Source organism: Pan paniscus, chromosome 7 (assembly GCF_029289425.2).
Source record: "Pan paniscus chromosome 7, NHGRI_mPanPan1-v2.0_pri, whole genome shotgun sequence".
Lineage (NCBI taxonomy): Eukaryota > Metazoa > Chordata > Mammalia > Primates > Hominidae > Pan > Pan paniscus.
This window is the reverse complement of record NC_073256.2, coordinates 40,943,656-41,214,501: the sequence shown is the minus strand read 5'-3', so window position 1 is coordinate 41,214,501 and position 270,846 is coordinate 40,943,656. Positions and strand designations below refer to the sequence as shown.

General features: G+C 47.6%; 8 protein-coding genes and 1 pseudogene across 38 annotated transcripts; 3 read left to right on the top strand and 6 right to left on the bottom strand.

Moving 5' to 3' along the window:
- Positions 1 to 16,442: 16,442 nt before the first annotated feature.
- Positions 16,443 to 22,105, top strand: EGR3 (early growth response 3). Of its 5 annotated transcripts, XM_008977220.5 has the most exons (4): positions 16,567 to 16,919; positions 17,332 to 17,384; positions 17,699 to 17,942; positions 18,203 to 22,105. In XM_008977220.5, exons 1-4 carry the CDS (start codon positions 16,766 to 16,768, stop codon positions 19,210 to 19,212), a joined length of 1,461 nt encoding a protein of 486 aa, XP_008975468.2. In that variant the 5' UTR covers positions 16,567 to 16,765; the 3' UTR covers positions 19,213 to 22,105. The 5 variants fall into 5 exon arrangements, with proteins under 5 accessions (XP_003823637.2, XP_008975468.2, XP_003823638.2 ...); XM_003823590.5 differs by lacking the exon at positions 17,699 to 17,942 and having other exon boundaries at positions 16,781 to 16,919; XM_034965830.3 differs by lacking the exons at positions 16,567 to 16,919; positions 17,699 to 17,942 and adding an exon at positions 17,006 to 17,187.
- An 18,443-nt stretch (positions 22,106 to 40,548) lies between these two features.
- BIN3 (bridging integrator 3) lies at positions 40,549 to 86,818 on the top strand. Of its 5 annotated transcripts, XR_008955835.2 has the most exons (10): positions 40,550 to 40,652; positions 64,882 to 64,930; positions 72,753 to 72,793; positions 73,147 to 73,208; positions 79,176 to 79,312; positions 79,750 to 79,790; positions 83,151 to 83,292; positions 83,465 to 83,599; positions 84,818 to 84,974; positions 85,946 to 86,084. XR_008955835.2 is itself a non-coding variant. In XM_003823593.5 (9 exons), the coding sequence occupies exons 1-9, from the start codon at positions 40,645 to 40,647 to the stop codon at positions 86,090 to 86,092; spliced, it is 762 nt and encodes a 253-aa protein (XP_003823641.1). In that variant the 5' UTR covers positions 40,551 to 40,644; the 3' UTR covers positions 86,093 to 86,818. The 5 variants fall into 5 exon arrangements, 4 of the variants coding, with proteins under 4 accessions (XP_063462737.1, XP_003823641.1, XP_008975469.1 ...); XM_003823593.5 differs by lacking the exon at positions 84,818 to 84,974 and having other exon boundaries at positions 40,551 to 40,652; positions 85,946 to 86,818; XM_063606667.1 differs by having other exon boundaries at positions 40,549 to 40,652; positions 83,465 to 86,818.
- Positions 86,819 to 87,047: 229 nt separating this feature from the next.
- Positions 87,048 to 102,803, bottom strand: CCAR2 (cell cycle and apoptosis regulator 2). 4 transcript variants are annotated; one of them, XM_034965819.4, is made up of 21 exons: positions 102,667 to 102,803; positions 101,682 to 101,777; positions 101,337 to 101,428; positions 100,815 to 100,906; positions 100,489 to 100,603; positions 100,188 to 100,317; positions 99,451 to 99,547; positions 94,378 to 94,497; positions 93,200 to 93,422; positions 93,011 to 93,124; positions 92,513 to 92,676; positions 91,918 to 92,089; positions 91,602 to 91,832; positions 91,266 to 91,502; positions 89,954 to 90,098; positions 89,740 to 89,819; positions 89,023 to 89,169; positions 88,780 to 88,891; positions 88,493 to 88,681; positions 88,153 to 88,358; positions 87,048 to 87,880 (listed from the first exon to the last, which is right to left on the bottom strand). In XM_034965819.4, exons 2-21 carry the CDS (start codon positions 101,737 to 101,739, stop codon positions 87,836 to 87,838), a joined length of 2,769 nt encoding a protein of 922 aa, XP_034821710.1. In that variant the 5' UTR covers positions 101,740 to 101,777; positions 102,667 to 102,803; the 3' UTR covers positions 87,048 to 87,835. The 4 variants fall into 4 exon arrangements, with proteins under 4 accessions (XP_034821710.1, XP_008975472.2, XP_034821709.1 ...); XM_008977224.6 differs by having other exon boundaries at positions 89,740 to 89,822; positions 102,667 to 102,802; XM_034965818.3 differs by lacking the exon at positions 102,667 to 102,803 and adding an exon at positions 102,091 to 102,503 and having other exon boundaries at positions 89,740 to 89,822.
- LOC130541718 (proline-rich protein 2-like) lies at positions 102,181 to 103,213 on the top strand. Its single transcript, XM_057302952.2, has one exon. It carries the CDS (start codon positions 102,181 to 102,183, stop codon positions 102,919 to 102,921), a length of 741 nt encoding a protein of 246 aa, XP_057158935.2. The 3' UTR covers positions 102,922 to 103,213.
- A 148-nt stretch (positions 103,214 to 103,361) lies between these two features.
- C7H8orf58 (chromosome 7 C8orf58 homolog) lies at positions 103,362 to 107,921 on the bottom strand. Of its 3 annotated transcripts, none has more exons than XM_034965826.3 (7): positions 107,751 to 107,921; positions 106,154 to 106,629; positions 105,659 to 105,799; positions 105,431 to 105,539; positions 105,199 to 105,311; positions 104,869 to 104,975; positions 103,362 to 104,317 (listed from the first exon to the last, which is right to left on the bottom strand). In XM_034965826.3, exons 1-7 carry the CDS (start codon positions 107,788 to 107,790, stop codon positions 104,206 to 104,208), a joined length of 1,098 nt encoding a protein of 365 aa, XP_034821717.1. In that variant the 5' UTR covers positions 107,791 to 107,921; the 3' UTR covers positions 103,362 to 104,205. The 3 variants fall into 3 exon arrangements, with proteins under 3 accessions (XP_034821717.1, XP_034821718.1, XP_034821719.1); XM_034965827.3 differs by having other exon boundaries at positions 104,869 to 104,951; XM_034965828.4 differs by lacking the exon at positions 104,869 to 104,975.
- A 5,228-nt stretch (positions 107,922 to 113,149) lies between these two features.
- Positions 113,150 to 128,716, bottom strand: PDLIM2 (PDZ and LIM domain 2). 4 transcript variants are annotated; one of them, XM_008977222.6, is made up of 10 exons: positions 127,929 to 128,716; positions 126,759 to 126,853; positions 125,926 to 126,077; positions 122,587 to 122,656; positions 122,315 to 122,460; positions 122,078 to 122,156; positions 118,074 to 118,150; positions 117,710 to 117,855; positions 115,774 to 115,891; positions 113,150 to 113,716 (listed from the first exon to the last, which is right to left on the bottom strand). In XM_008977222.6, exons 1-10 carry the CDS (start codon positions 128,674 to 128,676, stop codon positions 113,539 to 113,541), a joined length of 1,809 nt encoding a protein of 602 aa, XP_008975470.4. In that variant the 5' UTR covers positions 128,677 to 128,716; the 3' UTR covers positions 113,150 to 113,538. The 4 variants fall into 4 exon arrangements, with proteins under 4 accessions (XP_008975470.4, XP_034821713.4, XP_034821714.4 ...); XM_034965822.4 differs by having other exon boundaries at positions 128,232 to 128,691; XM_034965823.4 differs by having other exon boundaries at positions 128,247 to 128,691.
- A 3,246-nt stretch (positions 128,717 to 131,962) lies between these two features.
- SORBS3 (sorbin and SH3 domain containing 3) lies at positions 131,963 to 164,193 on the bottom strand. Of its 9 annotated transcripts, none has more exons than XM_055116363.2 (23): positions 162,352 to 164,193; positions 158,529 to 159,764; positions 157,421 to 157,573; positions 152,865 to 153,021; positions 152,492 to 152,609; positions 150,562 to 150,755; positions 149,274 to 149,337; positions 146,106 to 146,144; positions 145,548 to 145,614; positions 143,389 to 143,479; positions 143,097 to 143,183; positions 142,945 to 142,998; positions 142,112 to 142,198; positions 141,594 to 141,640; positions 140,983 to 141,122; positions 140,754 to 140,806; positions 140,599 to 140,645; positions 140,292 to 140,406; positions 138,181 to 138,306; positions 136,233 to 136,544; positions 135,633 to 135,736; positions 135,010 to 135,116; positions 131,963 to 132,791 (listed from the first exon to the last, which is right to left on the bottom strand). In XM_055116363.2, exons 3-23 carry the CDS (start codon positions 157,525 to 157,527, stop codon positions 132,730 to 132,732), a joined length of 2,178 nt encoding a protein of 725 aa, XP_054972338.2. In that variant the 5' UTR covers positions 157,528 to 157,573; positions 158,529 to 159,764; positions 162,352 to 164,193; the 3' UTR covers positions 131,963 to 132,729. The 9 variants fall into 9 exon arrangements, with proteins under 9 accessions (XP_054972338.2, XP_054972336.2, XP_054972340.2 ...); XM_055116361.2 differs by having other exon boundaries at positions 159,619 to 159,764; XM_055116365.2 differs by having other exon boundaries at positions 152,492 to 152,564; positions 159,619 to 159,764.
- A 2,106-nt stretch (positions 164,194 to 166,299) lies between these two features.
- PPP3CC (protein phosphatase 3 catalytic subunit gamma) lies at positions 166,300 to 267,007 on the bottom strand. Of its 7 annotated transcripts, none has more exons than XM_034965815.3 (14): positions 266,868 to 267,007; positions 232,493 to 232,690; positions 232,020 to 232,144; positions 209,282 to 209,393; positions 196,499 to 196,644; positions 194,298 to 194,437; positions 184,906 to 184,983; positions 184,725 to 184,819; positions 179,948 to 180,073; positions 178,892 to 178,963; positions 175,149 to 175,230; positions 174,430 to 174,527; positions 167,951 to 167,980; positions 166,300 to 166,829 (listed from the first exon to the last, which is right to left on the bottom strand). In XM_034965815.3, the coding sequence occupies exons 2-14, from the start codon at positions 232,518 to 232,520 to the stop codon at positions 166,642 to 166,644; spliced, it is 1,320 nt and encodes a 439-aa protein (XP_034821706.1). In that variant the 5' UTR covers positions 232,521 to 232,690; positions 266,868 to 267,007; the 3' UTR covers positions 166,300 to 166,641. The 7 variants fall into 7 exon arrangements, with proteins under 7 accessions (XP_034821706.1, XP_034821707.1, XP_034821703.1 ...); XM_034965816.3 differs by lacking the exon at positions 266,868 to 267,007 and adding an exon at positions 266,688 to 266,787; XM_034965812.3 differs by lacking the exon at positions 266,868 to 267,007 and adding an exon at positions 266,061 to 266,772.
- Positions 213,273 to 217,489, bottom strand: LOC103786964 (transcription factor BTF3-like; annotated as a pseudogene).
- Positions 267,008 to 270,846: the final 3,839 nt, after the last annotated feature.

Genomic DNA, 270,846 nt, shown 5'->3' with positions numbered 1-270,846 from the left:
ATGGTGATGGCGATGATGATCATGGTGATGTGATGGTGATGATGATGGTGATGGTGATGATGATGGTGATGGCGATGATGATCATGGTGATGTGATGGTGATGATAAGGTGATAGTGATGGTGATGGTGATGGTAATGATGATCATGGTGATGGTGGTGGTGATGATGATGATCATGGTGATTGTGATGGTGATTATAAGGTTATGGTGATGGCAGTGATGATCACAGTGATGATGATGATGATGATCATGGTGATTGTGATGGTGATTACAAGGTTATGGTGATGGCAGTGATGATCACAGTGATGGTGATGGTGACAATGACGATCATAGTGATGGGTGATGGTAATGGTGATGATGAAGTGATGGTGGTCATGATGATCATGGTGATGGTGATGGTGATGATAATGGTGATGGTGATGATGATCATGGTGATGGTGATGGTAATGGTGATGATGGTGATGGTGACGATGATGATCATCATCATAGTGATGGGTGATGGTAATGGTGATGATGAAGTGATGGTGATCATGATCATTGTGATGGTAATGGTGATGATGAGGTGATGGTGATGGTGATGATCATGGTGATGGTAATGGTGATGATGAAGTGATGGTGATCATGATTATTGTGATGGTAATGGTGATGATGAGGTGATGGTGATGGTGATGGTGATGATCATGGTGATGGTAATGGTGATGATGAGGTGATGGTGATCATGATCATTGTGATGGTGATGGTGATGATGAGGTGATGGTGATGGTGATGATGATGATGATGGTGATGATGATCATGGTGATGGTAATGGTGATGATGAGGTGATAGTGATCATGATCATTGTGATGGTGATGGTGATGATGAGGTGATGGTGATGGTGATGATGATGGTGATGGTGATGATGATCATGGTGATGGTAATGGTGATGATGAGGTGATGGTGATGATGATCATGGTGATGGTAATGGTGATGATGAGGTGATGGTGATAATGACCACGGTGATGGTGATGGTGATGATAATGGTGACAGCAATGGGTCCAGGTGTCAGCACTCAGCAGCCAAGGGATAGGAAGAAAGCCTAGTACATGCATTCAGTGATGCCACTTAAAAACACAAGTTTTCTTACTGAGCAGATCTGAATTCACATAGAATTTTTACCATTAATACCTCCATGACCTTGGCAACTGCTCCAGACCTGTGTTTCAACTGCAAAAAAAAAAAAAAAAAACAAAACAAAACAAAAAAAAACCAGTATAATGAAAAATAAATGGAAATAAGTGCCTTCCTCCAAAGATGTGTTGCAATGGTTAAATGAGATAGCAGGGAAGGCATCTGAGCACAATGCCTGGCGTGCAGGCTGTTTGGTAAATGTGCATGTTCCTCTCTTTCCCTGCCTCCACCTCACCTGTTCTCAGCTTGGCTGGAGCAAGCAGTGAGGCTTAGGGTATTGGGAAAGAAGCATCTCTCCCAGAAGAGAGTCCTTCCCCAGAGACCTATCAGAGGCTCGGCAGCCCCAGGGAAAGGACCGACTGCCAAGGGAGCCTCAAGCCTCAGCCCAGCATCCCCCTCCCAAGCTAAGCAAAACATTGGGAGGCTTGGATCAGGAAAGACAACCCAGTTCCTTAGCAACTAACAAGAATTTCCCTGTAAAGACAAAGACCCTTCACTCAGAATGCTCCCTCCCCCTAGCCTCCCCAGGTGTCTGATCTGCTTTGCAGGAGTGGGGCTGGGGGCCTATCCAAATCCCCAGGACATCTAGAAGCCTCTTGCCTCACCCTCCTGGCTGTCCTGATATTACCTGCAATTATCCCAGAACACCTTTCATCCTGGTTCTAATTAATTTTTCCACTTACCCCCAGGAGCTTCTGGGAGACACATGAGATACACACACATACACACACACACACACACACACACACGAATGCCCATATTTTCCTTCTGAGACTCTCTATTTGAAAGACCTGAAAAGTATGGTTAGTGAAAGGAGCCCATTTTTTGAGGGGTTCTGTCTGCTGCCTCCCTGGTATTTGGAAGGAGAAATGAGAGTTGAAAATGATGGTTCAGGGAGAAGGGAGGACAGGGTCCCAAGGTATCTTAGGGGATGAAGGACAACAAAGGGCTTTTAAAAGGACCAAGGAAACCCATGCTGGGACAGTGGTCTCAGCGCCACGTGCCGCCTCAGAGCCTCCAAGCACAAGTCGTCCTGCTTAACACAGAACATTTTAAATAAAAAAAAGGAAATGTTTTAATAGTAAAGGAAAGGTTGAGAAAGAGTGGGAAACAGAAGGAAATAGAAAAGAAAAACATGGCTGTCTAGCCTGAAAAGAACCACTGACCAGGAGTCAAGATCTGATTCCAGTACCAGCTTCACCATTCACTGCTGTGTGAGCCCACGTTAGTCAGCCACTCTCTCTGGGTCTCAGTTTCCTCATTGATAAAATAATTTGGGACAGGTATTCTCTGACACCTCCTCTAGCTGAATGTTCTGCGATTCTATATGGGGAGTGGCAGAGAAAGCTATGACCACTCGCTGGGGCAGAGAGTGAGTGGAAGCCACTAGAATGGATAAAATAAGCATTTCCAGAATCCAGAATGAAAGAGAGCCAAGTGTATTTGGCTGCAGGAGCCAGACAGCCCTCCCTAGTGGGAGGCCTAGGTTAAAAGGAGTTTACATATGTGGGGGCTGAAGACCCTGGGAGTTCCCAGAAGCAGCAGACAGGCCAGTCTCCCCCAAAACCCAGGCCAGAGAAAACCCATTCAGGGGCCCTTAGCACCTCATGGAGGGAGGATGGAGGAGCGCATAGGCATGGGTCTGCACGCAGAGATGGAGAGCAGGATGTGGGAGCACACCCTGTATTCCTCATGAGCTGGGCTCCACACCATTGGCGTAAGTCAGCTGGGCAGAGAGGGGTGGGTAAAAGAGAAGAGGCTGACCGTGTCATGAAGGAGCAGCAAGGCCACTGAGTCCTAACCTTGCTTTCCAGTCCCATGATGGAAGCAGGAGAGCAGCTGAGTGTGCTTCCCTTAGGGACTGGGCCATAGGGGCGGGCCTGGGAAGCACCCTGGAAGTTCAAACACCCTCCCCCTACCCCCATGACCCCCCACACCCACCAGCATGCCAGAAGAGCTGGACCTGCACCTTCAAATCACTGTAAAGAAACAAATACTTTGTACACATGCTGCGGCTGTGAAGCCAGCGCACAGTCAGCGCTTCTGCAGGACTTAGGGAGGCTCAGCTATGAGCCAATAATTGAATGCACCACAGAAAAAAAAAAAAAACTTAGATCTCCGCCTTCTTGGCCAAGCGCAGTGACTCACACCTGCAATCCCAGCACTTTGGGAGGCCAAGGTGGGTGGATCACTTGAGGTCAGGAGTTTGAGACTGGCCTGGCTAACATAGTGAAACCCCGTCTCCACTAAAAATATAAAAATTAGCCTGGCGTGGTGGCAGGCACCTGTAATCCCAGCTACTTGGGAGGCTAAGGCAGGAGAATTGCTTGAACCCGGGAGGTGGAGTTTGCAGAGATCACACCACTGTACTCTAGCCTGGGTGGTACAGCGAGACTCCGTCTCAAAAAAAAAAAAGAAAAGAAAAGAAAAGAAAGAAACCTAGGTCTCTGCCTTCTGGAAGCTCTTCTGCTCTTCCAGTGTGGTGGGAGAGAAGATGGACAGACCCAGAGGTGGCCAAGACTTGTGTTGATGGTGACACCTGTGCAAGAGGTAAGAAGAGAGGGATAGGAAGGCTGGCTAACAAGGGAGGAGGGACCATTCCAAGCTGGGAGGGGACGGGAGTGGATGTAGCAGCCTATTGAGGGGGAAGGGAGCTTGAGGAGAGAGGCCTAAAATAAAGGACAAAACAGTTGCTGGCCCCAGGCTCATACCTGCAGTTCACTAACCTGCCCTCAAGCCCTGATCTGCTGATGGCACCTACAGCCCAGTATTTGCCCACATGGGCCCTAGTCACCATTGTCCAGAGCCCAGCTGTCTTCCTTCGCCACCCCCTGAGAGGCAAGGCCTGCCTGTCCACACATAGACAAGTGTGTGTGCACACATTGACACACACCTCTAGTCTATGAAACTTGCACATGCTTACTGTAAATACAACAGCCCACACAAAATCACATGGTGGATGTACCCGCTAGACACTCCAGGATATCGACTCTGCCAAGCTCTTTCTAGACATCCATGCAGGCTGTGTACACGTGCATTGCTCAGCATCCACAAATGCTGACATGGAATTTGCATGCACATGTGATCTCCATATATGCACACCCGCCTTGTTCACAACCTGTACACACCCCAGCCCACCACTGATACAGAGACACACCTCCTCCGTGTGGATTAGACTGAGGACCAGGCAAGGCCTAACCACAACTCTCACTTTACATCTTCTGATGCAGCGAGTGGATTTTTGACAGCGGCAGTGGAGGTTTCATGGAGGAGGGGGGACTGGGAGGAGTTTTGGGGGGTAAAGGGGAGGTTCTGGCAGAAGAAGGGAACTAGGCCTTCCCTGAAGTCCACCAGGAAGGCACCCAGACACATGCCCTTCCCCTCAGCAGCCCTACCTCTGGCCCCTTGCCTGCTGCCAGGCCAGGGAAAGGAGAAGCTAAAAGTGGCCAGTCTGAGTTGCTAAATTGGACCTTGGCAGAGAAGGGGAAACGCGTCAGTTCCCTGGGGAAGTGGCCGAGCCCAGAGCGGCCACAGGCCCCTGGGCTTCTACTCCAATGGAACAAAAGTTGCTCAAATAGATCTGACGCTTTGTTTTCAAACCCAAAATACCCTGTGGTGGCCGCCGGAAGTGTGACCGCGGGAGGGAAGTGGGGCAAGAGGGGAAGATTAGTTCGAGTTTCCATTGCGGCATACTTTTTCTTTCGTTTGGGGTCTAGAAGCACCTTTCCTACCGCTTGGAGAGAGTGTTTGTGTGAGAGGGGACTGCGGCTCTGAGATTTGGGGCTGGGGGACCCACAGCGACGGCAGTCACCCTTCTTCCGCTGCCATCTCTCCCCACGGGTGGCTTCTGAAAACAACCCTGTCCTCACTCACTGTCAGAATTTCATCTCGGGCCACCTGGTGGCAGGGCGGCAAAGCCCACCCAGGGGAAGACGGGCTGATGCCAGGGGGAAAGGGACATGTCGCAGGTGACTTTGCCTTCAGAGACCAGACTTTCCCTTGTGAACTTTGATGCTTTTCTTTTTTTTTAACAAAAATTCTGTTTACATAGAATTTTTCAAAGGGCACCCAGTAAATGAGGCCATAGCTGGACCAAAACACAGACCTACGTATTCAGACTCGGTCCTTTAATGACTACCAATGCTAGCTCCAAAATGCAAGGATTGCGGAAGAATTACAGGATCTCAACTTGTACTCCCCATCACCTTCTCTGCCCTTATCCCAATTTATTTATCTTCACACCACTTATCAGCACCTCACATATGTGTGTTTGTCTGTGTCCACCCTGAACACTCATTAGACCTGGACTTCCCCCACTGGAAAGACTTGGACTTGGCTTTCATAAGTGCCATATCCCCAATGGCTTACCACACAGTAGGTGCACAATAAACAATTCTCAAATGTTGGGGGAAAATGGGAGAAAGAGAGGTCATCAGACAGTTCTCTTGTCTCACGTAACTTGTAAATTCAAACTGCTTCGGCGGCTCTACCCCAGCCTCTGGTGTCATGTCGGGGTGCAGTGGGCCTCCAGAAGGGAGAGTTGGGGTGTATGATGGGAACACAATACAAAATCAGAGCTCTGGCCCTTGCGGAACAAACTTTTGGGGGAGAAGGGTGAGACAGACATTTATCAAAGGATACACAAATAAATGTCGAAAGGTAACTAGGGACGATTTCCGGCAACCTAGGAGAGGTATTTACGGTAACACCTGGAAGAGGGTACACTGGGAAGACTTCCGTGTGCGGAGACTGACGGATGCTTGGGGTTTGACTCTGTGAAGGCCCCAACCCCTACCTGGCACCGCGTGGTGCCAGGTGAGGCGGGGGGGTGTCTCCCCCTGGCACCCGGACACCGGGGATTCGAACCAGTCTCTGAGGAGGCCGAGCGGCGCCGCCCGCGGCCCGGGCGGCGGGGGGCGCCTGTGAACCCGGGCTGCAGTTCAGACGCGGCCGCGCGGCCTCGTCCCTGGGTGCTATTTACCGGCTTTTAATGACGGCAGGGTAATCACCCTAATGAAAAACGCCCTCGGGGCTCAGAGCAGCCAGACTGCGATGAGAAAACCGGGAGGCATCTCGGAGCCGCCGGTGAGTCACAGTGAGTATGCAGCGCTGGGCGCGAAGGACGCCCGGGTGCCCTCCCAGCCGCGCGCCACTCCCGCGCCGCCCCTGGAACGCGGAGAGCGTGGCTGCGTGCTGCAGGGCCGCAGGGTCTATGCCCCGGGCCCCCCGACCCACCCTGGGAAACCCGGCGCACACCAGCCAAGCCTCCTGCAGACCCGACTTCTCCACTGCAACTTTTAGTCAGGCCTGCAAGGGGTTCCAGCACTACCTTCCTCCCTACTCATGGCCTGGGCTCCCCAGGGGCCTGAATTTTGAAGGGGCCACTCTCTGGTGTGTTCAAGACACCCCTGAAGATTCCAAGCTCTGCTGGGCTTCACATTCGCTCTCCCAAGGACCATTTTTCTGCCAGTGCCTCAGTTTCCCCAACTGAGTACCAGTAGCATAAGATTCTCCCCACCACCCTCCGCACCCTGCCCCCGGGTGGCAAGAGTATTCATTACAGTTTGTTCCTGGCTTTGAAGATGAAAAGTACCAAGGATCATTACCACTCAATTAACGGAGCTGTTACCGCTGGAGTTTAGGTCTGATTAATCTGCCCCCTGCCCCCTGCCTTGGAGCCATGTTGCCCCCTGACACCCCTTCCTTGGACTCCCGCAGGCTCTTCCTTTCTCCTGGATTTCATACCTGGAGTTAGCCCCTTTCCTGTTCCTGCCAGTACTCTCGGGTCCTGAAAGAGTGTCTGCCACATTCAGTCTTCAACAAGTATTGTTGAGCTCCCCCAGAGCCAGGGGCTAGATGCTGAGGCAGGGCAGTGAAGGTCACAGACCCAAGCCCTTGCCTTCCTGGGGCTCACCTTCTGGTAGGTGCCCAAATGTCTATGTGGGATCCAGTGTATGTCCAGGGCTTCCTTCTGCCTTCCACCTCTCCCTCCAGGGTTCCTTGTTCAGACAACAAACGATGGGCAGGCCTAGGCCAGGCACCACAGTCCTGGGTGGACAATGCTAACGGGTTCTAGTTTCAGAGATGAAAACAACAAAGTTAACATAAAGAGGAGGGGAAATGATCACAGCACCTTACATGGAACACCCCCTACCCTTCCTCTCCTCTCCCCTTCTAATGGCCTCAGCCTCTCCTCAAGGTCTTGGTCACACGCCCCGTCTTCTATAGGGCCTTCCCCTCACCCTGAACATCTCTCTCTTCCAAGCCTGCAGTGGCCCTTACCAATTGGAACTTCCTGCTTGTACCTCCTCTGGACGTGTATCATGTCTTATATGTGATATTTCCACTGAGCTTCATTCCACACTTCTCATTAAACTGCCTGCTCCCTGACAGCAGAATCCAAGTCTCAAGTTTGTTTCCTTCCACCAAGAATGCACGGGAGTTCTCCGTAGATGTTGCCCTCATTGAAATGAGAGAGCTAAGGCCTAGACCGGGAATGCTGCGCCCACCGCAAAATGGAATTCTGGTGGTCAAGAGGCCCCCCCATCCTGTGCTGTGAGGGTTAGGAGAGTCGGGGGTCATGGGGATAGAAGAAAAAGAACCAGGTGGGAAGGACAAAGTGGATTAGACTCCTACTCCAATCAATCATCCTTCAGAATCACCAACTAGGACACTTGAATTGGGTCCACAAGTTCTTACTGAGTACTGCTTGGGGCCGGGCACAGTGCTAGGCACTGCGGAGACAAAGATGAGTGAGATTCAGTCCCTGCCACTAGGGAGCTTGGATACCATCTCTTGTCTTCAGTAACTTTCTGGGTGACCCTAGGCCAAGTAATTCTGAGCAACCCAAATAATTCTCAGCGTCTGAGAGAGATCACGCCCCTCTTCCTTCGCCTATGCACCATGAGCCCTGGCAGGGAAGCCCATGCCATCAGTCAGAGCTTCCTAGCCAACATGCAGCCCTCTAGGGGATTCCAGTTGGGCCAATATTGGCCTCAGGGGCCAGAGGCAGCCTTGGTTCTTTACTGCAGTGGCTGTAAAAAGTTTCATTTTCTATGAGAACTACAGCATGACAAAGGTCAGGAAGCCCTGCCTAAGTCATCTGGTGAAAGAGGATGCAAATGCCACCAAGGAGCTCCAATTCTGGGCCCCAAAGAGTCGTTAACTGCTGTTCCCTGGATCCCAGAGTTTTGACTGCACAGAACAGCAAAGAAGAAACCAAAAGTCGGGCTCCATCCAATTCCTCACCTGGGTGGATGAGGCCAGCACCTGATTGTTTTAGGCTGAGTAGGCTCCTGAAGCTGAGAGCTGATAAGAGACATTGATCTAGGGTTTGCAACTCTCTCTGGTTTCCCGAAGCTGTTTCTCACAGGGCAGGGAGAAGAGGAATCTACCAGCCTTTGGACTCAGCGTCTGTCCCATGGGCAAAGCCTTTATCCAGCAAGAAGCCAGCTGTGTGGCAAGCAATGGAGGTAAGAATGTGCTCTCATCTCTTTCGTCTCTAATACTCACTCTTCTCTCTCACTCCCTCTTTGCTTCCCCTGACTGCGTCCTGCACCGTCCCCCCACACTCACGCCTTTTCTGGTTCATTTCAAATCACGAAGTTCCTCTTTCCAAAAAGCCCCATCCCCAGAGAGTCCTTTCTGCAAAGACGCCCATCCCTGCTGACTGAGAAGGGGCTCTCCCCGTGGCCCCCAGGGGGAATGACAGGACCTTTGGAGCACATGACCCCACTTACCCTCCCTGAACCCCTGAGCTAAGACAGTGAAGTTCCCACTACAAGCTGTCATCCCTCCTCCTTCTCCCTGAAGACCCCAGCCCAAGCCCTACAGAGCCCCTAAATTTCATTAGGAACTCTAACAGACGTCTCCTCTCAACCCTTCTGCAATAGAACCAGAAACTCATGAACAGAGCTGGGAGGAACTTAGAGGTAGTTTATCCCAGTCCAACCCCTTCCTAAAGGCCAGGAATAAGAAGGCCTTGGCCTAAAATCATAGATAATTCATAGCAGAACCCAGAATTCCTGATTCCCAGGCCAGGGCTAACACCTGACATTTACCCACACACCACACTTTGCACAAGTCTCACCTTCTAAGATCTTCCTTCTCTCCCTGCCCCAGCCCAGCCAGCCCCAAACTCTCATCCTCTGGACTACCCATGGCAGTGACTCGCTGTCTTGGACTTGTATCTTAGAAGAAGTCTCCAGGACAATCCACTTTGTAAATGTGGATTTTTCAGAAAAGTAAATGGTACTTTTTCTGGCCAGGCACGGTGGCTCATGCCTGTAATCCCAACACTTTGGGAACCCAAGGGAGGCGGATCACCTGAGGTCAGGAGTTTGAGACCAGCCTGGCCAACATGGTGAAACCTCATCTCTACTAAAAATACAAAAAAAAATGGCAAGGCGCGGTGGCTCACACCTGTAATCCCAGCACTTTGGGAGGCCAAGGTTGGCGGATCATGAGATGAAGAGTTCGAGACCAGCCTGGCCAATATGGTGACACCCTGTCTCTACTAAAAATACAAAAATTAGTCGGGCATGGTGGCGCACACCTGTAGTCCCAGCTACTCAGGAGGCTGAGGCAGGAGAATTGCTTGAACCCAGGAGGCGGAGAATTGCTTGAACCCGGGAGGCGGAGGTTGCAGTGAGCCAAGATCACACCACTGCACTCCAGCCTGGGTGACAGAGTGAGACTCAGTCTCAAAAAAAAAAAAAAAAAAAAAAAAAGCCCTGGGTGTGGTGGTGGGCACCTGTAATCCCAGGTACTTGGGAGGCTGAGACAGGAGAATCACTTGAACCCAGAAGGCGAAAGGTTGCAGTGAGCTGAGATTGTGCCATCACACTCCAGCCTGGAGGACAAGAGTGAGACTTCATCGAAAAAAAGGAAAAAAAAATGTTACTTTTTCTTTCTTTCTTTCTTTCTTTCTTCCTTCCTTTCTTTCTTTCTTTCTTTCTTTCTTTTTTCTTTTCCTAGACAAGGTCTCGCTCTGTTGCCCAGGGTGTAGTACAATGGCACAATCTTGACTCATTGCAGCCTCTGCCTCCCAGATTTAAGTGATTCTCCTGCCTCAGCCTCCCAAGTAGCTGTAACTACAGTAGTGTGCCACCATGCCCAGCTAATTTTTGTATTTTTAGTAGAGATGGGGTTTCACCACTTTGGCCAGGCTGGTCGCAAACTCCTGACCTCAAGTGATCCTCCCACCTTGGCCTCCCAAAGTGCTGGGATTACAGGCATGAGCCACCTCATCCCTCCAGTAAATGTTACTATATAATAGGACTTTTTCTCTTTGGTCACTGGACTCTACCTGAAATTACTTAAAGTGTAATCAAAAACACTCTTATTTCAACATCATTATAATGCATTAGTTTGAATTTAGGCACAAACAGGTGTTTAGAAGAGACGTATGTAATTGGCTTGGAGAGGATCCGGTGGCCTCCGAGACAGCCTAGGAAAGGGATAGCCAGGTGCAGAGTGGCACAGTGGCCATTGCACCTACTGAGAGGCCCTGGCAGAAACAGTTCCTCCCTGATTCCCGTGGGAATGGTGAGTACCCTTATTCTCCTCTGGGCTATGGCTTCTCCCCTGCCTCCATGCTGGGTCCAAGGGCGTGCTGGGGTGCGCCTCTCAAGCTTGCCTTTCTCCCACACATTGATTTCTCCACAGACTTCATCCTGGTTCCTCCTCTTACCCACATCTACCACCCCTTTTCTTTCCCTTGACAGCCACAATGGGGACAAAGGATGGAGTTAAGAGCATTCGTTTTAAAGTCACACCGGACGAATTCAACTGTCAGACCAGCCAGGTAGCCTCCAGTAAGCTACTTGGACTCTTAAGACTTGAAAGGGCAGCCCTAAAGCCTTCCTCTCACAGGATTGTTGTAAAGAATGAAGAAAATTATGGCCTGAAACAGTGGCTCATGCCTATAATCCCAGCACTTTGGGAAGCTGAGTCAGGAGTATCACTTGAGGCTAGGAGTTGGAGACCAGCCTGGGGAACATATCAAGACCCCATCTCTACTGAAAAAAAAAAAGTTTTTAATTAGCTGGGCATAGTGACACCCACCTGTAGTCCCAGCTACTGAGGAGGCTAAGGCAGGAGGATTGCTTGAGCCAAGGAGATTAAGGCTGTAGTGAGCCATGATCATGCCATTGCACTCCAGCCTGGACAACAGAACAAGACACTATTTAAAAAAAAAAGAAAGAAAGAAAGAAAGAAAGAAAACTGAAGAAAATGAAATGTGTCCACAAGGCCTGGTCAAGGCAGGCATCAGATATCAGTTGCCCCCATCTTCCATGGCTACAGCCCGGAAGCTCCTGCAGCTCCCGGGACTGGGCTCAGCTCCAACTCCACCAGGAGCACCAGCTTCAAGGTCTTCATGAAGCATGTGGGAATCTGTGGGGCTGCCAACAGCATTCCCTTCCTAAAACTTCTAGGCAAAACCAGCCTAGCCTCTGAGCTGGCTGTCATTATCCAAGAAGTGACAATGACCTCTAGAACGCTAGGCAGGACTGGCCAGGAGGATTCCACTGTGACTTGTCCATCGCCTATGAAGCCCTGTGGCACACCCCAAAATGGAAAGCAACTGAGGACCCTCAAGAGAACTGCCATTCAGGAGCAGTCCCACCAGGGTGGGTTCCGTACACAGGTGCTTAGTGTGATTGGAGGAACCCAGATACTCTCTGCACCCCAAGTCTCCCACTCCTTGACTCTGATATGCCACAACCAGATGTCATCTCACCAGCATTCATGAGCACCTACCACTTTCCAGGCACCACGCTGAGTATTGGGCTTGATTCCTCTGGGTTATATATTACCACCCCTAAGCGTTTTCTTTTAAAATGCAAACACCCTCTGAGAAGGGCAATGCATTAATTAGATTGCTCACACCGCAGACTGAATTAATTCAGGGTATGGGGAGTTCTTTATTATAAGATATCAGAGAAGGACTAGATATCTTTAGCAAACGGGGCAGCTAAAGTTCAGAGGGCACAGGTGACTATAGAAAAAAGGACCAAGACAGCTGTAACTTTGCATTTTTCTACAGTGGATTTCAGTGGCCACATCTCCTTCCTCCTTTGTCCTTAATCAAGACAAACATGCCCATGCCCATAACAAGCAGCAGCAGTCCCCATAAGTGCAGCTGATGAGTTGGACTCCATAGGAGAGAGCGGCCAGGGGCTGGCAGCCCTGGCTCTGCTGCAGAGGAGCCGGCCTGCCTTTCACCATCTCCAGGATGAGGACGCCCTGAATCAGTGCCTACTCGCTCCCCAGCAAGTTCAGGGCTTAGAGTTCAGGTAATTAGGCCCTTGGCAATCTCACCTGAGCCCGCCAATAAAACAGACAAACACCTTCAGCTCCTGTTCAGGAGGGAGAGAGGAAACCAGGAGGGAGGAAACCAGGAGGGAGGAAGGGAAGGAGGAAAACTTTTTTCTATTCTAAGGCTTGGCAACCGGAAGGGAGAATTCATTTACAAAGCAGTCACTCCAACACCCCACTCCTGCTCCACACCCAGGGTTGTCCCCTCCTGCCACAGAACCCTGGACTCCATCTGCCACCATTATCGAGGATGACAGGGGACATCTTTGCAGGCTGCAACCTGAACAGGCACTGGGCACTGAGGGCCTAACCTTGTAGGGCAGGCATTCGCCAGCATGGTTCCTTCCAGCAGAGGAAAGAAGGCTCCCTCCCATTCCAGGAGCCACACCACCCCCAAAAGATGTCTGAAAGGCTGCTCCAGAGTGTTAGAGAGCAACTGAGTGACTTCTTTGAACCCTGCCTTGTGTCACCACCAGCTGTTGAGGGCTCAGCTCAGTTCATGTCTGGGCTCCTTCAGACCGGGGACCATTCCTTAACCATCCCTGGATTGGGACAGTGCCCAGGAGATACTAGGCACACAGATTTCCTTTCCCCCCCTAAATAATCAACATTATTAATACTTCTTGCATATGATCACGCTGGTCTGTGATGGAGTTCCATACCTGGCCTTTTTTACTACCTATATCATCTAAATTTACTCCTGCCACACACGAGAGGGAAGGGCATATCTGTCACAAGGCTGGGTGGGGAAGAATAACAACAATTGCAGTTTATTGGGTGCTTGCTTAAGGGACTGGCAAGTACTCTATGAGGATTATCTAATTTAATTCTTCCTAAGGGGTAGATACTATTATCCCAATTTACAGACAAGGAAACTGAGGCTAAGAAAAAAAAACAGACGTTTGCCCAAGGTCACAGTGAAGCTTTAATGAAGACTTTAATTGAATTGAAAGCTCCCGTTTTATGCAAAGAACTAGTAGAAAGGAGAGGGAAGGAATCGTGTCCCCAGACTCCTATCCAATCTTGCTGACGGGTAAGCAAGCCCTGGTGCAGGTCGGCAAACCTTGCCCCATGCTCTTCTACTTGGAAGCAACAAGTCCAGCGTGCCGAAAAGTGTTGGGAGAGGGGCCGTCTCCTCCAGTTGGGAGTGGCTGCACTCCACCGCCTCTGGGGCCCTGGAAGCTTAAGGATCCCAAATGCTTCCACTGCCTCTGCCTTTCCCAACGCAGGCCCCAATCGAACAGGATAAGGGCTTCTAGCTCCTCACTCTGCAGCCCCTCCTGGGGAGAGATCCTGACAGGTGGAAAGTGGGTGCATCACGGTGGGGTCCTCCAGAGTTGAGCTGGGCGGCCCGGAGGCCTCTCACTTCCTTCCCACCACCCCCGCAGGCTGAGCTCTGCCTCGCGCGGGGAGACATGGGCACTGCAGCCTTCGGGCCTGCAGCTCGCCCAGGACCGCGGACCCCACAGCGTCTCCCGGCCCCAGGCAGGAACCCGTGGAGACCCTCCGCAGCCTCCGGGTGCACGCGCAGCAGGAAGCACTCTGGAGGGGCCAGGTCTGGGACTGGCGCGCCCGAAGCTCGCTGGTTGCCGCCCCTCCCTGGCCCTCCCTGCTGCCGGGCTCTACGGCCAGAGGCCAGAGCCGCTGGCTAATTTTTCACGCCCCCACCCCCACCCCCACCGCCTCCCTGGGTGACGCTACAGCCTGTGCGGTTCCTTTAAAGGCTGCGGGTTCCGTTCTTCTTTCCTTTTCCACTGGATGCCAAAATATGCAAATCTTGGGACCGGAATCTGCAGCCAAATCGAGAAGGAGAAGGGGCGCGGCCGGCGCGTCACCGGATCCGCTCCTTGTATGGCTCTTCCCGGCTTGGCCCGCCGCCCTGCGACCCTCCCCGCAGTCGCCCGGGCCCCTCCCGCACCTAGCCCGGCTCACACCGCCGCCCACGCCCCCCGACCGGCCGCGCGCCCCCCACAAGGGAGGGAGCCGGGGGCGGGAGGCGCAGCCTGCCCTGATTCTGACCGGAGCGCGGGACCGCTGCAGCGCTCTCCCTCCCTGAGCCGCGCTGGCGGAGGACAGCCCGGGGGCGCTCTGGCTCCCTAGTATAGGAGTGGGGAGCCTGGCGGGAGAGGCGGCGGGGGTGGAGAGAGGGGGCTCGCGGGAGGCGGGAATCCCTCCTTTCCTAAGAACTGGAGAAGATGGGGGGAGGCCGGGCCCTCCGGTCCCCAGCCCTCCACTGAGTGGAGGGGAGGGGAGGGGAGCGAGGTTGTCATCCACCTCCACCACAACGTGCAGCTCGGGAGTTCCTCCCACACGTCCCCGGCCCGCGTGGCCCTCCCACGGCGTGAGGCCCGGGGATCCTCTCTTCTTCCTTGTCAACACTCCCACTCCCCCCGAGAAATGCACGTTCCCCCAACCCCGACTCCCCAGCAGGGGACGAGGGATTCACCGCGCCCACGCGGCCACCGAGGAGGGAATCCTCCCCCGCCAAGCCGATGTGATTTGGGGTCGCACCCCCATGCTCCCGCCCTCTCCTCCCCCTCGCCCGCGGGCCGGCTGCGCGCGCCTCGGGAGCAGGCCCCAGGGAGCACAGCAGCCGCCCCCGGGATCTGCTGCCGCTCCGGGAGGTGAAAGCGCTCCGGGTCGGCACACAGGCCGCCCTTGACTGCGGAGCGCTGGCAGGCAGCAATGGGGACAGCCCTGTGGAAGGCGAGGGGGAGGGCAGAGACTAGGGGAGGCCGCCAGTGGCTCAGAGACTGTGGGTTCGGCGTCCTCCTTCTGGAACTCTGGCGGGCCCTTCGCAGGCAGCAGTAGACAGCGACTGCGCCCGGGCCTGCTGGGCCCTCCTGCCATCCTGTGGCCACAGAGGCTGCTTGGAACCGTTAGGGAATTTACTGGGGATTCAGTGCACGTGTTTATCTATCCCTTCAACTTCATTCTTTCCTCTTCACCACGAAAACCGCACATCCTCGACCCCATATGGATGGGGCTCTTGTCTTTGGCGCAACTGCTGGGGTGCTCCGAATCTCCTCGCCACTGCGCTCAGCCTAGAGTCAGCGCCGGGTCAGGGGCCCAGGGAGGGGCAGGGGCGGCGAATCAGAGTGAAGTTGGCACAAAAGTTCTTGGGATATTGGACCAAGGAATTCTGACAAGTTGAAACACCCCCCCAACCCTGCGCGCACCCCTCCTTCCCCCCACAAAGGGAAGCACTCCCTTTCTCTTAATCTCGGATAGGATCCCGAACGCTGGAGCCGCTGAGGTAGCAGGGGCGCAACGCACGCCTTCCGGGTTCCCCAGCAGTTCCCGGGCTGCAAAGGGACTTCGCCAGATGTTTTCAACTCTCTTTCTAACTGCTGGGGTGTTGGAGACCACTTGCAAACAACCCCACCCCACCGCCCACCTCCCCCCAATGCGCTCTCCTAATGCAAACCTCAAATAAACACACACAATGAGTTACTGGTGTTTCGACTCCACGCTACGCGCTTTGCGCTTTGCATGCAGCTGTATCCTTCTTTCCTCTCTCTTCTCGCATTCTTCTTGTTTCTTCTCCCCTTCTCTTTTTTTCAAGAGCCGCGAGCGGTGCGGGCGCCGCACGTTGGCTGCGGCCCGCTTCCTGCTTTCTAATGTTCCATTGTGAGGAGCTTCCATTGTGACGTCGCGCCCCTTCGGCTGGGCTTTGTCTGTCCATATATGGGCAGCTACGTCACGGAGCTTTCCCGGGGCTCAGATAAATAGGCTGGTGGAGTTCCCTGGCTGGGAGCTTTTGGGCAGCAGTGAGCTTGCTAGGAAGCGGCGGGGCTGGTGGTGGTGGTAGCAGCGGCGGCAGCGGCGGCAGAGGCGGCGGCGGCGGCGGCGGCGGCGGCGGTGGCGGTGGCGGTGGCAGATCGGGGGGCGGGGGGGCGGCGGGCGCGTGTCTGTTTGTGAGATCAATACTGAGGCCGCGTCCGACCCCCTTGAGCCGAGATCCCCCCCAGCCCAGCCCCCACCCCACCCCCCGCACACGCCCCACCCCCCCCCCACGACCCAGCCTCATACCGCACCAGCTGAGGCACCCAAGAGGATTACCCCCTGGGGCCCTCTCCCGCCCCCCAAAAAAGAGAAGATCCCCTCTCCTGGCCCATCCCTTCCCTTCTTCCCTCCCCCCTCCCCCCGAACTTTCCCTCTCGCATGCTTTTCCCCTGCACCACGGATCGCCTCTCGGATGCCGCTTGCCTGGAAGCTGCGTTAGGAGCGAGCGGCGGCGGTGGCGGCGGTGGCGGCGGCGGCGGCAGCTCGGGAGTGCTATGACCGGCAAACTCGCCGAGAAGCTGCCGGTGACCATGAGCAGTTTGCTAAACCAACTGCCTGACAATCTGTACCCCGAGGAGATCCCCAGCGCGCTCAACCTCTTCTCCGGCAGCAGCGACTCGGTAGTCCATTACAATCAGATGGCTACAGGTAAGGGCGGCGGGGAGGCGGCGAGGCAGCGAGGAAGGAAGGGGAGAGGAAGAGGAGGAGGGGACGACCTGGTGATGGATGGATGGATGGATGGATGGATGGATGGATAAATGGATGGAGAGATGGGGGCGCGCTGGGAATTTTGCGGGGGGCGAGTTGCTTTTCCCACCCACTCCTCCCGCCCTCCTCGATCGAGAAGGCTAGGTTGGCGACGCCACGGTAGAGGCTTCGGTTCTCCCGGGTGGGGGCAGCCGCCGACCGGAGGGAGGTAGGTGCGAGCGGCTCTGGGGTTCTCCCTCACCACGCAGGGGGCCCGATCGCTGGGCTACGCGCAAGGCGTGGTGCTGTCGCCCTCTTCCCGGGAGGAGCCCGGCGTCTTTTTCACCCGCGCTCTCCCCCCTTACTCCCTCAGCCTCCCACCCGGGATGGAGCCATGTGCGGCGTGGAGTCCCCGCGGTGGGAGAGGTACTGCGACGCTGCCTTTCCGGGGCGTTCAGCAAAGCCGTGGGGGTGTGGGACGGCGGGGAGAAGGAGGGGGTTCACCCGCGGGGCGAGGGCCTGCCACGGGGGACGATCCCGGGGCCGGGGAGCTGGGGAAGGGCGGCCTCTCCCGCCATGGAGACACCGGCCGGTTTTCCGCCGCTCTCCACCCTCCCTAGCTGGGGCTAGGATTTTCCCCTCCAGCAAGAGCCTAAAGCTCCTTCATGCCCGAGGAGGCTGGGGCCGGGGTAGGTGAAGGGAGAGCTCCCTTTGAGGGCGACACCCTTCTACGCTCCGAGGACAAAGCGTCGGAGCGCTCTGGGTCGGCGACCCGGGAGCAGCGCGCGTGGGGGGCATCGCCGGGGAGGGAAAGGCGCGGCGTCCTGGAGCGGACAGGGCCAAGGGAAGAGGCCGAGTTGTGTGCGGTGGAGAGCGAGAGCCCAGCGCGCTCCGGGTCTGAAACTACCTGTAGCTGCAGCTACCTGCCCGCCCCACCTCGGGAAGAACAACAATGCTTCTCGCGCGCGCGCGCGTGTGTGTGTGGTACGTGAGTGTGTGCGCGGCTTGTGCGCTGTGTGTGCAGCAGCCACTCCACACCCCGATCCGTAGTATTTTGCTATATCCAGGTTGCGCCCGGGAGCGCGGCACCGCCCGCTTTGCGCCGGGCTCAGCGTTCCTCTTACCCCATGCGCTACGCCCTCCACCCGGCCGCACCCTCCGCACCTGGGCAAGGACCAGGGCGCCGCGGCCCGGAGCCGGATCGGCTTCACTCACCCCTCCCCTCTCTCCCCCGCTCTCCGCAGAGAATGTAATGGACATCGGTCTGACCAACGAGAAGCCCAACCCGGAACTCTCTTACTCCGGCTCCTTCCAGCCAGCCCCCGGCAACAAGACCGTGACCTACTTGGGAAAGTTCGCCTTCGACTCCCCTTCCAACTGGTGCCAGGACAACATCATTAGCCTCATGAGCGCCGGCATCTTGGGGGTGCCCCCGGCTTCAGGGGCGCTCAGCACGCAGACGTCCACGGCCAGCATGGTGCAGCCACCGCAGGGTGACGTGGAGGCCATGTATCCCGCGCTACCCCCCTACTCCAACTGCGGCGACCTCTACTCAGAGCCCGTGTCTTTCCACGACCCCCAGGGCAATCCCGGGCTCGCCTATTCCCCCCAGGATTACCAATCGGCCAAGCCGGCGTTGGACAGCAATCTCTTCCCCATGATTCCTGACTACAACCTCTACCACCACCCCAACGACATGGGCTCCATTCCGGAGCACAAGCCCTTCCAGGGCATGGACCCCATCCGGGTCAACCCGCCCCCTATTACCCCTCTGGAGACCATCAAGGCATTCAAAGACAAGCAGATCCACCCGGGCTTTGGCAGCCTGCCCCAGCCGCCGCTCACCCTCAAGCCCATCCGGCCCCGCAAGTACCCCAACCGGCCTAGCAAGACACCGCTCCACGAACGGCCCCACGCGTGCCCGGCCGAGGGCTGCGACCGCCGTTTCAGCCGTTCGGACGAGCTGACCCGGCACCTGCGCATCCACACGGGCCACAAGCCCTTCCAGTGCCGGATCTGCATGCGGAGCTTCAGCCGCAGCGACCACCTCACCACTCACATCCGCACTCATACGGGCGAGAAGCCCTTTGCCTGCGAGTTCTGCGGGCGCAAGTTTGCGCGCAGCGACGAGCGCAAGCGCCACGCCAAGATCCACCTCAAGCAAAAGGAGAAGAAGGCGGAGAAGGGCGGTGCACCCGCTGCATCCTCGGCGCCCCCCGTGTCGCTGGCCCCCGTGGTCACCACCTGCGCCTGAGGATCGGGCCCCCAGATCCCCACTTTTCCCCTCCAGTGCCTCCCGGCTGCTAGCCTGAAAGCAGCGGGAAAGCCAGCCACGGAGGCGTAGGGGCCGCGCCCTGGCCTCTCCATGGACGTGCGGCCCCTTGCTCCCCTTCGATGCCCCCGGTTCCCAACCTTTCACGCCGGCCAGCGGTCAGGGGCCAGGGCTGGAGGCGCCTTCCCCTCGCGGTCCCCCACTTAGCCAAGGCGTGGGGGCGGAAAGGTGGCGTCTAGCCCGCTTTGTTCAGTTCGGATCGCCTTGATCCAGGGGCCGCCGGGCCGCGCCAAGGACCTGCAAGGGACTGAAGGCGGAGCCCATCCAACCCTCGCCCGACCCAAACACCTCATTGTTTCCCCCACGTCTCCCTCTATACCCCCTCGAAGACTCGAGAGGGGGAGGGGGTAAGGAGCGCACCAAAGCGCAGAGCTTGCTGCCCGCCGCACGCACGCGCGCCTGCGTGCGGGGATGCGCGCGAGTGTGTGCGTGCTCGCGTGTGTGTGTATGTGTGTGTGTGAGTGTGTGTGTGCGCGCGCGCAAGCGTGTGTGTTGAAGACTCTTGAGCTGAACTGGGCTGTGTTTACCCCAAACTCTTCCCCACCTCGGGTCCCCATGACGCTGGGAGATGTCCCATGCTGGGGGTCCGCACGTGGCTGGAGGAGGTGGTCTTCCATCCGCTCTGAAATCATGTTTCTTAGAGAAATGCCTCGGATGCCGCCGACGCGGTGCTGCTGCCGCCGCTTCGGGTTTGGCCCCTCAGAACCCCTCCTTTTCTGAGCGCTTCCCTCTTAGGCCTCAGGGCAGTTTGATCTGTGGGGAGAAAGAGCAGCCATCGCTGAGCCTGCCTTTTAAAATATATGTGTATTTCCTTAGCGCCACTCTAAGAAATCTATGTTCCTGAGTTTGCCCTCTGCCCTCCCACTCCTTCCCCTTCTCCCCTCTAAACCTTCTCCCATCTCTTTCAAAATCTTTTCCCAGAAAGGCAGGCTTCAACCAGCCACTCCAGCTTTGTGTCTTCTCTCAATTACATAGCAATTTCTCCTTCCCACCATCATGGGGAAGCTGGCTCTGCTTTTGCCCTTTGCCATCACCAACACAACAGATAGAATTTAAATATAAGTATATGGTGTGCGTGTGTATGTATGTGTATGTATATGCATGCATGTGTATAAAGATGCACATGCGTACATATACATAACATACACACAATATGTATTCCTAGCAAAATAAAATCTCTAAGGTACTTGGTTATCCAGTGCAGTGCACCGGAATAAAGAGAATTTGTAGGCGTATACAGCTTTAAATGATTTATTTTTTATGAAAATGTTAACTGATGAGATTATATCTACATACGTGTGTTATGTGTGTGGATATAGATACACACATATCTGTACATATACGTGTGAGTGTACATATATACACATATACACATCTATGTATGGATATGTGTGTGGATATAGATACACACATATCTGTACATATACGTGTGAGTGTACATATATACACATATACACATCTATGTATGGATATGTGTGTATACACATATACACATCTCTGTCCAAAATTTCCTCAAAGATATGGGGATTTTTTCATGAATCCATGTTGATGAATGAGGTGTCTCCTTTCCATACCCAGTCTCACCTTCTCCCCACCCTACCTCACCTCTTCTCAGGCACCCCTCTTCCCCAGCTGTCCTGCCAGCCCTTCTCGTACAGGGTGGCTCCTTTGAAGTGGAGTAATAGGGAAGGTTGCTCTCTGCCACAGCTTGCAGCATGGTCTTGACTGAATGTACTGTTCCTGTTAGCGTTATTTCTCCTGTGGTCAGTAAGCTGCCCAGAGAGAAGGAACAAAGGTCTGGAGTTTACAGAATGTCTGTTTTTAAAGTCACTTTATGCGTTTTCCACTTTTTTTTTTAAGAAAAAGAAGTACCATTTTTGTTTTGTTTTGTTTTGATTTTTGGTGGTGGATAAATAATACTAAAAGGACTCTAGTGGAAAGGGGGGATATCGAAGAGCAGGGGGTTGTGAATTTCCAGGTACTTGGACTTTTTGTAGAAGGAGAGAGAAGAAGATGAAGTTTGCCAGGAGGGCCCATATTTTTTCAGCTGAAGGGTAAAATCTTTCTTTGCAGAGACAGTATTTTGCTGAATACTTTTTATAATGTGATGATTATTAAAAAAGCAAAAATTTTGGTCACTTCCAAGCTAGAAGGAGGAATCAGATACCCTTTAATATTTTTTCCTCGCTCCTTCTGGTATATGCATGTCACTGCATGATAATTGAGTTTTCCTTTGTTTTAATAAAACTGTTCTCAGACATTAAGCTAAACTAAGAGAAAAATAACTTTGTTGCCAAAAGGTTGTGCTATCCAGATTTTTTATATGTCTGCATGTTTTAAAAAAAAAAAGCAACAAAAGAAAATGCACTCTAACTTATGTGAACTGAGAGAAAAAAATCAGGTTTTAAACAGGAAAACCTATGGGGAATGATATTTTTTGAAAGACTTTTGTATAAAGTTGAGTACTTAGAAAAAAGACAAACCAGATGTAATATATTTTGTGGATGTTTTTATTTCTTGGATTTATAGTACCTTATACTAAGGTTAAAAAAAAATGCTTGATATTGTGAAAAGGTGAAATTCTTCACCAACATTTCATTTGCTCCTTTGTCATATTGTAATGCCAATATAATATAGTTAATGAAAACAGCATTTTTAAAAACCGAAATATTGAAATGGTGTAATGTTGTACCATTTGCACTGTGAGCAAATGCTAATACAGTAAATATATTGTGTTTGCTGACAATCAGCCGGCCTATAAATCTCCTTATTTTATTTCTTGTTTTTATAGCATAAAGCTTTAGTTTGGCCTGTTTTTTGTCTTGGTTTGTTTTTGGCTGGTGGTTTGTTTGATAGGTTGTTATGCCTAATTTTGCTGTTCTTCCTCTGAAAACTCTCAAAGTGGAAATGTGGAACTTGGTGTTATTGGAAGTAGGTCAGAATTTTGTGCAAGGTTCTGGTGTTTCAAATAGTTTTGAGTGTTTACTGTGGTACCAGGAGAATAGAATTCCCCTCCACCCTTCTGTAAGCCTCACACTGCCAGAGGGATTAGGCGAACAGGTTAGGTAAATTCATGGGAGTCAGGGCTGGTGACTGGGAATCTTCTAGAACCTTCTTTCCAGCTTCCAATGGGTATTTGGGGGTAGAAGGGAGGAGATCTCCTGGTTTATGAACAATTTCTCTAGAGACAGTCTTAGGGAATGCCAGAACAGGACCCTGGAGGGCCTGTCAGCCACACTGAGTAGTTCTCTTGCCAAAGATTTTGAAGCCTGAAAAACAGGTGGAGACTTGACCGAGGTTCTTCAGGGTTGGCAAGATGACCAGAAAGATTGGCAGCTCTTCTGTGGTCAGATAACTGGAAAAAATCAGCTTTTAAACTTCTATAATTTTAATCCCGCTTGGATGGGATTCCTCTAGGCCTCACTATTTGGAGCTGCCTGGTAAAGGTGAACCTCGCTGAAAACCAGCTCCTATGAATGACCCAGGGATCCAATGCCTTGAAAGGAAGAAAGGACATTTGGGATTTGGAAAACACACAGGGAATGTTTGCATAGCCTCAAACTGCCATACCTTATGATTCTACCTCCCATAAAAGCAATGCTTCTCCTATCCTCCAAGCTGTTTTCCCTAGAACATTCCTCCTCCTTAACTTAATTTGCCAGCCCTAGAGCTGTCTCCATTTCTCTTGAGGAAAATGTATCCTCCACTTCTTTCCTGTGTCTGCATCTGCATTTTGCACCCCTCACCTTTTTCCCCATAGTCCTTAGAAGGCTTTATCCCTTGAGGCTTCTTGTAGAGCTGTCTTTGCACAAGTCAGTCTTTGCTCCCTCCCCTTCTTCACGCCTGCCCTCTAAAAAAAACTCACCTGGGTTCCACTGCTTCACCCAGGTTTAGGGGCTTGGTGTATAATGCTGCGCTATACCCCACCAGATTGTATAAATGCCCCACCAGCTTGTGACTGGAATCTGTGTCTCAGACCCTGAGGTGCCAACCAGGTCAGCCACAAAGCAACAGAAATGTCGTGTCCCTGCTCAGAAACTGCTCTTCGGCATCCCCAAGGCAGCCCCATCACAAAGAAAAATATGGGTGGTATTTCTGGTTGGCTATAGTTACCAAGAAGTTGAGGCCAGACCTGGGCGGAGGAGGTAGGCTGTGGCCCTAGAAAAGAATGTTTTTGAAGTGAGAGATGAAGAAGGAGAATGCAGTATGGAATCTTAAATTTTCCCACCCACACAATTTTAGGTCACCGGCTGCCATCTTGAATTCCCTTCTCTTACCTCATGAAACTTCTAAAATTTCAGACTGTGGCTTCAATAGCCTCATAGAAGTGTCCTTCCTTTTTAACAAAGGGAATCCAAGATGGCGGAAAGGTCCTAACATTGAGCATATAATCCATCTCTTTGCTAAACTAGATGTTTCCTTCCAGATTTCTATGTATTTGTCAAGTGAGTAGTATGGGAGGAAGATACTGTCCCTGACTGTCTTCATAGTCAGCATCCAGCCCCACCTGCACCTTCTCCAATCAAACCAGGCCTTCGGTGTTACACTTTCATCAACAGTGTACTATGCTGCATGATTAATAAACTCACTATCCATTGGTGGATATTACTCAACCCAACCTGGTTCAACCACTGGGTTACTTGGCAATATGGCAGTCTGCCGGGCTGGCACCAACCCTGTGTGATGTAATCACTGATTCACACTTTGTAGCTAGATAAGACTGTCCCAGATAGCATCACACCAGCTACCCAACCCGCCTGGGTTTTGTAAATATGGGGAGAGGAGACTCAACCCTGAAACTCAGGGATGAAGTAGGGAGAAGGTGGAGGGAAGGCCTAGATGGGGCTATCATGGGAGGGAATCAGTAGAGGCTTTGCAATGAACAGGCCCTGTGCCCTAGGGCAAAATCAGGCATCAAAGTAGGGAAGGGGTAGAGGCATAGCTCCTTCCAAGAACCCCTGGGGTGTTTGGGGATGAATGAAAGGATGCCCCCCCACCCCGCACGCACACACACACACACACACACACACACACCACTTGGGAGTGGTGTACTGAAAGTGATGACTCTTTGCAAAATTGTACTTGGTGAACTGGGGTTGAGTATAAATGAGCTACTTAGAGAGAACATGGGGCAAGGCATGGCATACGTTTTTGTGTGGTGTGTGGTGGAACTGGTAGTGGCGAGTGTGTAAGTGTGTCTTTATTCACAAGCATGTCAAAAAGAATAGCAAGGTGGATTCTGGTGAATGAAGGTAATAGCTCATGGCCAGTTGTTATTGATCTCCTTTTGCTAATCCATAATTTGCTTGTCATAAATGAGGGGGTTGTGAGCTGCCTTCTCCTGGCCCTGATTGGCTTCCCTGGTGTTCTGGAACAATAAGCCTGGGGAAAGCAGGAGGCCTCTGTGTGTCCCAAGAGCTAGAAATCATACTGGCAAAATCTTAAGGACAAAGGGAAATAAGTGACTGTCTAAAAGGTGCCATGGGGTTTTAAAAATAGGTCATAGTCCCAGATCTATCCCAAGGGGTTCTTTTCGGAATAACCATTCTTTGTGCGGAGAGGAGAGGGTTCTCCAGAGGAAGGGGAAGAAGGCCCTTGATCAGAGCAGTCCATGGGTCAGCCCCATGGACCACACAGTCTTACTCACCAGTCAGACATCCGCAGAGGCCAGGAGAGCCCCTGGCCCTGGAGCCTTCTCCCAGCACGTCAGCTGTTAAGGTGTCACCATTCTTTTGGCCTGAATATTTCCATCAACTCCATCTCTAATATTTTTAAAAATTGGTCATTTTCACAGCCCCATGTGAGAACAGGAGTAGGCCAGGGTAGGAGGTAGTGTCATGAAGCTCTCCCCAATTTGCGATAAAGCCTCTGACGTGTCCATGCCCGGGGCAGGATAGGACCAGGTCCTGACTGTTCCTGCTCCGGAAGAGTCCCCATCCCCATCACAGCTGGTTCATCTCTAGCCTGGAATTGGGGCAGTTCCTGCCACCACCTCTCCTGGCTACCACCAGCCTCTGACCCCAGGCTGGAAACACTATTTCTTCCCCTCTAGCAAACACACAGATGCCTAGAAGGATGTTTTCTGAGCAATTTTACCAGGGAGCTAATGCAAACAGAACATGGCTACAGAGCTGCAAACAAGAAGAATGTCAACAGAAATGTTCTAACTTCTAGGCTGGGTGGGAGCCAGACTGTGATTCCATACAGCTTCTTTCCTACTGCCTACCCGCTTCCGGGTCTTGCCTCCTCCAGGGAGACCCCCAGTGCATTCTCTCAGGACATGTGTGGCTTCTCTGGTTTACCGAGACCCTGCTCTGCTCCCAGGGTCCCTGGATGAGGAAGGTCCTTCCTCTAGGCCTCAGAAATGCCTTCCTGGGCCCCTAGGCACCCCGTGCTGCTCCTATCAACCCTTCCTTCACCCCATTCCTGGGCAACTCTGGGGTTCCACACCCTCCGATCCTATCCTTGCTCCGATGGTGCCCCTGAGCCCTGCTCATGCTGCTTGGAGCACGATGGCTGTCCTTTGGGTCAGCCCTTCCCACCAGGCCTGCCCAGGGCCTGCAGCCTTCTCTACTTGGGCTGTTTGTTGTGGCATCATGACCCAACCAGAAACAGACTGCTCAGTCATAGACTTGTTGTTTGGGATTCCCTTTTGGGTCACGCACCGAGTTCCTAGCTAGAGTTTCAGGAATGCCTCCAGCTGTCAGCTCCCTAGAGGAATAGAGATGTCTGTCACCCTTGAGTCCGGGCACACCCCAAGCCCTCTTCAGGGGAACCTACCCTTGTCTATGGGCCTGTATTCTCTGAAATGGCTCACCCCAAAGGTGACCATTTACTCACCTAGAATCCATCAGTACCCTGTTCTCACCAAAGAGAGAGAGGTTAGTGGCCAGAACAGAACTGAGCCTTTGAGCCCTTTGGTATCTTTTCCACAACAGGCTGCAAGAGCTCTCACACTTTTTTTTCCTTAGCGTCGCCCCTCCACATTGTCCAGATGCCTGACAGTCTTCCATTCCTCCCCGTTCCTTTCTCTGCACTGCTTAGGAAGGTCAGGTTGGTCCAGCAGGAGGGAGAGAAGAAAACTTCCAGTACCCGTGGAACCCCAGGGTGCTAATGAAAGTCTTCTTTTGGGTACTTGTTACTTACTTAGGTTTCAGTCCTAAAAATGAAGAGGCAGTTTGATAACCTGGCAGCTACTCTGGTTTTTCTCCTGGGGCCCTTAACCCACTTTGGGACCATCGCCTCCCTTCTACATCTGAATCTCAACTCTGCCACTTTCTGGCAGTGTGACTCTCAGGAACTTCTTAGTCTATCTGACCCATTATTTCCTCTTGTCTTATCATTGCTGTTGCGGAGTTTAAATGAGATACTGTATATGGTGCCTGGTTCATGGTGGGTGTTCCATCAATGTCATTTATCTTCCCTGTCCCTTACCCCGTCCCCATCTTCCAAACACAGTGGCAAGAAAACAGGCTCTGTCTCCACTGGGGATCAGTACATCAATTCAAACAGCCAGGGGACCTCGCAGTCCCTGCCACCACTCCCAGCCCCTACCATCCACTGCATATCTGTGTTCTGAAAATAGATCCTCTCCACCCTACCCCCAATCCACTCGAGAGAACATGAGTCCTTTCCCCTCTTGGCCACAGCCAAAGTTCATTGTTGTAATTTCCTGGCCTAATTCCTGACCCCTCCTCAGGTCCTTTTGTCCCATCTCTCTCGCTGAGATGGGTGGATGGGACACCTTCCTGATCCAGTATCATCTGCAAAGTTAATTAATGTGTCATCGGGCTGTTGCCTGCTTCCTGATCCTTATCATGGATTTAAATAAAACGCAGCAGCCCCAGTTCTGCCCCGTCCATCTCTTTCCCTTCATCTTAGTCATCAGTCCTTGACCTCAGCCTTCTGGCTAGCTCTTAGCTTCCAGCTGCAGGGCTGGTGGCCCTGCTTCTGCCCAGGCCTGGTCTAGGGGCAGAGGTGGCATGCAGGGCTTTAATGGAATGCAGGGCTTTAATTCTGCGAGAGAATCATGGACATCAGGCCCTTACCTCAAGGTCCCACTTCCTTCAGGGATTCTCCCTAAATTTTAGCCATAAGGGACTTTAAGATGCTATTTAGTCCAACATGCTCTTTTTCAGATAAGGAAACAGAGGCCTAAAGGGGTTCGTGACTTGTCCAAACTCACACATCTAGGAAGGGCAGAGGTGAGAATTCAGATCCTGACAATCAGTGGAAGGTCCCACAGAAAGGTTAATTGCTTTGTTTATTTATTTAAACGTGTGTCAAGGGCCTGCCATGTGCAACACATTCTTCTAGGCACCGGGGTTATAGCAGTGAACAAAAAGGCCTGCATTGTCACAGCTTACCTTCTCCAGGGCAGAAACAGATAAAAAACAAACAAGCAAATATGTGTTGTGTCCGATTGTGATGTGTGTTATGGAGAAAAATACAGCAGAGGAAGGAGAACGGCTAGCATTGGGAGAAGGGGATTACAATCACATACGAGTGATCTGGGACGGCTTCACAGGGAGGGGTCTTTCAGCACAGGCCCAGGAAGTGACAGGATGGACCACGTGGCCATCTGAGGAAGAACTGTCTGGGTGCAAAAGTCCTCAGGAGAGCATGGTATTCTTGGAAGTTCGAGAAGTAACATGGAGGCAGAGTGGCTGGAAAGGAAGGAAGGTGACAATAGGAGATGAAGTCGGAGAGACAGTATGGGACCAGGTCACGGGAGCGCTTTAAAGGAAATGAATGTGTCCAAAAGAAGCAAAAAATGCTGAAGGCTAATAGTGAGGGAAAGGCCCCACGACCCCTGAGCAGAGCCCCGACCTGTACTAACTGGACTGTCAGGCCAGCCCTGGGCTGCAGGTACCATGTCCTTTCAGCCCTCAACGCCCCCATTCCTCTGCTTGGCTCTGTCATCCCCTGACTGCAGTCTCCTTAGTCTTTCTTTCACATCTGAGATGTCAAAGACCACCAATGATTCCTAAACTCCAGCCTGGCCAAGGAGAGACAGAAGTGCCTCCTTCAAGAACCATAACCAAGAGCCTTCTCTCTTCCTGTTGACATTTGCCTTCGTGCCAAGTTCCTAATGAGATGAATGACTCTTCCTGCTGCCCAGCCTAGGAGTGGGAATCTCCCTTGGCCTCATCTCTCAGAAATCGCTCCAGCAAAGCCAGCTCCCTCTTTTGTCTGTGGCTAGATTGACCATGTTCTCTCCCTTGGCAAAAAGTTGGTGGATGGTCAGGTTCTTCCAATATGGTCACATTCTCACCCATATCCCAGGCCCTGAGCAGGCAAGATGGTACCCCAAAAATCACTTGATCCGCAATACCGCTGGCCACATCCTCTCTATTTCCCTGGATTCTGGCAAATCTCCGTCTAGTAACATCATTTCTATGGCCTAGCCTAGGCAGTTTCATGCCTGAGAAAAAAACATTTCTTCCTCCCTCTCCCCACCTTTTTTGGTCTTCCATTTCATGCCTCCCAAAAGTTCCCCCTCAGTTCTTGGCTTTCCCTTGCAACTTGGCATCATCCAGAGCTTCTTCACATTTCATTCATTCATCCATGAATTTAGCAAAACTACTAAGCCAGGTACAGTGTTCAGCATGCGGGTGGGGTGGTCACACAGTCCAAAGATGAACAACACACAGTCCTTGAAGATCTTACGCTCTGTCGGGGAAGCAGACACATAAACAGATGATTTCAATACACTGGGACTGGTGTCATGATAATGGTTCACTCTGATAGGAAGGCACCTAAATCAGAGTTTGGGGGTAAGTGGGAAGGATGGGGTGGGGTAGGGAAGCTTCCTGGAGGATCTCAGTCTTCTTTCAGGTCCCACATCAATAACAAAACCACTAAGCTGCTGAGGACTTTCTATGCGCCAAGTGCTGTGCTAAAGGCTGGACATGTATTATCCCATTGGACTCTAGGTAGAGTAGAACTAACCCAGGGTGCTCACCAGGTAGCCTGTGGGGCTGTTCACTCTTTGTCCTTTTCCTGGAGGAGAAAGAGAAAATCCCAGTGGCCCACAGGCCCCAGGAAACAACAGAGCAGCTTGGCATCTCTGGAGTATGCCCAGCTGGCTTAGTGGAAGTTGTCCAACCCAGATGACATGTCCCTGTGTTACATTCTGGTTGCTTCTCCTTGCTACAGAGCAGAGTTTTTCTGGGGTTTGGGGAGGGATACGGGGAGCCTCCATCTTTGGATTCTTTTGGTACAGGTACAACATCCCTCCAGGTGACCTCCACCTACCGTGGCTCTGTAGACGCCAGCTCCTCAGCACAGGACCTGAGGTGGTGAGCTGGGAGGAAACCCACCAGACGTGCTCTTCTTCCTGAGGTGCTTAGAGTCAGGTTCCACAGTTCCAAGCATGGCCAACCTCCACCTTCCCCTCTCTCAGCCCATCCACCTGATTCTCCTTTGCTGTTGGTTGAAGAGCTCAGACAAAAGACCAAGGCTGTGGCTCCAGTTCCAGCACTGCCTCTCCCTGTGCGTTAGACCCTAAGTGAATTTCTTAACTTGGCTGAGCCTCTATTTTCCCATCTGTACAGTGGGGATAATACCCTTCTCCACAGAGTTGTTGAGAGGATCCACTCGAATGTAAATTATGAAAAAGAGCTGTCCTTTCCAAAAAGCCAAAAGAAGACTGTTGGAGGAGGAGGTGGGCGATACTCTTCTCCTTCGACAGGTGAATATATTATGGGGAGACGTTTCTAGGTGGAGCTGGAAGCCCGGTCTGAACTCAGTCACTAGTCTTATTAGATCAGGTGAGAAGATCACACAGGATTCAGATGGCTCCGAGGTGACAAGCTCAGGAATAATCTCAGCTTCACGGTTAGAAACTGTATTTTCTGGGTCTTAAGACATGGAAATCTCCATCCAATGAGGATGTAGATCATTGAACAGATGTACACCCTCTGCACTGCACTGCATCAGGAGTCAGGAGACCTGGCTTCTAGTCCTGGCTCTAACATGAGGACAAAGCTCTATAACATCTGCAAAGTCACAGCCCTTCTCTGGGTCTTGAAGTCCCTGTTAGAAAATCAAGTGGTCCCACTAGAGAATCCATAAGATATCTTCAGCCCTAAAGTGCAGAAGTCCCAAGACTGTCACTCTGTGCAAGACCCACCCCCATCTCACAGCTGGGGACTGAGCCAGGGCTCAGCAATGCTGGCATGAGACTCAAATGCAAAGATCCTGCTTCCCGTTGCCTCAAAGCACCAGCTCTCTCGCTCCATCCTCCCAAGAGCCTCCAAGGCGCCATTGGCTTCCCGGGACTCTGAGTCTGCCGGCCTCTTTTCCTGACTCCAGTTTCTTCTGGCCTGAGCCAATGGGGCATGTTCTGTGACTGCATTTGCATCTCGGATTGTGTTTTTAAACCCATTTTCTCCCATATTTGCCTGAAAAATATATAGAAACTGATATACAATCCAATCCTCTGGTTTGGGGTCCCATTCAACCCAATGCCAGAAATGCTTCGCAGTGGTTTGCGGTACTCGGATCACTTCTTCTCCATGGACTGGAAAGCCCTGGGAGGTGGCAGGCTCCTGAATGTAGCTCCTGCCCTAGTGAGGGAGCAGCAGGGGCCCCAGAAGTCTCAGAATCTCTGTCTTTGGGGCCCTCCTGAGAATTCCTACTGCTGGGAGTCCCCCGTTTTGGGATTTCAGCCTTAAATCTACCATCTGAACCACTGCCCTACCTGCTGGGTTTTCCTCCCAGATCACCACCACAGGTCCCTCCGTCATCTCAGGAAAGGACCCAGTGCTCCTAGAAGCTCATCCCTCTTTTCATCCACAAAGCCCAAGTGTGCCCCACCCCATCCTCCTCCCAAACTCTGCCCGGAACCAGCAGCCCCTCCCTTCCAGCACACCCTTTTGCCCTTATCTCCAGCATCACCCATTTATTCCAATCCTCACCCCACTGGAGCGTCTACTGGGTTACCCAACCTCCCCTAGGTCAAGCCTGTGTTGGATGAGTTGAGTCATTACCTCCATCTCCTCCCAACCCTCCCAGGTCTCAGGAATTGGGCTGGTTTGGCAGGCTGGGAGGGAAGCCTCCAACCCTTCCATGGAGGCAGCCTCCTGGGACCAGGATTTTCCTGGTATTGAGCCTAACTTTGTCTTTCCCGGAACACCCTTGTCACCAACTAGACCACCCAATCACCCACCTGAGTTTGCTCACTGTCCGTCTCCCCACACCAGCTCCTTCTGTGACCAGTCATGGAAACTTGGACACAGCAATGAAGCTCTCTGGCCCTCAGATGACACATCTGTGAAATGGGGGATAATGATACCTCTCCCGCCCCAGGGGAGGACACGGAGCTGCTACTATCCCATGGTCCTCCTCCAGCTCCCCTAGGTTGTTCATGTCAGCTCCCTCTCTCTCCCTTACTCTTAGAACACCTCATCTGCAGGCACTTAGGATTTCTAGTCTCTGTGCCACCGGCTCTGTCCTTGGCTCCTACCTCTCTCCCATCCACATCCTCCCACCCTTGGGGTCTTGGCAACTGTGACAGCCACCAAACAGGAACTGCAGACAAAGCCCCCAGAAGTTCAGGCCACTGCTTCCTTCCCTGCTGCACCCCACACTGTCCAGGGAAACCCAGAGGTTAGACAGCAAGGTCCAGATTCCCTCTGGGGACAAGAAGCCAGGCTCTGTCCTTGGTTCGCACAACATTCTGGAGCTGGCAGGGCCCTGGACGATCCTTTGTGTACAGCCCAGGCTCTGCGGCTCCCATCTTTGTGCACGCCCTGCACACACATGCAGGCAGCAGCCCTACAAAATTCTCCCACGAGCACACGCTCTCCTGCTCTCCCTCCCCCTTCTCTATTTCTCTCTCTGAGCTGTGCTCCCAGAACACACCCTCCCAGCCCACCAATCCTACACATGCCACTGCACTTTACAAGCATCAGCTCAAGAATCTCCCAGTTCCCCACTTGCTCCCTCCACTCCATCTCTCCAACTCCTCCACCCGCAAAGGGTGGGCCCTGTCTGCCCACAAGACTAAGATGTCTCAGCTTCTCCAGGCCTGCCTTTGCAGGAAGAGTCTTTGCTGGCTTCCTGCAGCCCCTCATCTCCCTTTCCCTACAGGCAAAAGCAGCCCAAGGCCCCCACAGCCCGGGCAGCCCCTCCCCAGCATCTGGTGAGAGGACAAGAAGAAGGAAGAACTGTGGGTTCTTTTCCTTGAGACTCCTAGATTTTGTACCAAAATGCAGGGTGTGCTCCTGTTTGCATTTTTTTTTGTTTCCTTTCTGAAAATAACCATGAAACTATCATTTCCTCCCACTGCCTTTTCCCTATCTTATTTGGATTAGCAGAGTTGCTGCAAGAGGTGGTTTGGAGCCACTGACAGCCTCCTTTCCTGACCTGGGTCCAGGGAACTCATAGGTGGCTTTGGAGCGGGCACTGCCAGATGGGCGCTGGGTCCTCTGGGGTGGCAAGAAGGAGTGCAGGCACTGGGCACCATGGGGTCACCGTGACCTCTTCAATTAGAGACCCCTGGGAAACCAGGTTTGAGCCTGCCTTGTGCCCACATTGGTAAATATCGGGAACAACCTCAGGCCTGGCTTTCTTTCTATAGCTTTTCGGGAATGGGGGGGCAGCAGCTCAGCCCCCTCCCTTGGCTGACAGGTGGGGAAGATGCAATAGATATAGGCTCTCCATGTGGGAAGGGGGCCAATACAGAAGAACTGGTGCTTATACAAGAAGAAAAATGGGGTGCATGGTGAGAGGGGGTGCCTCTCTTCTCCCTTTGTTTGTATCCAATGCCTCCTCCCACGCATTTTTTCCTTGCCTTCATGCTGCTCGCTGAGAAGCAACCTCAAAAGGATCCAGCTTCAGGGTTGGGGGCAGTCAGAGAGACTCCCAAAGAAGCCTGCCTCTTATGCCACCCAAGGGCCTACAGGGCACAGCTTGCTTGAGAAACTGAGCTTCCCTGTAATCCCAGCACTTTGGGAGTCCAAGTGGGGAGGATCGCTTGAGGCCAGGAGGTCGAAGCTGCAGTAAGCTATGATCACGCCACTGCACTCTAGCCTGGGCAAAGAGCAAGACTCTGTCTCAAAAGGATAAAAAGAAAAACAAAAGAAAGAAAGAAAGAAATGAAGGGGGCAGCAACCCAGGCCTCCCTGCCCTGAGGATAGTTCTTTCATGAGGCCCCCCGCCACAGGCCTTCAACCTCTGAAGCCCACCGCTGCCTGACTTGTTTCTGGTTGAAGAAGACCCCAGGGGAGGGCCCCTCTGCTGGTGCTGCCATCCCTGGGGCCTGGCCAGTTGCAGTTCCATGAAAAGCAAAGGATGGCTGAGGCTGGAAAAGGGGACCACGGACCAAAGTTGCTTGGCCTGACCTTCCTGGCAGAGGGAATTGGTGCCCCCGGGAGCCTTCCTGCCCTTGCTTGGCCTCTCTTCCCTCCTGCTGTATGCCTTCTTTGAGGATTCCTTCCTGATCAGTCCAGAGGTACAGCAGGCCAGGGCTGGAGGGTTGCAGCCGGCCTGGCCTCAGTGGCACCACTGTCTCCTCCTATCCATCAGTGAGGCCTTCTCCACATGTCCCTCATGCTGGTTACCACCTTTTCACTGTGACCAGATTTGGCATGTGCCCCATCTAATTTCTCTAGGCCAGCCTGCTGCAGCGGAACCTCATCCCTTTCTTTGAGGGTCCTGGCTTGCCCCAAAGGTGCTGGCCTTGGCATGAAATCCTCCCCCAGCCCCCCGTAGTCCTTCCTGACACATCCACACTATGCATCCCTTGGTTCTGCCTCTTCCTTCCCAGCGGGACCCTTCTCCTCCCCCAGGCTGAGTTCCTGGGCTATTTGGGGCACTGCCGGCCTTGTGGTGTAATCAGTGCCCGGGGATAATTGCCACCTGCCCTGCCGGTGTCTGGGGGCTGTCTCCACCACAGCAGCAGAGGGTGGACGCTGGGCAGCCAGGCCTGCAGCAAGGTCAGGCTGGGGCAGTCCTGCCCTCTCCCCAGGCCTGCTGCTCACGCGTGGGACTTGCAAGGATTCCCTAGGAAAGCCATGCGTTCCTAGAAGCTATGCTCACCTGGGACACTCTGTGGCTTCAGATGGGGGTGGATGGCTATCCCAGCCAGGGGACAAAAGTCCTGAGGCTATTCTATGCACCCACACACAGCCCAAACCCTGTTCTTCCATACTACCTTCCGAGGTCAGGGGATACCCCCTGGCTTCTGACCTCTGGACAGAGCAACAGCCAAATCAAGAGGGACTTGGATTTGACCTTCAGTCCACCAGGCCTCATCCTCCTCCTTCAGGGAGGCAGCAAGGGCTAATGACTGTGAAAGTGAGTCTACTATAAATGCTGGCTTCCTCCCTTTTTGCTACATTCTTTTCTGCTCCAAGGCAGCCTGGGTTTAGACAGCCTGGGTTTAAATGCCTGTCCTTCTCACTTAGCCAACTCTGTGACCTTGGGCAATTAGTTCAGCCTCGGTTTCCTCATCTGTAAAAAGGAGATGATCAGAGGAGCTGCCTCACCAAGTTACTGCAGAATACATGATCTAATACATGTAAAATGCTTCACCCAGTGCCAATGAGACTCTGCAATGGTGGGTATTATTATCGGGAACTGCAAAGGGCAGAGAACGGGGGTTGGGAGCATCCATACGCCAGCTCTAGGATGCCCAGGAAAGCAAAGCGGGGCTGAGCATACAAACCAGAGGAAAACCCAGGACTGGACACTCTTTATGGCAGCTAAGATCCTGGAGGTTGGGAGTGGGGCATCTCACAGACCTTCTCCATCTAGGAGCACCCACTCCCACTCTTTTGACCTCATTTCCTGTAAGGTGGTACCATAAAAGCTTTTTGAGGCCAGAGCACACCAAATACCTGTGACTACTTTATTTTCCAAAGAGAAAGTCAGCAGCAGCAACATCCAGATGAAATACTCTGATCTTGAGAGATGCAGAAATCAAATTATGTTTCTGTCTCTTCCTTTCCTGTTACAGTAAAAAGGTTATTTGTCCTAATGCTTGAAGTTCTTTACACAAACATTCATGGCCCTGTCACTTGAAAGGCCATTCACATAAATAAATGTCTGCTTTCCAGAGTGAAGCATTTGGGGGTGGGTGGTGAATGGGCTGAAGGGCTGGGTCAAAAGACCAGGACTGACAAGGTCAGCCTGCCCCCAAAGCAACCAGGCAACCCAGCACCATTTTCTTGCTGCTTCAGTGCCTTCCCCAGCAGGGCCCAGAGCTCCCACTTCTGACACCTTGCACCAACAGGCTAGACTGGAACCTCAGCTCTCCAGCCCCACCAGCACCAAGGTGGGAGCAAAGAGGGCCGCACTGGGTAGGAACATCAGTCAAAAATACTAGATACTGCCCCATGGAGATGGAGAAGAAGGGAGAAGGCCAAAGAGTGGGGAGTGGGGCATGAGCACCAACCTCACCTGCCAGGAATGTCTCAATCCCAGGTAGAGCCATGAGGGCCCCAGCTCAAGGCAGCAGCCTTAGCCATACCACAGCCTGGCATGAGCTCCACATCACAGACATCCCCAGCTCAGGAGCTGTGTCTTCAGTGACTTCCTCTGACTTCCCCTTCTGGGTGTGCCCTGGAGCTACCTGGAGGAACAGACCATCCAGACCCAACTCAGAATCTCAGGAGCCTTGGACTCAGTGGTTCTACTGCCAGTTCTCTCCAGTGGGTACCTCCTATTGTGGGTCTGGGGCCATCTTAGAGCCCACCTGTCAGGGGGCTGCCCAGCCTGGACAGCCCTTGGCCTGATGCCCAGGGAACATATCAACCCGGGGGGATTGTTTTCCCTACTGGTGCACTCTCCCTCACTCGCGTCTCCTCCTGGTTTCTGTGAGCTAATCAGAGAGAAGGAGGGGGAGGAGGGGGTGCTGCTTGCCTTCCCCGTTATCTGCAGCAATCCACGGTGACTAATGCTCCCAGTTGGTAAAAAGGCAGTGTAATCAAAACACTTTTTTTTTAGTCCTTAAAGTTAGTCATTCTCCCAGAGTGGAGGAAAAAAAAAAAAGCCCACAGCAGGCACCACGAGATGCAAGCTGAGAGGCCTGCACTACTGGGTGGAAACAAAGCATTGGCTGTGGCAGCTCCTGCAGGTCAGAGGCCAGGACTCCTCCTCCTCTGGGTCCTTGGCTATCCTTCCTCCACACCCGCATTTGTTCTTGCTTTCCCCAACATCTGGGCCTTCTGATCCCTGAAGGACGTCCATGCCATGTGAGGGGCTGCCCTTTCCTGTCACCCTGCCCGGTGCTGCCACCTGCTGGCCTGGCACTCTCCGTACTGGAGGAAGCATATAAAAGCTCCCAGGATGAGGCTGAGCTTGGCACCCTGGTCATAGGGTGGCCCTCCCTCCACCCACAACCTGGCCATTTAGTAGCGGTGCTTCTCCTGGTTCCATCTGTCTGCTGGCTTCTGACCTCACTGTGCCTTGACAGAACCAAAGGTTGTTGGAGGTCAAATGGCAAACTGTAGTGGCAAAAGCATAAGGATCAAAGCCAGGGTGCTCAGGTCAGAAACCCCACTTCACTGCTTCATGAAGCTATACTATTGCTTCATGGCTATACTTCAGCGCCATCATCTGTGAAATGATAATAATGGTAGTATTCACCTCACAGGGTTGAGACAAGGATTAAATGTGAACTGCAGAGAATAGTGCCTGTCATGTCATGAGTGCTCAATTATTGTTAACTTATAACAAAAATAATAACAATAAAGTGGAATATAAACCATCTCATCGCTCTTTCTTGTCCAAGGCAGACATGACTAATCAATCACAGAACTTCCCCACTGATGGCAGATTCCCCAGAATCCTCAACACTGCATTCCAAGCAGACAATCAGAGTTGGCACATGGGATGATATCCATTCGCCCTCCCAGATCTAACCTGGACCTTTCCCATTGCAGTCAAGGAAAATGAGGCCCAGAGGAGGGACAAGACTCCCTCATGCCACTTGGAGGCAGAGCCACGGGTCAGACAGGCGTTCCTGGTTCTGCTCGCTTCTTGCTGTCCTGGCTTCTGATGTGTCACTTCACCCTGACCTTTGAGCAGTCCGTGTGGGCCTCCCGCCACTGGAAATCTCACCCTGATTTCCTCCTTCTTCTCCCATCCTTGCTCCTCCTCCTATGTCCTTGCCCCCCAAAGACCCCGGGAAAGCTATTTTTCTGAGACGTCCTACTGAGCAGGTACAGAGTAGGGAGAAGTGGGGCAGTGAGGCCACATAGAAACCTGAGGCCTGCGTCTGAATATCTGCAGGAGCCTCCCTGAGGAATCAAGACCTTTAGGGCTCCAAGAGAGCTGAGCCCACCAATTTGGCCCTATCACATTCAGTTTTTCAGCCTTAGCCCAGTGCTATAATGAAGTCCCTGACAGCCCAGGTCCAGGTTCTGGGAATGCTCACTCTTCACTAATAAGAGGTTGGCATGGTGAAAGACTCGGGGGCCAGCCCTAGACTTCTGTGTGGGAAAGGCTGGGAGAGACAGGACATGACAATCCCACAGATGAGAGTCAGTGGGAAGCACCTGCTTACCAACTTCTGAGCAAAAAACTCCAAGGAAAAGTTGGGGGCTGATGGTGGAGCAGGTTCTGCTGCTGCTTTTCCTCTTGTAAACAGCTTTGTCCCAGAAGTAGACCTCTGCCACCTGAACAGTCTTTTAACTTCAGGCTCAGACTTCTGGGGAAGAATCAGTATTTACAAGGCTTGAAACCAGGAGTATCCACCTCTACCCAAAGCACCTCCACTCTCAGCTTCTACTTAGAAACCCAATTTTCTCTTTTCCATTCCTTCCCTGCAGGGGCAGGATCAATCTGTATCATGCTGTCCCTTTGGTTATAAATAAGAAAGACATAGCTCCCGACCCTGCAGGCGGAGTTTTTCACAACAGTGGGAAGTGTTTGTGTGTCTCCATGTTCAGCTCCCCAGGGATCAATGCCTCATGGCACAGCAGGCTCATGGAGGAACACAGGATAGCAGGATGCCTGACTGTCCCTCCTCAGCCCAGTGCCCCTCTAGCTGAGCGAATGAGCCACAGGTAAGGAGACCAAGCAGGCACATTCCAGACAGACTCCTGGGAGGACACCATTCTTTTTAGTAACCTCAAAGATCCTGCTGGCTGCATTAAAGATTTCGAGGTGACCTGTCAACAGCACAGCCCCAGAAAAATTCATATTTAGCTTTATCCAAGATATCACCAGTTCCTCAGACCTGCCCACTTCTCTGGGCTTGCCCCTCTGTTCACCTGCCTTTCCCATTCTCCTATTTCCCCAGGGCCTCTAGAGTCAACAAGACAGCTGACTTGGAACCTTGCAATGTTGGATACTTTGGGATGTGATCTACTCACTCCATCTTATAGATGAGGGGACCAAGGCCACAAAGGGGATGTGACTTATCTGAGGTCAGTTATAGTGTCAAAGGTTGAACTGGAAATAGAGCCCCAGACTCCTCCAGACTTGTAGTCCAGAACTTATCCATTCTAGTCCTCTAGGATGTGTCTGCTGCCCTCCAGCCCTGAAACAGACTTCTACTAGTATATAGCAGTTACCTAGGCTAAAACGTTTGGAAATATTTATCCCTGTGGGGCATAACTGAGGGAGGCAGAACATGGGGAAGGGAGGAAGCAGGTGGGAAAACTATTCACAGGTGCTAACTGCCAGGAGTCTCCTAAACCCACAACAGCCCTTCCATCCATCACACTCTCTGCAAAGCAGCGAGGACTCTCTCTTTCCCTTTACCCACACTCTCTGCCCAGGCTACCCTTTGGTGACTTCTGCTCTTCCTCTTTACTCTTCAAGGCTGCTCTTATGCTCATTTTGGCCTGTTTCCTGAGGAACAACATGGTAATGAAGCTGATCTGCATGATGTGCTTGGGGACCTAACCTCCATTGGAAACTTCAATTGAGTCAAACTATGGACTCTCAAGAATGGAAACAGAAAACACAAATGAGAGACTGCATCCTGTGGCCCACCCTCCTACCTCTCCTGCTCAAGCCCTCTACTCCACCCTAGGAGGTCAAAACAAATCATACACTACTTCTGCTCTAGGTCATTGGTCATATTTTTCCCGCTAGGTCATTGATTAGCAACCCCCTAAGCAGTCCCTGAAACAATCCCGGTCCATCTGAGGAAGGAGAATTCCTAGAGAGAAGGTCACTGGGGGCCCAGCAGCACCTGCACAGGCCTCACTGCCTTCTTGTCTCTCTTCCAAGGCAGGGAGGTACATAGCAGTGAGGAAACCAAGTCAGCCCAGAATCCCAGGCAACTTGTGAGCCACTAAGGCCCTGAATTCTGACTTTGGGAGACCCGAGGCAAGTCAGCTGCTTGCTTGGTCCTGTCTGTGTCTTAGCCATGGTAAGTTCCCTCTGCCTGGAGCCTCGTCACCCCTCATCTCAGATTCACCTGGCTAGCCCTGATTCTGCCTTGAGGGCTTGGCTTAGACACTGGCTCCTCCTGGAAGCCTTCCCCAAAACCCCATGTGCTGCTTCAGGGTCCCCTTCCAGGCTGCCACCACACCTCATTCTATCCTATCCTATAGCATGATTATAATTGCCTGCTTGTCTCTCCCTCCAGGAAAGTAGCTCTGGGAAGGAACAAGAGCAGGGCAGATACTTCTTTGAGATAGCTGTATCCTAAGATTGGCTCGGTACCTGACACTAATATTAGTGCAACTAGTATTAGTTAAATGAAGGAATAGAACGAATGGGGCAATTTACATCATTTGAGTCCTGTAGAGGAGACCAAAGGGAAGGGCTGAAAGGCAGGGAACAACTCATACTCTGCATCTTATTGTGTTGAATAAATCTACGAAACATTCCAACCTGAAAAGCACCTATCTATTGATATTCAGAGCCCTGTGCCATCTTGGAAGGGAAACGTCCGTTTGTTTGTAACAGGTAATGCATGTGTGGTGTACAAACTGTAAAAGATAGGAAAGAGCATTCAGAGAATGTAAGTTTTCCACTTTCTCCATCCCAAATGGCTTCTTCTCCCACAGGCAATTGCTGCCACTGTCTCTGGATTAGAAACCACTTGACAGAGGGGACAGCCCGGCTAAGGGCCCTGCATGGTCAGGTGAAGAGATCTTTAGGAGTCAGTGTTGAAGGCAGAAAACGCCCCCAGAGGTTCCCCTCATCCCCCGTTGCAGCCTGTGTGTCTAAGCGCTTGGCCAGAGCCAGAGGGTCGCCGGCAAGAGAAACTCCGCGGCGAGCACGCAGCAGCAGAAGGGTTAACGCGCCGGGCTCCGCCTCCCAACCGCCTCTTCCGGGCAGAGAGGCGGGCTTACGTCACTTCCTGGAGACTGGCTGAATCCGGAAGTGACCCTAGAGGAACGAGTTGTGGCTGAAGACCCCGGCGGCAGACGCAGGTTCGGGACCATGAGCTGGTGAGTGAGGCCCAGGCGGCGGGAGCTGCTGGACCCGCGGACCCGCGAGGCCCCTGGCCCTGTGTCAGTGCCGCGTCCCGGCTCCCTCCGGTCCCGCGCGACCCCTCCGCCCCAGAGCAAGGCCCGACAGCCCCTGCCCTAGGGTCGTTCCCTCGGTGCTTTCCGGAGTCGCAATCTCTCAGCAGGACTCCCGGGGAGAGTGGCGGATGATCCTCTTAGCCTGAGACTCCGCGTCTGACCCGTTTTGCCGGACTCGCGTCCTCCTAGCTCCTTGAAGTGAGGGACTTCCTTGTTCCCTCCTTTTTTAAACACCCATTGAGGTGGAGTCAGTGTCGTCTTTCTCTCCTGTGGGCATCTCTGCCCCGCGCCAGTCCCTCCAGAGCTGTGGCCCTCCCTGTGGCAGCCTGCACCCAGTTCACTAATCAAAACCCACTCCCTTCTGGGTAACTATCCTCTTTGCACGACTTAGCAGGCTTCAAAAGACAAGGAAAACTTGCTTCTCTTTTTAAAGGGGCCAGAATTACACTCCGCACACACCCTTCCACTGTGGGATTGGACTGGTTTTAATCATTCCAGGGCTATTACTCACTGCCTGCCCTCTAAATAGGCATGGTTAAGTTTAAACTTATGGGAACTATCATGCCATGAGAAAAGAAGCCAGGGAGTCTTAGAGTAATAGAGTCACAATTCCAGTTGCTGCAGTATGATGTGATACTTGGGTCATAGTAGACACTTCATAATGGTGTATTTATTTTGTAAGACTCAGTTTGCCCAAAAGGCAATCCCCATTTGTTGCTCTCGATTATTTATGTTCACAGGAGAGAATTGTGACTTGCCTGCCTTCCTGGGGTTTTCTTAGAGGTTAGAGAATACTCATATGCAGGACCTTACCTTACCATCAGGCCCAAGGACCTATATAGCCACAACCCTGGACCTCAGGGGATTCAACTATAGTGTGTGAATAAATTGAGCCCCAGAGATGTACAAGATTAATCAGCCCATGGACATAGGGAACATATTTGCCACTCTGTCCTCAGAGGCTAGTGTGTTTGTTTATGCAAAGCGCATGATAACCAGTTATGAATGAATTAAGATAACAGAATGTCCTTCAGGAAGGCTTTTGCAGCTTAATTTTGGCCATCAGTGGAGAACACAAGCAGCTGATATCAGTTAGTGTCAGGGATACTTCTCTAAAGTAAAATGCGAACCATCTGTCCCCTCCCCCACCTGTTTCTTAGACCAAGATTGATGGACAAATGTCAGACAATCACCGCAAGCACGGGAGGAAAGCCTGAAGCAATGCCCTAATAAGCTCCGGCAGGAGCTTCTGCTTTTCCCTCCACCATTTGCTCCAGGAGGCCAATAAGGGGCTGGAGCCTTAAAAAGCTACCTTCCCTGTCTTGTTATAACCTAGTTAGTGGTGGGCAAAGCGGCAATTCTTCAGTTCCCTTTCCCAGAGGAATTATGTCCTTTCAGTGTCATTCTGGGCCCCCCAGTCTTGCAATATAGATATCCTTTTGGCTGCTGCGTCTTGAATCTTTGCAGTGTTCTTACCTAATTTTTCAAAGTGAAAATGAGGCAGTACAGATGCTTTATATTGCCTAGATTGGCCTTTACTGAACCAATCTTCCCTTCAGAAGTTGGGAGAAGAGCACAGCAGAAACTAATAAAGGTAAATGATTCTCTGGGTGATCTGAAGCAGGTTGTTTCCACCTGTCTCACAGAAAGTTTCCCTTCTGAAAAAATAACCCATTCCTTAAAGGTTAGCCTGTCAGGTTGGAGAGAATTGAAATTGACAACTGTCTAACAGGAGCTGAGATTTTCATCTAGTAGCTTTAATTTACCAGTGCATGCACATCTTGGTATCTCCTTGGACTGAGAGTCACAGCCAGAAGGGTGGCTTTGTCCCTCAAAGCTGAGATTCCTTTCTCTTCCCCCTTAAAGGGCTTCTACGTCATCTCTTGCGTGGACCCTGACCCTCTCTCTCAAAGACGGGAACAGCACCGGCGCCTGGGCACACAATCACACTCAGTTCCTAGCTCAATGGCTGGCAAGGAGACCGGGGCTGGGTCCTTCTGATTCACTCCCTGAGTGGTTTTCCTGCCCCCAGAATGAATCCATCCATTCATGTGAGACTGGAATTCTCATTAGGGGAAGAGACCAGAGTGACGTAGAGCCATCATGGGAGGCTGATGCCCAAGGTCAAGTTCACTAAGTACATGGGCTGTGCCAAGCCATCATTAAATAAGGCACATGGCCCATGGTCCCCAGAGGGTAACCATTGTTCTGGGCTAGGCTGAGCTTTCAAAATGTCACAGTGAGAAATGTCCAATATTGATGCCCTTTGCACACTGTGGACTTTGCATGAAGAGTGAGAGGCCTTTGTTCTCTGCTTCCTCTGTGCAGGCAACCCGCCCACCCCCTGTTTGTTTAGTGGGTACCTGCTGCCTTCCTGCACCATCTACCCATCCACTCCCCATACACCCATCTGCCTTTCAGAAAAGTGACCCAGTGGTCTGTCCTACTAGGAAGAAGGCATTTGATATTCACATCTCAGATCACAGATTCACTTCTTGGCCTCAAGCCAAATGCTTCTCTCTCTCTTGCTCTCTTTTTCTCTCCCTTTGTCCACCCCACCTCCCCTCGCCATTTGCCCCCCCTCCCAACTTTCTCTCCTCTCCTCCCCACTCACCCCCTCCCTCCCTATTTCTGTCTCCCTCTTGTCTCCCTTTTCCCCTTCCTGTCTCTCTCTTCCCCATCTTCCAGTGTATACTCAGGTGGCTTTATTATGGTATGGAGAGAGGATTAAGTAGAATTAAGAATAGTGACCTCAATCTAAGCTGGCTCCAGGAATTGTAGCCTCCTGTTGAACCATACACCTTGATGATTTTAGGCTTAAACGAGGAGGAAAAGGGAGTACTGGAAGAAATCTCCCTATACCTAGGGGTGCAGTAGTTTGACAAAAAGGAAGGAAATTAGAGGCAGAGCAGATAAGTGTGAGTAGGAGTTAGAGTGCTGCGTTCAGGTTCTGGCTCAGCCACTCACAGTGCGGCCTGGTCAAGCATTGAGCTGTTCTCTGTCTTAGTTTCTCCATCTGTAGCATGGAGTGGCCATTCCTGCTGACAATTTGCCACCTGAGCCTGCTGTGAAATGAGTGGAGTGATATTTTTCTGACTCTTCCGGGGTCTTCTACCTCTGTCTGCCCTTCACACTTTGGTGTTCCTCATGTTTGATCCTTTTTGTTTCTTTCCTGTTTTCACCCTGTAGTCCCTTGCCATCATCTTCAGGATAAAGGCCCAACTCTGGGCCAGGGCTTCTGAGGCCCTCTGGGCCTGGCTGTCCATCTTCACTCCGTGTGTTCCATCCTCCAAGCTTCTCCTGCTCTCTCATGCCCCTGTGCCTCTGGATAACTGTCCCTTCTGCCTGAAATGTTTCCCCTTCACTCACACCCTGTCCACTAGGCCAGCATCTACTCATCCTTCAAGAGTCAGGCCACGCTTCACCTTCTCTGAGGGTCTCCCCTGAGTGGCCCCTCACACCCTGCCATGCTGCACTGGGTGCCGCTCTTCTGACCTTCATCAGCATCTGTACTCCGCTGGCTGGTTTACTTGTCTGTGAGTTCTTGAGTATGGGGACTGTCTTGTGGTTATCGCTATTCCCTAGCACTGTTCCTGGCAGTCAGGAAGTGTTTATTAAATATATGAATGGGGCCTTTTTCCCTTTTCCTGACTTGCCTCAGCTCAGGAAAAATGTTAAGATAAAAACTTGCAGAACCTACAAACCACTTCCTAAAATGAAGAGCCTCTGAAAGTACTATTGTTAAATTGACCGACACAAGTGGCTTCCAGGTCAGGCTGCCTGTGATTTCTCCTCCCCACTCCTTCTGATCCTCCACTCCAAAGTGCTTTGCTGGGTTTCTTCTGTACTTCCATAGTGCTTCTCCTGTAGCACTTCTGCATCCTTCTGAGTATCACAGACGTACACCTCCCTTCCACACCAACCCCATGAGAACAGGAGCGACATAGAGCTTCTTCATCTTTTTGTACGCATAGTGGGTATCATGCACATAGTGGGTATCTAACAGGTAATTGTTAAATGAATGGAATATAAAGAAGGTAAACTTCTGGGTCAAACAAAACCATTATTCAGTTTTTTTCTCAGTGAAGTCCTTTCCCCTATGATTACCGTTGCTGTCTCACATGTGTAGAGTGCTTCTAACTTTTCAGATGGCTTTCCCATCCTTTGTCTGACTTCATGCTTATGTCTGCACAAGCAGTGCAGTCTTATGATCCCCCTTGGTAACTTACTAGAATTCACTCAGCTAGTACCTGGAAGAACTAGAACTAAAATATGTCTCCTGAGTATTCTGTCCCCATGATCAGGAATATTAGAAGAGTAGCAGACCATTCCCAAGCTGATTGGATCATGGAGTTTCACTTTGCTAAGGTGTGTTGACACTAGCAGGTTGGTAGTGAATCACAGGGAGTTGACAGTCTTCACACATAAGTGATAGAGGAAGTCCTTGTGTCCTGCAGACCTCTAGGTGTTCTGTAACTGGCTCAGCTTCTTCCACCTATGGGGCCCTGCCTAGGGCAGCCTCATCACTCATGTCCTCTGTGACTTTGGACACACCAAGCTTTTCTTCCTCTGTGGAGAGCATAGTAATGCCTTGAAGACAGGGGCCCTATAAAATGTCTGTGAGATTCTGTATGTGAGCTTGCTCTTATTTCAGGTGTTTAATGAGAGGAGAAGGATTTCTTCCAGATCTTGGAGCAGTCAGAAAGAGTCAAGTGTCTTGAGTCCCACAGCTACTTAGTCAGAGGTGTTATATGTATTATACTGTTTAAGGAAATCTGTCGGGGTAAGCTTTAGAGTCAGCTGTTAACCTATTAGAATTGTTTTCCCAAACTCATGATTTTGGTGGCTAATCCATCAAATAGGGCCCAGTATAGTGTGATGCACATACATGGTGCTCAACAAATATTTGTTGATTTAATGCTTGTTCAACATTTATAATGTGCAAAAGTCTGTGCTAAATGTTGAGGAACATTTAAAAGACTTGCATGAGTCGATCTCTATCTTCAGCCGGTGTATGGAAAGTGCTAGGGATTCAAAAGGACAGCCGATCACTAAATGTCAGTGTGGCATCATCAAGAAAGACTTGAAGCAGATGTAATTTTAACTGAACCTTGACTTAGCAAATACGTGCTGTTTCAGTGGGAGGGAGAGAAGGATCCAGGTAAGAAGCATGGCATGAAAAAGGTGTGTGGAGTCAGAATGCGTCAAGAGTGTTTGTGCGGACTGTCAGGAGGCCAGCTTGGAGGTGGTAAGTAGTGGTTTGGGTAGAGGCTGCAATGGGGAGAATTGGCACTCCACCTCAGGGCCACATTATATAGTGCTTTCAGTGCCATGCTGAGGACTTGAAATTGAGCCTAGGCTTTTGGAAATTGAAGGCTTTTGAGCAGGGAAGTGGCATGGCCGAAGCAATGATTTAGTCAGATTATTTTGGCAGTGGCCTGCAGGATAACTCAGAAGAGAAAAAATGGAGCCAAGGATGCTAACTTGGACAATAGTTTCCTTTTTTTTTTTTTTTTTTTTAAACAAATGGGGGGGTCTCACTGTTGCCCAGGCTGGAGTGCAGTAGTGCAATTACAGCTCACCACAGTCTCAAACTCCTGGGCCCAAGCAATCCTTCTGCCTTAGCCTCCTGAGTGGCTGGGACTATAAGTGTTAGCCACCACACCTGGACTAGTTTCCACAATTTTTTGAACACAACTCACAGTTAGAAATACCTTTGATATCACAACTCACACACACACACACACACACTCTTATACTTGAAATAAAAGTTTCACACAGTATGTGTGCAATGCACTCTGATATTTTCTATTATGTTCTTGTTCATGGTTTTTCGTTTTTTGAGACAGGCTCTTGCCCTATTGCCCAGGCTGGAATGCAGTGGTGCCATCTCAGCTCACTGCAGCCTCTACTTCCCGGGTTGAAGCGATTCTCGTGCCTCAGCCTCCCAGATAGCTGGGATTACAGGCATGCACCACCATTTTTTAGTAGAGACTGAGTTTCGCTATGTTAGCCAGGCTGGTTTCTAACCTCTGGATTCAAGTAATCCACCTGTCTTGGCCTCCCAAAGTGCTGGGATTACAAGCATGAGCCACCGCGGCCAGCCTTGTTTGTTTTTTTAAAGAATGACCCACCTCAGTTGACTTTTTTTTCTTTTTTTCTTCCTGAGGTGAGTGCATATGATTTTTTAATTTCATGACTGATTTTGATCTGTGTATACAATGGAAGACTGTGTAGCAGTTTAAATGACCTTTGAGTGATAGATGTTCTGCAAAGACCTCAAGTTTGAAAACCATCTGTCTAAGAGTATCATTACAAATACTCAGACAATAAGCTAACACCTTTGACTCCAGCAACTGAAGATAGGGTTACTTGTGTATTTGGTTGTTTCACTGGGTTAATAAAAAATAACAGAAGGGGCAGCTGTAAAGAACACTGGCTGAGTTCTTTATAAGAACTTATTCCATAGATTTGAAAACTGTCATTTGCTTTCCAGAAAAGAAAACCCAAGTGAACAAAAGCTCATGTAAAGATGTTTGGTCCTATTAGTAATCAGGAAAAACAGATTAAACCAACAATGAGATGCTGTTTCACAGCCATCAGACTGGCAGAAATTTTAAAGCCTGACAATGCCAAGTATCTGAGGGTGAGGAACAGTAGGAACTCACATACACTGCAGGAGGGGGTGTATATTGGAGATTTTGGAGTTGGAACAGTAGCTGTCCCCTACCCTAGAGAAACTCCCATACCTCCATGCAGCAGGGGACACATGCCAGGAGTGTGAGGGGCATCGTCATGTGCAGATGCCCAGCCTCTGGAGAATGGGGAAATAAATTGTGATGTCTTTACATGATGATATGTTATGGGCTGGGCGTGTTGGCTCACGCCTGTAATCCCAGCGCTTTGGGAGGCAGAGGCGGGCAGATCAGTTGAGGTCAGGAGTTCAAGACCAGCCTCACCAACATGGTGAAACCCCGTCTCTACTAAAAAATACAAAAATTAGCCGGGCATGGTGGTGCATACCTGTAATCCCCGCTACTCAAGAGGCTGAGGCAGGAGAATCGTTTGAACCTGGGAGGTGGAGATTGCAGTGAGCTGAGATCATGCCACTGCACTCCAGCCTGGGCAACAAAGTGAGACTTTGTCTCAAAAAAAATGTATATATATGTAGTAGTTAAAATGGGTAAAATAGAGCTGTATGTACCAGTGTGGGCAAATCTCAAGAATGTAATGCCGAATGTAAAAAGCTAGCTTCAGAATGATACATTCAAATAAATAAGAGTGATACACTCAACATTGTAGGCTGGGCACGGTGGCTGACACCTGTAATCCCAACACTCTGGGAGGTCAAGGCAAGCAGATCGCTTGAGGTCAGGAGTTCAAGACCAGCCTGGCCAACATGGTGAAACCCCATCTCTACTAAAAATACAAAGATTAGCCAGGCGTGGTGGTGCACGCCTGTAATCCGAGCTACTAGGGAGGCTGAGGCAGGAGAATCACTTCAGCCCAGGAGGCGGAGGTTGCAGTGAGCCAAGATCATGCCACTGCATTCCAGCCTGGGTGATAGAGCGAGACTCCATCTCAAAAAAAAAAAAAAAAAAAAAAAAAGAATGATACATTCAACATTGTACTATTTATGTAAACATTAGACCTATAAGGCAATACTATATTTTGCATATGGACTTAAACTTATACAGTAAAAGTATGGGAATAGTACTAAATTTAGAATAGTGGTTACTCTAGGATAACAAGGAAGGAGAGAAGGAAATGGAATCTCAGGGGCCAGTCGAGGTGGCTCATGCCTATAATCCCAGCACTTTGGGAGGCCAAGGCGGGAGGATCGCTTGAGTCCAGGAGATGGAGACTAACCTGGGGAGCGTAGTGAGACTGTCTCTACAAAAAGAAAATTAAAAATTAGCCAGGGGTAGTGGTGCAAGCCTGTAGTCCCAGCACTCAGCAGGCTGAGGCAGGTGGATTGCTGGAGCCCAGGAATTCAAGGTTGCAGCGAGCTATGATCACACCACTGCACCTCAGCCTGGATACAGAGGGAAACCCTGTCTCAAAAAAAACTAAGTTAAAAAAGAAAAGAAATACAATCTCAGGGTGTGATACTCAAGGAGCCTGAACAGTATCTGTACTGTTTTGTTGCTTAAATAATAATATCTAAAGCAAGCATGGCTTCGTTAGAATTTGACAAAGCCAGGTGGTGGATACATGAGTATTTATTATATATTCCCTGTATTTTTTGTGTATTTACAATATTTCATATTTTTTTAATTTTTAAACCATTGCTGGGGCAGACCTCACTTTCCATAGCAAGAGAATGTTTGCCCGCGCCCCCCGCCCCTGCCCCACAGGATAGGGACGATGTAGGGAGGGGGCCTAGAAGTCAGTTTCCATCCAGCCATCTTCCTTCTACCTCTTGCTTTCTAGGGGCCAAACTTTCAGCAGAGAAGAGGAAAAAGGTAGTGTGAGAGCTCTTTATAATTGCTGATTGGTAAGAGACAGGAGCAAAGGTGAGATTAAAGATGGTACCTCAGAAGCTAAACAGCCGGTCTGGTGCTCTCAGAGTCTAAGCCACTGTCAGCCCATCGGAATGGAGATGAGGCCAGTAGAGGTTCTCTCCTTGCGGAGTCCGCAGGACAAGCCTTTCACCTCCAAATGCAAACCCATTTTCTACCCCTTCTTACCTTACAGATTAGAATGAGAATAGTTGATTACTTGTCTGTCAGATATTAGGATCTTCTTAAGGGGCTGCAAAGAAAATCCAAACTTGCCTCCTTGAGTTGCCTGCCTTCCTCTCTTAGGTGCTCTATCAGCCTCCACACTTTTGTCAAAATCCTTTCACTGTTTAGGGGGAAGTTGCCACTCAAATTTAGGCAAACTTATCACTTGGGCCTGGTGGTGGTGCATCACAGTATGGGACAGCTGTTTGCCCCCAAAACAAAAAAATAATTTCAGGTTTCCTAACCATTCTTGGGGGTGAGTATACTTAATCTCTGTAACTTCTTACAAGTCACCCCTTCTGGACCTGGTTGGTCGTCGTCATCAAAATACCACTACTACCTTCGCAAAAAAACAGACTGCTTACTGTGTGTCAAGATCTGTTTTAAGCATTAAACTCATTTAACCTTCATAGCGACCCTAGAAGATGAGTAAATTATTTTCCATCCTATTTTATAGATAAAGAGATGGAGACACAGGAAGGTGAGGTCACTTGCCCAGAGTCTCACAGCTGGTAATAGGCAGAGTGAGGTTTTGAACCCCAGCTGTCTGGCTCCAGGGCCCATCCCCTGATCTACTGCGCTGTTTCTCCTGTGAAGTGCAGGAGTGGACACTTCATATAAACTGATGTATCAGCAGTGCCTGTGCAGAGTCTGGCAATAGTAGATGCTCAATAAGTGGTTGCTTTGATGAGATGATCGCCCAGCTCTCGTGTGACTTAACGTTGTGTGCTTCATTCTGTCTTTACTTTTCAGAGGTCAGCCTGTGGAGCGGTGGGGAAGGAGGGATCACAGCTGAGCTGGAAGATTGTTCTGGTCCAAGTCACAAACCGCCAAGTCACAGTCATCCCTTTTATTTTTAAACACACACATACCTCCTCGGACTGTTGGCGGGTTGGGGTCAAGTTCTGTGTGTTCTGGTTTTGGATCAAGCTAATTTAGAGAAGGGACTGAGGTGGGGCTGGAGGCTGTGGTCATAGGCACTGTAAAGGACTGATTTCCAGCTCAGTTCATGTCCCTCTTTCCTGGGGTCTCCGCCTTGCTCAGGCTGAACTTTCCTTGGCCTTTGGCATTGTGGCCAGCTGGCCCGACAGACAGGGAGGATGGCATCCAACCAGCAGCTGTTCTGCCGGACCTAGATGGCTCTCGATAAGCCCTGCCCCGGCTCTGGCCCTCTGTTGTTTCTCTCCCACCGTTAAGGTGGTGGTGGCCTTGTGGGGCCTCAGGCCAGAGCAGGCAGCAACCCAAGGATAGAGTAACAGAAGGCCCCGGGGGAGGGGCTTGTCCTTCCAGCCTGCTGGAGCTGCTGCCTCTCGCCCACCTTCCTGCTCTTGCCGAGACAGTGACTCAGGCCCAGACCACTCCCCGGGGAGCCAGGATTTCAGCCACTATCAACCACCACCGCCTACTCTTTGCTCAGCCCTCCCTCCATTCTCACCTCCCTTACCTCCCTCGCCCCCAAAACTGTGGGTCTCTTGCCCAGCTAGAGATAGCAGAAAGATACGGGGTGGGGCAGACTGAATCACTCCAGGGTTCTTTCCATCCCCAAGCCAGGCCTAGGCTTATCCATGTTTAGTAGGATTCTGGAGGCCAAGCAAAGACCCAGGAAGCAGGTTTAGGGTTCTGGGGTGACCAGGGGATCCCTACCCAACTGCCATCTGGGCCTGCCTTTTATCTCTGCCTCTGCAGAGGGGGTGAGGAAACAAAAGATGGAGAAACCTAGCAAATTGAAAATGCAAAAGAGCTGTTTTTGTAAATAGACATTACACAAGAGCAGGGGCTTTTTTGGAAAGGTTTTACTGAGACAGACAGAATTAGCCAACTGGCATCATGCTGCTAATAGAGATATTTACTGTTTGAAAAAGTATATTTGTAGCTTTGGAGAACATCCTGTTGACTTTTTCTTTATTATGAAAGAAAATAGAATCTTTCCCCCCTTTGCCCTCCGTACACACAGAACTTTTTTTCTTTTTTGAGGTGGGGCAGTTGGGGGTTGGAGAAGAGGAGGGTTGAAAGAAATGTTTTCTCCATTTTGTTGCTGAGACTAAAATATCTCTTCTCCTGCCCTCTGGTGCTCATATTTATGGAATGGGAAGCAGAACCAAGCAAGGACTCCTACTCCAGAGGCAGAGAGCTCAGAACCCTCTTAATTTCTTCCAGAACTCAGAGACGCTCTGGGGAGCAAGCCTTGTCTTCACTCTGGCTCTCTGCCCACGCCCCTGATTCCAAGGGGAGCACTGAGGCAAGTGTGAGGAGGAGGGAGGAGAGTCCCGAAGCCCAGTTGGGCCTCCTGCCCTGGAGCACTGCCAACCCCGGGCTGCTGTGAGCTGGCAGTACCAAGGCTGCTGCTCTCAGGCTGTGACACTGTCGCTGTTGCCCCATGCCCTCCAAAGCAGCTGCTTCTCCTAAGGAAGTCCCCTGTGCCTGCAGTGGGAGACCCACGGGGATGAAATGGGGACTCAAGGGAAGAAGAGGTACAAGAGCCTGCTGAAGTGCAGTTGTGTTGCCTTTCCTCTCACTCTCCCTTCCTTGCCACCTTTCACCACTTCCTGCAGGAATACTCCATTTCAGCGCAGGGAGAATCTGATCCTTACATCAGGGCATCTGCCCAGTTTTTTGCCGACTTCTCTGGCAGAGTGGGTTCACTTCTGCCATTTGGCAGCCTCGGAATAAACCCAGCAGCCTCTTCTCCTTTCATATATCCTCTTGGGCTCTGTAAAGTATTTTCCCTTGACCCATCGTACTCCAATAACTTCGTCAGGCTTTGCTTTCAAGGCCAAGGGCCCACTCCATTTTCTTGGTCTCCACTGAATGTACTGTTGCTGGACCCCAGCGCTGGTGGGTATTCTTTTTAGGTTTTTGGGGTTTTTTGTTTGTGTTTTGTTTTGTTTTGTTTTTTGGTTACATAAGGATTGGGAGCCCAAAGACAATGATACTACCTTTCTTTGTTCTTTATGTAGCATTACCTAAGAGTAGCTTTCTTCAGGAACCTTAAGTCAGAGCATGTTATTTTACAGGCCCCTTGGGCAATGCGCTTATTTTAGTCATTCATTTAATTATTCATCCGGTGCTTACTATGTGCACAGAACTAGACTATAAGCTGCATGAGATCATAGAAGGAATCTGCCTCGTTCATCCTGATATCCCTAGAACCTAGCATAGTATTTGGAACAAAGGTGGCCCTTAACAAATGTGTCCTCATTCAGTGAAAAGTTGAAAATAGCACTGTGCCTAGTACAGTACTTAACAGGGGTTGCCAAGAAGCATGACATTCAGTCCTTGCCCTTGAGGTGCTGTGTGTCATAATCAGAAAGCAGGACATTCACACGATCAGAGTTAATTGGCCTGTACCCTTTACCAAGCAGAGTTTACTTAAGTAACGAAAGGATGGCTCAATATTAGGAAATATGTTTACACCGTTCAACACAATAATAGGTCATAGGAGAACAAACTGGTCATCTAAATGCATGGTGAAAGGCATTGGTGGTATTCAAAAACCTAATATTTGTACCTTTTAGTGAACTAGGAACAGAAAGATATTTTCTTACTGTTAGGAACGTTCCTGGCTGAAATCAAGAATAGCTGCTTTCATATTTGATAGTGAGGGATCAGATGTAAAGCATTCTTACCAAAGTCGGAAACATTTTCTATAACTTCAAGCTAATGCAATAACATAAGGCAATAAATAGGTGTAAATGTTGGGGAAAAGATGAATTTTATCATATTTTCATACCCTAAGACTGTCTACCTGGAAAGCCTAATTAGTTATTTTTCTTCTTTTCCAATTGAATTTCTTAGGCTATATAAATGAAGTATGTAGACATGGTGACTGGTTTCAGAGTAAATGTGCCAGGAAGATAAAATGAAACAGAGAATCCCATTTACAGTATAACCAAAAATATAAAATTTCATGGAATGAACCTAAGACGTGTATAGAGCTAAAACTTCACATGTGTTATTTTGGGATCTTAATATTTAACGAAATAAATGTAGAGGAGATGGATATGAAAAAAAAAAAACCCTTAAGACCAAGGGAGATAAAAAGGCGTGAATGAATGAAAAGAAATATGGCCCTGAATGAGCAAACCAAAAATAGGATCTTCAAAAGTTAATCTATAAATATATTGCACTTCTGGTAATATCCTTATCAGGGGTTTTTAGGTGTGGGGGTGAGAGCACACAGCTAGTGAAATTTATCTTGAATAATTAAAACAGCCAAGAAATTACCTGGAAAAAAATTTTTAATGAGAAGGGATTTGCTTTGCTAAGTATCAGGAACTTTTATACATCTAAATAAATCTGTGTTATTGGCAAAAGGGTAGATTACTCTGTGGTATGGAATAGTAGATGCATTTAATGCTGATAAAATAATTTTTCAAAGGTGGAATTTTTAAAAACTATGTTAAAACAACTAACTAGTCATACACTCAAACTCTAAATGCAGCAAAGATTTAAATATAAAAAATAAACCACTAAAATTCACGTGGAAATGCAAGGGACACACAATAGTCAAAATGATCTTGACAAAGAACAAAGCTGGAGAACTCACACTCCCCAGTCTTAATACTACAAAGCTACAGTAATGAAGGTTGTGTGGTGCTGTCATCAAGATGGACATGTAGATGAATGGAATAGAATTGAGAGTCTAGAAATAAACCCTTACATATATGGACAATTGATTTGTAACACAGATGCCAGAACAGTTCAGCGGAAAAAGAATAATCTTCAACAAACAGTGCTGGGACAAATGGATAGCCACTTGCCAAGGAATGAAGTTGGACCCCTACCTCACACCATATTTAAAAATTAACTCAAAATGGATCATTGATCTAAATGTAAGAGCTAAACTATAAAACTCTTAGAAGAAAAGACAAGAGTAAATCTGCATGACCTTGGATTTGTCAAAGGATTCTTACATATGACACCAAAAGCATGAACAACAAAAGAAAAAACAGATAAATTGGACTTCATCAAAATTTAAAACTTTCTGCTTCAAAGGACACCATTAAGAAAGTGGAAACCCAGCCTATGGATGACAGAAAATATTTCTGATTATGGGCTAATACCCAGAATATATAAAGAACTCTTACAACTCAACAACAACAATAATAAAAGTTTTAGAATGAGCAAAGGATTTGAATAGATGTTTCTCCAAAGATATACAAATGAACACATGAAAAGACGCTTAACGTCATTAGTCATTAGAGAAATGCACATCAGAAATACTACCTCATACCCAGTAGGATGGCTAAAATGAAAAAGACAGTGTTGGCAAGGATGTGGAGAAATTGGAACCCTTATATACCACTGGTGGGAATGTAAAATGATACAATTACTTTGGAAAACAGTCTGGCACATCCTCAAAAGGTTAAACATAGAGTGACCGTATGACCCAGCAGTTTTGCTTCTAGATATATGCCCAAGAGAAATAACATATCCACACAAAATCTTGAACATAAATGTTTGTCACAGCATTCATTAATACCCAAAAAGGGAAAACAACCCAATTGTCCATCAAATGATAAGTGGATAAACAAAATATAAATCCATACACTGAACTAGTATTCAGTGATTAAAAAAATAAAAGGATGAAGTACTGATATATGCTATGACATGGATGGCCTTCAAAAACATTTTGCTAAGTGAAGGAGGCTGACACAAAAGGCCACATACAAATATAATTCTACTTCTGTGCAATGTCCAGAAAAGGCAAATCCATAGAGAAGGCAAAGTAATGGTTGCCAGGGCTGGGGGAGGGGAGTTGTTTGCTAATAGGTGTGGGGTTTCTTTTTGGTGTGATGAAAATGTTCTGAAATTAGATAGCAGTGATTTTTGCACAATTCTGGGAATATACTAAAATCCCCAAATTGTACACTTTAAAAGGGTGAATGTTATGGTATGTTATTTAAAAATAAACCAGATTCTGAGTAAAGATGACAGATTGAATACATACATCTAATTTATCTCCCTCACAAATCCTACAAAAAGCACAGTAAAGCAATTTTTAAGGCAAAAATCCATAGTTCAGGGAGAATAGAAGAGACATCAACAACAAAATTTGGGAATTAGAGTGCAGTTACATGAGGTAACTGACTTAGTTCCAAGAAAGTCAAGTCCCAAACTGGCATTTGAGAAAACCAAGAGCCATCCCACCTTACATCACAGAATTCTCAAAGGTTTGGGAGTTGGTACTAAGTACCTCTAGAAGTTGGGTGAAGCCAAGGGCTGAGATCAGGGTGATTGGTTGAAAACTATGAATAGTTTAGAGCCCTAACATCTCCCTAACTGCTTATCACTGGGAGACTGTCCCCACCCCACCCCACCCTAGCAGAAGAATGAAGAGTCCTCCACCCCAACCCCCACCTCCAAAGAATTCTGTACCAGGGGACACAAAGGTGGATTTAAGGTGTGAAACTTACAAAGCTTAAGCCTCAGGGTCCCAACTTAAATGGACCTTTCCCAAGACCCTGGAAGGAACCCTAGGCATGCCTATGTTGTGGTAAACTGAAACATAAAGTGTTTACATTGCAGCGAGTTAGGAAAACCTCTGTCTTCATTCCTGCTTTTACTTCTTCATACTATCCCTCATGTCAGGCAATCCTGGGGTAGCCCAGGCTTTTTTGGGGGATGGAACTAAGGAAGGGTGAATTGGGAGTATACTGTTTTATCTGTACGTTGTAAAGACATCTTTGGAAAATGTTAGTAAAACAAGAAATCACAGGCTCCTGAGTTGGAAATGTGTAACGGTTACCTTTTGTGGTCAATTTTAAATTTACTTAAAAACTAGAGAGAAAATTGGATTTAAAAATAATGGAACACAAAAATGATAAGGTGAGTGCTTAAATATGTAGAAATCATTCTGAAATATAGCAAAGCATAACAAAACATTTTCCAATTATACCAAAAGTGAGTAATCCATTAAGAGAACGAGATCCATTTTAAATAGGAGTGATGATTGTTAGAAAACTCAGTTAATGAAGAAGAGGAGCAAATCAGCGGAACACACTGATAAAACATTTAAATTTCTGGCGGATTTAACATGAAAAACATAACAAAGATAACAAAATTCAAAATACGCCCTCCTTCAAAGACAGACATTAATGACAAACTGGTCACTGTCATTAATTCAAAGAACACTTAAGATTAGTCACTGTACAAGAAACCTTGAAATGTGCCCTGACATCTTAGTTTATTTGCAGAGGAAACATGAGATTTTTCTAAATTTTACAACAATCCTAAAATTTAGATATTACCAGTAAGCTGAAAAAGGCTCTTCTAAACCATCCATAGTAGAAAAATTTCGAACAACCATACCAGAGGAAAGAGGGAATTATCTTTTTTACTCTAAGAAAATGATGCTACCAACTCTGCGTCACATGAAGAGGCAACCAAACACTAAGCAGCCCAAAAATGTAGGGAGACAAAGATAGAGGTGTGTTAGGCAGATGATTCATAAAAATACTAGATTATTTCCTGATGTTTGTGTCATTTATTAGCTTTTAAAACTTCGCATTTGTTTTGCTGTTTTCTCTGCCTAAATATTCACTTTCATGCCTATTTGTATATTTGTAATTTTCTTGAAATGGGGCATACAAAATTGTATAAACTTCAAACCCGCCTCTGAGAGGGCAGCCAGCACAGCTGAGGGTGGGACTGCCCTAGTGAAGTCGGGAGGATGAAGTGAACGCACACCCTCAGAGTGCCAAGGCACACCCCTTCCCCTCCCCACCACACATGCGCACATGCACACATGTGTACACATACATGCACACGCAGGCTCTTCCATTGCCGAGTTCCCAGAGTGGCAGAAGGTTGGAAGAATCTTCTCTAAGGAATTTTACCTGCCCAAGAGAAAAGAGTAGAAAGATAGTGACATCAGGGAGTTCCCCACAAAACTGTTCAGTCAGTTTGCAGATTGTCCTACCCAGTAGATAAACATGGTTCGTGTGCTCAGAGCTTCTTGTCAGCTCTTTTTGTCTCCCAGTCATAGATGAGAGTAGGCAACCGAGAATTACCACACATCCAAGGAAAGCACTTAGTATGGAAAATAAAGACTAAACAAAAAGAAAAAAAGCAACTTGGAGGAAAACTGAAACTATAAAGGGAAGAAGAAACTTTTTAATTAAAGCTGTTGTTAAGATCCTCAGAGAGATAAGGCATCCATGAAATAAAAATAAGATACCATTTTAAAAGGACATCCTGAAAATTTAAAAGAGCTCTTAGAAATTAAAAATCTGATAGCAGAAATGAAAAAAAAAAAAACTTGGTAGAAGCGTTAGAAGATAAAATTGAGAAACAGAAATTAGAGGACCAGCCAAGGAGGGTCAGCATCGAAATTGTAAGTTTCAGAAGTAAGAAACAGAAAACAAGAAATCAACAATCAAAATTTTTAAATCTCAGAACTGAAGATTATAAATTGCCAAATTGAAACAGTCCTGTGAGTACCCACCACAGTGGATGAAAATAGACCCACATTGTTGTAAAATTACACAACACCGTGACAAACATATATTCCCATAAGATTGTGTAAGAAAATAAAAAACAGGTTATATACAAAGGATGGGAATCAGAGTGGCTTCAGACTTCCCCACAGCAGCAGTACTGGGAAGTTAGAAGACGGGGGAGCAGTGCCTTTGAAATTCTGGCAGAAATTATGTCCAGCCTTTAATTCTATGCCCAAATTAGCCTGCAGGTAGAAGAAAAAGGTTTTAGGATGTGCAGTCTCAAAAATGACCTCCCACATACTTTGTTCCCACCAAAATAAGGGGTAAATGAAGAAAGAGGAGGATCAGGGAAAAATCATGAAAGAGAAGTCAAAGGAATCCAAGAAAGATTGGTGAAGGGACAGCTGGTGCGGAGAGCCTCACAGCTGGGGAGCAGGCAGCCAGTCCAGGTTGGAGCGAGGCAGCAGTTGCAGGGCAGACTGTCCGGAAGATGCAAAGGAGAGAACATCTGATAACGATGAATGTGTTGAAACCAGAGTTAGACCACAGATTGAATTGGGGATAAGTACATAGACAAGCAAATGAAAGAAAAGTGACAATTACCAATTTTAGGGAAAGTTAAAAAAAGTATGCATGTTATTTATGTATTACTGCTGCGTGACACATTATCCCACAACTTAGTGGCTGGAAACAACAATAAATAGTTTCTGTTGGTCAGGAATTTGGGAGTGGCATAGCTGGAGCTTTGACTTGGAAACTCTTATGAGTTTGTGACTCAGTACATCGGCTACAACTGCTGTGCCCTAAAGCTTTGACTGAGGCTGAACAATCTGCTGGCTCCCAAGGGCAGGATGGAAGAAAACTCACAATATCCTCCTAATAGTTTACTTAATATTGAGCTAACCAAGTTATTATACTGTAACTATATTGAGAAGAAGAGCTGCAAGTGTGGCTTCATGAAATAGGGATGGGTACCCAAAAATATTTTGTTTAATTTTAAATCTTCATCTTCCAAAGTAAAAAGTCAATAGCTAAAGTAGATTTTTAGTGCCTAAAAACCTAACGATCTAGAGGTAGCAGTATAAGCATTTATCTTTAGATGTGCAAAGGTAAATACTAGAAACTCAGTTGAGTTGAAAGTGGTTGTTTCTGGCAAATGAGATTAGGGAGTCCTGGGAACTAACGTTTTACTTAAGAAATCTTGTTGCCTTATTAGACTGTGCACACTATAACTTTGATACTAATAATAGAATTTAGATTAACAAAAGGAAGCCATAAAAGTAATAAAGTAAATATAGGTAAATAGTTGCAGGTTGATGGAGTGGAGGAAGCAGGTCATCCTCAGTTTGATACCAAAAGAAGAACTCACAAAAGGCGGATTTAGTAGATTTGATTTCACACTAATCAAAAGCTTCTGTACATTAAACACAAGCATGTACAAAAGTGAAAGGCAAACACTAATCCAAGAAAAAAACCCTGATATACAAACCAAAGTGTGGTTAGTAAAATGTAAACTGTTTCAATCTTTTCAAAAATGTTAAATGTTTCAATCTGTCTCTAGGGCAGTTTGTCAAAATGTGTCAAAGCCTTGAACACAGTATACAGAATTGATCCTGTATGACTCTTAGTGCACACCAAGATTTACCTATTAGAGTTTTTGTTCATAATAGAAGAAAAATTTGAAACAGTTGCAATGACCAGCAGTAAGTGATGAGGTTACAGAAATAAAACGAGTGGTACATTTCCATTATATACCTGAACCACTCATTTTACTTCTGTAGCTCTTAAAAATCAGGAGAGTGAGAATGATATATTCTCATATAAAACCATTCATGATATTTCTTTTACTTTTTAATTTAAAAATTATATAAAATTTACATATGCACATGCACACACACATGTACACACTGTGATTCAGGATATTACTGTTAATTTTTTCCTTTGGGGGGTGTGTGTGTGTGTGTGTGTGTGTGTGTGTGTGTGTGTGTGTGTGTGTTGTCCTTTGCGTTTTTCTCTCTCTTCCAGGTTTTTAACACTGATCAGGTGCTATTTTTGTAGTCAAGAAAAAAACAAGGGTGTTTTTTTTTTGGTTTTTTTTTGTTTTTGGTTTTGGTTTATTTGAAAGAAAAATGTGGAAAGTGCAAAGAAGAAAACAGTAATCATATTCTCACCACCCAGAATTAGCCACTACCAACATTTGGCATATTTGCTTCAGTTTTTCTTACTGTAAATTTAAAAAATATAAATAACAACACTAAAACATTAACCTTGGCCATCTTTTAGATATGAAATCATGGCTGGGTTTTTTTCCCTCTTCTTTTCCTCCCTTATACCCCCCACCCACCCCATCCCCTTTTATTTCTCGAGTGTTGTGCAATGAGCATGTTTTTCTGTAATAATTGTTTTAAAGTTACTGTTTCTCATGTGAATACTTTACTTTTTAAGGAGATAAACTGTAATTAACTGTAAAGGGTAGAATTTTTTAAATGCCAAATAAGTCTTTGACGTTTAGAAGAAGGTGAGAAGTTTTCCTGGGAGCAGAGAAAGCATTCCATATAGGTGGGGTAGCCATTTGTCCTGGTTGCCCTGGGCAGTCCAAGTTGTCCTGATGACGTGTACTCCAAAATGTCCCAGTTTGGGACAGGAAATTATAAGGAGTCTAGATTTGGGGGATTAATGAACAGCCACTTGGCTGAATCATGGCAGTTGTACTGAGTGAATAGGAAAAGTAAGGTTGAGAACATATTACAGAAGCACATTGAATACTAATGTAAGTTCCTCCACTGATTCTAGGGCTGGAGCAGGAAATGTACAAGATGCACTTGGTACATGTCGTAGAGCTGGAAAGTAAGGAAATACACACACACACTTACATACATACATACATACATACATACATACATATGTTGATGTGGATATGTCAAAGGGACACAGAAGCCAACTGAAAGAGCTGCCAGTGGTGAAAGCTGGAACAGTTTGAGCATCAAAATAATGTATTAGATTATAACCCAAAATATAAGATAAATATCTGTGAGTCCATACTGATATTGAATGGTTGAATAAATAAGAAATAGGATTCTGCATGATGGCTTCCTCCCAAGGAGTGCAGTAGGGAAAGGGAGAAGGGAGAGTAACTTCACAGTAGGAAGCTGAGAAAGATGACCTCAGCCTGGTGATCAAGGTTCACATCAGCAGGGTAAGGCATGTTAACATCGTCGACCCTGGGTGTGATGTGGTGAGGATGGCTCTTCTGCTCTGTGATCTTCTACCCCAAAAGCCATAACTCCAGTCTAGTCAGGAGAAAAGCATCAGACAAATCCAAGTTGGCACATTCTATAAAATGCCTGACCAGCACTTCTTAAAACTGGCATGGTCATCAAAAGCAGGGAGAGATTTAGGAACTGTCACAGCCAAGCGGAGCCTCGGGGCACATAGCGACTGAAGGTGACGTGGGGACCTGGGTGGGATGCTGGAACTGAGAAAGGACATGGGGAAAACTGAGGAGGTCTGAAGAAAGGATAGTCTTGACTCTCACTGTTGGTTCATTGTTTGTGACCAGTGTACCACACCAATATCAGATGTTAATAAAAGGGGAAACAGAGGGTGGGCAACATAGGAATTATGTACTTCCTTCACAATTTTTCTTTTCCTTTTTTTTTTTTTTTTTTTTTTTTTGAGAGACGGAGTCTCACTCTGTCGCACAGGCTGGAGTGTAGTGGCGCAATCTCGGCTCACTGCAAGCTCTGCCTCCCAGGCTCATGCCATTCTCCTGCCTCAGCCTCCTGAGTAGCTGGGACTACAGGTGCCCGCCACCATGCCCAGCTAATTTTTTTTTTGTATTTTTTATAGTAGAGACGGGGTTTCACCGTGTTAGCCAGGATGGTCTCGATCTCCCGACCTCGTGATCCACCCGCCTCGGCCTCCCAAAGTGCTGGGATTACAGGTGTGAGCCACCACGCCCGGCCTCACAGTTTTTCTTTAAAACTTTTTAAATGTGAAGGATTTTTTTAAAGTGTTCTAATAGGGCTTTTGAGCAGGTGAGTTGAAAAATAATCAGAACAGTATGATAGGTCTCTGTGATCATCAGTAACGGTGGTGAAAATACAAGGAAAGAGCTGTTCGGTCTGCGTGGTGTACATAACCTCTTATTGTGCCAGAGCACCCAGTTCAGCACGAACGTCCTCCCATTCACTTCCAGACCCTTAAGAACAATGAGCCCCTTGGAATTCCGTAGGACTTTGAGACTAGGTGTTTTCATCACATACTTATAACAAATTCATGTGAAAAGAGTATTGAACTGTGGGTAGCAGAGAGAAAACTGGGCTGGACACCAGGGGTGCTGGTTGCTTCTTCCTTGTTCTCTTGTGAGCCAGCAGAGTGACCCTGGGCTTGTCACTGAACCTTTCTGGATCTGCTTCCTCATCTACAAAAGGAGAGGGTTGAACTGGGGAAAAAATTTCTATGGTAACTTACAGTTCTAAAAATACCGTGATACTAAATCAAGGTTTAGAGGGAGGCTGTAACACCACAAATAATGGAATCTACGTTTCTGATTTCTTGGTCCCTTGTCTACAGTACTAAACTCCAAGAATTGTTTTGAAGACCACTCTGAGACTTCTTTAGAATTCTCATCCTACTCCCCATATTCTTGGAGTGGAGATTCAGTTTAGAATTCCAGTTTTAGATAAGCTGAAGGGATTCCAACTCCTTTGTTTTATAGTTTAAGAAACTGGGCTCCAGAGAGATTGAGATTTGTTCAAATCACAAAATGAGTCGGAGGCAGAGGCCACGTTTTCTGATACCGGGTCTAGAGCGCTTTCAGCTGCAGCATGCTTCCCACAGAATACAGGCTGTCTGTTTGCAGTGCCACTAGGACCTCATTTGCAATGTCTCCAGAGTGGTCCTTGCCACCAGGACCTCATTTGCACTGTCTCCAGAATGGTCCTTGAGGGCAATTGCTCACTGTCCAAAAACCATCATGTCTGTCAGCTGTAATCCCTGAGAATGGGAAAAGTAACCAGGGTGTGGGGAAGGAACCCATCTCCCCGTGAACCTTTTCTGTTTAGGTCTGAGAAAGGAAACAACAATTTCATTTTTTCTTTCCTTTTCATTTCCAGACCTTACCTTTCCTCCCTGGTTATTATGTAGTCAGAATTTATTTGTTTACAGAAGATGCGAATCAGCCAGCCCCCAAAGGGTTAACACTCCCAAATTATGGGGCTGGGTTAACAATAAACAGGATGTCCTCCAGAAATTAAATTTAAACCACTGTGACTCAGGCTGGCCCATCCCCGCCACTGGATCACTGTTTGGGGTCATTATCGGTGGTTAATTACACCCTTGGGTTTAGCAACAGTGTGTTGGTCAGTTTGGGCCAAAGGAAAGCAGGCTCAGGGAGAAGGGGGTGTGGAGGGAAGGGTGGGATGTGGGCCTGGTGGAGCGGGTCTGGTGCATTGTGGAAGCGGGAGGTTTGAATGGAAGAGCCAAAAGGAGAGGGATGAGCATGGCTGGCTGAGAGCCCTCTGCCGGAGCTGATCGCAGGGATTCTTGACTCACTTCCTACCTGGGATCGGGAGTCTACCCTTTCCATAGCCATTGGGATGCACTTTCTAGCCTGGCCTCTTTTCTTCCTGGAGTTGGAGAATCATAGAATGCTCAGTGCCTCAAGGAAGCTCCTAAATTACCTAGTTTAATCTACTCGTTTTATGGAGCAGGAAATGGAGTCCCAGTGCAGCCGTCACCTGCCGAAGGGCAGCCTGCTCAGTGGAAGCGGAGGCCAGGCTAATGCTTAGGTTGAGACTCCTAGACCCATGATCCTCCTTCCGCTGTGCCATGCTGTAAAGTAGGGAATCTGAGGTGCAGCTCTTCACAGCAAGTCCAAGGCAGACTTGGGCTGGATTTCAGATTATTTTTCAAGTTAGCAGCTTTTTGATTTTGTGAGTTTTCCCAGGGAAATAATCCAGCCCGGCCAATCACTAATGCCTCTGTTATTTATTACCTCTCCACAGCCTCCAAAGAAGATTTGCAGATCCAAAGTTTGCCCCTCTATAGAGAAGTAGCAAAGCACCTAATATAGACCATAATGATTCGTGATTTCAAGGATGATAGCTATTACAGTGAGTCTGTAATTTCTGAGTTTGCAACTCCTCAAGACACAAGGTTTTATTGTCATTCACAGGGTGTCTTCCCTTTCCTGCCATCCTTGCCTTTCCTCTCTTCCCCTTTCCTTTCCTTTCCTTTCCTCCCCCCCCCCCCTTCCCCTTTCTTCCCTTCTGTTCCCTTCCTTTACCTCTTTAAAAGACAGGGTCTCCCTCTGTTGCCCAGGCTAGGGTGCAGTGGTATGATCATAATTCACTGCAGCCTCGAACTCCTGGGCTTAAGTGATCCTCCTGCTTCAGCCTCTCAAGTGACTGGGACTACAGGCATGTGCCACCACGCCCGGCTAATTTTTGGTGGTTGTTTTTTTGTGTTTTTTTTTTTGAGATAGGATCTTGCTATATTGCCCAGTCTAGTCTTGAACTCCTGGCTCAAGCAGTCCTCCACCTGGGCCTCCCAAAGTGCTGGGATTGCAGGTATGAGCTGCCATACCCAGCGGATTTTTTTTTTTTTTTTTTTTTTTTTTGGAGATAGGGTCTTGCTCTGTCGCTTAGGCTAGAGAACAGTGGTGCAATTATAGGTCACTACAGCCTCAAACTCCTTGGCCTCACCTTTTCATTTTCTTTAAATGACAGACTATCAGTAGCAAAGATGTTCTGGGGCAGAACAACCTGCATCTGACACTGTAGGTGGGAGGACCTATCTCTCTCTCAGAACCAAGCCCAGATGCCAATGGTTGTATGCCCACCAGGGCACATGGTCCAAGTAGCAAGCCATGGCCACGCTTCCTCGCCCTCCTGGGGGAAAGTGGCCTGTACTGTACTGATACTTTGAGCTGCATCCTTCCCCACTTCTCACAATATCTCTCTTTGTCTCTTTCTCTTATAGGATTCCTTTTAAAATTGGGCAGCCCAAGAAACAGATTGTGCCCAAAACAGTGAGTAACTCGATTGTTTTGCTGTGAGATTCAGTTCTGTATCACATGGCCTTTGCATAGAATCAAAGCTTTGAATCAACACATCTTGGGGCTGGGAAGACAGCAACCTGGGCCTTCTTCCTGCTTATGCGGATCTAGAACCTCACATAGACTGGGGCTTAGAGGGGCCTCCTGTCCTGGGACACTTCCCCTAGGAAAGGTTAGCCTGGGCTCTTTATCATCCTTGGGCAGGGGGAATGGGTGGATTACAAAAATGTAGAGGAAGATATTGCTTTAGAACGGTCCACCTCTAGGGACTGGCTTGTGGTCTATACTTTTCCTAAGAGTGTTCCTGAAAGAGTGGCCCCCACCAAAGACACTGCCCAGGCATTTATTTCTGTTACCTCAGCTGCAGAAAACTCCAGGAAGCTTTTCCCAGTGGCCTCGGCCTGTTAGTGTCAACTTCCAAATGCATTCTTGGCCATGACCCAGAGTCACTCAGCAGGAAAGGAAGATTGAATCCCACCCCCCTTTAAGCCCACAGTTTTTATCCCTAGAATGTTTTTATCTCCAGAATGGGAAAGGAAGAGAATCATAGATTCTTAGGAAGTTAGAGCTGGAAGCTCATAGAGACCATCTAGTCCAACCTCCTGATTTTTCCTGATGAAGAAAATGAGGCCCGTGGAAAGTTGCAGTGACTTTCTCAAGTTATAAAAACCCCACACTGGCAAAGCTGGAGTTAGAACTCAGGCGTGAGTCCCTGGCTGATACTCTTTCCATTGCCTCATGCTTCCCTGGGCAGTGAAGCCCTCCCAGTGTTTTGGAATCCCAGTGCAAAATAGCCTTTTCAACCTCCTGACCCACAAATCTGAGTGGGTCTCTTGGTTTTAACATGGGAGACCACAACTGTAGAGCCTCTCTGATGTGACAGCTACAGAAAGTCCGGTGCTGTGCTGGCAGCAGAGGCCCTCGTCTGTCATCCCAGCCCCTGACGGTTCTCCTTGTCTTACTAGCTTCTCCCCTCGGCAGAGCTCTCAAAAGCACAGGAAAGAGATTGCTTCAGTCTGGTGAGAAGTCTGGCACACATCTGACCAATGGCTCCATCTCTAGCAAATCCAAAGTAAGGTCACTTGAGAGGAAACAGGCCCAAGTTAAAAGCACCCTCACAGGGTACAGTGGCTTACGCCTGTAATCCCAACACTTTGGAAGGCCAAGGTGGGGGCATCATTTCAAGCAAGAAGTTTGAGACCAGCCTGGGCAACAAAGAGAGACCCCAACTCTACCAAAAAATATGCACGCCTGTAGTCCCAGCTACTTGGGAGGCTAAAGCAGGAGGACTGCTTGAGCGCAGGAGTTCAAGGCCACAGTGAGCTCTGATTGCACCACTGCACTCCACCCTAGGTGATAGACTGAGACCCTGTCTGTTAAAAAAAAAAGTTGGGGGGTGGGGCCTCTCTGCTTCATGCAGAGGCAGGGTGCTGACCAACTCAGCGCTGACCTCTCATGCAGAGGCTGACCATCTGTGGAGGCTCTCAGCTGAAGTCCAAAGAATCTGGGTGTGCATATGTTGGTCTCTAGCCGGCTGCAGGAAGTGGGAAGGTGTGGCTTTGAGTCTCCAGAGTTTAATCCATGACAGATCTGAAAGGGAAGTGGTTTCAAGAGGGGTCTTTTATTCTGAATGCTCACTACAAACAAGAACCCTCCCAGCACCCCAACCTTTATCAAAATGAACTTTGTTCTCCACAGAAAGTGTAGGCAAACCAGCTACTTTGCCAGTGTGTTGGTGGCAAGATCTCTGGCTCCGTTGATCTAAGGAGTGGCAAGGACTCGCAGTGCGGGCAGATGCACACAGGGCATCCCTCTTCCCTTCTTCGCATCTGTCTCACTGGAGAGGGAATTGTGGTCCTCTGATTATGGCATCTGCTCTCTGATAGACTGGGGGTCAGGTAGGGGTTAAGAAACTAGGTTTGGGAGGCTGGCAGCCTGGGTCCCCATCCTGGCCCTGCCACATGCTGTCTCTGACCTTGGGCAAGTTCCTTAACCTCTGGAGCCTTCATTTTCTCATTTATAAAATGAGGATGATGACAGTACCTGTGTCACAGATGTTACTTTGAGGCTTACACAGGATAATACACTGAAGGCACCTAACACAGTGTCTGGCACAAAATAAGTCCCCAGTTAACTACATCACAGGAAGCTGGTTGATTTGACCTTCTTTATGAACCATCAGGGACTCAGCCTGTCCCAGGCAGCTAGATTTCCCAATGCAACAGAAGTCGGCTGGGCCTTTGATCTCTCACAAGGAATCACAGCTGAGCTACAGCTTGGAGTAGTTATTTGCTTCCCTGGCCTATACCCCTCCACTCCCCAGAGGCACTGAAGTAGAAGTAGTAAGACCCTGCCTCTTCAGTCTCATTCCCCACCCACCACCCCCTCCTGGCCCCCAAAACAGGCCTGGGCTGTGCAGTTGTCTCAGCATCTCTGGCAGCTGCCCTTGAACAGCAGTGACGCACTCTGTTGTTCTTGCCCAGGCACTTTCAGGGAGGGGAGCAGCTGTGGCTGCCTAGGTTATTGGAAGTCATGGAGCCCCTGTCATGGGAAGAAATGCTCATGTTATCTTCAGGGAGTTTCAGGAGGTTTTTGGCTCAAGGCACCCAACTGTCAGGCACAAAGAAAGCATTGTGTCCCTACCCTCACTGTTCTCCTGTGCCCAGGTTATTAACACAAATTCCATTATTGTCAAGGCTTTGGCTAGAATGGCTTGTTCCTGCTGGGGCTGACCATTAGAACTGAGATGGAGGAACAAAAGCTCCCCCGATCCCGATCCTAACCTTCCACCCAGTCCCCTCCCGCTCCTCAGGTCCCATAAAGTGGCGGGAGCATCTTAGCGTAGGAAGAAGCCGCCACACCTTCCTGCATAACCTGGGAGGATGGACGAGCTGTTGGAAGCTTTGCTCTTTGTGTCCCCCTGAAACAAGGGTTACTGTGAGTCTTGCACACAAGGAACATGCGCTCCAAGGTTCCTAGCCAGGTGGGTGCTCTGCAAAGTTAGGGCAAAGAGAGTCTGGCCACATGCAGCCTCTCCACTGGAGAAGGATTTTCATCTGCCAGGTGGCGGGGCCCTTAGCCTCGTTAATCCTGCTTAATCCTGCTAGAACATACCTACAGGGAGCCCACTTTCCACCCAGAGCATCCCTTGAAGGAGGGGCTTCCCAGAGTGCTGAGGATTCTGGGCTTCTCAGACTCCGATCAGATGCACCTCAGCCCTGGGATCAGAGCCCCGGCCCTGCCTGCCAGTTTCCTTTTTCACTTCACCATGAGCATAAGTTTGGGTGGGAACTCAGCCTGTTCATTCACTTCATACTGAGTTCCCACTCTGTGCCAGGGCCTGACCTGTGCACTGCCAAAAGAGCAGGGAACAGCAAAACCCCTTCCTCCCACCGTGGGCCTTGGAGAATGAATGCAGGGGGTGGCCAAGGGTAGTCGTCTGGGGCTTGGTTCTCCCTGAGCTAACCTCGCCAGCCTGGCCCAGCTTGCCCTGATCCCCTGACGGTCCGTGCACATGTGTTTATACTTGCATTGTTGACTGGGGTCCAATTGCCTTTTTGGCAAAGGCATCAAGCATTCAAAGATGTTCAGATCTTTTCTGTCTGGCTCTTTTCCTCAGAATGAGGCTCCAGTGTGTCCCTTTAGTCCCTTAGCCATTATCTGAGAGGCTAGAATTCTGGCAGTGTCCCCGTGCATCTTTCCCCAGTGGAGGAGAGAACTCTCGGACCAGTGAGCTAGAGAAGCAACCCACCCCGGCCGCTGGAAGCAGGGGAGGTGAAATGTGTCCAAACTCCTCTCAGGCTGTCAGATGGCCTTGAGCGGCACCAAGTAGAAAACGCGCTCCCGCCCCTGACCTGCTCCTCAGCTTCGTTGTGAGACCTCAAGTTCCTCAGCTTCCAGGATGATCCAACCTAGCTGAAAACCTGAAGTCCCTCCCGGTACAAGTCCAAGCAGTCCCCAGCCAGGGAGATCAGGTGTTGTCTGACATCCCACACACATCGGCACACTTGGGGGATTGCAAAAGGGAGGAAGGGAGCCAAAGGCTGGGGCCCCGGGGTTCAGCTAACACTCAGCACCCCTCCCAAAGAGCGCCCCCTGTGTGTTCTGGATCTCTAGAGGAGTTTGGTTTGGGCCAAGTAGTGCTTAGTTTTAATTTTCTCTTTCTGGAAATAAATACTTTTAATAAGTAAAGATGCTGCTCAGCTGTCATATCCTGCAAGGTTAGAAGAAAGATGTGGGCCGGGCGCGGTGGCTCATGCCTGTAATCCCAGCACTTTGGGAGGCCAAGGCAGGCAGATCACTTGAGGCCAGGAGTTCAAGACCAGCCCAGGCAACATGGTGACCTCATCTCTACCAAAAAAAAAAAAAAAAAATTCAAAAATTAGCCGGGTATGGTGGCTCACTCCTGTAGTCCCAGCTATACGTGGGAGGCTGAGGCATGAGAATTGTTTGAGCCTGGGAGGCAGAGGTTGCAGTGAGCAGAGATTGTGCCACCGCGCTCCAGTCTGAGCGACAGAGTGAGACTCTGTCTCAAAAAAAAAAAAAAAAAAAAAAAAGAAGAAGAAGGATGTGTCCAGCAGGCTGGGCACAGTGGCTCACGCCTATAATCCCAACACTTTGGGAGGCCGAGGCGGGTGGGATCACCTGAGGTCAGGAGTTCAAGGCCAGCCTGACCAACATGGAGAAACCCTGTCTCTATTAAAAACACAAAAATTAGCCAGGCGCGGTGGCACATGCCTGTAATCCCAGCTACTCGGGAGGCTGAGGCAGGAGAATCGTTTGAACCCGGGAGGTGGAGGTTGCGGTGAGCCGAGATTACGCCATTGCACTGTAGCCTGGGTGACAAGAGCGAAACTCCGTCTCAAAAGAAAAAAAAAAAAGTGTGTCTAGTAAAGGGAGCTAGGGCATTGTCACAACACCCAAGCATGGGACTCCACCCTTAACCAACATCAGGGTTTCCCTGGCTGCCAGTTTTTCCTGTGTGCTTGGGGCAGCTTATAGCCCAGGTTTATAGCCCAGCCTGCAGCCCCAAATTGCTCTGGTCTTCCCAGCACCCCAGTGAGCAGGAGAAAAACACAGAAACTAACATTTAGTGAGGACTGCCATGGGCCAGGCACCTTGCAATCTGCTCTACACGCACTGCCTCTTAATCCTCAAAAGGAACCACTGGGGTAGATGATATCAGCTATTTCCTCGTAAGCCACCTAAAGTTGGCTGGGTGAGGTGGCTTAAACCTGTAATCCCAGCACTTTGGGAGGCCAATGCAAGAGGATCACTTGAGGCCAGGAGTTCAAGACAAGCCTAGGCAACATAGCAAAATCCCGTCTCCACTAAAATTTAAAAAATTAGCCAGGCATAATGGCATATGCCTATAGTCCCAGCTATGCAGGAGGCTGAGACAGAAGTATTGCTTGAGCCTAGAAGGTCAAGGCTGCAGTGAGCCATGATGCCACCATCGCATTCCAGCCTGGGCAACAGAGCAAAACCCTGTCTCAAAAAAAAAAAAATGCTTAGTACTATCAAGTCTCCACAGCTAGTATCAGAGTTCATATCTTACCTGTCTCTGCTCATGCCTCTAAACTGCATTCTTCCAGCCCTGCTGGAAAAAACCAGGCTGACACCAAAGTACAGACTTTCAAGGGCCCTGGCGAGGCTCCTTCACACCAAAGCAAATTTCCCACCTGCAGTTACACCAGAGTCTTTCCGTTCCTTTAGCTAAGACTTTGATTCCTGCAAACTTGCAAATCCCCTGGGACAGGCAACACTTTAAATGCTCATCAAGCATTTGTGCTTTAGTGGGAGTGAATTTTGAATTTTTTTCTTATGAGTAGCTTTTGCTGGATCCTAAGGTAAGTAATGATAAAAATAGTGGGTTCCTGGATGGAGAAAGAGTCTGTTGAAAAGAGGAAGAAAGATTGTAGGATGGGAGGCGGGGGCACCAATGGTGGGTTTTACTTCACAGTTTTGTGGAATGTTCTAGATGCTAGGATCATAAAGTAAGGAAAAGAGCATTTTTTCCTGCTTCTGGATTTTACAGTTGAAATGAGGAAGGGTAAGCTATCTCCATGCAATGAGTCTGTTGTCATGCCCAGAGAGCCAGAGCTAAGCAGACTCTGTGTTCAACTCTCTGTGGCCTCATTCCTGCTGTCCAAAAGGCCCATCATAGTCAGCAAGTAAATTTGTATCTGGCAGTTGTTTATCTCCACCACCAGGGCCCATGTCTGTTTGAATCACCAGGGTATCCCCAGAACCTGGCAGAATGCATCGCACTTAATAGGTGCTCAATACATGTTCGTAGGAATGAATGTTGTTTAAATTTGAAACAAAAAGACCTGAACCAAGACTCTGGATTCTAGCCTTGCATTGCCACCAGAATGTCCTGCATCCTTAGGGAAGTCACTCCTGTCTCTGGGCTTCGGGCTCCTCATTTGTAACATAAATGCTGTTTTGTCATTCCAGGGCTATGTTGAATTAATCTAAATCCAAACGTGGAGTGCTAAGGTTAATGGGCTTTGAACGCTCTCATCAGGTCAGCGTTGATGGAAGACAGTGGTAGGAATAGCGTGGCTTTGACAGTTTCTGCAGATGTGTACTCCCTGACCCTCAGAGCAGAAGTCAGGATCTAGGGCTCTTGGGAACAGGATTCCCAGGGAGCAGCCAGGAAGACTTCTTTCTTGGGTCAAGGCTTTCATTTATCAGCAAATGCCTTCCAGGAGAATGATGGTTACGAACACAGGCTGTGGAGCCAGGCTGCTTGGGTTCCATTCCCACTGTGCTCAACTCTACCCCTCACCAATGGGGTGACCTTGGCCAGGGTACGTAACCTGGTTCCCAGTGACCTGCCTTGGAGATGAGTGTAGAGAACTCCATTCTTGTAAAGCACACAGTGAGGGCTCTGTGAATGTGAGTTAGCGGTTTTGACTTCTCAGAGCACGAAGCCCGAAGCTGGCCCCTGACAGCTGCAGCTCTGGCCAGGGAGAGCAGGCCTCTAGCTTAGTCTCCTTTGCCTCTCGATGTCATTTACTTCCCATTGCATGCCCATAAGAGACCAATCATGAGGCTCCGTTTTACAGATAGTGAAGTCAAGGCACCAGAAGAAAGTACTAGACTTCTTAACTTCATCTTCCGCAACAAGTGCAGCCCCGGGTTCAGGACTCACCCATTTGGTTTCAGTGTTGCTGGCTCTCAAGAGAGTTGATATCCGGTCGGGAATGGAGAGAGCCTGACCTGAGTCAGTAATCACAGTGTCTGTGTTTGATGCATCCCAATCACAAAGCACAGGTGCACAATTGTTCCTGACCCACCCTGAGCCCAGCAGGGGCAGGTGGCCCTGAGTGGAGGGCAGGGTAGGAGGGGAGGTGCCCTGCATGGACCTGGAAACTAGGAAAAGGCAGAGACAGACCCCCAATTCCAGACCCGCCCTCTCCTCTGCACTCTGCTGCCTCCCTGGATGGGGTCCAGTCACGTTCTGAGCACCCTGACTGCCTCCAGCCTGGGGTGAGGAGGGCATGCAGCGAGTGCCTTGCTCCCAGCTGGGAAGAGCAGAGCCACAGTCCGCTGGCACCTGCCTGGCTGGACCCTCTGGGAGGGGAGCCTTCCTCCGTAAATCAAACACTTAATTAACTTGGGAACACAGGAATACCGTGTCAGGAGCGATCTGTCGGTGCTTGTGTGAACTGGACCGTGTTGTTTTCTGCGGACTGGGGCAGGGTGTGGAGAGAGTTTCAGGAGGCTGGGAGGTTTTTTCCACCGTGTTGTCATTTCTCCGATAATTGAGTTATCTCTCTCGTTGCAGGTGGAGAGAGACTTTGAAAGGGAGTATGGAAAACTTCAGCAGTGAGTGTCAACCCCAGAAAGATGAGGTGGGAGGCAGGGAGGGACAAGGGCCCCCTGCCAGGTCTCACCTGTCTGCCCCGTGCCCTTCCCTGGCCTGCCCCTCTGCACCGTGAGCACCCTGGAAGCTGAGGGCAGCTCAGGTCACCAGGCTGCTGGAACTGTTCCCCGGCAATGGCCATGTGAGAGTCATTCACTCATAGCCTTTGGGTGTAGTGGCACTTCAGTCAGCGGGAAAAGTCCCCATGGAGAAGATCCCTTTCTCCTCCTCCCTGGCAGGCCCTCCAGAGCACCTGGGCTTCGCTCAGGTAGGGGGAAGGAAGGGGACCCCAAGCAGCCCGTCCCCTGCCTTGCAGGCTGGAAGAGCAGACCCGGAGGCTGCAGAAAGACATGAAGAAGAGCACCGACGCCGACCTGGGTAGGTGACTTTCCACCCGCACCACTGGCTTGAGCAGGTGGGGCAGAGGTGGGCACCCTCCTCTCTCAGCCCCCCAAGGGCTCTGAAGTTGCTGCGCTCAGAGGACGTGTACCGAGTGTCCTGAGAAGCAGCCTGAGGACAGTTACTCCTCACCAGTCAGATCCCACTTTGCACAGAGCTCGCACTGCCCCACTCTGGATGTGGGTGCTGGGGCAAGGCTCTCCTGGGACTCCAGTCAGGGCAGTACTGCAGCTGGTAGAAGCTTCTGGTAGCAGATGCCTCCATTGCCTCAGAATCCTGGCCACCGGCTCAGGCTGTCCAGAGGGAAAGGGAAGCACATTCCTTCCCGCAGAAACGAGACTCCCTGGCCTGCTGGGACGGGCGCTCTGGTGGCAACAAGAATGGAAGCTGTCATGTGTTTAAACAGGAGGTTGGGTTAAAGTGTAAGGCCAGAAATATCCCAGATAATTCTATCATGACAAAGGGCACTGGGAGGTCCTTGGGAAGTGGGGGCCAGCAGGTGCTGGGAAACAGCCAGGACCCTTGGGGAGGTTTCTTGGCTGGAGAGCTCTTGTTTGAAACAAGGAGGAACCAGGCCTGGGAGCCTAGAGACACAAGCAGGTCGGGAATAAGGGAGTGTCCAGAGCCCTTGCTGCAGGCCATGTCCCAGGAAGGAGGCAACGAGCAACCGGGTGAGATGGAGACCATTCCTTGAGGTTCTTTCTCCAAGGCCTTGACTTTCCCACCCCGGAGCAGCAAGCACTTGACCAAAGGTTGATCAATAGCTTCAGCACTCCCTGCGCAGCTCTGGACAACTGACTTAGCTCTACCTCAGTTCCGTCACCCGAGAAGCACAGGTAATGCCAATCCGAGTGGCACAGGCTGTTGCTGAAGATGAAGTTGGATGAGCAACGTAAAGCACTGAGAACAGGGCCTGGCACGGGTCAGCTCTCGGGGTGTCCGCTCCTGTCATCACCGTCGTCATGGTCGGCAGCAAGCCTCCCTGACTGGGTGGACTCCTGCAGCTCCTTCCCTGGGTCCAGTGGGGAAGCCGTGTCCATATACCACACTGGGACGAGGACCTGAAAGAGACTTGGGTATGGCCAGGACTGCCCACTTCCTCTCACTCAGCAGATACTGACCGAGAACCCACGTGCACCAGGCACTCAGCACTAGAGACTCAACAGCAAGACAAGATGGGAGCTTACGTTCTAGGAGGAAGACCTGCAAGAGGTCCACAAGCGGATCGGTATATAATGACACGTCGTGGCGTGCAGGGTCAATAAAAATAAGGAGGTGGAGAGTGACAGGGTCAAGGGAGGCCTTCCTGGGGACGTGATCCCTGGGCAGAGTCCTGAAGGAATGAATAACCCACACAAATAGAGCCAAGGGAAGAGGGCCTGAAACACAGTGGACAGCAAGCGCAGAGGCTCTAAGGTGGTGCATGCTGACCAGAGATGCAGGAGAGGCAGCAGGAGGGTGGAGAAGCCATCCTCAGTCCCCTCGGCCACTCCAGCTGCTGAATAATGCCGTGTTATGGCTGTGAAGAAATTTCACCTCCCTGAGCTTTTCTGACCTTGAGATTGGCGGGGCACATGACACACCCATTTTATAAATGGGCGTGTCCATTTGATAAAGGAGGAAGAGTTCAGCTCCTCTTCTCCAAGTCCAGGGCCTTGTCTCCACAGCGAAGCCTGCCCATGCCCCACTCATTCCTTTGCCCACCCCCGCGCCCACCACCAAACTAGAAGGTGACTGAAACAGCCCCCACTCCGGAACCGTGGCCCATCCACTCTTTGCTTGGCTGTCTGTGAGCCTAGTGCAAATGGGGCGGCCTCACTGTCTCCTGACACCATTCAAAGGGCCACAGGGCAGTGGGCACCTAAGGGTGGGACTTGAGGACCAGCATGCTCCTACTTGGTACTGCAGTTAAGAGGAAAACGCTTGAAATGTCCCTAATAGAGGCAGTGCTTTGAATTTGTTCCCATTTTATGCCAGCTCCTAAGCCTCAGCCAGTTACTGATGTGTAAACACACCTTTCCTACAAAGCACTGATCACAAAAGGAAAGCATTCCTTCCCTGGGAGCCGCCGTGACCACCACCACCACCATCACCACCACCACCATGCCCGGGTGAGCGCTGACTGCCTGTGCAGGGACTGTGGCCGTCTTGGTCTGTGCCATGAATTTTCATGCCAGTGCTAATTCCTGGGCCGTGGGCTGGTCTGAACATGCACCTTGCTCCTGGCCTCTAGCGTTGCCAAACTATGTGTGTCACAAGCCAAGGACTGGATTTGGGAGTTTGTCTGCAGTTGTTTGTTTTGTAGTTATTTCAGGTCTGAGTTACTTGGGTCGCATTTTTCTTGATCGGTCCCCACTGCCTTTCCAGTTCGGGAGCTGCTGTGAGCCATTGCTTCCTTTCCTTCCTGCTTCTGCAGACAGCTGCATTGTCAGAGCATAAATGAAGCCAGGGTGTGCTGTGTTCACAGTGGCTTGCTACGGAACCAAGGAGGGCATCAGGGGTCTGTGACGCACCGTCCGTGGCTGTGGAAAGCTTAGTTTTCCAGCAGAGAAACCAGAGTTGGATGGGTTACTGCAGAAGCCTAACACTACTGTCCTCAGTCAGGAATGGATGTGGGCAGAGACAGTGCCTCTGAAGAGCGGTGGTGGTGGTCATGGGGCCGAGGCGAGCCTGACAGCCACATCAGTCTCACGTACGGGGCATCAGCGTTGTAGGCGGGCTTGCTGTGCCGTGGGCCGCTGGGCCCCACCTCCAGCCTCCAACTAACTCATGAGCTGGGCGAGACCTGAAAATGTGTGTCCCTGGAGTTCCCAGGTGATGCTGAGGCCCACACTGTGAGCACCACTGATCTGGACAGTTGAGGGGAATGGAGGGATGCTTTTCCTGAGCGTGGAATCTCCTGCGCTCCCCCAGCAAGGTGGAAAATCCCCAGTTATTCTAAAAAAGATGACCTTTCTTTCAGAAACTCATACTACTTTCAGAGTGCTCTGGTGAATCTTTGAATCTTACATTCCAGAGGCCGCATCAGGACTCCAGAGACCCGGGTGGGGTCCAAGACCCTCACTTTCTCTAAGGTTCAAAGATCACCAGCCTCCTGGTGTGGGCCAGGCTGACTGTGCCCCTCTCCCAGTCCCTGCAGGGAACAATGAGGGGTATGGGCTGGGGCAGGGACCACAGGTCCAGAGGGGCATGAAGACCTGCTGTTTATTTTTGTTGAGGGGGAACGGAGTCGCACTATGTCATCCAGGCTGGTCTCGAACTCCTGGGCTCAAGGGATCCTCCTGCTTCAGCTTCCCAAAGCACAGGGATTACAGGCATGAGCCACTACACCCAGCCAAGACCATGGTGTTCTTGGTGTCATCTACCCCAGCTCTGCTCTGCGCACATGAAGCGGGGGCATCACTGGGTGGGGATTCCAGACCCAGTTCTGCCCAGGGCCGGCCACTGAGCCCACTCAGTTCCTTGATTTCCTGACAATGCAAGAGCTTTAGGAAAGAAAGGGGAAAATGCAGCTGGGCTGGGCGCAGTGGCTCACACCCGTAATCCCAGCACTTTGGCAGGCGAAGGCAGGTAGATCACCCGAGGTCAGGAGTTCGAGACCAGCCTGGCCAACATGGTGAAACCCCGTCTCTACTAAAAATACAAAAATTAGGTGGGTGTGATGGCAGGCGCCTGTAATCCCAGCTACTTGAGAGGCTGAGGCAGGAGAATCACTTGAAGCCAGGAGGCGGAGGATGCAGTGAGCCGAGATGATGCCATTGCACTCCATCCAGCCTGGGTGACAAGAGCGAAACTCCGTCTGAAAAAAAAAAAAAAAAGGAAAGTGGGAAGACCGTCTCCTCGCTCCTCTGGCTTTTTGGGTTGTTTTCCTCAGATATTTTTTTAAGAAATAGCAGAAGATGTTTTTCAGAAACATTTCCAGCTTTATCCAGAATTTTATTATCTTTTTATTATGCTGTATGTGATCATTTCATAATCAAATCAAGTTATACGTAACGTTTGTTCCTAAATCTACAGAGTCACTCCACAGAATTTAAGAGGTGTTTTTCCCTCCGTTGCTTCAACATTTCTGGAAAGTTTACATTTCCAGCCTTCTCCCACAGTTTGCCCTTTTGCTGGTTGACTGTAGCACTCTCCCAGATTCCAGAAAAACCCCAGGAGGGTGCTCCGGGCTGGCTAGTCCGCTCAGCGCTGCTTTGCTGACTGGTGAAGGGGCCTGGCGGAGGCAGACCCTTCCCCGGGGAGCGCAGGGTCAGGGTTCAGGTTCATGCCATGGAGTGCTAGGCAAGGCCACATCTGTGATTAACTGGGAGGCAGACCTTATGTCATGGGTCCTAAGACACTTTTTCCACAGTTAACATCTCTGAAATCAAAGTACTGAAAGCGTAGCCTGGTTTGATTGACAACAATTTTTTCTCCCTTAGTAGTTTATACAATAAGTGACTTATAATGAAGAGCATCTTAAATTCAGTAACATGCATATGGTAAGAAATGCATTCGCAATGTGTCTTCTCTCCTGAGACCTGCCCCAGATGCACTCTGACACTGGTACAGACGGCATCAGGCCAGCATGACCCTTCTCCAGGGCCACTTCCTGCCCCTCCAGAATTTTGTTTCTAGAATCTAGAAATAATGGAGGCCTGAAAACATGTTCAGGACCAAGAGCTCCAAAGCTGCCAGCAGGTCTCCAGCCCGCCTCTGAGCCGCCTGTGACTCCCAGGCTTCCCATCTGCCCAGCAGGGAATGTCAACACAGGAGGGAGGAGCACAGAGGGGTGGGCGGCACATTCGTGGGGATCCGGTACCAGGGTGCCTTGAAAAACGTCAGTGGATGCCTGATGGACAGAGCCTGATGGACCTGTCCACCGGCTTCCTCTAGGCCAGATCAGAAGGAGAGCAGTGAACAGGGAAGCAGCTGCCCAGGGTCAAGGGTCAGGGCCCGGCTGGCGCACTCAGCCGTTTGACCTTGGAGGCATTACAAACCCTTTTGCGCCTAATCTGCCTCCTCTCTAAAATGGAACCAAACTACATTTCCGCTAGACATCCCCTGGGTTGTTTGAGCCCTAAATGAGAGTGCATGGGAACCTTGGCAGAACCCCAAGATGGGGACCTGCTGGCAGCTTTGGAGCTCTTTGTCCCGTACAAGTCCCCAGGTTTCCATTATTTACAAACAAAATTCTGGGGGAGCAGGAACAGACCCTGGAGGAGGGCCCTGCTGTCCCAGTCCCGCCTGTACCAGCTGCAGAGTGTGTCTGGGCGAGTCTTGGGGGAAAACACATTTTCCAGTGTATCTCTTCCTACTGGATATTGAGGAAACCAGGGGTTGGCAGGCTACAGCTGCTGGCCTAATCTGACCTAGTTTTGTCAATAAAGTTTTATTGAAACAGCCACATCCATTTTTTTATGTGTTGTCGCTGGCAGTTTTCACAGCACAAGGCAGAGTTGAGAAGTTGCAACAGAAATTGTATGGCCCACGAAGCCTGAAATATTTACTGTTGGGCCTTTTGTAGTAACAGCATGTGTAAACTGGAGTACTGTTATTCTTGTCCATCCAGGAGTCCCAAACCAAGCATCACGTCCAAACCACTTGGAGAGTGGTTTTTAAATGCATATTCTTGGGTACCAGGTTTACTGAATTAGAATCTTTGGAGCCAGAAACATATTTTATAGCCTCCCACCCAGATGGTCCTTTTCTAACCCAGGGTTTGGAGAACAGGTAAAGCGGCTCAAAAGAATTGTCTGGAGCAGTGTTAGGGTCAGGAATGAACATTAAACCATGGGGATCAGCAGCTTGTGGTTGTGTGGCACTTCGCCGTTCTTGACGGCCGTGGCTGTGGGAAGAGGTCTTCAGGGTGCAGGCCCCTGGCATAGGAGGACGGGGTCCTGGAGAGAAGGCCGTGAAACCTGCCCCTTCATAGAAGGTTCACCGAGCTTTGGCTTCCCACAGCCATGTCAAAATCTGCCGTGAAGATATCCTTGGACTTACTCTCCAATCCCCTCTGTGAGCAAGACCAGGACCTTCTGAACATGGTGACGGCCCTGGACACGGCCATGAAGCGGATGGATGCCTTCAATCAGGAAAAGGTGACTAGGTCTTGGTGTGGGGTGGGCAAGCATGACTTCTGCCCCGTCTGGGCCTCTGGGTGGACTGTGCGGGGAGGCCCGAGTGGGCTCCCTCTGCTCTCAGGGCTCTAAGCCCTCTGGCCTCGTGTGCTGCAAGGTGCTGCAAGCCCACAGGGCTCTTTCCAGACTGTTCTGCCTTGGCTCTACCTGCTTCCTGAGGCTCCACGAGCTCATGTTACTTACTGTGAGGGTTGCCGGCGGCAGTCCTGTTCACCCCAGCCCCTGAGCCTTCTGTGGCCAGCCACCCGGCCTCCACCCTGAGCAAGGCCAGGCCCAGGACAAGGACAGCACCCTGTGGCCCTTTAGACTTCCTAGCCCTGTGGTAGTTAGGGGCCCTGCCTTGCGTGTCGCCCTCCCCTCCCCACCAGTTTTAATGTCTTTGGGTTTTTCTTTGACAGGTGAACCAGATCCAGAAGACTGTGATCGAGCCCTTAAAAAAGTGAGTAAATGTCACCTGGGGGCCTCGGGGCACTTATGGGAGAGGCAGGTCAGCGGCCACTTGGGGACTGAAGAGGATTTCTAGCTGCCTGTCCCCAGATTCCCATGGGGCCTGACGGGAAACTCAGTGGGGACGTCAGCTCTGTGACCTGTGGCCTAAGCGTCCATGCTCCTGGGGGCTCCAGAGTACCCACATGGCCCAGGCGAGCTCAGGGTACCCCTGCCACCACCCCCTTCCCACCCCACCCAGCAACCGCCGCTGTTGTGGTGGTCATTTGACCGCTTCCTCCTGATTGAGAGCCACTGGGGCCAGGGCTTGCTGAATGGAGCTAGCAGAGATCTTGGCCATCCCTCAGCGGACATGAGCAAGGCCTTTCATCTTGCCCCGCCGGATTGGGAGAGCAGCTGCCTGCAGCACTCGGCTTTGGAAACGTGGGGGTGGCCGCACACAGGGAGGGGCGTGGCAGCGGGGTCTGGCCCGGGAAGGTCCCCTAGCTTGTGACCTGTTGGGGTCAGGAATGCTTCTGTGAGACTCATCTTCTGTTGGGCAGGCCCTGGTCAGTGATCAGACAGGCCTATTCCCTCGGTCCCCAGGGCGGGGAACAGGCAGAGCCATGCCTTAAAGCCCCGAATCACTTCATCTTCCCTGGCCTCTCTCGAGCAGGCTGTGACCTAGAAAGCTCCTGTTCGCCCAGCTGCACTTCCTTGCCTCTTCTGCGGTGGTCCCAGGCAGTGCCTTGCCAGGGCCGGGTAATGAGGCTCTGCCTAATTATCACTGGCCTGGCCCAGGGCCCACACGGCAATGAGAGGATCAGTTTTTGATCCTGCAGCCCCTGGTGTTTCGGATTGCTGAGCTGTTCGTTGACTGTGCAGGCCTGAAGTATGGGATTAGGAAAAGGCCCGCCTGACCCTAGCAAGCTCTTGTTTCTAAGCCAGGACCGTGGAGGCTCAGCGAAGGCAGGGAGGGAAGGGACTGTGCCTCCGGCTCTGGCCCTGGCCCCCCAGCCTCCCCAGAGTGGGCATCCACCACCCCCTGCCTGCTGGGGACAGTGCAGCCCCATGCCACAGGGTTGCATAGGGAGCTGGGGTGCAGAAAGAGCTCCGTGGCTGTGGGTTTTGGTCCTGGGCTTCGGGACAGACTGTTCAGGGCTGGTTGGGAAGGACACAGACTGAGCAGACCCTGCCCACAGATGGCTTTTCTGTGCCAGGGCCACAGGGGTCCCAGAGACGGACACAGAGGCTGCCACAGGCACCCATGGCTGGTAGAATGAGGCAGGGACTCAGAGAACTGGGGAACTGACTCCCACCTCAGTTTCAGTATCAGCAAGGCGCCCTTGAAATCTGATCCCTGGCTTCTGAAGCCCAAATGGAGAGAAACCCCGGCCACTTCCCACCACCCTGGTGGCCCACCACCTGCCAGGAAGGTGGGGGCGTGGCAGAGGGGGCGCACATCTCCGCAGCGGATCCGCTGACCTCTGCATGAGCCCTCAGGCCTGCCTGGCTGGCTTCTCCCTGCATCCCCACAGCTGACATACGATCTCCCCCAACCACATAAAACCGCGCAGCCTACAGCCTCCTCCCATTGGCTTCCTCTTGCCAGAAGAGAAGCTCCCAGGGACCCCAGCACCGGAAACAGGAAACTCCAGCTTTCCTGTCCTCTGATGAAGATCACGGCCACATGGCCACCCCACCGCCCCCAGCCTCCCTGCAGGGGCTCGGCCTCTAATCCCCAGTCTCTGGGCCGCATTCACATGTCGGATGGGGATGCTTTCAATTTCCCTTTCCTGGTGGGTGGAAGCTCCCGGCTGCGTGGGCACAGACCAAGGCATGGCAGGCATTCCCCACCAGTGCTGGCTGCGCCCAGCCCACCTCCCAGCCGGCCTCGCTCACCTTCCCTCTCCTTCTCCTCTTCGCCCCTCCCATCCCCAGGGGAGTGAGTTTGATATTGAGCCTTAGGACAGACAGGAATTGGGCAGTGATCATGGGTAATGCTTTGATCACTGGCCTGGGCCCAGCCCAGCCCCCTTCTTTGAGGATAAATGTAAAACAGACTTCAGGAGCTTACAGTTTAGTGGAAAGCCACAGCGTGTTCTCAGGTCAGCGGCCAGGTGTGGCAGCTGCCAGCGTGGTGCAGGACCATGGAGCGGGGCATGCTCGGTTGGCTGTCTGACCTGCCCCCACCAGGCCTCGGAGGCTGTTTCCTCACATGTGGAAAGAGAGAGCCAAACTGACTTCTCATAATGGGACAGTCAGCACCTAGGAGTGGGAGAGGAGGTTTTGGTGGGCTGAGGTGGGCAGGGAGAGAGGAGGGGTGAAGTGCGCTGGAACAGCAGAGTGGAGCCTGGGTCCTGGCTTCACGCCTGGGGACAGGCTCCCCCAATGTGGTTGGGTAGAGTCAGCAGGGCCTCTATGGGGTCCCAGGGACATATCTGGGAGGGGCTGGCACAGGCGCCCAGCCTGTGCATGTCTCCACCTCCCCTGCCAGCAGCCTGAGCCCTGACCTGAGATCCCACACAGCACCATGGCACGTCCACTGTCCACCCCGGGGCTTTGGCAAAGTCTGTTCTGTTGCTAAGAAGTAGAAAACGGGGAGATGGGGCCTCAAAGGGTCAGTGACCAGGGCAGATGTGACAGAGTCCTGGTCCACTACTCTTCAGCCACCTTGGCACAAGCTGCGCCCTGCCCTGACTGATGTGAGTTCCCACTGAATGTAGAAAGGTGTGACACCTTTTTACAGTTTCCCTCCTTTTTAAAAGTGAGGTGGCCAGATGACTTCAAGGCACCCTCCCCACCATCCCCTAGTCCGTTGTGTGATAAAGCTCACAGGAGGTGGGGGTCAGGGCACCCTTCATTCCTGGGCCACCCTGTGCCACCCAGCTCCCTGGACCTGGCCCACAACCCCACCTCCTCTCATCTGCCCTCACCCCATGACATTGTCCACGTTCGCACAAGCTCCAGGGGACAAGGCCTCATCTGTCTTGTTCACGGTGAACTCCCCAAGACCTACAGCAGGGTCTGGCGCTTGGTAGGTGCTCAGGGCACATTTTTGGACAAGTGAGTGCTGGCCAGGACGCCCCTCCAAGAGCGGACCCATCTCCAGCCAGGCCACCCCTCCAAGAGCAGACCCATCTCCAGCCAGGCCACCCCTTCAAGAGCAGACCCATCTCCAGCCAGGCCACCCCTCCAAGAGCAGACCCATCTCCAGCCAGGCCACCCCTTCAAGAACGGGCCCATCTCCAGCCAGGCCACCCCTTCAAGAACGGGCCCATCTCCAGCCAGGCCACCCCTCCAAGAGCAGACCCATCTCCAGCCAGGCCACCCCTTCAAGAACGGGCCCATCTCCAGCCAGCTTGTCCCACAGGTTCGGCAGTGTCTTCCCGAGCCTCAACATGGCGGTGAAGAGGCGGGAACAGGCCTTGCAGGACTACAGGAGGCTGCAGGCCAAGGTGGAGAAGTATGAGGAAAAGGAGAAGACGGGGCCAGTGCTGGCCAAGCTCCACCAGGTACCAGGGGAGACAGGCGGGCAGGGGCTAGACAGGTGGGCCATCGTGGTCACCTGTGGTAAGTCCCTCCCCTCACCTGGGGGCACCAAGACACCAGACGTCCCCACCCCACCCATCCCGTATCCGGCACCCAGCAGTGAGAGAGTTTCGACACCCAGGTCTTGTTCCCTAGGCACGAGAGGAGCTGCGGCCTGTACGGGAGGACTTTGAAGCCAAGAACAGGCAGCTGCTGGAGGAGATGCCGCGCTTCTACGGCAGCCGCCTCGACTACTTCCAGCCCAGCTTTGAGTCCCTCATCCGAGCTCAGGTGAGGCCGCCAGGTGCTCTTCCCCTGGGCTTGCTATACACAGCTCATGCCACTCCCTGTCACCCACACTGGAAGGGTGGCTTAGCCATTCTCCGTAAAGACAGGGCACCCACCCCAGGCAAAGCCCTGAAGGAATTCATTCCATTACCAGAGTCCCAGGCTCAGCGACTTGGGGACCCTGTCTGCTGTTAGAGCCCTCACGTTGCTCTCTGGTAAATCCCAGACCAGGAATGGCCGAGGTTCCCCTTTTGCCCAGCAGTTCCCCCATGGATCTCTCTACATTTCACCATAAGTAGCTCCTCTGCCCCGCACCCTCAAGTGGGCAGTTTCTTGGCCCAGGGTGGTGCCGAGAAGAAAGGGATCTGGAGAATGGAGGCCTTTTCTGAGGACTCAGCTCCCCTCCCCTGCCTACTGTGAGCCAGTCTTTTTAGCAGGAAACGGCGGGAGTCCTGCCTTGGAACCACTAAGGAAGGGGGCTCCAGAGCCCTGGGGAGAGCCACAGTCAGGGCTGCTCCTAGGGCCCTGGGGTGGAAAGGCAGGCCTGGAGGCATGGGGGCGCCACTGGGGGTCAGACACGGGCCAGGCCCCAGCGTCTCCTTCCACTCGGGGACGGGAGGACACGGAGTGGCATGCTCCTCACCCTCCTCCATCTTCAAGCCTTTAGGAAGGATTGTTCCCCCCAACTGGCAAAATAGAAAAGGGTGGGCACCCATGCCAGAAGCGGGTCCCTTCCACACAGGACCCTGCTGATGGCTTGCGCTCAGCAACAGCCTTAGTACCCCAACACCCGTGGCACCCTGCCAGGTCCCTGTGGCTCTGCCCCTCCTGGCCCGGGTGGTCTGAGCGTGGCTGGGCGTCTGGCGCCCTCCAGTGGCCATTTCCTGCAGGCCCGTAGTCGCAGCCGTGAAGTCTGGCCAGTGCACACCCACCCTGCCGGGCCAAAGTCAGGGTGGCCACCTGCCCCAGTCAGGACACCTGAGCAGGGTTCATGCCGGGGCGGGGCCTTGTCAGTGACCCACGTACTTGGTCCTGTGCCATCTTTAGGGGGCAGTGAGACCTAGAGCCTCCTGCAGGAGGAGGTGGGGACTTCTCCTGACACTTGCTCCTGCAGCGAGGGCTCCCTCCAGCCGCCCCATTGGGTTCACGGGAGACCTGGGCCTGCCTCTTCCTCACTGTCACCTGGGTGCTGCCCTGCACCCTCCCTCCTGTTGCTCACAGGAGGAAGCCACAGGGTGCCAGGCTCCCGCATGTCCAGGTTGGAGCAGATGGGAGGCCAGGGATGCCCTTTAACCAGGCAGCATTGCTGGGGGCTGTTGACTGCCTCTTGGGCCCCAGCCTCCCCCTCGCCCGCCCGGCTGCCATTAGTCATGGAGAAGTGAGTATTCCCAGTGACTCAGCACACAGTGGCTTGGGCAGGGAGTGGGGGCAGGGTGGGCCGCCCCCAACCCAGAGGTGACAGCAGTGTGTTGAGACCAGCTCACTTTAGCACCCCCTCGGCCGGCGGAAATCTCGCCTCAGGAGTATCAGCCGTGGGTCCCCGCCCCACCTGGCATTTCCCACAAGGTCCCCTTAGTGTCTAGAGCTCCTCCTCATGTCTAGAGTGAAACGTGGAAGCTTTCAGGAAACTGCATGTTTTCATTGGGTCATGAGGTAGAAACTGAGGCAGAAGTGGCCCCTATTGTCTGTGGAAAAGCCCCTGGTCCTCAGCCATCTGGGAGAATTGACGGGCTTCCCCATTCCTCCACCTGCCCCACCCTCAACCCTGTGTCTCCTCCCATACCATTTCTGGTGCCTCCCTAGAGGGACCCTGGCAGTGAACCTGGCCTCTGAGCTGTCCCCCTGGCCACGCAGCTTGGGCCATGAGCAAGGGTGGGATGCAAGTTGGGAGGGAACAGAAGGCTAGACGGGCATCCCCTTTCTTGCCTGTGCCTCTAAAGCTGGCTTAGGGCTTTGGGAGCCACCAGCCTACCATGCTGTCTTTCTGCCATGGACAAAAGCCTTGGGTTCTCCCCTAGCTTACAAAAAGCAGTAAAACTCCAGTCATGGTGCCCATCATTCCACAGTCGCCCTAGGAGGCCCATGCCTTCCTGCACCTGCTGCTGGGGGAACCAGGAGCCCAAAGCAGGGGCGCCTCCACCTCCAGCCACTGAGGCCCTGTTGCTCCCCGGCTCCTTTTGGTTCAGTCTCAGCTAGAGCCCTTCCGTGCCCTGCATATCCCCAAAGGCACGCTGCTGCACAGCTCCAGATGGGTAAGGGCAGGGGGTAGCAGAGAAGTGTGAGCCTCTGGCCCCCTGAAGCACACGGTTCCCTGGAGCCAGCACGTGCCAACCCCGTCGCCTCCCCCAGGTTGTGTACTACTCGGAAATGCACAAGATCTTTGGAGACCTGTCCCATCAGCTTGACCAGCCAGGCCACTCCGATGAGCAGCGGGAGCGGGAGAACGAGGCCAAACTCAGTGAGCTCCGGGCCCTCTCCATTGTGGCCGATGACTGAATCCCCGTCACTCTTGGAGGACTCCTGTGACGTGGTCAGCCTCATTCATCCTTGCCCTTCTCAGGGCTAGCTGCTCCTCTCACAGGCTGGGGACAGAGGTGGCCCTGGTTCACTTGCCGGCCCTTTGCAATGAATGACTCTTCCTGAGCCTGGCACCAGGAGCCCTAGGCAGGCCGCCGTCTCCCCACTCACAGCCCCAGCAGGTAAGCAGTGTAGACAAACCCTTGGGGCTTTTTTATTTGGAGAACCGTCCAGCATGCATCCTGGCCCACGGCCTGAGCAAGCTGCAGCCCTTCTGAGGCCATGGGCTTCGTTGGCTAAGTTGGGGGTCTTAGCCTTGCACGCGTTGTGGGCATCAAATCTACCTCCAAAAGACCCATCCTGGGGAGCCCTCTGGCCCCTCGTTGCCTTTTCACTTCAAAACCTCTTTTTTCTGGGAGAGGCCCTGAACCCTGTGCGGGAGAGCTGGTCCTCCAGCCCTGGCAGGCCCTCAGCCAGCTTCCCAGCAAGACAAAAGCCACCCTTGTGGCTTTGGGACCTAAGTGGTTGGGGTTCCCGAGGTCTCTGAGAACTGGTACCTCGGGAACGCAAGCTGTCAGTGGAGCTGTCCCACCACACAGAATGTCCCACAAGAATTCACAGGTCTCAAAGCAGGAACAGTGGGTTTGTGTCTCACCTGAGTATCTGGAATTTTATTTTTTCAAGTAAAATTTTCAATGAAACGTCCACATAGTATTGTGCTATAACTTAGGCGAGCAGAGGAAACCCCTTCCAGGGCCTGCTGCCCTCCACGGAGCAGCAGCACCCTCCAGCAGGCAGCCCAGCATGCCAGGGGTGTGTGCGCACCTCCCCGGCCCTGGCCCACCTTCTGCACCATGGTCCAGCAGAGACGCTGGGTGGGAGGGCACGCAGGCAAGCCTAGGAGAGTAGGAAGAGCTGTGGAGGACACACTTAGTTTGTTTTTGACTTTGGTTTATTTAAAAAACAAGCCAAAAAAAAAAAAAAAAACCCCAACTTTATATACAAAGTCAAACTGAAACCACGGATTATGGAAAGAGGCAAGAATTATGGGTAACAGGGGAGAAGGCTGGGCCAGAGCCAATACCACATTCTGAACACAGGAGCCACGGGAAAGAGGTGCTGGTTTCTTCTGGCAAGACTGGGGTGACTGGAACGCAGTGTTCTATTGGCAAACCCAGCCCAACACTGAGCACTTTCTAGCATGGACTCCATTCCCGTGATGGCCAAGGGAGACCCTTCCCCCAGAAGCCTGTGTCCGGAACCTAGCAGAGCCTGTGCCATCCAGAGGAGGGGGCTGCTTAGCCCCAGCCAGGCTCCATGTCTTGCTCTTCAGTTCAGTTCACTGACATCAGACCTTGTCCCACACTCGAAAAGCCTTTTTCTCCCCTGTCTTATTCTAAACTGGAAGAGGACAGGAGAAAGTCAGCACAAGACTAAAAGGGCCCCAGGAGAAATACCAAGGTTGAGGGCAAAATGACATTCTAGGGGTGCAAAAGATGTTGTATTTAGTTGTTAAGTGGAACCGGGGTTCCTCACACATCCATCCCACATAGCACAGCCCCCAGCCTGATGGCCTGCCGTCCCCTAGAGGCTGAGCATGGGGTCAGCCACCCCTGCCCTGGCTCCCAGGTCTCGCTCTCGCTGCTTTCTGGTACCGCAAGGGCTCCAACTTTGCCGGGCGCCACCGCTGCCCTCACAGGATGGCAGTTCCGTGCGAGGCCATCAGTTGCTAGGTGCCGGCTCCTCCTTCTCCACCCAGCTGTCAGCCTGTTTGAAACAGATGTACCCAGAATCGGGCCTGGCAAGGTGATCTGAGGACTGCGGACTGCCTCCTGCTGGGAAGCTCCCACTGCACGCTGCTGACTGCTCAATTCCCAGAGAACCTGCAACCAGGGGCACACTGCCTGGCAAGCGATGGAAGGAAGAAGCCGGTGCCTGCTGGCCCTCTGGTCACTCCCGACACAGGCAAGCGCCCTTCTGGGGACTTTTGGAGCTCAGGGAAAGGAGCTGTGCTGCCTCCTGGTCCACCCCCACCTTACCTTTTCCACCACCCGCTGGATCTCCAGCTGCAGGGGGGTCAGACGCCTGCGGAGCTCCTGCAGCAGCCGCTGGAGCTGGCTCTTCTGTCGCTCCGCCGTCCGGGCGGTCTCCTCGGCCTCCGCCAGCCGGACTCGCAGCTCCTGCATCTCTGCCGCCAGCGTCTTATTGGTTACTTCAGTGGCTGAGAAACGGTTATGGCTCTCCTCTGCAAGGTGGAGAAGGAAACGGGGACGGCTGCTCCATCAAGGCCAAGAGCACAGGGCAGGGCCTGAGCCTAAGCAGCAGGTTCCCTACTGGTCTGCATGTGACCCCATGGTGGCTGCAGCCCCAGGCCCTCACCCAGCTTCAGCTCCAGTGTGTGGATCTTGTTCTCTAGGTAGAGCCGGCCGCTGTCCTGCTGCTCCGCACGCTGCAGCAGGCTCCCCACGTTAATCAGGCTGCCATTGTGGGACACCAGGGCTTTGTGTTCTGTGGGGGCAGCACCTGGCTTCGTGCTTTTCCCAGGAGGGGGCAGCAGATCCAGGTTTCCTAGAGAGAACCGTGAAAAAGAATTCAGGATGGAGTCTCCAGAGAGGGCAGCCTGCCCTACCCGTGCCCCAGGAAGGCTGCAGGGCCCCAGGACATACCGAAGAGCACCTCGTCGGGAAGGCCACCATCCAGGCCCTCCTGGCGGCTGTACTGAAGGCTCCGGTACTGGCAGATGTTCTGGGTCACCACCCTGCTGACCAGCTGCTTGGCCTGCAGAAAACACACCCCCAGATACCTGCTGATCAGAAGGCCCAGTCCCCGACCCTGGCCATGGGCGGGAACCTAGAGTAGGAGTAAGTGCAGGCCTGTGCCCATGTGCTGGGGCAGAGGAAAGAAGGTACCTGCTCTGCACTGAGCCGGATCCCAAGGGTAAGGAGGATCCTCTCTAAGTCTCGCCGGTGCAAGTAGCCACACCAGTTGGCATCAAAGAACACAAAAGCAAGCAGACAGTCTAAGGGGAGCACAGCAGAGGGATCCAGCTCCTTGGGCTGCAAAGAAAACAAAGATGAACAGGATTTGCAAATAGTTCCCTCGGTGGCTCTATCGCCCAGGATTCAGCCTGTTCAGAATCCAGTGGCTCGGGCCACATGCAGTGATGCATGCTTTAAGTCCCAGCTGCTGGGGAGGCTAAGGCAGGAGAATCACTTGAACCCAGGAGTTCGAGGCTGCAGTGCACTATGTTCATGCCTGTGAATAACCACTGTGCTCCAGCCTGGGCAACATAGCGAAACCCCGTCTCTAAAAAACAAAACATCAAGCACCTTGCCTGATCTTCATCACGCCCAAGCCAGCCTTCCTCTCTGGCCCACTTTGGCAAAAGCTCCTGTGCTCCTCTCTCAGGAGAGGATCAAATACCCCTCTCCCATTCACCCCAACAGACACTGATATGTTCTCCTGGAGCCTATGAACGTGCCCTTCCATGAGCCAAGGACCACACTGTGTGTTGGGTCCATCAAGAAAGGAAGTCGCTGGTAAGCATCCTTCTCCCAGGAGTGGGCCAGAGGCCTTGCCAAGCCTCACCACCACTGAGACCCAGAGAGGTCGAGAAGAGGCCTCACCATGTCCTGAAGTGAAGAGAACTCCATCTCTGACTGGTTTGAGGCAACGGACCGGACCTCCGAATCCTCCAGCTTTGCTCCTGCTACAGAAAGGCCAAGATAAATGGAGAGCAGGGCCCACCCAACTCCACAGTACAAAAATGAAAACCAGCTTGGCCACAGGTGGAAAGCCACATCCCAAGCCTGCAAGCTCCCCTCTCACCACTCAACATACCAAACTCCTCCTCTCCATCATCCCTCAGAAGCAACAGTTCTGGGTCCAGGGCCATCTCACACAGGTCCTCAGAAGCCTCGCCCCGGGGTTTTTCTTCTTCCTCTCCCCCAGAAGAGAGTGGTTTGGGCAAAAGCCCATCCTCCTTCTACAGAGGCAGACAAAGGTTATAAGGAAAAGGAAGGCAGTTACCATAATTACCAATAGTAAGCATGGCTGACACCTGAGTATCAACTATGCCCCAGGCACTGTATGGAGGGCTCTACAGACACCGTCTCATTTCATGTATTTAATTTCATTAAGTGGGATTCAGAGCATGCCAGGGCATCGCCAGACACCTGGGCTTTTTTCCTCAGGAGTTGATCTTGGTCCCAGAAGAAATTACATTCATTTGATTGATAGTATTTAAACAAGCAGCAGCTGGCCATGGTGGCTCACACCTGTAATCCCAGCACTCCTGAGGTCCAGGAGTTCAAGACCAGCCAGGCCAACATGGTGAAACCCCATCTCTACAAAAATTAGCTGGGCATGGTGGTAGGTGCCTGTAATCCCACCTACTCGAGAGGCTGAGGCAGGAGAATCGTTTGAACCTGGGAGGCAGAGGTTGCAGTGAGCCGAGGTTGCACCACTGCACTTCAGCCTGGGTGGTCGAGCAAGACTCCATCTCCCCCAAAAAAAAAAAAAAAAAAAAAAAGCAGACTAGTATTTTAGAAAAGGTTTACAAATCTTTTTTTTTTTTTTTTTTGAGACAGAGTCTTACTCTCTTGCCCAAGCTGGACTGCAGTGGCGCGACCTCGGCTCACTGCAACCTCCGCCTCCCGGGTTCAAGCGATTCTCCTGCCTCAGCCTCCCGAGTAGCTGAGAAAACAGGCATGCACCACCACACCCGGCTAATTTTTGTATTTTTAGTAGAGACAGGGTTTCACTATATTGGCCAGGCTGGTCTCAAACTCCTGACCTCATGATCTGCCCACCTCGGCCTCCCAAAGTGCTGGGATTACAGGGGTGAGCTACAACGCCCGGCCTACAAAACTTTCTAGTTAACCATCAGGCAATCAAAGCACCCCACTCTCCCAAGCGTTCTCAGTGACAAGGGTTTCTGTGCTGTCAGGCTGCTCAGCCATGCTCCCCGTACTCCTCTGCACCACCTTCCCTTGCACTAGGTGTGCTACTTACTAGCTGTGCGGCCTCAGTCCATGCTGAGCAAGGGTGCAGGGAATGAGCTAGGGCACAGGAAGCGCTCGGGACAGAGCCCGGGGTAAAGGTGCGCGGTCACGGTAAGCGCTATGACAGCCCGAGGTGGCAGGGTACTCACCAGCGGGGCCTCTGACTCTGTAGCCGGGCCCTCATTCTGTGCCTCATCCTTGGGCTCCTTGACCACCTCCTCTTTGATGGCTTCTTCCTCCTTGGTGGCTTCTTCCTTGGCCGCCTCCTCCTTCTCAGGTTCAGGTGGGGACACAACCTTTTCAGGAAGGCTCAGTAGGATCTTATAAACTCTATAGCCAAAATCCCTCTGGAGCATCTCCAGAAACAGCTCGGCCAGCACCATCACCTGACGGGGAGGTGGGAGGGTCCATGAGCATCAGGAAGAAAGACTGCTTCAGGCCCACAGATCCCAGCCCACAGCCTCCCCAAGACTCTTGACACCTGCCTCAAAAGAGATCCTTTCCTTTGGCCTCCGATCCTCCACAATCCCATGGAGGGACAGGTTTACACAGCCAGGGCGTGCGATGACAGCAGGTTCTAGGGGGGGTGGAGGGGCCTCTGGGAGATCAGTGTCCGTTTCCTGCTGTGTGGTGGCCTCTGGAGTTTCTGCGTTCCGTCTAGAAGTGTCTGCTGCTTGCTCCAAGGCGTCAGGTGCCTGTTCAGTAGGCTCCGTTTCCTGTGACAACAGCTGAAATGAGACCCTCTGGGTCCCGGGATTAGGCCACCTATATCCCCCGCTGCTGGCTAAGGCACAGCCTTACCCCTGGTGCCTCCTGGGTTGGGGGAGCTGCCTCTGCAGCTTTCTGCTGGCACAGGGCCTCCCACTCCTCTAAAGTAGGCATGATGGTCCAGACGTCCGGCAGGTACACCACCACTGTCTGAAGCCGCCGGGGGGGTCCCGGCTGCAGGTACTGAAACTCGGCAAAGCGCCACCTGCACATGGCAAAAGGAGGTACTAACTTCTTTAGTGACAACTCCACGCAGACACCACGTTCACAGGCAAGGGCTTCAGTTTCCAGTCAGCACTCAATGAGCACACACTGCGAACCAAGCTTGGAAGACACAACAGGAAAGCTACAGACCAAGTCCTCAAGAAATGATCAGTCAGTGGGGAGGCCGCAACCACACAAGCACCCTACAAGGTGCAAGGACAACTCCAGGGAGTCTCAAGTGCATCCTGGTGGCTCAGCCAGATTTTGGCATACACCCCACCCTACCCTGAGGCACCAGAGGGGGAAGGAACGGGACTAGGGGGCAGAGAGCTAACCAGCAGAAAGGGGCAGGGACCGGGCCTTCCCAACAAAACCTCCCCAACCTGGTACGTTGGTGCAGCTGAGGCTCAGGAAGCCCACTCACCACTTGGTACAGCCGCTCAAATCAATGCCAGTCTGGGCCTGCGCACAGCGGATGGCGGTACGCACCAGCACCTGTGGGTCAGCCTGGGGGTCGAGGCCATCCAGGGAAGGAGACCATTCACCCCCAACCAGCACTGCCTCTTCTTCTTTCCTGCCCAGCAAAAACTGCAAAAAGAGATCAGGGATACAAAACAAAAAACTACATTACCTGGGTCTCCCACTGCAGGGCAAGGCTGCCACCCATCAGGATGAAGGCAGCAGGAAGTGGGGAAGTCCACCACACAGTGAGGTCTCTATCTGCAAACATGAACCAGCCACCTAGCTCTCTCTGACTAGTCGTAACAGCTCTGAGCTGCACCTGCCTCCTGGGTGAAATGAGGGGTGTTCGGCTCTGAGATGCCTCGTTTTATGCATTCAGGAACAGGAGCAGAGCACTCAAAACATGACAGGTTGTGCACATTACCAGTGAATGCATCTCCTCCTGCTCTCCAGCTCTTACCTTAATCTGCTTCAGAGGATGCTCTGGCGTCTCTCTTGGCTCAGCCATGTCATCCACAAAGAGCATGCAACAACGATACAATTCCTCCAACCCCGGGGAAGAGAGCAGCAGTACCTGTGCAGGAGGAGACACTCAGAGCTGCCTTCAGCCTCCAGAAATCAGGTAAGTGAGAGACGCCTGTCAGCTTACCTTGGAACTATAAGCGGGGTCACTGTCTGCAGTGATGGGCTCAGCACCAGCGTCTGGAGCTGCCTCCTTTTCAGAAGAGACCTGGATCCGGCTTGGATGATGGAGGGAAAAGGGTTGGCTCAGAGGGAAGGCTGATAGCCAACTCAGATGCACAGACAGAAAATCTGAGGGGACCAGGAGGCTGCGGTAACGGCGCTGGAGTTCTAGGAAGTCACAGATGGGGCTACAGGAAGACAGCAAGGGAATCCAGACTGAGCAAAGACTAAAACATTCGAAATGAAACCATCAAAGATTTGAAAAAATGGGCGAATTTTTTTTTAGTCTGAGAACTTTTGAAGTAAGGCACCTCTCAAGGAAGCTAGATCAGATCTGACCACTTAATTTACAAACTCTAGATGGCAAAAGTCAAACTGGGAAAGGGAAAAAAGAAAACACTTATAATACATGACAGAGAAATGGGTCATTGCCTTAATATAAAGGAACTCACAAATCAGTAACAAAAAGTTCAAAAGCCTAAAACGGAAAATTGACATCAATAGGTTCTTAAGAGAAATACGTAAGAATTAAAGGCCAGGAAAATATGCTCAATCTCACTTACAATTAAAGAAATGCAAATCACATTATCATGTGTCACCAACTAGACAGACAAAGATGAAAAAGTCGGCTAACGGTGTTGGCAAAGGCATGGGGAAATAAGGACTCCACACCCCACTGGTTAGAGCAGAATGGGCACAGCCTCTTCAGGAGAACTGGCAATAGCTATGGAAGCTTAAAGCAAAGCCTTTGAGCCAGCTGCTCCATTTCTAGGAATTGATCGCAACAAACACACAGATGTAGGTAGAAGGATGTTCATTCCAAGAAAATTTAGGATAGAGTGCAAATGGAGAACTGGTTAAATAAATCATGTTCATCCATTCAATGAATACTGTGTAGTTGCTAAAAAAAAAAAAAAAAAAAAAAGAACTGGATCTAATAAATGTTCATACGAAATAAAATCTAAAGTACATTCAGTGAAAAGGCAAACCACCAAACAGTATGTACAACAGATTTCCATGTGCTTTTTGTTTTGTAAGAAAAGGCTGTAAGAACATACATGTGCACTTGCATAGACGCCATCTCATTTACATAAGAAACTATTACCAACAGCAAGACTCAGCCCACCTCAGCCTCGCACTCACCTGTCCACAGTGTAGGGAGTGAGGTGGACCCGGTAAGGAGGCAGGTCATGCCTTGGCTTCTTAGCACCCCAGGGCTCTCCACCAGCCCGCTGTTTGCGTTTCTTGGAGTCATAGTCATCACTAGAGGTTGACCCATCACCAACAGTAAGAAACCACATTGTTATATGTATTCAATACATACTGAACTAAAAGAACTGGAAACAATCGAAATCCCTCACATTCAATAAATGGAAAAAGAATCCATGCTAACAGCCATATGACAGAATGTTATAAAGATATTAAAATGGATATTTACTGTTTTAATAAACATTCCTGTTAAGCAAAAAGCACACTCTGCAACACTGTATACACAGTAGGCCTCAGCTACTGCAAAAACAACTTTAGAAGACCGAAAGGAAATAAAATATTAATGATGGAAGCTTCTGGAAAGCTTACGAATAATTTTCTATTTTTCTGCACTTCATTAATTATAGTTAACGTGATTTTTTTGAAATGAGAAAAAAATGATTTTTCTTTTAAAAACAAGAGACGCGTATATGGATCCATGCTATGCGTCCTTTAAAGTAAATTTGGCCGGGCGCGGTGGCTCACGCCTGTGATCCCAGCACTTTGGGAGGCCAAGGCGGGCAGATCACGAGGTCAAGAGATCGAGACCATCCTGGCCAACATGGTGAAACCCCGTCTCTACTAAAAATACAAAAATTAGCTGGGCCTGGTGGTGCGTGCCTGCAGTCCCAGCTACTTGGGAGGGTGAGGCAGGAGAATCGCTTGAACCCAGAAGGTAGAAGTTGCAGTGAGCCAAGGTTGCACCACTGCACTCCAGCCTGGTGACAGAGCAAGACTCCGTCTCAAAAAAAAAAGTAAATTTTATTAGAAGAGACGGTTACAAGGCTGGGCGCAGTGGCTCATGCCTGTTATCCCAGCACTTAGGGAGGCCAAAGTGGGCGGATCACTTGAGGTCGGGAGTTCAAGACCAGCCTGGCCAACATGGTGAAACCCTATCTCTACTAAAAATACAAAAAAGTAGCCAGGTGTGGTTGCACACGTCTGTAATCCCAGCTACTCGGGAGACTGAGGCAGGAGAATCGCTTGAACCGGGGAGGCGGAGGTGGCAGTGAGCCGAGATCGCGCCATTCCACTCCAGCCTGGGCAACAGAGCGATACTCTGTCTCACCAAAAAAAAAAAAGAGAGAGACAGTTACAAATCCTTAATAATACACATTAAAGTCATAAAAACACTCAAACCATTTGCTCCAATAATTACACTCTTGAAAATTTGTCCCAAGAAAGTTAATTCAAAAGAAGAAGAAAGGCTACACATAGTGGAAAAATATGAAGCAGCATAAACTGAGAGTAAAAAACCAAATACATACTCAGCAATACCCAAATTTTCATAGTAAATACAAACAATCACGCAGCCATTAAAACACTCAGGATTATGCTGCAATATGGAAAACTGTTTATAAATACACAAAAATAATTTGAACTGTAAGATTAAAATTGCAAAAAGTATGCACAGGTATAGATAAAAACTAGAACACAGGAGAAAAGAGTGGCAAGAGATTTTCCTTTTCAAAATTATTTTCTAAAATTCTTTAATACCTACCTGTTAATAACAGTTACCTTTAAAGAGAAAGAAGGTAGAAACCACACATATTTTTACATATATATACACACACACACGTATGTATACACACACACATATATACACACATATATACACACACATACACACACACACACACACACACACACATATATATATATATACTTTTTTCTTTTTTTTTTTTTTTTGAGACAGAGTCTTGCTCTGTTGCCCGGGCAGGAATGCAGTGGCGTGATCTCAGCTCACTGCAACTTCTGCCTCCCGGGTTCAAGCAATTCTCCGGGTTCAAGCAATTCTCCTGCCTCAGCCTCCCGAGTAGCTGGGATTACAGGTACCCACCGCCATGCCTGGCTAATTTTTATATTTTTAGTAGAGTCAGGGTTTCACCATCTTGGCCAGGCTGGTTTTGAACTCCTGACTTCAAGTGATCCGCCCACCTCAGCCTCCCAAAGTGCTAGGATTACAGGCATGAGCCACCGCGCCTGGCCTACGTATTTATATTATTTTAATTTTATATAATAGCATGTACTGCTTTACACATTTTTATAATAAGTCACCACAGTATTACACTATAACTATGTTATAAGTGCAGTAGATATGGGTACAATAAATAAAAATAGTTGAGGAGAAAAAACCTTTAGACCATTCATTATAACGTGCCAGACTGATAAGGGGAAAACCCCCCATGTCACATGAGAGAAATAAAATCCACTGCCATTTCTCTGTGCCTGGGTAACTGAGTTGATTGTATTCACCAGAAGGTTTTTGTTCTGCCTTTTAGACCTGCCTGGGTCATTTCCCTGTTCACACCCCAGTGACTAAGCTGAAGAGATTTATCATGATGCCTGTTCTTTTCTGTTGGCCTTGGTCACTTCCATGTGCATGAGCATCTCCATCCAAAAGTGGCCTTCTTCTCTAGCCCCGATGGGATGTCAGTAGCCCATGTTCCTAATAGAAGACCCATGCCAAAGCCACTGTGACAACTCTCCAGCTCACAGGAATGCTGTCGGCCTCTAGCTAAACTGTTTTGATCCACTCAACGCTGTACACTGTGTGGCCACTTTCCTCCGCTTCCTGTACATTGTCAGGAGGTTGTAAGGCAGCACCAGGGGCTGACCTCTCAGGACTTGCAGCAGCAGAGCCCAGCTGGGTACACCTGTCTAAAAACCACAGCTCAGCAGTAGCTGCTCAATGGAGACATTGTTCTCTGCATCCCAAAGCCAGGAATTCAAAATAAAGCTTGGCTTCCATGCAAAACATTAATGTGGCTGAGTCCTTCATAAATTAAAAGCTGAGAAACTAAATAAATAAATAAAAGTTGCTGCCCCAGAATGACCTACTTCCTACTACCCCTGGCCCCACTCTGCACATTCTCTCTACTGACCAATGGTAATATAATATCTCCCTCCCAATGGTAGTATAGGTTGAGTATCCCTTATCTGAAATGCTTGGGACCAGAAGCATCCTGGGTTTGGAATTTTTTTCAGATTTTGCAATGTTTGCATTATACCTACTGGCTGAGCATCCCAAATCCAAAAATCCGAATCTGAAATGCTCAATAAACATTTCCTTTGAGTGCCATGTCAGCACTCAGAAAGTTCTCGATTTGAGAGTACTTTGGGTTTAAGGATTTAGGATGCTCAACCTGTACGTCCTTTCTGTAGAAGCTGTGACACTGAAGCATAATGGCCAAAGTAATACAACAGACCTTGCATGGGCCTCAGCACATCCAGGACAATCAAATGCAACTGATAGAGAAAGCCTGAAATTAACCCTAAAGCAGAAAGTCCACAGCAGTCACAGAGTTTCACCCAGGCTACACCGTCTCAGAAGGCACCTGCTGTGATTTTGTAATGAAGCCTTTAATAAACTCACACACTGTGAAAAGTAGAAGGTCCCTGGAAACTGAGGACCAGGAAGATGCACAGGACAAGAGGAGTGGGTAAACACAAAATATATACCAGCAACTGGATATATTTATATACTTATGAATATGGTGTCTACAATGGAGAATGGGACAAAGGGTTTCAAGCAGTGGAAACCCCATGGCAAACAAATCCCAAAGCTTCCCCCTACTTAGAATTCACAATGGGCCGGGCGTGGTGGCCCACACCTGTAATCCCAGCGCTTTGGGAGGCTGAGGTGGGAGGATCACTTGAGCCCAGGAGTTCGAGACCAGCCTGGGCAACATGGTAAAACCCTTTCTCTGCCCCCCACAAAAATAAATAAATATTTACTTATTTTTTGCAGAGATAGGCTCCCAAAGCACTGGGATTTATAGGCATAAGCCATCGCACCCAGCCTTACAAAAAACGTTTTAAAAAATTACTCAAGCATGGTGGTGCACACCTGCAGTCCCAGCTACTCCGGAGGCCGAGGCAGGAGGATGGCTTGTGCCAGAGAGATCAAGGCTGCAATGAGCCGTGATCACACCACCACACTCCAGCCTGGGTGATGGAGCAAGCCCTTGTCTCAAAAAAAAAAAAAAAAGAAAAAGGGTTAAGGGTTACATAAGATTTCCCATTTGTCAAAATTGTCAAGATTTGTGCATTTCAATCTACATAAGTTCCACGTTAAAATTTTTTACCTTAACAAAATCAAGTGGGAGCAGTGAGTAGATGGAGGTAGAGATGAAAAAGAATGGTAGCTGATACTTGAAGAAGCTGGGTAATGGGTAAGGTTCCTCACACCTTTCTGTTTACCTTGCATATAGTGAAATTCTCCATTATAGCAAGTTTAAAATGAAGACAGAACTAGAACGAGTCTTAAACAAATCATTCTGGAGCTTAACTTTTAGAGGTATAAGCAAAACACTCAGGGAGAGTGAGACTGAGGAAGGAACATGTGAACTGGAGAGAAGACGGGACAGCATGCTCCTGGTGGTCCCCAGTGCTACAGATGACACAGGATCACCAGGATACCCTAAAGGCCCAAATCAGCCATGCTTGCTCCACACATGGCTGAGAAAGCTACCTGTGTGTCCAAGGCACGGAGGCCTGAACTCCCAGGCAGAGTGCAATATACACCTTCTAACAGCATACTGATGAGTATGGTGTCTATAAAGAAACGTTTTAAACAACTGGAACAGATACTGCAGTGTTCTAGTTGTTTTGACACGTTACTATAGATAGTTTCCATTCCTGTCATCTCAACTTAGGGACTAGAAACAAAAGAGTATTTAAGAAGTATCTCAACATGACATTTTGAAAGATGAACTGTATCAACTCCCTGCTTGCTTAACCACTGTATAAAATTCCAATATTTTTATATACATTTCAGTGTGTCTACATACTTCAGAGAAAAGGGACTAGGATCTAGCTGCAGGCAAAGAATGTTAGTGGTAAGCATAGCCACCTTCCAAGCAGTTGACCTGGGTTCACTTCCTGGCCAACACAAAAAAATAATAATAAAATAAAGAGAATGTTAGTGTCAACAAGTGGCCAAAAAAAGGGACATCATCCTCTTACCTTCGGCCCTGATCCAACCGTCCATGAGGGCCCCGGGCAGGAAATCTGTTCAGGTGGCTCAGGTGAAGTGTGTGGGATGTTTGGAAGAGACTCAGAGCTGCAGAAAGGAAATGACTGGTGACTCAAAAACCCTAAAAACCAGCCGGGTGCAGTAGCTCACACCTGTAATCCCAGCACTTTGAGAGGACAGTGCGGATGGATCACTTGAGGTCAGGAGTTCAAGACTAGCCTGGCGAACATGGTGAAACCCCGTCTCCACTAAAAATACAAAAAATCAGCCGGGTGTGGTGGTGGGTGCCTGTAGTCCCAGCTACTCAGGAGGCTGAGGCAGGAGAATGGTGTGAACCCAGGAGGCGGAGCTTGCAGTGAGCCGAGATCGCACCACTGTACTCCAGCCTGGGTGACAGAGCAAGACTCTGTCTCAAAAAAAATTAGCCGGGCATGGTGGCGGGCGCCTGTAATCCCAGCTACGGGGGAAGCTGAGGCACGAGAATTGCTTGAACCCAGGAGGCAGAGGTTGCAATGAGCCGAGATCGTGTCATTGCACTCCAGCCTGGGCAACAGAGCGAGACTCCATCAAAAAAAAAAAAAAAAACCCTAAACACCTATCCAGATTGCCCACCTTTCTTCCAGTACATAGAAGTACCCACCTCTATGCTAAGAGCAACAACCTGAAAGTCCATTGATCTAAACTACCCCATAAAGCCACACCCAACAACAGTGCCACTCGTACTCACGCTTCTGAGGAAAGAGTGGGGGAATCCGGTGAGGCTGGAAGATCAACTGAGGCTGAGCTCCCAGGATCCCTTGCTTCTGGCCCAGGGCTGCTACATGCAGAAGAGGAGGTGCTGGGGACTTCAGTAGGGGCTGCAGAACAGGAGCCAGGAAATTCAGGGGACCCCATGGTTGAGGCACTCACTACCTTGGAAAGATGCAGTCCCACCCCCCTGACAAAAGTCAGGGTTTTGCCCAGCTGTCAGGGCACAGGGGCTTCCATCCCTTCCCTTTCCAATGCACACGCTAAGGAGAGATGAATACCTGGTTGGAGAGCGTTTGCACCTTGACAGCATTCCAGGGCACTGCCTGGCCTGGGTTGTATGCAGCCTTCACCAGCACCTTCTCACCCAGCTGGGGCAGACGGCCCTTCACCACACTGCCAGCACACAAGCCAGAAGGCCCCATCAGGAGAGGGACCCTGGCCAGGCCACCCTGACTGCCCCTATGAGGCCTTTCCCATCAAGATTTCCCACACCTTGCACAAAAACAGCAAAGCAATGGCTTTGAGGCGGGTGGGGGCAATACCAGCATGGTGACAGAACTGAATCCAATAAGCATTTCCGTTAGGGGATCAACCTCAAGCCTACCTTAGCTGAAAAAAGACCTCTTCATCCACAACCCCAAAGTAGTCATGCAAGCTGGTAACAATACCAGTGAAGACCCGCTGTTTCTCCCCACCCTGTAAGAGAAGGAGACAGCTGAAAAGTAAAAGGGAGGAAACTGGACAAAATCACACTCTGCCATGAAGGTCTCATCTCAACCCACGCCCCAGCTCAGCGTACTGCATCAAGAGTTCGCACAGAATGAAGTACAGGTGTGGTGGGCATACTCCATCATTAGGGGTTGGGGCATGTTTGAGCTGGTTCTTGACCCACAAGCTTCTTCTAGGATTTCCAGTTCATTAATTCCAAGACGTAAGCTAAAGATTTCCCTGGAGCGAGAAATGAAGATGCCCCAGTCTGAAGGCTATCTGGGCAACCCCATACTAGCCCACTACCAGGAGAGGGATCAGGAATGATAAACACTATTATGTAAGAGAAGAAGAGCACCAGGCCTCCATGCATTCAGTCCCAAGGGCTGAAACTTACTACAAGGGATGCCCAACCTACCTGAAGGTGCCTGGCATTCTGGGACAGTTCTGTGGCCACAGGAGGAGTGAGCAAACCAGGAGGAGGGCCCAGAAGAGATGTTGAAGCTGTGCCTATGGGGAAAGAGAAGCAATCTCCAGGAACCGCCCCTACCACCTTAAGCACGAGTCAACCAAAGGATGTGGTAAATCCAAAGGCTACAGCTCCAGCCAGCTCCTCCACAGAGCTTCACTGGCAACCACTGTGGGCATCTCCTGCTTTCCAGAGGAACATCAGCAGCAAATTGCTCTCCACCAGGGAAACCCCAAACTAACTCCAGAGCACATACTTCCCAGGATGAGGCCAGGTAGGGAGAACAGTGATCACCTGAGAAGTTGCGTCCCCCTGGAAGCGGGTTGATCCGCTGGCGCTTAAACTGGGACATTGGGAACGCTGTCCTCTTTCAGAGTCGTGGGGAAAAGCCTTCAATCCAAAAAGAAAGAAATTAACAGCTTATAAGGGAAATTTCCATCTATACCCGGAAAAGTGGAGAATCTTAAGTAAGGATATTTAGGAAAACAGGGAGCTGGGTAATAAGAATGAATGAAAGCAATGGATGGAGAGAATATAGAGAAGAAATGAAACAAGAAATTACATTGTTCCAGTTTGCCCTGACAATAACCTAGTGGTGCATGATACTGTCATGCTGTTTTACAGACAAGGAAACTGATGCTCAGAGAGATCAAGAGACTTGCCCGGGGCCACGTAACCAGGTAGTGACAAAACTGCTACTCACACCCAGGCCTCCCAACAACTTAGCGCTCCTCTCACTATGCCACGCCACCCCCAGAGTAGCTGGCGGGGTGAGGGGCTCGAGAGAGCCCCGATGACATTCCTTCGTTCAAAAACATCCGCCAAAACCCTCCACGCAGGGCCCGGAAAAATGGAGGAGGCCGGTGCCGGCGAGGAGACGGTGTGGGCCCTCTCCCCGGAAGCCAGACCCGTTGTTTCCTCGACCGGCTGGTGGGAAGGCAGCTCCCTGGCCGACCAAACGCGAAACCGGCTGCGCGCCACCCTCCTGCTCCCACGCTCCCGGGCCCTCCGCTCCGGCCTCAGCAGCCGCCAGCGCCGGGTCTCCCAGCAGAGCCGCGGCGAGGCCACCAAGGGAGGACTGAGGCGCGCGGTTTCTCCTCCTCCCGCCCGCCCCCAAGGCCGAGGCCGTTGCCAGGGAGACGGGACTTGCAGTCCAAAGAGGGGCTCGGCCCCTTCCGCGCCCCACGCATCTTCGCCGCCCAGCCCTCGCAGCCCCTCGGCCAGCGGAGGGGCGGAGGGGCGAAGGGGCAGAGGGGCGGCGGGGGGCCCCCCAACCCACCTGCGGGCCAGGGCAGCGACACCGGGGGGACAAAGACACCCGGAACCACCACAGCCGCTACTGCCGCCGCCACCGGAAGCGCCTCTCCGGAAGCGCGACCACTGGTCGGAAGCTGCCACTCTCCCGGATATGGTCCCTCCCTCGTCTCCGCCGACCTCTCCCTTCCCCCACGCCGGCTTGCCATCCCGCGGCAACTGGGGAGCGGAAGTGCGCCTTCCCGGATCGGATGCGCGTCAGGAAGTCGCGCCTCGGTAGTGTCCTCGCTAAAGAATCCCATCAGAAAAGAAGGCTTCGGATCATTGGTTCCGGGCTCAAAGGAAGCGGGAGCTGGGCCCCCCAAACACAAGGGACCCCCCCGACTGCCTACCACGCTCGCCTCCCTCTGGCAGTAGAGACTGCAACAGATAAGGAAACCAGCCCCTCCTGACTGGAGGAGAAGGATGCCTATCAGTGACCATTTCTAAGAGACATTCCTGGTCTGACTCAAGCCAGTGACCACCATGCCTAGCCAGTCAGGAATCAGTGCCCTAATTCTCAAATATGAAATCTAAGAGGCCTCAATGAAATGACCTGCTCAAAATCTTGCCAGGAGACTGGCCATTTTAGTCCCCATTAGCAATCCCGGCCCCCACCTTATCCTCCGACCGCCCCATCATCCCTCCAGCCTTACTTTCCCCTTTCCTATTCACCTGAGGTTTACAAAGCACTTTGAGGCAGTTTAATCTCACTTTATCCTCATAACAAGTCTGTGAGGTAGATAGGGCAGGCATCATTATTCCCAGCGGGAAGCTGTGGCTCAGAAAGGTTGACTTAGGGTCTAAAAACTAGTACAGGCATCTGGTTTGAATTAGGACCTGTAAATGCTAGTACGGAGCAGAGAAGCTGAGCACTGGCTTTGAAAGTTATTCAGTTCCCAGGTTGTCCCTGATCTTCCTCATTCCTTGTGCAGTCTTCAGGAGTCCGGGGCAAGATTCCATGCAGAGGCAGCCAAAGCCACACCGTTCTCTGTCCCAGGGCTGCCAGCATGGCTCTGAGGAGGAAAGCTCAGTAACTGCCCACTGGGGAATAAAGGTCAGTTCCATCCTTCTGCAGTGACCTCCCCCAGAATATCAACCCTTTGGATGCATTATTTCAGAAGAGATGGTTGGATCCAGCCAGCTTGCAACACTGACAGTCACACAGAGATATGCATACCATTGCGCATAAATACACATCTGCAACATGCTGGGCCCAGACAGGTCACCATGCCAAAAACACTCCACGGACACCTGATAATGAGTGAGTTCACATTGTGGAAGCCCAGGGATTTCTGGTGAGGAGGAAGAGCCCTGGAGCTGCCGCATCTTGGGGGCCTCTCAAGAAACCAAGGTTCCTGACCAGACTGCTTAGAGGAGAAAGATTCAGCCCTCGACTCAAGAGAGGAGGGCAGGCGTCAGCAGCTTTTCCTGGCAATGTGGAGAAGCAGCAAGAGGGCAAAGGGCGAGGAAGACTGCACAGCAAGTCCCCTCCACCCAGGGTCACCAGGTGCACCGAGAGGTCTCAGCCTACAGAAAGGTTTTTTGCTCGTTGCTTCTTAACCACTAATGACGGCATAAAGGTCTTCCGGTGGGGGCGGCACTGAGGCCTTTCAGGGAGGTCCCTGGACTCGATCCTGTGGAATGAAAAGAAGACATTAGGCTAGAAGGAGGAAATAAAACTAACAATGGCCCTAGAGTTGACAGAACATGATTTATCTACTGGTGGGTAGCTGGGCGTGGGTGCAGCCTGGGGCTGTTAAATGACTTGGTATTTCTTCCTCCTGGAGAACTATTCAGTACAAGCCCCGAGGCATGATGGCCTTCACCCACTGTGAAATCCTTTGTGCTCCAACTTGCTCTCCCCACAAACCTGGAAGGTGGCCTAAATGTCAGCATTGAGGGTGAGGGGTTGCTGAGCTAGGGTAGACAGATTTCCCACATTCTGGTCCTAGCTGTCACTGACTCACCGTGCAGCTTTGGAAAAGCAACTACCCCCAACCCCACCCAGAACCCAGCCTCCTTATCTGTAAATGGGGTATTTTAACTACTGTTTCTTCTAGCAGCCCCTCCCAGACTGCCTCTCAAGTTTTGCGGGGACAATAATGACAACTGGCATGACAATCTCAGCATCCTGGCTCATCAGTCTCCTCTCCGTGCCCTAACCTGGGCTGGGCACGGGGCTCACCTGGGGTCAGAGCCATCAGGAGGGGCAGGGGGCTCAGGGTGGTGGTGGCTTCTCCAGCAGATCCGGTTGAGCAGGACCTTGACCTTGTCCCAGTGGGAGATATCCCGCTGAGCAGAGGATGAGGGGTCACCCAGAGCCCTCCCCACACTTAGACCCCCGACCAAGCTCCCAGAGACAGCTGTCACCACAGCCAGGACAAGTCGCCTGCTCCAAACAGGAATCAATCCTGTCATTTCCCCAGAGTTGCTGGCCCCCAGGGTGCCCATGCATCCCCACCTCCCCTCCCCCCACCCCAGCCCACCACCTGCCCCACATATACCTGTCCCCTACCTTGTGTCCCTGGGAGGATGGCAAGTGGTACGTTGGCTCCACTGGGGTTTCTGGCAGCCTGGGAGGGTTGGCACTGGGCACCTCCACCTTTGGGGGTGAAGCAGCCTTTGCTCCTTCAGAAAGACAGTCAGGTTGGCCAGGGCCAGAAGACACCCCATCAAGCTTCGGCTCAGAGGACCTGCTGGTGGGACCCCAGGCAGGCAGGACAAAGGGAGACACGATGGCCCCTCACCTGTCTGCTCTGTCTGGCTTAGCAGCTCCCATGGCCCCTGCCCCCCATTGCCTGGGGTGTGTAAGGGGGACGGTAAAGGGGCTCGGGTCGACTCCTCCTCGCCGGGATCCTATGCACAGGAGAGACAGGTGATCAGGGCCTGGCTAGAGGGCTGAAGCTGCTCTGAGGGCAGCCATGGTTCCCAGGGTCCCATCTGTCCTCTCCCTCCCCCACTCGAATCTCACTCACCCCTGGGGGCCTCTGGATCCGCAGCTGCAGGTAGAGCTGCTGGAGCCTTGCCATCTGCTCCAGCACCAGGCACAGGTGTTCCAGATAGCGAAGACCCTGCCCGGGGAGGCAGGCCCAGGCTCCAGGCCCCAGGCCCCCCACCTGTGGGACATTGTGAGATAGGGGAGATTTCAGCCAGTAGGGCTCCTGCCCTACCCTAAGCAGCCAGGCTGGGCTCAGCCAGCAGATGGGAGCAGAGTGGGCCCCGAGGAGGAACACACGCAGCCGGCTTCCCCACTGCCCAGCGGGGCATGGTGCCAGGCAGGGCCCCCGTAGCTGCCCACCACCTCTGCGGAGGTGGCCATGCACAAATGGAACTGGGGTGCAGAAAGAACCTATGACACAACCCATCAATTAGGGGCAGGGAGTGCCCCACCCCGAGAGAGCTCCAGGGAGAACCAGAGGAGCTAGGCTGTCCATCCCACTCTTAAACCCAGCCTGAGAGTGAGTACTCACCGCCTCTTCTTCCAGGCCTGCCTCTAGGTCTGTGTCTGCCTCCATGGACTCCTGTTGCCCTGCTCCAAGGGGCACTTCACACTCAGGCTTGCTTGCCAGCCGCAGGGAGCGGTGTTGTCCTGACAAGCTGGTGGGAGCTGTTGGGAGCCGGCGGGACCGCTCCAACACCTCCCCCAGCTTCTGGCTGGCCAGGAGTCGGCCTACCTGGGCGGGGGGCTCAGAACTCCCTGAGGATCCAAAGTCCAGGGAGTCCTGAGAAAGGCCCGGTAAGGCGGCCAGGGGGCTGTCCCCAACTGCCATCTCCACTCCTGAGTCCCGGGAGGCCAGTTTGAGAAAGAGTGCCTCCCTGCCGACACCTCTGAACTTGTCACCTCTCTCCCAGGATGAGCACCCGTGGGCAGCGTCGGGGATCCGTCTGTAGGTGCTGGTGACTCCAGGCACTATGCAGCCCCGTGCCAGGCCCTCGCCAGCCCCATCTGCATGGAGAGTCAGCGTCAGGCTGGGCAGGCCACCCCCAACACCCCCAGCATTCCTGATGGCTGGCAGCACTGCCCCAGGGAGAAGTGTCCCGGAGCAGTGAGGAAGGGCGGTCACTGGACAGCCACGGGCAGCCCGGATATGGCCCCAGCTGTCTGGGAGATGTGTGGATGGGATTCCCTTCGCAACAGTTGTTAGCAACAGGGAACCCGTGCTCTGAGCTGTGTGGTAGGCAAAGCCCTGGCAGGCCACATCCATCAATCCCTTAGACGGCCTGCGCCTGCGCTTCCCACCTAGGATCAGCCCACGATCTCCCGAGTCAGAAGTGGGGAGCCACAGGCTCTTCCGCTGCTCCCCAAGCGGGAGTAGGACTGTATCCAGCTTCAGGGAGAGGGGAGAGGGTACAGAGAGGAAAGCCTGGGATCCAACCTGCTCTCTGGGGGCCCCTGCGGCATCAGGATGCCAGGTGAAGTCTCTCCTGCAGCTCACCGGGAGAGGGATACAAATCACCGCTATAACCGATTTGGGCTTTTGTTGTAAGTGAGCAATAGTGAAGATTTTATGAAAAGTTTAAAATGAAAGAACTGAAGTGAAAGAAAGGGACGAAGGGGCAGCATTAGCACCCCCTCACTGTCACCTCCGCCAGGCCCTCTGGCGACGGGGCGTCCTGGCGGAATGAACGGTACGGGAAACAGGCTAGGGGGGCGGGGACGAGCTGCGGGGCACGCGGGAGCCGAATGCCAACCCAGGCCCCTCTGGGCAAGGAAGTGGGCCAGGAGGTCACTGGGTGGGAGAGGGGTCCGCAGCCACGGAGGGGGCTGGGGCGCGGGCGGATTCCCACATCCTCAGAAGGAGCAGGAAGGCGAGGGAAGCGGAGCCGGAGGAAGTGGGGCGGAGGCGGTGGCTGGTTTAACGCCTGGGCCCAAAGGGGTTCCAGCCTGCATGGCGTCCCCTGATGACCGCCCCTCCAGGGAGGCGGCGAGGGAGGCGCAGAGGCGCGGGCGCCGCCCGCGGGGTGCGCGGGGCTGGGCAAGAAACTGAGAGAGGGTGCCCGGCTTGGGGGCGGGAAGCGGCTCCGGGGCAGGGGGGAGCCCGGCCAGCCTGGGGGTGGGTGACTCACCCCGGCCGTCCACGGCGAAGGCGCGCCGCCGGCCCATCATGGCCCGCTCCCGGCCCCGGCCCCGGCCGCTGCAGCCGCCCGAGGATCCCGGCCCGAGTCCCCGCGGAGCTCGGGCAGCTCAGGGCGCGCGTCCCGACCCAGCTGGGCGCGGCCCCCGGACACTCCCAGCGGGGCTGGGGGGGCGGGGGGCGGGGCGGTGGGGGGCGTGGCCTAGTCGGAGGGGAGAGGAAGAGCGAGACGAGGAAGGGGGGGCGAGGAGAGAGGGGAGGGGAGGGGCGAGGCAAGGGAGGGGAGCGGCGAGAGGAGGGGAGGGGCGAGGGGAGGGGGGAGGGGCGAGAAGGGGGGCGAGGAGAAAGGGGCGGGGCAAGACGAGGGATGAGAGGAACGAGGAGAGGGAGGAGAAAGGAGAGGGAGGGGAGGGGCGAGGAGGGGAGGGGCGAGGAAGAGGAGGGCGAGGGGAGGGGAGAGGAGAGGGAGGGGAGAGGGGAGGGGCGAGGAGAGGGTGGGAAGAGGAGAGGGTGGGGAGAGGAGAGGGAGGGGAGAGGGGAGAGGGGAGGGGCGAGGAGAGGAGAGGGGAGAGGGAAAGGGGAGAGGAGAGGGAGGGGAGGGGAGAGGAGAGGGAGGGGAGGGGCGAGAGGAGGAAGGGGAGGGGCGAGGTGAGGGAGGGGAGGGGCGAGAGGAGGGAAGGCAGGGGTGCCAGGTGGGGGGCGCAGGTGGCCAGGTCGCCAAGAACGAGGTCGAAGGCACGGACTGGGTGGCGCCCCCAACTGTGGCTGTGGCCAAAATAAGGGTCCCGATCAGCTGTTCTGCGAGGACCCGGCCCCCGCCTGGGGACGCCGTCTGGCTTGGGGCGCCGGTCCGCCCGGCCCCGCGGGTTCACACGCAGCGTCCGTCTTCCTGCCGCGGACTTAGAGCCGGGGCTGGCTGGAGGACCGGACAAGAGCCAGGAAGGAAATGGGAGCCCCACGTGCTGGCGGTGGGAAGAGCGCTGACCAGGACGCGGGCACCCGGTGCTCCCTAGCTGTGTGGCTTGGGGCCAGTCTCTTGGCCGCTCGGAAACCTGGGCGATGGGAGGGGAAACGATCCTGCCCACCGGGAAATCTTTTACAACTGCAGAACGCGCGTGTGTCCTCAGCTAGATCTGAACCCCCTCCCGGTCCCCTGCCTCTTTCTCATCCCGGGCTCCCTAAAGCTGGGGACTGGGTAGGTCTCAAGGTCTGGAAAGATGCGAGCCAGCGGGGAGCCGCCTGGAAACTGGGCCAAAGTGTAAATGTCCCCCTGTTCCCACCTCACCCTGCCTTTGGCCCGTGGGATTCCACCCCTCAGTCCCCAACCTAAAAGGAGCCCAAGAAGCTACTGAAGATGAGAGAGAGCCTGGTGACCAGACTGGGGCTGGTGTCCTCTAAAGAAGGCACCTCCTCCAGAGGGAGGGGGCAGGGCTGGAAAAATCCCAGCAGGACCCAAATCCCCCGGAGGCAGATAAGGGAGCTGGAGGACGTGCAGACTAGCACCTGGACCTCTAGGGGAGGGGAGAGGCTGGAGCCAGAGCCACTGGAAGGAAGTGGCTGTTTACCGGGAGGGGTAAGACAGTCTGTGCATCCCCTTCCCTTTGCTCCTTTCTGGAACCAGTCCCCAAACACCCACTGCAGGAGCCTTTATCAGAGAGCCACAAACTATCAGATTTTAAAACTTTATAAAATGGGGAAACTGAGGCCCACAGCCAATCCCTGCGCAGGCCAGCCGAATGACAGCCAAGTGCCAGAATTGCTGGCCATGTCTCAACAGAGTCACATTCAAGCCCAGACCCTTCCCTGCTAGCCATGGGTCCTCTGGGTTGCCCCCTCCCTGCCCAGTCCTCCTAGACAGTACCCATTCTGCTTCTCACAGGCAGAGAGAGAACCAGAGTGCTGGGTCTCCAGGAACTGCCTTATGCAAGACCAAGAAGATGTGTGGAATCACACCCCGGCCGTGCCAGAGCCCTGCCAGCCCTCCCTGGGTAGGAGGGAGCCCAGACTCCCTCCAAAGTAAGAGGGTGGGGGAGGGAGCCTTTGCCAGATCGCACCCTGAATTTGGAGAATGTGGGGCGGGATTCCAAACAGTCTCTGTGGTGACTCTGGGACAGGAATGCATCTGGAAACAGGAAGCCCAGCCAGCAGGAATGCAGTGTCTCAGCACAATGCTTTGTGTGTGACTCAAAAGAACCTCCACACACACACCCCAACACACACTCCCCTCCAGGCCATGGCGCACCCCTCCTCCCCACCACCGCCATGCAGATGCGTCCTGGCCCAGGACCAGCTCAGAGGAACCTGAGCCCTGGCGGGCACGGGGGCAGGATCTGACCCAACACCCAAAGTAGGGGGATGCCCCCTTCCTGTGGCAGCCGCAGCCCCAAGCCTAGAGCCAGGCCAGGGCTCTCTGAGTGATGCTTGAAGGAATGGGAGGGGCAGCCCGTCCACGCACTCCTGACAAGGTAAACCACTGCCATGAGTTCCTGAGACAGACAGTGTCCTGAGCAGAGTCAGCCCTCAGGCTGCCCAGTGGCCCCTGCACTTCCCATGGGGAAGTCCTGGCTTCAGGAAGTGGGTTTCCTGCAAGCTCAGCTGGAGCTAGTACCCGTGGGAGGAAGCACAAAGCTGAGAGCCTACAGAGCGCTGGGGAGGGCTGTGGTGACCTCCAGTTGTGACCAGAGGTGACCAGAGCTGTGCCTGGAAGGCTGCCTCTGATGACAGAGGGACAAACTCTGCCCCCCACAAGCCAGAAACCTGGGAGGCAGGCTGTAGATCCATTCCTTACTAGCTAGGAGTACTTGGACCATTTACTGAACCTCCTGGTCCTCAGTTTCTTCATCTGCAGAGAGGATGGTAACAGTACCTATCTCGGGTTGTGAGGATTAAGTGAGTTAAAGCATTGGAAGTATCCCTAGCACATCAAAAGCACCCCCAGAGCTTAGCCATTATGACTGGCTAGCTGTGCAGCTTTGGAAAAGTCACTTTCCCTTCTCTAACCAAAGGGGGTTGTACCAGATGCTCCTTTGGGCCACTTCTAACTCTAATCTGTCACTTCAGTTAATCTCCTCAGTGCAGGAAGGGAAGAGGGCACTGCACTGGACAAAGTCCGGGAACATAGACGGGCGGCGTGCGGCAGAGGGAGTGGGAGCACGCAGCTAGCTGGCTTAGGTTGGGGACAAGATCAGAGGTAAAAGACCAAAGACTGCCTGTCCCCAGCCTCCTCTGCTGACCAACTCATAACTCCGTTCTTCCAGGGGAGTTTGCTCCCGAGCCGGGCTGATTGTGTGGCTGCAGAGAACCCTGGTGCTGAAACCCTCAGGACCCCTGGGAGGAGAGATGGCTGCCACACCAAAGAACAAGGGCCAGAGGGGGATTTGAGCTGGAACCTACAAAGCCCTCAGAAGGCATTCGACGCCTCACTGGAATGCCCATCATTTCACATGTCCCCAGTCCCCACTTCTCCCCCTCCACTCCTATGACACTGCTGGCCCAGCATGGCGTGCTACATACAGGTGGGAATCTGTCCATATCAATAATCCAAACCATCTTTTCCAACCTGTCACTTCTCTGCTTAAAACCTTCCAAGTGTTCCCAGAGGCTGGGCAAGGTTAGCTCACGCCTGTAATCCCAACACTTTGGAAAGCCAAGGTGGGAGGATGGCTTGGGGCCCAAAGTTCGAGACCAGCCTGGGCAACATAGTGAGACCCCATCTCTTAAAAAAAAAAAAAAAACTTAAAAATTAGCTGGGTGTGGTGGTGCACGCCTGTAGTCCCAGCTACTTGGGAGGCTGTGGGAGGATCTCTTGAGCCTGGGAGGTGGAGGCTGCAGTGAGCTAAGATTGTACCACTGCACTCCAGCCTGGGCAATAGAGCAAGACCATGTCTCAAAACAAAATGTCCCTAGAGCCTCAAGGGGAAGTTCAAACCACTTCTGGCATTGACAGCTCCCCTCCGATCTTATCTCAGTGTCCCCATCAGCCACTGCTCTGAGCTAAGCATCCCCCCAGCAGCCACCCCATCACTCAGCATTCCTCTTCACGTCTCCAAGACCCAGCCCTCCTTTTGCATCACGGCCACTGCTTTGAACTCACGGGACGCTCCTCGGTGCGTTCCAAGGTAGCCCTTGGCGCTCAGTGCCACATCCTCTTATTCATTCATGCCAGCTCAGTCGCTGCCACTGGCCTTCTACCTCGAGGAAGGCATGAGGAGTGCTGTATCTTTCCGTATTCCCGCTGTGCCCAGAAGCCCAGTGTTGCCCCGTGAATGGGCCCCGCCATGGGCCAAACTGGACACTAGGTGGCGCCAAAGAGACTACCCCGTTTCTGACCAGCGCCTGGGGCTCATGGAGTCCCGCGCCAGACAGCCTTGATCTTTTCTATAAAAAGAAAGACCTTTCTCAGGCAGCCACCCAGGCAAAAGGTGAGACAATGATATCATGGTGTAAATTATATCTACAGGTGCCTGAGGAGGCAACACAAACATCTGCGCCAAGATTCCTTCCACAAAGAGCCGGAGAGCACAAAGCTGCCGGCAGGGACCAGCCAGGCACCCTGGGAAGCCCAGCTTTGATCTTCTCTGAAAAGAGAGCTGAGGCTGCCCCCTCCGCAGCATCCTCTGGGACTAGCACTAGGGGTAGTGGGTGAATCACGCCCAAAATCCTAGGCTAGCAGGGGAGACTACTGTCCCCTGCCTCAACTCCAGTGAACCCCCAGGGCAGCTCACCTGGCACTGGCCACATGCATTCATTTGTTTTTGTGTTTTTTTCAACAGACAGGTCCTCTCTCTCTCCCAAGCTGGAATGCAGTGGCATGATCACAGCTTAAGGCAGCCTCGGCCTCCTGAGCTCAAGGGCTCCTCAGGCCTCCCCAGTACCTGGGCCTAAAGCCTGAGCCACCCTGCCCTTTTTCCCCCCTCCAAATCAATCACCAATGAAGCCAGCAGAGTCTCCCAGGAAAGAAGTGGAAGGTGTCGGTAGATCAACCTGGCCCCGGGGGCCCAACCCTTGGTGGGCGGCCGGTCCTCAGGATCAGAGGTTGTCTCACCAGCTTGGCTGGATGGGTCTCCTGGTCTTCCTCCTGTCCCTCCGCTTGGCGCCCTCCACCATCCCCTCCAAAGCTTCCAGTGACAATCTCATTCCCTCCATAGCACAAGCGTCCTCCTGTAAAACGGGCATCTTTACAAAAAGGTTAAGGAATGACATGACTCCCAACCTAAAAGAGGCAAGGCCCTTCCATGGGAAATGTCAGGTGCAGGCAACTGGCAGGGGTGGGATTTGAGGGAGGGAAAAGAAGAAGAAACGTATGTTGCATAAATAAAGACCCTCCACCCAGTGGTGGGAGCAGGTCATACCCAGGGCTGGCGGTAGGAAAAAGAAGGAAGGGACATCTACTTTATTTTGTCCATATTCATATATTTATAGAGCTAGTATGTCAAAAACTTTACACAGTGACCACCATTAGCCCCTGGCCCACCCCTCTCCTTCCCACTTCTGTGTTCGACCCTACTTAGACCCTGGCACACAAAGGTTGATCAAAGGCAGTGGCCACCTCAGACTAGTGCAATGCCAGTCCTGCAGGGGAGAGGCCTGGCAAGGTGAGGGTGAGTCTCCCACAGTCCAAGACAGGTCCCAGACCTTGGCCCACCCAGCGAGGACAAAGGGGCCTCAGGTCTCCAAACTTAGCTCATGTAAGAGCAACTGCCCACCATTGTCCCTGCCATGCCAACTTATATAGGCATGACCCTGGCCCAGCAGTGAGGCAGGCTGAGGGCATGGCGGGCTCAGGCCCGAGAGCTGAGGGTGGCAGGTGTGGAGTAGCGCTGGCGGGCATGCTTCTCACAGTACAGCTCGTCACCCACCCAGAAGTGCCCGCGCATCTTCAGGTTCAGCCCACAGTCGGCACAGGTGTAGCAGCCGGGGTGGCGGTACCGGCCCTCCTGGATGCGCACAGCCTGGTTCCTGCAGGGGAGGGAGAGGCTTTAGCTCAGAGCCACAGCACCAAGCAGGAGGCCACCATGCCCAGGGGGCCTGGTCCCCACTGTAGCATCAGGACCTGGGTGGAGCCCAAAGCCTTCTCAGAGACTAGACTTTTTTTTTTTTTTTTTTGAGATGGAGTTTTGCTCTTGTTGCCCAGGCTGGAATACAATGGTGTGATCTCAGCTCACAGGAACCTCTACCTTCCGGGTTCAAGCGATACTCCTGCACCAGCCTCCTGAGTAGCTGGGATTACAAGCATGTGCCACCACACCTGGCTAAGTTTTTGTATTTTTAGTAGAGACGGGTTTTACCGTGTTAGCCAGGACGGTCTTGCCCTCCCAACCTCAGGTAATCCACCCTCCTTGGCTTCCCAGAGTGCTGGGATTACAGGTGTGAGCTACTGCACCCGGCCCGAGACTTGATTCTTGAAGCTGCACACAGGAATCTCACTTTGACAAACCCCCTAACACACACAAACCGCCACCACCGCTGCCACTGCTGGGACCCCTAATTAAAAATAATAAAAATAAATAAGTCAGCCAGGCACAGTAGCTCACGCCTGTAATCCATGCCTAGGATCCCAGGTGGACAGATCACTTAAGGCCAGGAGTTTGAAACCAAACTGGGCAACATAGCAAGACCCCATCTCTACAAAAAATTTAAAAATTAGCCAGGTATGGTGGCACACGCCTGTAGTCCCAGCTACTCAGGAGGCTGAGATGGGAGGATCACTTGAGCCCAGGAGTTTGGGGCTGCAGTGAGCCATGACGGCACTACTGCGCTCCTGCCTGAGCAACAGAGTGAAACTCTATTAAAAATATTAAAAATTTTTTTTAAAAGTTGTTCCTCTCACATAAAGACTGTAAGTCCATCCCACATTGCCTGGATTTTTAACAGAGCAGTGATTCTCAGTGTGGTCCTGGGTCCCACAGCCAGCAGCATCCGCATCACTGGGGAATTCGTGAGAAATGCACATTCTCAGGCCTGTTGGCCTCCTGGAGAGGAGGCTCTGGGGTGGGGCCCAGCCATCGGCATTTAACAAACCCTCCAAGGGACCCGACACACACACCTTTGAGAACCAGGATGGAAAACATGCTTTTCAACACACATTCCCTATCTCTGCACAGCAGGGGGACTGGATATTCTCCCACTCTGCAGATGAAAACACTAAAACCCAGAGAGGTTAAGGGATTTGCCTAAAGTCAATCACCTGCCCCTCCCAGACTACACACTTCAGAAATTTACCTGAGGGGGGGTTTCAGCAACCTTCCAGAGAATGTGGTTGCATTATAAATGCCACTTAATGAGAAAAATGAGCCCACCTCGGCTGGGCATGGTGGCTCACGCTGTAATCCCAGCACTTTGGGAGGCCGAGGCAGGCGGATCACCTAAGGTCAAGAGTTTGAGACCAGCCTGGCCAACATGGGGAAAACGCGTCTCTACTAAAAATACAAAAATTAGCTGGGAGTGGTGGCGGGCGCCTGTAGCCCCAACAACTCGGGAGGCTGAGACACGAGAATAGCGTGAACCTGGGAGGCAGAGCTTGCAGTGAGCTGAAATTGCACCACTGCACTCCTGCCTGGGCAACAGAATGAGACTCCGTCTCAAAAAAAAAAAAAGGAAAAGAAAAGAAAAGAAAGAAAGAAAAGAAAAGAAAAATAAGAAAAATGAGCCCACATCGGGAAAAATGCAGCCTGCTCCAAAGGGGGAGGAAGGGGAAAGAGCAAGATTTTCCAGGAGGATGTGCTGTACCTCCGGGCAGATCTCCAGAGGCTTTGAAATGATCAAAGAGAAATCAAAAGGGATGGGAAAAGGAGGAGAGGGAGAGGAGATGCAGCCTGAAGCAGCTAGCCTAGGCTCCTAAGAAGCCTGTAACTAATGCCCCCAAAGCTGTGCAACACTGCTTCCCCTAGAGTCCCCGACTGGGTACCCAGTGCTAGCCCCTGATGGGCCCGGCCCTTCCTGAAAGCATCCAGTGCCCTGTCCCCCTCCCCACTCCCCTGTGAAGGCTTAGGTCCCCCACCCCCCTCCACACTCACGCGATGCTGGTACTGCACTTCTCACAAGTGTGGAGCTTGGGAGGGGTGGCCAGGGCCCTGGAGGCGGGCAGGGAGGACTGGGGGCTCAGTGAGCTGGGCAAGAAGGCTGGCGTGCCACCTGGGGGCAGGGCAGACAGACATGTGGTGAGAGCCCACCAACCACAGCATCCTCCCAAAGACGCTCTGAGGAGGTGGTCTTGGAAAGCACCCTTATAAGAGAACCCCTAAAGTCACGCTGACGGTGGCACCAGGTAAGGAGGAAGGTGATCTTGCCAGATCCATGGCTGAGGCTGGGCAAGGGCATGAAGGAGGCAGGTACAAGGCCGAGTTTGCCCATCCAAGGCCACCTGGGGCCATCTGTGCTCAGTGTGTGACGTGTCAGGTGAAGCAGGTGCTCCCTCTCTAATGACCTGGTAATAACAGTGTGATTAGATAATAACTGGAGATGGCAACAGGAGCGCAATGCCTCGGTGTGGCTTTCAAAGTGCTTTTTCATGCATTGTCACATCTGAGCTCTCAAGCCACACGAAGATGAAGCCCAGGGCTACGGGGCAGCTGTCGCCCGTCTGCAGCTAAGGACGCTGAGGCCTCCTTGGCAAAGTCACTGCCCTCTCCCTGTGCTGCCTCCTGGGACCTTCTGAGGCCTCAGGGTCAAAACAGACAAGATTTGCTCCAAACCTTCTCACCCCACCCCCTGTGCCTCTGCAAATGCCCCTTGGAGCTAAACATCAGCGTTAGAACCAGCCACCTGCCAATCTCCAGGTGTGCCCTGTCCATATGGCCTCTTACATTTGCTCCCAAAATGGAAATCTCACCTTCAACCTCACAGTTGTTCCTGGAGGCCAGTTTCCAGCCTGCATCTCCGTACTCCCCACTCCCCTGCTCCCTTTCCATTGCCACCCCAATGGGACTCAACTGAGGTCCAGGAGCCCACACCAGCCACTGGGAAGGAGAGCCTTGGAGACAGCCAGGCGGGCCAGTGCCCAGGGCCAGGGGCACCATTTCCTGGGAAACCAGCTTCTCTCCATTTTAAAATTCAACGTCATAGATGAATTATGAAGCCTCTCTGGTCACTCTCCTACCTGTCCTGTCATCTCCCTCCCCTTCTCCCCACTGTTCTAAAGGGCATTGGTGCTGAGCACCTTAAGGGCAGGGGCTGTGGGAGTAGGAACTCCCACAGCAGCGCTCACTTCCATGGGAGCTGGCCAGGCCCATCTGCCCCAATGAACGGAGCTCCCCAAGGGCAGGAGTGGGGTCATGGCCACCTATCCCCAAACTCTGCACACATCTGGTCCCTCAGATGGGCACAGTCAGTGTCTGTCACATGAATAACGGAACTCTGGCAAGCCTCCGTATGTCTTGCTCGCCTGGCATCGGTATTTAATGGCTTTCCTGGGTTAGGGCACTCCTCAGCCTGATTCCCTTCCCGAGGGCCCTCACTGCAGGGGCTTGGCCTCCACTGGCGCCCTTTCATGCTATCAGGCCCCCATTCTCTCACTCCCACACGCCAAAGCCCTCTGGCCGCCAGCCTCCACCTTCCACAGTGCTTCCTGCCACCCTCTTAATGCTGTTTAAGTCTTGATGTTTTTTCTAAGGCCAAGAGGCCAAGTCAAATCCCTCTTCCTCCAAGAAGCCCTCCCTGGAGGCCCAGCCCCAGGCCCTGCCACCGCGTTTATCACTCGAATGACACTTTCCCATCCCAGCTGGCTACTGCCCACTACTCTGTGGGAGCACGCTGGTGACCCTCCCGGACCCTCCCGGACCGTCAGCTCCTTATGGGCAGGGGCTGGGGCTTCGCGCTCTGCTCGGCTCCGTGCCTAGTCCTGGGGTGAGCACCTCACAGGCACTTAAGAACACTGGTTCACTGACCCATCCAGTCAGGGCCCGGGGTACGGAAGGGAACCTCCTTCCCCTCCCCAGCCCCCCAGACCCTCACCTCTCTCCTCAGCCTCCAGGGCTTCCTGCAAGAGCCGAAAGGAGCTGGACTGTCGGGGGGCCGCCCGTCCCTCGCGATTTTCCTGCAGCATCTTGAAGACTTCCGAGTCCTCGTCCAGGAGGAGGCTTCCCCCTTCCGAGTCCATGCTGCAGGGTGGGAGGCAGCCAGGAATGAGGGTCCCGTGCCGGAGCTTAGGCAAGCAAGGGGGTGGGGGGCAGAAGAGCGTGGGGGAGGGGGAGGAATCTGGGAGGTGGAGGAGCCAACTGGGCTTGGGGGACCCCATCCCTCTCGGGGAAGCCCGTCTCCCTCCTGCCCCTCCCAGCGTTCCAAGACCCCAACCCGACCCTCCGGGGCCTGCTGGTACCTGGGCCTGGAGGAACGAGGGCCCGGGGAAGGCGGCAGCACCAGCACCGCCGAGTCGCCAGCGCGGCCGAGGCCGGCCTGTTGGGAGGAGGCAGCCGGGGAGGAGTCAGGGCCAGAGCCTTGGGCCAACACACCCAGGAGGGCCTAGCCCGGCTGTTCCCAGGCCCGACACCAGGGGGCCCCCGGCCCTCGCCGACCAGCGGACCCCTGCCCCTTCTCTTGGAGCCAAGGTGTCGGGGGCTCCCAGCCCTCGCCGACCAGCGGGCCCCCTGCCCCTTCCCTCGGAGCCAGGGCGCAGAGACTGCCAGGGTGCAGAGACTGCCAGGGTCCAGAGAGGGAGGGAGGCATGCGGGTTCTGCCGGGGACCGGGCAGCAGGAAGGCAGCAGGTGACAGCTAAGCACAGAGTCCTCTGTCATGCACGCTATTATCTGTGTGCAAAGACATTGCACACTGGGGCCTGGCTCCGATCCCACGGAACCAGCAGAGAGGAAGCACACTGCCCTTTTGCACTGAGGAGATGGAAACATAAAGGGATGAAGCAAGGGGTCGAAGTCCCCTGGGAGTCAGGGCCGGCCAGGGCAGAGGCCCTCTTCCCAAGGAGAGCTGGTTCCTCTCCTCAGAGGCGGGAGTCTGGGCTGACCAGCCTGTCCCTACTCTGCTGGGAGGTCTGGGCCTGCCCCGTGGAGCTTTGGGGAGCCGAGCCCTCCCTGGGCCACACTCAGGCAGCAGTGCCTGTCTCCAGGTGTGCCATGTCCATCTGGGGCTCTTAAATTTGCTCCCAACATGGAAATCTCACCTTCAACCTCACAGTTGTTCCTGGAGGCCAATTTCCAGCCTGCATCTCCGTACTCCCCACTCCCCTGCTCCCTTTCCGTTGCCACCCCAGTGGGACTCAACTGAGCTCCCGGAGCCCGCACCAGCCACTGGGAAGGAGAGCCTTGGAGACAGCCAGGTGGGCCGATGCCCAGGGCCAGGGGCACCATTTCCTGGGAAGCCAACTTCTCTCCATTTTAAAATTCAAAGTCATGGATGAATTATGAAGCCAGATGGAAAATTGCACAAATCCCTTAAGCTAAAGCAAAAACTTCTGGATCTTAAGAAAACAGCCCTAGACCCTCACCCCACCAGGCTGCTACCAGCAGTTCGCCTCGCATCCCTCTGCTCTCAGGGTTCTCCAGTAAAACGTTCTATAGGTAAGGAGACTGCAGGTCAGAAGGGCAAAGTAGCTGGTCCAAGCCATCTGAAGCATCAGAGGCAGCGCTGGGACTCCACACCTGGGCTTCAGGGCAACTGCCTGGGGCTGTGCGGTCACCTGAAGGACCTAGAGATAGTTTCCGCAGGAATTCAAGAGCCACATCACATCTCCAGACAGACCACCATGGGCCCTGCCTAGGGCACCAGCCCGGGATCCCTTCATGAGGCAAGTCCTCATTCCCAACCAGAGGGAGAGGGGCTTTTTTCACTTGGCCTCTGCTCACCAAGGTATGTGCCTACCAGCAGGGGGAACCTGTAATTTCCAGAGGCACTATAAGGGCATCCTGAGCCTCCAGCTCTCTGCAGCCTTGGCCATGTCAGGAGGCCACAAGGACACAGCATCCCTGCCTCTGCAGCTCACAGCATTCCTCTCACACACTCCCACCAGACTGCCCAGCCCAGAAAAGGAGACCAGCTCCCCGACTGGGAGAGACAATGTCTTTCTCTCCTTCCTTTCCTCCCAGGCGGTTAGGGGTTAGGGACCCTTGCCTTCACAGATGAGACCTTTTATCTCCAAATCCAGGAAAGCTGCTCCCCCTTCACCTGCCCATCATGGGCTTGTCTGTAGCCAACACCTCTCGAAATGTGTGCTGGGGAACGCAAGGGTGTTCCTGGGGGTGAGGCAGGGCAGGGGGTCGGGGTAGAAATTCAGGAGAAGTTCTGCTGTTCAACAAGTTTAGGATATAAAGAAAAATTAAGTGGGTTTCTTTCTCATGGGACTTCTTAGAGCCTTTAAGACTCTCAAGTATAAGCGATTTTTTTTTAAAGAGATGGGGGTTTCACTATGTTGCCCAAACTGGTCTGGACTCCTGGGCTCAAGCAATCCTCCCGCCCCAGCCTCCGGAGTAGCTGGGGCTCCAGGCACATGTCACAGCACCCAGCTACACAGTGATTCTCAAAAGGCAGCTGTGGGACCCTGAGACTTGTGCACCCGTGGGACCACAGCCTCATTTGTAGACTAGAACGTCAGCTCCATAGGGTCAGAGGTGTCACTCTGTTTTTCCACGATTGCATCCCCAGAGCCCAGATGAGTGTCTGACATGAAGCAGCTGCTCGACAAATATTTGCCGAAGGAATGAGCAGAGTCATCAAGGTCAGAGAAGGGAACTCAGAGCGTCTAGTCTGACCTGAGGCCCAGGGAGAGGAAGGGGGGCTGGTCCAAGTCGTCAGGCAGAGGGGGGACCGACCCAAGTGAGTCTCCCCACACCCAGCTCTGGGCTCATGACCCGCAAGCCCCATGCCCAATTCAGCGGGTGTAGGCTGGAGCCTGGGAAGTTGCATTTCCAACAAGTTCTCAGGTGTTGCCGCTGGTTTGGGAGCCATGCCTCTGTACCTCCCACACCCTTCATTTTCCTGGACTGGGGGCAACACGATGGGGAAGCTCAGGAAGGCTTGCCCTTGAGCACGTGGGTCCTGCTGAGACCACAGCCCACCAGAGGTGTCGCGGAACAGAGCCAGGACTGACACTGACCAGCCCTCTTGAAACAAGCTCATTCCTGGCTTATCTCAGAACAAAGCTTCCCCCTAAAAAATCCCCCAGCCCCAATACATCAGCCGTCGCCTGGACCAGTGTTTCTCCATCTCCCAGCATGTCGGGCCTCCTGCTCATCCTTCCCTAAACCCTCTCACCACCACCTCTAATGTCCAGCAATACTCCTCACACAGCCTTCCTTCCCCGATCCCCTCCCAGAACGCCTCCTGCTTTTGTAATTAATACCACACTGCTTAGTGCCTAATTGCTCCAAAATTGTTTTGCAAGTTTGCCTTATCTCTACAACTACATCTTCAATTCCTTAACAAGGGGACCCATGGAATATATCTGTATGGCCACAATGCCAGGCTGGCCTCTGGGTGGGCACGCAGCGGGTCACTAGGCAGCCGCTGTTCGGAAGGCCCCCAGAAAGATCCTGCTCCTTCCTCCTCCAGAGCCTCCGGGTTCTAGTGCCCTCCCTGGCCACCCTCAAAGGCTCTGCTTTCTGGAATGCAGAATCAACCCAAAGGTAGGGCTCAGCAGCTGGGCCATATCCCCATCACCCCAAAGGCTGGACGTGCCCCCCACGCCGTCCCCAGCAGCTGCGGCCCAGGGCTGTTGGCTGCCTCACTCCCTCACCATCCCCCACCATTGAAGAGGAGAAATACCACCCAGGAAGGGGGTTAGGCTGTCACCAGGGGCCACTGGGACCTGGCTGAAAGAGAGTCCAGGGGAGCTGGCGGGGGTAGGGGGAGGAGGAGACAGAATAAGCCAAGAGCGCTCAAGGCAGAACCGCAGTCCCACTGGGGCATCTCTGGGCTGAGTCAGAGGAGGAAGGGAGGGTGTGGGTGGGAGTCAGGCAGGCCCGGGTCTTGGAATGGAGAGGAATGTGTTCGAGAGATGCAGCCAGAGACGAAAGGGAATCATCCCAACAACAGCAGCGAAACTATTTCAGCCGCAGCCCAAGAGAAACATACTGGGCAGGGAGGAAGTCAGCAGGATGGGAGGGGAGGGGGATGAGGGGAGGGGGATGAGGGGAGGGGTGCAGGAGATGGACGGGCTACTGGGCACTGCTGGGCAGGTCTTAGGCACAGCACAGGTGGCCCACGACCAGAAGCATGGCCTCCCTGGCTCAGGAGCAGAGCATGCCTGTGGCCAGGAGAAGGAGGCCATGGCTGCCCAGGTGGGCCTGGCCGCCTGCAGTCCCGGGGCACTGGCAACCCACAGGAACGGGAGGTGCTTCTGTTCCTCCAGCCTGTCCTCCCCCAGGGAGCCTCACCTGTCGGCTTCCAGGGCGGCCTGAGTAGGACAGGCGGTCAGCAGCGGGGAGGCCCGGGGAACATGCCAGACTCTGGAAGCTGAAAGCGGGAAAGGGACAGTGTGTGCCAGGGCCACCCCCAGCCTGCCCAGGGAGGATGCTGCCCCGGGCTCCCAAGCAGAGCTCCTGAGACTCAGAGGAGCCAGCCTGGAGCTGGCAGCGCAGGCGACCAGGGTACCCACTCACAGGCACGCTCACCTGCGGCTGATGGCCGCCTCTCCAGTGAGGGGGCTGCTGGAGGGTGGTGGTGAGAAGGGGCTGCCGGCCCTTGGGCTGAGGGAGGTTGGGCTGGAGTAGGAGGACCTTAAGGAGGACTGACTCTCAGTGTATGTCCTCACGGAGCCCTGTGGAGAGAGTGGCTGTGTCAGGAAAGGCTGGGCTGCCCTGCCAAGGCCGCCCTGCCCTCGGGCCTCACTTTCATGCACCAGTGATCAGGGTGCTGAGGCTGTCAGGGGAGGGCACCAGCTTACCTGGAAGCGAGTCGCCAGCACTTCCAAGGAGCTGTCCCCATTGGTCTGCCCTGGAGACGCAGCCTGAGACCTGAGGAGGCAACAGAGGGAGGGAATGTCACAGGGGCCCTGCACCCCGCAACCCCCAAAAGAGGCCAAAACTGTTCCCAGATCTAGTTCTCAACACCAGTAAAAGCTACAGAAAATTTGGACATCCAGTTGTCAACTTTTAACTTTGTCAAACTCAAGACAAACAACTATCATCAACGACAACCATGGTTCCTTAAAAGAAAGGACAGTTGGCCAGGCACATTGACCCACGCCTATCATCCCAACGCTTCGGGAAGCCAAGGCAGGAGGATCACTTGAGCCCAAGAGTTCAAGACCAGCCTGGGCAACATAGGAAGACCTCATGACTACTAAAATTTTTTTTTTAAGTAGCTGCGCATGGTGGTGCATGCCGGTAGTCCCAGCTACTTGAGAGGTTGAGGTGGGAGGATCACTTGAGCCCAGGAGATGGAGGTTGTAGTGAGCCGTGATTGCGCCACTGCCTTCCAGCCTGGGCAACACAGCGAGATTCTGTCTCAAAAAAACACCAAGGCCGGGCACGGTGGCTCACGCCTGTAATCCCAGCACTTTGGGAGGCCAAGGAGGGTGAATCTCTTGAAGTCAGGAGTTCCAGACCAGCCTGGTCATCAACAAGGTGAAACCCCATCTCTAATTAAAAAAAAAAAAAAAAAATTTAGCCAGGCCATAGTGACGCATGCCTGTAACACCAGCTACTTGGGAGGCTGAGGCAGGAGAATTGCTTGACCCAGGGAGGCAGAGGTTACAGTGAACCAAAATTGTACCACTGCACTCCAGGCTGGGCAACAGAGTGAGACTCCATCTCAAACAACAGTAACAACAGCAAAACCCACCCCAAAAAAAGAAAGGATAGTTTGGTTCTAAAAAGTAGAACGTACATAACTTCATCAGAAAGTTGAAACATTCAGTTTTATTAGAGAGTCCTCACATTATCCTGCCTTTTTTTTTTTTTTTTTTTTCTATTTTGCCTGGACTTTGTCACTGATATCACTCAGCCTCGGGTTTGTAGATTGATTTGGGGGAAGATTACTGATTTTTTTGTTTTTTGAGATGGAGTCTCACTCTGTCACCCAGGCTGGAGCGCAGTGGTGCAATCTCGGCTCACTGCAACCTCCACCTCCTGGGTTCAAGCAATTCTCCCTGCCTCAGCCCCCCAGGTAGCTGGGATTACAGGTGCCCACTAGCATGCCCGGCTAATTTTTGTATTTTTAGTAGAGATGGGGTTTCGCTGTATTGGCCAGGCTGGTCTTGAACTCCTGACCTCAGGTGATCTCCCCGACTCGGCCTCCCAAAATGCTGAAATTACAGGTGTGAGCCACTGCGCCCGGCCTGATTACTGATTTCATAGAAATAATCCTTTATATTTTAACCCATGGAGAAACTGAAGCCCAGAGAGGGAAAGTGAGCTGCCTCAAGTTCTAGAGCCCATGGTGACTGGGCCAGCTGCGCACCCTGCCCACTGGAGGCCAGGGTGCCTTTGAGCGCATCACTCCTGATCCCTTTCTCAGGGGTCTCCCCAGTTAAACGAAGGGCGAGACCCGCCTGCCTCCTTCCAGACAAGTAGGCCCAGCTCCCCACCAGCGAGAGGGGCACGCCCTCCCAGCTCCCTGGGTACCCTCTTCCAAAGTGGAACCCAGCTGGAGCCCTGAATGGGAGGTAACTGAAGTCTGGGCTGAGGGACAGCCTGCCTCGTCCCATCTTGCCATGCATTCCTGGCCGTGAGGCTGCCTCTAGAGATGTAGGGCAACAGGACCTTCCGCTTCCTGGGAGAGCCATGGGATGAGGGTGAGGAGAGCTCAGTCTCTGGCTCCAGCCTGGAGCCCTGCTTCCTGCCCCAGGGCTTCTGAATACCAGAGAGGTCACCTGGGAGGGTAGGAGGCGGGAGATGGGGGCGGGGGGAGCATCGTGTCAGCAAAAGTAAGGAGACTGGGCCGGGCGCGGCGTAATACCTGTAATCCCAGCACTTTGGGAGGCCGAGGCAAGTGGATCACGAGGTCAGGAGATTGAGACCATCCTGGCCAACGTGGTGAAACCCCATCTCTACTAAAAATACAAAAATTAGCTGGGCGTGGTGGCACGCGCCTGTAGTCCCAGGTACTCAGGAGGCTGAGGCAGGAGACTCTCTTGAACCCGGGAGGCGGAGGTGGCAGTGAGCCGAGATCACGCTACTGCATTCCAGCCTGGCAACAGAGCGAGACTCTGTCTCAAAAAAAAAAAAAAAAAAATTAAGAGACTGGAGTCTGGGCTTGCCTGGTGCAGAACCAGAGGCCTGACTTACAGCCCAGGCCTACCTCCCCCGAGCCCTGGTCGCTCCAGAGAACCCCAGAGGAAGAGACAGTCCGAAGCTCCTGCCCTTCCGCCGCCAGACCCTCAGCCTCCTGTAGCTTTCTGCCCCATTCCCAGATATCATGAGGTGCTCTCTACCCTCCTTCTTGGGGTCCCGCTCCTGCAAACACCCAGGGACCTGAATGACATGAAGGGAGCCGGCTTCTGCCACACCACAGGGCAGGGCAGTTGGAGAAGGAGGGGCTTGGTAGGGCTGAAGAGAGCAGGACAATGTGGGGGTGGCCAGGATGCAAGAGGTGTCTGACTCAGGTTCTAGGCCCGTGCAGAGGGCTCTCCTGGCTCGGGGATCTCCTGGCATTCCCGATCTGTGACTCACTGCAATGCCCCACCCCAGGGAGCCACCTGTTCCCCCTATAGCTTGGCCTCCAGGCCCCACCCTGGCCCCACCTTGGCTTATAGGCTCAAAACCCTAGGAGTAACCCAGGATCGGGCATCTGCCTTCAGTGATGGGGAGGAACAGACAGGCTCTATGAGGAATGAGCCCCCCACGTCCTCACTTCCACCTGGGAACTAAACAAAGGCCATGCCCTGTTGGAAGCAGGAGTCCTGGGGATGCAGCCTCGGGCATACCTTTCCCAGAAGTTTCCCCTCTTCAACCCACTTCATGCCCACACCCTGTGCCCTGCACACTCTTGGGAACCAGTCAAACCCGGGCTTCAAGGTGGCTGGTGCCAGCTCGCCCTGCCCAGCCTGTGACTGCACGCCCAGCCTGGCGCCCACCTTTACCCAACCAGGCATGGGAACACCCCTCAGCCCACCCTGCTGCAGGAAGCAGAGCCCAGGACCTTCTCACCAAGGTGTGGAGAGGGCCCAAGAAGGCCGCTTTAGGGCTGAGCTCTAGCCCATGGGCAGGAGCAAGGGCTGCTCAATGCGTGGGGTGGTGGAGGAGGGGGAATGCCACAGGCTCTGCAGAGCGGGAGGCCCTACCGGTCCAGCTGCAGCCGCAGGGGCGAGGGGCTCTGGCGGATCTTGCTCTGGGCCTCAGCATGCAGCATGCCCTCCGCGCTTTCCCCGTTGATGGCCACGATTATGTCTCCAGGCCGGAGGTCAGCGTCCTTGGCTTTGCCCCGCTCGGCCACCTGTAGGGATGAGGAGCTGGCATGCTCAGACCGTGGCCCAGCTGGAGAAGGGACTTCCCACTCTGCTACCCAAGAAACACAGAGGCTGGCTTGGCCCAGGCCGGCCTGCACCCTCCTGCATGCCCCTCTGCCTGCTCATGACACCCAGCTGATCAGCCGTCCCCTCCAGGAGCGCAGGTGGCAGCCCCCACCCCACACTGGCATTCTAATGGGCCTCCCAAAGAATGTGCAGCGGCAGAATTTCAGGAACTGTGCTTGGAAATACTTTTGGATAGAGAGCCTTGCCCGTGCAAATCGCACCTTGCAGGTGGCTGCCTGCACAGCCCTCCTGTGAACGTTCCCAGCCTGGGCCCAGGTCAAGAGGAGACTGCCAAGAACTCCGGGGCTCTTGTTCTAGTAATCATCCAAAATGGCTGCCTGCAAGTGTGGGGATAGCAACTGGGGAGGCAAGAGCCGGCCCTGTCCTGGTCCCAGCTCCCTTTCACTCCCAAGGTCTGTTCCTGAAGTGGCCACCACATCCCCGTGGCAAAGGGCCACAGCTCCCTTACAGCCAGCATGCCAGGCAGCAGCAGATACCTGGCTCCAGAACAGAAAAAGCAAGCCATCTGTGCAGAGTGGGGTGAACAGGGCCGACCTCGCTTCTGGCAGGACCTTCTCATCTCTTTGAGCCACCATCCTTACCTTAGTCACCATGATGGGTGTGTGGAAATCCCTGCCCCCTGTGATACGGAAGCCCCAGGGCGCTGGCCCGGCCACATCCACCGTCAACGCCATACCTGAGGAAGAGAGGACCAGGAGGTGAAGTCCATGCCCCTAGCCGGCTCTGGGGGCACTGTAAGGCAGCAGGAGAGGAGCCAAAGGGAGAAGGAGAGGGCACCACAGCTCCCGGAGCAGCTACTCAGGGGCTTTGGGGTGGGTAGAGGAAGTGGCTAACTCCCTCCCTCAGCCCGGTTTCACTTCCCCCCACCCTGGGAAGCCATGCTTCTGGGTTCTCCCTTCCTTAGTCTTCAGCCCAGGGAGCGACTCCCAGGAGGGGGCTGCCCAGGCTGCCAGGCAGGGGGCTTGCTGGAGCATGGGGGGCAGAGGCTGGCAAGTGGAGGGGATGCCAGCACCTCCTCAGTCTCCCCTCCTCCACCATCAGGGCTCAGTCCCACTAGCGCTTGCTTCCTGTCCCCAAAACCCACAGCACACGGTACTTCCTCTCCACTCTGGGGGAGGGCTGGTGAGTGGCCTAGGGAGAGCAGGGCTCAGGAAGCAGGAGTGACGGGTCAAGGAACAGGCTGGCACCAGTACAGACTGTGTAAGTCACTGGCCAGGTGAAGGACTGGTGGGGTGAGGCCGAGTCTTCACATGGGCCTCCTAGCTGCCCACCTCGTTCTTGGCAAAGTGGATCACACGGGCAAGACCGGGCTCCCCACCTCCCCCAGGGGCCGGCTGCCAGGGCAAGGAGGCCAGGGTTCATCTGTCAAGCTGGACACACCCACCCCCAGATTCCTGATGCTGCCCGACAGACAGCCGGGGTGACAGGCCTCCCATCCATAGCCCCTCCGCTGGGCAAGGAAGTGCCCTTGCAGACAGACCCCTGTGGGATTTCCTGAGCCTCTAGCTCTGGAGCCAGGAGCCAACCCAGGCAGGAAGCCGCGGTGCCAGGCTGGGCACCACCCTGCCCAGCACCCATCCTGGGGCTGCCCCGGGGACGCAAGTGCTGCGAGAATCTATCAAGAGTACCAGCGGTCTGTCCGCTCCATCCCCGGCTGCCTTCCCCTTGGGCCCAGGACTAGCCTCTGTTCCCAGCACCGCCCCCACCCCAGTCCCCGAGGCCGGCTCGCGGCCGCCCCGAGATTCCCAGACCTTTGAGCCGGTCAGTGGACTCCGCGCTGCGGGCGCCGCGGGGAGGTGCCCAGCCCGATGGCCCGGCTCTACCAGTTCTGGAGCCTCCTTCGCTCCGAGGGCAAAGTACCCTGCGGGCTGGGGGCTGGAGGAGGAGCGCTCCGGCCGGGGAGAGCGCAGCTCGCGGGGGCGCCCCCGCTGATGCGAGGCTCCAGGGAGCTGGGCCGCGGACGAGGCCAGGGTTCCGCGCCGACAGGGGCGCGGAGAGGAGCCCGGCGCCGGGGAGGGCGGGCCGCGCGGAGAGGCGCAGGTGGGCGCGCTCACCTGGCTGCCGCTCACCTGTCCGGCTGGGCGCCCAGGCCCGGGAGGGAGGGAAGGCAAGGAGACGCCACCGCTCCCGCTGCCGTCTACCCGACTCTGGGGAGAGCCCGCCCGGGGCTCCTGGACCTGCCTCCGCCCATGTGATCCCGGGGCCGCCCCTGCCGCCGCCCCTAGCCCGAGAAGCCGCCGCCTCCGCGCGGCGAGCCCAGGCGCTGCCACCTGGCCCGAGCCCGCCGGGGGGATGAGACAGGCTGTCCCCAGGGCCCCCTGCAGGCTGCGACCGTCCAGCCAGTGGTGCCCGCATCCTCCCCGGAGCGCCCGCAAGCCCCCGACTGCCCGGAGCACAGCAGAGCCGGTCCAGGGACTGCCCCGCGCCCCACTTCGCAGACGATCGAGGGGGCAGCCCCATAAAGCTCTCCCACGCGGGCCGCGCTCTCCCGCCCCGCATCCCCAGGTCCTGGGCAGGGTGGGCTGCCTGGGTGTGTCTGCGGTCCGCCTGGCTCCTCCACCCACTCCAGGCTGGGAGGCTGGCGCAGATGCGGCCTTGACACCCACAAATCCCAAACCAAGGCCACCCTCCTCCCCGCCAACTCCCTTCCTGAACGCTGGCTTCTCGGCAGCGCAGAACTTCTCTGCCTGGAATGCCCGCAAAGGGGGACCCGCAGGGGCCCTAGGAGATGGAGAGAGCCTCCTGGCTAGGGGTTCACTGGGCACCCCCACCCCTGGGCTGGTACCTTCCCGTTCCCGTGGGCCCTCACCTCATCCTCTCTGCAGGTCTTCACCCCCCTTCCTGCCCCCTCCCTTGTCCTCTTTCAAGCACCTGAAGCCCAGGCTATAAGGATGAGGACAGGGCAGCCAAGGAGGGGACCCCGGTGCCAGCTCAGGGAGGAGAAGCCGTACCTGGCAACCCTCTCTCCAGGGACCTCAAGGCCATAGAGCCGCCTCTCATTGGGTCTCCACTTGGCCTCTGGCTGCCAGGCTGCTGTGTTTTCAGGGGATCACACCTGTGGGCGCAGCTGTGCCTCGCCTGCCTCAGGTGTGACTCATTCCCTCCACGCTCACTCTGTGAAGAGTGCCCTCCCCACGCCCCTCACCTGTCTGTGCCCGCGTCTCAGCCTCCTTGCGTTCACACTCTGGCCCCCCTCCTCCCACAGACTGTCCTGGGTGTGTGTAAACTCCTCTCCCACTGGCTGGTCTCCGGCCTCCCGGCATGACCACCTGGCCTGATGCACCTGCTCTGCCTCCCTGACTAGACTGGAAGCCCCTTGAGGGGAGAGGCAACTACAGGCAGGGTGAGCACAGCCCCGGGGGCACACAGACCTAGCCCCAAGTGCACAGCTGCGTCTCACCGGCTGTGTGACCTTCAGCAACCTCCTCGGCTCCTCCGGGCCTCAGTTTCCCCATGTGGAAAATGGGGATAATGTGCTGCTTACCGTCTTGTTGTAAAAATTGCTTGGCCACAGGCAAAAGCCAAGGATGGCACAGAGGTGTCAAACAGAGTCCCTGCCTCAAATGGGGTGGGGACTTCTGGGAAGGGACCCAAAGGAAGGGAAGTTCATCCATTCAATTCTTCCACACAATCATTCCAATAACATTCATTCAGTGAATACTGAGTGCCAGGCACCGTGCTTGCCTCTGGGAATGGAGAGTGAATCAAACACAAGCCCATCATTTCCTCAGAGAGCCCCTCCTGCATGCCTTGGACAGACTCTACAAATAGCCCCAGGTTCATCTGGCAGGGCTTTCTGATGGGTGGGTTGTGAATTTACAAAACCCACCACAGAGACAAGTCAGCGAACCCAGGCAGGGCACGCCTCTGTGGCATAGAAGGGGACATGTCCTGCTCATAGCCTCTCTGTGGCCCTAGGTAAGCCACGTCACTGCCCTCCCCTCTCTCATGGGTGAGCCATCTCCAGCAGCCTCTGATCCTCCCTTCACCTCCCCAATCAGGCCAGGTCGAGGCACAGAAGCATCTTTCAGGCAGGACCGTGGTGCAGGCAGCCCAGGGTTGGAGGGTTTGTTAGCTGCGGGAAGTGCCAGCGCTCCATCAAAGAGAGGGCATGGAGTTGATCTCTGTCCCAGGGAGAGGAGGCCTCAGCCCTGATATGTTTTATGAGGGAATCAGGGAGTTCATGAAAAAAGAGCTGGGATGGGGGAATGGCAACCAGGCCAGTGGGTTCTGAGGAATGGTTGTTTCCAGGCCAGGATGGGCTGGACCTGCCCATTTAGAACCAAACCAGGGTGAGGATGGAGGTGGATGGAGGACTCGTTCTTCCAGCTGCTGTTGAACCCCTGCTGGGTCAGGCCGCACCCAGGTTCAAGAAACCAGCCAGGGCTAGGCCACTGCCCTGTCAACCACGAGCCCCTCCCCTCTGTCCTGACAGAACTGGGCACCACCACCTTTCACTCCAGCCACCACCTCTTCACACCTGTCTCAGGTGACAGGCCTAGAAGACAGGATTCCCAGGAAGAACATAAAAGCGGCCCAACCTGGGCCGCCCTAGAGAAGTCCCTGACCTCACACATGACCTTCCTTCTCCAAGGGCCTGGACGAGGGCCCTGGACGAGGGCTGCCTGGGCATTTGGTAGATTTAAGGAAGTGAGGTGGACCTGACTTCAGCATTTAATAATGATGTGAGCTAGACAACTTTATTTCTCAGAGGCTGGGTCTCTCCCCCTGTAAAATGGAATCATGACCTGCCATCGTGAGGCTCATGTTAGGTAACACACGGAGAGGCCCTGGTGCCCTGCTCACCTCTCAGCAGCAGCCGAGAAACGGAGCTTCCTTTCTTGGCAGAGTGGCCATGCCTGGACTGTGCCACCACTGCCACCCCACAGGGACCTGCAAGCTCCAGGACTATAAAACCTTGTTCAAGGTTGGGCGCGGTGGCTCACGCTTGTTATCCCAGCACTTTGGGAGGCCGAGGTGGGTGGATCACCTGAGGTCAGGAGTTCGAGACCAGCCTGGCCAACATGTGAAACCCCATCTCTACTAAAAATACAAAAATTAGCTGGGCATGGTGCCGCAACCCTGTAATCCCAGCTACTCAGGAGGCTGAGGTGGGAAAATTGCTTGAAGCCGGGAGGCAGAGACTGCAGTGAGCCGAGATCGGGCCACTGAGCTCCAGCCTGGGCGAAAGAATGAGACCCCATCTCACACAGAAAAAAAACAACAAAAAACAAACAAACAAACAAAACACCCTTGTTCAAGAGGAGTTTTGGCTGGCTGTGCCTGACCACTCCCAGCTTCCCGCAAAGGATTGCTCAAAAGCCTGAGCCCAAAGAGGAGAATAAACACACACACACACACACACACACACACACACAAGGGCTTCGGTGTGGAAACAGAGCACACAGAAGGAAAACAGCAGAATAGTTAGAAATGTCATCTAGCCCAGCAACCCCATGGTGGCAGCTCCAGAATCAAAACAGTCTGCAAACAAGGCCACATTCAGTCCCCCATCTCTGGTGTCTCCCTGCTACCAGGGCCTGGCACTGTTCATTCTCCCAGCACTTCTTGCCACACAGCTGCCCAATTGTGGGGGCTGCCGCAACCTGCCTGACACCCAAGGGCAGAGATCTTTGGAGGTAATAATGGTGTTTTTCCATCCTCCTCCTCTTACACACACACCTGTCCCACCTGTCTCCCAGCACAGCCCTCCACAGAAGGAATTCCCATCTCCTAGACAGGAGGAGGCATCCCCTACCCCAAGGAAAAGGCCGCAGAGACAAGGTCCCTTGTGTCCAGGTTTATTTTACATTCTCTTCCAGAGGGGATGTGGGGCTGGGGGAGAGCCAGCAGGCAGGCGGGCAGCACACAGCAGTCTCCCTGGGGAATATTTGAGCCAGGCTAGTGGTGCCTGGTCCCACAGTGCGGGGTGATATGCCAGGGCCAGGGCCAGGACTTGGCAGCCCCTGGGAAGAGGAGGCCTTGGGGCCAGAGCTCTTGCCAGGCCTAGATCGCTAAGAAGGTGCTGCGTCTGTCCCCCGCCTTGCTCTGCCCCCCCACACCCAGCTGGAGGCCAGAAGGCAAAGAGGGCAGCCAGCAAGCTGGGGTGGTGGGAGGAACCCCAGCAGGCAGGGGCGGCCTTTGGTCTCTACGAGGCTAGGAAGCTGGTTCTGTTTAGAGGAACCCCGTGGGGGCAAAGCGGAGAGCTGGTCCCTGTTAGAGGAAACGCTGGAGCAGGATGGGGGTGGGGGACTTGGGGTCTGGTCTCAATAAGGCCTGGAAATGGTCTCCGCTTCAAAGCAGACCTCTGTATTTGGGGAGTGGGGTGGGGAGGAAATGAAAGGGCTGTGGGAGGAATGCCTGTGAGTCGTGGGTGGGAATCAGTCCAGGGGGCTTCGAGGGGGGTCCGAGGGAAAGGCTGCGGGGGTCGTCTGCAGATGCTGGGAGCTCAGGTCCTGGGGAAGGAGGAGGTGGGCGGGGGTCCTCTCCCTCCCACGAGTGCCACCGCTCCCCACCCCATCCTGGCTGGCTCCAAGTTGCCATGGAGACCACTCACACCGGGGCAACGTAATTTCCAGGGAACGTTCCGAATTTCCGGGTCCTCCGGGAGACACCTGAAAGAGGAAAGGCAGGAAGAGCTTTCCCCACTCCCTTCTTTAACAGGGATGCAGGGGTGAGGGCCTGCCCCCTGCCGACAGTGCCCAGAACTGTAGGGGAGTTCTGTAGGGGAGCCCAGGGAGGGAATTGGATTTGCTCTCCTCCTTCCTGCCCCCTAGCGGCAGAAGCTTAGATGGGCAAAGCTACACTTCCCACACTCAACCACCAAAGAATCTGAGCAATCAACAAATGTGCATCACACTGTACACAGCACAGAGTCACTCCCCCCCTCCTCCGCAAAGTGGGGACACAGGAGGAAGAATCACAGAACTGAAATCGGGAGAAACGTCCCTGGTCTAATAGGGCACCCTCACTTAGAGATTGGTGGGAAGGCCTATGGGAAGGCTGAATGCATTGCCCGAGAGCACCCCGATGCTTAGGAGTAAGCTTGGGACTCTGATCCAGGCCTCTCAGCCCCACAGAAACTCGTGTCTTGAAGAGGAGGAGGGGGAACCCCAGCGGGCAAAGCATCTGGGGGGCCTGGCACCCGATGCTTCCCCAAAGCCAGCACTTCTGTTGGCTGCTTTCCTTCGTGCCCTGAAGAGAACGACGCCCTGGAGGAAACTGGCACCAGCCCAGGGTCACTGATGGAGTCATTGGGGACCCAGGCCAGGGTTGCCGACCTTCAGAGCCCTGCCCCTTTTCCCTGCACACCCCTGCCTCTGGAGCAGCCCCTGGGGAGAGCGCCTGGTGGAAAGGACCAGGGCTCACACCTGTGTATCCCCACACCCCCCAGCTGGTTCCTCCAGCCTGGGAGGAAGAGGGAATGGAGAAATATAGAAATACAGAAATGTAATAAATATTATTATATTCCTATATATAGAAAAATAGGAATATAAACTGAAATGAACGTCACTCCTGACCTTGGGTGAATGGATGATCCTGGGCCTCCCCTTCCAGGCTGGCACCCTGACTTCCTTGGGGGCAGCCCGTGCTCGTCCCACCCCCACCCTCGTCCTCTGCCCCGAGTACCTCCCTTTCCTCTTGGCCTCCCCAAATCCTTCCCCTGCCCTTCCAGGCCCAGCTCCCTCATTTCCTCCAGGAAGCCTTCCCTGACCTGCACTAACTAAAATGGTCACCACTCGCCACCCGTGGCTGTTGGGCACTTGAGATGTGCCTGTGCAACTGAGGAAGTGGATTTTTAATTTATTTCATTTGAGCTACATTTCAACAGCTGAATGCAGCCGGTGGCTGCCATACCGGAAAGGGTACAGGTCTCGCCCATTCCTCTCAAAGCGCTTGTGGCTCCTAATACAAAAGTGGTACTTTTTCTTCTTGTCTGCATAGGTTTGCAAAACTTTATCAGTAGTTGTAAAAAAATTCCAAAGCAAAAGTGTATCCAGTAAATTTGAATGCATCTCCAAGCACCGCCTCCCTCCCTCCCCCACTAGAAGGTAGGGGCCATTCACAGGCTAGTGCTTAATGGTCCTGGGTGGGTCAGTACAGCTGGCTGGCAGCGTACTGGGATCAGATCAGGAAGGGTGGGCTGCCAGGTCAAGGGGCTGCCCAAGCAGCCCCCCAACTCCTCAGGCTTCAAAGCCTGCTTGGGGCAGGGCAGGGGGCTTCTGGCCACTCTCTTCTCTCTGGGGACGGCCCATCCTTTGAAGATGGGACCTGCACAGGGCCCGCCCACTCTGGGGAAAGAGGCCATGTGAAGCCTGGTGGGTTGGTCACCTTGATTCAGGCTGAGGCCAACCTGAGGCTTCCTGCATTTGTCCTTGGTCAGAGCTGCCCTTGGGCCAGCCCTGAGGGGCTGGGACCTTTCTCTGTTCCCTCTTCCTCCCAGGCTGGAGGAGCCAGCTAGGTCAAGTGTGAGCCCTGGTCCTTTCCACCAGGAGCTCTCCCCCAGGGCTGCTCGAGGCAGGGGCGTGCAGGAGGAAGAGGCAGAGCTCTGGAGGTTGGGAACCCTGGCCTGGGTCCCCACTGACTCCATCAGTGACCCTGGACTGGTGCCAGTTTCCTCCTGGGCCTTGGCCTCTTCATGAAGGAAGGCAGCCAACAGAAGTGCTGGCTTTGGGGAAGCATCGGGTGCCAGGCCCCCCCAGTAGCCCGGCCGGAAGCTGAGTCGGGGGGTGGTCGGCCATGAATCTTTGCTGAAGCAGCACTGGCAGGCAGCAGCACCCCACCCACATCCCCTGGGGCCCTGAGATGCCCCCTCCCGGCCTGCCCACATACCCACAAACCAGCCATCGTCACACTGCTGCATGACGTCCACCCTGTCCCCCTCGCGCAGCTCCAGCTCGTCTTCGTTCTGGGGCCTGTACTGGTACATCGCCCGGTACCTGCGAGAAGCGTATCATGGCAACCAGAGAATGGGCCCAGAGGCTCTAACCCAAGTGTTGCCGCTTCCTGTGAATGCCCCAGAGTCCCTTCATGCTCTCACTAGCCCCTGATCCAGCTCCTCAGAGCAACTCTGCCTGTGCTCACTGTAGTCTTTCCCAGGCCTGCCTCCTGCCCTCTGGGCCCTAAGCACTGAACCCTCGCCTCCTCTGAGCACCTGGTGCCTTCCTGTCCATTCCACCAGTTCCACACTTCAATTATACATGCACCGACCTCAGGGCTAGAAACCCAATGAGGAGACCAAGGCCACAAGGCCACATAGCTGCCAGGAGGGATTGGGAACATCACAGACCAGCGCCTCCTCCCTGCCCCAAATCACCATAAGCTCTTCGAGGACATGGGCTACCTGGTAGAAGTTTCCCAAATCCACAGGTGGGGACTTGGGGGAGGGTGGAATATGGGGCATTGCCTGCCAGTGACCCCCCACGTCTGATCAAGAGCCCTCAGATGGTACTCACGGGGTCCAGTGTATCTGAGAGGTGTTAGGACAGGAGGTCCCCAGGTCCAGGGGATGGCTGGGACCTCGAGAGTGGGACAGAGCTGGACCAGGGGTGCCAAGATTCTGGGAGTTGACAGGAAGAAAGGGATGTCAGAGGGAGGAAGACGATGGGTACATGTAAGCCTGAGGGAGGAGGCCCAAAATGGGCGTTCCCAGTCCACCTGCCAGCACGCCTTACAAACGGCTTCATCTTAGCCTCCAAACCCCCAGGGCATAGGGACACCTGCTGTGACTATTTCATTTCACAGGGGCCAGAAAACTGAGGCCCAAGTAAGGTCAGTGCCTGGGTTTCTGGACGCCAGCATGGATGAACCAAGAACACCCAGGGTCAGGAGCCTGGGCCGGCTTTGGGATTCCATCTAGAGCTCCCTGGGCTAGAGCTCAGTAGGTTGAGGTCCCCCAGGCCAGGGTGGGGCTGCCATACTAGTTTCTGCCCTGTCACCCCACTCCTCTGTCCCAGGGCTGTCTGGGAAGGAGTCCCAAGTGTGGACAAGTCACGGGGGTGGGGGATGAGGGGTGAGGAGGAGGTCAACTCTCTGGTGGAGGCAGGCTACCTCACCTGGGTCTGGGGTCTAGGCTCCTGGGTGGGGAAGGAGAAGCCAGTGCGACGGGGGGAGGTCTGTCCCCCCAAGTCGGTGGGGTCAGCTGGGCTGCGCAGGGCTGAGGGGGAGCTGGGGTGACGGGCTGAGCGGGCGGCAGCGGTCAGGCGGGGAGACGTGGGGAGCTGGGGGCCGTCGTCACAGAGCCGGAGCCGGGGTTCACGAGACACCTGCACGTAGCTGGCAGGGAATATGCCTTGGCGCCCCGTGCCCGTGATGCGTCCCTCGTACCAGTTCTCGTTCACCTTGCGGATCAGGCAGATGTGCTCTCCCTGAGAGGGGAAAAGTCAGTGTCTGTGGGGCCTTCCTGGTGCCATGGACCCACGGGTGCCTTATCTGGGCTGTCTCATTCAACCCTAACACCTTGGACACACGAGGGGTCGGAATCACAGGGGGCCAGCAGTTTACCCGAGTCACACGGTAAGAGCAGGAGCCAGGAGCCAAGCCCAGGCTGCCCAGGCAAGGCTGAGGCTGAGACTGGGTCCTGCCTCTTGGGAAGCTCAACAGGTTTGCATCCCCCTTCGGCGTTCATAGCAAGGTCCCTCCCCAGAGCTCCGATCACAGGTGAGCCCGTGGCTAATAATACAGATCCAAACCCAGCTCCACCAGGCCAAGCTGTGTGGCCTCAGGCAGCCTGCTCTGTCTCTCTGAGCCTTGTTTTCTCCTATGTTAAGTGAAAATAACCATACTGTCACTATGAGGTGTGAACAAGATCAACAGTCCACTCCTTAGACACACTGGACAGGTGCTACCACTACTGCCCTGCCTGGGTCCTGTTCCTGCCTCACGCTGGGGGACCTTGTCATGAGCGTGTCAAAAACACACTCCCCAGGACAGGCAGGGAGTCCTGAAGGCCACAGGCTGGCTGACATTAGGTAGAACCACCCCCTGGGAGGGTGGCCTCCAGCCCTTGCCTTCCCCTGTCCTCTCCTGCCCCCATCTGTCTCCATCCAGCCACCTTCTTCCCCCTCTGTCCCTGGGGCCAGCTCTTCTGGGAGGCATTCACTATGGTCCGTCTTTCGCTTATTTTGGGAGCATGACCACTGCTCCCAAAATCAACCAAAGGCAGACCACTTCCCTGCTTTCTAGAACAGCATTTTTCAAACTTGTTTCACCACAATCTACAGTTAAAAATGTTTTAATAACAGCCCAGAATACATATATATGTGCGTACACAGAACTGCCTACGGTATGATAAAGTGCTTTCTGCTCGCAACGCATGCTAACATTTCTGTCTATACCTTTAAAAATGCTGAGTATGATCCCCTGCAACCTGCAGTTGAAAAAATATATATGTAACTCTAGAAGTTTATGATGATCTTTTAAAAATGGACCAAAATTACTTGGGAGGCTGGGGCAGGGACGGGGGACCGCTTGAGCCCAGGAGTTCAAGGTCAGCCCGGGCAACATAGTCAGATGCTGTCTCAAAAAAAAGCAAAAAAAAACCACTACACTAAAGGAAGCATAATGAAAGAGACTGGGGAAAACTTTGAAATCCTGGGTGAAGCTAGGTACATCGGACTCTTTTTTAAAGAAGTGTTTTTAGGCCAGGCGCGGTGGCTCACGCCTGTAATCCCAACACTTTAGGAGGCTGAGGCGGGTGGATTATGAGGTCAAGAGACTGAGACCATCCTGGCCAACATCGTGAAACCCCGTCTCTACTAAAAATACAAAAATTAGCTGGGTGTTGTGGCGCGTGCCTGTAGTCCCAGCTACTCGGGAAGCTGAGGCGGGAGAATTGCTTGAACCCGGGAGGTGGAGGTTGCAGTGAGCCGAGATGGCACCACTGCGCTACAGCCTGGCGATAGAGTGAGACTCTGTCTCAAAAAAAAAAAGTGTTTTTAGTGCACATATTTACCTACATCTTCACCTGCCCCCACCCACCCCTCCGTCTCCGGCCTGGCCCACCTTGCGGAAGGACAGCTCCACCTCCAGGTCCCCCTTGAAGGTGTACTGGGCCACAGCCTCTCCATACTCCAGCACCTGGTAGGTCGGGGGTTTGATGGGCTTAGGGATCTCATCTGCGGGCAGCACCTGCATGAAGAAAGGTCATGAGAAAGATTTGGCCTGGGCATCAACATAGCACAGGCTGGGGGTTCCTGTGAGACAGCAAAGAGAAGGTGGGCCCGCCCCTAGGCAGAGAAAAGATATAAACACCAGACACAAGCCCTGGGGGCAGCCACGGGTGGGCACAGCCAAAGGGAGCTGGAGGATGGGGAGGAGTCTGGGAAGGCTCCCTGGAAGAAGAATTTTCCATAGGGATATATGGAGTGGGCATTACTGAAGTGAAGAACTCCAAGAGAAAAGATGGAAGCCAGTCCAATTAGAGAGTTTAAGTTGGACCACAGAAGAAAATGAGGCGTTCCAAGCAGCAAGGGGAACTTGGGGAACTGTTCCAAAACTGAGCATTCACCCTTTTCTCACTGCTGAGAACCGGGTGTCCCTGGGTTCCAGCGTCTCGGTTCCTCCTCCCCATCTACCCCAGCCGGAGCCCAGAATCCTCACGTTCTCTTTGCTTCACTCTGCCCATAAAAATCAAGCAGCCAATAAACCATTTCACACAAAGATAGAAACGACTGGCGGAGTGAAATACTGTATATACTTTGTGAAATTTCAGGACCAAGTGGATCATCGTGTGAGCAAGGGAGGCCTAATGATACCTATCAAATCAAGAGCCTGAATTAAACAACAACCCAACCCATGGGTCAAAGAGGAAGTCACAAACGAGATGAGAAAACAGTCAAGAGTTGATGAAAAATCAAAATGTGTGAGATGCAGTTAAAGCAGCATTCTAGGGAAAAATGTTTCAAATCAATAGTCTAAACTTTCATCCTAAGAAACTTAGAAAAATAACAAATTAAACCAAAAGCAAGCAACAATAAGCAAATAATAAAGAAGCAGAAATCAATGAAATCGAAAACAAAAATGAGAGAAAAACATCAATAAAATCCAAAGATCAAGTAAATTAATAAAGCTCTAGACAGAATAAGAGAAGACGCAAATTGCCAACATCAGGAATGAAAGAGAACATATCAGCCGGGCACAGTGGCTCACGCTTGTAATCCCAGCACTTTGGGAGGCTGAGGCGGGTGGATCACCTGAGGTCAGGAGTTCGAGACCAGCCAGGCCAACGTATAATGAAACCTCGTCTCTACTAAAAAATTACAAAAATTATCTGGGTGTGGTGGCGCATTCCTGTAGCCCCAGCTACTTAGGAAGCTGGGGCAGGAGAATCCCTTGAACCAGGGAGGTGGAGGTTGCAGTGCACCAAGATCCCGCCACTGCACTCCAGCCTGGACAGCAGAGCAAGACTCTGTCTCTCCAAAAAAAAAAAAAAAAAAAGAAAGAGAAGACATCACTACATATTTTACTGACATGAAAAGGATAGTAAGAGACTATAATGAACACCTTTATGCCAGTAATTTATTTGGATAACTTGACATATTTTAAAAGTCACAAATAGCAAAGATAACCTATCGCCCTTTATCTGTCAAGCCCAGAACCTGTCTCTGGAATCAAAAGACCTGGATTCAGATTCTGGATCTTTTACTTAATAACTTTTCACTGAACCTTGGCATCCCCATCTGTAAAACAGAGATAATCTATCACTCTCTGGGCAGTGAGAGGAACCAGGGCGGTAATACACCTGAAAGAGGTTATGCGTGTATACGTGATTTATAAACTGTTGCACACTTCCCACTCTTGCTAGTTGCCATTAGGATGATTTCCAAAGACAGCTTTAGAAAGACGGATCTGAATGGTGAAAGTCTGGGACACGAATGGTTGAGGAGCTGGCTGCTGGGTCCTCCCCTGGGCTAGGCTCCACCCTCATTTAGCAAACATTTCCTGGGGTCATGCACAGCATTGGGCCAAGCCCTGTGGGGGCCAAGGACAGTTCTGAGACACGCCCCAGCCCCTCACAGTTTTTTGCTTTAGGAAACCCAAGGTTTGCACTAAGTCTCTCCCAACCCCTGCGCCCTCCCAGCCCAGCCCCACTTGCTCTTGTCTCTCCTGCTCACCTCCACATAATTAGCAGGGAAGATGCCCAGGCGGCCGTGGTGCTCTCCCTCCAGCCAGTTCTTGTCCACCTCCTTGTGGATGTAGACAATGTCACCCTTCTGCAGAGTCAGCTCCCTGCAGGCGGGGACAAGGACCGCAGGGTAAGCTGAAGCCTTCCCAAGCCTCCTTCCCTTCAGACCCTGCCCAATACACCCCAGTCCTCTCACCCCTTGGGGATGCCTACTGCAGCCCAGTCCCCCTCCCCATCCCCCTCTGGGATGGCAGAGATTGCCTTGGGTGGAAGGGGAGGGGGAAGAGGGCGCTTACTTGGGGGACTGCGCCTGGAAGTCAAACTTGAGCCTGGCGGCCTTCCTCTAGGCAGGGGAGAGGACAGAGTGGGCTATCTCAGTTGGGCGGGTGGCAGATCCAGGATGGCAGCCTTGGGACCACTCCAGGTCCCCCACACCTGGTCCCCTCCTTACCTTCTTCTCTTCCCTCCTGGCTGGGCTGCCCCCTCCGTTAGAGGCACTAGGGTCTGTGGAGAAGCACAACCTCAGCTTGGGGAGGCCATACCTGGGGGATGGGGTTGCACCCCCACCTAGGGCAGGCACTGGCAGAAGCAAGGGGCTCTGTGACCTGCCACCTCTGGGGCACCAACATGCCTGGTGGGTGGGCAGCTCCGTGAGAAAGAGAGCAGGGCTGGGTCCTTACCTCGGGTTGAGGAAGGGTAGACAAAGTCCCTCCGACCTAGGAAGGGGCTTCCTCCATCAGCCATTTTGTGGGGGCTCAGGGACCGGGCGGAACCCAGGTAAGGTGCATGTGGGTAGCTGGAGCTCCAGGCTGAGGCCGGGCTGCACGGGGCACAGCGACTGAGCCTCCAGCCTGGGGCTCCGCACCCCACCCTGGTCACCCCTAGACCGCTCTGACCCCCATCGCCCCCATCCCTGCCACCTCCTCCCAGGGCGTCTCCCGGGTCCTGGGCTCTCCACAGGATGTCCTACTTCCCGAGTCGCTGCGCGGGGAAGGGTGAGGCCCGGCAGGGCCCAGCGGGAGTGCCTGGGCCGTGGCGGGGCCGCCCTAACCGCGCTGCGCCCCCGGCGGCCGCGACCCCCGTCCTCTGCTCGGAGTTAGCTGCCCTCGGTGGCGCGGGAACGGCGCCCCGCAGAGAGTGGCGCTGCGGTCCCTCCCGGACACGGCTCTGCGGTTCCTTCCTCCCCCGGCTGGGCCCCGCGATCGCCCCCGTCCGCCCCTCCCGGCCGCGCCACGTTCCCTCCCGCCCGGCCTGGGACAGCCCCCTTCCTCCTCCCGCGTCTCCCACTCACCCGGCCGGGGGCCGCTGCTCCGGGGCCCGTCGGGGCGCCGGCGAGCTCTGCGCGGGGAAACGGCGCAATCAGGGCCCGCGACCCCGGGACCCAGCGGCAGCCGAGGCCGCCGCCTCCGGAAAAGTTCGCGGCTCGGGAGGGGAGGAGAGCGGGCGGGACGCGGGGTCCTAGAGGCGCCCGCGCGGCCGATCCCGGGAGCAGGGCGGGAACTAGGGGAAGGGGCGGGGGTCCCCGAGGCTGCGGCCCGGGGGCCGGACGGGGCGGGCGCCCGGTCGTCGGGCTGACGTGGAGTCCGCTTAGAAAGGCTCCTCGGGGTCACTTGCGAAAGTCGACGCCCTGTATTTTATTTATGGAGGAGCGAGCCCGCCAGCGCCCAGGAGGGCCCGAGGCCGGTGCGCGCCGCTGGAGGCCGGACCTCGGCTGCCCGTCCTCCGCCCAGCCCAGCCGCCGAGGCTCCCGGCTCGCCCCGACCCTGCGGTCGCCGGCGTGCCCCGCGGGTGAACCCTGGGGGCTGGTACCTTGGGGGACGGCAGTCGGGTCTCAATTGCCCGCAGGTCCTTGTCCAGCTCGGCGCTCAGCTTGGCCAGCTCTCTCTCCAGCAGCACCTGGGGGCGGGGAGAGGCTGGGCAGTGAGGGGCAGCGCACGGTGGGGGTGGGAGGCAGCGGTCAAAGATCGACTGTGAAAAGCAAGGCCAGCGCACCGGGCCGGCGTAAGGGCAGGCCTCAGCGCACGGGCCGGGCTCCCGCCGGGAGGTGTGGCCCAGGGTGCCAAGAGGGCATCCCCGCCACGGCCTCTCACCTGCCCTGCACGCCCCGGGAGTGCCTACGCGCTTCCTGATCCCACGATTCCGCAGTCCTACCAGTTTCTGCCAAGTTGTGTCTCTGTTCCAGCACCAATGGGGTTCCCCATTTCCTCTCCCATCTTCTCCCGCCCTCCAAGGCCTGGCTTCACTGTGCCCATCCAGGTTCCCCCGCCACCCCAGGGACCGGAGCCCCCACCCCCACGCTGCTTCCTGCCAGCCTCTGCTACGGGTCTTCGCCGAATCAGGCCCTCGGAGCTTCTCAAGGGTCCAGCTCCACCTCCAAGAATATTTCCTGATAATCCCAGTGCGCACTGACCACTCGCTTTTCTGCTCCTGCTTTGGCCAACACATATTTATTTAACACATGTTTACTGAGCGCCTCCTGTATGCCAGCCACTGTCCTGAGTGCTGGCATTACAGAAATAAACCATGTGGGACTGGAGAGAGAGCTCTTAGTTGGTGGCCTATGCCCATGGTTACCGGGGCCACCAAAACCCTAATCTCCCTGGTTTATCAGGCTGCTGTCCCCAGCACCCTGCAGCACTCACCTCAATGGGCTGGGAGGGCTTCTCACCAGGGTCGTCCACCAGCGGTTTCTTGGGCTGAAGGGTAGAAAGGGTGTGTCAGAGCAGGTGAACTCACTTTCCAAAATGTATCAGCTGAGGGTGCGTGCACACCCCGAGAGCCAGCCAGCACTCACCCTCTGCCCAGTCTCTAGTTCCTGCAGAAACTGGTTCCAGGACTCTTCCGTCCAGACATTGTCTACTTTTTCCCGGCGTCTGAGCACCTGCGTGGAGGTGGGTGGGTGTCAGCTTGTGAAGAGGGCTACTGGGACACTGGCCAGGCTCAAAATGCAGGCTTGCAGGCCCCTGCCCTTCCCCTGGGCCCACAGTGTCCTCCAAGGGATTCAAGCTGAAAGGACATCGTGGCATAGGGTCTTGGCCATACAGCATACAGCTGGGGCTGACCAGGGACTATGCTGGGTGGGCTACCTGATTTGGGGGCTGCAGCACAGTGGAGAATGCTCCAGGTCTGTAGTTGAAGGTGCTTCTAGGTAACTCTTCAGAGTGGTCCCAGCTTCTTCTAAAGAAAGGGAAGGACATCTCTTCAGCTTCCTTTTAGGGAGACTGAGGCAGAAGCCAGCACACAGCCCTCTCACCCTGCCCTTGTCCCTGCTGTGGGGTCTACTCTGCCTCTGACTGCCCTGCCGTTACTCTGGAAGCAAGGTTAAACTGTGGAAGTGTGTGAGCTCCAAGCTTAAATTCCAGCTCTACTGTTTAGTGGATGTGTAACCTTTGAACAAGTTACTGATCCCTCAGAGCCTCAGGCTCAGAACCTGTAATATAGAAATGATTTGGTGAGAGAACATATGTGAGGTGCCCGGGAGAAGGCCTCACACATATATTTGCTCCAGGTGTGGCCCGACCCTCTCCTGTGGGCCTTTTTGCTGAAGTGTCCTGTATGTGTGTTTGGTCTGGCCCCATGACTGTGGCTATGTGCGTCTGTGCAGCTTTGAAGAAGCTTGTCTTTCTGGGTGCTGTGGCTGAGTGATCGTACACCCACGGGCAAGGAAAGCCAGAGGCAGCCCTGCCCTGCAGCTCTGGCCAAGTTATTTCTGCTCCCTGGGCCTAGTTCCATGAGGGTGCTGGATTCAGTGACTCTGTCTGTGAGACCACCCCAGCCACTGCAGTACAGCATGGACACATCTGCCTTAGCTCCCCTCCAGGGCCCCTTGCTGGCTGGCTTACATGGAATGTTCCAGCCTCTGTTTGAAAGTTTCCACTGAGAGGAACCACTGTATCAGGCTTATCAAATAATACAATGTCTGACCAAGGGTTGGGATTTGTTGGCTGTAATAATGGCTCCATTCTGATTTTGGTAATAATAAAAGTGACTGTGAGAATGTCATTCCTAACCTAAGGAAGCAGTAATCATAATTTTTTTTTTTTTTTTTTGATACGGAGTCTCGCTCTGTCGCCCAGGCTGGAGTGCAGTGGCGCAATCCCAGCTCACTGCAAGCTCCGCCTCCTGCGTTCACGCCATTCTCCTGCCTCAGCCTCCCGAGTAGATGGGACTACAGGCACCCGCCACCGCACCCGGCTAATTTTTTGTATTGTTTTTAGTAGAGACGGGGTTTCACCATGTTAGCCAGGATGGTCTCGATCTCCTGACCTCGTGATCCGCCCGCCTCAGCCTCCGAAAGTGCTGGGATTACAGGCGTGAGCCACCACACCCAGCCTTGTAATCATAATTAAGCCTGTATATTACTAATGTTTGTGCAGGCTTGCTATGTGCAAAACATGATGCATGATACACACATGATCACACTGAACCCTCTGGGCATTACCACTTAAAAGATGGGGACACAGAGGCTCAGACTGAGTGAGGTACCCACAGTCACATGGCTAGTGGCAGTGCACAGGCTTAAACCCAGAACTCAGCGTCCAAATCTTGAGCCCTTTGCCTCTGAACCTTATCGGTGATGCCCAGAGCTACGGGCCAGTTTCAGCCATGCTAATGAGACGAGTCCTTCCCTGCAAGGGAATAAGAAACTCAAGGATTTAACTCTGAGAGCAAAGATCCTGATTCCCACGGTGGTGCTGACCCCGCCAGGGCCCCAGAAGCCGGGCGGAGCCTGTGGTTTGCACAGAGGAAAGGAATGTCATCCTTATCCCTCCAAGGGGCTCCTCTCTCCGTGCTATCAGGCACGGAGATGCCTGAACTTGGGTTCTTCCATATCCCTTGTTTTCTCTCAGGTTGCAAAGTGGACAGCGCCAGGTCCAAGTTCCCCTCAACAGTTCTGTCCACGGCTGTCCTGGCCGCCCCACTCCCGGTCTCATAAGACCGGTGGGATCTTTGGGGCAAAGAGTTCCTGCTGCTGACCACAAACGCATCACAGGCGTTCCTGGCCAGGAGCGGGTGCCAGGTCCACTCTTGCCTACCCTTCCCCTTTGACCCTGTAGGGAAGAGAGTCTATGGGGGTGGTGGAGACCCAGAGATGGGACAGAGCCCAGACGGACACGGAAGTGAGACCCCACTCCTGGCTGGGCTCCGAGGCTGTGCCGGCTGTGGTCACGAGGGGGCGCCCGTCCCATGGTGTCTCGCGGGCCGCGCCCCTCCGCAGCCCTCGGCCCCGCCCCACTGTGCTCACCCACTGGAAGATGCTGCCGGGCCGGGCCTGTGGGCAGGTCTTTGCTGGGCTCCTAGATGCCTGGGGTCTGCAGAGGAGGTACACGAGGAAAGCATTGAAGGTGGGAGGAGACAGGCCGTGACTGGGGCTGAGGGTGCCTGGGTGATTATTTAGAGTTTCAGCACCACCCCCTTGCTCCTGGGTGGATGGTGGGGGCAGGGTGGTTGGTGCTCAGGGACACTGAACGTGGGCATTGCCCTCAGAGCTTTACGACGTTTACTACATCTTCAAAACAACTCCGAGTAGGTGATGATCTCATCTTATAGATGAGGAAAGGGAGGCCCAGAGAAATCCCGGCCAGGGAGTGGCAGAGCGCGCGTTCCCCGTGCAAGCTGAGGCTGTTAATTACCACCTACCGGGGGATTTGAAGTGCTCTGGAAATGAGCTATAAAAACCTCTCAGGTTGAACTGAGCCAACTGGAGAGCCCCAAAGCCAGGCGGGGCTGCAAGTCCCAGCCCCAGGGAGGGGCGGACGCAGGCGCAGGGCTATGGCAGGCAGGTGGGCTCGCATCCCCTCACCTCTGGGTGGCTCCTCGAAGGTCCAGTCCAGCTGCAGGTCTGCAGGAGCAGAAGGGACCAGGTCATGGGACGGGGCAGAAAGCAAGGGCAGGGTGCCCTGGGAGGCAACCTCAGCCGCTCCCAACATCCCTAGAGTAGGGGGCTGAGGGCTGAGTCAGGGCCTGAAGAATGTCCCAAGGGAGGGAAGGAATTAGGAGGGCAGCTCTCTGGAGGGCTTGAAATGCCTCTGGCAGGCTTGGGGCCTAAGCGAGCCAAGCGGGCAGCCGCCTTGCCCAAGCCCTCCTGCTCCTCCCTCCCTGTTCCCACACACACCCTCTCCTGACCTTTGTGGACTTGCCCTCACCACTCAGGCTGGGGAAACTCGACTTGCACCCTCTTCCAAACGCTTTCCTTCCCCATTTGCCCAGACCCACTCCTAGCTCCTCAAGGTGCCTGGGAATTTCTGGGGCTTCCTGGAAAGAGCTACTGACCCACTGCTCCCCACGGCGCGCGTGCACACACACACACACACACACACACACACGCACTGCAACGGCACCTGCCTAAACGCCAGCCACATCACCCCTCACTGGACCCCACACCCTCCTCTGACTCCTGAATTTGTCTGCTTTCCCCCATAGTAAACTGTAACCAGTGACCATAAAGACCACACCATCTCCAATCCCCCTACTCCCCGTCTCCCTAAACAGGCTTTTGCTCACCACTGCCCAACCAGTCACTCTTATCAAGGATGCTGGTGACCTCCACATTGCCAAATCTGACAGTCAATTCTAAGTCTTCATCTTACTCAACCCATCAGCTGCATTTGTCACCACTGGTCACATTTTTCTTTTGGAATTCCCTTTCCACTTGGCCCCAGGGAGATCTCTCCGTTTTCCTCCTACCTCCCTGGCTCTACCTTCTCAGTTGCCTTTTTGGTTCCGCCTCATCTCTCAAACTTCTAAGCATCCAGGTGCATGGGGGCTCAGTCCTGGGGTCTGTTTGTCTCTCTATCTCCCTAGGTGATCTTGTCTAGTCTTATGGATTGTTGTTTTTCAGAGACAGGATCATGCTATGTTGCCCAAGCTGGACTTGAATTCCTGGGCTCCCAGGAATTGAATTGAACTCCTCAGCCTGCCAAATAGCTGAGACTGCAGGTGTGTGCCACCACACCCAGCTAGTCTTAAGGCTTTTAAAACGCCATCTATTCCCATGTTTCACAATCTTGTCTGCTAGTTAAAAGTTTAAAGTTTCCCCACTAGAATTACTGGGGAAACTTTAAATCAAAATCTCTCTCTCTCTCTCTTTTTTTTTTTTTTTGAGACTGAGTCACCCAGGCTGGAGTGCAGTGGGGTGATCTCAGCTCACTGCAACCTCTGCCTCCCAGGTTCAAGCAATTCTCCTGCCTCAGCCTCTGGAGTAGCTAGGATTACAGATGCACACCACCATGCCCAACTAATTTTGGTATTTTTGATAGAGACAGGGTTTCGCCATGTTGGCCAGGCTGGTCCCAAAATCTCTTTTGAATGAGTCCCAGGTATTTCCATCTGCAGTTTTAGACCTCGTCGCGTGAACTACAGACTTGGATATCCATCTGCTTCCTCAACCTCTTCACTCAGAGGGAACATGTGTCTAAAACTGAACACCTTTTTTCTTTTTCTTTTCTTTTTTTTTTTTTAGAGACAGAGTCTTGCTCTATTGCCCAGGCTGGAGTGCAGTGGAATGGTCTCAGCTCACTGCAACCTCCGCCTCCCAGGTTCAAGCAATTCTCCTGCCTCAGCTTCCCGAGTAGCTGGGATTACAGGTGCATGCCGCCACACCCAGCTAATTTTTTGTATTTTTTAGTAGAGATGGGGTTTCACCATGTTGCCCAGGCTGGTCTCGAACTCCTAAGCTCAGGCAATCCACCCACCTTGGCCTCCCAAAGTGCTAGGATTACAGGCGTGAGCCACCGCGCCCGGCCTGTGAATGCTACTCCTACAGTCTTTTCTGTTTTGACAAATGGCAACTCCAATCTTCAACTTGCTGAGGTTTAAAACCATCCTTGACTCTCTCTTCCAAGCCACGTCCAATCCATCAGCAAATTCCAGTGACTGCAGTGTATTCAGAGTCTCATCCTGTCCCACCAGGGCCACTGCTACCGCCCTGGTCTAACACACGATTATCTCTCCCCTGGATTGAAGCAAAGTTGTAAAGGTGGCCTTTTCTCCCTAGCCCTTACCAGGCAAGGGAACTGGTTCCACCATTCCTTTCCCACCCCACAGCCAGGCACAATCTTTTCAGCCATTACTTGTCAGAGCATGGCACTCTTCCGCTCAGTGGCTCCTCCTTATTTGCACCGTAAAAGCTGAAGTCCTTATAATGGCCCACAAGGCCCCACGTACCCTGACACCACCACCTCTCTGACTCCATCTCCCACCACATGCTCCTCGCTCCAGGCCAGGATCTCCTTGCCCGTCCAGAACATGCTTCTACCTCTGGGTCTTCGGAGCTCCCTTTGCTGGAATGCTTCCCCCAGCTCTGCCAGGACGACTCCTTCACTCCCTCCATGGTCTGATCAAACACCACTTACAAATGACCTTCCTGGCCCCTCCTGGGTGAAGGAGCAGCCTCCCTGCATGGGGCACTCTCCTAGTCTGGCTTTATTTTTCCCTAGCCCTTTCCACCATCTGTCATGTCAAAGGTGTGTCTGTTTATTGTGTGACTTCTTTTGATCTTTGGCACCTAGAGTAGTGCTCAGCACGTGGTACATGCTCAATAGATGGTCAAGGACTCACTGAATGGATGGGTGACCTTGGAGCCAGCTCATAGGCACCCCCAGGGTTGGCTGCATTTTGAGTTGTGGAAGAAAGCAATGCCTCCAGTAAGGGAATGACCGCTAACAGTGGCATTCCAGCCTGGCAGGGAAATCAGAGAGGGACTTCAGGAAAGGAATGGCTTCTCAGTCCCCTCAGAGGACACTGGGGGACAGTGGCTGGTCAATGTTCTTCTTGGGGATGCTCTAGAGACCGCTGCTGGCCCCGAGTACAGGGAGGGGACAGCCTATTTTCAGGACTACTCATTAGAGCCTGGGAGAAGGTGGAGAAGAACCCCTTGAGCAGCTAAGTCCCCTTTTCTTTCCCTGTCTCTCCAACCCCCAGGGGCCAGAATCCACTTTGGCAGGGAGAGGGCCCTGGAAGGGTATCTTACCTGGCATTTTCCGGTGAATCTGCTGGAACATTCTCCGGTACCAGTCTCTGGGTCTGTCAACACTCTGGGATCAGAAAATGCAAAGTCAGTCCTCCCTGCTTATTCACCCTCCCAATATCAAGCCACAAAAATTTTTCCCTAGTGAGTCCCTTCTCTGGCCATCCCTGAACCCCCCATAGGTGGGCTGGGAAATGCTTCTCTTGCGATCTCTTTAATAACAATAGCTTCATGTAACATGTCCTATATAAGTAAGATATATGACAAGATCTCCATCGAAGTGTATGCAATAATGATGTTATGAGATTTGGGGCAATTTACGTTTTTTCTCTTTGCTTTTCTTTATGTCTAGTGTTTCCACAAAGAACATTTTTCTTTTGTGGGGAGACAGGGTCTCACTGTGTCACACAGGCTGGAGTGCAGTGGCATGATCATAGCTCACTGCAGCCTCCAATTCCTGGGCTCAAGCAATCGTTCTGCCTCAGCCTCCTGAGTAGCTGGAACTACAGTCGTGCACCACCTTGCCTAGCTAATTTTATTTTATTTTATTTTTTTTTATAGAGACAGGGTCTCACTATGTTGCCCAGGCTGGTCTGGAACTCTTGGTTTCAAGCAATCCTCCCGCCTTGACCTCCCAAAGTGCTGGGATTACAGGCGTGAGTCACTGCACCTGGGCCAAAAATGACAGCAATAATGTAGGAGTGAGATGCGTGTTTCACATCACCTGCTTCATCCAAGCCTCAAAACAGCCTCAAAACAGGAAGGGAATGTTACCAGCTCCAATTTCCAGATGAGAAAATGGAGCTGGCTCAAGACACGAAGGTGGATGGAAAAGGGCAGGGTATCCCCAGTCCTAACTGGACCGCCGGATCCTTCCACGCTTGCCACAGTGAGAGACCTTCTCACACAAGACTCACTCACTCATTCAGCCGGTCAGTCATTCATTCAGCAACCATTTCATGAGCGTCGTGACAGGCCCTGGGGATATGAAACTAAGAGAGGGTCCCCTGCAGCCTCAGCCCTTACAGCAGGGGTTCTCTACCTTTGAGACCCTGATGAGAGTTCTAGATCTGTACCCCGCACAAACCACTTGAGCAACTCAGGCACACGAGGGTGTCTGCAGCTTTATGAGGTTTACAGCCCCTGAACCCCACCACGGTTGAACCCCTGCTTAATCTGGGATGGTTTGGGTGCGGCCTTTATTGCCCCACCCCCACTTTAATGCACAGAAGTGCAGCTCCCTGTAGATCCCTGGGCCCCATCTCTCCGTGGCCCCCAGCCCTGGACTCACGGATCGGGGGGCAATGGGCATGCCGCTCTCATCCACGGGCCCGATTCCCTCGTACTTGACCCAGCGCTTGTCCTGACGCTTGCTGTCCTTGGTCCACGTGGCTGACCAGTTCTGGGTGTGCTGGGAGGCAGGGATCTTTGTGCTTGCAGAGGGCTTGCTCCCAGGGCCTGGCCAGGTCTGATACCATGCAGGGTCTGTTGGGTGCGTGCAGGAGAGCATTAGTGAAAGGCAGGGGTCTCCACCTGAACCTGTGTGTCCCTTAGTTCCTCAGAGCATGGATCTCTGTGGGTTCAAAGTTTCAACATCGCCTTGTTTGTTTGAGTGGATGACTCAGAGCACCACGGGCCTCTGTTTGTTTAAGTGAATTTAAATGGATTTGATCTTGAGAATGCTGTGCCTGGCCCTACCCCCATCCTTCTTTCCTGGGACTATCCTAAGTGCTTTCAGAATAAGGTCTGGAAATCATTACTTGTAGAGAATGCAGGGGACATCCCAGCTGGGGTGTGGCAGTAAAGATACTGGGCTTGGAGGGGACAGACTTGAATTCAGACCCCAGCTCTACCACCTATTGGCTGCCATGGCCTGGGGTACATCAGTCACCTTCTCAGTGTCTCAGTTTCCACTTCTGTAAAACAAGGGTCATTGTGACAAGGATTCAGTGACATCTAGCGTGTGTGACTGTACCCAGCACAGTGCCTGGCACACAGTCGAGAGGCTCTCAGTGAAGGTCAGAAACCCATTCCCCAGACATGGTTGTGACTGAGTCCTCAACTTACCCATAAGTGTTAGCCTCTAAGTAGCTAGGGCAGCAGAATAAGGGCTTTGAGGCCAGATGGACAAGGGTGTGAATTGCAGCTCAGCCTCTATGGCTGAACATCTCTGCGAATGGGGTTCCTTACTGGGAAGCTGTCAGTCATCATCACCCCTACTTTGTCAGGATATCGAGGGGTTAAACGAGGTGAGCCTTGTAAAGTGTTTTTACAGTGTCCAGCACGCTCTGGGTGTTCCATAATTGTGTGGGTGTTTTTTTTGGTTTTGTTTTGTTTTTGTTTTTGTTTTGAGACAGAGTTTTGCTCTTGTTGCCCAGGCTGGAGTGCAGTGGCACGATCTCAGCTCACTGCAACCTCCACCTCCCAGGTTCAAGTGATTCTCCTGCCTCAACCTCCCAAGTAGCTGGGATTTCAGGCACCCGCCACCACACCCAGCAAATTTTTGTATTTTTATTAGAGATGAGGTTTCACCATGTTGGCCAGGCTGGTCTCGAACTCCTGACCTCAGGTGATCCACACACCTCGGCCTCTCAGTGTGTGTGTGTTTTAAGTGACAGGGTCTTGCTGTGTCATCCAGGCTGATAGAGACAGGGTCTTGCTATGTTGCCCAGGCTGGATAATTGTTAAATGAATAAATTCCTTTACACAGCACCTGTCTTAGGGGAATGCTCGATAAAGGATGTCACTTTAGGAGAGACATGTTCAGGGCTGGCCTGCACCCAGGAGTTCCCAGGACCTCTGGACTGGGATCTAGAACTGCCTCTCTAACCTCCTTCTGGGCAGCCTGTTGGGCCTGAATGGGACAGTCTCCAGCCCTTCCCAAGCCAACAGATACCCACATCACCTCCACCCTTCCATCCCTAGTCCCTGTGGGAGGTCCTCCGGCGCCCAGGGCTCCTGCACGCTTCCTTTCCCTGGCACCAGGCTGGAGGGCAGGGGAAGGGATGCATCAGCCTGCTCTCCCCAAGCGGGTGTCTCTTGCAGAGTCAGCAGGCTCCACAGGGAGGGGCTCGTAGTGAGCCCAGAGGCCTCTGAGGAACCTCCTTATGGCCTTGAGAACCCCATCTCCAGCTGCTGCCCCTCCCGCTTGACACAGGGCAGTGCCAGATGGCAGGGCCCTGACCCTCCATCTCCGGCATGAGGCTCCTGAGCAGACCTACCCGGGTGCCGGGAAGCATCTCGTCTTGGTGTGTAGCCCCCATTGCACACAGTCCTGGGCGCGGGGTCGTGGAACTGGAAATTAAGGGTGTTGGAGCCACCATTCCGGATCACGGGCACCTGCGGGGAGGGGCCAGGAGCGGCAGCTCAGGGCCCAGCAGGGCGGGAGGGAGGGATGGCTACTAGGCACAGCCCACACCCCTCGGTGACAGTCCCAGGCCCGCCTGACGATTTTGTGGGAAACCAGCGAGGCCCCCCAGAGCTCTCTTCAGCCCTCCCTCCATCCCTTTCATCCTCCTGCCCCCACCTGACATGCTAGTGTCCCAACCAACTCCGGGGCCCGCAGGACACCCTCCTCCCTACTGACTCACTCACCCGTGTCCCCCGGGAGGAAGACCCTATGTGGGACTGGAGGTGGCCAGGGATGAAGTCGTCCAGGCTGAGCCCAGCAGGGAGGCTGTGGGGTGGGCCCTGCATGCTTGGGTCAAGGTCGGAGGACTCCGGGCAAGCCAGCTGCTCCTCTGCGTGTCCTCTGTGGGCAAGGAGGAAGGAAGGGAAAGCCCTGCTAGGCTAGGCTGCCCATGCCCTCTTGGCTCGACCCTGGGATAGGGGAGGAGGGGCCAGCTGTGGGAGGGGGTCAGGACCAGCTGGGTACTAGCTCAAGGACCCAGGAAACAGGCCACGCCAGGCACCCGCCTGCAGGCTGCCCGTGCCTGCCGGCTCCCAGGGGCACAATGGGCCACTTGTTAGGCCCAGGGCAGGAGCTCCGGGTGGGAGTGGGGGAGGGGGAGCTTGGGTGAGGAGGAGGGGAGGGGCTGGCCAGGAGCCCGTGGGGCTCTCCCTGCACGGGTGCAGCCGGCTTCCCCACTCCCCCGGAGGGAAGGCGCAGGGGAAGTGGGGCAGCCGGCAGAGAGGGGGCCTGGGATCACAGGACTTTGTTTCAGTTCCCTCTGCCTCCCCCAGGCCGTGTGGGCATCTCTTGCCTGCGGGCACAAGGGATTACTCAGCCACCCGCCCACTGCCCTCCAGGAAGCAGTCAGCAGGGCCTTAAGCCCAATAGGGCCAAGGGGAGCGTCAGGGGCATTTCCAGGCAGCAAGACCCACCCTTGCGAGCTCACAGGGAGCATCGGGCCCTTCTTTGGCCTCCTTCACAGAATGAGGACTCAGAGGGCTCCGGGTGGGTGGAGACAGAAGCGGTGGGTGAGGGCAAAGCTGAACCTGCTCATGCCCACGGAGTGTTGGTGCTGAGTGCCCTGGGGTGTTCTGCATGTGGGCAAATGTGCACGCACATACACGCGCACCCTGGCTCCACTTTCTCCCGCCCCTCCAGGCTGTTTTGTGAGTGCAGGGTCTTCCCTGGCAGCACCATGCCTGCCCGCAGCCAGCTTCTTCTGCCTCATCCCAAGGCTGGGGAAGGGGAAGGGAACCCTAGGCACCCAGGGAATGGAGGGGCAAGAGGGGAGCCCAGAGTGGGGGTGCAAGAGGACAAAAAGGGGCTCCCAGTTTGGGGTGTCCAAGGGGGCTTTTTGACCCAGAGCAAGGTGCTACGGCGTCCATCCCTCCGCGTCTTGGCTGCTGGACTGGACCAGAAACAGCCAAGCTCTGCCACTGCCCAGGACTGGATGGAATCAGGTTTGCCTGTGCCTGTGGGGTCCTTGGGGGCTCTCAGGGAGGGCTGCAAATGCATCGGGCGGAGCTGTGTGTATGTGTGTGTTGGAATCTGGGTGCAGAGCTGTGAATATGACTTCTGGGGGACCACCGGAGGGACCACATGAGCTGCATGGGGGTTGTGGGTACAGAGGGGTGTCAGCTGAACAGTGGTGGGAGGTGCAGTCATGTGAGCAGTGGAAGAGTTGGGGGCCCAGAGGGGATGAAGGTAGAATAAGGCTGGGATGACTCAGCCCCTGGACCCAGCTCCTGCCCAGGGCTAGCGAGGGTGTAGCCAAGGCTGGGGGCAGCTCCTTGTCTCTGGTTTGAGTTTGTGGGGACTCCTGACATTTGAGTTGCTGCGACACAGCTCTTCTGTGCCCATGCCTGACTGGGGGGAGTGGAGGGCTAAGGCTGGAGGAGGAGCAGCTCCCCAGCTGGGTCCAATTAGGACTCCCACCAAAGCAAAACAGGCAGACACACCCCAGTCCCCACACTCCACCTCCCCTTGCAGGGGGAAGTTGAGGCAGGGTGGGGTGGAAGGTCAGGAGACCTGGAGCTGGTCGGCTCCTCGCAGCACCCCTCCCTGCCCAGCTGACTGCTTCGGGCCAAGTTGCAGCTCAGCAGCTGCCGCCTGGGCCATCAGCTGACAGCGCCTTCCTTCCCTGACCTCCCCGCCCACCTCGTGCTCAGTGAGAACTGCTCTCTTGGAGGATGGGCAGGGCAGGAGGTCCCCCACGACCCGTAGTCCCCCACGACCCGTAGTCAGAGGTTGCTTACCCTTGGTGCCCCCATCTGCCCCTTCTCAACCCTGCCCCTTGTGACGCCCCCCACCCCAGGAACCTCCAGGGAAGGATGGTCTGAGTTCTTCTCTTGGCAGCCAGGTCAGGAGACTTAGGGAGGACATACAAGGAAGAGGGCAGCATCTGGGGACTGGTCCCCCATGTAGCAGAGAGCAGAGGGGTCCTCCCAGAATTCAGACCGCCCCTCCAGGCAGGCAGCCAGCCCCGGGAGCGGGAGAGGGGAGGCGGCTCTGCTGGGGTGGGCACTGGCCTCCCTGCTCTGAACACTGCCCTGACCTTGGGTGCCTGGCCCTAAGAGCTTTCCCAGGTATTTCTCAGCGACAAGGCCACGTGGACAAGGACAGCTTTTCTTGAATTTCGCTTTTTCTGGTATGAGGGCTGGTGGGAGGTACTTCCCACCTCTTCCCAGAGTTTGGGACGCGGACCCCGGGGAGGGGCTAGGTGCGGTTCCCTGGGGTTGGGCACGGATCCCTCTCGCCGGCCTCGCCTACTCCCCGCCCCTCCTTCCCCGGACCTACCTTCCCCGGCGAGCAGGTGGCTGGGCCCGAGGCCGCCCGGGAGCGCAGGAGCATCCCTGCCCGGCTGCTGCCTGGCGCGGGCGCTCGAGGAGGAAGGGCAAGGAGAAGCGCGGGCCGTCGCGGCCCTCGTGACCGGGTCAGGACGGGCCGGGCCGGGCCGGGCGCCGGAGGAGGAAGAGGGAGGCCGAAGGGGCGCGCGCCGGAGGCCGGACCGTGAGAGTCGCGCGGCGGGGCGGGCGGAGTTTGGGTCTCGGATCTGGACTGCGGGCCGGGGCTGGGCCGGAGAGGAGGGGCGTGCGAGTGCTCTCCGTCCGTCGGGGCGCGCGCGGGGACACTGGTGGCCCCCTGCCGAGGAGGCCGGGCCGGCGGGGAGGCGGCGCCGGGAGGGGCCGCCGAGGGTCCCCGGGGAGCCCTCTCTGGTTTCCCAGCTGCCATCCCGGCCCCTACCGCAGGGCTGGCGTCGGGGAGGGGTCGGGCGGCCCGACACGGGCCACTCAGAGTTTCCAGCGACATTTCCAGAGTGTGGGAAGCGAGCGGCCTCCCAGCGGAGCCAGGACAGGGGCAGGAGTGATGAACCGGGCGGAGCCAGGACAAGGGGGCAGGAGTGGTGAACTGGGCAAGCCGGGAGAGACGGACAGGCCGGGAGCGAGATGAGGGCGCCCCGCAGGCAGAGTGGCGGAGCGGACCAGGGGAAGGCCCCGCCGCCCCTCCGCGCTGGGGGAGAGGGTGTGCCTGCGGCGGCGCGCGGCCGGTCGTGTGCAAACAAACACGCGCGCGTACACTGCAAACGTGGGGACGCTCACACACGTGCAAGCACAGGGAGGAAATCAGCCCAAGGGAGCGGCCCCCCTGGGCGTGCCGCGCCCCTAAAGAGGATAAGGGTGGGGTCCCTTTGGCGGGGATGGGATTAGGAGGGTCTTGGTGTTCCCAGACACTGTGTTTGTTTTGATCTGCCTGCTTTTCCGCTGTTCTCGTTGCTCTGAGCTGGGTCCCCAGAGCCCCGGCCCTCCGGCTCCCCATCCATTCTGGTCATCCCCTCTCCCTGTCTCTGCCCCCAGCCTCTGTATGGCACTTCAGAAAGTGGGAATGCTTAAGGAACATTGAAGGACCGTGGAAACACTCTGGAATCCTTTCTGGCCCTTGAGTTGGCTCAGGGATCCCCAAGCCCCAAACCAACCAACCAACCAATAGTTACTGATCAACTTTAGATACGAGCCGGGAGTGATCAATGCTAAATTATGAAAACTAATGTAATCTCCTGCATTCCTACTGGGTGTCAGACTGGTGCCAGAGGCCACGAGGAGTTTTGGAGTGTTTTCCAAGCTCACCACTCAACTCAAAGTTTGGAAAGAAAGAGAGTAGAGAAAAGACTAAGTGATTTTCAGTCCCTACCACCATTACTGCTTTAGTCTTATCTTCTCCCTCGTTCTGGTAAAGGAGCTCTCCCCATTGCCTTGAAACATCACATGTGAAAGCTGGAGGAGATGTTTGGGTTGAGAAGCTTCAGATAGGCCTGCTGGCCTCTAGCGCCTGCGGGGCTGTCATGTGGACACACAGCTGCACCAGCAGCAGTGGGACCACTGGGGGACACAGCATAGGGAAGCAGGTCCAAGGCTTCCCAGGACAAATTTTTACATGATTCCAGGGGTTCTGAGTCTGCCAGTTGTGGGGCATCTATGTAAAAGCAACTGTTGCACTGAGCGGGGAGCTGAACAAGATGACCTTGAAGACTCCTTCCAAGAACCTCTGACTCTCCAGGAAGGCGGAGAGATGGGGATGGCAGGGGCATTGCTGTGGAGGACAGCTGAGCAGTGGAGGACCCCTGGGACACTTCTTGAGGGAGGCAGCAGCGCACTGCCCCCCCACCTGAAGCTTAGAAACCTTCTTATCCACCCCAGGTAGCCTCTTCCCTCCCTCAGGGATAAAATAGGTGCCCATTTTCTTAGACACGCATTTTTCCCACCTGTCAGGGTCCTTGGGACTAAGAAGGACCACATCGCTTTCACTTTCTTCCTTCTTCTCCCAAGATGGTGAAGCAGAAGCTCTTCCGACTCCAGGAATCCTGGCCATACCCCCTCACCAGCAGCAAGCTTCTCTTATTCTCTAGGGCTCTGACCTGGACTCCAAGATAAATATTTAGTGTAGAGGGTGCAGCAGAGCTGACAAAGTTCCCCACTTCCTGTTTCTCACAAAGGGAGGTGGCAGCCATGGGTAAGGAGCTGGGGACTGGCTACCAGTTTCATCTCTATGGGAATCGGGCTTTGAGTAAACAGCTTTGTAGGAGGAGGCGGGGTAGGTCTACGGGAGACCTGAGCTTTCTTCCTGAGCCGCTTTGACTTCTGCCTGTCTACTTAGGCCTGGGCTCTGCCGGGTTTATCACCTCTCTCAGGTCAGAATCCACCGTGTTCCGTGGTGCCCATCTGGCCTCACAGCCGAGAGGATGGGAGACAGTGGGCCACAGGGCAGGGAAAACATAAGGAAATTTGACTGATTCCTCCCTTTCTGCCCTTATCTAAAGAGAAGAATTCCTTCTCTTTGAAAAGTAGATTAAGGGGGGAAAAGTAGCAGGGTTTGGAGATTGAGCCAGGAATCAGGTGTCTGATTTCCCGACGCCTCCCTCTAGCGTCAGCTCCCCTTGCTGCCTCCACAGCTGGCACGGTTAGGGAGAGGCTGAGGCTGGGAAGATTGTCCTAGATAAGGCGGCTGGCTGGCTGGCTGTCAACAACAGAACAGATTCCTTTCCTTTCCAAATCCCACTGCACTCTCTCCTTTGCATGCACGACTCCCCTGTCTAAGAGGGGCCTCCCTCCCTGCAAGTCACGGCTTCCCCACCTCTGGCACTGCCCTTTGTCAGGGGCTGCCTCTGCCTTCTCAGAGCCACCTGAGCCACAGTAAACACAGTTACATAACTGCCCTGTTTTCCCAGCTACCTGATCCCAGGCATCAGTATTCCCCGCTCAAGCCCTTGAGGCTGCACCTTTTGTTCTGTGGGTAGTCCCCAACATCACCGTCAACAGGGGTCTGTCCACAACCCCCACCCCCCTGCAGGGGAGGATTAGCCATGGGACTACCAGTAAATGTGGCTCTTCACAGGGAGGGGGAGAAGGCGGTGGAATGCGGGTCACTCTGAAAAGCAATCTCTGTCACCAAGGATGACAAATGAGGGGAAAGAGCACTGAAGTGAAGGCGGGGTGAGCGGGGTGGGCAAAGCACCCAGTTTTAGTTCTCAAGTGGGAAAAGGGAAGCCAGGGGTCCCAGAAGACATGAACCCGGACTCAGTTCTTGAGGAGCGCCTTGCTCTGGTGCTGGGAATCGGCAATTCAGATGAGTCACCCTCTGAGATCTACCCTGGGCAGCTAGGCGGCCCTAGCTCTGTGCCTCAGTACCCCCATGGAGATACAGGGCATCTGCTCTTCCTTTCTTCTCCTCCCCAGGGATGAACTTCAGGTGCTTTGAGTAGATTTTTTGGGGGGTTTTGCTCTCAGAATTCTGAGTGTTGTCTTCCTTCCTCTAAGCTGAGCAGTCAGACCAGAAGGGGTTAGCGCAGAAAGCACTGCCCGTTTCCAGCAGTTTGGACTTCTCTAGAAGGCCACAGTGACACAATGGTGAGGAATTGAAACCAAGTCACATGGACACACCAGCAGGAATCTGGACTATGTTTCATCCCCTGGGCTCCATCCCTTTCTCCTGGGTCCTCTGTTGATCCTGCTCCTGCAAATGTTGCCAGCCAAGTTCTACTGATGGCCCTTTCCATGCCAACCACTCATGGGAACAGGAGCAGGCAGAAGAAGGGAGTGCAAATGACCCATTTTGGGGCTTCAAAGGGCCTCCTATGCTGACAATGGCATGACGTGGCTCATCTGGAATTCAAGATTTCTGGTAGAGTCACTGTAGAGTGAGGGATCTGAGTGAAAAAATACCCAGTACAGGTCAAGTATGATGGGTATTGGGGCCTGGCAGCCAGGATGCGTGCATGGAACCCCATAGGAACAGTGAATGAGGCTCTCAGGCTTGCCTGGCACAGACCTTTCCATAGCACACGCATGATGTATAATGGGCATCTATTCTGGGTTCTCAGGGCCAATCTCCCAAAGGCTGCAGGAGAACTCAGCCGTTTGCCCAATTTATCCCGCCTGTCCTCAAGGAAGTTTTGATACTGACATCACATCCACGGCTGTTCTCTCTTCCTCTTTTCATGGATGAGCAAACAAGCACAATGCACAGATGGGGTGTCTTTGAGAAGAACTGAGCTGGGTGAACCTCTCTTAGTTCTCAGGAAAGATGAAACAAACAAGTGGCTGTCAGCTCTAGAAAGTAGATTTTATAAGGGAAGGATAAGTAAGTGATGACCTCAGAGGGAAAACCAAGCCAAGTCAACTCAGCCACAAAGGAGGGCACAGACCCAGGAGCTGGGAAATTAGGTCTGCATCAACCTTCTTTCCCAGCTCAGGTAGACTGCGATGGGTAGGATAAGAGGGCTGATCTGTTGGCCCAGTGGATACCATAAGGTACGGCTCTGGCCTCCAAACAAAGAAGAACCTTGTCTTCCCACCTCCCTGAATTCTATGATGAACCTTCGCCTTAACAGCATCAACATTAAAAAGTCTGCTTCATTTACCATTAAATTATTCATCTACTGTATCAAAATTACATTTTCTTTCTAAAGCCTGAAAGTTGTGATAAAAAAAAAAAAAAGGCAAGACCATGCAATTACATGCAGCAGGCAACAAAGTGAGGAACAGATCTAGATGGAGCAACAGGTTAATATGAATTTGCATTGAAGTCCTTCATTTCCAGGCTATTAAAAATCTTTCCACAATTCCAGAAATATGGGCAAATCTTACCTAATTTTACTGAAGGTTTAGCTAAGGTGTAGGGACATTGCTACATCAGGATGCCACTGGGATAACAAAGAACCCAATGCTACTCAGCTTATTGGAAATTAGAAACCTGGGCCCGTTTTCTGGCCTGTAAACTGCACTGTGGCCCTTAATGTGGTTGTATTTAGTGTAAAAGTCACCTCACTTGGACCCGGCAGTGCTGGATTTAGCTTTTCTACCTCTACTGCCATAACCTGTAGAGTCCCCTCACTGACACACTTTCCTCTCCAGGGCCCTGGCTCTTTCCCTATCCCCAATTCCCCACTTGCCCAGGGGAGCTTGTTTTTCCTTGTGAATCCACAGCACCTCATGATATTTCTACTTTTCAGAGGCATGAAAAGGCTAGTCTGACACTTCCCGTTCTTGGTAGGCCAACTCCACATTCAAATCCTCTTTGCCTGCCTTGGCTTCTCCAAGATGGAATTCACCATGTCTATTATTAGGATCACATGCACAGTCATTAAATTACAAGAGTACAAAACTATTTTTATCCTTGGTAAACAATGTATGTTTTCTGGGATGTCTTTCTTCCTTTTCTTCAAGTAGTGGCCTCTATTGGAGAAGCTGCAGAGGGGGCTGGGACTTGGGTAAGAAGGAGGCCAGGGTTGGGGAGTGGATTCTGAGTTGGGAGAAACAGAAACACGTTGTGGCCAACCATAGCTGCTTTAAAATGAAAGGGCTGGAGAGACGAAAGAGAGAGGTCCTTTTTATTGTGATGGGATTCCCTCCCTTGGGAGGGGAATTCCTTGTTATCATCAGAGACCAGACCAGACATCAAAAGCCAGGCTTTCTCCTGGGGTCTGGAATTATTAAATGAGTAAAAGCCAAATATAAGTACCTCCACCAGGAAATACAGGAAAGAAAGACACAGGGAGCCAATAAAGTTATCATTTAAGGGTGTTTTCTTTTTTTAAATCTTAAGATGACCTCTAATTTACAGTACAAAAGTCCTAACAAATTAATTTCTTGTTCACAAAAAAGACATTAGATGATTTCGGCCAATAAGTAACATTTCCCTCGCCTTCTTTAACATAACTGAAAGCAAGAAAAAGTAGGCAATCTCTAAGCACAAGCAAATAATCCATCATTCAGAACCTTGAAAAAATATCACACCACCAACTGGTCTGACGTCTTGACCACCTCACCATTTAGGAAGGAATACTGGGGCCCCTTCTTGGAAAATGCCTGCTGACAGATCTATCGGGAAAAACAGCTATTGGGGTCACCATGCACTGAGAAAATAAAAGTTAGGGATTTACAATGTCATCCTCAAAAAGTTCTGTGACAAAAACACATCTTTATTGCCCCAAATCAAGATCTATGATAGGCCTGCTCCTCATTACATGCATTTCATGTTAAGAGTATTTGGAGACATCTACGTCAAGGGAGTGAAGGAATGTGGGCAAGAACTTACTGGAAGGCAGTGTGCTTGGCCCTACTTCAGAGCTGCTCAGAGGGACAGTCCGCCTCCATGTCCTCACTTCTTAATCTTAAGCCACCTAGACTTGCCATGAGGGCATAGAAGAGGAGATGATGCATAACCCTGTCTCAGACAAAGGTGTTATTTAGCAGGTCTTGCCAAGGTGGCAGGTGCGTGAGGCCAAGGCCTCCCGGGAGGGAATATACTCTCCAGTATCATCTTTACCTTTGTGACTGCATAGATGAAGGCAGCTAACACTGACCCCATTCACTCTCGCTGGCTAGATATAGGCAGGTCAGGTCCCAAACCCCAATGTAATATAGGCTCCCTCTTTCACACTCTGTCAATGGCACAAAGCCCTATTGTTAATACAGTTCTCTACTCACACTCAAGATAAGAGTAAACAACACTGTCCTTCGACTACACAACTTTCTTCCTCTACATACATCTGCTCTTTCTGACAGCTTTCCTCCAGGCGTCTCATCACAGCAATACTGAAAGGGACTGTGGCAAGCCAGTTTTGGGACCCGTCCTCCAGGTAACCCGACCCTCCTCAATCCACTGCTGGGCCTTCCTAGGCTGTCCTTTACTCACCTTCTAGCAGATCTCAGAAAAGATGTGGACCCGGTGCCAGACAAGGTGGAAGCCATGGTTATAACCACAAACAATTTAGGAAATTGGAGCCCATACCCACAGATGGGCCCTGGGTTCACCCTCCCTCTGCCATCTTTTCTGCCTGGGCAAGGAAAGCTGGGTAATGCTTTAGGAGAAACTTGGGCTCCACTGTTACTATAACAACTAGAATAAATATTGGGGATTCTAGAATGGTACCTCAATAAGTCTTTATGGCTTAGGAAGTAATTTTCAATGCAGAGATCAGAGAGAAAAACCCAATAATTAATAAAAAGAAAAATTATGAAATCAACCAATCTAAGGCAAGCTCTTCCTAAACCAATTTAATTGATTGGTCACCCAGATTGGTCAGGATGAAAATTCTTTTTTTTTTGAGACAAAGTCTTGCTCTGTCTTCCAGGATGGAGTGCAATGGCGCAATCTCAGCTCACTGCAACCTCCAACTCCCTGGTTCAAGTGATTCTCCTGCCTCAGCCTCCCCAGTAGCTGGGATTACACGCATGTGCCACCACACCCAGCTAATTTTTGTATTTTTAGTAGAGACGGGGTTTCACCATGTTGGCCAGGATGGTCTCGATCTCCTGACGTTGTGATCCGCCAGCCTCAGCCTCCCAAAGTGCTGGGATTACAGGTGTGAGCCACCGCGCCCAGCTAGGATGAAAATTCTTAAAAGGTTAAACTTTATAGATATGGTACAGTCGAAAATTTTGGAGATCAGCTACCATATTTACATAAAATAGGGCAGGGTAGAGGGAACAGATTTTAGCTTTACTCATTCTGAGGCTGGAGAGACTCTTGAGTAATGACCATGAACAGCAAGCCCAGCTGTGTCTCATGCAGGCATGGCTTATAATATTTTTCCTATAGAGATCAGCTGTGCCTCAAACCGTGTGTTTTTAAAGCACTCAGAGAGAAGAGGATCTAAGGGACAATGCCAAAAAGGCAAAAAAGGCCCCGAAGTTATCCAATTTTTAAAAATCTTCCCTTGCTCCTTAATGACATTCAATAATAGTCTATTGACAAAACAAATAAGGGTTTCTCTGTTCCTATTTTGAACAATGTCAGGAAATCATCCCTAAGTTATCAAGATGGCAAAGAAAGCTAATCTTAAGAAGGCAAATCTTTGCTATTGAGAGAAACTTGCTTCATTGAATTGTTCATGGAAGAACCAAAAAAGGCAATGAAAGACATAAAAAATACTGATGTTCCCGGAGAGGCTGAGTCTTTTACTCCTAGGCAAGGAGCAATATCAAGCTCATCAGAGTGTGATAAGCAATTCTTACCTTGCCAATCAATATCCAGTCACAAAAGACCAGCAAATCAGCAATGTCTCTACTTGTAACCAAAGTGTCACCTTGAGAGTTTAAGGAAAACGGAGGCTATTTTTGTTTTATCATTCTATTAAAGAAACACACACACACACACAACACACACACACCCTTGGCTTATTGTTTTGCTTTTGCTCTAAACATTCAGAACACAGAAATAAAAAAAGGATATATGTTTTGAACTTACATTAGATGAGTTTTCAAATTTGTAAAAGAAATAATCATCTGATCGATTTAAATGTCCTGTGATATGTATGTCACTAAAAGTGAGAAACCTGGTCCATGTGAAGCATCATTTTCAAAATGGCATTTCAGAAAAGTTTACAAAGGAGTCCTGACATGCCTGGGGAATTGTTTTGTTTTTGTTTTCCTAAATGGGAGAAGTTGCAGAAAAAGAAGGTCCCTGTGGGCCTTCCACAAGGAAGGTCCTGTGAAGGAAAACACAATATAACTGTTTCCAGTATCTTTAGCACACACAGGGGGAAACATTCAATAAAACAGAAGAGACTTTGAAAACACCAAAACTGCAGAACTTTGACAGCAATTAAAATGTCTGTTTAATCATGGCCCTAGACAGGAAAAGTAGTCTTTGAACAAACCCAGGGCAGGGTCCAGCCATCTTGGAAGTTCTTGTTAACATTAAAACAGCTACAGAACGGAAGGGATAACTTTATCTTTAGAATTCAACCGAATTTTCAAATTTAACCTCCTCTAAGAGTTAGTGCTGCTCTAAAACTTACTCAGGTTTTCCTGAACCAGCACCACCTACCTCTCTACTCTGGCTGATTCCTCCACAGCTCAGAGGGAACCAGTGAAATACTGTATATAATTTTGTGATGGTTCTGTCAAGGAAACTTGCTTTATCATTCTGCTTTTTGAGACAATAGTGAAGCCATTCCTAAATAATCATCCATAACAAAATATTATTTTTTGCTTATAAGGATTTACAGTAACTATTTCTACTACTGCCTGCTTATGGAGGCCCCTAAGAGTGGTTTCTACCTGTGGATTGTATATGTGTAACAGCCTTAATGAAAAGGAGAAAGGGATAAGGTACTAGCAGCTCTGCAGTCTGTCACGTGGAATGACTTTCATCAGTGAAATTTCCAAAGACAGGATCTTTTCTAATCCTGGGATTGGAAGAGAAAGGAGCATAAGGATATCTAGGTGCTTAACACCCAATTTGAGTTCAACAACAATCAGGAAAAGACAGTCACTAGAGACTTTTTCCCCCTTTTTTCACAGGTTTTACTCACAACCCATTCAGAGATCCTTTATCTCCTTCCTATCTTTTTATTAATGGAGCAATCTATGCAGGCAGATTCCATTCCCTAAGAGTGCCTTGATTTCTGCCATAAACAAATCAGAAACTGTTAGAAAAAAAGGTATAGGAAAACAGAGATAGATGGGCTAAGTCTTCATTCTTCTAATGAGAAGTATGGTTTTTTGGGGAAAAAAAAAACACCACCAAAATTATGTTGTTCTTTGTTTTTCTGGTTTCCTGGAAACTCCCAATATGAAGTATTACTGTCTGAAATACTTGCTTTAGTGCTAGACTGCCGCATCACAAATGACACTAAGGAATGCCATAAATGTGCACGTTCCATGCTCTGATGTAATGTTCCCAGGCATGTACATTCACTGCAGAGCTGACCAATGACTATTATGACACGGCTCCTGCGATGAGGCTAGTCAAAATGGGAGCCTAAGTAGCCCCAAAATTTCCTTCACTAGTTGGTTGTGACTTGAAAATCAAACTAAGGGAAGATAACTCACATACTACATCTGAACACTTGCTTTTCGCATTCCAAAATATGTTAATGGAGGCTGAAATATCATTCAACCTAAAGAGTAACTGATACAGAAGACAGGAAATCCTCACTTATCCAATGTTCTTTAGCAAGACCTTCAATTCACAAGGGGACCATTGAACTCTTGTCAGTTTCTACTACCCCAGCTGGTTTCAGTAATACTGACAGGGAACAACAGAAGGATGATGGGAAGGCAGATGCGAGAGCTGATGCCAACAGCCTAGAAGGGCATATATACATCTTGTTGTAGAAGGTGCTGCTGAGGGCATTTATCAAATATTTAGAAAGTGACTTCCTTTACAGAAGTCACCTGGGGTTCAAAAATGGAAGTAAAATAATCTGGCAATTGTGAAAGCTTTCTGAAAATCTTTCTCCTCCAAAGTCCTAAGGAAATTTAAACCAATCATGCCCATGGTCAGACGAACAGATTTTAAGTAAATCTAAGAAAATCCCTTATTATTTTTTATTTTGTTTACTAGAACATATTTAAACGAACTGAGAGTCCAGAGAAAGTAGGTTATTATGGAAAACATTTCCCTTCGCCCTTAAAATCACTGGATTTGGGTTATTCACTTTGAAGTTCTACTATGATCCAGTTTCCCATCAGAAGAGAAGCACTTTTAGCCACTGAAATCTAAGAGGACTTTCTTCAATGGCACCCAGCAGAAAGGAAAAAAATGAAAAGGAAAAAAATCTTCTTGCATTTGAAAAGTTATTAGTCTTACATGAAAGACATTACCTTCCAAAAAACAATAATGAAGACTGACTAGTTCAAGTCAGAAACCCAGGTTTGAGGTTTCCAAGGCCCTTTTATTAGGGGAAGTTCCCCTTTATAGCACAAGACTTCACAAATGTGTTGACAACAATCAGATTCATTTCTTAAAATTATGGAGAAAAAAGGGAAAAACAAAACAGATGCACTTTTTATATATATTGAACATAAATTAAAAGAATTTATAAAACAGTCACCTTTTTACAGAATAAATGCAGACTGAATTATAAATGCACCTCCAGGTTGAAGTTGTTTTGAGTTGCTTTTCATTTTCCAATAATAAATAAATAAAATTTGTTCTTGAGTTTTAGATCCACCTGAGCCACGGCAGGACTCTAAGTCATGACTGGGCTTTCTTCCCTTGGTCGCTCCTGTGCGCAGCATGTGAGTGTGCTGAGGTTACAGATTTCATTGGCCCATCAGCGTGTATGCTATCCTTTCGGGGTGGCATTCGCTCATTAATTCGGTCCAGACCTCGCGCTTCTTCAAAACTCCGGATCTTGTGCTGAAGCGAGAACCCTCTGATGGCTACAGAAAAACAGGAAGCAGGTGGAGAGAGCTCAATTAGGCAGCAAAGCAACAGGCTTAAAAAAAGTTTCTTAGCACACAGCAACCTCCTAGAGAAACACACAGAAAGGTGGCTATGGAGCACACGTCTAGTGAAAGTCATGGGCAATGTCTGACTGAATCAGTCTTGGCTGCAGCTACTGCTTCCTTAAAGCCCAAAGGGCAGCTGAAATTGTGAAAGTAATTTTCATAAAAGCTCTATATGCATAATCATGGTAGACATATACCTAACAAAAAGCTAACAAGTACTTACTGGGCCCCAGTACCTTTAAGAAAGAGTGTCTTATGCACCAGAAACATACTCAATGCTAGAACAAAGGCAACACTAGAATAACTGAACAAGTTAAACCCAGGGTAGTTGCTTTTAGCACAAAGACCACATAGACCACAAAAAAAAAGTAACAAAAGAGCTAATCTTTTCGTTTAGGACAGCTTTCTATCTTGCACAACTAGGAGCTGTACATAAGTTAAAAACTTAAAAATAGCTTCTACATATTTTCCTTCTGATTCAACTTTTGTAACACCAAGTTAAGGCATTCGCGTTTTGAACCATCTTACCTAATAAAACAATTACAAGTATAATACAAGTTTATCAATTCCAATGGTTTTCATAGAAACAAAGTTAATTTAACTTGCCTACCTTACTTAGGGCAACCTCAGAAATGAATTGAACTAAATTCCAGTCTACTTCTGCCTCTGCTCTTGAAATCTTTTAGAATCGCTGAAGAGGCTGACCTATTTGGCTCTCTTTAGAATCAAATGGATGTCTCTTGTACATGGAAGGGATACAGAAGTAAACCACTTGACCTCTCATGACCAGTTGCTTAAGCTTCTGCCGTTGCATTAAAGCTGATAGAGCCCAGAAAAAAAACTGTAGCTGTGGTGAAGGTTATTTAAAATTAATGCAAAGATAGGACACAAAGGAAACACCTGCTTCGTTAACATGCCTAGAAACAACTATACCTTTTCTCACTGTTATAGTTCTGGTGATGCAATAATAAAATATTTGAAATGTTGATAAAGCTTTGAAAAACCAGTACACAGACACATGGATCACATCTATCAGAGTAATATGGCCATACCTTCCCGGGCCTCTACCGCTTCTACTGTGGCTGTAAGAGGGCAGGAGCAGTAGCATGCAAAAACGAAGACAGAAAAAGAGTGAGTAAACCAACAGCACTGATGGCAGCACAGCCATCCCAGGGGCCCGTTTTTTAGCCTATCCCCATCCATAATGAAAGTCAACTAGTTAGAGAAGCGAGAAGATTATTGCGAGAGACTCAATTGGGGTGGGAGGAATATGGGGTGGGGAGAGTTTCTAGTATTTTTAACATTTCGGGTGCCATGGAACATTGCTCTTTTCATTTTAGGTAGCCAACTGCTACTTTATATCTTGATATCCACGTATCGAAACAACATGTAGAATCAAATAGTTTGACATCACAACAATCCTTAGTTTGTAAAATATCTCAGGTGATATTAAATGAGCTACTGCTGGGTCCTATTCAAAAAGCTTATTTACAACTACATCTTATTGCTCTCAAGTGACTTATTTGGAGTCCAACTGCCCTATTAATTACTTCATTTAAAAAAAAAAGAGTGGCCTTTGAACAGCAGACTGGCATTTGGAAGGAGAGAAAAATAGGTTCCATGTGAAGGGTTATTTCTTGTCCAGGAGTGGAGTACAAAGCTAACAAAAGCATAGAACTATTGAATTCCTAATGCAAATGTGTGTACCCATCTGCTATAAAAATATAGCAGAGGCTAATGTTTCCAATCCATATGGCTTCCATACAGTGTTCAAGAGAGTAGGCCAGTAACTAAGAAAGCCCTCTTCTTTCTTAGGAATGGAAAAGGAAGCAACTTAAAAATTAGTACCAACAGGTAAACTTCCTTGCATCTCCTTTCTCAGACAGTAAAAACGCTAATATATGAAAAGGTACAGGGTGCCACAAGAAAGATCCTATTAGGAGAACCCTGTCAGTTACTCCAGTACCAAGTTGCCAAAAGAAGGCAGTGAAGAATAATGAGCAGTAACAGTTTGCTGCTATTCCCAAGGCTTTATATATCAATATGAGAAGAGAAACTGAAAGAACTACATTAACTACCTAATGGAATGTGAAAAATGGATAACTGAAATCTACTTATGAAGTGCTTTCATTTGTCAACCATAGGCAGGCATGTATTAAATCACTGTCACGCCCTCTCTAATCTCCTTAAGTGGAACAAATACCCTTGACAAGAAAGCTACAGTGCCTTCTCACAGCACATCACTGATGTAACTGTTAGGAAGTGGGAGAACAAAGCACTGCTGAAACTCTATACTGAGTGTTGGTCTAATTAGAGCTTAAAAGCTACACGGTAAAATGTGTATGATATTACCTTGTTTGGGGCCCTCCCAGAATTGCTATTCACATTGGGTATAAAGATAGCAGCCTGCAGTAAGGGCCATTATAAGAAACAGTCATATCAAATGACCTGAACTTTTGTTTTCCTTTTTAACATCTTAACTGAAATAGAATTCATATACCACAAAACTCACTTGTTTAAAGTATACAAGTCAATGGTTTTAATATAGTAGAGTTGTGCAACCATCACCACAATCTGTGCTTAGAATATTTTCATTGCCCCAATGAGAAACCCCCCACTTATTAGCACTCACTTCCCATTTCCTTCCCTCACCTCTTCCCCTTAATCCTGGTTGAATGCGAATCTACTTTCTCTGTAGATTGGTCTGTTCTGGACATTTCAAATGAGTGGCATCATATAATATGTGGTCTGTAGTGACTGACTTCTTTCACTTAGCATAATGTTTTCAAGGTTCAGTCATGTTGACATGTATACCTGCATTTAATTCCTTTTTATGGCTGAATAGTATTCCATTGTGTTTACCACATTATCCAGTTTATGGACAATTGCTTTTTTCTGCTTTTTGGCTATTATGTTGAATGCCATTTATGAACATTTGTGTACAAGTTTTTGCGAGGACATATTTTCATTTCTTTGTGGGGTATGTAGCTATGACTGGAATTGCTGAGTAATAAGTCAATTCTATGTTTAATCATTTGAAGACCTGTCAGAATGTTTTCCAAAGCAGCTGTACCATTTTACATTTCCACCAGCAGTGTTAAGAAGGTCCCAATTTCTCCACATTCTCATCAACACTTCTTATTAACTGCTGTCTTTTCACAGCCATCCTACTGACTGTGAAGTGGTATCCCATTGTGGTTTTGATTAGCATTTTCTGAATGTCTAATGATGTCAAACATCATTTCATGTGCCATTTGTATGTCTTCATGGGAAAAATGTCAATTCAATTCTTTACCCATTTTTAACTGGGTTGTCTTCTTATTCAGTTGTAAGAGTATATTTTCTAGATACCAATCTCTTAGGAGATATATGATTTGAAAACATTTTCAACCATTCTGTGGGATGTCTTTTCATTTTCTTGATAGTACCATTTGCAGTACAGAGTTTTTAATTTTGATGTAGTCCAATTTATAACTGATCTGTTTTAATCTGATGGTCTTTGTGAATCTTGTCCTGTACTTGGCTTTCTCCACTATTTTGGCTACTGGGATGCTTAGAGTCAAATTTGTGGCTATTGGCTTTATTTTTGTTTACCTTTGTGCTTCAATTTCCAAGCATATTTATTTTACTCCACTATGTTTCATGTATACTGTAACTCACGCCAATCCCTCTTAGATCAAGGTGAGACATACATGAATGTATGTTACATGGCCATATGGGATACTGTTGGTTGAAAGCTCTCCAAGTTAAGTTATATGAACAATAAAAGGTCTTTTTTAGTTAATGCTCCAGTTTGCCAATGAGCTGGTGGAACTGAGACTCCAATGTGAAAATAACAAAATAAACTCACTTCCTATGAATCAATAAGAATAAGAAACTCTAAAAAGTTGGCTCCAACTTTACCTTTGTTCTCACACATTACTGAAGATTTCTATCAATTTTGGAAGTATCAATAAATGGTCCTATCTTGATTAAAACACTCATATTCAACTCATACTTTGGGGCTGAGCCCAAAAGGTGACCAAGAATTAGAAACAAATTTCCAAATAACATAGCTATATAATTCTGTTGCTCAGCCCTGATTTGCAGATTTGCTTTCTCAAGGTTTAGACAAAGTTGGTTTCAATTAAAACAATTTTGTGGATCAGCAAATTTTCATAATGTTTACCTAAGGATGCTATAGGACATTCCTTTTTTTCTCTTAACTCATGTTACTGCCTATTACTCTATCTTTGTTGTCAGAGTTGCTCTCGGAATACCTCAGATGACTAATTACCAAGCAAAGCAATGGTGGGAACATATTCTGCTCACAAAAAACTGCACATTTATTTGAGAAAAATATTCAATCGGAAATAGTTTACTGATACTTTCTGTGAAACTAAAGGAACTAGGAAAATAAACTATACTTCCAAAGAGAAAATGTTCAGACTTCCTTCTAAATAGCTGAACTCTAATATCTCAGTATTCTATTTGAAAGAGAAGGAGGAATTCAATCTTATAAAAAGAAAAAAGGGCTGGGCACGGTGGCTCACGCCTGTAATCCTAGCACTTTGGGAGGCTGAGGTGGGCGTATTGCCTGACCTCAGGAGTTCGAGACCAGCCTGAGCAACATGGTGAAACCCCATCTCTACTAAAATATAAAAAATTATCCGGGCATGGCGGTGTACGCCTGTAGTTCCAACTACTTGGGAGGCTGAGGCAGGAGAATTGCTTGAACCTGGGAGGCGGAGGTTGCAGTGAGGCAAGATCGTGCCACTGCACTCCAGCCTGGGCAACAGACCAAGACTCTGTCTCCAAGAAAAGAAAAAAAATGGGTTTGTCCCTGTTAGTCAATAGCAATGAAATTTCTACAAAAGAAAAAGGACTCCTATAAGTGGCAGGATGGCCAGGCACAGTGGCAGATGCCTGTAGTCCCAGCCACTCGAGTAGCTGAGGCAGGGGGATTGCTGGAGCCCAGCAACTGGGCGCTGCCATGAGCTATGACAGTACCTGTAAATAGCCATTACATTCTAGCCTGGGCAACTCTGTCTCTTGGGGAAAAAAAAGAAAAAGAAAAAAGGCCAGATGAACGATGAGGTGGGAAAAAAACTAAATAGAAACAATTCAACAAAACAAGGGGAGCAAAAAAAGCAGTTAAACTTTAGTTTAAGATATTAATGCTTCAATACCAATTTTCATACCTAGTGTTAGTCACCCAGTAATATGATCTCCTGTCTCTTCCCCTTGCATGTTTATTCTCACGAACATCAATCTTTTCATTCCAGGATTCCAGAAAGCCCTTTCCTAAGAAGTCAGCTCCTGGGTAAATTTCAGAATTGGTACTCTGATTGAAGAGGTGATTTTGGCACTGGAATAGAATATGGCTGCAGGGAAAGAGGCAAACTCCCTCTCTGATTGAGAAACTGCAACCCCCTCAAACTGTTTTCTTTAAGGTACAAAATATACACGAGGCACAGCAGGTGCACAAATCTGAAGTGTACAGCTCAACACATTCTTACATATGTATACACATGTCTAACTACCACCATGATAATGATACAGAACATTCCTAACACTCTAGATGTTCCCTGTGCCCTTCTGGGACAATATTCTCCCACCAGAGGAAGTGACATTCTGACTTTATTATCACTGATTAGTCCAATGGTTCTTAAATATTATATAAATCAGACAGTCTGTGCTCTTTTATGTCTGCCTTTTGCAGTTTTCTGTAATGTCTATGAGATTCAACCATGTTGTAGCATGTGTCCATAATGTGTTATTTTTTATTGCTGAGTATTATTCCATTGTATAAATAGAATACAGTTTATTTATTTATATTTCAGAATACAATTTATTTATGTAGTCTGCTACTGATGGACATCTGGGTTGTTTCCAGCTTTGAGCTATTATGAATAAAGCTACAGTGAACATTCCCATGCATAACCTTTGGTGAACACATCCAGTTTCTCTTGGATATACACCAGGTGTGGAACTGCTGGGTTACAGGGTAGACATATGTTTAGCTTTACTGCCCAATAGTTTTCTAAAGCGCTTGAATCAATTTACAAGCCCTTTAGCAACATACCTAGTACTAGTTCTCCACAAACACACCAATACTTGGTATTGTCAGACTCTTTTTTTTTTTTTGGAGACAGGGTCTCGCCCTGTTGCCCAGACTGGAGTGCAGTGGCACAATCATAACTTACTACAGCCTCAAACTCCTGGCCTCAAGTGATCCTCCCACCTCAGCCTCCCAAAGTGCTGGGATAACAGGTGTAAGTCACCATGCCCTGGCCCAAACTTTTAATTTTTAGCCATTCTAGTGGGTATGTAATGGTACCTCACTGTGGTGGTTTTTTTTTTTTTTTTTTTTTTGAAACAGTCTTGGTCTGTGATCCGGGCTGGAGTGCAGTGGTGTGATCTTGGCTCGCTGCAACCTCCACCTCCCGGGTTCCAGTGATTCTAGTGCTTCAGCCTCCTGAGTAGCTAGGATTACAGGAGTATGCCACCATGCTCAGCTAATTTTTGTATTTTTAGTAGAGGTGGGGTTTTGCTGTATTGGCCAGGCTGTTCTTGAACTCGTGGCCTCAAGAGATCTGCCTGCCTCAGCCTCCCAAAGTGCTGGGATTACAAGCGTGAGCCACCGCTCCCGGCCCTCACTGTGGTTTTAATATCTATTTCCTAGATGAAAAACTATAATAATATTAAGATCTTTTCATATGTTTATTGGTCACTTTGGTTTTTTTTGAGATGGAGTCTCACTCTGTCGCCCAGGCTGGAGTGCAGTGGCGCGATCTCGGTTCACTGCAACCTCCGCCTCCCGGATTCAAGCAATTCTCCTGTCTCAGGCATCCGAGTAGCTGGGATCACAGGTGCCCACCACCACACCTGGCTAATTTTTCTATTTTTAGTAGAGACGGAGTTTCACCATGTTGGCCAGGCTAGTCTCGAACTCCTGACCTCAGGTGATCCGCCCGCCTCGGCCTCCCAAAGTGCTGGGATTACAGGCGTGAGTCACTGTGCCAGGCCTATTGGCCACTTTGATATCCTCTTTTGTGAAGTGCCTGTTTAAATCTTTTGACCATTTTTGAAATTTGTTTTTTCCTATTGATTTATAGTTCTTTATATATTCTGGATACAAGGGCTTTGTGAGACATGTGTATTGCAAAAAATTTTCTTCCATTTTGTGTCTTTGCCTTTTTCCTCTCTTAATCATGTATTTTTAAGAAGAGAAGTTCTTTATTTTAATGAAATTCAACTGGCTTTTTAAGGTTAGTACTTTTTGTGTCCTACTTAAGGACTCTGTCTACCCCAGTGTCTACTCTCCATACTTTCTTCTTGTTTTACTGTTTTGCTTTTTACACTGAAGTTATAATAAGCCATTCTGATTTAGGTTTTCTGTATGGAGGGAAGTAGGGGTGAAGATTCATTTCCCCGCTTATGGTATAACCAACTGCTCTCGTGGCATTTTCTGAGGAAAGCCCCCATTTGTGTGTGCTGACTGTTAGGTAACGGGAGCACACCTTCCATGGAGGAGCACTCTCATACTCACCTGTCTCGATAGTCTGCTTGCCTCCTGAGAGGACGCCCAGAGGGAGTGTGCCTGTGGGAGTCAGGCCCTTGAGAGTCAGCACACTCTCACTTTCTTGCCTGCAAAGGGAGACCAAAACCCTGGGTTAATGCCCAGGAACTCTCCATTCAGCAACTTAAAGATATTGAAGGAAGTGAAGAAAGACAGCAGAGATGGAAGATAGGTTCTCCTACCTCCTACGCCTTCCCTGACTCAAAGAAAGGGATGTTTTCCACAAATATTTTCATTTTAAACAATCAGCCAGTTCTTGTTTTTCAATTAGAAGCATTTAACAGCCAGGCACTGTTCTAACATTTCCCATATTTTATCCCATTTAATACACCTAACAACCTGTGCACTAGGGCCTATTATTATTTTTACTTTACAGGCAAGGAAACTAAGGCACAGAGATGAAACCCAAGATCACACAGGTAAGAAGAGGTAGAGCCAGAATTTGAACACAGGCAATCGGGTTGGAAAGTCCACACTAAACCACTACATTCACTACATCTAAGCTACTAACAAATCAATGTTTGCTGGAACATTTTTAGTTGCTTTAACATGTTCATTGAATTTGCACTCAACGTAAAGACCTGCAGTTTCAATACTACATTCCAATTCTAAAAAAACTGTTCTGAATTCGACGTCTAATTTACTCTCAAAATGCCTTTAATCCGCACTGTAATGACAGACATCCTTACCGAAGAATTGAAAAGACCCGTGCCATCTTCCCAATGGCTCTGATCTTATTCCTGATGATCTCCTTACGAACTGTAGTGCTTCCTTAGAGAATACAAAGAATAAGTAGGTTAAAGGCATGTGTTAATAGGCTGCCTTTAAAAAATTCAGGATGAAGTGTCTTAAGTTAAAGAAACAATTGTTTTTAAAAAACAGAAATGAAGGCTTAAGTTTGTTTAAACAAACAAAAATCTCAGGAAGTTCTAAGGAGCAAGAGAAAAAATGACTCAGAAGATAAAAAGATGAAGTAAAAAATGAGAGGCCACAAAAAAGACAGACTGGGTGGATCTATGAGAGGTAGGAACTTATTTGTGGTTGTGAAACGTAGAACACAGCAAAGAATAAAACACACACATACATAAACAAACCTCACAAAGAAAGCTGCTACAGCAAAGATGTCTTTTGATAATGCTGTGGGCCACCTTAGGGTGCAGGGTTCGGCCTGCCAAATGGCAAGTGATCATTCCAGCAGCTGTCTTCTGTATGTAAACACAACACCCAGCTAGCTCTCCTGAACTTAGTGAGGGCTGCTTTCATTCTATAATCTTCACTTATATTAGTGAGTTATTGCCTCACGATACTACTTACAACTGTGCACTATTTTAAAAAGCAACAACAGAAAAAGTTAACTTAAGACTTTATGGCTTTTTCTTATCTAAGATTCTGAAAATAGCCCACACATGAGAAGCCAAGGTCCAGCATGCACCAGGTGACTACAGTCAAAAGTCAGAAAAAGAAACATGGCCTCTCCTTCCTCACATCCAACCCTCAGCACCCTGCCGGATCACGCAACAGGTCCAGAGAAAACATATACATTAAAACTGAAGGGGAGGATGGAGAGCCTTTCTGAAATTATTCAACTACCAATTTTAAGTCTAACCAATAGACTATGGTGGGACAGAGAGTAAGCATTAAGCTCTTAGCACAGTTTAGTCGGATACCTTTCTGATAGCTTGGAATGTAGTGATCTTCAGGGAGAAGAAACACCAAGAAACAAGGAGATGAAGACAGAAATATGAGAAGAGAAATTTATGTTTACATGGAAAAGAGAAAAAAAAATCAAAGTGAAATGCAATGAGAGAAACAGGCTATTATCTTTACCAGCTCATAAGAGATATCCTTGGAATCATGATACAACATTAAATTGCAAATTTATTTTGTCAGTAGTTTCTTCCATTTCTTAAAAGTTTATGGTTTTACATTAATTCACATCTATGAGCATCCAACATTTTCTACCCCCACAGATCATGAAAATAACATTAAACAAAGATATTATTTGCAGAATAAATGATGCCAAAAACAAGGAACAAAAATGGAGGACAGAACAGTTTACAAATCTCTTCACAGGAATAGTATGTTTTTTTGTTTAATGGATTCTATAGCTTCTCTTTCAGGGGATATACTCGTTCTTCCTTTTTTTTTTTTTTTTTTTTTTGAGATGAGTCTCGCTCTGTCGCCAGGCTGGAGTGCAGTAGTGCGATCTTGGCTCACTGCAACCTCCGCCTCTCAGGTTCAAGCAATTCTCCTGCCTCAGCCTCCCGAGTAGCTGGGACTACAGGTGTGTGCCACCACGCCCTAGCTAATTTTTGTATTTTTAGTAGAGATGGGGTTTCACCATGTTGGCCAGCATGGTGTCGATCTCCTGACCTCATGATCCACCTGCCTCAGCCTCCCAAAGTGCTGAGATTACAGGCGTGAGCCACTATGCCCGGCCCATTCTTCCTTTTTATTTATTTATTTATTTATTTATTTATTTATTTATTTTTATGTTTGTGGTGGGAAAGAATAGGAAATATATGTGTTTTTGTTTGTTTGTTTGAGACAGGGTCTCCCTCTGTTGGCCAGGCTAGAGTGTAGTGGCAAGATCTCCGCTCACTGCAACCTCTGCCTCCCAGGTTCAAGTAATCCTCCCAACTCAGGCCCCCAAGTAGCTGAGACCGGAGGCACTCGCCATCACATCTGGTTGATTTCTGCATTTTTAGTAGAGATGGGGTTTCACCATGTTGCACAGGGGGATATTCGGTTTTTCTTTTGTTTTTCACTTGGCTGCACTATTTCCTCAAGAAGAACTGGTTCCTTGTAGTGATCTCCTATACCATAAATAAAAACACTCGCAAGCTATCTTCCATATGCTGTTGATCTTCAGTGCGGAACCTGAAGCATGAGTGCGGAACCTGAAGCATGAGAGTGTATGGTAATTTCCTCTAGATTCCCAAAGGGAGTTGTGTTTTCTCCACGATGGAGATGGTTTATCCTCACAGTTAAGGGAACCACCTTAGCACAGAGCCTGGATAGGACGAGGCCGGTTTGTGCTTGGATGACCACCACTTTTCCAGAATCTCTTGCATTGTCAGACAAGTCAGGACCTATCTTTATAATCAAACCTCCCACAGCACACTAGGAAAAAAAGTACTTGGCTACATATATAATAAAATGTTACTGTATAAAAAGATCCCTCACACACCAATAAGAAAAAAATCAAAATGGGGCTGGGCGTGGTGGCTCATGCTTGTAATCCCAGCTCTTTGGGAGACCGAGGCAGGCAGACCACTTTGAGCTCAGGAGTTCCAGACTAGCCTGGGCAACATGGCGAAACCCCATCTATACTAAAAATACAAAAATTAGCTGGTCATGGTGGCACGCGCCTATAATCCCAGCTACTCGTGAGGCTAAGGCAGGAGAATCGCTTGAACTCGGGAGGTGAAGGTTGCAGTGAGCAGAGATCGCGCCACTGCACTCCAGCCTGGGTGACAGAACAACACTCTGTCTCAAAAAAAAAAAAAAAAAAAGGATAGAAGATATGAATTGACAAGTCACAAAAGAGAGATAAACATTGCCAATAAACACAAGAAAAAATTGTCCATTAGTCTCATAAAAATACAAACTAAAAATTTAATTAAAAACTTAGTAACACCAGACTATAACAAGTATCATAAACAGTATTGGAGACAGCACTGTGACTATGCATCCTGCAAAATGTAAAGTGGTACAGCCTTTCTAGAGGCTGTATCAGAAATTTCTATCTGTATCAGAATTGAAATTTTAAGTAATAATTGACACAGATATTCAATTTCTACAAATTCATCCTATGGAAATAATCAAGAAGTGTTATTCCTGATTTTCTAATATTGCTTTACTTCCTTTCATCTGACATATTTATTTACTGTTTTTCCTCCCTACACTAGCAAATAAGCTTATTGAGAGCAAGGACCTAAACAATACAGTACTTGGTATATATCAAGCATGTAATAAATATTGGTTAAGAGAATGTGCACATTTTTATCTAAACAAATGTTCAAAACTATATGGGTTTTGTCAGCAAAAACTTGGGAAAAACTCCAATAACCAACACCACCGGGATTAGTTAAAACACTGATCAACATGCACAACTACAGATCCATTAGAAACTAGTCTACAAAGAAACTCCACAAAAATAGTGTACTACAGAGGAAAGCTATGTGCAAAGATAAAAGACAATTAACACAGTATACATTAAGATGTTAACTGTGGATATCTACAAGATGATGGGATTATGGGTGACTCTTTTTCCTTACTTATGGTTTCTCGTATTTTTCAAATTTTATTTTTCTACAACGAACTAACTTTATTTTTAATAAGACAAAGAAAATCATTCAAAATAAACTAAAACAACTAAAACCAAAACCAAACCTCTTTCTAGTTTTAGTTCAAAGGAGGAAAAGTTTACCTTCTGCTTCATCATCAGAAATCAGTTCGTCATCAGAGCATATGTTGAGCACATTTACCAGCATCTCTGTGACTAAGTAAGACAAAATAATCCAAAATGTACGCAATTAATGAGGTACTTTCTCTAAAATAATGTGGATATCTAAATAAACACACATGTTAAGTAAGCATAAGCAAAAATTATTTATCATTATGTTAGTAAGAATAGCTATAAAAAGTAGCATAAATGTAAACTTTCAGGTTTAAAAAGAATTTGGGTAGATTACTTGCTCCAGTAAAAGTCTGGAGTCTTTGAAGATCTATTGCCTAATTACTTGATTTTACCGGATTGCTGTTCAGAGCTTCTTCCCACACTGATACACACGTGAGAAAATTTTTTTCCCACTTTACAAAGTTAAGCCAACAGGCCTATGTCCAACAGGCTTAGCTAATTTGAGTAGCTGTACAAATAAAATTGTAAGGACAATAAATTGTTTAAATCTCTTCAGTACTGAAGAAATCTGAGGGAATGACAAGTAACTATGTTATTTTAACATCTTGATCATAGTAGGTCAGCTACTTTAAATTGATATTTACAATAAAAAAAACCATAATATATTAAAATTTAAGAACCAATTACATGCCATTTACAAATCTATGTAGAGGCTGGGCACGGTGGCTCACACCTGTAATCCCAGCACTTTGGGAGGCTGAGGAGGGCGGATCACTTAAGGTCAGGAGTTTGAGACCAGCCTGGCCAATATGGTGAAACCCTGTCTCTACTAAAATACAAAAATTAGCCGGGTGCAGTGGCACGTGCCTATAATCCCAGCTCCTCAGAAGGCTGAGGCAGGAGAATTGCTTGAACCTGGGAGGCGGAGGTTGTAGTTAGCTGAGATCGTGCCACTGCACTCCAGCCTGGGTGACAGAGCGAGACTCCATCTCAGAAAAAAAAAAAAATCTATGTAGAGAACAAACAAAATTAGAAAACATTTCTGAATCATGGAGGGGCTCATGCAAATATAAGGTATGCTCAGTCACCAAACAACTGATGAGACATGTGCTTTAGTTCTCTTACCTTTTTCCCCAACAAAAGGCAAAGACCATGTGAAAACATCCATAAAGTTTGGAAGCCAGTAGGGGTGTGGAGAACAGTTAAACTGCCTGATATTCATGACATTGTTTTCATATTTCAACACAGCAGCTAAAAAGGAAAAAAGCAAGAAAATCTGGCACAGAGGAACATGGCATGGCAAGTGGTATGCTTTGTACAGCTGTGTACCTGCTACACAGAATTCGAGAACTTTCCATTTGTAAAGTCAGGACTTGACTAGGTAAAGGGCAGATGGAAAATTTTAAAGCCTTTTATTCAGTTCATTCTCTTAAGAGTTATTCCAAGGAACAAAGTTACCTGAAGAGCTCATATAATAAAAGTACAAAAGAAACTGAAACTTTGGAGTCACTGCACAGTAACTATCTATATAAACCTCAAGATCCACGTGAGGAAAATTTCCCCGTAATTTCCTTTTATAGGCCAAATGGTTATAATTACAACTCTCCTATGAAGGCAAAAATCACTCATTAAATGGACACAGCCTGTTTTGCTAGTCATTAGCCAGAGTCAAAGATTGTATACACTCTCTGGGAGTTTATATATTGCAGTTATCAACTCATACTGGAAGATACAAATGGCAAACTTGGAGCAATTTACAATTAAATGTTCAAAATTAGATTAAGTCATCTCTGTATTCAATATAGCGGATTTTAAAATTGCCGATTTCTCCAATACACAGCAGTATATTGCCAGCATGCTATAAATGTTTAATATTAACCATTCAGATAGTCGCACACATACTTTGATGCCGAACTGATTTTCTTTACATTTTGAAAGTCTTAAAATCCAATTCCTTAGCCTTTATCACCAGCAATGTTGTTTGCACTATTCTCTTAATTATTCTGTGGTCATAAAATAAAACAGGGTGTAACAGTTCTCCAGAAATGACAGATATAGGTCACGTCCTCATTCCTGTTTCTTTGCTACAGGATAATCTAGTATTCTTAAGATTTAAGTTATTGAATGTCTAAAATGTACACCATATATTATTAAGAAAATAAATTAAAATATAGTTTCTAGCACTTAAAAAGCCTAACACTGGCTATGATGTACATGTTCCATTATTTTCACGTGTATGTATTTTATTTAGTTTAGGTAAATATGTCATATATTATTATTCAACAACTCCCTCAATTTCTACCCAGGAAAAAGAAGTGGGAGGTGAGTCTCAACAGTGAATGACTGGAAACAAGAGCTTATAAAACTGCTTTTGGGTGTGTTCCCAGTGGACAGAAGAAAACAAGAATAAGAATCTTTAAAAATCATGATTAAAGGTCTTTCGTGTAACTAGTGGAACTAAGAAATACCTGTAGATACCAGGAAGTCTAAAGAATATGAAAGAGCACTCCTAGCACTTTGGGAGGCCGAGGCGGGCAGATTGCCCGAGCTCAGGAGATTGAGACCAGCCTGGGCAACATGGTAAAACCCCGTCTCTACTAAAATAAAAAAAATTAGCCAGGCGTGGCGACGTGCACCTGTAGTCCCAGCTACTCAGGAGGATGAGGCGGGAGAATTGCTTGAACCTGGGAGGCAGAGGTTGTAGTGAGCCAAGACCGCACCACTGCACTCCAGTCTGGGCAACACAGCGAGACTCTGTCTCTGAAAAAAAAAATAATAATATGAAAGAGGCCAGGTGTGGTGGCACACACTTGTAATACCAGCACTTTGGGAGGCCGAGGCAGGAGGACTGCTTAAGCTCAGGAGTTTGAGACCAGCCTGGGCAACATAACGAGACCCTATCTCTAGAAAAAATATTTTAAAATTAGCCAGGTGTGGTGGCATGCACCTGTGGTCCCAGCTAGTTGGGAGGCTGAGGTGGGAGGTTCCTCACTTGAGCCCAGGAAGTCGAGGCTGCAGTGAATCAAGTTCGTGCCACTGTGCTCCAACCTAAGTGACAGAGACCGAGAGAAAGAGAGAGAGAAAGAAAGAAAGAGAGAGAGGGAGAAAGAAAGAAAGAAAGAAAGAAAGAAAGAAAGAAAGAAAGAAAGAAAGAAAGAAGGAAGGAAGGAAGGAGAAAGAAAGACAAAGAAAGAAAAGAAAGAGAAAGAGAAAGAGAAAAGAAAACAGAAAGAGAAAGAAGAGCAACAGTAGAAGAAAAGGAAGAAGAAAAAGAATAATAGAGTTCCCTTTTTCAGAAAAGAAGGCACTTGTATGGGGAGTAACTGAGTACCCCCAGGGACTGTTTCAAATGCCACATTTTCTGCCTTTTTCCTTCTAAAATGCTTAAGAAACAACCAATGAAAGTAAGACTGTTTTGAGATAAAAGTTACTAATTATGTCAAAGCCGACAGAATACTCAGGTAGAATGAACTGTGGCTTTTACTTTTTTTATTATTTTTTAGAGACAGGGTCTTGCTCTATTGCCCGGCTGGAATGCAGTGGTGTGATCACAGCTCACTGCAGCCTCGAACTACTGGACTCAAAGGATCCTACCACCTCAGCCTCCTGAGTAGCTAGGACTATAGGCATGCTCCACCTTGCCTGGCTAACTTTTAAATTTTTCTTTGTAAAGATGGGGTCACATTTTGCTGCCCAGGCTGGTCTTGAATTCTAGGCCTCAAGTGATCCTCCCCTTGGCCTCCCAAAGTGCTGAGATTACAGGCATGAGCCACTGTGCCTGGCCAGGACTGTGATGTTAAAAGTTTGCTAAAGAAATAATCAAGAACAAAACCAGGTTAGATTGAGACAAAAAACAAGCTAGCAGTGAGTGAGCTGTATAGTGCCTGCTGACTTAGGTGGCATGTTTCAGCTTGGCACACTGATAAATCCATTGAGCAATCAATAGATACTCTTTTTGATGAAGTTAAAAAAGAAACTGAGAAAGGAACACCTTCATTACAAATAGGAGATCTAGGGCCACAAGAGTCCTTGAAGATGTTTAACAACACAAACAGTCCACACCATTGATAAGAGAATAAATAAGAATAAAACCTAAGTTGCTAATATACTGGAAATATCAGGAAAAAGGAAATAACAAATGAACTTAGGGAGAAGCAGAGCATATTAGGACAGATAAGGCTCAGAGAAGAATGCTAAGTTAAATGAAAACATAAGACTAGGACAGAACTTAAGTTAAAGACATGCTTTTTAAAATAGATAAGTCACTGGAGGACACACTAAAATGACTGACCCAAATCAGATTTAAATGAGATGTGCCATTGCATAGTTTACTTTTAAATAGAGTAAATATTAATTATATTTTGGCCATCTTTGAAACTTATCTCCCCAACTGCATATACAAGGTATAACTATAAAGTAATGAGACTTAAGAAACCACCAGCTACAAACACACCAGACCTTTGTATCAGATGAGTGTGGTCCTTTGATATTATCACATCAGGTACAATAACAGTAAAATCTGTATTATTATAGTAATTTATATTTTGAACAACACTTTTATATCCATTTTCCTTATTCCAACTTATCTTCAACAACCGTATATGACAGATATTTTAAAGATGAGGCTCAGAGAAGTATCTTGTTAAATGTGACACACTTAAAAGTGAAGCAGGACTAGACTGACTCCTTGCTTTGTGTTCTTTTCAGCACAACTTGTTGCCTTACCATATAATTAATCCAGAGATGCTGCCATTACTCAAAACGTTTTTGGAACTCCTCTTTTGGAAGTGCCTCCAGAGCCATTGTATCAGCAACACGAGAAAAACCAGTCTCATTACCTTATAATCATACCTTGTTTCTGACCCCAAATGGTATCATCTAGCTTGATCACTCACCTTATTTATCAGTCTTGACTCCGAATGACTTTTGGCTGTCCAAAAATCAAATCCACCCTCAAAGGACGAAGATTTCCCATCATTGAGGATAATCAAAAGAATGTGTCGCAGACTCTGAAGGCAATGCCAAAAGAGGAGTTCCAAAAATGTTTTTGAACAAGGACAGCATTGTTGGAATAGGTGTGTAGCCTCCCAAGGTAACTACTTTGAAGGGACAATACTCATTTGGATATGTTTGTTCTGGCATGTTTATTTTCAAAGTCCTATTAATTTATAGTCATACTTTATAAACAACAAAATAGTTTCAGAAATATGAAGTTTTTAGTAGGACCACTGCCTCGATAGAAAACTTATAAACTATTAATCATAAAAGTTTTAAATTAAAAAAAAGACTTTAACAGGATAAAGTCTTAGAAGTAAAATTTCTGGAACAAAAGGCATGTATATATCCATTCTTCTTTTTTCATATGGGAAACTGAAGATTAGAAAGATAATGTGACTCACTCAAAGTCACAGTATTAGTTTCTGGCAGGGCTTAAACGAAAAATGAAGTTTTTTTTTTGACTTTGTACACTAGGTCACTCTACCTAGACCATATCTCAAGAAAAACAAAAATAGTTTAATAATTCACAAAGATTAAAATACCAATGGTGACTTTGAGATACTGTTATAAACACATTAAATTCACCAAAACCAATAATTCATGCTAACTATTCTGGCATGAGCCTGAAGCAATTTATTCTTCTTATACTTTGATTCTGTAGTATCAATCTGACCTATTATGATCATTATTTATACTCACAAAGAAGCCAGTAATCCTTAGGAGATAAAGACCAAGCAGCAGCATAAATTCTAAATTTCTTGGCCTTTGTTTCAACTAAGACCCCTTTTTTTCTTATTTAAAATTTATGTTTCAAAATGACACAAACACACATACATACATACAATTAAACCAGAGCTCACGTTTACTCATAAATTCAAACTCAAATATTGCTGGATTCCTTTACCTTTATTGTTATAGACATCTAGGTAATTGGGGGCAGAGAAAATTGTAATAAGTGATGGAAAGCCTGTTGCTTGGCTCTTCCTGTACATTCGATACCTGAAAAAGAGATGAAAGTCCATCTGTCTGCATATTAAATGCAAAGACTCTGCAGTGATATTTGGTACAATTTTAATGTAACTTACCCAGCATCTTGGGCTTCATGGGCTCTGATAATTGATAGTAAATTATTGTTCTGCAAAAATTCACAAACTGCAGGGTAACTGGAAAAGAAAATTAGAAAACATAAATCCAGAATTAAAACAATTTTTTTTAATAGGAAGATGGGGAAAAGTCAAGGTGATATTAGCTGATTTTGTTTCAAAACTACAAGTATTACACACTACTGAAATTTTATGAATAGCTTAGTACTCATCATTCTGTTTCTCTATTTCACTAATATACTTCACTACAGATCAAACATGGAAACAATAGATAATCCTACAATAGAAAGAGCTCCTCCATCTCATCTTTTAATTTTTTTGTCTTAATCCATAACAATACAACACCAAAACTTTTATCAGTGTCTTGATATTACAAAGTACAACAGTAGTGTGTGTGTGTGTGTGTGTGTGTGTGTGTGTGTGTGTGTAGTAGATGCTAAAAATTCAACACATACTTTTCTTAAATTGTCAAATTGTTACAGAAATAAAAGAATATACTTACAGCTTCACAGGTAATATAAACACCAAGATAATATTATGCAGGAATACATATATACATATATATGTATATATATGGGTTTTTTTTTGTTTGTTTTTTTTTTTTGAGACGGAGTCTTGCTCTGTCGCCCAGGCTGGAGTGCAGTGGTGCAATCTCGGCTCACTGCAAGCTTATGCAGGAATATTTTAGGAGTAGATGTAAATATTTTAGCCAACCATATTCTAAAAAAAGATACAATATTCTCATATACTCCTAAAATATTCTTTTCATACTATTAGCTCTCTGAATGACAAATACCTGATAGGAAAGAACTGGAGTATACAAAATTAACCTGGAATTACTTAGGCATTAATTATTTAGTTTATTTTTAAAATCTTTGTTTCTCATTATGCTCAGTAGAACAAATTTACTTTTAAAGTAGGTTGTAGGTGACGTAAGCAAGATAGCAAAAGAGAATGTCCCCAGCCCTGGTCCTCCTACAGAAAGAATAGTTTGGAAGCCATCCATGGCCATAAGTGCCACTGTAAGAACCTTAGGATTGAGGTAGGTAGTTATGAAACCTTGGTGGAGCCCAAGACTAGGAAGGGCTGCGTTGAGAAGGCAGGCCCACTGACCTTTCAGCTACAGACCCAGAATCAGCCTGTCCCTTGTAAACCTGGCTCCAGTCCCACTTGTCTGCAGTCCTACCACCAGCCTCATCCATCCTGGGAAGGAACCATGTCTGTTGATGCCTCTAGTAACAGATCCACCAACCAGACCCAACTGCAGACTCAAAGCAGCACTCTGACCTGGCTCCAGCCCTGCTCTACTGTGGCCAAGAGGAAGTCCTGCCTTAACAGGGGCCTTGTGGAAATCATGCCTGTCCATTCCTCTGGTAAAAGGGCTGCTGATTGGACCCAAACATAAACCCAAACCAGCCTGGGACCCAGCTTGGGTCCCACCCTATTGAGTTCCAGAGACAGCTCTCCCCATCCATGGGACATACTTGTCCATGCCCCTAGTGGTACGCCCACTGACTGTGAACCCTAATGTAGCCCCATAATCTAGCTTCAGCCCTGCTTAATCACAATGCCACAGGCAATCCCATCAACCCAGGGACTCAATAGGAGAAGGTATTTACTTGGCGAACGAGTCCATAAAAACTGGAAGGCCCCTGCTCCTTCAAATGCATAGACTCCATTGCAAGGCTATATGAACTATAAAGAACCAGGCAAAAATGACACCACCAAAGGAAACTAATAAAGCTCTAGTAACTGGCCCTAAATAAATAGAGATGTATGAATTGCATGATAAAGAATCCAAAATAATCATCTTAAAGAAGCTCAATGAACTACAACTAAACAAAATCAGGAAAGCAAATAAATGAATAAAGAGAGATGTTTAATAAAGAAACAGAAACCATAAAAAAGAAGCAAATAGAAATCCTGGAGCTGAAGAATACAATGACTCAACTGAAAAGCTCAAGAGACAGCTTCAACAGCAGACTCAGGCAGAAGAAAAGAACTGGGAAACTTAAAAGATAGGTCATTTGAAATGATAGCATTAGAGGGACAAAAAGAAAAAAGAATAAAAAAGAATGTGGAAAGTATACAGGACTTATGGGACAACATCAAGTGAAAATAATATAGGCATATGGGAGTTAAGGAGAAGGAAAAGGGGCAGAAAGCTTCTTATTTTTTAAAACTAAAGGCTAACAGTTTAACAAATCTAGGGAGGAAAAGGGACGTTTCAATTCATGAAGCCCAAAGGTCTCCAAATAAGTTAAACACCAAGACTCATTATAATTAAGTTGTTAAAACTCAAAAAGAAAAAATCTGAAAGCAGCAAGAGAAAACCTACTTGTCATATAATATACAAGGAAGCTTCTATAAGACTATCAGTGAATTTCTCAGCTGAAACCTTGCAGGCCAGGAAAGCAGGAGATAATATATTCAAAGTACTAAAAGAAAGAAAAAAAACCTGCCAACCAGGAATACTTTACTCATCAAAATTGCCCTTTAAGAATGAAGGAGAGATAAAGACTTTTCCAGACAAACAAAAACTGGAGTTTGTCATGACTACACCAGCCTTATGAGAGCAACTAAAGGAAGTTCAAGTAGAAACTAAAAGATGCAGCTGGCCACAGTGGCTCGTGCCTGTAATCCCAGCACTCTGGGAAGCTGAGGAAGGCAGATCACTTGAGGCCAGGAGTTAGAGACCAGCCTGGCCAACATGGTGAAACCCCATCTCTACTAAAAATATAAAAAATTAGCCAGGTGTGGTGGTGTGTGCCTGTAGTCCCAGCTACTCAGGAGGCTGAGGTAGGAGAATCACTTGAACCTGGGAGGCAGAGGCTGCAGTGAGCCAAGATCGCACCACTGCACTCCAGCCTAGGTGACAGAGCAAGACCCTGTCTCAAAAATAAAGTAAAACCTGAAATTAATTACATTAGGTGTGTGAATGGGGACTAAAGTGTAGAGTTTCTATACGTCATTGAAAGTAATTTCTTCTCAGCGTAAGACAGAGTGCTATAACTATAAAATGTTTGATGCAAACCCGATGAACAAAAAAGCACAGTAGATATACAAAAGATAAAAAGAACCAAAATACCCCACTACAAAAATAAAAATCAAATCACAAAGAGAAAAAGAGAGGAATAGTAGAACCACAAAACAGAAAGCAACCAACAAAATGGTAATAGTAAGTCCTTACCTATCAATCATTACTTTAACTCCCAAATCAAAAGATATAGTATGAGTGAATGGATGAAAACAAGACCCAACTACATGCTGTCTACAAAAGACTCACTTTAGATTTAAAGACACACATAAGCTGAAAGTAAAAGGGTAGAGAAAGGTATTCCATGCAAGTAAGTAACCAAAAGAGAACATGAGTGGCTAAACTTTTATCAGACAAAATAAACTTTAAGTCAGAAATCATCACAAGAGGGAACAAAAGTCATTATATAATGATAAAAGGGTCAATACAACAGAAAGATGTAACAATTATAAATATATATGTGCCCAACATCAAAGCACCTAAATATATAAAGCAACAACAGATCTGAAGGCAAACATTGACAGTAATAAAATAATAGCAAGTAGGACGGGCACAGTGGCTCACACCTGTAATCCCAGCACTTTGGGAGGCTGAGGTGGGTGGATCACCTGAGGTCAGGAGTTCGAAACCAGCCTGGCCAACATGGTGAAACTCCATCTCTACTAAAAATACAAAAATTAGCTGGGTGTGATGGTGCATGCCTGTAATCCCAGCTACTTGGGAAGCTGAGGCAGGAGAATTGCTTGAACCCAGGAAGCGGAGGTTGCAGTGAGCCGAGGTCGCGCCACTATACTCCAGCCTGGGCGACAGAGCGAGACTCCATCTCAAAATAATAATAATAATAGCAAGTAACTTCAATACATCATTCTCTGTAATGGATAAATCATCCAGTCAGAAATCAATAAGCAAACAACAGAACTGAACAACACTATGAACCCAATGGACCTAATACGCATAAACAAAACTTTTTGCCAAATAACAGAAGAATAGAATTCTTCCCAAGTGTACACAGAATATTCTTTAGGCTATATAATCACAAAGAAGTATCAACAAACTTAAGAAGATGTAAATCGTCCTAAGTATCTTTTCCCACCATAATGGAATGAAACTAGAAATCAATAACTTAAGAAAACAGGAAAATTCACAAATACATAGAAACTACACACCACACTTTCGAACAACTATTGTGTCAAAGAGGAAATCAAAAAGGAATTTTAAAATTATCTCTAGATAGGTCAGGAGTTCGAGACCAGCCTAAGCAACACAGCAAGACTTCATCTCCTCTAAAAATTTTAAAAACAATTAGCTGGGCATGGTGGTACATCCTGTAGTCCCAGCTACTCAGGAGGCTGAGGCAGGAGGACTGCTTGAGCCCAGGAGTTCAAGGTTGCAGTGAGGTATCATTGTGCCACTGCATTGAGCCTGGGTGACAGAGCAAAACATCCTATCTAAAAAAAAAAAACCTCAAGATAAATGAAAACAAAAATATACATATCAAAATGTATGGGATGCAGCAAAAGCAGTACTTACAGGAAAGTTTATAGTAATAAATGCCGATTTAAAAAACAAAAAAGATCTGAATTAAACAACCTTATTTTACACTTCAAGAAACTAGAAAAAGGAGAATCAAATAAGCCCAAAGTTAGCAGAAGAAAGGAAAGTTTAGGGCAGAAATGAATCAAATAGAGAATAGAAAAACAATAGAAAAAAGTCAACAAAACTAAGAGTTGTTTTTTGAAAAACTAAACAAAATTGACAAACCCTTAGCAAGACTAAGAAAAAAAGAGATACTCAAATAAATAAAACAAAAAATGAAAGAGAAGACATTACAATAGATGCCTCGGAAATAAAAGGGATCATAACGGACTATTACGAATAATCACACACCAAAACACTGGAAAACCTAGAAGAAATGGATAGAGTCCTGGAAATATACAACCTGCCAAAACTGAATCATGAAGAAATAGAAAGCCCAAACAGACCAATAGCAAATATGGAGATTGAATCAGTAATCAAACAGCTCTCAACAAAGAAAAGCACAGGACCAGATGGTTTCATGGGTGAATTCTATTAATCATTAAAAAAAGAATTAATACCAATCTTTCTTAAACCTTCCAAAAAATAGAAGAGAGAATTCTTCCAAACTCACATTATGAGGCCAGCATCACTCTGATACCAAAGCCAAAGACACCAGAAGAAAGAAAAGTACAGGTGAGTATCTCTGATGAACATAGATTTTTAAATCCTCAATAAAACACTAGAAAGCCAAACTCAACAACATACTAAAAGTATTATATACTGTGGCTAAATGGGATAAAAGAAGGCAGAGTATCACTTTGTTCAGCCTCAGCTGGGAACATGTGTGCTGGGTGAGTCAAATTTTTTATCTCATTATTCCCAGTAGCTACATTCTATAATGTTGCTGCAAAAACAGAATTAGCAAATAATGAAACACTACTGCTAAGGGAAATACAGGGTAAAGTTCCTGTGAGGCTCCGGTCATAACATTTTCACCCACCAATTAATATATAACCTTGTTTCAGATGTGTTTCTGTGTAATAATACTTTAGGTCATTTACACTGTTGATTCATTAACATTGAACTCATGGCCAAAACCACCATAACTCATGCCTAAACAAAGCTTATATCTAACACTCGCATATTTCCTCTGTAAGACATACCACAGCCTTTTTGTGCTTAGGGACCCTAGACAGCAGCACTTCAGCACTACACTTGGTGGCCATTCTAAACAGTGAAATCACTCATGAAAAGCACAAAAACATAAAACATGTTTCACTAAATAAAACTCAAAAGAATGCCTGTTTACAATATGAGGGCTGCAAAAAGAAGGTAGGGCATCATTTTGTTCAACCTCAGCTAGGAACATGTGAGTGAGGTGACTCAAATTTTTTGTTGCACTGCACACTACATTCCCATGAATGATTATGAAACCTCTGTAAGTACTGATTTGGGTGTTACAAATACATCTTAGTAAGTGGGGGAATTCACAAATATGAAATCCACAAGTAATGAGAATCAATTATATATCTACAGGATTAAGTTTTAGAAGTAGAATTTCTGGATCAAAGGCCATGTACAAATACCTTTGAAAGATATTGCCAAGTTGATGTCCACAGAAATTGTACCAATTTCTATTCTGACAACAATGAATAAGTATTACGCTCTTTATTTTAAGCAATGTAAAAAGAAATAAAAGTTAAATGATTTCATCACATTAGTCACTGGAAAAGTTGGCATGGAGGAATGAAAAATGGTTGTTGGCTGGGTGGGGCTCATCCCTGTAATCCCAGCACTTTGGGAGGCCAAGTAGGGAGGGTCACTTGAGTCTAGGACTTCAAGACCAGCCTGGGCAAACCAGCCAAGACCTTGTCTCTACAGAAAATAAAAAAAGCAGCTGGGCATGGTGGCACATGCCCATAGTTCCAGCTACTCAGGAGGCTGAGGCAAGAGGACTGCTTGAGTCCAGAAGGTTGAGGCTGTAGTGAGCTGTTATGGTGCCACTGCACTCCAGCCCGGGTAACAAAGAGAGACCTTGTCTCAAAAAAAAATAAAATAAAATAAAATAAAGAAGAAGAAAGAAAAAAAGACTTTTTACTATCCATCTGACAAGGGATTAATAACCAGAATATGTAAGGAGCTCAAACAATTCAATAGGAAAAATCCAATAATCCAATTTAAAAATGAGCAAAATATCTGAATAGACATTTCTTAAAAGGAGACATAAAGTGGCAAACAGGTATATGAAAAGGTATTCAGTATCACTGATCATCAGAGAAATGCAAATCAAAACTTCAATGAGATATCATCTCACCCAGTTAAAATGACTTTTATCCAAAAGACAGGCAATGACAAATGCTGGTGAGGATGTCGAGAAAAGGGAACCCTCATATCCTATTGGTGGGAATGTTTAGTACACTACTATGGAGAACAGTTTGGAGTTCCTCAAAAAAACTAAAAACAGAACTACCATGTAATTCAGCAATCTCACTACTATGTATGTATATAAAAGAAAGGAAATCAGTATATTGAAGAGACATCTGCACTTCCATGTTTATTGCAGCACTGTTCACAATAGCCAAGATTTGGAAGCAACCTAAGTGTCTATTAACAGATGAAAGGACAAAGAAAATGTGGTACATATACACAGTGGAATATTATTCAGCCATAGAAAAGAATGAGATCCTGTCATTTGCAACAACATGAATGGAACTGGAGGTCATTATGTTAACTGAAATAAGCCAGGCACAGGAAGACAAACTTCACATGTTCTCACTTATTTGTAGGAGCTAAAAATTAAAACAACTGAACTCATGGAGATGAGAGTAGAATGATGGTTACCAGAGGCTGGGAAGGGTAGTAAGAGAGGAAATGGGATAGTTAATGGGTAGAAAAAAACAGTCAGAAAGAATGAATAAGACCTAGTATTTGATGCTGTGAGATTTAAACAACAGGGTGACTATAGTGAATAATAATTTAATTGTACATTTTAAAATAACTAGAAGAGGCCGGCCACAGTGGCTCATGCCTGTAATCCCAGCACTTTGGGAGGCTGAGGTGGGTGGATCAATTGAGGTTAGGAGTTCCAAACTAGCCTGGCCAACATGGTGAAACCCCATCTCTAAAAAACACAAAAATTAGCCAGGCATGGTGGTAGGTGCCTGTAATCCCAGTACTCGGGAGGCTGAGGCAGGAGAATTGCTTGAACCTGGGAAGTGGAGGATGCGGTGAGCTGAGATCACACCAGCCTGGGTGACCGAGCAAGACTCCGTCTCAAAAAAAAAGAAAAAAAAAGGTGGAAAAAAAAACAACAAAAAATAAAATAACTAAAAGAGTAATAATTGGATTGTTTGTAACACAAAGGATAAATGCTTGAGGTGATGGATAACTCATTTACCTTGATGTGATTATTATACATTGTATGACTATATCAAAATATCTCATATAACCCATAAATATATATACCTACTATGTACCCACAAAAATTTTAAAAAACATTTTTTTAAAGAAAAAAAGGTTGTTTAGAAGAATGCTAAAAGTAATGGCGAAATCAAAGTTTCATGTGTGTGTGCATGTGTGTATTCTAATGAACACATTATCTTAGCCAATTAACAGAGATTTTTAGGGAAATAAATATATGTATTATTTGCCACAATAAAATACTGGGATTAAAAATAATTTAGATTTCCAACTTCTCTTATGTCTTCCTTTTTTTTTTTTTGGAGACAGAGTCTTGCTCTGTTGCACAGGTTGGCGTGTAGTGGCACAATCTTGGCTCACTGCAACCTACACCTCCCAGGTTCAAGTGATTCTCTTGCCTGAGTCTCCCAATTAGCTGGGATTACAGGCGTGTTGCCACCACATCTGGCTAATTTTTTTATTTTTAGCAGAGATGGGGTTTTGCCATGTTGGCCAGGCTGGTCTCGAACTCCTGGCCTTAAGTGATCCGCCCGCCTAGGCACCCCAAAGAGCTGGGATTATAGGCGTGAGCCACCACGCCCTGCCTGTCTTCCTATTTTTGAGTGTCTAATCATAATGAAAGCTCCTGTGAAATTTAAAACAACAGCCAACTTCCAGGAAATGTACTGGGCTTAGTTCACAATGTCCTGTTCTTTTTATATCTTAGTCTATACTAGTGGTTACAAAATTTGGAGAGCTTTTGAAAATACAATAGGATTCCTCTCAGACCTAGTGTATTAGAATCTCTGGGGAAAGAGCCAAGAAAGCTTTAATTTTTTTTTTTTTTTTTTTTTTTTGAGACGGAGTCTCGCTCTGTCGCCCAGGCTGGAGTGCAGTGGCGCGATCTCGGCTCACTGCAAGCTCCGCCTCCCGGGTTCACGCCATTCTCCTGCCTCAGCCTCCCGAGTAGCTGGGACTACAGGCGCCCGCTACCACGCCCGGCTAATTTTTTGTATTTTTAGTAGAGACGGGGTTTCACCGTGTTAGCCAGGATGGTCTCGATCTCCTGACCTCGTGATCCGCCCGCCTCGGCCTCCCAAAGTGGAAAGCTTTAATTTTTTTAAAAAAAGTGTATAGATAATGTTTAGGAACAAATAGTCTAGATCACTTAGAGTCAGACAAAAATATCAGAGCACTGCAGGATGTCCAATCATGTTTGGTATATTACACTTCTTAGGACATAATACCTAAGAAAATATAAAAAGCCAACAAACAAACAAGTTTCTTGCCTCCTATTAATCGAAAAATTAAACAGGAGTGCTTATACTACATAGATTTGAAATATAAAATGCTGAAAAATCATCTGATAAAATGAATTACAGTTTCCTTTCATAATTTTCGACCTCAAGGACTAGCTTACCTGTAGAAATAAGAGCACCCTCGGACAGTGTTGTGGGTATAGTGCTCCAAGGTCTTCTCATTGCCATAATCCTCTGAGGGATCAGACCAAAGCAGGTCACACACAGGTCCAAAGGCGGGAGGTTCCGTAAACCTGTCTAACTAGAAGACACACAAAAGCCAAAAGAAAAAAATCAGGAGAGCAAAAGGCTTCTTGGAAACTAGTATGTGTCAAAGAAAAACCCCTTTCACCCACAAGAATGTATTAGGAGAGAAGCCAGTGTGCCCCTAAAGGATTTTCCTGCAAGAAAAGGAACACTTAACAATTTTAGATACATAATTTTTATTATTTTTCTGCAATAAAAATTTTTTTTTTTTTGAGGCGGAATTTCGTTCTTATTGCCCAGGCTGGAGTGCAATGGCACGATCTCGGCTCACCGCAAACTCCGCCTCCCAGGTTCAAGCGATTCTCCTGCCTCACCCTCCCTAGTAGCTGGGATTACAGGCATGTGCCACCACACCCGGCTAATTTTGTATTTTTAGTAGAGATGGGGTTTCTCCATGTTGGTCAGGCTGGTCTCGAACTCCTGACCTCAGGTGATCCGCCCTCCTCCGCCTCCCAAAGTGCTGGGATTACAGGCGTGAGCCACCGCGCCCGGTCTGCAATAAATTTTTATAAACATCCCTGTCATCTAACCATACTGTAGTAAAAGACCCTCTTACATCCTAATCGTAAAGCAGTACTAATTTAATTCAAATGTGAAATCAACCACTATAGAGATATACTATTTTAGAAAGACTATGACTATATAAAATTAATTTTATTTGTCTAGGTGAGCCAATGTTACCATGAGAGCAGAAATGTTTTACAATGGTTCTGTTCATTGCAAACCTCATTCCAATGGAGATTTCTTTATTTTAAAGAATGCTAATTTTGTAAGGGCATTTATCCTTTCCAGTCTATGCAGTTGAGGTATTTCAATATGAGTTATTAACTTAAGCCTTTAGTCACTGCTGCTTTAGTTGAAAGCATAAAAACCAAGAGAAAACAAGTAATAGAATAGCTGAATGCCAAGAAGAGAATTTCTACTGCGTGAAAGAGCTTTTTATTGATACAATTGATTCAGAATTATAAAATTCATATTTTACTATGTAAAAGAGAAATGCTGGTTACTTAAAAGACAGTAAGGCAAGAGGAAAGCCAGTACATATAGGTACACCCTCTTACCCTGAGGAGACTTTCTTCAGAGAAAATAGTTTTATAAACAGAAAAATTTTTAGTCTCAGTACCTGTAAGAGAGGATGAGTATCTATCACTTTGATTAAAAAAGACAGAGAGACAGGTAGAAGAATTCAAAGGTAGAGAAGATAAGACAACCATGTACAATAAAAATTGGTCATCTTTTTCCATAATGAAGATACAGAATCTTGGAAATAATAATCACCAAGGAAGGCAAGTAAAACAATGAAACCGTATCATCTAAAATGTCAAAGCCAATGCATTTCGGAGCTGGCAGTGTCCTCAGACCATCCCTTCCAACTTCCTCCTTTCATAGAGAAGAAATGTGACTAAGAGGTTCAATAACTTGGTTAAGGTTACACAATTAATGGCAGGACTGTGATTAGAACCCTGGTTTCCTTCCTTTTGCACTGTGATATAATTCAAAGTTTCAGGACTATACTACAAGAATGTTAGCTTTCTAGTTGGTAAAAACATAGAGCTCATTAAAAATTATAATTTGTGGTAGGTACATATCAAAATGTTAACAGTAGTTACAGTGATGAAATCAGAGGTAACTTCCATTTTCTTACTTTTCATTATCTATATTTTAAAGATTTCAGCTAAAGATATATTGGTTGACTGCAATAAGAAACAAATTTTAGGCCAGGCGTGCGGTGGCTCACACCTGTAATCCCAGCACTTTGGGAGGCCAAAGTGGGCAGATCAGTTGAGGTCAGGAGTTCAAGACCAGCCTGGCCAACATGGTGAAACCCCGTCTCTACTAAAAATACAAAAATTAGCCAGGTGTGGTGGTGCGCACCTGTATCCAGCTACTCGGGAGGCTGAACCAGGGAGGCGGAGGTTGCAGTGAGCTGAGATAGCACCACTGTACTTCAGCCTGGGTGAAAGAGAGAGACTCTGTCTCAAAGCAAACAACAACAACAAAAAAACCCAACACATTTTAAAAATATTCCCTGTGAGAATAATAAAAGATTACTTACTTTCCTAATGTCATCTAAAGAAGTAATTTCAGGTGACATTCCTCCATGTACACAGAGAAACTGCTGGTTTAAGAGGGCAGCAAGAGGAAGACAGTCAAATGTCTCCATACAGGCATCATACACCTGTTCCGAATATTTGATTCGACCTAACAAAAAAGGAAAACCAGTCAATGGAAGAACTAAAATGTATCACCTTTGAAAAAGGATATAGGCCAGGAGAATATGAAGCTACTTTAGAGCCATTTATTTTAGATGATTTACAAAGCACAATTATCTTTGTAAAGATACTTTTGAAAAGTTGTGGATAATAGGTTAACAATACCTCTCTCCTCTTAAAGACAAGTGTGACCTTGGATTAACTTTCCAGCTCTGTTGCTTGGAAATGTGATAAGGTGACTGTCCACTGTGTTATTAGGCAACATGGCTTGTGGTAAAAATTACCCAGTTACCTGGTGGGAAGCTATAGCTTTGGGCTCCTCTGAAGGTAGTTTTACAACACACATTGACATTTTTGATGCACGAGGCTTCTATACCAGGATGGCTCCCTAATCTTCCCACTGTGGATATTTCCTTGTACCTGAGCTGGTGAGAAGATGGGAGGGGGCAAGAGAGATGGAAAGCTGCTGGACTGCGGTATGCACTCCTGTGAGGACCACTCCACTGAAAAGGAATGCCCAGTGCTGCCCTTCCTGACCTATATCCTTTTAAGCATATGGATGACAACTAGGGTCCATGGTAGTCTTGTGAGTCTGAATATTTTATTGGGTCTTAAAGATCTCTTAGGGATGTTGAAGATATATAAGTGGAAACTGGAGTCTTAAGAGACATCAATAAAATGTCAATAATGTTTTTGCTCATAATTTTTAAGGTCTGTAAACAAATTATGTCTTGATTCTATTTTCTCTAAAAACATTTGGCTTAAACTGGTGTGGTGGCTCATGCCTGTAATCCCAGTGTTTTGGAAGGCTGAGGTGGGGGGATTGCTTGAGGCCAGGAGTTTGAGACCAGCCTGGGCAACACAGTGAGGCCTCATTTTTTTTTTTTTTTTGAGACGGAGTCTCACTCTGTCCCCCAGGCTGGAGTGCAGTAGCGGGATCTTAGCTCACTGCACCTCTGCCTTCCGGGTTCTTGCAATTCTTCTGCCTCAGCCTCCCAAGTAGCTGGGACTACAGGCACACGCCACCACGCCCGGCTAATTTTTGTATTTTTAGTAGAGATGGGGTTTCACCATGTTGGCCAGGCTGGTCTCAAACTCCTGACACTGCAAACCGCCTGCCTTGGCCTCCCAAAGTGCTGGGATTACAGGCGTGAGCCACTGCGCCCGGCCAAGGCCTCGTTTTTACAGAAAATTGAAAAACAAAATTAGCTGGCTGTGGTGGCACACACCTGCTGTCCAAGCTACTTGGGAGGCTGAGGTGGGAGGACAGATTGAGCCCAGGAGTTTGAGGCTGCAGTGAGCTACGATAGTGCCACTGCACTCCAGCCTGAGCAACAGAGTGAGCCTCTGTCTCTAAACAATAAAAAATAAATGTTTGGCTTAATATATTTTGATGTGGTTGTCAACTTGGGGCTACAGAATAAGGAAATACATCAGTGGGTGGAAGGAGGAGTCTCTACAAATCTCTGGAAAGGAAAAGTCATGAAATAATAGGTGGGAAACTGGAAAATGGGTGTTTAAAGAGAAAAAGGAACATTTTCTTCTTCCTTGGCCTTGGTTTCAAAAAGTCAAGCTGTGCTCAGGGATGTGTGTGGGTAGAGAAGACGAGAAATATAGTCAGGCAGCCCTGCAGAACCGTGAGCTCCTTCTCCTCTTCCAGGATTCTGGGAAGATGAGGTGGCCTACAGGACCAAGAGACCAAAGCTGTATCGAGTGAGTCAGACTATCTAGTTGGTAATTATTTCTGTGTTTATTTCCTTTTTGTGATCTCTAAGCCTTTAGAAAGACATATTTAAGGATCAGAGCCTGGTCCTGGCAAGGTTTTGGGGAATAAAGTGAAGAATGATGGGTCCAGATTTGGGCCAGACTGCAGTACTATATGGGTGGCAGGAATGATTAAGAGAGAGATCCCTAAGGAAAGTGTAAACCAGTAGACGACGCTTGAGGTTGTAAGGCCTTCCATCCCTGAGTGTGAAGATTTCTCTTTAACGCCAATACTGAGTGATTAGGGTTTGAGTTCATTAAGGGAGCCTGTGGGTTTCTTTGAGGTTTTCAGAACATTTTGTATTGCTGTTGTAGCAGTCAGCATAATCTATTCCACAACATATGCTAACTTTATTAGGAGCTCAAAGTTCATAAGAACCATGTCTTATGCATCATTGCCTCTCCTTACAGTTACATCCTTATACTCTGCTTTGTTTTAAATTTTGCCCATTTCAAAGTAGATCCAGCATTGGCCATAAAGTCTGTTGGAAGTAAAAAACAAACAGAAAACTCTTTAATTTATGGTCAGTGATTGACTTTTTCTCCTGAAAATCCTAGGAACCAGAGTTCCCTCTGTTGCCAGTGTCAGTAAGGAATTCCTCCATGGGAGTTCCACACTTGAATATAGGTAGGAATTTCAATTACTTATTAATTTATGCTCCATAACATCTTACATTGATAAATGCCTTTCAATCCCAAGAATGACTCAAAATAATTCCTTAGCCTACTTCCAAAAAAGAATGCCAAGTCTGGACAAGTAAGGAAGTGTATTGTCATTTTGTAAATTAAAACAGGAGGTCAAAAATTAAGCAAAAAGAAGTTCATGTTATATTAATATGTGAATAAAATAGGCTATGAAATATTACCATGTTTATTTTTTCAAAGTATATGAATTGCATATATAATTACCAATATTTAATTTTCTGAGGGGTTAGACTGACAATGGTATCTATATTTTTCTTAGTTTAGCTGTTCTTTCTTTTTTATGATGAATATGTAATCTTTATATAATAACATTTATTATTATACTACCTTTAAAAAAAATTTCTTTAGAGACAGGATCTTACTGTTGCCTAGGCTGGAGTGCAGTAGTGCAATCACAGCTCACTGTAACCTCAAGCTCCTAGGATCAAGTGGTCCTCCTGTCTAATCTTCTAAGTAGCTGGGACTACAAGCGCACACCACCACACCCAGCTAATTTTAAAAAATTACTTGTAGAGACAGGGTCTCGATATGCTGCCCAGGTTGGTCTTCAATTCCTGGCCTCAAGCAATCCTCCTGCCTCAGCCTCCCAAAGTGCTGGGATTACAGGCATGAGGTACTGCACTTGTACCTGGCCTATATTACCTTTATTATTTAAATGTATTGAAGGCTCATGATGTGTCTGTCAGTGAGTTAAGCATTTGGCATGGCATGGTGGTGAAGAGAATGGAGTCTGGAACTTGTTGCCTGATTTGAAGAACTGCAGCCCCCTCCGCGTACTAGCTATGGGACCTTGGATAAAAATTTTAACTCTCTGTGCCTTGGTTTCCTTATCTATGGTCATAATAATAATAACACCCTAAATAGTAGATTCAGGGTTGCTGTGAGGATTAAATGAATTCATTTATGTAAAATATGCAGAATAATGCTGGCACTTAGTACATACTATGTTAAGTGTTAACTGATGAAAGTATTTAATACTCACAGAAACCCTGTGAAGTAGGTATTATTACTGTCTTCATTTAAAAACTGAGGAAATTAGGCTTACCTGCCCAAAGCTGCAAGCAAGTAACTGGCAGAACTGAGACTTAAACCTGTTCATGCTCTTAATGACCCTCTAATATTCCTCCTAATCATTATTTTTAAATAAGATTTTGAATAGGAGAATCTAAATAGCCAAATACATAATTCCCAGAGGTTAAATTAGCTGATTCAATTGCTTTATTTTCAAGACAAATTTTAGGATATATCCCATAAAACAGTTATTTCTATAGTGAAGGGAAAATGCATCACAGCCACAGGATGACACTGATACAAGTTCTAACTAGTATCAATAATACAACATTAACAAAACAAAATTTTCAACAAAATTATCTGAAAGCAATTTTGAGAGTCAGCACTACTTGCAAGAAATCACAATCTGGTCTAGTCACTGATGATATATTTGTTTCAATTTTTATTTGCTTTATTTATTTTTTATTATTATTGTTTGAGACAGGGTCTCAGTCTGTCACCCAGGCTGGAATGCAGTGGCATTATCATAGCTTACTGCAACCTAGAACTCCTGGCCTCAAGAGATCCTCCCACCTCAGCCTCCAATGTGCTGGGATTACAGGCGTGAGACATAGCTCAAATTTTTTATTTTTTATTTATTTTATTTAATTAATTAATTAATTTATTTATTTGAGAGACTGGAGTGCAGTGGCGCAATCTCGGCTCACTGCAAGCTCCGCCTCCCGGGTTCACACCATCCTCCCGCCTCAGCCTCCCGAGTAGCTGGGACTACAGGCACCCACCACCACACCCGGCTAATTTTTTTGTATTTTTAGTAGAGACGGGGTTTCACCGTGTTCGCCAGGATGGTCTCAATCTCCTGGCCTTGTGATCTGCCTGCCTCGGCCTCCCGAAGTGCTGGGATTACAGGCGTGAGCCACTGTGCCTGGCTCCAACATAGCTCAAATTTTAGAAGCCACAAAAGGGTATAATGTGCCTCCTGCCCTCTCTCTGCAGGTAACCAATATTACCAGTTTCCTGGGTGTCTTTACAAAGATGTTCTATGCATACACATGCAGACATATATGTTTCTTCTCTTTCCAAAACATCCTTTTGGTTTTTACATAAATGATAGCATATATGTACTGTTCTTTACTTGCTTTTCGTACTTAAGAACATATTTTGGCTATCATGCCACATCTTCAGATGAAGAGTGGAGTTAAGAATATGCCACCCCAAAATACACCACTCTGGCACACTGACAACTTTGAGTTAAAGGCACTTGAAAAACCACATGTACAAGAAGATCACTCTGGCCTTCATGCTGTTTCTTCTTTTTTTTTGAAATGGGGTCTTGTTACATGCCCAGGATGGTCTCAAACTCTTGGGCTCAAGCGATCTTCCCACTTCAGCCTCCCAAGTAGCTGTGATTACAGGCACATGCCACAGTGCCTGGCTCATGCTGCTTTTTAAAAGCAGGAGATGAAATTCCCATTTGAAAGATGCCCTCCCAGAACAATAGACACTGAGACTTACTTAAAAATGGAGGGTAGGAGGAGGGAGAGGATCAGAAAAAATAACTACTGGGTACTAGGCTTAGTGCCTGGGTGACAAAATAATCTGTATAGCAAACCCCTATGACACAAGTTTGCCTATATAACAAACCTGCACATGTACCCCTGAACCTAAAATAAAAGTTAAAAAAAGAAAAGAAAAGATGCCCTCCCTGTACTAGAAGGAAAATAACATTGTTATCACCAAGGATTAATAGTTGAGACTGAATTCAAATAACTCTTATCTTCTAGCCTCCTCACATCATTTAGTTACTTTTTCACAACTTACTACTTTTTGTCCGATTCAGCATGTAAGTGTTCAACTCTGAGTCTCTGGATCTTCATTTCCTTATAGCGGCTCCTATGTCATGTAGAACTTATATTAAATAAATTTATATGCTCTTCTCCTATTAATTTATCTCATGTCAATTTAATTCTCAGGCCCAGCTGAAAAACCCTGAGAGTAAAGGTAAAATTTTGCCTCCCCTACAGGAGAGCTTTGTAATTTTTTTAACATTTACCTAGTATTTCGCTTTATGGATATACCACAATCTAACTGGATCAATCTTTTGCTACTCTAAAAAATGCTGCAATGAGCAATGACAAACAGTATTTATTTTTTTTAAAAATCCAGTTGTCATAACAATACTGCTTTCATTAGTAAAATTACAGGAGTTTCTGGAACTTGTCAGTAAGCTATTTAACTATACATTTAAAAAAATGGTTCATGGAAGGGCCGGACATGGTGGCTCACACCTGTAATCCCAGCACTTTGGGAGGCCGAGGCAGGTGGATCACGAGGTCAGGAGTTTGAGACCAGCCTGACCAACATAGTGAAACCCTGTCTCTACTAAAAATATAAAAATTAGCCAGGTGTGGTGGTGCATGCCTGTAATCCCAGCTACTCAGGAGGCTGAAGCAGGAGAATCACTTGAACTTGGGAGGCGGAGGTTGCAGTGAGCCGAGATTGTGCCACTGCACTCCAGCCTGGGTGACGGAGCGAGACTCCCTATCAAAAAAAAAAAAAAATAGGTTCGTGGAAATAAGAAATTCATTTACTTTAGAAACTCTGATCCAGAGCTATGAGGTTGGACCCAGAGTATTTGTGGAATAATATAAACAGGAGGTTCCTTCAAAGAAAATAAATAAATAAATACATAAAAACATAAAAATAGGCTGGGCATGAGAGCTCATGCCTGTAGTCCCAGCTACTCAGGAGGCTGAGGTGTAGGGACCACTTGAGCCTGGGAGGTTGAGGCTGTAGTAAGCAATGATTTTACCAGTGTGTTCCAACCTAGGGAACAGAGCAAGACGGAAGGAAGGAAGGAAGGAAGGAAGGGAGGGAGGGAGGGAGGGAGGGAAGGAGGGAGGGAGGCAGGCACTATGTTTCTTGCTTTCTAAGTACATAACAATGAAGAAATATTTTTGCGAAAACAAATGATATGTCAAAAATTAACTGTTAGGGGCTAGGCATGGCAGCTCACATCTGTAATCTCAGCACTCTGGGAGGCTAAGGCGGAAGGATCCTTTGGGGAGTTCAAGTTCAGCCTTGGCAACATAGGCGAGACTCAGTCTCTACAAAAAATTTAAAAATTAGCCAGGCATGATGGCACACACCTACAGTCCCAGCTACTCGGGAAGCTGAGGCAAGAGAATCACTTAAGCCCAGGAGTTCAAAGTTGCAGTGAGCTATGATTACACAATTGTACTCAAGCCTGGACAACAGAATGAGACCCTGTCTCTTAAAAAAATAAATTTTGTTTAACTGTTAGACAAAGAAAAAATAAATGTTTGAGGCGATGGATACTGCAGTTACCCTGACTTGATAATAATTATACATTGTATACATATAGTAAAAATATCACATGTACCTCAAAAATACGTACAACTATTATACATCAATTTTAAAAAAACATTATTACTTTTCCATAAAGAAAGGAATATTTTTTTAAAAATCTCTGCATTATAAAGCAATTTAAGATTGATACAAGAAAAGCTTTCACCCACCTCCCTCTTAAAAACATGAACAAGATTACAGCTGCACAATCTGAAACTAAGCCTCCCTTATTAATGATAAGATGCTAGTTCTAAAAGCCACAGTGGCCACTGAAGAGAGATCAGCTTATCAGTAAAAACACCCATGCAGAGCAACACACATGCTCTCTCCTTATACAAGAATAAAATTTTAAACTTATACTTGAATCTGTGTGCTTGTTCCAAGATTTATTTACATTTCAGATGCAGCATTATAATAAAAAAGAAGGAATATCTTGGTAGATAGGAGAAAAAGAAAGCCATCAGGTTTAACTACAGTTAAATCACGTGAAAAGCAAATAAAAACCTGAGGTAAGAAATTCTGGGCAAAAGGAGATACTTAAAATGTTTCCAGGACCTATTGTTCCATCTTCTAAAAATAGTCTGTCAAAAAAATCCCTGATGTTATTATTACACATTGCATCCCTGTATCAAAATATCTCATGTATTCCATAAATAGATACACCTACTATATACCCATAAAAATTAAAAATAAAAAAAAATCTGATAAGACAACAGAATAATTAAGAAAAATGTCACCTAAAAAAACCTCTGAAACTTAATTCAAAACAAAGGCAGCCATAGGCAGCTTTCTTCACTACGTATCTACTCCTAATTCATAAAATTAGCTTTTATCGAGTATTACATTCCAGGGCATTTGTTAACTTATACACATTATTTAATTTTCCCAGGTAAGGAATGAAGGTGTTAAGGAATACCCTAAAATTTGGTTTAGAAAAATAATATAAAATAAAATATTTCCCATTTTTGTATTTGGGGAAGTGGTTCCCAAACGACAGATAGTAGAAGCTTCCTAAAGACTCCAGAGCCGTCCTTCTTAACCAGCAGCACACAGCTGAACTACCTTGGGTGCTTACAAAGCTTTTCAAATGCTTGGGCCCCAACTGGGTAATTTTTAAATTACCAATTTGAAAAATAATAATAATTATAAAAGTAGTACATAGTGGTGGTAAAAAATAATTCAAACAATACTAGAGAGGATATAAAAGTAAAAGTAAGCCATGCGCGATGGCATGCACTTATAGTCCCAGCTATTTAGGAGGCTAAGGCTGGAGGATTGCATGAGTTTGAGATTAGCCTGGGCAACATGTCAACATCGCATCTAAAAAAACAAAAACAAAAAAAAAACAAAACAAAAAAACCCTCTAAGTCCTCCTAACCCAACCTCCCACTGTTAATGATTTCTTCTGTACATTATATATTTTTAATTTACAAAGGAGATGACCATTGCTCTGCAAATGCCTTATAAAATATCTTAGCATCTCTCCATATCAGTACATATTATGGGTCTACCTTGGTCTGTCTGTCTTTTGTTTTTGGAGACAGAGTCTTGCTCTGTCACCCAGGCTGGAGTGTGGTGATCATAGCTGACTGCAGCCTTGAATTCCTGGGCTCATGCAATCCTCCTGCCTCAGCCTCCCAAGTAGCTGCAACTATAGGCACATGCCACCACACTCAGCTAATTTTTAAATTTTTTGTAGAGAAAGAGTCTTACTACTGTGTTGCCCATGTTAGTCTCGAACTCCTGGGCTCAAGCAATGCCCCCATCTCGGCCTCCCAAAGTGTAGGATTATGAGCATGAGCCACTGCACCCGGCCACCTTGGTCTTTCAATAGCTGCCTAGCATTCCATTGTTCAAAAGCATATTATCACTTATTTCATCACTGTCTTGTTGACATTCAGATTACCTTTTTGTTGTTGTTGTTGTTATAATTAACACTGCAGTGAACATCCTTAAGCATCCATATTTTACTATCTTTTTGTGAGTATATCTGTGTGGTAGACAAATTCTAAAATGACCTGCATTGACCTACATCTTTGTATGTATAATCCACTCCTCTTTCAGTGGATGAAAACTGTAAGTATGATGAGACTCCCATTATTTTGTCCCATTATATGGCAAAAGAAAGATTATCTTGGGAGGGCCTGATCTAATCAGGTGAACATTTATTTACTTATTTATTTATTTTTAGGGACAGGGTCTCACTCTGTCACCCAGGCTAGAGTGCAGTGGCACAATCATAGCCCACTGTAATCTCAAACACCCAGGCTCAATCTATCCTTCAGTCTCAGCTTCTTAAGTGGCCGGGACTACAGGCTTGTACCACCATGCAGGCTGACTGAATTCTAATTTTTTAATTTTCTTTTTGGCAGAGAGGAGGTCTCACTATGTTGCCCAGGCTGGTCTTGAACTCCTGGCCTCAAGTGATCCTCTCCCCTTTGGCATCCCAAAGTGCTGAAATTACAGGCATGAGCCACCATGCCTGACCTAAGGTGAGCCTTTTAAAAACTGAGTGAGGGTTTTTTTCCAGCTAGCTGATCACAGAAGAGAAGGTCAGAGAGATGCATTCAGGCTGGCCTGGAAAAAAGCAAACATTCATATTGGGAACTACCACTGGTGGCGACATGTTACCGAACTGCAAGCAGTATCCGGAAGCTAAGAGTCATCCCTGGTCAACAACTAACAGGACAACAGGGACCTTAATCCTACAGTTACAAGGACTGCCAACAAGTGACCTTGGATAAAGACCCTAAGCCCCAGATGAGAACTGAAACCCTGGCAACACCTTGATTTCAGTGAGATCCTATACAGAGAATCTAGCCACACTGTGGCCTGGACTTCTGACCTACAATAACTATGAGATAATAAATGTGTTCTTTTTAGCCACTAAATTTGTGATAATTTTTTATGCAGCATTTAAAAAGTAACACAATCTGCATAACAAATTCCTACAAATGAAATTGCTAGATCAAGGGGACATGCACTTAAAATTTATAAATATATTACAAAATTGCTCTTCAAATACCTCACATCTTTGTTGTTGTTGTTGTTGTTGAGACAGGGTCTCACTATGTCTCCCAGGCTGGAGTGTAGTGGTGATCACAACTCACTATAGCCACAAACTCCTGAGCTCAGGTGATCCTCCCACCTCAATCAGCCTCCTGAGTAGCTGGGACTATAGGTAAGTGCCTCTATGCACAGCTAATTTTTTGTGTTTTATTTTGTAGAGATGGGATTTCAACATGTTGACCAGGCTGGTCTTGAACTCTTGGGCTCAAGTGATCCACTCACCTGAGCCTCCAAAAGTACTGGGATTACAGGCATGAGCCACCATGCTCAACTTACACCAATTTAAACATCCACCAACAGTAGATTTAAAACTTCCTGGTAATTAGCTGCTGATTTAAAGTGTTTATTCCAGTAAGTCACCAAGGGCTGGAAGGATTTGTATCTTGCCCTCTTGCAGCTGACTTTTGACAGAGGGACTTTTTAAGAAGTGATTATCCTCTAAAATTTCTTTTAATAACAAAGACCTTTTCTTTGAGGCTCTACTAGGAGGGATGTTTTCATTACAACTACCATCTCCAATGTAAGAAGATACTGGTAGCAAGAATTCATATGAGCATATGAAACACTATAAATAGCAATCTACCTATCAGTAAAGGGATCTGTGGCAGATTAATAAACTTTGAGTCTCTGAAAACAAATGTAAAAGTTTTTTTAACTTTGAAAATTATTTTTGGAATAAAAGTTTAAATATTTTATAATATATTTTTCTAAGATAATAATCTGCAGAAAAATCTGGATACAAAATGAAATCCATGATCAAAATATCAACCATATGAACACTAAAGTATATTTATACATTCAGGATTCGTTAAAAGGGGTAGATTTTAGAGCCAGATGGGACCCAAGATATTTAGTTTAGCTTCCTTATTTTATAGAGAATATGCTAAAATTTTAGAAGTCAAAACAGGTAAAATTTTGCTTTTATTTCAGTACTTTCATCACAAAAATAAAAAAAATTTTTGGCATATAACCCAATATACATATTTTCTGGAAGACTACTTTAGAGTATGCCAAAAGTCTTTAAAATGTGCCTGCCCTCTAACCCAGAAATTCTTTTTCGAGAGTGTGTTCTAAAGATACAAATCACAGATGCTCATTCATTCAAATGAACTCAACCAATATTTACTAAGCAACTTCTATGAGCAACTAATACTGTTGTGGGTGTTGGGGAAAACAACAGTGAACAAAACACACCCCTGCTAGCATGGAGCTTACATTCTGGTGGCAGAGAAAGACAGTCAACAAATAAATACACATAAATCTCAGGTGTTGATAAACACTATGAAAAGAAACAGGGTATGAGGGTAAAATGATGAGATTATGATTTAGAAAAGCAACCAAAGGAGAAAATCTCGGAATAAATGACATGAATGAAATAGAATGTATGTCTTATAAGCAGATAGAGATCTGGGAAAAGAAGAACTAAAAATGCAAATGCCCTGGGGCAGGATCTCCTAAACATCCCCAACATAGTCAGCATCATACTGTTTGTTAGTGAGCAGCCAATTATGAGTACTAGATGCTAGTCAAGGAAATCTATGAGTTTGTTTTTTTGAGATGGAGTCTCGCTGTATTGCCAAGGCTGGTGTAGAACTCCTGGGCTGAAGGGATCGTCTAGCCTCAGCCTCCCACTATGCTATCTGTTTTGTAAAATCAGCTAGTAATGTTTTGACTTTCAAAATAATTCTATTTCTTTTTTTTTGAGTCGGAGTCTCGCTCTGTTGCCCAGGCTGGAGTACAGTGGCAGGATCTCACCACAACCTCCATCTCCCGGGTTCAAGCCATTCTCCTGCCTCAGCGTCCTGAGTAGCTGGGATTACAGGCACGCACGACCACACCCGGCTAATTTTTGTATTTTGAGTAGAGACAGGGGTTTCACCATGTTGGCCAGGCTAGTCTTGAACTCCTGACCTTGTGTTCCACCTGCCTTGGCCTCCCAAAGTGCTGGGATTACAGGCGTGAGCCACCGCACCCGGCCAATAATTCTACTTTTATATTAAACTTATTTTTACTATTACAGCAGTAGTCACAGTTAGAAACAACCTAAATATCCTATGATTGTTACTAAATTGGCTACATATATGATTGTGTGTTCATAAGATGGAATACTTTTAAAAAACTAAAATAACACTTACAAACCATGTTGTCAAAAATACTTAATGATATGGAAAAAATGCTACTACATTAGGTGAAACAGAAATGTATTAAAAAGTACATGTGAGCCCAATTTTATTTTTAAAATATATACAGATATATGTATAGCTGAACTATTTCATAATAATAAAAAAGAATGGAAGACCATATTTCAAATAGTGTGATAACAGTGATTACCTCTAAGTGGCATGATTATGGACACTTTTATTTTATTTTATTTTTTGAGATGGAATCTTGCTTTGTCGCCCAGGCTGGAGTAGAGTGGCGTGATCTTGGCTCACTGCAACCTGATTATGGACACTTTTATCTTCTTTAGACTTCTCTGTGCTTTCCAAATATCCCGAATTATTTATTTTATAAACAAGGGGGAACCCAAAAGTTATTTTCAAAATAAATGTTTTAGAAGATAGAATCTTAGTTCTTTGCAGGTGAAAAAAATAACAACAGAACAGGAAGCATTTAAATTCTATTAGTTTCTTTTTTCTTTCTGTTTGATTTACTTAGGACAGGTTAAAGGGTAACTAAAAAGGTTCTAGAGGAGTGATTATACTTACATTCCTGTTTGAAGGTGAAATAGTCTGTAAGATGTCTGCATTCATGATTTCCCCGAAGCAGAAACAATGTTTTGGGATGATTAATCTTTAAACTCCATAAATACAGCACACACTACAAGACAAATTCAAGCATAAAATTTTCTTTGTGACCATTATAATGCATAAACACAATTTATATAATTCAAATGACTTGCTGTAATGGCATATCTCATTGTTACTCCCAAATTGAAAAATGAAACCTTTTGAATGTGATATACTTATTGCCCTAGAATTTGACAAGCCTTCATAGAAATCTCTCTCTAATCTCTGTTCTCATGTTCTATCTAAATATCTAGAACTCTCTCAGCCACTCACACATATATATTAGTCGTAAAACCTGTATTTTACTTAATTCCAAAACACTAAAGGCATTTTCACTAAGACCAGGAACAAGGCAAGAATATTTACTATCTCTGCTACTGTTCAAAACTGGTGTAAGGGTATTAGCCAATGGGATTACACCTCAATTAGAGGGTTAAGAATGGGTAAAGAAAAAATAAAACTATCTCTATTTGCAGATATAACCTCCCAAAATCAATGATAAAACTAACTCAAATAATAAAATAATTCAGTAAACTAGCAGGATATAAAATTAACATACAAAATCAACAGCCCTGGGGCACAGCGGCACACATATGGTTCCAGCTACTCAGGAGGCTAAGGCAGGGGGCTCACTTGAGCCTAGGAGTTCAAGGCTAACCTGGGCAACATAGGGAGACTCCATCTTTAAAAAAAAAAAAAAAATAGGGCCAGGTGCAGTGGCTCATACCTGTAATCTCAGCACTTTGGGAGGCCGAGGCGGGCAGATCACCGGAGGTCGGGAGTTCGAGACTACCCTGACCAACATGGAGAAACCCCGCCTCTACTAAAAATACAAAATTAGCTGGGCGTGGTGGCACATGCCTGTAACCCCAGCTACTCGGGAGGCTGAGGCATGAGAATCACTTGAACCCGGGAAGCGGAGGTTGCCATAAGCCAAGATCATGCCACTGCACTCCAGTCTGGGCAACAAGAGCGAAACTCTGTCTCAAAACAAACAAACAAAAATAGACCTTTTATACAGAAAAAATCAACAGAACATCATGGTGGAGAAATCCCCATTTGTAACAGCAACAAAGAGGCCTAAAGACACAGGAATAAATATAACAAGAAATGTGCAAAATCCACACAAGGAAAAAATTTAAATGTCCCTATAAGACATAAAAGTAGACATGAAATAATGGAAAGACATCCCTTGTTCTTAGATAGAATAAATCAACATGAAAAGATTACAGTTCTCAGCCGGGCACAATGGCTTACACCTGTAATACTAGCACTTTGGGAGGCCGAGGCAGGTGGATCACCTAAGGTCAGGAGTTCGAGACCAGCCTGGCCAATATGGTGAAACCCCCGTCTCACTAAAAATACAAAAATTAGCTGGGCGTAGTGGCGAGTGCCTGCAATCCCAGCTACCTGGGAGGCTGAGGCAAAAGAATCACTGGAACCTGGGAGGCAGAGGTTGCAGTGAGCCAAGATCATACCGCTGCACTCCAGCCTGGGTGACAGAGCGAGACTCTGTCTCAAAAAAAAAAAAAAAAAAAAAGAAAGATTACAGTTCTCCCTAATTTAACTTATAAGTCATGAAATTCCAAGAAAAATACAAACAAGCTATTTCATGGAGTTAGACAAGTTGACACTAAAATTAACATGGAAAAATGAACATGCAAGAAAGAATAACCAGGAAAACACTAAAAAGAGACACTATGAGGGCAGACTATCCCTACCAGATGTTAAAACATACTATAAAATGTCTATAATCAAAACAGTGGTACTGGTCCTTATGTAGATAAATATACCAGTGGAATTTTATACTACAGATATAGTATAAAAGTACCTACAAAAATTTGGTAAATAATAAAGGTGGCATCTCAAATCACAGTAATAATGATGAACTTTTAAATAAATGGCTCTGGGACAAGTGGTTGCCATTTTTAAAAAAAAGATAAAGTTAGATCCACATCTCACACAAGGTACAATAAACAACAAAAGGATGAGCAATCTAAATGTAAAAAGAAAAAACCACACAAGTTCTAGAAGAAAACATGAGTGAGTTCTTCTTAAGCCTGGTGTAGGTCAAAATTGGTGTAGGTAAGAACTGTGTAACTAATGACTAAAAATCCAGAGGCAATAAAATAAAAGATAGGTAAATTTGACCACACAAAAATGAAAATAGGCCAGGCACGGTGGCTCACGCCTGCAATCCCAGCACTTTGGGAGGCCGAGGCAGGCAGATCACCTGAAGTCAGGAGCTTGAGACCAGCCTGGCCAACATGGTAAAACCTCTTCTCTACTAAAAATACAAACATTTGCTAGGCGTGGTGGCAGGTGCCTGTAATCCCAGCTACTCAGGAGGCTGAGGCAGAAGAATCGCTTGAACCTGGGAGGTAGAGGTTGCAGTAAGCTGAGATCGCGCCATTGCACTCCAGCCTGGAGCGAAACTCCATCCCAAAAATAATAACAATAATAATAATAATAATATAATTTGCATAGTAAAAAAACAATTTGGCCAAACTGACAAAACTACACATTCATTTAACTTTTGACCCACTTCTAGGAATCTACCCTGAAGATACACTTCCAACAATATGAAAATAAATATGCACAAGGCTGTAGCATGTGTGTAATAGTAAAATATTAGGAACAACCTAAATGACCATACATAGGAGAGAGGCTAAGCTATGATGCACTCACACAATAAAGCACAAGGATGAGAAAGATCTCTATAAACTGATTTAGAGTGATTTCCAGGACATATTTTTAGATGAAAAAAGCAAAGTATGGCTGGGCACAATGGCTCACAAATGCAATCCCAGTGCTTTAGGAGGCCAAGGCAGGAGGATCGCTTGAGACCAGGAGTTTAAGACCAACCTGGGCAATACAGCAAGATCCCATCTCTACAAAACATTTAAAAATTAGCCAGATGTGGTGGTCACGTGCCTGTAGTCCCAGCTATTCAGGAGGCTGAGGCAGGAGGATCCCTTGAGGCGAGGAGTTTGAGGCTGTAGTGAGCTATGATCATGATCATGCCACTGCACTCCAACCTGGGTGACAGAGTGAGACTCTTGTCTCTTAAAAAAAATAAAAAGTACAAGAGTAGCTGTAGTATGCCACCCTCTATATAATAAAGAAGATATATGAAATTCATACGTATGTATCTACTTTGTACATAAAAAATGCAGGAAAGATAAACCAGAAACTAAAGAGATTGGTTACCTATAGCAGGCATTCAGGCACTAAATAGACTATGAAAAGAATACTTGTTTAAAGCATGAGAGCTAAAACAAGAAGGGAGAGTGTGGCCTTATTTGGTCTGAGGTGGCAACATGTGCATTGGGAGACTCAAAGTAGTAGATCACTCTCCACATGTCTACCAGTGACCACAAAAGCACTGTATTGATTTTGAGTTTACAAATCAATTTTAGCAAGGAGACATAGGCATATCCGCAAATACAGAACCCATGAATGATGATAATCAATTGTATATACCAATTATGAAATATTCTGTATATATTTCACAGCCTCAAAACACAAGCAAAAATTGAGAGGCTGATATGGTTTGGCAGTGTCCCCAGCCAAATCTCAACTTGAATTGTAGCTACCAGAATTCCCACACCCAGGGGACAGTAACTGAATCATGGGGGCCGGTCTTTCCTGTGCTATTCTTGTAATAGTGAAAAAGTCTCATGAGATCTGATGGGTTTATCAGGGGTTTCCACTTTTGCTTCTTCCTCATTCTTGCCACCGCCATGTAAGAAGTACCTTTTGCCTTTTGTCTCCCGCCATGATTCTGAGGCCTCCCCAGCCATGCGGATCTGTTAAGTCCAATTAAACCTCTTTTTGTTCCCAATTTTGGGTATGTCTTTATCAGCAGCATGAAAAAGAACTAATACAGAGGCCTATGTTGAGAAACAGATAAATCAATATAGTCATGCACCACATAATGCTGTTATAGTCAACAACACACCACATACAGGACAATGGTCCCATAAAATTAAAATGGAACTGAAAAATTCCTACACCCTAGTGATGTAGCCATCATAATGTCTACATGCAGGCATTACTTACATGTTTGTGGTGATGCTGATGTAAAAAAACCTACTGCACTGCCAGTCATATAAAAGTATAGCACATACAATTATGTACAGTACATAATACCTGATAATAATAAATGGTACTGGTTTGTGTATTTACTATACCATACTTTTAATAATTACTTTCAAGTTTGTTCCTTCTATTTACAAAAGAAAAAGGCTCATTGTAAAACATCCCCAGGCAGGTCCTTCAGGAGGGATTCTAGCAGAAGGCACTGTTATACGACATGACAGCTCCATGACTGTTACTGCCCCTGAAGGCCTTCCAGTGGGACAAGATGTGGAGGTGAAAGGCAGTGATATTGATGATCCTGACCCTCTGTAGGCCTAGATGCGTGCGCACGCGCATGTGTGTGTGTGTGTGTGTGTCTTCATTCTTACCAAAAAATTTTTAAAAAAAAGGTTTTAATAAAGCTTATAGAATAAGAATATAAGGAAAAAATATTTTTGTACAGCTGCATAAGTCTTAGGCCTTCACATTCACTCATAATACCACTTGTAAGCTAAGTGGTATCACAAAAGAGTCAAAAAGTTTAAAAAAATTAAAAATCTTTTTTATTTTTTGGTATACTAGGCAAAGAACTTTATTAACCTTTGTTTCAAACTTGATTCCCAGGATTCTTCAGCTTAATTAGCTGCAAAGAATGAATTGTATATAAGCAAAAACTGAAAAGAGCTGCAGTGTCCAAGGAGCTTGGGCTTAAAAATATTAGAGATCTAGATTTTATCAGATCCATAAACAAAAATTTCTTAAAAAGCAGTCATAATATAAAATAGCAGCTCCCAGTAACTTCTTCAAGTTTTATCTTCAGAAGTTGACTCAATTCAGTTTGCCTCATTCTTGGAAGCCTCATCAAAATTCTCCATCTTGGAAGCCTCATCAAAATTCTCCACAAGAGCTGGAACTTCATCGTCATCCTCTCCAGTAGCAAGTGGTGCTTTTCCATTCACAGACTGTTTGGGCAGAGCTTCAGCCAGTCTCCTTAAACTAGTCAGACAGTGTGCACCAAGCTGGTTTAAGATGCTGGGTAGCATTTCCATCAGCTGCTTTGTCTCAGCATGGCCTGTAATGGTGAAAGAGTTTGCTGGCATCTCTGCTGTTAAAGTGGATCACTGTTCCTTGGTTTGTAAACATATTCACCTCTTCAATACCAGAGACATTGTTTACCTCTAACTTCTTTAAGGAGAACTGAAGTTTTTTATCATCTGCTGTGGCTGTTCTATGAACCACCTTCTTCTTTCTGTGAACCATTCCTTTCCCACCAATGCGCACTTGTGCCTGCAGTTTGGCAAGTCTTTCCTGGCTCATAATTGTTTGTTTCATCTTCTCAGAGCAGATAAGGGGCCACGTGGGGGGCTAGGGTTGGTGCTTGGGGGTCTCGGGTGGACCACCAGCTGAGATTAGGTGCACACACACGGGGACGCAAGATGGCAGCTCAAAATTAAAAATCTTATAAAGTAAAAAGTTACAATAAGCTAAGGCTAATTTATTATTGAAGAAGGAAAAATACTTTTTAATAAATTTAGTATAGCACAAGTGTACAGTGTTTATAAAGCATCTGGTAGTATACAGCAATGTCTTAGGCCTTCACATTCACTCATCATTCACTGATTCACCCAGAGCATCTTCCAGTCCTGTACAATCCATTCATGATAAGTACTTTATACAGGTATTCCATTTTTTCTCTTTTTTTTTTTTACTGTATCTTTTCTACATCTAGATATGTTTAGACACACAATACTTACCCTTGTGTTACAACTGCCTACAGTATTCAGCACAATAACATGCTGTACCGGTTTGTAGCCTGGGAGCAACAGGCTATACCATATAGCCTAGGTGTGTAGCAGGCTATACCATCTAGGTTTATGTAAGTACACTCTGATGATTTCACAACAGCAAAATCGGCACCCATTTCTCAGAACGTACCCTCCTTATTAAATGATGCATGACACTGTAATGGTAGTTGGAAATTTTGACACAGTGCTGAAAGTAACTGATAGTTCAAGCAGACAAAAATAGTCAAAGTTATAAAGAATAGCTCAACAAGTAGAGAATACACATTCTTTCCATGAATATATGGGAAAATCACAAAAATCTACTCTGTACTATACCACAAGGAGTCTCAATAAATTTCAAAGAATGAGTATTATTCCAATCATTTTCTTTAATCAAATTACATCAAATCAATAATCAGTAACAAAATACTAGCTCTAAAAAAATCCCATATGACTGGAAAGAAAAAACATACTACTTCATTATTTTAGGGTTAAAGAGAATTCTTAAAATATAAAATACTGAATGATAATGAAAGCAATACATGTCCAAATCTGTGGGACTCAGATAAAGCAGCAATTAAAGGGCAATGTATAGTGACAAGTACACTATTTTTTCATTAGATTTGCAAATATGCTTGTATATGTTTAACCTATCTCTGAAAGGTCACATAAGAAACTCCTAAGAGTGAGCGCAAGAGCTGAATGGCTGGCATATGAGATGCTTAATTTCATCAGTAATTAGAGAAACATTAATTAAAACAGTAGAATACTACTTTGTACCCATTATATTGGCAAGTATTATAATATGAGATAAAATCATATTCTGGAAGGAGGGATGTGAGGAAATAGGAATTCTTCAGTGCTGCTGGTAGGAATAGAGACTTGCACAGCCATTCTGAAGAGCCATCTGGCAACCAATGCTCAGTTCAAGTATGAATGCATACAACCTTTCTCCTGGCAATCCCATTTTGTTCATAAAACCTAGAGACATTAAATCATGGTAGATTTATATGAGGGTGTTCATCATAGCAGTGTTCATGTTAGAAAGAAACTGGAGGTAAACTAGGCGTCCACCAAGCAAAAGAGAGAACTAAAGTGTCATACATAAATACTGTGAAATTCTATACAGCAGACAGAAAGCAATCAACTAGAGGCATGTATAGTAGTAACCTGGATATATCTTATCCCATTTCTGGGTATATACCCGAAGGATTATAAGTCATGCTGCTATAAAGACACATGCACACGTATGTTTATTGCAGCACTATTCACAATAGCAAAGACTTGGAACCAATCCAAATGTCCATCAATGATAGACTGGATTAAGAAAATGTGGCATATATACACCATGGAATACTATGTAGCCATAAAAAAATAATGAGTTCATGTCCTTTGTACGGACATGGATGAAGCTGGAAACCATCATTCTCAGCAAACTATCGCAAGGACAAAAAAACCAACCTCCGCATGTTCTCACTTATAGGTGGGAATTGAACAATGAGAACACTTGGACGCAGGAAGGGGAACATCACACACTGGGGCCTGTTGTGGGGTGGGGGGGGGTGGGAGGGATAGCATTAGGAGATATACCTAATGTAAATGACGAGTTAATGGGTGCAGCACACCAACATGGCACATGTATACATATGTAACAAACCTGCACGTTGTGCACATGTACACTAGAACTTAAAGTATAATAAAATATATATAAATGTAAAAAAAAAGTGGTAAGTGAAAAAAGTCAACAGTATAAATGGCACTACAACAGTGGTTCTCAAAGTATAGTCACATTCATCTCAAAGTGTGGTAAACAGCATCACCTGGGAACCCGACAGAATACAGATTGCCAGGTTCCACCCACGCCTGATGAGTCAGAAACAGGGTCAGGGTCCTGCAACCTGTGTTTGCACAAGCTTTCCAGGTAATAATGGTGTACGTTAACATTTCAAGACCACTGGACAGCACCATATCATTTATGTAAAATTAAAATATTTTATCCGTAAAAGCTCTATACATTAAAAAATTAATATATTAGATGTATTGGCTCAGCACGGCAGCTCACGCCTGTAATCCCAGCACTTTGGGAGGCCAAGGTGGGTGGATCACGAGGTCAGGAGATCCAGACCACCCTGGCTAACATGGTGAAACCCCGTCTCTACTAAAAATACAAAAAAAAATTGCTGGGCGTGGTAGCATGCGCCTGTAATCCCAGTTACTGGAGAGGCTGAGGCAGGAGAATTGCTTGAACCCGGGAGGCAGAGGTTGCAGTGAGCCGAGATCGTGCCACTGCACTCCAGCCTGGGAGACAGAGCAAGACTCCATCTCAAATTAGTGAATATATATATATTTATTTGTTATGTATATATATAATATATACTTATTATATATATAATATATAATATATACTTATTATATATATAATATATAATATATACTTATTATATATATAATATATAATATATACTTATTATATATATAATATATAATATATACTTATATATTATATATTTATATATAATGTATACTTATATATAATATATAATATATACTTATATATAATATATACTTATATATAATATATACTTATATATAGTATATATTATATATAATATATACGTATTATATATAATATATAATATATACTATATATAATATATACTTATATATAATATATACTATATATAATATATACTTATATATAATATATAATATATACTTATAATATATAATATATACTTATTTATAATATATAATATATACTTATATATAATATATACTTATTGTATATTATATGTAATATATACTTATTATATATTATATATAACATACACTATTGTATATAATATACACTATTTTATATATAATATATATTTGTTATATATATATATATGCTGTATCTCTCACTAGAAAATACAGTAAAGGACTTTGCTTGTGCATCTCCATGTTAGATCCCTAGAATCTAACACAGGCACTGTTGACAATCTGAGAATCATTCATTCATATATATATTAGATGTATTCTGAATCATATATTAAATACAGTAGAAGCATGTGTATACTGGGGAGAGGGAGTAAGGAACTCAGAGATCACAGATAAGGACAAAAAGAATAAAACAAAAAAGAGGGACTTTGCAAAGACTGATGAGAAATGTGCCATGACCTGAGGAGCTTGATCAACTCAACTGAGACTTTCCCACCTCCTCAAAAAGGAAAGACTTTGAAATCCTGAATCCAAATGTTTCTCAGTATGCCTAATCTAATTACTGACATCTCTTACCTATATTACTAGATTAAATCCTCACTGGTCTCCCTGCACCTGCTTTTGGGCTCCAAAAGTCAATTGACCTTCTAACAGCCAAAGTAATTGTTTTAAAACATAAATGTGAATATGTCACTCCCCTGCTCAAAAAAAAAATTCCTCCAATAACTTCCTAGCACATTCAGAATAAAACCCAAATGCACTGACATGGTTTACTAGGCCTGACATCATCTATGTGCCCCACTCTCTGCACCTCTTCCATCTCTCCCTTACTCATTATTCTGTCTAGCCTCGATAGCCTCACTACTACACATGGACTGCCCTAGACTTGCTTCTGCCTGTAAGGTTTTACACTGGTTGTGCCTCTGCCTGGAATGTAGTTCCCCTGATCTATGCACAGCTTGTTCCCACAGGTCATTCTGTTCAACAATTGCCTCTTCAAAAGAACCTGCCCTGATCACTCCATCTAAGTTAGCTGCTCCTGTCCCGCTTTAGCTCCTTCCTCTGATTTGGTTCTCATGGATGGTAAACAAATGCATGATGCTGTCCCTCTCACTAGAAAATACAGTAAAGGACTTTGCTTGTGCATCTCCCTGTTAGATCCCCAGAATCTAACACAGGCACTGTTGACAATCTGAGAATCATTCATTCTTTGTTGTTTAGGAGTCTCCTACACATTGCAGGGTATTTTGTATCCCTGAAGCCTGTTTATCAAATGCCAAAAGAAACTTTCAATCATTGTGACAAACAATTCAAACATCATTGTACGTAATTATGAGTGCATCTAAAGCATAGGTTCTGAAAAATGGAATTGTTGCATTAAAGCATATACACATTTTGAAACAGGCATTGCAAAATAATCATAAAGCTTAAACATGTAGACACATATAAATAACCTTGTGTGGCTTTATTCTTTTGAGGGGTTAAATTTCATTACCAAGATACCAATTTTCACAAAATATTCCAAGAAAAAATTATATTAAATCAATATACAAATTTAGAATGCACTTCTCTTTTCTATACCTACCTTTCCCAACCAAGAACACAATATATCTTTTGATTTATCTGGGTATACATTTGTGCCTTCTAACTCACCTTTTTGAGGTAATGAGATATATAAAGGCACAATCCACCCATAGTACAGTGTCATTTGGTGATGTGCTTCTTGGCCTCTAATTTCAAGTTTTATTTCCTTATTTTATACATCAGGATGCAACTGTACAATTGTCTTGTATAATTCAATTACAAGGTCATGATTATCAAGAGATCTGTTCAACCACTCAATTACTTTTTACTTCTTTGTGAACAGAATTTTTACTCTGCCTCCAGAATCATTTCTATGTGTCAATACCTGTTCATCAATTGGTCATCTAATAACATTTATATCACCTGCTCATCTGATAACATTTTTCTCTTTGGCAGCTTCTGTGCTTTTAATACAGTATATCTTTGCTGAAAATGTTCCCTTTAATCTTTTCTTTTCTCACAAAATCAATTAAAGAAACTAAAATTTAGCTTCTCTCACAGAGGAAGAGGAAGCACTTTGTTTTTATTTTTTTTCTCTTTAGACAGAGTCTCACTCAGTCACCTAGGCCAGAATGCAGTGGCATAATCTAGGCTCACTGCAACCTCTGCCACCAGGGTTCACACGATTCTCCTGCCTCAGCCTCCTGAGTGGCTGGGACTACAAGCACACGCCACAATACACAATAATTTGTTGTATTTTTAGTAGAGACAGGGTTTTACCATGTCATCCAGGCTGGTCTCGAACTCCTGACCTCTCAGGTGACCCACCCTCCTTGGCCTCCCAGAGTGCTAGGATTACCGGTGTGAGCCAGGGCGCCCAGCCAGCACTTTGTAATAGGTACAAATGAAGAGGGAACACCAAAAGGCTCAAAGAAAAATAAAACGTTACTATTTTGTTTTATCAGCGGCAGAAGTCTTAAAAATGTTCTACTCTTTGATCGGTTACTTCATGTGTGAGAATCTGATCTAAGTATCTGAAATGCCATCACAGATACATTCAAAAAGATGTTAACTTTAGCAATGTGCAGAGTGGAAATAATTGGAAGACAACCTTGTACCATTTAAATACAAGTGATATCAAATCCAATTTGCTGTTGTGTAAGATATTTAAATACCTCATAAAACACAGTCTGGGCTGGGCGCAGTGGCTCATGCCTGTAATCCCAGCACTTTGGGTGGCTGAGGCAGGCAGATCTCCTGAGGTCAGGAGTTTGAGACTAGCCTGGCCAACATGGTGAAACCCCATCTCTACTAAAAATACAAAAATTAGCCGGGCGTGGTGGTGGGTGCCTGTAATCCCAGCTACTCGGGAGGGTGAGGCAGGAGGATCACCTGAACCTGGGAGGTGGAGGCTGCAGTGAGCCGAGATGGTGCCACTGTACTCCAGCCTGGGCAACAGAGTGAGACTCTGTCTCAAAAAAAAAAACAAAACAAAAAACACATCAAGTCTGGAGATGAGATGTCCAGGTTTGGTGTACTAGTTCAACATCTTCACCAAGAAACCAAGCCCTCTGTACCTCTGTGATCAGCGATTCACAGGTCTGCTTTTCCTCCTTAGTCATGTCACCTCCTCATAGTCACGGCATGGCTGCTACAGTACACACATCCACATATGAAGTGAAATGGTAGAATGGGGGTCCAAAAGCTTCAACCTTGCAATAGTCTTTTCATCAAGAAAGAGTGTTTCCAAAAGCAAACAAACAAACAAAAACCCAGCAGAGTTCCCTTTATATATTACTGGTTAAAAGAAAATCCAGTGTTTACCCCTAGACCAATCATTAGTGACAGGAAATTGATTGTCTTGAGTAGTTCAGACCACCCAGAATTCATTCCCTGGGGCTGGGATAAGGGCCTTCGTTCCCTGAGATCAAAGCTTCTCCCTGCAACCCCAATCCCATCTATCTGAATAAAATAGAGATATTGTTTGTAAGGAAGACAGAGGGAAAATGTACGCAATAGCATGACCTGCTATAAACCTATTTTTCCAACAGTAGAAGAATGGTGAAATAAATTAAGGTATTTATATCATTAACTACTGTGAAAGTTGATCATATGAACTGGGTTATTCCTGTCATACCCATCTAAAACAGAGTCAAGAGGGCGTGGGGGAAGCACTCAGCACATATAACATTGACCCAAAAATGTAATTCTCTGCAAGCATGTCTGCCGAAACTGCCTGCTATTACTGGAAACCAGTTTTATCTAATGGCTACTGAAATGATCTGCTGAAATTCTAAGGCTAATTTTACCCACTGCCATCACTCACCAATCAAAACTGGCAAGCTCTCCAGAACCTTACTAGTGCCAATGAACTTTCTCAAAGAGCAACACGTAACATTTCTCTTTTTCATAAAACCTCTAACCTTCTCTTTGTTCTTCGGACATACCATTCTGTCTGCGTGCATGCTCTAAATTGCAATTCTTTCTTCACAAATAAAACATCTTAATTTCAGAGATTCATTTCTGTGTTTCATTTGACTTTGATATACTTGGTCAAGTATGAGTCTAAGGCTGACTCATCTCAGAGAAGATCAGCAGCCATTGGAACTATAGTACGAGGTAGCCACACTGGGGACCTCTGAAAGTCACCCCCTCCCCTAACAGCTTCTGCAAGTTGCCTCTTTTTCCCTTAGTGAGTCATTCTTGGACTGAACTCCCGATTTTGGTTGAGTTCTGTTTTATTTGGGATTTGGATGGGACGGTGTCTTTCCCCTTCCCGTCTGATCTGGCTGAGGGATCTCCTATTAAGGAAGACTCTTTTCCTCCTTGTAGACCCTGGCTGTGGGGTCTCAGGGAAGGGATTTTTCCCTTTGGGTTGAGGCCTTGGGATCTCTCTTTTTTCTTTCAGTTGGAGAAGGCTTCTTATCGTCCTTCTTGGTAAGTGGGTACTTTATTTTCCCATCTGTGCTTGCGTTTATTTGGCCTTTGCAAATTCAGTGCTTATATTTAATTGGTTTTTGTGTATTTGGGATTAAACCAGAGCACTCACAATAAAATGGGCTCTGAAAATTCAAAGGCATGCCAAGATATTTTCTGGGATTCCAGCCGGTAACATGTTCAAACATTGTAAGGATCATTCAAACAGTCTGTTGTTCTTTAAACTAAAAGACCACAGTTAGAAAATAATATACTCCAAATAAGATATGCGTATCTCATTGATATTTTGAGGCTAAAAAAAGGATTTAGGACTCAAAGAATGACTCACTACAAAACACTGCCTCAAAGCTAGCTGAAACACTTTCCTCTCTAGAGCCTTCCCCTCCCGCTCTGCCTCCTCTTATCTTTTTCTAAACTAAACTCTTTTTTCAAAACTCTTCAGCTATTGTGGCATACTGACCATTTAAGTAAAACACTTAAAACCAGCAGATATTAAAGAAAATCATTTTGACCTTCATGCTCTTTCCTTTGCAAAAATGAAATTCCCATGTAAAGATAGCCTGCCCATAGTAAAAGGAATGGCAACACTTTTATCTTCAAGGATAAAGAATTGAGACCAATAAAATACTGAACAGACCTTGTTAGAAGATAATTCAGTCATATTTCCACAATTAACTATTCTGTGTCGAATCCAGTTTATTGGTAACTGACTCAAACTACTTTACTCAAAATTTAGTTCACAACCCTCATAATATTGCCTGTTTTAAAAAAGAACATTAAGTTTGACCTTATTCCATTTTGTCAGAAAGATAATCTGAATCCTACTGTTTTTTATAAATTGGTGAGTGTTTTACTATCTCATGACCAAAACTCTAAAACAAAAGCCATAAGAATTTATTTATAAGTATGTATATCTGTGTAGATATGCTTATATTATATATATACACTATGTTGTATGCTGTGTCTACATAATAAAATCTCATATAGTCAGCCAGAAATCCCTAAAAAAATTTATTCTGATTAGTTTAAGTAAATGAGTGCTCATATAAAATATGTAGTAATTAACCCAGATGTTTTTTCAGTTCTTGTGACTTAAGTAAATTCTTTGATAAATTAATTGTTTTTAAAATTGTTGATACAAGCTGGCTGTAGTAGCACATGCCTGTAATGCTAGCACTTTGGGAGGCTGAGGTTGGAGGGTATCCTGAGGCCAGAAGTTCAAGGCCAGCCTGAACAACACAGTGAGACCCAACTCTAAAAAAATTTAAAAAAAAAATTAGCCAAGCGTGGTAGCACACACCTGTAGTCCTAGCTAATTGAGGTGGCTGAGGCAGGAGGACTGCTTGAGCCCAGGAGTTCAGGGTTATAGTGAGCTATGATTGCACCACTGCACTCCAGTCTGGGTGACACAGCAAGACTCTGTCTCTTAAAAATTTTTTTTTTAATTATGAGATAGGCATTAAAATGTGTTCTTCATTGAGAAATAGAATAATTTTGTATGACAAAGAATCTTATGCGGCAAATTTTCATCCTAAAATAAAATGGTTATTTAAGAAAGGAAATACAGGACAAAGCAGAAAGTCCAAGCATGTCATTAATAGTCTGAGTGAAATTGTAATAGGGTTTGTGAAAACGGAATTTATAAATGGAATTTTGTATGTGATCAAGCTGGCTATAATTAAAATAAAATGACATATGGGGCTGGGCGCAGTGGCTCACACCTATAATCCCAGCACTTTGGGAGGCCCAGGCAGGCAGATCACAAGGTCAGGAGATCGTGACCATCCTGGCTAACACTGCGAAACACAGTCTCTACTAAAAATACAAAAAATTACCCAGGCGTGGTGGCACATGCCTGTAGTCCCAGCTACTCAGGAGGCTGAGGCAGGAGAATGGCGTGAACCCTGGAGGCGGAGCCTGCAGTGAGTCGAGATTGTGCCACTGCACTCCAGCCTGGGCAACACAGCGAGACTCCGTCTCAAAAAAAATAAATAAATAAAAATTGAAAAATAAAAAAATAAAATGACATGTGGTCTTCCCAAAGATTGAGCTTTGATAGTAAAAAGACACTAATACAAAACTATAAAATTTGGTCTCCTATGGTAGAACAGGGCTTTTCTTAAAGTATTGACTTTCTCTTAGTAAAACTGCAAGAGGTTTTGATACTGAATTCTGAAATCTGTTTCTTTTTGCAACTTCTCAAATGTATACCTCAGAACTTCAAATTCTGCTGTCCTTCACTGTACATGATTGCAAGTCATATATTATTGCCTTCTGTTCTTTCTCCACTTGAAAAAGTGTATCTTTTTGCTTGGCTAGAAGGTGACTCTCTCCAACTTTTTCATCTGCTCCTATAACTTTTTTTCTCCTATTCTAACTCTACTGTTATGATCTGACACTAAGAGGTTTATCTTAAAAGCCTAAAAAAGCTATGTTTTCCTCTAATGTATCTTGGCTTTTCTTGATGTAGCTGAATTGCAACATTCATAATCTTGGGCACATTCTTCCTCTGTCTGATTAATTCAAGTACTCTTTACATCAGGTTTGATTTCCAGGTTATGTAAGTGAACATCACATAAGAAGAAACAATCATACTACAGAAGGTTTTTCTTCACCTTTTTGGTAGCTTGTTTAAAAAACAAAACTTTTATATGCTTCATTCAGGACATAGGCATGGGCAAAGACTTCAAGATTCAAACACCAAAAGCAATGGCAACAAAAGCCAATATTGACAAATGGAATCTAATTAAGCTAAAGAGCTTCTGCACTGCAAAAGAAACTATCATCAGAGTGAACAGGTAACCTACAGAATGGGAGAAAATTTTTGCAATCTATCCATCTGACAAAGGGCTAATATCCAGAATCTATAATGAACTTAAACAAATTTACAAGAAAAAAACAAACAACCCCATCAAAAAGTGGGCAAAGGATATGAACAGACACTTCTCAAAAGAAGACATTTATGCGGCCAACAAATATATGAAAAAAAGCTCATCATCACTGGTCATTAGAGAAATGCAAATCAAAACCACAATGAGATACCCTCTCATGCCAGTTAGAATGGCGATCACTAAAAAGTCAAGAAACAACAGATGCTGGAGAGGATGTGGAGAAATAGGAATGCTTTTACACTGTTGGTGGGAGTGTAAATTAGTTCAACCACTGTAGAAGACAGTGGGGTGATTCCTCACGGATTAGAACCAGAAATACCATCTGACCCAGCAATCCCATTATCGGGTATATACCCAAAGGATTATAAATCATTCTACTATAAAGACACATGCACACGTATGTCTACTGCAGCACTATTCACAATAGTAAAGACTTGGAACCAACCCAAATGTCCATCAGTGATAAACTGGAAAGAGAAAATGTGGCACATATACACCATGGAATACTATGGAGCCAAAAAAAAGGATGAGTTCATGTCTTTGCAGGGACATGGATGAAGCTGGAAACCATCACTCTCAACAAACTAACACAGGAACAGAAAACCAAACACCACATGTTCTCACTCATAAATGGGAGTTGAACAATAAGAACACAGGGAGGGGAACATCATACACCAGGGCCTATTGGCAGGTGGGGGGCTAGGGGAGGGATAGCATTAGGAGAAGTACCTAATGTAGATGACAGGTTGATGGATGCAGCAAACCACCATGGCACGTGTATACCTATGTAACAAACCTGCATGTTCTGTACATGTATACCAGAATTTAAAACATTAAAAAAAAAAAGGACACAAAACTTTCACATTTCATCAAGATAATTTCTGTGTTGCCCTTATTAGGTATCTTATTACTTAGGAAAACTAAACTTTAAGGAAACTAACGTTTTTACATCCATGTAACTTTCTGTATTACTTTGGAAATCTTTTATCACTGGCTGAATGAATATTATTATTATTATTATTATTATCATTATTATTATTTATTTTTCTTGAGACAGAGTTTCGCTCTTGTTGCCCAGGCTGCAGTGCAGTGGCGCGATCTTGGCTCACTACAACCTCTGCCTCCCAGGTTCAAGTGATTCTCCTGCCTCAGCCTCCCAAGTAGCTGGAATTACAGGCACCCACCACCACGCCCGGCTAACTTTTTGTATTTTTAGTACAGACGGGGTTTCACCATCTTGGCCAAGCTGGACTCAAACACCTGACCTCAGGTGATCCACCTGCCTCGGCCTCCCCAAGTGTGGGATTACAGGCATGAGCCACTGCACACAGCCAAATGACCATTATTTTATAGTGACCTGTGTGACTCTGTTTTGATCAGATGTTCTGAGCCTTTTGACATCTTTGACAAACGTCCCCAAAATCAAATCCTCAATTAAGTCTTTTTTTGTTTTTTATTTTTATAGAAACAAGGTCTTGCTCAGGCTGGTCTTGAACTCCTGGACACATGTTAGCCTCCCATCTAGGCCTCCCAAAGCAGTGGGATTACAGGCTTAAGCCACTGTGACCAGCCTCAATTAAGTACTTTTGACCTAAAATTAACTTTGGGGCTGGCTGCAGTGGCTCACACCTGTAATCCTGGCACTTTGGGAGGCTGAGGCAGGTGGATCACCTGAGATCAGGAGTTGGAGACCAGCCTGGCCAATATGGTGAAACTCCATCTCTATTAAAAACACAAATATTAGCTGAGCATGGTGGTGGGGGGCTGTAATCTCAGCTACTTGGGAGGCTGAGGCAGGAGAATCACTTGAACCTGGGAGGCGGAGGATGCAGTGAGCTGAGATTGCACCACTGCACTCCAGCCTGGGTGACAGAGCGAGACTCCGTCTCAAAAAAATAAAATTAAATTAAATTAACTTTGGGATTTTCCAGTTCAGCCCCTGGAAAGCCTCAAAAGATCTATATCCCTCATCTTACAGAGATATGAAATGATCAGGCTCATTTAGTAAATTATATAAGAAACTGTTAAATGGTAAGTGATAATAGATCTTATTTTAGTTGCATTTATGGGTATGTTGTTAATATAAATGTTTCAAAAATTGTATAACTCATAAAAATTGCATAACTCATAACTCAGTCTTAATTCTGATTATTGTATCCTAAAATGCTATCTATAATAGAAATAACAAAATTCCTTATCAATCGTAAACTTTCATCAGATTTTTAACCATGGCTGTTCTAAGCTTTTGTCATCCAGTTACTGTTTTGTCTCTAAAAACATGCACAATCAGATTCATGGAAAAGACTTCAACAAGTACTCTTAAATACAGGTTACTGATAACATTAAGTGCAATAGGCTAAATAAAAATTTCCACAACTCTAATAAAGAAACTGACGGACTCATGAAACTATTAACGGAGATCAAGCAGAATATAAATTGATTACATGAGATTAAGTAAAACTTGTCAGCCCTCCAGAACCTTATAGTGTCAATGAACTTTCTCAAACAGCAATACATAACATTTTTCTTTCTCATAAAACCTAACCTTCTCTTTTCTTCAGACATACCAAAGACTGCTCAGTCTGTGTGTATGCCCCAAATTGCATTTTTTTCTTTTCTTTTCTTTTTTTTTTTTTTTTTTTTGAGACAGAGTCTTGCTCAGTCACCCAGGCTGGAGTGCAGTGGGGCGATCTGGGCTCACTGCAACCTCCACCTCCCAGGCTCAAGCCATTCTCCCACCTCAGCCTCCCAAGTAGCTGAGATTACAGGCGCCCACCACCACACCTGGCTAATTTTTGTATTTTTAGTAGAGACGAGGTTTCACCATGTTCGCCAGGCTGGTCTTTTTTCTTCTCAGATAAAATGTTTTAATTTCAGAGATTTGTCTCTATTTTATTTGACTTTGACACTACACTTCTGGAGAAAACAATACAGAAAAATGCTTTCCATACAATCTTGAGTGGAAAAAGAAGATCAGAAAAGGAGCATACAAAATGCTCTCAATTTTCTTAAAAACAAAATATATACAAATGTAAAAGAAGAAAAAAGGCTGCAAGAAAGTATAATAAAACATTAACAGTGATTATCTCTGATTTGTAGAAAGTTTTTGTTTTCTAGATTCTGCATTTCCCAACTTTTCTATTAAAAATAAATTATTTATAACAAAAAATTGTAATAAGAATTCCATGACCTTATTTTCATCTATTAAACAAAAACATCACACTCATGGCTATCAAGAATATTTATTAAAAAATTATTTTTCAAGTGTATACTTGCAACATGTTAGAGTAAGCTATAGCCTATAGAGGTTTATAATCTTAGTGGTTTATAAATAAGTGACTTCCAATGAATACTCGATAGATCTCATACTTTGGTTTTAACACTGGTATAAAATGTCATTGTCACCTTAAAGTTTTGATTCATTTATCTCTGAAGTTATTGCAGAAAAAACCCTTTAAGTTAGCAAACATCTAATTAACAGGATAAAGCTAAATACAAACTATGATTTATTAACATTCATTCATTCAACAAATATTAACTATGTGCCTACTATGTGTTAGGCACTGTGCTAAGTCCTAATATGAAAAACGCTGTTAATTCAAGAAGCACATTTTATATTATAACGAAAGTCTATTCGTAAGTGCATCTTTTCTATTAGACTGGAAGCTCCTACAGAGCATAAATTTTATTCTTTATTTTATTCTCATAGCCTGCCCATAAAGTTGGCACTCAAGAAACTTTATTGATGAGTGAGGAAAAAAATGCATAACACAAAATATTCTGAACATGATGTCTGTGCACAAAATCATTGTTGATATTTTCTATGTGCTTTATTGAATGTATTAATGAATTAAAACTATTTTAAAGCTATTTTAAGTTATACGAGTTAATCAGAAGATAATTTGGCATAATAATTTATCACTAAAAAGTTGTTTTAGGCTGGGCGCGGTGGCTCATGCCTGTAATCCCAACACTTTGGAAGGCCAAGGTGGGTGGATAACGAGTTCAGGAGTTCAAGACCAGCCTGGCCAAGATGGTGAAACCCCATCTCTACTAAAAATACAGAAATTAGCCGGGTGTGGTGGCAAGCACCTGTAATCCCAGCTACTCAGGAGGCAGAGGCAGAGAACTGCTTAAAACCCAGGAGGCATAGGTTGCACTGAGCCAAGATCGTGCCACTGCACTCCAGCCAGGGCAACAGAGCAAGACTCCATCTCAAAAAAAAAAATTGTTTTATTGCCAGGCGCAGTGGCTCACACCTGTAATCCTAGCACTTTGGGAGGCCAAGGTGGGTGGACCACGAGGTCAGCAGTTCAAGACCAGCCTGTCCAAGATGGTGAAACCCCATCCCTACTAAAAAAATACAAAAAATTAGCCAGACGTGGTGGCAGGCACCTGTAATCCCAACTACTTGGGAGGCTGAGGCAGAAGAATCATTTGAACCTGGGAGGCGGACGTTGCGGTGAGCCGAGATCGTGCCATTGCACTCTAGCCTGGGCAACAAAAGCGAAACCCTGTCTCAAAAAATAAATAAATAAATTTTTTAAAAGTTGTTTTATTAAATACAATGACTAGCCAGGCACAGTGGTGTGCATCTATAGTTCCAGATACTCAGGAAGCTGAGGCAGAAGGATGGCTTGAATCCAGGAGTTGGAGGCTGAGGTACGAAATGATCGCACCTGTGTATAGCCACTGCACTCCAGCCTAGGCAACATGGCAAGACCCCATCTCTAAATAAATAAAATAAAATAAAATGGCTAATTAGAAATTCAGTAATTTTTGTATTCTTCTAATCTTTACCGTCTGAAACCTTCTCATACTAGCAAAAACACAAAGAAATAAACTGAACTCAATGTGTCTTTCTAACATCCATACTTTCTTTCTTTTTTTGAGACAGAGTCTTGCTCTGTCACCCAGGCTGGAGTGTAGCGGCACAATAGCCCACTGCAACCTCTGCCTCCCAGGTTCAAGCGATTATCCTGCCTCAGCCTCTCAAGTAGCTGGGATTACAGGCGCCCACCACCATGCCTGGCAAACTTTCGTATTTTTAGTAGAGATGGGGTTTCACCATGTTGGCCAGGCTGGTCTCGAACTCCTGACCTCAGGTGATCCACCCACCTCGGCCTCCCAAAGTGCTGGGATTACAGGCATGAGCCATTGCGCGCAGCCCCACATCCATACATTTGACTTATGTCTACTGAAACATGCATGATATGAGTGGCAACAGGGAAGCTCCTCAATGATACAGTCTGCAAGGATAACCTCCACCTATTCCCAGTACCTATTTAGAGATCTTGGACATTTACAGAGCAGAAGGAAAAATGGGCTTTACTATTTTGTCAGTTTATACCTTTAACTTTTGTCCTCACATTTGACACTAAATGAATTTTGTGCACTGGCAACTAACATTGAACTTTGTTTGTTTTTTTTTTTTGAGACAGAGTCTTGCTCTGTCGCCCAGGCTGGAGTGCAGAGGCGTGATCTCAGCTCACTGCAAGCTCCGTCTCCCAGGTTCACGCCATTCTCCTGCCTCAGCCTCCCAAGTAGCTGGGACTACAGGTGCCTGCCAACACACCCGGCTAATTTTTTGTATTTTTAGTAGAGACGGCGTTTCACCATGTTACCAAGGATGGTCTTGATCTCCTGACTTCGTAATCTGCCTGCCTCGGCCTCCCAAAGTGCTGGGATTACAGGCGTGAGCCACCATGCCTGGCCAACACTGAACTTTTCTGATTCATGAATTTAGATTGCCTATCTAACAGAAAACTAAAAATCCATTTTTTTGCTTATTTTTTCTACAGCAATAGAGCAACTGCTGCTCCTTTGCTTGGGCATCAGGTGAGAGAGCTGACTTGCATTTAGGAGTGAGGCTGCAAGACAATAAACCTTTAACCACCAGAAACACACTTAGTACAGTGAGATTCTCACACAATGAGGGCAGGCAGGACTATAGACAGCAAGACAGAAAGCAGACTCAATTTCTCAGCTCATGCTTATTCTTGGTCACATTACAAATCCTATTACCCACACTATTTCAAAAGTTTTTTTCTCTTTTATTTGCCAGCATGTAGAGTTGAATCAATGAACATTAACTATGAATGTGCTGTGGTTCCACTGTACTCAAGTCGTTGCATAAAGTTCTAAAGTAGTTTTATCTTTTACACATTAAAGCTTCTATTTAATTCTAAACATGTTCCTATCTTTCCATTTTCAAAATATATAAAAGGAAAGTATAAGTTTTAATTAACTACAACTCATTTTTCCCCTTCAGTGAACATTTATTAAGTGCTTACTATGTGTACCAGTACCAGACATTATTCCTACAAAAAGCTTAGTGCTTATTTAGCACTGGCAGTTAATCTAAGTGTTAATTGTAGCTCAGCAGCTTATGGTCTTATAATTAAGGTCAGCTAATCTAAACCCCATTTAGGGTGAATAGCAATTTATGTCATTTTTATACAATCCTTTATACTACCTTCAAGAGGAAAAGTTGGTGAACATTTAACTATTTGTAAAATTGGGTTAATATTAATATATAGCCTATTTGTCAGATTTTCTACTGGTTTTAAAAAAGGAATAACTGTTCTATCAATTAAAACATTTCTACTACTTTAATTTTGAAAGTAACAAAGTTTATAAATTCTGCCAGAGTTCTCATTTTAATTTCTTCTACTGAAGAATGGAAATCATCTTTTTTAAAAGACAATATAATAGTCCCAACATATCCAGTTTAATTTTTACCTCTATACTGAAATAGCCTCTGTCCACATAGTCACCCAGAAAGAGGTAGCGTGTGTTACTAGGTGATCCTCCAACTTCAAATAACTTCATTAGGTCAAAGAATTGTCCATGAATATCACCACATACTAGGAAAAAAAGCATAAAGTGATGTGAGAAATTATACCTTAGAAGACAAAGGGCATTACACCAAAAGGGATCACAGTTTAACTTCTAACTTAAATCACTCCAGCTTTTGACAGGACTGCTGTAAAACTGTAGTCAATCTACTCATACTAAATAGTTCTACTGGAAATATGAGACACTTAAAATTGTATTTCTTCAATTAACAACAAATATCCTAACCAATCCTGACTGTCTCATAATTTCTAGAAAAATTACCACACCACTTTTTAGCTGGTTATTTGTAATTATTTCTCAAAACTGCTCATGCAAATCTATACTGTAAAAAAGTATCATGCAAAGACTTTTTATACCTGTGATTGGAGCATCTACTTCTATCATAGTCTTCTCTTGCCTCAGGATGGCAGCCCCATCATTGATTATCTTTAAGGCTACTTCCTCTTCCAGTCGTCCTTCCTTTACCAAATGGTTTTTTAAAACATCAACTTTAGGTTTCCCATTCTCAAATACTTCCTTGAAAGTAAGCCGTTGGGTTGGAGGAAAGGGGACAGCTACAAAAAAAAAATAATAATAATTTAAAATATTTAAATGTAAAGAGAACAAACAGAACACAATTCTTTTACATGACAAATTAAACCTAATAAATCACCATGATTTCACATCCACAGCACCAGTACGTGGGGAAAAAATTCTAAGATACTATGTATCATAAATGATCAATTCTAAGTATAAAAAGGTGACAATCATTTTAAATATTTGTGTGTGCATAAATTATAATGGTTTTTGTTGTTTGTTTTTTTGAGATGGAGGCTTGCTCTGTCAACCCAGGCTGGAATGCAGTGACACGATCTCAGCTCACTGCAACCTCCGCCTCCTGGGTTCAAGCGATTCTTCTGTCTCAGCCTCCTGAGTAGCTGGGATTACAGAAGCATGCCACCACACCTGGCTAATTTTTGCATTTTTAGTAGACACAGGGTTTCACCATGTTGGCCAGGCTGCTCTCGAACTCCTGACCTCAGGTGATCCACCTGCCTCGGCCTCCCAAAGTGCTGGGATTACAGGAGTGAGCCACTGCGCCCAGCCCTATGTTTTACACATAAACATGAAAGACTTGAAGCTGATTCAGGGAACAAGTTATAAATGAGACAAGACACTAGATGACATGAGTATCTTTGTTTTTCTATCTATAGAACAGGTGTTAAAAATGAAACTATGGTTAAAGAAAATGAAAGAAAAGTAGTCACAATACTAAAATGGCATTTATTTCTCCTATAGAACTGTCCTAATGACACCTATGTTTTAGAAGTCTCGGCCGGGCACCATGGCTCATGCCTGTAATCCCAGCACTTTGGGAGGCTGAGGCAGGCAGATCACTTGAGGTCAGGAGTTCAAGACCAGCCTGGGCAACATGGCAAAACTCCACCTCTACTAAAAATACAAAAATTAGCCAGGTGTAGTGACAAGTGCCCATAATCCCAGCTAATCGGGAAGCTGAGGCAGAAGAATCGCTTGAACGTGGGAGGCAGAGGTTGCAGTAAGCTGAGATCGCGCCACTGAACTCCAGCCTGGGCAACAGAGCAAGACACTGTTTCAAAACAAAACAAAACAAAACAGAATAAAACAAAAGGCAGTAGCTTAATGTACTTTGTTACTGATAATAACAAGAACACTACTACCAAGATGGAGCTATGTCTGAGAATAATTTGCTGTAGTAACAGAGCATAAAAGAATGGATAAGGGGCCGGGTGTGGTGTGGCTCACGCTTGTAATCCCAGCACCTTGGGAGGCCAAGGCAGGTGGATCACCTGAGGTCGGGAGTTCAAAACCAGCCTGGCCAACATGGTGAAACCCTGTCTTTACTAAAAATACAAAAATTAGCCAGGTGTGATGGCACACACCTGTAATCCCAGCTACCTGGGAGGCTGAGGCAGAATAATTGCTTGAATCTGGGAGATGGAGGTTGCAGTGAGCCAAGATTGTGACACTGCACTTCAGCCTGGGCGACAGAGCAAGACTCCGTTTCAAAAAAAAAAAAAAAGGAAAAAGCAGATAAGGGAAGTCCAGTTATGTTTTCTAATCTGGAAATGCTAATAACTACTTTCAGTTTACATTAGGTACAAAGTTTATATATATAATATCATGGAGAATTAGCAAGTTCATTTAATATTTTTAAATTGGCTGTTGTCTTGTTATGTGCCTACTTTATAACACAGTCTACTTTAGATCCCCTGGGATTAAGAGCCACAAGTCTGTAAACCATAAATTTAAAAGGAGGCGTTCAATTGAATTTCTGATATATGTCCAATGGTTCCACTTCCAGCTTTATGGCACCAAGTTTAAGAACCAAATTGAAATCTATGAGTATTTTTAAAAGACTTAATCTAGCCATACCATACTGTATCATTTACAAGTAAAGAAAGTCCTATTGTAAGTTTCGTCATGCTTTCAGCTACTACTTGACTCATTTTAACTACTCAAATTTCACTGAAAAAACGATAGCAGCTACCCAACCACTAAAATAGCTAAATACAGTTGTGTGCCACAAAATGATGTTTTGGTCAACAACGGACTGTAGTTAAATGGAGCTGAAAAACTCCTGTCATCTAGTAACATTATAGCCACAATAACATCGCAGGAATTGACTAATGAGTTGGAACTGGAATAGGAATGCACAGCTGAAGAAGCAGCAAGAGAGAAGGAAGTTTGCTGGAGAAAGAAAAAGAACCCCCAACAAAACTCACAGTGAAGGGTTTGGGAGAAGCTTTTGCACACCTCAACAAACTCCTTAGGAAGTGTGAAAACATGGACCCCCAAAAACAGAAAGGTTTTCATTAATACACAGGAACGTTCATGCTGCATTAACTGCTTACAAACAAATCTACAATGAAAAATAGAAATAAACCAAGCAAAACACCATGGGCAAATTTCTGAAAAGAGTGACATCTCCTCAAGAGCCTCAGGCAGGTCCTTCAGGAGGACTTCCAGAAGAAGGTATTGTTATCCTAGGAGATAACAGCTCCATGCCTGTTACTGCTCCTGAAGGTGTGCCAGTGGATAAAGATGTAGGGGGGCAAGCCAGGGATATTCATGATCCTGACCCTGTGTAGACCTAGGCTCAGTGTGTGTGTGTGTGTGTGTGTGTGTGTGTGTGTATGTGTGTGTGTTCATTTTTACCAAAATATTCTAAAAGTTAAAAAAAATTTTAAATTTTTTAAATAGAAAAAGCCTATAAAGATATAAAGAAAAATTATTTTCTATAGCTATACAATGTACTTGTCTTTTAAGCTAGGTGTTATTACAAAAAAGTCCAAAAGTTTTTAAAAACTGAAACATTTATAAAGTAAAAACTTAACAGTAAGCTGAGTTTAATATATTATTAAAGAAAAAAAATTTGTTTTTGAGCTAGGATCTCGCTTTATTGCCCAGATGGGAGTGCAATGGCACTACCATGGCTCACTGCACCTTCAACCTCCTGGCTCAAATGATCCTCTCACCTCAGCCTCCCAGTCCTCAGCTGGGACTACAGGTGTGCGCCACCATGCCTGGCTAATTTTTGTATTTTTTGTAGAGATGGGATTTTGCCATGCTCCCCAGGCTGGTCTTGAACTCCTGGACTCAAGTGATCTGCCGACCTCAGCATCCCAAAGTGCTGGGATTACAGGAGTGAGCCACCATGCCCAGCCAAGAAAAATTTGTTTTAAATTTAGTGTAGCCTAAGTGTTCAGTGTTTATAAAGTTTATAAAGTCTCCAGTAGTGTACAATAATGTCCTAGGCCCTCACATTCACTCATCATTCACCTCCGACTCACCCAGAGCAACTTCCAGTCCTGTAAGCCCCATTCATGGTTAAGTGCCCTATACAGGTGTACCAGTTTTTGCCTTTTATACTGTGTTTTTATTGTACCTTCTCTATGTTTAGATATGTTTAGATACTCAAATACTTAGCACTGTGTTATAACTGCCTACAGTATCCAGTACAGTAACCTGCTGTACAGGTTTGTGGCCTAGAAGTAATAGGCTATATCATATAGACTATGCATAGTAGTAGTTATACCATCTAGGTGTATAGCAGTTACACCATCCAGGTTTCTGTAAGTACACTCCATGGTGTTCTCACAATGACAAAGTCATCTCATGACACATTTCTCGGATGCATGACTGTATTACCTTAGAATAGGGGACCATATATACATCTATCACTCCAGCCTAGGTGACACAGACTCAGTCTCAAAAAAAAAAAAAAAAAGAATGATCAAGGAGTAAGGGAATATTTGGAGCTGGATGTAGATAAAACTTAGCATTTTAATAATTGTGCTTTGGGCCATCTGTGCAACAAGCTCTTTCTTTTAGTCTTCCAAAACCAAACCAATGTAAAGAGAAAGGTTTTAAGAAATTTGAAACCATAAAGTTAAAAAATGGGGGGTGAAATCCCCTACATAAATTTTCATTAATAATACATATTAAACTAAACACAGGTAGCTACATGCTAAGCACTACCGCGTTAATAAAGGTAAGGGCAGACAATGTATGACTAGAGCAGCTTTCCAATTTGAGCCATTATGAATACAGTTGCTATGAATATAATTCTATGTGTGCTTTGGTGGACATAAGCACTCTTTTCTCTTAGGTATATACCCAAGAATGGGACTGAAAGTTTATGGGGTCAACATTGGTTTTACCCAACAGTTCACAAAGTGATACCATTTACCCTCACACCATCAAGGTGTAAGGGTTCCAGTTACTTCATATCCTTGTCAACACTCAATATTGCTCATCTGCTAAATTTTATTCCAGTACAGTGAACGTCTACCGGTATCTCTTTGTTTTCTACTTTGCATTTCCCTGATGAGTAGTGATGTTGAGGACCTTTCTACTTGCTTAAGGGCCATTTGAATATCTTCTTTGGGGATGTGCTTGTTCAATTCTTTTGTCCATTTAAAACATTTAGTATCTTTTCTTATTGACTGACGAAAGTTCTTGTATGTTCTGGGTACATGTCCTTTATCAGATGTAAAGCCTTTTTTGTTCTTAATCATCTTTATTTATGTAAATATATAATTCAATTAGGTTTATCATTATAACATAATTGACTATATACCAATTCTTTAAACTTTGTTTTTGAATATAGAAAATGTAGAAATTTTACTTAGGAAAATAGTGTGCTTATGATAATTTATTTAAATATTTTCTTATTGTTGGATAGCTAGACTATTTCAAAAAATTGTAAATTATACTGCAGGACCAGGCATCGTGGCTCACACCTATAATCCCAGTGCTTTGGGAGGCTATGGCAGGAGGAACGCTTGAGCCCAGGAGTTCAAGGCTGCAGTGACCTATGACTGAGCCACTGTACTCCAGCCTGGGTGACAGAGTGAGACTCTGCCTCTAAAAAAAAGAAAACATAAATAAATGATACAGCAGAGAACATATATATATGTGTGTGTGTGTGTGTGTGTGTGTGTGTGTGTGTGTGTGTATATCACCCATATTTATTTTATATATATCACCCATATCATATATATATACATGGATCATTTATATATCACATATATATATATGTCTTTGAGCAAATCTTTATTTCCCTATAAGTTTCTAGAAATTATATGAATTATCTACTGCCATGTAACAAATTACCCCAAAACTTAGTGGCTTAAGGCAATAATCACTTATTATCTATCACAGGTTCTGTGGACCATAAATTCAGACAGGGCACAGTGGGGCTGGCTTGTCTCTGCTCCGCAACTTCTGGGGCCTCAGCAGGATACTCGACAACCTGGGGCTGGAATTACCTGAAAGCTTTCTCACTCATACTGTGGTTAATACTGGCTGTTGGCTGCAGCTTAGCTCAGGTTTTTGAAGAGAATACCCACATGTGGCCTCTTCGTATGACTTAGTTCCAATGACAAGCATCCCAAGACAAAGAGAGAGCCAGGAAGAAGCTGTATCTTTTTTTTTTTCCTCTTTTTATTTGTGCAAATTTACAGATTACATGAGGAATTATGTTACATGTATATTATGCATAGTATTAAGCCAGGGTCTTCAGGATGTTCATCACCGGGTACAATACATTTTTGTTAGGTATAGTCATCCTGCTCTGCTATCAAACATTGAATCTACTCCTATCTTAATGTATGTTTGTACCCTTTAACTCACTTCTCTTCATCCTTCCCCTTTCCCCCACTCACCCTTCCCAGTCTCTCTCATCTATTTTCCATTCTCTACCTCCATGTGTTCAAATTTTTAGCTCCCACATATAAGTGAGAATATATGATATTTGTCTTTTTGTGCCTAGCTTATTTAACTTAAGATAATGACCTCCAGTTCCATCCATGTTGCTGTAAGTGACATTATTTTGTTTTTTTTTTTATGGTTGAACAATATTCCATTGTGTATATATACCATATTTTCTTTATCCATTCATCCACTAATAGATACTCAACGCTGATTCTGTATCTTTGCTGTTGTGAATAGTACTGCAATAAACATGTTGATTTATTTTCCTTTGGGTAGATACTCAGTAGTGCGATTGCTGGATCAGTTGTATCCTATTTATATCATGGCCTCAGAAATCCCATCACATTATTTCCACCATATTCAATTGGTTGAACAGTCACAAGCCTGCCCAGGTTCAAGAAGAGTGGAAATAGATTCCACCTACTGGTGGGGAGTGACAAAATTCTGTGCGAGCATATGAGACTAAAAATATTGCTATGGCAGTTTCTTGAAAATAGATTGTCATACTTTCTCTATTTAAAAGGAAAAATGGCCGGTCACCAATGCCTCCAACAGTACCTTTAAATCAGAGTCCATTTTAAATGGGCCACTTTGTATTTTCTAAGTTATTATCAAATGAGAATATCTATTCAATTATTACAAGCAAAACATTACAAAAGATATATTCCCAAATGTTTCAAAATAATTTGAGATGCCTATTAGAAGCTGTATAAATATTTTCTCTAATTTGCCAGCTGTTTAAAAAAAAAACTCATGAATCTTCTTTCCTAAATGAAAGGGATAAATATGTAAAAATAAACTATTTATGAAAAGCAGACATTTTTTAAATGCTTGATTCAAAATATTATGCCAAGCTTCCAGTTTAGAATGACTAGCAACTTCTGGCCAGGTGCAGTGGCTCACGCCTGTAATCACAGCACTTCGGGAGGCCAAGGTAGGCAGATCACCTGAGGTCAGGAGTTTGAGACCAGCCTGGCCAACATGGTGACACTCTTGCCTCTACCAAAAATACAAAAGTTAGCTGGGCGTGGTAGCAAGGCGCCTGTAATCCCAGCTACTCGGGAGGCTGAGACAGGGTAGTCACTTGAACCCGGGAGGCAGAGGTTGCAGTGAGCCGAGATTGCGCCACTGCACTCCAGCCTGGGCGACAGAGCAAGACTCTGCCTCAAAAAAACAAAAAAAAGAATGACTAGAAACTTCTGATTCAACGTTTCTTAACAGCTGCTATGATTTGAATGTTCCAAAAATTCATAGGTAAAACCTAATCCCCAACATGGTGGTATTAAGACATGGAGTATCTGGGAAATTATTAGGTCGTAAGGACTCTGCCCTCATGAATGGCATTTGTGCCATTACAAAAGAGGTCCAAAGGAGCTTGTTTGTCCCTTCTGCCACGTGAGGACACATAGAAGGTGCCACTTATAAGGAAGAGGCCCTCACCAGACACACAATCTGCTGGCAACCTGACTCTTGGACTTCCCAGCCTCTAGGACTGTAAGAAATAAATTTCTGTTGTTCACAAATTACCCAGTCTAAGGCATTTTGTTATAACATCTTGAACAGGCCGGGGGCGGTGGCTCACACCTGTAATCCCAGAACATTGGGAGGCGGAGGCAGGTGGATCATAAGGTCGAGTTCAAAACCAGCCTGGCCAAGATGGTGAAACCCTATCTCTACTAAAAATACAAAAATTAGCCGGGTGTGGTGGCACGTGCTTGCCTCAGGAGGCTGAGGCAGGAGAATCACTTGAACCCAGGAAGTGGAGGTTGCAGTGAGCTGAGATCGCACCACTGAAACTCCAACCTGGGCGACAGAGCAATGCTCTGTCTCAAAACAAACAAACAAAAAACACATCTTGAATAGACTAAGCGAACATCTAACTAAAATACACATAAAAATAAGACAGAACAAAATGAAAACTCTCACCATAAAAACTATGATCGAAAAGTATCCTCAATTAATTCATTCAAATAATTTTATTGAATTGCTACTATGTGTTAGGTACTTATACGCACTAGTAAAAATTTTGATGGCAAATATCTCAATGCATAAGTACATAAATAAATACCTTAAAATACCATAAATTTTTTTTATTTTCTCCTAGGTAGATACAATTTACTTACATCATAATTTATTAACATTTAGCCAATCTGCAATTTTTAGAAATCTCAGTTATTGTTAAATATTTTGCCCTTACAATGTCTGTAGCATATTTTATTTTCCAAAACTGGCTGCAACCAGCCAGGCATGGTTACTCACTCCTGTAATCCCAGCACTTTGGGAATCCAAGTTGGGGAGACTGCTTGAAGCCAAGAGTTCGAAACCAGCCTGGGCAGCATGGTGAGACCCCCATCTCTACAAATTTTTTTTTTTAATTAGCCAGGTGTGGTGGCATCTGCCTGTACTCCCAGCTACTCAGGAGGCTGACACAGAAGGATCTCTGGAACCCAATAGGTTGAGGCTGCAGTCAGCTACAGTTGTCAGCCTGGACAACAGAGTGAGACTCCATCTCAAAAAGCAAAAACAGAAAATTTTTGCAATCTACCCATCTGACAAAGGGCTAATATCCAGAATCTACAAAGAACTTAAACAAATTTACAAGAAAAAAACAACCCCATCAAAAAGTGGGCAAAGGATATGAACAGACACTTCTCAAAAGAAGACATTTATGCAGCCAACAGACATATGCAAAAATGTTCATCATCACTGGTCATCAGAGAAATGCAAATCAAAACCACAATAAGATACCATCTCACACCAGTTAGAATGGTGATCATTAAAAAGTCAGGAAACAACAGATGCTGGAGAGGATGTGGAGAAATACACCGTTGGTGGGTGTGTAAATCAGTTCAACCATTGTGGAAGACACTGTGGTGATTCCTCAAGGATCTAGAACTAGAAATACCATTTGACCCAGCAATCCCATTACTAGGCATATACTCAAAGGATTATAAATCATTCTACTATAAAGACACATGTGCATGTATGTTTATTGCAGCACTGTTCACAATAGCAAAGACTTGGAACCAACCCAAATGTCCATCAATGATAGACTGGATAAAGAAAACGTGGCACATATACACCATGGAATACTATGCAGCCATAAAAAGGATGAGTTCATGTCCTTTGCAGGGACATGGATGAAGCTGGAAACCATCATTCTCAGCAAACTATCACAAGGACAGAAAACCAAACACCACATGTTCTCACTCTTAGGTGGGAATTGAACAATGAGATCACCTGGACACAGGGTGGGGAACATCACACACTGCGGCTGGTCGGAGGATGGGGGGCTGGGGGAGGGAGAGCATTAGGAGAAATACCTAATGTAAATGATGAGTTGGTGGGTGCAGCAAACCAACATGGCACATGTATACCTATGTAGCAAACCTGCATGTTGAGCACATGTACCCTAGAACTTAAAGAATAATTTTTTTAAAAAAGCAAAAATTTAAAAAAAATGGCTACAATAATATTTCTCACTCTACATACTCTTCTGTAATCTCACTGTCTTGGTCTGTTTTGTGTTGCTATGACAAAATATTATAGACTGGATAATTTATAATGAATAGAAATTTACTCATTCATAGTTCTGGAGGCTAAGAAGTTCAAGATTGAGGGGCCAGGCATCTGGCATGGGTCTTCTTGCTGCATCATCCCATAGTGGAAGGGCAAAGAGGGATAAGAGAGAGCAAGAGATAGAACTTGCAGCCTTAAGGCCTTTTATAATCAACATTAATGCATTCATTAGAGGTGGCTTCATGACCTAAACACCTCTCATTAGGCCCCACCTCCCAACACTACTGCATTTGGGATAAATTTTCTAATACATACTTATTTTATTTTTAAATTTCAGATTCAAGGGGTATATGTGTACCTTTTTTACATGGATATACTGCATAATGGTAAAGTTTGGGCTTCTAGTATACCCATCACCCAGGCAGCCTACATATGCTTTCTGGGGATCATATTTAAAGCATAGCAGTGACCTGACCCTATCCTATCAAGAAGTAGAGTCTAAGGCCAGGCCCAGTGGCTCATGCCTGTAATCCTAGCACTTTGGCAGGCTGAGCCAGGCAGAATGCTTGAGCTCAGGAGTTTGAGTCCAGCCTGGGCAACATGGTGAAACCCCGTCTCTACTAAAAACACAACAAAAATTAGCCGAATGTGGTGTCACATGCCTGGAGTCCCAGCTACTTGGGCGGCTGAGGTGGGAGGATCACTTGAGCCCAGGAAGTCGAGGCTGCAGTGAGCCAAGATAGCACCACTACATTCCAGCCTAGGTGACAAAAAAAAAAAAAAGGGAGAGTCTAATGTCTCTCCCGTAGAATCTGAACTGGCCTTAGTGACCTGCTTTAACAAATACATTGCAGCAGAAGTGATTTTGCAGATTCTGCCTCGGTCTCTTGGCATACTCATTCTCCAGTAAAGTGGGTATATGGTCAATAATCCCAGCTGAGGCAAGCTTTGAGTGAACTCAGCCCACGCATAACTCACTTCATTCAAACTTAAGTAAAGACTACAACTATCTACGTCTATGTGCTAAACACTGAAAAGGCTCTTGGAATCATCAGTCAAAAAGCAAAAAGTAGGCCAGGTATGATGACTCACACCTATAAAAAGAATCTCATCATTCTGGGAGGCTGAGGTGGGTGGATTGCTTGAGCTCAGGAGTTCGAGACCAGCCTGCGCAACATGGTGAAACTCTGTCTCTACCAAAAAAACACAAAAATTAGTTGAGTGTGGTGGTGCACACCTATAGTCCCAGCTGCTCAGGAGGCTGAGGCAGGAAAATCACTTGAGCCCAGGAGATTGAGGCTGCAGTGAGCTATGATCCAGCCACTGCACTCCAGCCTAGACAGCTGAGCGAGACCCTGTCTCTAAAAAATAAGTAAATAATAAGAAATTGTTAAGATGTCTTTTACACCTACTACATCTTTGGGTTTATACTAAATGGCCATTAGGTAAAACAAAGCTTTAGTCCTTTACTTTATTAAAAATTTTTTAAAGGATTATAAAAATTATTAGCTTTGTTTGGCATACTCTGAATTTTAATTAACTTAAAACTTTTGTGAGAACTCTTTGCTTTATTAAATTTGGGTTAAAGGGGAAAAAAAACTTCACAAATCATAAGGAAAGTTAAGCCTTCCCAATTTAATCATGTATAATAAAATGTGGTTAAAATAAATATACTTCAACATTTAAGTATCTTTCAGTTTAAAGAAAATATTAGGAGGCCGAAGTAGGCAGATCACCTGAGGTCAGGAGTTCGAGACCAGCCTGACCAACATGGTGAAACCCCATCTCTCTTAAAAATACAAAAAATTAGCGGGGTTTGGTGGTGGACACCTGTAATCCCAGCTACTTGGAAGGCTGAGGCAAGAGAATTGCTTGAATCCAGGAGGCGGAGGTTGCAGTGAGCCGAGATCATGCCATTGCACTCCAGCCTGGGAAACAAGAGAGAAACTTCGTCTCAAAAAAAAAAAAAAAAGAAAACATACATTCGAGTACAAAGACTGCCACAATAGCTATCTAAAAAAGGATTTTATTTCTAGGTTTCAGTAAACTTGGAATGGTGAAACTCATAATACACTTTATAGGATAAATGAAAGAAAGTCCTAGAGACTGTCAATGTCCTCCCTGTTTGTGAGATATTCTTACTTCTAGGATAATCAGTGACTACTCATAAAATTCATTATGTACTTTCTGCAATAGAAGATTCCACTCCCTTCCATTCTGATAATGCTGGTTAATATAATAAATCAACTAAAGCCTATAGTCCCATGATCCACAGGTGGTTTCCGCTTCTTCCTTACATTCATCTAAAGTTCCTGGCTATAAGCTAAAGATAGGAATTGAGCCTTGTGGAAGACTTATCAAAAGAACTTTTGTAAATGTTTGTATCATGCACCCATTACTGACACTACAGAGAATAAATTAATGATGCATACTGCCGACATCATTGCCATGGACAAACAGTGGGTGAGTCAAGATTTCCAGAACTGTTATGGTCCAGAAGCAGAAGATAAAATGAATAGACCATTTATGTCCAAGATAATCAGAACACAACCTCCCAGATGCCAGAAGCCACTGATGACTACAGACTTGCATGATTTTGTCCTTTATTCTCTTGGCATTTTCTTCTCTCTCCACTGTTGTAAGATTTTAGGCTGCTAACAGATAACTTTTCCTTACTGTTAGCACTATCAAGATGCTTATCCTTGGCAAAATATAAACCAAATATGGGACAGTTGCAAAGGTGAATGACCCATATCCAAATTAAAGGAAAAAAAATATATTTGGTTACCCAAAGGAAAATCCAAATAGATTATGGGATATATGGGACATTATTTTAAACTTTAATAATAACTGTCTGAGTTTCAGTGTGTTGCAGATGCCAAGTGTGTGATCTTTAGAGTCTTAAATGCTGCTGTGCAGCCACTGTCACACCAGCTGATTCAACAAATTATCATCTAAGAAAAAGAACATCGAGGCCATCCTGGCTAACATGGTGAAACCCCGTCCCTACTAAAAATACAAAAATTAGCCTGGCATGGTGGCGGGTGCCTGTAGTCCCAGCTACTCAGGAGGCTGAGGCAGGAGAATGGTGTGAACTCAGGAGGCGGAGCTTGCAGTGAGCCGAGATCGTGCCACCGCACTCCAGCCTGGGCAACAGAGCAAGACTCCGTCTCAAAAAAAAAAAAGAAAAAAGAAAAAAAAGAACAAAATGGCCTGGTGCCAGTAGAGGCCAAAATGTCTACCATCAAAGCTTTATAAACATTCACAACCCATCAAACAACAGTTTGAAATCTTGATTGATCACCTCCCCTAAATGGTAAATGTTCCAGTTTAGCGGACGAATGATCAGAAACAGAGATTAAAAATTGAAACAAAACTGAAATTACACTACAAATTGCTTGCAGATGCACAGAAAAGCACTTAGTACTTGCAAAACAGATAAACTGAACCAAACCAAACCGCAATGTACTGTGCATCACAGGCCATCTAAGCTCAAACCTTATTTTTTTTCTTTTTAAGAGACAGGGTCTCCCTCTGTCACCCAGGCTGGGGTGCAGTGGCATGATCATAGCTCACTGCAGTCTCCAACTCTTGAGTTCAAGTGATCCTCCCCCTCAGCCTCCCAAGTACCTAAGACTGCAGGTGTGTGCCACCACACTCAGTTAATTTTAATTTAAAAAAAATTATTTTAAAGACTGAGGTCTCACTAAGTTAAACAGGCTAGTCTCAAACTCCTGGCCTCAAGCGATCCTCCCATCCTAGACTCCCAATGCACTGGGATTAGAGGTGTGAGCCACTGTGCCCAGCCTCAAACCTTTATTAATATCAGCTCACTCATACCCATATGTTCTAGTACCACAAACTGATCTAACAGTAAATCCTCAGGGACTTATGTGTCCTAGAGGCAAAACTACTGGCTGTTCCAGCAACTCACTCAAATTACATATTCTAGCCAATCCCTGCCCAGACTACTACCTTTATCCTAACATTACTCTGTGACTAACAGCTCCTAAAATCCTGTATGTCCTCTTTCCTAACTCTATCCTTTTGAGAGGTCCCACAGCTCTTCTGATGTATGTTATTCCTTCCTGCAGCAAGCTAAATCAGTGTAACTTATTTTTGACTACAGATGTTTTCTTGGTGGTCTTTGGTGGTGAGATTTAACAGTCCCATGGCAGGAAACTGGTGGCTGACAGTTAGGGATAGGAAGACTTTTTACCACATACCTTTTAAAATGTTATGCCATGTTATTCTACTATTTAGTTAAAAAATACATAGAATTAGACTTTAGAGATGTATATAATACTATCTTAAATTAATCGACCAACAGTAATATTACCAACATCCAATACTGCTGGAACTTACCCAGGAATCAGAGTGTTTTGGATATCAGCAGACAGGAAAATTCACCACCTGCTTCTACAATTCTAGAAAACCAGCCAGCAGTTAGGGGTGGTAATTAGCTTCATATCTAATGTAAACAAACTTTTATTATACTGTGTATTTATATTAAAAATCAAGTTTAAAAACCCCTTATCATTAAAAACAAACTTCATATGTGGAACTATGTTTGCTAAATATGGCTCACAAAGTGCTGTAAATAAAGTAAAGATTTTCAGCCGGGTGCGGTGGCTCACGCCTGTAATCCTAGCACTTTGGGAGGCCAAGGTGGGCGGATAACAAGGTCAGGAGTTCGTGACCAGCCTGGCCAATATGGTGAAATCCTGTTTCTATTAAAAACACAAAAATTAGCCGGGCATGGTGGTAGACACCTGTAGTTCCAGCTACTCGGGAGGCTAAGGCAGGAGAATCACTTGAACCTGGGAGGTGGAGGTTGCAGTGAGCCGACATCACACCACTGCACTCCAGCCTGGGCAACTGAGCAAGACTCTATCTCAAAAAATAAATAAATAAAGTAAAGATTTTCTTTTTTCATTTTTAGAGACAGGGTCTCTCACTCTGTCACTCAGGCTGGATGGTGTGCAGCTGCTTGATCATGCCTCACGGTAGCCTGGAACTCCTCAAGCAATCCTCTCACCTCAGCTTCCAGAGTAGCTGGGACTTCAGACATGCACCATGACACCTGACTAATTTTTAAATTTTCTGTAGAGACAGGTGTCATCATGTTGCCCAGGCTGGTCTCAAACTCCTGGCTTCAAGCAGTTCTCCCACCTCAGCTTCCCAAAGTGCCAGGTTTACAGATGTGAGCCATTGCACCTGGACTAAAATAAAGGTTTTCATGCTATTTTTTAAAGTTTCGAAAGTTTTGGCCTGGGAATGGTGGCTCATGCTTGTAATCTCAATGCTACAGGGGGCCAAGATGGGAAAATCACTTGAGGACAGGAGTTTGAGACCAGCCTGGGCAACATAGCAAGACTCCACCTCAAAACACACACTCACACACAAAAAATTCTTTGAAATTTTCAAGCACAGAATTTACAAAAATAGAATGGGAAAGTATTATCCATGTAGTATCAAGTATTGATTGTAAACATTCTGCTAATCTTTCAAACTATCCTATCTTTATTTAAAGATTTTTATAAATCAAAGATAATATACACTTGAGGCAAAACAATTTTTTAAAAGAGCACAAAACAAAAAACAATAACCACCACAAAAACAAAACTCTTAGAATCTCACCAGCCAAAGACAACTACTGTTAAGATGTCAATATATATCTTAATATTTTAAATATGTAAATACATTATTTTATAATCAGTTATACTATATAGACAATCTTCTAATGTTTTCTTAATTTAGTAGTAAACTCCACTAACGCAGTATAGATATTTTCTCCCATTCTGTGGCTTGCCTCTTCATTTTCTTAAACATCTTTAGAAGAACAATTTTTCAAAAGTCCAATTGTCAGCGTTTATGGTTCATGCCTTCTATGACCTATCTAAGAAAATAGTCTACCCCAAAGTCACAAAGATTTTTCCTATATTTTCTTTTAGAAATTTATAAAAACTTCACCTCCCCAAGACCATACCTCCTAATACCATTACATTGGGGATTAGGATTTCAACATACAAATTCTGGGGGGTCACAAACATTCAGACAATAGCATTAAATAATCTCTTGTACTTCTTCTTAATACATATATCAAAGTAATGTGACATGAACTAATGAAAATAATCTCTGAGAGGTCACTAAAGTTTAAGTCCAACCAACAATGTAGGCATAACGTGACAAATAATACTCACATGCAAGATACTCTCTCATGAAAATGAAAGGATTTTACACAATTCTAGATAAACCACCTATAAGTTTATCTCTTTAAACACACACACACACATAACAAAGTGATAATAATGAAGTGGTTATTAGTGGGAACCATGAATCTAATCTTACATACAAAATCATTCAAAAACTTCAGGACTTCAAATATTGTTAGTTACAAATTATAACACATATTTCACACATGCATTGCACTAAAGAAAAGTAAGAATTTTGCAGCTCTGTATTAAAAAGAGAATAGAGATTTAAAAAATAACAAATCACTAAAGTGGTCTGGGCACAGTGGCATGTGCCTGTAATTCCAGCTACTTGGGAGGTGTAGGTGGAGGCGGAAAGATCACTTGGGCCCAGGAGTTCCAGGCTGCAGTGAGCTATGACTGCACCACTATACTCCAGCCTGGGCAGCAGTGCTAGACTCTGTCTCAGGAAAAAAAAAAAAAAATTACAAATGTATATTTCTGGTGTCAACTTCAATATGTAAAACACATAATGTCACGTGCTACTAACACTTCTTCATAACAATGAAACATTTTATTCATATCATTCTACTTATAGTTGCTGACTTCCTTAATTTGATTTAAAAGCAGCAAACTTTGAAGAAATTCACTGACCACAATTAACACTCTTTTCTCAATAATAAGAGGTAGGAAAGACTGTGTATAAAATCATCAACTCCTCTGGTTTCTCCAACACCAGTTGGGGAGATTTACAATTCAAATCTAATTATCCAGTGTCCTCCTTTGAAACACTGAAAGAGTGTACATTACCAACTGAAAAACAAAACATTCCATAACTAAATATATCTAAGTTTCTATAGGTAGCCTTCCTAAAACCCTAGCTAGTAGTGATATATATATATTTTTATTTTACTTTATTTATTTATTTTTATTTATTTATTTATTTATTTTGAGACGGTGTCTCGCTCTGTTGCCCAGGCTGGAATGCAGTGGCATGATCTCGGCTCACTGCAACCTCTGCCTCTCAGGTTCAAGCAATTCTCCTGTCTCAGCCTCCCAAGTAGCTAGGATTACAGTTGAGAACCACCACGGCCAGCTAATTTTTGTATTCTTAGTAGAGACAGCGTTTCACCATGTTGGTCAGGCTGATCTCAAACTCCTGACCTCAAGCAATCCGCCTGCCTCGGCCTCCCAAAGTGCTGGGATTACAGGCGTGAGCCACCGAGCCCAGCTGATATTTGTTAATAGTGAAGTTCTAAAATTTGTATCAAAGAGCTAGAAGGATTCTTTGAGTAACGTTTGAAAGTGCTAGGGAAAAAATACTAGAGCAGTAATTATATTCTAGTTAAATAACTAAATGTTTATCTGGTACCTACTACATGCTCACATTGTATGGGTAATGTGTGAAATATACAAGTTGTTTTTGTGTGGTTTTTTTTGTTTTGTTTTGTTTTTGGTGAGACAGAGATTTACTCTTGTTGCCCAGGCTGGAGTGCAATGGCACGATCTCGGCTCACGGCATCCTCTGCCTCCCAGGTTCAAGCGATTCTCCTGCCTCAGCCTCCTGAGTAGCTGGGATTACAGGCATGTGCCACCACGCCCGGCTAATTTTGTATTTTTAGTAGAGACGGGGTTTCACCGTGTTGCCCAGGCTGATCTTGAACTCCTGACCTCAGGTGATCCGCCCGCCTTGGCCTCCCAAAGTGCTGGGATTACAGGTGTAAGCCACTGCGCCCGGCCGAAATATACAAGTTTAACACATTTATTCTACCTTGAAGAATCATATGCTCTAGTTGAGTAGAATTCGCATAAAACAAGATATAAACACAGAATAGTTAAGCAGTATATTGTATGGTTCAGACTGTAAGTACGGAAGATTATAAAGGGGGAAATCAACGATAGCTACAGAAATCAATTAAGGGTATGAGAAAGTTGAGACTTGGGCTGGGTGCAGTGGCTCATGCCTGTAATTCCAGAACTTTGGGAGGATGAAGCAGATGGATCGCTTGAGGCCTGGAGTTCAAGAGCAGCCTGGCCAACATAGTGAAACCCTCCCTATCTCTACTAAAAAACACAAAAATTAGTCGGGCATGGTGGTGTACACCTGTAGTCCCAGCTACTCCAGAGGCTGAGGCAGGAGAATCACTTGAACCCAGGAGGCGGAGGTTGCAGTGAGCAGAGATCCATCCTGGGAAAAAAAATTCTTAAAAATAAATAAATAAATAAATGAAGATGGGACTTGGGCTGGGTCTTTCAGAAGTTCCAAAGCCACTTCCACACTTTTAGGTGTTTGTTACAGCAGCACTCTATTCTTGGTACCAAAATAAATAGAAGGTATACTAAAAGGAAGGAAGGAGAAAATTTCAGATATATATGTAATATGCTGTATATTTTTAACGAAATATTTCAATATTACAGAGTATTGAGAGAGGGGAAGGGATGGAGGGGGAAGGAGGGAAGGAAGGAGGGAGGGAAGGAGGGAGGGAGGGAGGGGAAGGAAGGGAGGGAGGGGAAGGAAGGGGGGAAGGAAGGGAGGAAGGAAGGGAGGGAGGGAGGGAGAGAGGAAGGAAGGAAATAAATCACAGCTGAGAATCATTCTAAGCCTATGCATCCAAGAAGTCTTTCAGTGTTCCCAAATCTAGCTTTTTACCATGTGTCAGCTGCTTTCAGATTACCTGTATTTCATTAAAAATTATTTAACAATGCTTCCAAATCAGAAGCAAAAACCTTAATCAAACCAGGTTTGCACATGATTAAAAACAAAGGCAAACTATAAAACTGAGTTTCCCCTGGAGAAGGGGGACTGGTGTAGCTATACAGGGGAAGTAACTAAATCTTGTGGTTACGGTACTGTTGAGTACCCTTATTGTGCTGGTAGTTATGCTACCTATATGTGAAATTGTGTAAAGCTAAACACACATACACAGACAGGAATGCATGTATAACTGGTGAAATCTGAACAAGCTCTATGGACTGTACCAATGTCAATTTCCTGGTTTTGGTATACTACTGTGTGTGGTGGTGTGGGATACTGACACTGGCAAAGAGAGGGAAGGGAGTTAGGGGAGAGGTGTTTGGGACTTCCCTTTACATTTCTTTATTTACAACCTCCTGTGAATCTATAATTATCAAAATAAAAATTAAATAAATTTTGAAAAACTAAGTTCCTAAAGTACACTCAAGAAATTCTGCAACCTTTTCAAGATCAGATTCTGTATGCTACTACAATATACATTGACTACATAAACAATATGTATTTTCAGGTAAACACAAGTAAAATCTGATGTAGATCTGCATAAATGAGAAACAGCCACATGGGTTGACCTGCGGTGAGTATGAAACATAAACCTTAAAGGTTATTGGCCTATAAGCTATTATTTTTAGATTATTGTGGTAGTCTTATCCTCATGGGACACTAGGATTTGCCTAAATAGCTATCTCTGTTCACTGCTTTCATTCCTATTTTAAGCCAGCAGTCCTGCCCTACTTTTTCAGACTCATTTCCTAATCTACTCACCTGCCTTGCCAATCATGAACAAGCACTGCTAAATAAGTTACATTAAATATTATTACCAAAAGTATTATGTGCCTTTTCAACTGTTCCTCACCAGAACAAGTGACTTTAGTTCCATGATCTGATCAGCTTCTTTGAGATTATTCCTCTGGTCTTTGATAGTCACAGAACTCACTTTCAAAGTATTAGCTAAAAACTGGCCCTCCTAGAACCAACTAAGTAATAACAGTCACAGAACTCACTTTCAAAGTATTAGCTAAAAACTGGCCCTCCTAGAACCAACTAAGTAATAACCACCACCAGTCACAGTCAACAGAAACAATAACTTCTATAGTGGCATATGTTTTCCATAAAGCAGTGCAAAGTAGTTAAAAATAACCAACTTGCTTCCATGGAGAAACCCACCAACTATCTTTATTACTCCAGCCATTCATTAAAATCACTCTATTTTAAACTTCCACAAAGCCTTAGGTCACAAGAAAAAAACATACGTAGGCACACACATAAAAAAACACAAAAGTCTTACCTCTTCAGGCCACTAGTCACAGTCAGATTAAACATTAAAGGATTATCAATTTATAGATCAAGGGAACAAACATTTCACACCAGGTATTGTCTACAATTTAGTCACCTGCTCCTTTTGCAGTGGGATTAGTCATAGGTCACTACATAGTTCTAAATTTCTGTGACATTTTTGAGAGGCTATTATATGCTATACCACATGAGTACTTTTCAAGCAGTATTTAACCCTTCTAAGCATAACCAGAAATGTGCTCCATGTAATAGAAACTCGTCAAATATTTATGAATACATCACTTCCAAAATTCTATCTATACTATAGAAAAGGAAAATTTCATCATTTTTCTTCTTAAGCATTTTAGGTTTAAATCCTTTCTTTTTTTTTTTTTTTTTTTTTGAGATGGAGTCTCACTCTGTCGCCCAGGCTGGAGTGCAGTGGCGCAATCTCGGCTCACTGCAAGCTCTGCCTCCCGGGTTCATGCCATTCTCCTGCCTTAGCCTCCCGAGTAGCTGGGACTACAGGCGTCCACCACCACGCCCGGCTAATTTTTTGTATTTTTAGTAGAGATGGGGTTTCACCGTGGTCTCAATCTCCTGAACTCATGATCCACCCGCCTCGGCCTCCCAAAGTGCTGGGATTACAGGCGTGAGCCACCGCGCCCGGCCTTAAATCCTTTCAATATCTAAGACTAAAGTTAGAAAACAGTCATGTGCCACATAGCAATATTTCAGTCTACAAGACTATATATATATGACAGAGATCCTGTAAGATTATAATGGAGCTGAAAAGTTTCTATCACCTAGTGATGTTTTCACCTGTCTTAACATCACGGCATAAGGCACTACTACTCACATTTGTGGTACTGCCGGTGTAAACAAACCTACTGCACTGCCAGTCATATAACGATAACAAATATGTTACTGGCTTATACATTCACTATACCACCCTTTTAATCATTACTTTAGAGTATACTCCTTCTACTTATTCAAAAAACAAAAACAACAAAAAAAAGGTAACTGTAAAACAGCCCCAGACAGGTCCTTCAGGAGGTATTCCATGAGAAGGCATTGTTGTCATAGGAGGTGACTGCTCCATGCCTGTTAATTCCCCTGAAGACCTTCCAGTGGGACAGGAGGTGGAGGTAGAAGACAGTGACATTGATCATCCTGACTCTCTGGAGGCCTCAGCTAATGTATGTGGTGTGTGTTCATTTTTAACAAAAACGTTTTAAAAATAAGAAATGTTTGAAATCGTAAAAGCTTATAAGAATAAGGATACGAAAGAAAATATGCACAGCTATATGTGTTTGTGTTTTAAGCTAAGTATGAGTACAAGAGTTAAAAAGTTTAAAAATTTTTAAGTTTATAAAGTAAAAGTTACAGTAAGCTAAGGCTAATTTACTATTGAAGAAAAATATTTTATAAATTTAGCATAGCCTAAGTGTGCAGTGTTTGTAAAGCCTGCGGTGTTGTACAGTAATGCCCTAGGCCTTCACATTCACTCACCACATACTCCCTGACTTACCCAGAGCAATGTCCAGTCCTGCAAGCCCTATTCATGTTAAGTGCCCTCCACAGGTGGACCATTTTTTATCTTTAATACTGTACTTTTACTGTACCTTTTCTAGGTTTAGATATGTTTAGATACCCAAAGACTTACTGTTGTGTTACAGTTGCCTACAGTATTAAATAGAGTAACATGCTGCACATGTTTGTAGATTAGGAGCAATAGGCTATATACCATACAGCCTAGGTGTGTAACATCTAGGTTTGTAGATATATATAACATCTAGGTTTGTATAAGTATGGTTAACTCAAACAACATGGGTTTGAACTGCACTGGTTCACTTATATGCAAATGTTTTCAACCAAACACAGGCTGCAAAACCCCATCCTGCAAATACAGAGGGCCAACTTTTTGAATACTCAGGCTCCACAGGGCCAACTTCTGGACTTGAATATTCAGGGATTTTGGTATATGTGGGGGTCCTGGAACTAAGCTCTCACATATACCAAGGGATAACTGTACACTGTACAATGTTTGCATAATGATGAAATCGCCTAAGGATGCATTTGTCAGAACTCCGAATTATTAAGCAACTATGTAAGCGTGACTATATAAAATACAGTACTCTTAAATCTTCATTTCACATGTCACTTAAAGTAAAATAGATCTGCTGTCAAATCTCGCCAAGATCCAAGATTGATTTATTTTTTAAATAATAGCTAACATTTATTAACCACCCACTATGGGCATTATGCTAAGCACTTTACATACAATATGAGATGTAATCTTTAAATTCTGAGGTAGGCACTATCTCCCATTTTACACCTGTGGCAAGGAAAATAAATAACAAAGCTCAAAGGCCACACGGCTGGTAATCAGCAGAGTCTGTACTCTTTCTTACACTGTCATCCATAAAATAAGCTTCTTATGCTTGCACATACTTAAATATTTACTAAGCACCTAAGCGTGTGTTAAGCACTGCATTCAGCATTAAGGATACAGTGGTTGCCCTTAAAGAGAGGAGTTTATTGTGAAGAAAGGACAAGAAAATATTTAAAGCGATTTGCAAAGCAATGAGATTGTTTATGGGAGCTCATAGGAGACAGTAATTCTTATGATGATGATGATGATAGCGATGGCGGCAGCAGCACCTAACATAACACATATGGAGCACTCACTATGTGCTTGCCACTGCAAGTTTCATTATCCCTCTTCTACACATAAAGAAATGCAGGTAAAACAAGTGTAAGTGATTTATCCAAGGTCATGCATCACTAAAAGAATTTGAGCTGGGCATAGTAGCACATGCCTGTAGTCCCAGGCATGAGGATGAAGCAAGAGAATCACTTGAGCCCAGGAGTTTGAGGCTGCAGTGAGCTATGATGGTGCCACTGCACTTCAGCTGGCTAACAGAGCAAGACTCCATCTCCTTGAAAAAAAAAAACAAACAGCAATTTGAATCCAGGTATGTCTGACTGAAGCCCATGTTCTCAAACCATTACTCTCCACAGCTTCTTAGCAGAGAAGAAAAAGCTTCTCAGAAGTCCCCTTGGCTAAATCTTGAAAAACAAACAGGAGCTGGTCAAGCTGAGGGACAAGATTCTACGCAGGGCCAGGCACAGTGGCTCATGCCTGTAATCCCAGCTCTCTGGGAGGTGGGAGGAACACTTGAGGCCAGGAGTTTGAGGCCAGGCTGGGCAACATAGCAAGACCCTGTCACTACAAAAAAGTAATAAAAATAAAACATTTAGCCAGACATGGCAGCACACGCCTGTAGTCCCAGCTACTCGGAGGGATGAGGCAGGACGATCAATTGAGGCCAGGAGTTTGTTTGAAGCCACAGTGAGCATTGATCGCATTACTGCACTCCAGCCTAGACAACAGAGTGAGGCCTTATCTCTAAAAATGTTAAAAAAAAAAAAAAAAACCATTATGCACAGAAACAAAGAGCCCATTCACAGATATAAAACATTCTAGGACGACAAGTATGACTTCTTATTCAAAGTGCTTAGGACCAGAAGCATTTCAATTTCAGATTGTTTCAGATTTGGGAATATTTGCATATACATAATGAGATGTGTTGGGAATGGAACCCAAGTCCAAACACAAAATTCATTTATGTTTCATATACACAGAATGTGAAGATAATTTTATAAATATTTTTAATAATTTTGTGCACAAAATAAATTTGCGTACACTGAATTAGAAAGCAAATGTGTCACTACCCCTAGCCACCTACGTGGTCAATCTGTGGTTGCCTGGACATCACCATCATGCTGCGCATGGAAAAGATGTATCACAACCGAAGGGGGCTGGGAGGGTCTTTTTCCCTTGGGGACACTGAAAAAACTTTGGGTTATGTCCCCAGGTTTTGATTACAACCCATCACATGAGGTCAGGAAAGAAAGTGTCCACTTGTGGTGTCATCTGGCACTCAAAAAGCTTCAGATTTTGGAGAATGTCAGATTTTGGATTAGGAACACTCAACCTGTAGTATTAAAGTAGGCTGGGGGCCGGACACAGTGGCTCACGCCTGTAATCCCAGCACTTTGGGAGGCCGAGGAGGGCAGATCACCTGAGGTCAGAAGTTTGAGACCAGCCTGGCCAACATGGTGAAACCCCATCACTACTAAAAATACAAAAACTAGCTGGGCGTGGTGGCATGCACCTGTAATCCCAGCTACTGGGGAGGCTGGGGCAGGAGAATCACTTGAACCTGGGAGGCGGAGGTTGCAGTGAGCCAAGATGGCGCCACTGCACTCCAGCCTGGGAGACAGAGTGAGACTCTGTCTCAAAAATAAATAAATGGGCTGGGCGCGGTGGCTCACGCCTGTAATCCCAGCACTTTGGGAGGCCGTGGTGGGCAGATCATGAGCTCAGGAAATCAAGACCATCTTGGCTAACACGGTGAAACCCCATCTCTATTAAAAAAAAAAAAAAAAATTAGCCGGGCGTGGTGGCGGGTGGCTGTAGTCCCAGCTACTCAGGAGGCTGAGGCAGGAGAATGAATCCGGAGGCGGAGCTTTCAGTGAGCCGTGGTGGCGCCACTGCACTCTAGCCTGGGTGACAGAGCGAGACTCCCGTCTCAAAAAGTAAATAAATAAATAAATAAATAAAGTAGGTTGGGGATGAGGGTTGTGAAATGAGGAGGAAGAAATGGAACACAAGCCTAGAGAGGTTTAGCATGCAGGGTACTGCCCATCAACAAAGAGTTTATCCCACAGGCAGGAAGTGCTCATGAAGGATTTTGAGCACAAGAATGACCCTTGATATTGTTCACAGATCACGATGACAGCGTGGACAGACTACATAGTCTCAGCAAGAGGCTCCTGCAATGGCACAAGCAAAAGGTGTGAGAATAGGATGAAGTAGAGGATATGTACAAACCAAAGGTTCACAGCATTTAGTCTGGTGGGACTGGACATGCAGTAAAATGGAGAAGAAAGAGTCTGGCCTGATTCCCAGGCTGGTCATCTGAATCAGTGACTAAATGGGTGAGTGGTGCAATTAACAGGGATGAAAAATACACTTAGAAAATCCTTTTTTTCCCCTCTAGTCATTAGTGTTAATATTTACTTTATCCCACTACCACCCTTTTTTTCACTTCAGTCTCTTCAATAAAATTAAAAACATAGCTATTCCACTTTCCACATCATCTGTCTGGGTAATATTTGGATTTTCTATGATTTCAGAATAGGTTTATAAGTCTATTTGTTTTGGGTTTTTAAAACATGGTCATCACAGCCGGGCGCAGTGGCTCATGCCTGTAATCCCAGCACTTTGGGAGCCCAAGGCGGGCAGATCACAAGGTCAGGAGTTCAAGACCAGCCTGACCAACATGGTGAAACCCCTTCTCTACTAAAAATACAAAAAAAAATTAGCTGGGTGTGGTGGCGCACACCTGTAATCCCAGCTACTCAGGAGGCTGAGGCAGGATAATCACTTGAACCCGGGAGACAGAGGTTGCAGTGAGCCGAGATTGTGTCACTGCATTCCAGCCCAGGCGACAGCGAGACTCTGTCTCAAAAAAAAAAAAAAGAAAAAGAAAAGAAAAAAAATAACAGTCATCAAAATAGTCTTGCTGTCCCATTAATGAAATTGATGTCAACTGCTCCACCAGTTTTCAACTATCCCTCTTCTTTTTCTTCATTTTATGTCTTTCAGTTCTCTGGCCCTTCTAGTTTGCCCATCTTCTCTCTACTTCTTAGTTAAGTACCTTTTCTTTCTCCATACTGACTTCTGTATGTTTTTCTAACCCCCATCATGCAGCTGAAACCACTACTTTTTCTGCTAAACAAGCTGCCTCCACTTCACATCACCAATAATATTCTTTAAGGCTCATTTTCTTCTTTTCAGCTTTCCCCCATTAAGACACTATGGAATCCTCAAATATGATGACAGCCTTTCCTAAACCTAGCTGTAGCTGTTTTGGGGCATTTCCTTTTTTTTTTTTTTTTTTTGAGATGGGGTCTCAGTCACCCAGGCTGGAGTGTGGTGCTATCTTGGCCCACTGCAACCTGCAACCTCCACCTCCTGGCTCAGGTGATCCTCCCACCTCAGCCTCCCAAGTAGCTGGGTCCACAGGTGCAGGCCACCACACCTGGCTAATTTTTTATATTTTTTGTAGACACGGGGTTTCACCATGTTGCCAGGCTAGTCTCGAATTCCTGAGCTCAAGTGATCCAGCCGCCTAGGCCTCCCAAAGTACTGGGATTACAGGCATGAGCCACTGCGCCCAGCCAAGCCATTTCTTCATTGTACTTTTTTTCTCCCTAACTTTTTTTCTTTTTTAAATAGAGATGGGTGCTCGCTGTGTCACCCAAGCTGGAACACAGTAGTGCAATCATAGTTCACTGAAGCCTTGGAACTCCTGGCCTCAAGCAATCCTCCCGCTTCAGCCTCCCAAGCAGCTGGGACTATAGGTGAGAGCCACCATGCCTGGCTGTCCCCAACTTTACATTTTGAAAAACTGAAATCTATTTAAAAAGTGAAAGAATCATAAAATGAACACCCATATGCTCTTACCTAGATTCACCATAGTAAATGTTTTGCCACTTTCACTTTTTTCTCTACAAATGATTTTTTTTTGAACAATTTAAAAGCAAATTGCAAACATCACGACATTTCAACATAAATACTTCATCAGGTATTGCCTAAAAATAAGATCATTTCCCTATATAACCATAATACCATATAGTCACATTCAAGACATTTAACAATGATATAGGCCAGGCATGGTGGCTCACACCTGTAATCCCAGCACTTTGGGAGGCTGAGGTGGGCAGATCACCTGAGGTTGGGAGCTCGAGACCAGCCTGACCAATACGGAGAAACCTCGTCTCTACTAAAAATATAAAATTAGCCCGGTGCGGTGGTGCATGCCTGTAATCCCAGCTACTCGGGAGGCTGAGGCAGGAGAATCGCTTGAACCCGGCAGGCAGAGGTTGCGGTGAGCCGAGATCACACTATTGCATTCCAGCCTGGGCAACAAGAGCGAAACTCCATCTCAAAAAAAAAAAAAAAACAAAAAAAAGGTATAATATCATCTAATATATACACCATATTCAAATTTTCCCAGTTATCCCCAAAATGTCCTCTATGGTTTTTTGTTTTCTTAATCCAGGCTTGACACTGTACTTGACTGTCATTTCTCTTTCAACTTCTTTCATCTAGAACAGTCTTCCTGCCCTTTTTGTTTCATTTTGTTTTCACCACTTTGAAATTTCTAGAGTTCAGGCCAACTGTCTTGTAGAAAGTCCCACAAACTGGATTTGTCTGATTGTCTACTATAACTAAGCTCAGCTTAAATTAAACACCTTTAGCAAGAATGTTACATAGGTAATTACTGAATGAATTCTTCAAACATTTCTCAGTGTTTGTTCATTTAGAATTTCAGTCTCTTGGGCTGACATTGTCTAGACACTGCAAAAAAACCTTCATGAACTGTTAGCAATTAGTAAATCTAGTAATGATCATCAAAGAAATACATTATCTTGTCCAGCCATCCAGTATATCTTTCTGTGCCCAATTTAAAGATCCTGGTTACCAAGTTAAACCCTCTTCAAACAACAAACGAAGACTCAAGAAATTAAAAGACTTCAGGATAATCTAAAGTGCCAACAAAACAAAATTGAATATGGGGAACTAAAAGTTCTCTCTACATTCATCTGGATAACCAGATAGAATATAAAGATAACTAAGAAAGATACCACTTAGGTTAGGTTGAAAGTTTTAGGCCTCAGTTTTGAAATGTAAAATGCTGCTAAATTTTAACATTAAGACTATAAAAGGCAGGGCACAGTGGCTCACACCGTAATCCCAGCACTTTGGGAGACAAAGGCAAGAGGATCGCTTGAGCCCAGGAGTTCAAGACCAGCCTCAACAACAGGGCGAAACTCCATCTCTATAAAAAATACAAAAATTAGGCCAGGCGCGGTGGCTCACGCCTGTAATCCCAGCACTTTGGGAGGCCGAGACGGGCGGATCACGAGGTCAGGAGACCGAGACCATCCTGGCTAACACTGTGAAACCCCGTCTCTACTAAAAATACAAAAAAAAATTAGCCGGGCGTGGTGGCAGGTGCCTGTAGTCCCAGCTACTCAGAAGGCTGAGGCAGGAGAATGGCATGAACCCGGGAGGCAGAGCTTGCAGTGAGCCGAGATTGCGCCACTGCACTCCAGCCTGGACAACAGAGCGAGACTCTGTCACAAAAAAAAAAAAAAAAAAAAAATTAGTTGGACACGGTGGCATATGCTATGCCTGTGGTTCCAACTACTCGGGAGGCTGAGGTGGATCACCTGAGCCCAGGAAGCTGAAGCTGCAGTGAGCCATGATCGCGCCACTGTACTCCAGCCTGGGCAACAGAGCGAGACCCTGTCCCCCACCAAAAAAAACTATAAAGGGGCATTATAGTCTAGTAATGATTGCACCAAAGGATGGTAATGATTCTAAGACATCCCTTTATTCCCATTAGTCATTTAGCAATTAAGTAGCAGCAAAGTTCCAAAATGACTACAAATCCCAGAATTAAATGAATAATTTTGTCTCTAACAGAGATATGTCTAAAAATCAGCTTTTTTTTTTTTTTTTTTGAGACAGAGTCTTGCTCTGTCACCCAGACTAGAGTGCAGTGGCGCAATCTCAGTTCACTGCAACTTCCGCCTCCCAGATTCAAGCGATTCTCCTGCCTCAGCCTCCTAAATAGCTGGGACTACAGGTGTGCACCACCATGCCTAGCTAATTTTTGTATTTTTAATAGGAACTGGGTTTCGCCACGTTGGCCGGACCTCAGGTGATCCACCCACCTCGGCTTCCCAAAGTACTGGGATTATAGGCGTGAGCCACCACGCCTGGCCTAAAAATTAGCTTTTTCCAAAAATGTTACCTTAATAGAAAGACATTCAATTCCTAGTATCAAATACTGCTTAGGAAAAGGTCTTTAATTATTTCACTTTAAGTAATGAGTCCTTAGCATTTTTCTCTCAGAGTCCCTTGTTTTTTTCACTTTACAGTAAGATGTGATTAGTATGTTACTTTACAAATATGACGTTAGACGCCAGAATAATGGTTACAAGTGTCATATTTTCCCCACTGTTGCCCATTTAGGGATGGAAAGCAGTGACTGAACTTGAACTGATGCTTGTTTCTGGGATTCTGGTAATCTATTTATTTTGGTTGAGTGGTTACATGGGTATGTGGGTGCTAAATTTGTAAAAACTCACTAAGCTGTACATTTATAATTTGTACATTTTCCCATATACACTCCAGTAAAAGTTATGGTACACTAAAAATTACGTAAGGCAAAAAAAATTTTTAATCCCATTTTAAAATGCAATAAAAGAGAGAAAGCTTAATTATCAAATGTCAGACCATAAATAAAGCTTTGATCATAACCAATAACATATAGGTAAGAAAGAATACTTTATCCTTGCTCAAAAAAAAAAAAATTAAGTGTTTAAATTAAGATGCCCTTTCAGAGGTTCCAGATTTCTACTCAGATGTATGAATCTCGATTAGCACTGATTTTGAATGTTTCAAAAGTTTGGCAGCTTGTTAATCACAATGGTAAACGAAGCATAAATTAAACAAATACTGTTGACAAATCCAGAAGATATCAACTTTAAAACATATTCACATTGAAAATTTACACTTGAAAATGTTTCTTCTGGGTTGGTATTGTATCAAGTGACTAATGTGTCCCCACTGAAAATATAAAGAACCAAAATATTAATATAAGCACTTTGAAACCATTTCCATGCTGATTGAAACCATTATGGAAATATTTAGGTAAAATTATAATATTTATGTTAAAATAATATGAAATATTTGCATAACAAAAGCTTTAATATGTGTGATCCATTTTCCTTTGAATTCAAAATATACCTGCAGATGGAAACACACAAAGGTATTAAAAGCAGTTATTTCTGCTGGGAAGGAATATGAAGTCTTTCTTTTCTTCCCTTTCTGATTTTCAAATTGTATAAGTAGCAGGATTAAGCTTATATTTAAGAGAAAAAATTTTAAACCCTCGGTAAATCCATTATGGATATAAAAAAGGGAGAGTGGGGGGAGAGCTGTGGAAAGAAATGAAGTATAGGTACCAGAGATTGAAATCAGGTTTAGGGTATATTTGTGGAAATAGCAATTTTTGTCCACACTAATATTAAAATATTTTAAGAAAGCCAGAAGCACCATATTCCCAGTGCCACGATATTAAAGAAACAGTAGCCTGCCATGTGTGGTAAAAATGGTACAGTACTCTGTGAATACACAATATATTTGAATTCTAAGAGAAAGGGAGAAATGTATCAGCACCTTACTAAAAAGAAATCTGACTTTTCTGTTAAACCCCATCTGGCCATCAAGTAACAAAATAAGACAATGGATTCTCTATATTTGTCATGTAATTCCTACTGAAATTTCCTTGTTGCTTCTGAAAAGATTCATTCCAGGGAAATAAACTGCTTTTATAAAAATCACTGTCAAAGAAAAAACATGTCCTTAAACAGGAAAAGGAACTTGGAAACTAGAAAAAAAAATAAAGCAGACAGAATATCACAATTTAATCATTTGGATTCCTAGTTATCTGGCTCAGATACCAGTCATGGTGCCCCAGCGCATATAAACTGCTCTAAAGGCTCACAGAAATGCTACTTTTAAAGCAAAGAAGAAATGAATGAGCAACCTACTAGGGCTCATTGCAGATGGCACTCAATAAACATTTAATGAATGAGTAAAACCATAAGAAGGTTTAAACATAAAATAAACACCTTCAACAGATAGAGAAGAAATCTGCTGCCTAGGGAGTACCAGACAGAACTGTGCTGATCTCTTCACATTGTTACCGACGAGATTTCACCCACATATCCATTATGCTGTGGAATAGGTATTCACCTGACTAGGAACAGTTTTGTAGCTTATAATTTCACATACTTTCTGATATTTTCAAATGTTAATGATATCTCTACTAACCACTTCTGTAGTAAGCGATCTATTACCAACCTATTATCACGTCTCAAAGAACTACCTTAACTTGACCTTTCACATGCTTTATGTCACTTGCATGACCCAGGCTTGACAGGGAAGGTATTATTAACCCTATTTTACAGATGAGTTTTTTTTTTTTTTTTTTTTTTGGCTTGAGACTGAGTTTCACTCTTGTCGCCCAGGCTACAGTACAGTGGCACAATCTTGGCTCACTATAGCCTCTGCCTCCTGGGTTCAAGTGATTCTCCTGCCTCAGCCTCCCAAGTAGCTGGCATTACAGGTGTGAGCCACCACACCCAGCCACATCCTTCAATTTAAGAAAGCTGCTATTTAAAGGACACCTAAAATACAAACCTCTCCCACATACCCACTCTTCCCCAAAATTTGCTCAAACAGAACAATTAGGTACACTTTAAAGTTAACAGGAAATGACAGAAACAAAAATAGCTGGGGTGTGGTATCACCTCTGAAAAAGCTTTCAAGCTGTGAATAAATGCAGACAGCTGTGACTAAACAAGATAGCATCAGACCAGGGTTTAGTACCCGTTACAATGGACCTTAGCTATGCACATGTGACACCTCATTTTCTTCAACTATTTCAAACTCTGGAAAACCCTGAAAAAAGCACCATAAGTCATCATGAAGCCACAAATGCTGTGGTCAAGCTCTTATGCCGAAGTTTTTATATAGGAGAGAAATCCATACATTCTAAGGACCTGAAATTATTTCTATTTCATTTATTTAAGAGCAGTCTTAAAAGTACACAATATTCGGTAATTAATTTTGGTAAAGAACAAATTTGCATCCTGCAGGATATGATGACAGTGTTTATTTAATAATAAGCATGCGTAGCAATAAACCAGCCCCTGCATTTTTTTTTTTTTTTTTTTTTTAGAGAGAGTTTCACTCTGTTGCCCAGACTGGAATGCAGTGGCACCATTTTGGCTCACTGCAACCTCCGCCTCCCGGGTTCAAGCAATTCTCCTGCCTCAGACTCCCAAGTAGCTGGGATTACAGTGCCCGCCACCATGCCCAGCTAATTTTTGTATGTTTAGTAGAGATGGAGTTTCGCCATGTTGGCCAGGCTGGTTTCGAACTCCTGACCTCAGTGATCTGCCTATATGGGCCTCCCAAAGTGCTGGGGTTACAGGCGTGAGCCACCATGCCTGCCCCTAGCCCCTGCATTTTAACTTTTTTATTTTATTCCATTTTATTTTACAATATTTATTACTATATTTAAGGGTCATTTAAGATTTTTAATCTTCTTTTGATCTTATGGCATGTTATGGTGGAAATTACATGGCACAATGGTGATTTGATTGTGAGATTCCTGAGGGCTGCACTAAGCTTCACTAAGATCCTATTTATTCTGACTTGACCCACAGTTCTGGCTTATCTGGTTTCCCTGCCTACTTCAGCTAAGACGTAGCAGATTAGAAAGCAGTTAAGGGCATATTTTGACAGAAAACAATACTGGAGAGAGAAACTAAAAGCAAACAAAACACTGAACTGGTATAGCATTGCGAAGTCATTTTAGTACAGGACGAAACTGCTAACAACTTTATACAGCAGAACGCACCGGCCATATTAACAGCACAGTACAGAAATTAATGTACATAATGACCTTGATTCCTCAAAAAAGGTTATGTTAAGTACACTCCGAATCTTAAGAGAGGGCTATATACTTCTTATAGGCTATACACTAATAATATGAAGACACATTTAAATGGTCACAATAATTTAGCTGTTCAGGGGATAATGTCAGTTAGATGAACAATTCAGTTAAACCTCTAACGATAGCATACAAATGCTAAGCAGATAAATCTCAAAAATCCCATTATAATTATGTAGTACAGATAATTAACATTTATGAGGCTGATTTGGGGAGAGAGGGGGGAAACCTAAGTTATACACTAAAATTCTTCCCCCTCCCTGAACACGCCATAAGGCGTTTCACCTTTTAAAAATGTATTCCCGTCACTAGTATTAGTTGCCTTTCTCCTTCTAATACCAAAATGAAAAAGAAAAGTATCTTAATAATTTTCCCCACTGTCACGCTAACCCCTGCATCCAGAGGCCACTAACACAGCTGGTCTAAGTCTATTCCCTTCTTACAAAATAGCGCTTTCAAACCGATTGTTAATCTCAGAGAGAAGGGTTGTGCCTAAGACTTACGGCTGAATAAAAGCAGCACATAAATTAGTGGTTATGTGTAATCCATCTTCTTAGTTTAAAGGCAGAAACAACTATAACCTAAAACTCTACAAGATTTAGAAAGCAAAGAGCCCTTTACATTTTGTTCTTATAACAACAACAGAAATCTAACGCAGGTACACATATGAATCAGAAAACGTCATTCTCCAAGTCTTTATAACCAAAGGGAAAATAAAATACCATTACCCTGTCAAGAGCTCCGTAAACTTATTTTAAACATCATATAATGGATTTATCTGACTTGCTCATACTAAGTTTATTCCAGTAATAGCAGTGACTTGCAATGATCTAGAGAAAGCGGGTCAAAAGGCACATGGTATACGTCCTAAAAAAGGGTGGGGGGCGGATGTCAAGAAAGATCTAATCTTAAATATCTTACTTGGAAGAGTCGACTCCCTGCTCACACCACCCCTGATGGCTTCCCCCGAGTCGTTTCTTAAAGAGAAAAAAAGACAGGGATCCGGGCCCTTCGGGGCGGTGGGAGAAGTCCCCACTGCACCCTGAACCCTTCGGGAGGGAACTTGGCACTGACGGCCAGGCACCTGACCAGGTGCAGCAGAAAACGCCGGGTCCGGGGGGCTGCTCTCGGAGGCTGCCGCCCGGCCCTGTCTACACCCCTCCGAGCCCTCCTAGGGTGGGCGCAGCCCGGCCCCAGCCTCCCTCCGCCCCGAGCCGCCGCCCAGCCGAAGGCCGTTTCCCGCGGGTCCCAGAGGAAGGCCCGGCCCGCCAGGCACCTTTGATGACGCGGTCGGTGGTGGAGAGGTGGAAGCGCCTCCCGGACATGGTCCCCTCGGCCTCCTCCAGGCTCCAGGAGCCCGCCGGACGTGCGCCTACGCCGCGGCCGCCGCCTTCTCCTCGGGCAGCCTCAGCTGCCCGGAGCCGTCAGCCAGCCGTGCCCGGCCCCGGCTCCTCAGCGGTGTCCGAGCAACAGAAGGGCGCGGCCGCCGCAGCGCGGGCCTCCAACGCCACTGACAGGACGCGGGCCCACCGGCCGCTCTCTTGGGAGGCGCCAGCGGCTAAGGCGGGGAACACCGCTTCGGCAGCGACCGCGACCGCTGCTAAGGGTGGCGACCGGGGCGGCAGCGGCTGCTCGCGGCCCGGGCCCTCGTGCGCGCAAGCGCGCCCCCGAGCGCCGCTCTCACAACTTCCCAGCGGCCCCGCTGTCCTAGCGGACCCGGCCGGGCCTCCCGCCCCGAGCGCCGCCCTCCCCACCCTTCCGCCTTCCCGGGAGGCCGTAGAGCTCGGCGCACGCGCTGCTCTCCGCTCCTCCGGCTCCGGGTCCCTGCTGCTAACCGCCCATTTTCGCTTCTTCTCAGCCAGCCCTCCCCGCAGCCGGCCCCTTCTCTCCTGCCAGCCCCTACCCGGGCCCGGAACATCTGAAACCCGCCCGCGTGGCCCGCGCGACCCGCGCGGGAGGCCGGCCCGGCCATCTTGCGACCCGGCCCTGCGGCCTCGCAGCCGCTCCGCGCCGCCTCCTGGGACCGCCTCGCCGAGAACCCCTGACCTCCCAGTCCTCGCCCACAGGCGACCACCCTCCTCACCTCTGGGTCTCCCACCCGCTTTGTCTCAAGGAGTGTGATCAGTCCGGCCGCGCTCCTTCAGTTTTTGTGGGTCATTCAGCAAACGCACACATTTAAACCCCCTCGCTTCATCTTTCCCGCTTGTTGAGTGCAGTTAGTACACTGAGAAGGACATTCGTGTCCATCCTAGTTCCAGTCCAGTAGCTAGGGCGGTGGGGGATTGGGGGAGCTCCGTTTCTGAGCAAGGCTCTGCTCCCTCCTCACTTTCCACATCGAAGAGAAGGGAGATCTCTGCTCCTGGGACCCCCGGGCCGGACCTCCTCGGCCACAAGAACTGACCTCTTCCTATGCCCTGTGTGTCACCTGCCCAGCTAGAAGCCCCCTTTTTCTTCCCCCTGACACAGTACCTGCCTCCCCGGCCCAGGCTCACTGTGGAACCCCATGGGCAAGTCCGTAGAAACTTAACAGTCTGTTCATCTCGAGGTTGAAAACTAACCTTTATCTGTCCTTAAAACTGTAAGCCTAGAACAGAAACTGGCTCCAACTGTCCTCTCACTGAGTAACTGGCAAAGTCAAAAGGATTTTGACTTTTAGCAATGCAAATGAAATATTGAAACTGATGTCCAATAAAACATATGCAAGTTACAGGCAAAACCAGTCTTAACAATTACCGCAGTGACCAATAAGTAGTTACATGTAGCTATGTAAATTTAAATTAATCCCGTTCCTCTAGGGGACTAGCCACATTTCAAGTGTTCAAGAGCTACATGCGGCTACCTTATTGGACATCCAGAAAATTCTACTGGACAGCTGCTAGGTAAAAGATTATAGGATTAAGCGTAAATCTCCAATAATATGGATTTATGTATAGGCGGTCTGGGGATATATAGTGGAATCAGACCCTGAATTATCCCTTGGAATTTTGACCATAGCTCTTTGATGGTAACCGCAGGAGGCAAAAGGACTTTAGGAGCCGACTAGAATTTGGTTTTCGTTTTCATGATCCTTGAGTCTTCCACCCAAGAGAATTGTTCAGATATCCTGGGGAAACTCTTCATTTAAGAAGTAACCAGAACTCCACGCCTATCAAATCATACCCCTGGGTCAGAGGCTAAAATTCATCTGGAAGAACCTCAACAGGATAGCTAAAAATAAAAAGTTTAAGAAAACATTGCGGGCCGGCAAAAAAGAAAAAAAAAGACCGGGTGGGGTGGCTCACGCCTGTAATCCCAGCACTTTGGGAGGCCGAGGTGGGTGGATCACGAGGTCAGGAGATCGAGGCCATCCTGGCTAACACGGTGCAACCCCGTCTCTACTAAAAATACAAAAAATTAGCCGGGCGTGGTGGCAGGCGCCTGTAGTCCTAGCTACTTGGAAGACTAAGGCAGGAGAATGGCGTGAACCCGGGAGGCGGAGCTTGCAGTGAGCCGAGATCGCGCCACTGCACCACTCCAGCCTGGGCGATAGAGCGAGACTCCGTCTCAAAAAAAAAAAATAAAGAAAGAAAGAAGGAAAGAAAGAAAAAACATTGCGGGCCGGTCAAGGTGGCTCACGCCTGTAATCCCAGCACTTTGGGAGGCCAAGGCAGGCGGATCACCTGAAGTCAGGGGTTTGAAAACAGCCTGGCCAACGTGGTGAAACCCCGTCTCTACTAAAAATACAAAAATTAGCCTAGCGTGGTGGCACATGCCTGTAATCCCAGCTACTCGAGAGGCTGAGGGAGGAGAATCGCTTGAATCCGGGAGGCGGAGGTTCCAGTGAGCCAAGATTACGCCCCGGCACTCCAGCCTGGGTGACAGAGCGAGACTGTCTCCAAAAAGAAAAAGAAAAAAGAAAAAAGAAAAAGAAAAAGAAAACGTTGCAGGCCGGGCACAGTGGCTAATGCCTGTAATCCCAGCACTTTGGAAGGCTGAGGTGGGCGAATCACCTGAGGTCACGAGTTTGAGACCAGCCTGGCCAACGTGGCAAAAACTCATCTCTGCTAAAAATACAAAAATTAGCTGGGCGTGGTGGTGGGCGCCTGTAGTCCCAGCTACTCGGGACGCTGAGGCAGGAGAATCGCTCGAACCCGGGAGGCGGAGGTTGCAGAGAGCCAAGATGGTGCCACCGCATTCCAGCCTGGGCACAGAGACAGACTCCATCTATCTCAAACACAAAACCAAAAAACCCCACAAATACTAACTCGTTCAATCCTCACACCAACCCCATTTATATGATTATCCCCATTTTACAGATAAGGAAACTGAGGCACAGAGATGTGAAGAAACTTGCCCAAAGTCACACAGCTGGTAGGAGGCTTAGTGAACACCATCATCGTCAAGAGACGTGCAGTACCTGAACTTTTTCTATAGCACCACGAACTTTTTCTATAGCACCACGTGGAATATGCGGCATGAGTCCTCAAGCATGGTATACATGAATTTACAGAATCCAGATGTCATTCTGTAGCTTGGCTTTAGCAAAGTAATTGTGAGCAACTTGCAGCCCTGTCCCTTCGTGTCCCCACCCCCACTTTTTTTTTTTTTTTTTTTTTTTTTGAGACGGAGTCTCGCTCTGTCACCAGGCTGGAGAGCAGTGGCGTGATCTCAGCTCACTGCAAACTCCACCTCCTGGGTTCAAGTGATTCTTCTTCCTCAGCCTCCCGAGTAGCTGGGACTACAGTCGCATGCCACCACACCCAGCTAATTTTTTTGTATTTTTAGTATTTTTAGTAGAGATGGGGTTTCACCATGTTGGCCAGGGTGGTCTCGATTTCCTGACCTCGTGATCTGCCCGCCTCGGCCTTCCCCACCCCTTTCTAAGGAGATTCACTCAGTAGCTCTGCCTTTCTCCAAGTTCCTTGCTGGTCCTCTGTTTCAATAGCTGCTTAGTCTTCCAGCAACAGCCAGTGACACCCAACAGACCTTGATACCATCACTTCCAGCTGTGGTCATGGGTAAGTTCCTTCACTTCTCAGGCCTTGCTTTCCTCTTTTGTAATGTGGGGATGATAATATTAATAGGCCCTCCCTGTAGCAGAGGCGGGGATGCCCTGCCCAGATCCCCTTCACCATGAGGGATAACCATCTTCTGGTTGCTGCTGTTTTTGTTTGTTTTTGTTTTTGTTTTTGTTTTTGTTTTAAGAGAGAGATGAGGTCTTGCTCTGTTGCCCAGGCTGGAGTGAAGTGGTGCCATCATAGCTCACTGAAGCCTTGAACTGCTGGGCTCAAGTGATCCTCCTGCGTCGGCCTCTCAAAGTACTGGGATTATAGGCATGAGCTACCGTACTCTGCCTGTTTCTTGAGGGCTGGTGGCTGACAGTTCATTGCTGCCCCTTCTCCAGAGAATTGCCTTAGGTTGAATGGGCACCCCTTCCCCTAAGGAGTTATGACCATCCCTCCCCCAGTCCTAGGGGCAATGGCTATCAGGGCCTCCAGGTCAGACTAAGTTTGCCTCAAGGTAAGAATATCTTTGTGGTACAACTCAGGCTCCAGAGCTTGCTGTGAGAACAGACTGAACTATAGGAACACATTAAATGAGGTTCATTTTATTTGGATGTTATGAGATGGCCCCAACTTGAGATCTAAATACAGTAGTCGGTTAATTTTTCCATTACTATTATTGAATAATACATCCCTTCCCATTGGTTTGCAATGTTTTCTTTTCTTTTTCTTTTCTTTTTTTTTTTTTTTTTCTTTTAATTGAGACAGAGTCTCACTCTGTCGCCCAGGCTGCCCAGGCTGGAGTGCAGTGGCACAATCTAGGTTCACTGCAACCTCCGCCTCCCCGGTTCAAGCAATTCTCCCTGCCTCAGCCTCCCGATAGCTGGGATTGCAGCCCTGCTCCTAATAGTTCTCCTCACTTTCTATCTCTGTGTTTGGAAGAGGGCGTTAGATCCATGGATTTCTCCGGGAGGAAACCAGGTTGGAAAGGCTTTGATCTGTATAAGCTGAGACCACCAGAAACCTTCACCCATCGCATTGGTGCTTTCCCATCCTAGTAGAGGTTTCAGAAGACTTTGG

What these genes read in the sequence shown, in the direction of transcription:
- EGR3 (XM_008977220.5), top strand. Translation starts at nt 16,766, where the DNA reads ATGACCGGCAAACTCGCCGAGAAGCTGCCGGTGACCATGAGCAGTTTG. An exon ending in GAGTCCCCGCGGTGGGAGAG is followed by an intron (nt 17,385 to 17,698) that starts GTACTGCGACGC and finishes CTACGCTCCGAG; the next exon opens with GACAAAGCGTCGGAGCGCTC. An exon ending in CGCGCGCGCGTGTGTGTGTG is followed by an intron (nt 17,943 to 18,202) that starts GTACGTGAGTGT and finishes CGCTCTCCGCAG; the next exon opens with AGAATGTAATGGACATCGGT.
- BIN3 (XM_063606667.1), top strand. An exon ending in AACAGATTGTGCCCAAAACA is followed by an intron (nt 64,931 to 72,752) that starts GTGAGTAACTCG and finishes CTCTCGTTGCAG; the next exon opens with GTGGAGAGAGACTTTGAAAG. An exon ending in GTGATCGAGCCCTTAAAAAA is followed by an intron (nt 79,791 to 83,150) that starts GTGAGTAAATGT and finishes CTTGTCCCACAG; the next exon opens with GTTCGGCAGTGTCTTCCCGA.
- CCAR2 (XM_008977224.6), bottom strand. Translation starts at nt 101,739, where the DNA reads ATGTCCCAGTTTAAGCGCCAGCGGATCAACCCGCTTCCAGGGGGACGC. An exon ending in AGGGGGACGCAACTTCTCAG is followed by an intron (nt 101,429 to 101,681) that starts GTGATCACTGTT and finishes CTTTCCCCATAG; the next exon opens with GCACAGCTTCAACATCTCTT. An exon ending in ATCCTCTGAAGCAGATTAAG is followed by an intron (nt 92,677 to 93,010) that starts GTAAGAGCTGGA and finishes CTCTTTTTGCAG; the next exon opens with TTTTTGCTGGGCAGGAAAGA.
- LOC130541718 (XM_057302952.2), top strand. Translation starts at nt 102,181, where the DNA reads ATGACATTCCTTCGTTCAAAAACATCCGCCAAAACCCTCCACGCAGGG.
- C7H8orf58 (XM_034965826.3), bottom strand. Translation starts at nt 107,790, where the DNA reads ATGATGGGCCGGCGGCGCGCCTTCGCCGTGGACGGCCGGG. An exon ending in CAGGCCTGGAAGAAGAGGCG is followed by an intron (nt 105,800 to 106,153) that starts GTGAGTACTCAC and finishes AATGTCCCACAG; the next exon opens with GTGGGGGGCCTGGGGCCTGG. An exon ending in CATCCTCCCAGGGACACAAG is followed by an intron (nt 104,976 to 105,198) that starts GTAGGGGACAGG and finishes TCCTCTGCTCAG; the next exon opens with CGGGATATCTCCCACTGGGA.
- PDLIM2 (XM_008977222.6), bottom strand. Translation starts at nt 128,676, where the DNA reads ATGCGGGGCGGGAGAGCGCGGCCCGCGTGGGAGAGCTTTATGGGGCTG. An exon ending in CTGCGGCTGCAGCTGGACCG is followed by an intron (nt 122,657 to 125,925) that starts GTAGGGCCTCCC and finishes TTGCCTCCTCAG; the next exon opens with GTCTCAGGCTGCGTCTCCAG. An exon ending in CCTCGTTCCTCCAGGCCCAG is followed by an intron (nt 117,856 to 118,073) that starts GTACCAGCAGGC and finishes CCCACCCTGCAG; the next exon opens with CATGGACTCGGAAGGGGGAA.
- SORBS3 (XM_055116363.2), bottom strand. Translation starts at nt 157,527, where the DNA reads ATGGCCAGGATTCCTGGAGTCGGAAGAGCTTCTGCTTCACCATCTTGG. An exon ending in AGTCCCAAGGACCCTGACAG is followed by an intron (nt 153,022 to 157,420) that starts GTGGGAAAAATG and finishes CCTTGCCCACAG; the next exon opens with AGGACACGCAGAGGAGCAGC. An exon ending in TGACGATGGCTGGTTTGTGG is followed by an intron (nt 132,792 to 135,009) that starts GTATGTGGGCAG and finishes TTCCTCTTTCAG; the next exon opens with GTGTCTCCCGGAGGACCCGG.
- PPP3CC (XM_034965812.3), bottom strand. Translation starts at nt 266,109, where the DNA reads ATGTCCGGGAGGCGCTTCCACCTCTCCACCACCGACCGCGTCATCAAA. An exon ending in AGATGTCTATAACAATAAAG is followed by an intron (nt 180,074 to 184,724) that starts GTAAAGGAATCC and finishes TTTCCTTTTTAG; the next exon opens with CTGCTGTGTTGAAATATGAA. An exon ending in AGCGGTAGAGGCCCGGGAAG is followed by an intron (nt 166,830 to 167,950) that starts GTATGGCCATAT and finishes GTTTTTCTGTAG; the next exon opens with CCATCAGAGGGTTCTCGCTT.